Source organism: Ceratotherium simum, chromosome 26 (genome assembly GCF_057802395.1).
Source record: "Ceratotherium simum simum isolate JZ-2026a chromosome 26, ASM5780239v1, whole genome shotgun sequence".
NCBI lineage: Eukaryota > Metazoa > Chordata > Mammalia > Perissodactyla > Rhinocerotidae > Ceratotherium > Ceratotherium simum.
The window spans coordinates 17,470,691-17,683,063 of record NC_141925.1 but is presented as its reverse complement, the minus strand read 5'-3'; the positions used below and the strand labels follow the sequence as shown (position 1 = coordinate 17,683,063).

General features: G+C 36.2%; 1 protein-coding gene across 1 annotated transcript; it reads left to right on the top strand.

The window, feature by feature from the left end:
- Window positions 1-319: 319 nt before the first annotated feature.
- On the top strand, window positions 320-204,594 carry LOC106800148 (phospholipid-transporting ATPase ABCA3-like). Its single transcript, XM_087417083.1, is given in 31 exon segments — window positions 320-438; window positions 772-1,024; window positions 3,556-3,683; window positions 18,004-18,145; window positions 21,822-22,081; window positions 24,391-24,507; window positions 25,277-25,394; window positions 38,481-38,654; window positions 40,525-40,706; window positions 44,934-45,071; window positions 57,852-57,969; window positions 81,003-81,157; window positions 89,317-89,472; window positions 89,818-90,028; window positions 92,589-92,739; window positions 104,078-104,176; window positions 114,122-114,293; window positions 114,990-115,284; window positions 129,578-129,824; window positions 129,970-130,174; window positions 134,859-135,078; window positions 135,862-136,017; window positions 149,737-149,745; window positions 159,441-159,628; window positions 165,430-165,555; window positions 165,811-166,005; window positions 181,465-181,652; window positions 182,135-182,305; window positions 182,913-183,103; window positions 204,012-204,085; window positions 204,454-204,594. Coding segments are annotated over 31 exon segments (5,040 nt in total). The 5' UTR covers window positions 320-378.
- Window positions 204,595-212,373: the final 7,779 nt, after the last annotated feature.

Sequence of the window (212,373 nt, the reverse complement as noted above, 5' to 3'; positions counted from 1 at the left end):
TTAAATGTTTGGTAGAATTCACTTATGAAGCCATCTGCTCCTGGAACCGAATAAGAAAAATCAGATCTTTTTAGCTTTATGCCATCTGGAGAGATGGAACCACATCTTGCTGTTATTCATTTTTCTGTTTCCTTGTGTTTTAAATGTACTAGAACTTCATTAGATATTAAGTAAGTTAATATAAAAATAGAAACAATATAATTTTATTTATTTCAAATACATAGTTATTCTTGCTATCCTTTTTTGAGGCTGATTAAGGAGAAAATTAGGAGAAAGAAATAATACTGTTATTTTCTTGATGTTCACATTATTAGGTAACTTAACATTAAAAAACCTTTCCTCTTTACCTGGAGTTGAATATACACTTTCTATAGAAGAATGGATTTGTTGACACTCAACCAATTTGCAGTGCTTCTCTGGAAAAATTTTACCTTAAAGGTAGGTAAAGGTAGCCGTGGAAAATGTTCATAAATGCCCATTTGTTGCAATTCAGGTTTTCTCTGTGTGTGTGCATGTATGTCTGTGTATGTGTGCTTTTAAAAAATCAATTCCAGAGCTGTAGGTAGCTCCAAATATATAAAACTGAGTTAATCAATAGTAAAGTATGACCTATAATAAAGGTGGGAGGAGGTGGAAGTGGTATGAGACATTCCAGGAAACACTGGCTCTTCCAGAGTGAAACTGGCAGAAACTTAATATGGTAGAACTATCTGTGTGCATTGAATATGTTCTCTTAAGATAATTAACACCATCTTTTTGTTCCTGTTCTAGAGGAGGCAGTTTATTAATTTAATAATGGAAGTCTTCACAGCATTGATGTTTCCAATGATGCTTTTGCTATTCCGTATACATATTCATTTGAAAATTTTGGGGCCTTACAATTTTACTTCTCAACCCATCAGTACTCTGCCTTCTTTCCTCAAAAACCCTGAAGAGTGGGAATTGATTTATTTGCCTTCTAATATTGATGTGGTAAAAGAGATCACTGAGAATGTGAAGAGGAATCTAAACATCAGTATTAAAGGTTAGAAATTAAAGTTTTCTGAAAAATTTATTATTAAGTTTTTTTCTGCTGGAGCTAAAACAATGTAGCAAAAAAGAATCAAGTTGGAGAAATCACACTTCCCAATTTTAAGACAACATAACTATAGTTATAAAAACAGTGTGGTATTTGCGGAGGGGTAAACACACAGATCAATGAAACAGAATTGAGAAGCCAGAGGTAGACCTACACAAATATGCCAAAATATTTTTTACAATGATGCAAAAGAATTCAGTGGAAGGATAATCTTTCAACAAATTGTGCTGAACAATTGGACATCAATGGCTAAAACAATGAAACTTCACACCTTATGCAAAAATTACATCAAAATGGGTCACAGATCTGAAAGTAAAATGATAAAACATTTAGGAAAGGACACAGGAGAAAATCTTTGTAACTTAGAGTTAGTTGAAGAATTCTGAGACTTGACATCAAAAGCATCATCATGAAAGAAAAAAATGGATAAACTGGACTTATGATATATATTATTAGTGGTTGCCCTTAGAGTTAAAATATGCATACTTAATTTTTCACAGTCTACTTAGAACTAATATGTTACACTTTATGTAATGTCAAATGTTTACCAGTATATAGGTGTCTTTATATTTCCCTCTTTATGTTGTAGTTTTCATGCTTACATAAGTTGAAAACTTCATCAGAAAATGTTATAATTCACACACATATTTTAAAGAACTTAAGAAAACTGTTTACCCAGTATTTACCATAGCTGTTGCTCTTCTTTCATTCTCAAAGTTCCAAGTTTTCTTCTGATATTATTTTCCTTCTTTCTGAAGAACTTCCCTTAACAATTTTTTATAGCAAGTCTACTAACAATGAATTCTCTTTGTTTTCCTTCATCTGAGAATGTCTTTATTTCATTACTGAAGGGTTATTTTCATTGGGTATAAAATTCTGGGTTGACAGTATTTTCTTTCAACATTTAAAAAATATTTGCCACTTACTTGTTACCCCCTTGGTTTCTGAAAAGAATCTGCAGTCATTTGAATCCTCTTTTCTCTATAGGTAATGTGTCATTTCTCTCTGGCTGCTGTCAAGATATTTTCTGTCTTTATTTGTCAAAAGTTGGTTTATGATTTGTCTGAGTGTAAATTTATTTTGGTTTAGTCTCTTGGGGGTTCACTGAGCCTTTTGAATCTGTAAGTTTCTATCTTTCACCACATTTGGCGAATTTTCAACAATTATTTCTCAAAATTGTTTTTCAACATGGCCTCTTTCTTCTCTCCTAGGACAATGATGACACAAATGCTAGACATTTTGTATTTTCCTACAGGTTGTTGAGGCTCTATTCAACTTCTTTCTAGTCTCTTTTTTTTCTTTCTTGTTCAGATTAGGTAATTTCTACTGATCTATCTTCACTGACTCCTTCCTCTCTTATCTCTCTATAGCTTAACAGCTATTGAGCCATCAAGTGACTTTTTTTTTTAAAAAAGAAAAAGCAGTTTGAAGTGATCTCTACCTCATGATTTATCTTGTTTCTTTTAAAAGAGCTTTTATGAGATACAATGTACATACCATACATTCACCTATTTAAAGTGTACAATTCAATGACTTTTAGTATATTCACAGAGTTGTACAATCATTGCCACAATCTTAGAGCATTTTCGTCACCAAAAATAAATCCTGTAACCTTTAGCCATGACCCTGCTATTTCCCATCCCAACCAGGATTAGGAAAACACTGATCCACTTTCTGTCTCTATAAATTTGCTTACTATAAACCTTTTATATAAACTTTATGTAAATGCAATATGTGGTCTTTTGTGACTAGTTTCTTTACTTAGCATAATATTTTCAAGGTTCATCCATGTTGTAGCATGTATCAATACTTCATTCCTTTTTATTGCTGAATAATATCCCATTGTATGCATACACTACATTCATTTGCTATATCCTTCTTCAGTTGATGGACATTTAGGTTGTTTCCACCTTTTAGCTGTTATAAATAATACTGCTGTGAACATTTGGCAGCAAGTTTTTTGTAGACATATGTTTTCATTTCTCTTGGGCATATACCTAAGAGTGGAATGAGTAAGTCATATGGTAAGTCTATGTTTAACTTTTTGAGAGACTGCCAGACTGTTATCTAAAGTTGTTGTACCATTTTACATTGTGGTCAGCAGTGTATGAAGGTTCCAAGTTTTCCACATCCTCACCAGCACTTGTTATCATCTACCTTTTTGATTATAGCTATCTCAGTGGATATGAAGTGGTATCTTGTGATTTTTATTTGCTTATCCCTGATGACTAATGACTTATCTTTATATATGTTTTATAATGATTATTATTTAAAATTGTAGTAAAATTTTATAAAATAGCTAAAATTGCTTAGAACTTCGAATAGTCATTAAGTAGTTGTGATACCAATATTTGAGAAACAGTGTTTTTAAATTTACAATATTTGGATAGGCTTTTGTCCATGTAAGGTAGTATCTCACCTCTTAGGAGGGATTATCAAATATTTTTATGTAAGTGAACAATTTTACCTCTTCATAGTTCGAGGCTTTTCTTCAGAAACTGAGTTTGAGAAGTACATTAAGTATGACTATGAATCTCGGCAAGTGCTGGCTGCCATTGTTTTTGACCATGACTTCAAAAACAGCAATGACCCTCTGCCACTTCAGGTGAGAAAGTTTTATTTAGAGTTTTCTAAATAGTTTTCCAGTAATTACACTTCCAGTTTCTAGGATTTTAATGAATTTGGTAGTATTAACCCTATTTTATAAATGAAGAAATGAATTTTCCTAAGATCAAACTTCTAGTATACAATAGGGCAAGAATGTGAATCCAGATCTGAGTAACTTTAATGCCTGTACTCTTAACTGTTGCATTATGCTGATAAGGGAAGAACTGTATCTTCTACAGAGAAGGCCTTAGACTCATGGGAAACTTTGACTACTCAAGCAATGCTTCGAGTTCTACAAAAGGTGGTAAAATAAATAAGCCTCAAAGCAGATGCATCTTCACTAACAAGTGTGGAAAAATCCTCTTTCTTTAAATGAAACACAGAATTTAAGTCCTTTCATATATCTTTAGAGAAAATTCGGCCGCATTGATTCAAAATTAGGACCTCTATAGGCACTGAAAAGTGTCTGATTATAGCATAACCCATGAGAAGGAGAGAGAAAGTGCTTTGAACTTGGTGTCTCCTTAGCAGATCTTATCAACATTCTATCCTGGTGGCAAAGGAAGTAAATAGTCAGTCTATAATATATAGATATGGAGCCAAATTCTGTGTTTAGAACACAGATGCTTGTCAGTGGAAGGCAAGATTAATAAGACCACTAGTAGGATAGTACTATTCTTTCTGTGTGTCCCATCCTTCCATGACTCCATTCTTCTGTACCAACTTCCACTTACTAAGTCAAAATTATCCATGTGCTGATACAGATTTAGGCTCAACAATATACATTGGCTCAAAGTGTCTTCAGTGCCATTTCAAGTTTCGTTCTCATTACTGATTGACTGTGCTTGTGTCCCCAAATATTCAAACTAGATTCCTGATACCAAAATTCCCCAAATTATTTGCCCGAGTGCTTGGTCTGGTTTTTTTCCAGCTTTATTGAGATAGAATTGACATATAACATTGCATAAGTTTAAGACATACAGTGTGATCATTTGAAAGACATATATATTGTAAAATGGTTACCACTATAAGGTTAGTTAACACATTCATCACCTCACAGAATTACTATTTTTTGTGTGTGGTGAGAATATTTAAGATGAATAAGTTCTGGGGATCTAGTGTACAGCATGCTGTTTGGTCTGTTTTGAGGTGTTCTAAACAAACCTTTTGATCTCTGTTGGTGACTTCATGTATAGCACAGACCTTCTAATATCTACCAGCTTTTCCCCATCTTAGCTGACTTTCTTGACAGGATCTTTTGTTTATCTACAAGTGCCACAATAATACATCTAAATCTCAGATATAATCATGTCACTGTCATGATAAAAAGACTTTAGTGACTTCCCATTGACTCAGGCTCATGTCCAGAGTGCTGTGCACAGGATATATGGCTATCTGTGCATATCCTGATATCCTGGTGCCTGGATATCTCTCCAATCCTATCTCTGCCATCCTTACCACACTTAATGCTCCAACAATAGTTAAATGCTAGAGGTTCCATGAATGCACAATATTACTTTTTGCTTCTGGGATTTTGGTCACATTGTTTTCTCTACCATAGAGGTACTACTGTGAACTCCCATTCAAACTCCCATTCAATTCTCACACCCAACCTTTCCTTTTCTGTCCTGTCATAATAATCTGTGCATATTTCTATTAGTCAAAATCCACATGGGAACACAGACACTACTGTAGGTATGTCAACAGAAGGATTTTAATATAAGGAAATATTTACACATTCACAGTCTAGATTTTAGTCACTCTCGACCAGCACGTCAGAGGGTATAGCTTGCTTACCTGTCTAGGTGAACCATACCCTTCTTGAGTTCTCGGTTGTCAGGCCATGGTTGTTGAAAATGTGTGTTCACTGTTATCAATGGAAAAGTAAGCACCAAGAGGCACCCCAGACAAGTTTCAGACGTATCTCTCTCTGCTTTCATTGTATAACAGCAACCCTTCATGTTAATCGTGGTTAATTGCTCCCTTTCATATAGTAACTTGTTTATTTTCTGATGCACCACTGTGAGTAGCTTAGCATTACCAGGTAATCATGCAAGTCTCAGTGGAAGCTTTACTGTGTCCTCTCTTGGAAGTGTTCCTCCTACCCCATGAAACAAGGCCTTTAATGCAGCAGAATTTAAGGTTATGGGGATGGGAAGTATAAATTCCATAAGCAGGTATCTGGGAGTGATGATAAGAAGGGCCAATCTACTTCCACGCCTTGGTTCCCATACCCTTATGTTCTAGCTACTGGAGACACAGAGACATATATTAGTTATTGTTAATTACATAGACTGCATCCTGTAGAACAGTGTCCCAGATTAACAGTGTTGTCCCAAAGCTGGTGCCTTAGATGAAATTTAATAGACCACTTCAATTTCTTCTCTCAGGTCTGCTGCTTCTGAGTGATGTGGAATATGGTAAGAACTATAGATCCAGTGGTCAGATACCCATCATTGTACCTCCTTCACTATAAAAGGGGTCCCTTGTCTGAGGCTTATTGTGTGCCTTTACCCCTACTGCAGACCTATTTCATGTTCTGGGCCCCACTGAAAATTTTCACTTGATGAATATATCTGACCACTACTCTCAAGTGTGGTATGTGCCACCTCTAACCTTCAAAAAAAGAGGCCTTGGCAAAAAGAGGCCCACCAAGTGCAGTGCTTCTTTTAAGTGGTTAGGAGTACAGTGTGCAACAAATTATTGTTTACTTTAAGGGCATATCCTGGCATACCCTAGACATTAACCCATAAAAACTTCACCAATTAGCAAGGCCCTGAATCTTTATAGGCTTTATTTCTCAACCTCTGGTAAGCAGATGTCTTACCAGGGCATTTAGAGTACTTGTCACTTCCTGTTTATCAGGTCTAAATGTATATGAAGATGCAAAGGACTTAAAAATATCCAAAAGAATTTTGTAAAAGAATAACAAAGTTAGGGGACTTATAGCCTTGACTTCAAGACTTATTATAAAGCTACAGTAATCACTACCGTGTGTTAGTGGCATTGATCAACAAATAGATCTATGAAACAGAACAGAAAGCCTAGAAATAAACTCTCTTTAATACAATTGTTTGAATTTTGACAGGGGCACAAAAGAAATCTAATGGGGGGAAGGAAGATGTTTTCAAAAAATAGTGCTGTAATGATTGGATATATATGTGGAAAAAATAAACCTTGAGTTTACCTCACTCTACACACAAAAAGTAATTCATTATGGATTATAGATTTAAAAGTGAAAGCTAAAACTATAATACTTTTAAAGTAAAACATAGACAAGTATCGTCTTTACTGGGGGATAGCAAAAGTTTTCAGGTCACAGAAAGCAATAACCATAAAAGAAAAAATTAATAGATTAGGTTTTATCAAAATTAGAAACTTCTGCTCATCAAAAGACACTGTTGACTTCTGGTCTAGACAAGATGGTGTGGACTCATTTCTCCCTGCCCCTCCTCACTAAGCAGAACTGTAAACCCTGGAAATAGTGCAGAGGCAAACAACGAAAAACTCTGAAAGGTGGTAAGAAGGCTGCAAACTAGTTTAAGACCCCAGGCCTGGAGGAGCAACACAGGGGCGCACATCTTAATGTACCCTGACCAACAGAAGGCAACCAAGACCCAACATTTTCTGACTCCTAGCATAGCAATAGAAGGCAGCCTAGATAGGCTCATTCCACTCCAGGTGCAAGTGGAAGCCTTTCTGACATCAAGTGACTCTGACACCCCTGGCAATGAGGAATGGATAGGGAGCCCTGCTAACAATTGTTGGCCAGGAGAAATATTCTCCTTCCCCGCCAGGCCTCAGATGCCCCTCCCCTGCTGCTATATACTGAGGCACAGGAGCCAGAGGGGCTCAGCCACAAGTGGCCCAGTCTGGGAAGTGTCTTCATCTCCACAGGCCTGAGACACCCCTCATGGCAAGACACTGGGGTGAGTGGGCCAGTATAACCATCAAGGGGGACCCAGCCAGAACAAGTGGCTGGCCTAGGCAGCCCCTTTGACCCTATGGGTATGAGACTCCCTTTTCCTGTCCAGATAGATAAGGGTAGCCAAGGGATGGTGGTAGGGGGCCCCACCACAAGAAATCCCAAACTCAAGAAGCAATCTCTGGGGCCGGCCCTGTGGCTTGGTGGTTAAGTGCACGCGCTGCAATGCTGGTGGCCCGGGTTCGGATCCTGGGTGCGCATCGAGGCACCACTTCTCCGTCCATCCTGAGGCCGAGTCCCACATACAGCAACTAGAAGGATGTGCAGCTATGACATACAACTATCTACTGGGGCTTTAGGGGGAAAAAATAAAATAAATAAAATCTTTAAAAAAAAAAAAAGAAGCAATCTCTGTCCCATACAGACAGATAGGATCCTGCTGTAATTGCTCGAGTCAGGAAAGCCTCTTCCTTCCTTTGGGCCTAAAAATCCTCTCTCCCACAGGGAGACACCAGGGCAGACAGGTGGAACTGGCAAGAGGAACACAAGAGTTCCAGCCTGGGAAGGCTCTTTGTCCCATGGTCCTTCTCTTCCCCCAGAAGAAAACCTCTTCTGTTCCCTTAGGCAGTACAGGCAGGAACCAGTGGGAGCCCCAGTGGCACCACATAAACTAAGAGACCAAATTAATACTAAAAAGCCTCTGAAAATTAAATTGTCACTGAAACCTCAGCTCACAAAAGTAGGCCAGTACCTGCATGCTAAACTGAAATAGACTGACTGCCTGATGTAATAAAAGATTTAAATAGTATCCAGAGTCTCCTAATGTAATAGACAAAATCAACAGAATAAAATAGAAAATCATCTGTCACACCAAGAACCAAGAAAACCACAATTTAAACGAGTAAAGACAGTCAACTGATGTGAACACTGAGATTAACTAGAGGTTGAAATTATCTGACAAAGATTGTAAAGCAGCCATCATAAAAAGTTTCAACAACAAATTAAAATGGTGTTTAAAAAAATAGAAAATCTTAGCAAAGAAATATGTTATAAACTTAAAATATAATAAATCAAAAATTAGTCGGAGGTCTTAATAGTAGAGTGGGCAGAGCAGAGGATATAATACAGAGGAATAAATTTAGCCAGTGAGGTGCAAAGAGTGTGCCCTGAAAACTACAAAACATATCTGAAAGAAATTAAAGAAGACCTAAATAAATGGAAAGGCAGTCCAAGTTCATGGGTAGGAAGACTTAATATTGTTAAGGTGTTGGTATTACCCATAACTACCTACAGTTTCATTACAATCCCTATCAAAATTCCAACCTTTCTTTTTTAACTTCTTGTGTGTGTGTGAGGAAGATCAGCCCTGAGCTAACATCTGATGCCAATCCTCCTCCCTTTGCTGAGGAAGATTGGCCCTGGGCTAACATCCGTGCCCATCTTTCTCTGCTTAATATGGGACACCACCACAGCATGGCTTGACAAGCAGTACGTCGGTGCGTGCCTGGGATCCGAACCTGCGAACCCCGGGCTGCCACAGCAGAGGGAGCGCACTTAACCACTTGTGCCACTGGGCCGGCCCCAAATTCCAACATTTTTTGCAGAAAGAGGAAAGCTATCTTCAAATTCGTATAGAATTGCAAGAGGCCCAAATAACCAAAACAGTCTTGAAAAAGAACAAAGTCAGATGATTCACATTTTCTGGTTGCAAACTTATTGCAAAGCTACAGTAATTAAAACAGTGTGGTACTGGCATAAGAATAGAGATAGACTAATGGAATAAAATTGAAAGTCCAGAAACAAAATCATATACTTATGGCCAATTGATATTTGAAAATGGTGCAAAGTCTATTCAGTGGGAAAGAACAGTCTCTTCAACAAATGATGCTAAGACAACTGAATTTTCACAAGCAAAAGAATGAGAGTGTACCCCTACCTCACACCATATACAAAAAATAACTCAAAATGGGCTAATGATCTAAATATAGGAGCTAAAAACATAAAACTCTTAGAAGAAAACATATGAGTATATATTTATAACCTTGATGTGGCAATGGATTCTTAGATATGACGCCAAAGCATGACTAAAAAAAGAAAAAAACTTATATAAATCGGACTTTATCAAAATAAAAAACTTTGTGCCTGAAAGGACATTATCAAGAGAGTGAAAAAACAGCCAATAGAATGGGAGAAAATATTTGCAAATCATATATCTGCTGAGGGTTTAACATCCAGAATATATAAAGAAGGAGGAGATTAAGTTGTTATAACTATAAGATATTTTACGTAATCCCCATGGCAACCACAAAGAACATAACTATAGAATATACACAAAAGGAAATGAATTTTAAAATTTCTCTGTTAATGTTTTTAATTAATTAATAAATTAGTAACTAATATGTTTTTAATGTAATTAAAAAATCTAAACACAAAAGAAGATGGTAATGCAGGAAATGAGGTACAAAAAAACACTATAGGACACATAGAAAACAAATAGTACAATGACAGAAATAAGTCCCTCCATGTCAATAATTGAAGTGTAAATGGATTAAACTCTCCAATCAAAAGACAGAGATTGGCAGAATGGATAAAAATACATGATCTAACTATATACTGTCTATAAGAGATTCACTTCATATCCAAACACACAAAGAGGTTGAAAGTGAAAGTATGGAAAAAGATATTCCATACTAATAGTAACTAAATGTGAGCAAGGGTGGCTATACTAATATCAGACAAAATAGACTTTATGTCAAAAAGGTTACAAGAGACAAAGAAGAACATTATATACTAATAAAAGTTTCAATACAGCAGAAAGATATAACAATTATAAACTTTTATACACCTAATGACATACCATAAAAATATATGAACCAGGGGCTGGCCCCATGGCTTAGCGGTTGAGTGCTCGTGCTCTGCTGCTGGAGGCCCGGGTTCGGATCCTGGGCGTGCACCAAGGCACTGCTTCTCTGGCCATGCTGAGGCCGTGTCCCACATACAGCAACTAGAAGGGTGTGCAACCATGACATACAACTATCTACTGGGGCTTTGGGGGGAAAATAAATAAATAAAAAGAATAAGATTAAAAAATATATGAACCAAAAACTGACAGAATATAAGGGAAAATTGACAGTTCTACAATAATTTTACAGTTCTACAATAATATTGTGAGTTCACTCCACTCACCATAATGGATAGAACAACCAGACAGAGTATAAGTAAGGAAATAGAGGACGTGAAGAACACAATAAATCACCCAGATCTAACATACTTACAAAACACTCTACCCAACAACAACAACATACACATTCTTCTCAAGTGCACACATGACATTTTTCTTGATAGAGTATATATTAGGCCGCAGATTAAGTCTCAATAGATTAAAAAGATAGAGATCACACGAAGAATCTTCTCTGACCACAAGAGGATGAAGTTAGAAATCAGTAACAAAAGTAAAATGGAAAATTTCACAAATTTGTGGGAATTAAAAAATACACTTTTAAACAACAAATGGATCAAAGGAGAAATCACAAAGGAAATTATTTGAAGATGAATGAAAATGAAAACACAACATACCAAAATTTATGGGATGCCACAGAAGCAATGCTAAGGGGGAAATTTATAGCTATAAATGCTTACATTAAAAACATGAAATATCTGTAATCAACAACCTAACTTTACAACTTAAGTAATTAGACAAAGAAGAACAAACTAAACCCAAAGCCACTAGAAGGAAGAGAATAATAAAGATTAGAGTAGAGGTAGATGAAATAGAGAATGGAAAAACAGTAGAGAAAATCAATGAAACCAGAAGTTGATTCTTCAAGAAGATCAACAAAATTGACAAACCTTAGCTAGATGGACTAAGAAAACAAGAGATTCAAATTACTAAAATCAGACATGAAAGTGGGGGCATTACTGCCAATTTCACAGAAATAAAAGGATTATAAAGAAGTACTGTGAACAATTGTGTGCCAAAAAATTGGATAACCTGTGTGAAATGGACAAATTCCTAGAAGTACAAAACCTACTAAGACTAAGTCATGAAGAAATAGAAAATCTAAATAGACCTATAACTAGTAAGGAGGTTGAATCAGTTATCAGACGTCTTCCAACAAAGAAAAGCCCTGGACCTGATTTATTGGTGAATTCTACCAAACATTTAAAGAAGAACTAATTCCAATCCTTCTCAAACTTTTCCAAAAAAAAATAAAGAAAAGGGAGTACTTCTTAACTCTTTCTATGAGGCCAGCATAACCCTGATCCCAAGGCCAAACGAAGACACTACAAGAAGAACTGCAGACCACTATCTCTTATGAACATTGATGCAAAAATCATCCAAAAAATAGATTAGACACACTTCAGCAGCATATTAAAATGATTATACAACATGACCAAGTGGGATTTATTCCTGGAATGCAAGAATGGTTCAATATGAAAATTGACCAATTTAATAATCGGTCAACAAAATGAAGGGAAAAAAGAAAACACATGATCATCTCAATGGATGTGGAAAAAGCATTTGAGAAAATTCAACACTCTTTCGTGGTTAAAACACTCAATAAAATAGGAATAGAAAGAAACTATCTCAACATAATGAAAGCCATTTATGAAACACCAACAGCATGGTGATGGGTTGTAATTAGTATTTGGGTGGTGAACATGATGTGATCTATGCAGAAATAGAAGTACAATGATGTACACCTGAAATTTTTACAATGTTATAAACCAATGTTACTGCAATAAATAAAAAATTAAAAAAAATAAAATAAAAATAAAAAATAAAATAAAATAAAAATAAAACATACTCAATAGTGAAAGACTGAAAGCTTTTCCTCTAAGAACAGGAACAAGGCAAAGATGCCTGCTTTCACCATTTCTATTCAACATAGTACTGGGAGTTCTAGCCAGAAATTAGTCAATAAAAAGAAATATAAGACATCCAAATGGAAAGGAAGAAGTAAAATTACTTCTGTTCACAGATGATATGACTTTATATGTAGAAAACCCTAAAGACTACACACACACACACACACACACACACACACACACACACACACACACACACAGCTGTTAGAGCATAAGTGAATTCAGCAAAGTAGCAGGATACAAAATCAACAGTCAAAAGTCAGTTGCATTTCTATACACAAACAATGAATAATCTGAAAAGAAAATCACAAAAACAATTCCATTTACAATAAGAGAATTGTATTGTAAATTGAATTTACATCAAAGAGAATAAAATACTTAAGATCTAAAGGGAGTAAAAGACTTGTACAACGAAAACTACAAAACATTGCTGAAAGAAATTAAAGAAGATATAAATAAATGGATACACATCTCATCTCCGTGGATTGGAAGACTTAATATTCTTAAAATGTCAATACTACACAAAGCAATATACAGATTCAATGCAATTTTTATCAAATTTCCAGTGACGTTTTTTGCGGAAATAGAAAAACCCAGTCTAGGATTCATGTGGCATCTCAAGGGACCCTGAATAGCCAAAACAATCTTGAAAAAGAACAAAACTGGGGGACTCACACTTCCTGATTTCAAAATTTACTACAAAGCTACAGTAATCAAAACGGTGTGGTATTGACATAAAGACATACATATAGACCAATGGAACAAAATAGGGCGGAAATAAAACCTCACATGTATGGCCAAATGATTTTCCACAGGGTGCCAAACCATTCAATGTGGAAAGGACAGTCTTTTCAGCAAATGGAGCTGGGAAAACTGGGTTATCCACATGCAAAAGAATGAATCTGGACCCTTACCTAACACGATATGTAAAAATTGACTCAAAATGGATCAAAGACCAAATGTAAGGCCTAAAACTATAAAACCCTTAGAAGAAAATATAGGACAAACGCTCACAACATGGAATTTGGCAATGAGTTCTTGGATAAGACACCAAAGACACAGGTAACAAAAGAAAAAATGGTCAAATTGAACCTCATGAAAAATTAAAAACTTTTGTGCATCAAAAGACACTATCCATAGAGAAAAAAGGCAACCCATAGAAAGGGAGAAAATATTTGCTAATCGTATATCTGATAAGGGATTAATATTCAGAATATATAGAGAACTCCTAAAAGTCAACAACAAAAAACGAACAACCCAACTCAAAAATGGGCAAAGGACTTGAATAGACATTTCTCCAAAGAAGATACATATTGTGAATGGCCAATGGGCACATGATAAAATGCTCAATGTGACTCAAAACTACAATGAGATACCACCTCACACCCATTAGGATGGCTACTATAAGAAAAAAGAGAGGGGCCGGCCCAGTGGCATAGTGGTTAAGTTCCTGCGCTCCACCTCGGTGGCCCGGGGTTCACAAGTTCAGATCTTGGGCACAGACCTACACACTGCTCATCAAGCCATGCTGTGGTGGCGTCCCATAGAAAGTAGAGGAAGGTTGGCACAGATGTTAACTCAGGGCCAATCTTCCTCACAAAGAAAAAAAGAAGAAAGCAAGCAAGTGTTGGTGAGGATGTGGAGAAATTGGAACTCTTGTGCACTGTTGGTGGTAAAATGGTACAGCTGCTATGAAAACGGTATGGAAGGCCTAAAAAATTAAAAATGAGTGTCACATGAAGCAGCAATTCCACTTCTGGGTATGTATATACCCAAAAGAATTGAAAACAGGTTCTCAAAGAGATGTTTGTGTGCCCATGTTCACAGCAGCATTATTCACAGTTGCTACAATGTGGAAGCAACCCAAGTGTCCATTGATGAATGAATTGATAAGCAAAATTTGATATATACATGCAATAGAATATTCAGCCTCAAAAGGGATGGAAATTCTGTTATATGCTACAACATGAATGAACCTTGAGGACATTATTCTAAGTGAAATAAATCAGTCACAAAAAGACACTACTGCATGATTCCACTTACATGAGGTGCTTAGAGTAGTCAAAATTATAGAGACAGGAAGTATAATGGTGGTTTCCAGGAGCTGGGGGGAGGGGAGCATAAGTAATTATTGTTTAATAGGTATAGCATTTCAGTTTTACAAGACGAAAAGAGGTATGGAGATGGATGGTGGTTAATGATTGCACAACAATGTGAATGTACTTAAAACCACTGAACTGTAAACCTAAAAATGGTTAAGATGGTAAATTTTATGTTATATGTATTTTACCACAATAAAAGTTAAATAAATAGGCACACACAACTATTTAAATGAATCTCCAAGGAATTATGCTGAGTGAAAAAAAGCCAGTCCTAAAAAATTAATACTGTCTGATTCCATTTATATAACATTTTTTAAATTACTAAATTTTAGAAATGGAGAACGTATTCTTAGTTGTCAGAGGATAGCTATTGGAAAAAAGAGCTGATGGAACTGCTTGGTATCTTGACTGTGGTGGTGGGCACAAGAACTTGCACACGTGATAAAATTGTACAGAACTTAATACATACACACATCTGAGTACAAGTAAAACTGGGGGACTCTGAATAAGATTAGAGATGTGTACCAATGTCAATATCCTAGTTGTGATATAATTTTATGAAATGTTACCATTGGAGAAAAGTAAAGATTACATACAATCCATTTATTATTTCTTACAACTGCATGTAAATCTACAATTATCTTCATAAGTTTAATTTTTTTAAATACACTTAATGAAGTGAATTATCAAGACACACTGTTGGAGAATTTATTTGTAAGCATATATGTGACAGTGTATTGTATCCAAGATATTTAAAGTCCTACAACTCAGTAATAAAAAACCAAGCATTTCAAAGATGAGTAAAAGTTTAAATAGATAATTCTTTAAAGGAGATATACAAATATCCAATAAAGACATGAAAAAGTGTGCAATATCATTAGAAATCAGGAAAATGCAAATTTAAACCACATTGACATACCACTAACCACCCACCAGAAAGGCTAAAACTATAGTCTGACAATACGAAATGTTGGTAAGGATGTGAAGCCACTGTTGGTGGGAGTATAAAATTATACAATCAGGTTAGAAAAATGTCTGCCATTTGTTCAAATAAAACTAAACACACATCTATCCTATAATCCATCAGTTAGACTCCTACAAATTTACCCTAAAGAAGGAAAACATATTTTCACAAAAAGAGTTGTACAAGACTGTTCATAGCACCTTTATTCATGATAGCCAAAAATTAGAAATAGCCAGATATCCATCAATCAGAGAATTAATATACTATGGAATATTGTTCAGTGTCAAAAAAGGAATTAACTACTGAAAAAAAGCAGTTACATTAATGAATCTCAAAAGCATCATTCTTGGTAAAAGAAGCCTTAAACAAAAGAATACGATACTGTATGATTCCATTTCTATTAAATTCTCTAAAAGACAAAATTGATCTATGGTGAAATCAGAAAAATTATGTCTCCGAGGGAATGTGATGGGGATCAACTGGAAAAGGGCATGAAAGAACTTTCTGGGGTGAAGGTAATGTTTAATTGATAGTGATTTGGGTTACAATAGCTGTATGCATTTGTCAGAACTCATGTACAGTTAAGCAAATGTACAGTTAAGATTTGTGTATTTTGTTGTATGTAAATTTTACCTCAAATAAGAACTATAAACAAATATTGAATTCTAGTAAATGCTGAAGTATTTGGTGGAAGGGTGCTAATGTCTCTGACTTCCTTTGCAATGTATCCAAAAATTAAATGTATTGATAGATAAATATAAATTATATATAGGAGCCGGCCCGGTGGTGCAAGCAGTTGAGTGTGCGCGCTCTGCTGCAGCGGCCCAGGGCTCGCAGGTTCGGATCCCGGGCGTGCACCGATGCACCGCTTGTCAATCCATGCTGTGGTGGTGTCCCATATAAAGTAGAGGAAGATGGGCATGGGTGTTAGCCCAGGGCCAATCTTCCTCAGCAAAAAAAAAAAAAAAGAGGAGGATTGGCATCAGATGTTAGCTCAGGGCTGATCTCCCTCACACACAGAAAAAAATTATATAGATACTATAAATATATAAATTATATAAATATATACATTTAAATTTATCTATATAGTATAAATTACATAAATTACATAATTACATAAATTACTATACCTCATTTGGCCTTTTTTATGCAAAAGGTAGCATACTTGTCAGTCATCAATTTTATCTTTTTGAACCATAAATCCATTCTTGTGTACTCTGCTCCTTAGTGCTGTAACTACATTTCTGCCTTTTCGGCCAGCTTTATATGAGACTCTGCTAACAAAAGGCGCTAGAAGGCAGACTAGAGGCAAGGCTGGGGGAAGAAGAAGGAGCTTAAGCTTTCCTGTTAGCTTTCTGTCTGCTTGTAGCTCCTGTGAATGACATCCCAGCAACACTTCTCTATTTTGGCAGGAGCACTTTTTTCCCATACCAGCAGCCAAATACAGTTTGCAGATAGTTCAACACTTTTCAAAATCAGCCTTATCACACTGTCTCAGAGATAACCAGAACTAGGCAAGTGGAGCTCCTTCTCAGAAGACTAGGTCCCAGTCTCAAAGGACCCTTCTTTAAAGCTTTGAGACAGTGAGCTAGCCGACTTGTGCCCCCTCCTCAGCGGTTTGGTTTTCAGCCCCACAGGATCTCTCCTCTAAGTTTATAGTTTTTAGTAATTCCAAACTCTTGTTTTTGTTCCCTTAGTCCTAGGGCAAGTGACTGCTTCCTATTGATAACTTAGAATTCCCTTTCAGTTACTTGGTATGATTTCTGTTTTCTGACTATACCTTGAACAGATACATAGCTCTCTATTGTGCAGAGCTACCATGGTTTATGCAGTCTCCTGTATATGAGCAATTAGGTTAATTCCAATATATGTCCACCACAAATAATATTACAACAAACTCATGCATATGTTTTCTTTATATTGTTGGAGGTGTATATTCCAAGTCTGTTCCTGGAAGTAGTGTTGCTGAATCAAACAATAAATGCATATGTAGTTTTGTTAAACGTTGCCAGATTCTCTATTACAGTTATGCCATTTTGCATCCCACAAGCAATGTATTAAAGTGCCTGTTTGTCTACAGCCTTGCCAACAGTGTGTTGTTAAGCTTTTGATTTTTCCAGTCTGATAGATAAGAAAGATATCTCTGTAGTTTTAATTTGCATTTATTTCGTTGTGTGACATTGAGAAGCTTTTCATATATTTATGGGCCATATGTATATCTCTTTTTTCGAACTGTCTGCACTTTTAGAGGACTTCAAATGTAGATATGATCAGACATATATATTGTGCTTGGAGTCACTGTCATTTCCAGGCATTCAGAATCACTTTGACATCAGATGAGTCTTATCTTTCAAATCACTTGGTTTCCCATCTGGACTTAACTTTCCTTTATTTCTAATATTTGCTTTTAAGTTTTGTTGGGTTTTAAACATAGTTTGCTTCCTCTTGCTCCTTCTAGGTAAAATATCACTTGCGCTTTGTTAGGATACAGAGGACTATCTGGTGGCCAGACAAGGTAGGCTGGAAAACATCCTTACTCTTTCCTGTTCGTCCTTCTGTAGGACCCAGGAACCCAGATTATGACGATGGAGGAAGTCCTGGTGAGCAGATCCTCAAACATACTTATTTTATTATCACAGTTGCATACTAGCATATATATATATGGTTATCATATATATTTGCATATATATGTATACAAATATGTTTATTTTTAACTTGCTGTGGAAATTTTTAAAATTAAACTTATATTCTACCAAAACTATTTTTCAATTCTATACATTTGGTAAACCTGATATATGTATAATTATATTTTTATATGTTGTATAATATATTCAATAATATATATAAATATAGTAATATATAAATATATAATATATATTATATATATACCATGCTTTATCCTCTTTCAATTCTTATATCAATATATTTATCTTTATGTAGTTTTAGTTTAATGTTGTGCTTTCTAAATATATACATTTTCATATGTTGGCATTGCTTTCCTATTCATGTCTATATATAATTCTATTGATTTGATCTAAAAGTTTTAAATTGTGATGGCTATTTTTAATTCAGATTTTTATTTTGCATATTATCTTATCTGAAAAGCCCTTAATGTGGAATTTTGGTTTATCAACATATTGAGATTTTATGTTTAGCAAATATTCAATAGAAGAAAAAAGCTATGCATATTCTAGCATTAGCAACAAAAATTAGAAACAGTATAACCAGTAAGAAAATAGGTGTACCTATTAGACAGTCATTAAAAATAATCTTTATTAAATCTGTTGAGAAAGAAAGAACTTAAGCTGAATCTACAGATACCTGTATGAATTAGCTAAATAGAGATAGGTGGGGATTATTCCAGGCAGTGGAAGTAAAATTATGAACACATGCAGGACAGGATACTACATTTAGGGAACTACATAGCCTTTTCTTTTTTTGCTTTTTTTTGTAGTTAGAATAGAGGGTGCATATGGGAGGCTATTAGAGATGAGTCTAGGAAGCAAATAGGTCATTAAAGACCTAGTGTGTCAAGGGAAGGAATATGAAATTTCTCCTGGAAGTTTTGAGAGACAGAGGCATAGCAATATTTAGCATGAAGAGAAGAAATGATATGATATGGTAGCAGACGCATCTTACCAAGTGGTGACACTCATAGTTTATCTTTGGTTTTTGTTTGTTATCTGTACACAAAATTTTTGTTTTATACTGTTGCTGAACAAAGAAGACTGTGACTTACATTTCACAATTTGTATAATAATAATTTATATAACTGATCAAGATATTTTGGAGAATGACTTTTTTTCTCTCAGATGTTGGGATTTTGATGTTTCACTTCTTAGCTTCGAGTGGCGTATTACTTGAGAACAGGAAACATACCCTTAGGTTTGCTTAATACCACACTATTTGGGGAGAAATTTTGGACAGACAAGGGAGGATGAAGAACTGAATGCTAGATAACATTCGTGTTAAGGAGGAATAAATAAATTAAGACAAGGGTACAAAGACTAAGAAGGATTGGCAGGGAAGTGAGCAGAAAATTAAGATCTATTACATGAATCAAAGGAGGAATGGGAAACTATGCTTAATATTTCAGTTATATCACCACAAAAGAACCTTTTTGGTATTTTAAAACTTAAAAACAGCAATCCCTTCACAGAACACAGGGTTTCAAATAATGTAACACAAACTGTATTTAAATATTTATAAGTATTCAGGAGTTCCATGTATATTGTAGATATATTGTTGGTTCCAAATGTTAAAAGTATCTTTTCCCAATTTCTGATTTTATCCTTGCTGTTCATTATTGAACAGAAATCTTTAATTTGATGTAATTCATCATTTTTTGTCATGTGGTCGCTTTTTCTGGGTTTCATTTAAGAAGTCCATTCCTACTCCTAAGTTCAAAAATATTCTCCTATTTCTGTTTTATGGTTTTTCCTTTTACAATTTTGTTGTTAATCCATGAGGAGTTTTGTATGTAGTTTTGGTTAGGAATTCACTATTATTTTTCTCCATATAGAGAGAAACAGTTTTCCAAAAACTGTTTAAAATAATCTGTCCTCAAATTCTCTATTTTTTCCAATTAGTCTGTCTATTCTTACACCAATAATCATATTACTATTACAATGATTTTGTGTACTGTGCCTTAATAGCAACTGAGATAGACTCCAAGAAAACCTAGATTATGGAACTAGCAGACAAGGACTTTTAAGGTGGCTATTATAACTATTTTCATTGAAATAGGAGAAAATAAGTGCACAATGAAAGAAATGATAAGAAATCTCAGCAGAGAAATAGAAACAATAAAAAAGGAATAAAACACAAAGTCTAGAATTAGAAAATACAGAACAGATTTAATAGACAAATGAAGATGACAGAAGAAAGAGTAGGTGAACTTGGAACAATAAAATGCATTCAATCAGAAAAAAAAATTAAAAACGGAGTTTCAATGAAATGTGGGGAAATACTGAAAGTTCTAACATATGTGTAATTAGAGTCCTTAAAGGATAAGAGAGAAGAGGGCAGAAAAAAATATGTATAGAAAAATGGCTGAAAGAGTCCTAAATTTGATTAAAGACAATAACCATAAAGTGACTGGAGCAGATTTATACATATCAGATAAAATAGATTTCCAGACAGAGATCCAATTTGTCGGGAGGATATAACAATTATAAATGTGTATGCATCTAATAACAGAACTTTAAAATACGTGAAGCAAAAATGACAGAATTAAAGGGAGAATTGGGCAATGCCACAATCATAGATGGAGATATTAATATCCTTCTCTCAGCAATTGATAGAACATCTAAACAAAAAAATTATAAAAAAGTTGATGATATGAATAACACTTTCAGTTTCCCTGAACTGATTGACAATTGTAGAATAAATAGTCAATAGTGGTAGAATACACATTTTTTTTTAAGTGCACATGGTATTTTCACTAGGGTAATTCTTATGCTGGGTCATAAAACAAATCTCATTGAAATTAAAAAGACTGAAATCATATAGAGTATGTTCTCTGATGACAATGGAATTAAATTAGAGAACAATAAGATAATTAGAAAAATTGCAAATATTTGGACATTAAACAACACATTTCTAAATAATCCATGAGTCAAAGAAGAAGTCACAAAGAAATTAGAAAATATTTTAAATTGAATAATGAAGAAAATATGACATGTTAAGATTCAGGAGAAAAATTGGGATACAGCTAAAGCAATGCTTAGAAAGAACTTCATAGTTTTAAATGTTCATATTAGAAAAACAGAAAAGTCTAAAGTTAATTATCTGAGTTCTAACCTTAAAAAATTAGTAAAAGAAAAACAAATTAAACCTTAAGCTGCCTTCTAGTTGTATAGTTGGCTTGGTTTCAGTGAAACAGTTTTCCTTGGAGACCATTCTGTATTACTCATAGAATATATCTGTCATTCTGCACTTTATTTCTTTTTTTATATTTCCAAGTCTTCGTCTCTCCAATATTTAATTAAATCTGCATTCTTTTTGTAGATATAAATCGTACTTAGCAAGCCTACCACTTTCATTGAATATATTTAATTTTGGAAGGATGTGAATCAGATTCAGCTGAAGAAGTATCCCTTGGTTCTATGTCAAAACCATGATAGGTTCTCAGAGTAATTATGTTCAATTGGCCTTGATACAACAGTAAATTTAGCTTCTTTAGGTGACAAGCTATGACTTACTTGAATTGCCTTGCTCTTTGTCTAAGCTGTTTCTTAGTCTATTTTACTTGACAATGTTTGTTTTATCATGCAGGGTACATCAGAGAAGGGTTCCTGGCTGTGCAGCATGCCTTAGATAAGGCCATCATGCTATATCATGAGAGCAGTGCTAGAAAGAAGCTGTTTGATGGTATCAGCGTCTTTGTACAGAGATTTCCACACCCAGCTTATGCTCATGATAGATTAATTGTGGTCACTAGTAGTTTCTTCCCTTTGATGTTCATATTCATGTTCTCTCCAACTGTACTTTCCATCGTGCGATCCATTGTGTGGGAAAGGGAAAAAGGATTGAAGGTAATCCCAATTATTTTCTGATACTTTCTGTAAAGATTTTTTTAGGCCTGTGGAGCTATTTTATATGGAGAGTTGGATTATTTCTACATATTCAGCATTGGCGGGTAGTTATTACATCACGGTAGCAGCAAATTACATCCCAGTAGCAGCAAATACAGAACAGGAAGAGTGAATACTGATGCCACTTATCAATTTTCCAAGCTGGCAGAATTTCAGAGACAAACTGTCTCTAGGGAGCAGCAGAAAGGAAAAGCCTGAAGGCAAGGAGGGAGATAAAAAGGGTCACTAGAGGAATTTGAAGTCTCTAGTGTCTAGAGTAACAGTGAACTTCAAACACAACTCAGCTCCTGGCTAAATTAACATAAATTCCCACATTTTAGGCCTATTTGCCTTGATATCTACTGCCCTAGATAACTTATAATTTTCAACAAAAAATTATAAGGCACACCAAAAATTAAGAAAAAACACAATCCAAAGAGGCAAATCAGTCATCAGAACTAGACTCAGTTAAGACATAGATATTGGAAATATCAGATGAGGAATTTAAAATTACTGTGATTAATAATTTAAAGGCTCTAAAGGGAAAGGTAGATGTGTCCAGGATCCTCAAGACCACTCCTATTTTCTGAAACTCACTAGAAGGACTCATAAGACTCAGCATATAATTATACTCACAGCTAGGATTTATTATAGTGGTGTAGTAAGTAAACATAGCTGGATCCTAAGAAGAAATGACACAGGCAAAGCTTGGAGGAATTCACCTGCAGGCTTCCTCAAGTAACCCCACGAGAGTCAACACAGAGTGCACTGTTGCCCCAGCAGTGAAAATCCAGCAACATGTTTGTGATGTTCCTGTCCAGGAAGTCCATTAGAAACTTAGCACCTAAGGTTTTGATTGGGGGCTGGTCATGTGGGTACCCTTTGCCTAGCATGTACAAAAATTCCAGACTCCTAGAAAGCATAAACCATATAGTTTGTACAAACAGTTTAGGCACAGTTGCCCACCTTTATCATTTAGGGGAAGTTTTATATCAGTGTAGGGAACAGTTTACCATCCAGGTTTCCATATACCAGCCAAGGGCCAACCTTGCAAACATGCCTTTCTAAGAATAGTACTCTCAGGTCTTATTTGTTAACTCTTTTCTGCACATGCAAGATCATATAGGTAATGCTATCAGAGAGATTGAAACTATAAGAAGGAGTCAACTGGAATTTCTAGAAATAAAAAACATGCTAACAAAAATGAAGAATGCCTTTGACAGGATCATCAGTAGATTTGACTTTGATGAGGAAAGGATCAGAGAACTGAACACAAGACAGCTGAAATTACACAAACTGAAATGCAAAGAGAAAACAATATGTAAAAATCCAGAAGAAAGCATCCAAAGGGTGTAGGACAATATCAAATGATATAATATTTCCATAATTGGAATGCCAAGAAAGAGATGAGAATAGAGCTAAAGAAATAATGGCAGAGGATTTTCCAAAATTAATGATAGACATCAAACCACAGATCCAGGAAGCTCAGAGAAAACAAAGCAGGTAAACAACACACAAACACACACACACACACGCCTAGACATATATTCAAACTGCTGAAAACCAAAGACAAAAAGAAAATCTTGAAAGCAACCAGAAGGGGGAAAAAAGACACATTGCTTACAGGAACAAGCATAAGAAATACAGGCAACTTCTAACTTGTAATTGGATTAAAAAAAAAAAAAAACCATGGCCAAGTAGTTAAAGTTCTGCATGCTCTGCTTCTGCAGCCCAGGTTTGTGGGTTCGGATCCCAGGCACTGACCTATGCCACTTGTCAGCCATGCTGTGGCAGTGACTCACATACAAAATAGATGAAGATTGGCACAGATGTTAGCTCAGGGCTAATCTTCCTCAAGCGAAAAAAGAGGAAGATTGACAACGGATGTTAGTTCAGGGAAAATCTTACTCAGCAAAAAAAAAAAAAACATAGATACATTTTTCTAATATTCCTGGAAGTATAGTATAAGAGAAAAGAGATCTTAATCTCAATATTTCAAGGTTTAATTTGAAGTGTCTTCCATTTGGTCCAATATTAGGTGTAGTATTGAAAAAAAAAACTCAGGAGAAATATATTTTAATTCCCTTCCTAACTGCATAATTTTGATCAACACACTTGGCTTTCTGAGCCTTGATTTTTTTCATTCATAAAATGGAGATGATGTCACCCATTTATATAGGTTTTTCTGGGAATTTAAGTAGAAAAATATATGTGAAAGCACTATGAATTGCTGATATATGTAATATTTGATTTGTGTTGACTTTCTACAGGAGTACCAGCTCATAATTGGACTTAGAAACTGGATGATCTGGGCTGCCTATTTCTTCATATTCTTCCTTTTTTATATCATTATTATCTCTTTGATATGTGTGTTATTCTTTGCCAAGGCAAGTGTCTAGTTTTGTGCTGTCCAACAGAAATATGAGTCACATATGTAATATTAAATTTTTAGTAGCCACTAGAAATTTTAAAAAGTAAAAATAATAGATGAAATTATTTTAATAATATATTTAATTTAACCCAGTTTATACAAAATATAATTTCAGCATGTGACCAATTTAAAAATTAAGAGAGATTTTACATTCTTTTGTGTACTAAGTCTTCAAACCCCCAGGTATTTTTTATATTTACAGCACATCTCAATTCATATGCTATATTTTCACTAGAAATACTTGATCTATATTTGACACTGCTTTCGTTTTTTAATTTAAATTAAAAATAGCTAAAATTAAAGGAAAATTAAAATTCAGTTCCTCAGTCACACTAGCTACATTCCAAGTGCTCAGTAGCTACAAGTGGTTAACAGCTACTATATTAGATATCTTAATTCTAGTTGATTGCAGCCTGCTGCAGCTATCCTTTGAAAGGGAAAAAGTAATCATAACATGGACTGATTGGTCTCAGGTTGCCAGGAGGATGAAATATGGCTTTTATTGTCTCCACTATGGAAACTCAAAGGCTACTGAATCTCTGAGAAAAACTTAAACCCTTGTGTAAGAAATAAGTTATTTAGTTAACTTTCCATCTTATTGAGTTTCAATCACTGAGCAGTGTGATCTGTTTCATTAAGGGACATCATTTTCTCCTTCTTCCCTTGTGTTTATGTGACACTACTTATTGTGTACCTTACATGATGTCATAATTGTTTTATTGTAGATTTTCAACGAGCCAATCTTCCGCTACAGTGACTATAGTTTCATCTTTGTCTTTCTTATGTGTTATGCCATTGCTTCAATATTCTTTGGCTTTATGGTTAGCACATTCTTCAGTAAAGGTGAGTCTAAGACTTCTCCTGTAATAGAATTTGTTTTAATTGACCAAAATAGGATCATGTTTGGGAGCTCCTTATAGCCACCTCATGTATAGTCTTGGCTTACATTCTAACATAGAAAGTGTTTTACATATGAAATGATTTGACAGGTGGTAGAGAGCATTGAAAATTAAAATGGCCCAATGTATATATAAAAAGAGGATATAAAATAAAATTGTGATCAATTAGAACTTAAGGTGAACTGAACAATGCTTCTTGCAGAAGTTGGCTTCAAATCACTTCTGAAAGCATGTCAAGAGATGGAGGTATTCATTCATTCATTTATTCAGCACATCCTTTGTGCACTTACCATGTGCCAAGACCCTATACCATCTACATAAGGACAAAGGAAAACTGATTCTCTATAAAAGCTCACATAAGAAAAATATGTGTGACCAACTAACCCCAGATTGGTCTATTAAAGATTTTGTAGAAATAATTCTCTATTAGCAGTTTTTAAATCACTTCCCAAAAGATTAAGGAATATTTCTTTTTTTAGACCACAAGTATTAACCAAGTATTATTCTTCCTGTATGTTTCTTCCATACTGAACCATCAGAATACCATCCTTATTAAACCATTTTAGAGTATAAATATAGTCTCACAGTTAAGACTTTTAAACATCACAGGTAATTTGTCCTTTAATATATTATCACAGATATCATCAGCATGTATTCAACAGTTGGTATTCATAATTTTGCAGAAAAGAAAAGCAAGCCTGAGATTCTTATCCTTAGAAAGGCCTTGAAAGGTTGGCCTCTGGCTGGCATCTGGGAACTTAAATTTTGGGAAGAGTCCCACCATTCTCTAAAAAATAAGAGTGGCTCACTGTACCTAAACTGTTTGTGCAAGCAATATGGTTTATACTGAACACATGCTTTCCTTCTGGGGGTCTTGAATCTTGGTATATGTTAGGCAGAGAATTCCTATGTGCCCAGCCCCCAATAAAAACCTTGGTCACTGAATCTCTAATGAGCATCTCATTGACAATATTTCACACATGTTGTCACAATTCATTGCTGGAGGAAGTAAGCACAACCTGTGTGATTCCACTGAGAAAGAACTCTTGGAAGCTTGTGCCTGGTTTCCTCTGGGCTTTGCCCCATGCTTCTTTTCCCTTTGCTGATTGTACTTTGTATCCTTCTGTTCTTATTACAATATTGCTATTTATTAATCATAGTTGTAGGTACGATTACCCGCTAAATCTTGTGAGTTGTCTTAGCAAGTCATTGAACTCGGGGGTGGTCTTGAGGACCCCAACAAAACAATTAACACAACAAAATCATGGATAAAGAAAAATAATGTGTTGAGCTAAAACATAAGGTGGTATATTGAAGACCAAGATAATATTGCCAGATAAACAGGAATGAATGTATTTATAAAAACTTCAAGGAAAGGGACTTTTATTTCTGGTGGTATGATAGACTCAATAATTGGAATCACTCTGTGAACTAAAACAATTAAAATGTTAGATAATATTTTTAAAACTTATTTTTAAATATATGGCTTTAAATGTTTATTTTTTTTAAATATGTAGCTCTGCGAAGATGGAGTAGCCTCATCTGCCCGAGTCATCCCCCCCTACAATTAAAAATCCTGGATATAACAATAAACAAGCATAGGAAGTCCCTGAAAGGTATAAAGAAGGCAGCAAGCTACCTAGAGTCCTCAGAACTTGAGGAATGACATGACATTAAGTTCCCTGTATTTTCTTATTGCTTCCCATATATCTTTGAAAAAGCACTTCAGAAACCTCCAATCTGTAACCAACAACAGGCACAGACAAAGTTCTAAGAAAAGCTTGTTCTCCCAAGCAAAAGGACTAGTAAAAGGGTGGCCTAACAATAGAAAAGATTTTTGGCAATACTTGTCCTACTGCAGCCCAACACTAAGGGAAAAACCACTGCACCCCAACCTGCGTGGCTGAAGCAGGATCAAGAAAGAAGTTGATCCTCCATCCAATCCCCTATTCTCCAAAGTCAGGCAGTATTCCAACTCCTTACGAGGGTACTGCCAGGGTCCAGTAATGAGCTGAACTTCCATCCACACAATGCATCAGTAAGACTTAACAGGTAGTACAAGTCAGTTCTAGTAAGCAACTCGGGTGTCAGTGAGGCCAAGAAGGGAGCTGATCTTCCACATCTACCCAACAGCAGTGAGACTAAAGAAGGTTTGGTGCAAAGCTAGTCAACATTCCTTCCCCACCTCCCACCCTGTAGCATCAGTGAGGCCCAGTGTAGACCTGAGCTTCCACCCTCACTCAGAGGTGGTGTGAGTCAGTGCCCCACTTTCATTAGGAAGGTGTCAGCAGAGCCAAGGAGAGATCTGAACTTCGACCTCATCTATCTGCAATGAAACAGGGTATGTGATTACCCCACTTTTTCCAGGGAAGTGTCAGCAGGAAAGATGAACATACACACCCACCTGACCTTTGTGCTACACCTCCACAGAGGGACGGCCTGCTTAAAAAAAAAAAAAAAGATTAGGATCCAGAGTCTCATTATACGTAAAATGATCAGGACACAGTAGAAAATCACTCATCATACAAAGAACCAGGAAAGTCACAAAATGAATGAGAAATGTCATTCTTGTCAATAGACACCACCACTGAGATGAAGTAGGTATTGTAGTTTCCTGACAAGGAACTTAAGCAGCCATCATAAAAATACTTCATCAAGCAATTATAAATTCTCTTGAAACAGATGGAAAAACAGAAATCTCAGCAAAGAAATAGACGTTATCAAAAAAGAACCAAATGGAAATTATTGTTCTGAAAAACACAACAACAAATTGAGCAACTTAAGGAAAATGAAGAGGATAGAATAAGAGAAATTGAGGACAGATCAATAGAATTTACACATTCTGAATAGAGAGAAAATATGCTGAAAAAATGAGTAGAATCTCAAAGACCTGTAGGACAATAACAACATATCTAACATTCATATCAGTGGAGTCTCAAATGGAGAGTAGAAAAAATGGGACTGAAAAAGTATTCAAGAAATAACAGTTGAAAATTTATCAAGTCTGGTGAAAGACATAGACTTATAGCCTCAAGAAGCTGAATCAACCCCAAATGGGATAAACTCAAAGAAATTCATGCCAAGACACATCACAATTCAACTTATGAAAACTAAAGACAGTGAAAAAAACTATAAAGCAGACAGAGAGAAACAATGCTTTACTTATAGGGGAGTGCCAATTTGAGTGACTGTGAATTTCTCATCTAGAACCAGAAGGAAGCAGCACATTTTTCAAGTGCTAAAGAAAAGAACTGCCAACAATGAATTCTAGATCCAGAAAAACTGTCCTCCAGGAATGAATAGGAAATGAAGACATCCTCAGGAGAAGGAAAATAAAAAGAATTGGTTGCTTGCAAACTACCCTTAAAAAGTGGCTAAAGGAAGTTTTCTAAACAGAAAGGAAATTATAAGATAGGTCTTAGAACTTTACAAAGGAAAGAACATGGAAATGGGTAAAAATAGGCATAAGTATAGTAGACTATTCTAATTCTCTTGAGTTTCTTAGGTCAAATTTTATGGATGAAGCAAAATTATAACACCATGCAATGTGACCCTCAATCTAATTAAAGCAAATACATAAGACAAAGTGAATAGGGTAAAGTAACCTAAATGGAAGTAAGTTTCTATAACTTAAAGTGCTAAAACACAGAATTTGGAGTACTGCAGCCACAAATCAAGGAATGCTGGCAGCCACCAAGAGCTGGAAGTTTCAAGGGATGCATTTGTCCCTAGAGTCTCCAGAATGAGGGCACCCCTGTTGACACCATGCTCTTATGCATAGTTGCATTTCTAACCCAGGTGCCTTCATTACTAGATATCTCTTCATTACTAGGTGCTTCTGCAGAGACCTCTTTAGTGTGTGTTTTGGAGGATGGCGGGAAACCTTGAAGACACTTTTCTCTGCTGTGACTCAGCACTCAGAACTTTTCCACTCCTAGCTCTCCCCCAGCCCCCGTGTCCATAAAACTTCAGAAGCCTTTTATTCAGGGCTCCTTCAACAGTGAGATGAAGACTCCCCACATCTGTGATGATCCATGTGATTCCCAACCGGTGTGCCAATCCATGGAGGAAATGGAACAGGGGAAAGTTGGTGCTTTCTCCAGTTTTAGCCTTTTGCTTATGCTGTGTTGTTATATTGCAGTAAGTGATTAAAGGCTTCTGTTACTTCTCTTTTGGCTTCTTGCTCTAGTTGATGGCTCTGACACCTGGCAGCCCAGTCCTCTCTATCTCTAGCTCTCTGTCAAAGCTGAGCTCCTGAGAAAAACTGTCAGAAACAACTTTTTCAAAACTCTGGAATCAAAAACACTTACACCAACCGGGGAAGTTGAACAGAGAGAAGCTAGTAGATTTCAGTAAGAGAACATTGTCATATTTACATTTACCAACCTACAATCTCCCATTCCCCAGCTCATCTTAAGCTCAGTAAGTTACAAAACAACAAAGATAACTAAATGAATTCAGTAAAACAATACAGGAACAAAGTGAGAATACCAACAAAGAGACATAAACAATAAAAAAGAACCAAATAGAAATTCTCAGTTGAAGAATTCAGTAATTGAACTGAAATATTCCCTAGGGGGGTTCAAAAGCAGACTGTATCAAGCAGAAGAAAGTATCAGCAAACTCAAAGGACATTTGAAATTATCCAGTTAGGCAAAAAGAAAAATAGTGAAGAAGAGTGAAGAAAGTCTAAGGGAATTATGGGACACCAACATAAAGTGAATCAATATATGCATTATGGGAGTCTCAGAAAGAGAAAGAGAGAGAGGAGCAGAAAGCTTATCTAAAGAAATAATGGCTGAAAACTTCCCTAATCTGGAGAGAGAAATAGACATCCAGACTCATGAAGCCCCCAACTAGACCCCAAATAGAATGAACCCAAAGAAGTCTACATTGAGACACATTATAATCAAATTGTCAGAAGTCAAAGAAAAGCAGATAATTTTGAAAGAAGCAAGAGAAAAATGAATAATCGTGTACAAGGGAATCCTTGTAAGACTGTCAGTGGATTTCTCAGTAGAAACCTTGAAGGCCAGGATTCAAACTGCTGAAAGAGAACTGCCAACCAAGAATACAGACATACTTCAAAGATATTGCAGGTTCGCTTTCAGACCACCACAATAAAGCGAATATCACAATAAAGTGAGTCACACAAATTTTTTGGTTTCCCAGTGTATATAAAAGTTATGTTTATACTATACTGTAGTCTATTAAGTGTGCAGTAGCATTATGTCTAAAAAAATAATGTACATACCTTAATTAAAAATACTTTATTGCTAAAAATGCTAACCATCTTCTGAGCCTTCAGTGAGTCATAATCTTTTTGCTGGTGGAGGGTCTTATAAAGAACGCAGTATCTGCAAAGCAGAATAAATCAAAGCACAGTAAAACAAGTTATGCCTGTACTATACTGGGCAAAACTGTCCTTTAAAAATGAAGGAGAGATACAGAGTTTCACAGACAAACAAAATCTGAGGGAGTTTCTTACCAGTATAGCTGCATTACAAGAAATTCTAAAGGGAGTTCTTCAAGTTGAAACCAAGTGATGCTAAAGAGCAACACAAAGCATTTGAAAGAGCAAAACTCACTGGTAAAGGCAAATATATAGACAAATACAGTATTGTAATATTGTAATGGTAGTAATTCCATTTTAATTCTAGTATAAAATTTAAAAGACAAAAGTATTGAGAGTAACTATTACAAAAAATTTTAATATATACACAATATAAAAACGTAAATTGTGACATCTAACAAACTTTGAGGAGGAAGATTAAAAGTGTAGAGTTTTGTATGCAATTAAGGTTGTTATCAGCTTAAAGGAGACTGTTATAACTCTAAGATGTTTTATGTAAGCCTCATGGTAACCACAGAGGAAATACCTGTAGTAAATACACATACACACACAAAAAAAAAACAAAAGAAGCAAAGCGTCTACCTACAAAAATTGACAAATCACAAAGGAACATGGCAAGAGAGAAGAAGAGAGACAAAGAACTACAAATCAGAAACAAGTAACAAAATGGCAATAGTAAGTCCTTGTCTATCAATAATTACTTTAAACATAAATGATTTAAACATCCCAGTTAACAAACAGTGAGTGGGTGAATGGATAAAAAAAACAAGATACAACTATTTGTTGTTTATGAGAGATTCACTTTAGAATTAAGGACACAGGTTCAAAATGAAGGGATGGAAAAATTCCATGAAAATCATAACCAAAAGGCCACAGAGGTGGCAGGTATACTTATACAAAATAGACTTTAAGTCAAAAACTGTCACAAGAGACAACGGAGGATATTAAGTAATGACAAAAAGGTCAGTTCATCAAGAAGATATAAAAATTATGAATATATATTCACTCAACGTCAGAGCACCTAAATATATAAAGCATACATTGAAATATCTGAAGGGAGAAATAGCAGTACAGTAATAGTAGGAGACTTCAGTACCCTCACTTTCAGCAATGAATAGAATATCCCAACAGAAAATCAATAAGGAAAGAGAAGATTTGACCAACACTGTAGATCAAATGAACAGACATATACAGAACATTCCACCCAACAACAGCACAATTCCCATTCTTCTCAAGTGCACATGGAATATTCTCCAGAACAGAACACATTTTAGGTCACAAAACAAGTCTTAAGAATTTTAAGAAGATTGAAATCATTCCAAGTATATTTTCTGATCACAATGGAATGAAACTCAAAAAAAAGTGATGGGAAAATTCACAAATTGGTGAATTTGTAAGAACACTCGAACAACTACTAGTCAAAGACGAAATGAAAGGGAAATTTGAAAATATCTCAAGACAAATGTAAACAAAAAGCAAACATAAAACTTATGGGATTCAGCAAAAGCAGCACTAAGAGGAAATTTATAGCAATAAACACATTCATTTAAAAAGGAAAAACCTCAAATAAACAACCTAATTTTGCACCTCAAGGATTAGGAGATCAATAAACTAAACCCAATATTAGCTGAAGGGAGTAAATAATAAAGAATACAACAGATATAAGTGAAATAGAGAATAGAAAAACAATAGAAATAAATCACCAAAACTAAGATTTGGTTTTGGAAAGCTAAAGGAAATTGACAAAACTTTCGCTAGACTAAGAAAAAGAAGACTGCAAGTCAGAAATGAAAGAGAACACTTTACAACTGATGCCACAGAAATACAAATGATCATAGGAGCCTATTGTGAACAATTACACGCCAACAAATTGGATAACCTAGAAGAAATAGATAAATTCCTAGAAACACAACCTACCAAGACTGAATAATGAAGAAAAAGAAAATCTGAAGAGACCAATAACAAATAAGGAGATTGAATCAGTAATCAAAAACCTGACAACAAAAAAGGACCAGAGGGCTTCACAGGTGAATTCTACCAAACATTTAAAGATAAGCTTCTCAAACTCTTCCGAGAAATTGGAGAGAACACTTCCAATCTCATTTAATGATGCTAGCTAGCATCACCCTGATACCAAAGCCAAACAAAGACACCACAGGGAAAGAAAACTACAGATCAGTAACCCTGATGAACAACAAAATACTAGCAAACCAAATTCACAGACACAGTAAAAGGATCATGCACCACAACAAAGTGGGATTTATCCCTGGGATACAAAGATGGTTTAACATACACATATCAGTTAATATGTTACACCTCACTAATAGAATGAAAGATAAAAATCATATGTTCATCTCAATAGATGCAGAAAAAATTCATTTAACAAAATTCAATACCCTTTCATGAAAAATAGGCTCAACCATTTAGGTATATAAGGAAGGTATCTCAACATAATAAAGGCCATATATGAGAAGCCCATAGTTAACATCATACTCAATGGTGAAAAACTGAAAGCTTTTCCTCTAAGATCAGGATCAAGGCAAGGATGCCCACTCTCACTACTTCTATTCAGTATAGTACTGGAAGTCCTAGCCAGAGCAATTGGGCAAGAAATAAAAGGCATCCAAATCAGAAAGGCAGACATAAAAATATCTGTTTGCTGATGACATGATCGTATATTTAGAAAATCCTAAAGATCCTTGCAATAGCATCAAAAAGAATGAAGTACTTAGGAATAAACTTAACTAAGGAAGTGAAAGATTGGTACACTGAAAACTACAAATTGTTGGTGCCCAAAAATTAAAGCAGACATAAAGAAAGGGAAAGACATCCTGTGTTTATGGATTGGAAGACTTAATATTGTCAAAATGTCCATACTACCCAAAGTGAACTACAGATTAAATGCAATCCCTATCATAATCCCAATAACATTTTTTTTACAGAAGTAGGGGAAAATCCCTGAAATTCATATGGAATCACCGAAGACCCTAAATAGCCAAAACAATCTTGAGAAAGAAGAACAAAGCTGGGGGCATCACACTTTCTGATTTCAAAATATATTACAAAGCTACAGTAATTAAAACACTATGGTACTGGCATAAAAACAGACACATGCCAATGGAACAGAAAAGAGAGCCCAGAAATAAAACCAGACATATGCATCAACTGATCTTTGGTATGAGTGCCAAGAACACACAAAGAATACATGGGGAAAGGATAGTCTCTTCAACAAATAGTATTGGGAAAACTGGATATCCACATGCAAAACAATGAAATTGGGTCCTAATCTTACACCATACACAAAAATTAACTCAACATGGATAACAGACTTAAATATAAGACATGAAACTGTAGAACTGCTGTAGGAAAACGGGAAATCTTGACCTTGGTGTTGGCAATGATTTCATCAATATGACACCAAAATCACAGGCAACAGAGGCAAAAATAGACAAATTGGAGTACATCAATCTAACAAGTTTTTGCACAATAAAGGAAATAACAAAATGAAGAGGCAACATGTGGAATGAGAAAAAATATTTGCAAACCAAATCAGGTCTTCTCAGCTATCCGAAAATTCACTTTATGCCACTTTACTTTTACGAATGACCTACATTAGCACCTCTTTTTGCTAACCAAAAGAAATCCAAGGAGGATTTTCACTTATACAAAAAAAAGATGAGAAGTAAAAATAGCATTCAGCATTTGTATTTCAGCGAGTTGTTATAGAGGCAGCACACACCCTGAGCAGCAAGAGTGGCACCACCAGGCTCCTTTCCCAGGAACTACACTCAGCGTCTCAGCATCAAACCACCATAGCTTTAAACTGTATCTGTGAACATCTGTGCTTTACTTCAATTTATTTTGGAAAGTTATTTTTCAGGTCTGGGAATGCTCAAAAGTTTTTTTCCATGTAAATTAATGGTATTTGCTTCTTTGCTTTATACCATTTCAGCTTACGAAAGGTTTCATAGGAACACTGTACTTTCATATATTGGGTAAACATGTACCTGGGGATAAAGGGTTAATGTCCAAATATATAAGGAACTCCTACAACTCAGTAGCAACAAAACAACTGAATGAAAAAATGGGCCAAGGACGGACATTTCTCTGAAGAAGACATATGATGGCCAATGTGTATATGAAAAACTGCTGGAAATCACTAATCATCAGGGAAATGCAAATGAAAATTACAATGAGATATCATCTCACACCTGTTAGAATGGCTATTATCAAAAAAAAAGATTACAAGTGTAATCTTATAAGTGTACAAGAATGTGGAGAAATTTGAACCTTATACACTACTGGTGGGAATGTAAGATGGTGCAGCCTGTATGGAAAACAGTATGGAGTTTCCTCAAAAAATTAAAAATATAACTACCATATGATCCAGCAATCCTTCTTCTAGGTATTTTCCCAAAAGAATTAGATTCAGGCTTTCTAAGATACATCTTCACTTCCATGTTCATTGCAGCCTAATTCTCAATAGCCAAGATATGGAAACAACCTAAATGTCTGTTGGTGGATGAGTGGATAAAGACAATGTGGCATATACATACAATGGAATATTATTCAACCTAAAAAAGAAGGTAATTTTGCCATTTATGACAACATAAATGGATCTGGAGGATGTTATGCTAAGGGATATAAGCCTGACACAGAAAGACAAATAGCATATGAACTCACTTCTTTGTGGAAACCAAAACAGTCAAACTCATAGAAGCAGAGAGTACAGTGGTGATTGCTAGGTGCTGGGTGTGTGTGAATGGGGAGGTGATGGTCAAAGGTTACAAAGGAATTTATACCAGCATAACTGCAGTAGCATACAAGAACCCTGCTCCTATACAGCTCTGTTTCTACCCCTTTTCAGCTGTTGATGTCACAGAATTACATCTTTAAGAATTTTGTGTGCAAAAAAATGGACTAATAATTTTTAATGCATTAGTCTCTTAAATCATGTAGAAAACAGAAAGTGGAGTTACCAACCAAAGTTACAATAATACTGGCTTTAATAATTGTCCACAAATTAACTTTTACCAGAACTCTTTACTTGTTCATACAGTCTCCAGTTACTGTCTAGTGTCCCTTCATTTCAAGCTGAATGACTCCCTTTAGTTCTCTTCCAGGACAGGTCTTTTTTAAATTTCAGAATGTCTTAATTTCTCCCTCATTGTTATAAAACAGTTTGCTGCATTAAGAATTCTTGGTTTTTGCTTTTTTTCCTTCAGCAATTTGAATGTATCAACCCACTGTCTCCTGGCCTCCAGGGTTTCTGATGAGAAATCTGTTGGTGATCTTCTTGAGGATCCTTTGTAACAATTACCTTCTCTCTTGCTGCTTTTGAGATTCTCTCCTTATCTTTAGCTTTCAACACTTGGGTTATAGTGTGTCTTGGTGTTGGGTCCCATTGAGGTCATGGTGCTTGGTGTTTGTTGAGCTTCATGGATGTTTATATTCATGTCTGTCATCAAATTTGGGAAATTTACAGCCACTATTTATTCAAATAATCTCTCCTTCATTCTATCTTCTTCTTATTGGACTCTCACAATGTATATATTGGTCTGCTTTATGGTGTCCCACAGGTTCCCTAGGTTGTTTACTTTTCCTCAATTTTTTTACTTTATATTCCTCAGAATTGATCATTTCAATTGTACTGTCTTCGAGTTCACTGAATCTTTCTTGTCCATGTCTAAATTTGATTTTGAAGCCCTTGAGTGAATTTTCTGTTGCTTTTATTGTATTATTCAGCTCCAGAATTTTTTTGTTCCTTTTTATGTTTTCTGCCTTTTTATTGATATTTATATTTTGTGCATACGTCATTTTGTGTGTTTGTCCTTGTCTTTGTTTAGCTCTGTGACCATCTTTAGAACATTTGTCTTAAAGTATTGCTCTAATAAGTCCACCATCTAGTCTTTCTCAGGGACAATTGCTATTGATTTATTTTTTCCTTTGGATGGGTCATACTTGCTTGTTTCTTTGTATGCCTTGTGATATTTTTTCAAAACTTGACATTTAAATTTAAATTTTATAATATGTTAATTCTGGAATTCAGATTCAGATATCCCTTCACAACTGTTAGGATGGCTATTACCAAAAAAACAAAAGATAACATGTTGGTGAGGATGTGGAGAAACAGGAACCCTTGTACATCCTTGGTGGGAATGTATATTGTTGCAACCACTATGGAAAACACTTTGGAAGTTCCTCAAAAAATTTAAAATAGAACTACCATATGATCCAGCAATCCCACTTCTGGGTATATATTCAAAAGAATTGAAATCAGTATCTCAAAGAGAAATCTGCACTCCCGTATTCATTATAGCATTATTCACAATAGCCAAGACATGAAAGCAACCTAAATGTCCTTCAACAGATGAATGGATAAAGAAAATGTGGTATGTACATATGATGGAATATTATTCTGCCCTTATAAAAGAAGGAAGTTCTACATTTGTAACAACACAGATGAACCTGAAGGACATTATGCTAAGTGAAATAAGCTGGACACAGAAAGACAAATACTGCATGATACCACTTGTATAAGGAATCTTATATAACTTATGGACTTGTATAGTCATATATAGTCTTATATTGACTTATGTAGTCAAACTTATAGAAGGAGAGTACAGGATGGTGGTTGCCAGGGGCTGGAGGAAGGAAGAAGCAGGTAGGTATTAGTCAAAGAGTAAAGAGTGTTATTATGCAAGATGAATACAATCTTAGAGATATACTGTACAACATAGTGTCTGTAGTTAACAATACTGTATTGTACACTTAAAATTTTGCTAAGAGGGTAGATCTTATATTAAGTATTCTTATTACAGAAAAAGTAATAATAATAAAGAGGGCAGGAGGAAAGTTGAGCAAGTGATAAGTATGTTTATAGCATAGATTGTGGTGACAGTTTCACAGGTGTATACTTATCTCCAAACTCATCAAATTGTTTATATTAAATATGTACAGCTTTTCATATGTCAATAATATCTCAATGAGGTGATTTAAAGAAAGAAAAAAAGAAAATTCATAACATTATAGTTTTTTGGGGTGTTTTTTCACTTTCTTCATCAATGTTGATTTTATATCATCTCGATGATAATCTTGACAAGAATTCTTTTTCTAGATTACAGGATCCCATATTTATGACATAACCATATCCAACTCTCAGTAATTATCTATTTATTTAACTGTTTTTTCTTTTGAGTATCATGATTTAGATTGGAAAAATATGTTAAAAACTTCCTCAAGGGCTTTTTATTCCACCCATAACTTCAGACTCTCTGGAAACACTAATTATATTCAACTTATGTTAATAGTGATGGTATGCATTTATAATTTCTCAAGCCAAGTGGTCATGAATAAATAAACTTTGAAAAGGAAAAAGGAATTTTTTATAACACATGTATGGATCAATTTTTGTTTAAATGACTAAATATTTATCATGTGTGGTAAATATCCTATACATTAACTCACCTGATAAGTTAATTCTTTCATTCACCACATGTTTACTGAGCACATGCTGTGTGCTATACATTGGTGATACAAGGATGAAAAAGAAGGACAAATTACCTTCCCTTGTAGAGCTTGCATTCTATTCCTTTATTGTAGTATAAAAAGTTATTTGTAATTCATTATTTTGCATATTGCTATAAACTGACCTTATAATTTCCTTCTTATTTGCAGCTCGTGTGGCTGCTTCTGCTGGAAGCCTCCTATATTTTGCCAGTTTCTTTCCATTTAACGCCATTGCTCATTACTATGGACAGATAACCCTCGCCAAGAAGGTGGCTGCCTGTCTCAGCTCAAATGTTGTGTTGGCGCTTGGCATTAATCACCTGCTCAAGTTGGAAATAAGAGGTAAGGACAATGGGTGAGGGTAAGAAAATGTTATAAAAATTATTTATCCCCAGATTTTTTTATTTATTATAAAGGCAATTATATGAACTGTAAAAAAAATCAGAGGTGTGAGAAATTAAAAATTCTCCATCTCTCCACAGTAACTCCCCAGTTATATTCTCAAATAAAATAATTTTGAACCTTTTATTCTACAGTTTGCTTTACTCACCTAATAATATGTTAGACCTCTTCCCACATAGAGATACATTCCATGTTTTTACAGAGTTGTTTAATATTCCATTGTGAAGGGGTACTATAATTAACTAGTTCCCTATCGATGCACATTTAAGTGTTTCCAATTTTTTGCTGTTACCCACAATAGTACATATATATTTGTTCATAGAGTATGCATACATATATAAATAAATTTGTGGGTAAAAAAAATGCTCTTATAAGGTATTCATAGATTAATTTTGATTGCTATTATGATAGCTCAGTAAGCATAGAGTTGATACTCCTGTTTCTTATGATGTAAGAACCTAATTTTATTTTACATATGAAAAAAGAGCTATTACAATCATTTATTGGATAGTTTATTGTTCTCTACTGGTTTCTAATTCCACCACTGCTTTACATCAAGTTTCCATATATGCATGGATCTGTTTCTGGTGATCTTTTGCATTCTGTTGATCTTTTTTAGTCTATTTTTGTGTCAATATAACAATGGTTTTACTCATTGTAGCTTTATAACAAGTCTCGATAGCTGTTAGTCTTGTCCCCATACCTTTTTGTTCTTCAGTTATTCTTGTCACTTTGCTTTCCACTTGAACTTTAGGATCACTTTGTCAAATTCTATGAAATATCTGGTTGGGATTTAATGGGAATTTCATTGCATTTATTGATTAATGAGGAGGATTGAGGATACTGTGAACAAAAATATACTCCCCATGAATAGCCAATCAGAAGAATATACATATGATTTCTTTATGGATACTTGCATATTCCTACTTTAAGCATGAAGAATTAAAAATTCACTAGAATTTATCTAGATGTGGGGTTTTCATTGGCTTAATCTGCAACACAATGTACACTTTTATCAAGTTAGTTTATTTATTGTATTATTTAGTTATTGTTTCTTTCCTATATTATTTATTTTCTCTTTCAGGAACTCCTGTTATATTTTGGGTGGGAGAATTTCTCAAGTTATGGTAGACTTCGTGAAATTTGTATTCTACCGTCTCTTTTTCTGTGGTTTCTAATTCGCTGTTCACTGCCTCTCAAAATGGCTTTCATTTTGAAAATCATTTTTAGTTCTACTAAATACTTTTTTCTCAGACTATTACCTTTTCTTATAGCTTTCTCAAAGACACATTGCTCATGAATATTGTTCTCATGGTGCTGGTCTATAGGAAAGGGAGGGCTAAATTTAAAAGAAGGATGAGTTTCATGGGCCATTGTGCTCTTCATGTCTTGCCTCTTTGAATTAGGAGTTCACTGCAAGCCCTCATGCTTTTTCAGTTGTGCTACATTCTGTCTGGTAATAGAGGAAATAGAAGAACAAAGGATTACTAGTCTTCTTTTGATGACTTCCTTTTTTCTTTTCCATCAGTACTATATCTAAGCAAAACTTCTTTCGTCTTCTGCTTGGTGGACAGCATCCATCTCTAGTGCTGTTGATTATTTTTCCAAATTTTGTACATCCTGATGATTACTTCAACAGGACTTTAGCATGAGGGGAAAAGTAGAGGAATAGAATCTAATAGGTCTTTTTTGTTGTTGTTATTGTTTATTTTGTTTCAGTCCTTGACTTTGTCTCAGTCGTTCCTATTTATTTTTTGTAGATTTTGAAGGAAGGAGGTCATCTATGGTAAATATCTCCTTTTTATTTCAGAAATTGGTGTTAAGTGGGATAATCTCTGGACACCAGCCACCCTTGAGGATAACTTCGTCTTTGGCTATATGTTGGGAATGCTTTTACTTGATGCTTTCTTGTATGGCCTTGTGACCTGGTATGTAGAAACTGTCTTTCCAGGGCAGTATGGTGTGCCCCAACCATGGTACTTTTTTCTTATGGTGAGTTCTAATGCTGCTGTTATTGCAAAAGGCCATAGTCTTTATGAGGCTATTTCATAATATTTATAGTAAAATCAAAAGGTCAGGTGCAGAATCATTTTCATCTGCATACCAGTCATAATGAAATGCTAGCCATTTCTTGATATACCTTAAAGCCTTTCACATATGCAAATGCATAATATCAGGACAAGGCACTGAAACCCCATACATTAAAAATTGTGAGTAGTATAATCCTTCTTCAGCCAAGTGGTGCATAGTGAATTAAATTGGAAGATAAAGAAACCTAAAAAGTCTCTGCAAAAGTTATTCCCAGCTAAATTAATATGTTATGGTTTCTTAGATCCTAGTGAGTAGAGGATTAGATATTTCCCATCTCTGTATTCTCACCACCTGCTTCCTTTCAATGGTTAGACCAATTTACTTAGAGTAGGAGATAATCTGCACCTTGCCCTCCATGCTCCCTTACCATTACTGGATAATATATGGTACAAAAAGATATTCTGACCAAGTGTGATAAAATGCACTGGCTGTGACCTCATTTTTGAGTATTTCCACTTTGTCCCTACTTCTTGAACACTAGCATTTTAAAAGAGTTTTTCTTCGAAATCCTGGAGATTCAAATCATATATAATTTTGCTGCAAAATAGAATCCCTGAACATATGCGACAGCTTTCTTCATCTTACAAAGTAAACCAAGCCAAAGTATTTACAAGTTCTTATAGTGCCTCATTTCTTTTTTTCATTTTTAAATTTTTAATTCAGATGAAGTTTATATAACTTAAAATTAACCATTTTCTTTATTATTTTTTTTAATTTTTTGTTTATTGCAGTAACATTGGTTTATAACATTGTAAAAGTTTCAGGTGTACATCATTGTACTTCTATTTCTGCATAGATTACATCATGTTCACCACCAAAATACTAATTACAACCCATCACCACACACATGTACCGAATTATCCCTTTCACCCTCCTCCCTCCCCCCTTCCCCTCTGGTAACCACCAATCCAATCTCTGTCCCTATGTGTTTGTTTATTGTTGTTATTATCTACTACTTAATGAAGGAAATCATACGGTATTTGACCTTCTCCCTCTGACTTATTTCACTTTGCATTATACCCTCAATGTCCATCCATGTTGTCACAAATGGCTGGATTTCATCATTTCTTATGGCTGAGTAGTATTCCATTGTGTATATATACCACAGCTTCTTTATCCATTCGTCCCTTGATGGGCACTTAGGTTGCTTCCAAGTCTTGGCTATTGTGAATAACGCTGCAATGAGCACAGGGGTGCATGTACCTTTGCAAATTGGTGTTTTCAAGTCCACTGTTGGGTATTTATCTAAAATTAACCATTTTAAAGTGAATAAGCCAGCAGCATTTAGTACATCTACAGTGTACATGCACATACCTAGTTCCAAAATATTTCATCACCCAAAAATGAAACCCTGTACCCATTAAGAAGTCACATCCCATTTTGCCCTGTCCCAAGCCCCTAGCAACCACTAATCAGCTTTCTTTTTCTATGGATTTACCCCTTCTGGATGTTTCATGTAAATAGAATCATACAGTATGTGACCATTTCTGTCTGGTTTCTTTCACTTAACTTTGTTTTTGAGATTTATCCATGTTATAGTATATATCAGTACTTCATTGTTTTTGATTGCTGAATAATATTTCATTGCACAGTCATGCACAACATAACAATGGTTTGGTCAACAATGGACCGCATATCCGATGGTGGTTCCATAAGATTAGCACCATATAGCCTAGGTGTGTGGTAGGCTGTACCATGTAGGTTTGTGTAAGTACACTCCATGATGTTTACATAACAAAATCGCCTAATGACACATCTCTCAGAGCATATCCCCATCATTAAGCAACACATGACTGTACCTATAAAGAGTAATTCCTGTAGCTGTTAATCTATAGTTGGACATATAGGACATCTTTTGTCTGTTTGAATAGTGCTACTATGAATATTTATGTACAATATGTGTTTGAATACCTGTTTCAGTTCTTTTGGAAATATACCTAGCAGTGGAATTGCTAGGTATATTTGTGGTGGCATATATCGTGTGGTAATTCTATGTTTAATGTTTTCAGGAACCACCAAACTGTTTTCCACAGTGGCTGAACCATTTGCATTTCCACAAACAATGTACCAGGATTCCAATTTCTCCACATCCTCACAAATACTTGTTATTCTCCTTTTTTTCTTTTATTATAGCCATCCTTGTGGGTATAAAGTGGTATCTTGTGGTTTTGATTTGCACTTGCCTAATGACTAATCATGTTGAGATCTTTTCATGGGCTGTTGGCCATTTATATATATTATTTAGAGAAATGTCTGTTCAAGTCCTGTGCCAATTTTAATTGGGTTGTTTGTCTTTCTATATATTCTGGACACTAGACACTTATCAGACATATGATTTGCAAATATTTTCTCCCATTCTGTAGGTTGTCTTTTCACTCTCTTAATAGTGTCCTTTCATGCACAAAAGTTTTTAATTTTGATTAAATCCAATTTATCAGTTTTCTTTTGTTGCTTGTGAATTTAATGTCATATCTAAGAAGCCATGGTCAAATCCAAGGTCATGAAGATTTATCCCCATGTTTTCTTCCAAGAGTTTGATGATTTTATCTCTTATATTTAGATCATTGATCAATTTTGAGTTAATTTTTATATAGTGTGAGGTAAGGATCCAACTTCATTCTTTTGCATGTGGATATCCTATTGTCCCACCACCACTCTTTGAAAAGACTATTTTTCCCCCATTGAATGGCCTTAGCACCCTTGATGAAATCGGTTGGCCATAGATGCATGAATTTATTTCTGGTCCCTCAATTTTATTCCATTGGCGTATGTACATATCCTTATGCCAGTACCACACTGTTTTGATTACTGTAGTTTTATAGTAAGTTTTGAAATCTGAAAGTGTGAGTCATCTAACTTTGTTCTTCTTTGCCAAGATTGTTTTGGCTGTTAGGAGGCCCTTGCAGTTCTGTATGAACTTGAGGATCAGCTTTTCTATTTTTGCAAAAATGACCATTGGAATTTTTATAGGGATTACATTGAATCTGTTGATTGCCATATTAAAAATATTGTCTTCTAGTCCATGAACTTTCTATTTATATGTGTTTAAATTTTTTCAGCAAGCTTTTATAGTTTTCAGTGTGAGTCTTTCACCTCTTTGGTTAACTTTATTCCTAAGTACTTTACTCTTTCGGATGCTATTGTGAATGGAATTATTAATTTTCTTTTTGGATTGTTCATTGCTGGCGTATAAAAACACAACTGAGTTTTGCATGTTGATTTCCTACCCAGCATCTTTGCTGAATTTGTTTATTAGGTCTAGTAGTATATGTCAGGGGAAGATTCTTTGGGCTTTTGTATATGTAGAGTCATGTCATCTTCAAATATAGCTAGTTTTACTTCTTCCTTTCCAATTTGAATGCCTTTTATTTCTTTTTCTTGCCTCATTGCTCTGGCTAAAACTCCTAGTACAGTGGTGAATAGCAGGGATTAAAGCAGGCATCTTTGTCTTGTTCTTGATTTTAGAGGAAAAGCTTTGTCTTTCACCATAGAGTATGATGTTGGCTATGGGGTTTTTTCCATAAATGCCCTTTATTATTTTGAGAAAGTTCTCTTCTATTCCTAGTTTTCTGGGTGTTTTTATCATGAAACATTTTGTCAAAGACTTGCTCTGTATCATTTGAAATCATCATGTGGCTTTTTTCCATTTGTTCTCTTGATGTGATGTATTGCACTGATTCATTTTCATGTGTTGAACCACCCCAGAATTCCTGGGATATATCCTACTTTGTCATGACATATAATCCTTTTGATATGCTATTGGATTCAATTTGCTAGTATTTTGTTGAAGATTTTTGCATCTATATTCATAAGGGATATTGGTTTTAGTTTTTTTCCTTGTGATATCTTTGTGTGGCTTTGGTGTCAGGGTAATGCTGAGCTTACAGAATGAGTTAGGAAATGTTTCTTTCTCTTATACTTTTTGGAAGGCTTGGAGAAAGATTGTTGTTAAATTCTTGTTTAAATGTTTGGTAGAATTCAACATTTGAAGCCATGTAGTCCTGTACTTTTCTTTTAGGGGGGTTTTGATCACTGATTCAGTCACTTTACTTGTTATAGGCCTATTCAGATGGAATGCTTCATTTCTTAATGCTTATTTTGGTAATTACATTTTGGCTTTCTTTGTAGCGCTCGTATTGGTTTGGCCAACCACAAATGAGAAGGGAAAAAGAAGAAATGAAAGGCTGCAGTGGAACTGAAAACAAGTATTTTGAGGCCGAACCTACTAATTTGGTCGCAGGTATCCAGATCAAACATTTGCACAAGGTATTGTTTCAAAGGTCTCTTTTTCCTGCAAAGACTGAAAGCCATATACTGTGCATTGGAATTGTTTGTAACTGGCCATTCCAAGATATCAAATGAGATGCTTAATAAAGAGTCACAATCACTGTAGTTCTAATTTAAGAAGCATTAACAGAACATATAATTATAGGTATATCTTTACAAATATGTTCTTATTTGATCCATCCATTTTGCTTCCATTTAATCTCCTCTTTTGGGCTTGGCAACAAGTAATAATTGAATTATGTAACAAATTCTGTGAAGAAGATAAACTTGATGATGAAATAGTAACATTTGGGGGTGGCTGGGGAGGAAAGCACTAAATGTAGTTAAAGGAAAATCTGTCAGAAGAGATGACCTTTGAGCTGAGACCTAAAGAATGAGAAGAGCCAATTATTTGAAAAGCTACGAGAATAACACTCAAGTAGGCAAATAGCAAATTTGAAGACCCTGAGGTGAGAAAGATCTTCATGTGTTTGAGAAACAGAAAGAAGACCAATATATGTGGAGGCAAAACATCAAGGCAAAAGAAATGATAGTAAATGGCTTTATTGGGAAGCCATTGATTGGTTCAAAGCACTGCAGGAATATGATATATGTTTTTTAAAGATCATTTTGACTAAAGTGTGGAAAATGGAGTGTTGGAGAATGGAGAGTTTACAAGGAGAATTGTGGGAAAAAGAAGACCATATGGAAGACTTTCCATAAGAAATATTGATAATTGGACGAGGGTCGTGGCAGTATATATGAAGAGAAAAGGACAGATCCAAGATATTTTCCACAGAGCTGAGAATATTGTGGGATAGGTGGGCATTGAAGGAAAAGGAGGAAACTAGAATGATTCCTAGATGACAAAGTAGAGCAACTGAATGTTAAATAACACAGACTCTTGCTTTTCTTACCAAGTTTTAGTAGATTTTCTTAAATAAATGTTTCTTCATTTGCTGTATGCCCTTAGGACAATTCTTGGAGACTTTGAGTTGTTTTTTGTTTTGCTTTTCAATTTTCACCAGCTTTTCTTGTTTCACTGGGGAGTGGGTCTGTAGAACTCTTCATGCTGATTTCCCAGAAGTGAAACTCTCTATTATCCTTTCTTATGGATTCAATTTTCTTAAATTTTGTTAGAATGTTTGGTTAATGATGGATATTGGTCTGTTGTTTTCATTTCTTGTAAAGTATTACTCTAGTTTTGATATCAAGATAATGCTTAGCCTCATTGAGTGAGTTGGGAAGTGTTTCTTCCTTTTTACTTTTCCAGAAGAGCTTTTGTACAGCTTGTGTTATTTAGTTTATAATCACTTGGGGGATTTTCCAGAGATCATTTTGTTGTTAATTTCTAATTTAACTCTGATTATGGTCAGAGAAGACACTTTCTATGACTTGAATCCTTCTAAATTTATTGATTTTTATTTTATGGCTCAGACTGTCATCTGTCTAGATAAATGTTATATGAGTACTTGAAAATAATGTGTAATCTGCTGTTTGGTAAAGTGATACATAAATGTCAATTAAGTCAAGTTAGTTGGTAGTTCTTCAAGTATTCTATATCCTTACTGACTCTACATATTCTAACAATTCTTGAGAGAAAAGTATTGAAGTCTTTGAAAACAACTGTGCATTTTTCTATTTCTCTTTGTAGGTCCATCACTTTTTGCCTCATATATTTTGAATCTCTGTTATTGGGTACATAAACATTTAGGAATATTATATCATCTTGAAAAGTTTCTCTCTTTATCATTATAAAATGACATTTTTTATCCTTGGCAATATTCTTCACTCTTAAATCTACTTTGACTAATGTTAATATAGCCACACCACTTATCTTTTTTTGTTGTTATTGAATTCTATTTTATTGTAATAACACTAAGACTTATAAGGTATCAGTTTGGTTCAGTGGAAATATTAAATTCAAACATTTTTATGAATGTTTATATAAATTATCATGTTTGAAAAAAGCAATATTAACTAGGCAATATCCATGTGTTTTTCTAAACCGCTCTGTTGAGATTTGATTAACAAACAAGGAGTCATACATATTTAATGTATACAATTTGATGTGTTTGGAAATAAGTATATACCCATGAAACCATTATCAAAATCAATGCCATAACTTATCCATCACTTCCAAAAGTTCCCTTCTGCCCTCTTTATTTGTTATTATTTTTGTGTGTGATAAGAACACTTAACATAAGATCTATCCTCTTAGAAAATTTTTAAACATACAATACAGTATTGTTAACCATGGGCGTGATTTGTACAGTAGATCTTTAGGACCTATTCATCTTGCATAACTGAAATTCTGTATACTTTAATAAATACTTGCCATATTCCCTACCCCCAGCCCCTGGTGACTACATCCTACTTTCTGCTTATATGAGGTTGACTATTTTAGATTTCTTACATAAGTGATATCATGTGGTATTTGTCCTTCTGTCTGGCTTATTTCAGTTAACATAATGTCCTCAAATTCATCCATATTATCACAAATGTCAGTATTCCTTCTTTTTGAAGGCTGATAATATTCCACTGTATTTATATACCACATTTTCTTTATCCTTTCATCCATGGCTGAACATTTGGGTTTCTTCCATATCTTGGCTATTGTGAATAATGCTTCAGTGAACATGGGAGTGTAGATATCTTTGAGACAGTGATTTTATTCCATTTGGATATATTCTCGGAAGTAGGATTGCTGGATCATATGGTAATTCTGTTTTTAACAGAGGAATCTCCATATTGTTTTCCATAGTGGCTGTACCAATTTATATTCCCAGCAACAGTGCATAAGAGTTCCCTTTTCTCCATATCCTTACCATCACTAATTTTTTGAATTTTTAATAATAATAATAATTTTTAATAATAATAATAGCAATCTAACAGGTGTGAGGTGATATCTTATTGTGATTTTTATCTGCATTTCCCTGATGATTAGTGATGTTGAGCACCTTTTCATATACCCATTGGCCATTCATAAGTCTTCTTCAAGAAATGTCTATTCAGTTTCTTGACCTGTTTTTAACTGGGTCATTTGTTTTGTGTTATTAAATGGTAGGAGCTCCTTATATATTTTGGATATTAACTCTTTTATCCCATATATGGCTTGCAAATATTTTCTCCTTTTCTGTAGATTACCTTATTATTTTGTTGATTGTTTCCTTTGGTGTCTTCGGAGTCTTTTGTGGCAGCATATAAATTTTAGGATTGCTTTTTCCATTTCTGTAAAAAATGCCAATAAGATTTTGTTAGATATTGCTTTGAATCACTAGGCCATTTGGGTAGTATGGACATTTTAGCAATATTAATTCCTCCAATCCATTAATACAGGATGTCTTTCACCATTTATTTGTATCTGCTTTAATTTTTTTAATCAATGTTTCATAGTTTTCAGTATACAAGTCTTTCAACTCCTGGATTAAGTTTATTTGTAACTATTTTATTGTTATTGATGCTATGGTAAATGGGATTGTTTTCTTAATTTCCTTTTTGGATAGTTTATATTTTGTCTATAGAAAGACAATGATTTTTGTATGTTGATTTTTTATCCTGCAACTTTGATGAATTCATTTATTAGTTCTAAGAGTTCTTTTGTGGAGTCTTTAGGATTTTCTACATATAAGATCATGTCATCTACAAATAGAGATAAGTTTACTTCTTCTCTTCTGATTTGGATGCCATTTAATTCTTGTTCATGTTTGATTTCTCTGGCTAAGACTTGCAGTACTATGTAGAATAGAAAGGATAAAAGTGAACATTCTTTCCATGTTACAGATCTTAGAGGAAAAGCTTTCAGTTTGTCACCATTGGGTATGATGTTAACTATGGCCTTTTCATTTATGGTCTTTATTGTTTTGAGGTAAGTTCCTTCTATACCCAATTTGTTGAGAGTTTTTATCATGAAAGGATGGTGCCTTTTGTCAAATGCTTTTTCTACAACTATTGGGATGATCGTGTAATTTTTTTCCTTCGTTCTGTTAATGTGATATATCTCATTGAATGATTTGCATATGTTGAATCATCCGTGAATCCCATGGATAAATTACATTAGCCATTGTACATGATCCTTTTAATATGCTGTTGAATTCAGTTATCTAATTTTTATTGAGCACTTTTGCATCTATGTTCATCAGAGATATTGGCCCCTACTTTTTTTTCTTGAGGTGTCTGACTTTGGTAGCAAGGTAATGCTGGCCTCCATTAAGTAAGTTTGGAAGTATTCCATTGTTTTGTGTCAGTCGCAGCCTATTGATAGTGATGCTATCAGCTAGGAATGTCTGGGGGCACCATTTGGGTCCATCCTACTTGTGGCGAGCCCCCATAGACATTTCCCCAGATGGAGCCAGTGTTGTGGCTGGACCGTGCCTTGTGGTTCTTATTAAATCTTAATAAGATGCACCTAAACAACAACCATCAGGAGACTTTGAAAAAAGTAAGATTTATTACTCACAGTACTGGAGGGTACATGGCACACTGGGGGCCGCAGAGTGAGGTTGCAGGTGGAGAGGGAAAGAGCATGGACCTGGGGTTCTGCCTTTACAGGGGTTGAGGGTTGGGTGCCTATGGTTTTGTGGGTTCTCTCTTTACTGGTGAATTTAAAACATAAGAGTGGGAATTAAAGTGACAGAAGGAAAAGGCAGGGTCACTCCAATGGTCAGTTATCTGTGTCACCCAGGGCTTTCTAAAAGGGGAATTGCAGGGATGGGGCAACCTGGCTCTTTATCTAGTTGTGTAACTGGCAATATGTTTATTTGAGATGGGTGTCTTTGAAATGGATGTCTTGGCAATCAAAAGCTTAATGCTTGAGGGGCCAGCCCGGTGGCATAGCGGTTAAGTTCGCTCGCTCCACTTCGGCAGCCCAGGATTCGCAGGTTCGGATCCCAGGGCAGACCGACCCACTGCTTGTCAAGCTATGCTGTGGCAGCGTCCCATATAAAGTAGAGGAAGATGGACATGCATGTTAGCCCAGAGCCAATCTTCCTTAGCAAAAAGAGGAGGATTGGCAACAGAAGTTAGCTCAGGGCTAATCTTCCTCACAAAAAAAAAAAATGCTTAATGCTTGCGAGTCTGTACATCAAGACCAAGTGTGTATTTGTACTGTCAAATGAGTGTGGCAGATGAGTGAAAAAAAATGTTCACACACTGTTGAATTTTTTGTTTCTTTTTTTAATTGTTTGTACCAGGGCTGAAAACCTCAATTAATGTTCATGGCAGTAGGGAAGTTTCTAAGGTCTACATTCTTCCTAATAAACTACTGGAAGACAAAAAATATTACATTATGGTCAAAAAAGCTAATTGTCAGGGACTTACACTGCATCCATATTCTTCTGTTTTGGGAATAGTTTAAGAAGTATTGGCATTAATGTTTCTTTAAATCTATGGTAGAATTCACCTATGAGGTCATCTCATCTTAGACTTTTATTGTTGGGGGTTTTTTGATTACTGATTCAGTCTCCTTAATTGTTATTGGCCTGTGGAAGCTTTCTACTTCTTCTTGATTCAGTCTTGGTAGATTGTATGTTTCTAGGAGTTTATCCCTTTCTTCTTCTTATCCAGTTTATTGGTGTCTGATTGTTCATAATAGTCCCTTATGATCTTTTTTATTTCCATAATATCAGTTATAGTGTCTCCTCTTCCACTTCTGAATTTATTTGAATTTTATCTCTTTTTTTTAGGTATTATAGCCTAGCGTTTCTCAGTGTTGTTTATCTTGTTAAAAAACTAACTCTTAGTTTCATCAATTTTTTCTCTTGTTTTTCTATTCCCTATTTCACTTATTTCTGCTCTAATCTTCCTTCTGCTGACTTTGGGCTTAGTATGTTCTTTGTATAGTTCTTTGAGGTATAAAGTTAGGTGGTTTATTTGAGGACTTTTTTTAAAAAGTAGGTGATTATCACTATAAAATTCCCTTTTAGTACTACTCTGCTGCATCCAATAAGTTTTGGTATAGTGTGTTATGTTGTACATTTTCATTTGTCTTGATATATTTTCAAATATCCTTTTTGATTTCTTCTTTGACCCATGTTTATTCGATGGTGTGTTGTTTAATTTCCATATATTTGTGAGTTTGCCCATTTTACTTTTGTTACTGATTTCTAGTGTCATTCCATTGTGATTGGAAAAAATACTTGGAATTATTTCAGTCTTCTTAAATTTTTTAAGACTTGTTTTTTGACCCAACATGATTTATCCTAGAGAATGTTCCTTGTACACTTGAGAAGAATGGATGTTCTCCTGCTGTTGGGTGAAATGTTCAGTGTCTGTCTGTCGGGTCCATTTTGTCTACAGTGTTATTCAAGTCTGCTGTTTGCTTATTGATTGATTTTTTCTCTGGCTGTTTTTTATTTAAGCTGGGATATTGAAGTGTCCTATTATTAGGACTATTTCTTCCTTCAGTTCTGTCAGTATATACATTATATATTTAGATGCTCTGATGTTGGTTGCATATAAATTTATAATTGTTATATCTTCTTGATGGATTGACCCTTTTATCATTATAAAATGACCTCCTTTCTCTTGTGATCGTGTTTGATTTAAAGTCTATTTGTCTGCCATAAGTATAGCCACTCATACTTTCTTGGTTACAATTATCATGGAATATCTTTTTCCATGCCTTCACTTTCAGCTGATGTGTGTCCTCAAATCTAAAGTGAGTGTCTTGTAGACAGCATATATTTGGACTTTGTTTTTTTTAATCAATTCAGCCACTCTATATCTTTTGAGTGATGAGTTTAATCCCATTTATATTTAAAGTAATTATTGACAGGTAGGGACTTACTATTGCCACTTTTATTGTTTATCTGTTTTGTAGTTTTGTTCCTTTCTTGCTGTCTTCCTTTGTGATTTGATGATTTTTTGTAGTGATATACTTTGATTCTTTTTGTGTGTGTGTGAGGAAGATCAGCCCTGAACTAACATGATTCTTTTTTTAAAATCTTTTTTGTATCTTCTATAGGTTTTTCTTTGTGCTTAACATGAGACTTTCATAAAACTTATAACAGTCTATTTTAATCTGATAACTCAATTTCAGTTGCTCAATTTCAATTGAATTAAAAAACTCTACACTTTTACTCTCCTCCACACACACATTAAATTATGTATGTCAGAATTTACTTCTTTTTATAATATGTATCCATTGACCATTTTGGGGGGTTATAGTTAATCTTCATATTTTTTCTTTTGACTTTTATACTAGGGTTAAACATGATTTATATTCCACCCTTACAGTATTACATTATGCTGTATTTATCTATGTTTTTACCTTTACCTGTGAGATTTATACTTTAATATACTTTTGTGTTACTGTTTAGCCTCCTTCATTTTAACTTGGGGAAATCCCTTTAGCATTTCTTGTAAGGCAGGTCTAGTGGTGATCAACTCCCTCACTTTTTTGTGTGTGGGAAATCTTTATCTCTCCGTTCGTTTTAAAGGACATTTTTGTTTGGAGATAGCATTCTTGGATGGCAGTTTTTTTCATTCAGTACTTGGAATGTATTATCCCATACTTTCCTGGCCTGCAAAATTTCTACTGAAATCCACTTATAGTCTTATAAAAGTTCCCTTTTAAATGACAATTCACTTTTTTGTTGCTGCTTTCAAAATTCTCTCTTTGTCTTTCACAGTTTAATTTTAATATGTCTCAATGTAGAACTCCTTGAGTTTAACTTATTTGGAATACTTTGGGCTTCATAAATCTTCCTCTTTGTCTCTATTCCTTCTGGGATTTTTATACTGTATGTACTGATTTCTTAATTATCCTGTATATCCTGTAGGCTTTCTTCACTCTTTTCCATTCTTTTTTTCATTTTATCCCTTAGACTGGATAATTTTTAATTACCTATATTCAAGTTCACTGATCTTCTTCTCCTCCTCCTCCTCCTCCCCCTCCCCTCCTTCCCCTCCCCTCTTCCTCCTGCCCCCTCCTCCCCCCCCATTGTCGTCGTCTTCTTCTTCTAGATTTTACAACATTGTGGTGAAATTTTAGTTGTACGTTATTGTTTGTCAGTCACCATATAAACTCCTCCCTTCACCCCTTGTGCCCACCCCCAACCTCCTTGCCCCTGGTAACCACCAAACCGTTCTCTCTGTCCATGTGTTAGTTTATCTTCCACATATGAGTGAAATCATGTGGTGTTTATCTTTCTCTGGCTTATTTCACTTAACATAATACTCTCTAGGTCCATCCATGTTGTTGCAAATGGGACAATTTTGTCTGTTTTATGGCTGAGTAGTATTCCATTGTATATATATACCACATCTTTAACTGATTCTTCTTCTTGATGAAGTCTGCTGTTGATGCTCTCTATTGAATTTTCCATTCATTCATTGGATTCTTCAGCTCCATGATTTTGTTTTGTTCTTTTTTATGGTTTCTGTCTCTGTTGAACTTCACATTTTGTTCATTTTTTGTTTTCCTGATTTCCTTTAGTTGTCTATTTGTGTTCTCATATAGCTCCCTGGGCTTCTTTAAGATAATTATGTTGAATTCTTTTTCAGGCAGTTTATAGATCTCTCTTTCTTTTGGTTTGATTACTGGAGTTTTATTTATTTATTTCATTATTATTATTTTACAGTTTCAAGCAATCACAATTGTTAATTTCACTACCAATTTGGAGTGGAGTTTTATTTTATTCCTTTTGTGGTTCCTTATTTTGTTCCTTTCTGTTGTTCTCTGCACATTTGAAGAGGCAGTCACCTCTTCTGTTCCTTGTGGACCATCAGCAAGAAGAGCCCTTTCTCAGTGCCTGCCCAGAAATCTTGGGCAGGCTAGTTGGTGGGGACCATGGGCAGGCCAGATGGCAGCGTCCTTAGATGGGCTGGCTAGCAGAGTCCATGTGTGGGCAGACACCTGGGTCCACAGGAAGACTGTCCTGGTGCCAGAGTCTGCAGATGGTTAAGCATGGTTCCATGGTCATGGGCAGGCCTGGTGCCAAGGTCTACAGGTGAACCTGGTCCACTTCTCTTTTAGTTCATGTTTGCCTGCTATATTTTTTTCCATCCTTTTGCTATTAACCTATTTGTGTCTTCATATTTGAAGGGCATTTTTTGTATACGTATATGCATAAATATAGTTTGTTCGTGCTTTTTATCCAATCTGATCATCTCTGCCTTTTAATTGGGGTGTTCAAGTCATTTACATTTAATGTGATTATTGATAGTAGTAGTATGGTTTATATTTATCATCCCACTATTTGATTTCTGTTTGTACTATATATTCTTTGTTCTCCTTCTCCTCTTTTTCTGCTTTTTCTTGAATTAATTGATTATTTTTCTGAGATTCCATTTTATCTCCCTTTTTTGTATTGACTATACTTTTTGTTTTGCTGTTTTAGTGGTTTCTCTTTCATATATTGTACAACTTTAACTTATTGCAGTCTGCTTTCAAATGATATTTTACTATTTTGTATATAGTATAAGAACCTTACATTAGTTATACTTTTATTTTTACACTCAGAACCTTCATGCTATTGTTGTCATGCATTTTACTTATACATAAGTTATAAAACCTACAATATATTTTTATTATTGTGCTTAATTTTCAGTTATATATTAAGGAAATTGAAAAGAATGTGATATATAGTTACCAATGTAGTTAATATTTTCAGTGCTCTCCATTCCTTTGTTTATATCTAGATTTTCATCTGGTATCATTTTCCTTCTGCCCGATAGACTAGCTTTCACATTTCTTTTAGTGCAGGTCTGCTAGTGATTAATTCTTTTAGATTTTCTATGTCTAAAATAGTCTTTATTTTGTCTTCACTTTTGAAAGATATTGTCACTGGATATAGAATGTTAGGTTTAGGGTGTTGCTCCACTGTCTTTTCACATGCGTTGTTTCCAATAAAATATCTGCTTTCACTTTTGTCTTTTTTTCCTGCATGTACAGTTCTCTTTTTTTGTCACCTTTCAAGGTATTTCTTTAGCAGTGGTGTTTTTTTGCAGTTTGATGATGATCTTCCTTGGGGGTAGTTTCCTTCTTGATCTTTGGGTCTGTTGAGCTTCTTGAATGTGTAGGTTTATCGTTGTCATCAAATTTGGAAAATTTTTGGCCATTATTTGTTCACTTGTTCTTATGTCCCAAACCACTTAGGGCCTCCAACTATACCTATAGTATGGCACTAGAAGCTGTATCACAGCTTGATGTTGCTTTGTTCTTTCAGATGCTCATTTCTGCAGTTTGTTTTCTATTGTTTCTATTGCTGTGTCTTCAAATTAACTTTTTTTCCTTTTACGATGTCTAATCTGTAAATCTCATCAAGTGTATTTTCATTTTACAAATTGTAGGTTTTATCTCTAGAAGTTCTGTTTGTCTTTCAAATCTTTTATATCTTAACTTTTTCAACATATGGCATACACTGTATTATAATAATCATTTTAATGTGTTTGATCATTTCACCGTGTGTGTAAGTTCTAGGTTGATTTCAATTGATTGATTGCTGTCTTCATTATAGGTCATATTTTCATACATCTTTACATTTTTGGGTTCTGGCTATTTCTGCATTCCATGAAATACTCTTTATCTTTGTATCTGAAAGAATTAAGTACTTTGAAATGGTTTGACTTTTTCATTTATGCATTCCTTAGTCTACAGTTAATTATTCCTCACTATTGAGGCAAAACCCTTCTTAGTAATCTACCCAATGCCCTGTGAATCTTGAAATTTTCTAGTCTGGCTGGTGGAAACAAGCACCCTTCCTGGATCTAGGTGAGTGCCAAGGACTGTGCCCTCTAATCCTTAAATGATTTTTTCTCCAGCCTCAGGTAGTTTCCTCACATGCTTATGTTGATCGGTTCTTCTTTGAATGCTCTAGGGGATCCACTTTCGATCTTCAGATTTCTCTCTGCATACCTCTGTATCCTCTCCAGTATTCTATCCCTTCACCTCACTAGACTCTCAGCTTCCATCTACTGGTAGACTGCTGGACTCTGCCTGAGTTACTCATCTCTGTGCCGTGGCTTGAAACTCTTACCTTGCTAAGCTGGGGCAATCATGTTTTCCAAGTTGTTCTCCAACTCTCAGGAATCACTATCCTTTGTTTCCTGATGTCTATTATAAACATTTGTTTCACATGTAATACGTCACATCCCCCATTTTCCAGGCCCTTTGTTTTAATCATAATGATGATGTTAATCCATAATTATTTCTATGTACCTTTATTTTTTTTTCTTATCTTCCTTTACAAAGGCTTCATTAAAGCAGGGACTATGTGTGACTTATGCCTAGATGTAACCCTAGCACATAGCACAATGCCTGATACATAGTTGGCATTCAGTAAATAGTTGTTGAATGAAGAATAATAACCCCTGGCTTAATTGATTGGACTTGGTGACTTATTGCAGACAGTAGTTAATAGTGATGGAGAAGTGTAGGGTTATATGCAGGTTTATGGTTGTACATCTAGCTGAATTTTGGGGCCATTCCCTGACCTAGGGACTATAGTTGAATATATTTTCAGGGGATGATGAGCAGAGTTTTAAACATTGAATTTGAGATGTTTATAAGTATTTAAACTTATGTTTCTGGTAGGCTTTTGGAGAGGCAGAGCTATAGCTTTGGGAAGAGATAGTGACTGAAACAAATTGTAGTATTATCAGCATCTATAAGGTAATTTAATTCATGGAAAACAATTAGATTCTCTAAGGCAGTTGTTTTCAGCTAGGGATGATTGTGTCCTCCCAGAGGATATCTAACAATATCTGGAGATATTTTGGTTGTCACAACCAAAGGAGGAAGAGGTAAGGAGAGGAGTGCTACTGGCATCTAGAAGGTAGAGGCCAGGGAAGCTGCTAAACATCCTACAAGGCACAGGAGAGCCCTCCAAAACAAAGAATTCTTTAATCCAAAGCATCAGTAATACTACTGTTGAGAAGCCCAGGCCTAGGGAGAGTTTTGAGACATACTGTTCTGGATTGTCGCTTGTCGACTTGGCAATACTACCACATCTTTCTAAGGTTTCTCCTGCATTGCAAAGGAGAACTCATAAGCTGCATTCCCGAAAATTCCCTTCTCTGTTCGCTTTCTAGTTAGGATTTCCACTGAGGGGTACAGATAGACAGACACATAGGCAGATTTTAGATTCACCTAGGTGAGTTCTTGGGAACCACAGGCTTTCTAATTTCAGGTTGAAATAGTAGAAGTTTCCAAGAGACCCTTCAGAAGGATTGCCAAACATGTTCTATAAAGGACCAGATAAATATTTTAGGCTCTATGGGGCACATACATTATCTATTGCATATTCTGTTTTATTTTGTTTTGTTTTAACAAGCCTTTAAAAATGTAAAAACCATTGTTAGCTCATTGGCTATGCAAAAACAGATAAGGGACCAGATTTGAGTTTTCCAACTTCTGCTTAGAGTCTCCAGAATTTCTGGGCATGCTCTTTTGAATCACCAACCTTCTAGCTGAAATCATGGCATCAACTTTTCTGATCATTGGTGGCATCTTCTGTGAGCTTCCACAGCTCTTGCTACAGTTGAGTAAGCCCATAATTACTGTATTACACTCACCATACATAAAATATAGAGGAGTCTCCATTTTCCTTACCAAATGTAGACAGATATGCATACCACTGTGCCTTCACCCTTATTGTGACTAATGTACAAGCTCAGTGCACCTACCAGTATTGTTCCTTCTTCACAACATCATCTTTTTTTTTAACAACATGAGTTTGATGATATAATTTTGTTTTTTCTCAAGATAGAGGATATGAGTGTTGTTCTTTCATAAGTGATAGTGACAGATATCAAATTATTCTTTCTTTTATCCCACAGGAATTTGGTGACAAAGTAGCAGTAAACAACATGTCTTTGAATTTATATAAGGGGCAGATCACTATTCTTCTAGGACAAAATGGGGCAGGAAAAACCACAACCTTATCTATTCTCACAGGTATGTATTCAGCTCTGTCCAGAATAGAAGTCAGGTTCCTTCTAAGACTGTAAAGCAATCAACAACTTGTGGTGTTGAGTATGTTGTCATTTCAGTCTTGCAGTTATTATTACAATTTCAATTATTTACAACCAAGATGCTCCAGGTGATGTAATAAATTCAGTCATTTATTCAATGAAAATTTTATATGCCATTTCTTTTTATAGGAATTTATAATAAGTGGTCATTACAACATTGCTACACAATTTTACACTCTGGTGAACATCCAGACAGGGAGCCTGAAACTTACAATACACCATATGTAAGAAGGGAGATGTTATATAAAATATGCTATTCAACCAATAGAATGACACCTAACACGTTTGGGGAGGGGGTGAGGAATGGGGAAGTGACATCAAATCTGAAGCAAATACGAGGTATAAAGGACTGTGAAGGAAAGGAAACAAGAATATTATAGGTATAAGCAAAGACCAGGAGGTTTGAAAGCATGGAACATCTATATGACTAGATCAGAGAAGGCATTTAAATAGTGGCAAAAGATGAAGCTGGTTGATTAATCAAAAGGTCAAATCATAAAAGGTTTTGAGGAAGCCATGCTGTGTAGTTTAGAATCTAATGCTGAGAGTAGTGATAAGCCATGGAAGAATATTTTATGAAAATTTGTACTTTAGAAACTGCATTCACCAGAAAGGAAGAATGGATGAGGAATACTAGAGACCATTAGGATAGTGAATCCCATGTTGTGTGTGAGGTTAGTATAACTGCTATAGGCTGGAGCAGGGCGGAGCCTAGTAGTTGAGATAAAATATCCTCTCCTTTGGCACAAAAATAATGCCAAAACTGAGGAGTGATGTCAGCATCATTGCGCAGTGAGCTCTTCCCTTAGTCTCTCCCCACTAAGATATAACAAAAAGGACATTCATAAACCAACAGAGGACATTCAGACAACACTATAGATTTCTGAGAGATCCACACAGCCATACATCTGAAGGTGGGGGTACTGGACCCCCCAGGAGGCAGTGGAAAGAGGTAAGGAGATCTCCTCTCCCTCCCCCTCCAGTGATCTAGGGTGCAGGATGGCGGCCAGTGCACGACATTGAGAGGGGAAGGGGAAAGAGGCAGCTCTCCGCAGAAATGCTTGTGCTCTTGGAGTTGCCTCCAAGCCTGTGGAAATGCCCCACACCAAAGCAGCTAAGTAGTCACAGGGGCGTCCACTCCACACCAAGCCAAGCAGCACAAGCTGGCAGACAGTGAGTGCAGAGTGGGAGCACATGAAGTCATGCACACGAAAGAAAGCACTCCTCGTCACCTCCCACCTGGCACACCAGCTCAGCCGGTCAGCCAGAACAGGGGATCCCTGCCAGAGCCCCTGCGCATACATGTGTAAAGTAGCAGCAGCCAGTGGGCAAATGCAGATGGACCCATCGGCACAGCTTCCAGTGACAAGGCATATCTGCCAGGGTTCACAGAGCGCTCAGAAGACACAGCTCCTGTCCCCCATCCCCCGGAGTGGTGGCAGGTGGAATCTGCAACCAGATGCTACCACTATGCAGCAGTGCAAGTCTACCCCATAAAATAGTACGAAGAGGTATAATAACACTCCAGACCAGAAGGAAAATGACAAGTAGCCAGAAATCAGTCCTGAAGACACAGAAACTTGCAATCTAAATGACAGAGAATTCAAAATGGCCATCATAAAGAAACTGAATGAGTTACAAGAAAACTCAGAAACACAGTTTAATGATCACAGGAATAAAATTAATGAACAGAGGGAATTCTTCACAAAAGAGATTGAAACTATTAAAAAAAAACAGTCAAATGTTGGAGATGAAGAACACAATGAATGAGATAAAGCAAAATCTAGAGTCTTTAGAAAATAGAGCTGATATTATGGAGGACAGAATCAGTAATTTAGTGGACAGAAATATAGAAATGTTGCAGATGGAGGAGGAGAGAGAACTAAGACTAAAAAGAAATGAAGAAATTCTCCAAGAAATATCTGACTAAATTAGGAAATGCAACATAAGATTTGTAAGTATTCCAGAGGGAGAAAGGAACAGAGAGCTTGTTCAAAGAAATAATAGCTGAGAACTTCCCAAACCTGGGGAAGGATTTGGAATTACATGTAAATGAAGCCCGTAGAACTCCTAATTACATCAATATAAAAAGACCTCCAGGGCATATATTAGTAAAACTGGCAAAAGTCAATGACAAAGAAAAAATATTAAGGGCAGCAAGGCAGAAGAAAATAGTTTACAAAGGATCCCCTGTCAGGCTTTCAGCAGATTTCTCAGCAGAAACCTTACAGGCTAGGAGAGAGTGGAATGATATATTCAAAATTCTGAAACTTTCAGCCAAGAATACTCTATCCAGTGAAATTATCCTTCAGATACAATGGAGAAATAAAAACATTCATCACCACGAGACCCCCCCCCACAAGAAATAATCAAGAAGGTCCTCATACATGAAAAAAAAAAGAAAGGGTTTACAAAGTCTTGAGCAAGGAGATAAATAGACAAAATGAGAAAATTGCAGCTCTCTATCAGAACAGGTTAGCAAACAATTATAACATTAAAGGGGAGGAAAGCATCAAAAATAACTATAATCACTTCATTTTAATCGTAAACTCAGCACAAAATGGAATAAGTTGTGACAAGAATAACTTAGATGGGGAAGAGGAGAGGGATGGAACCTGCTTAGATTAAAGAAATAAGAGACTATCAGAAAATGGACCATCTCATCTGCAATGTCTTTTATACAGACCTCACAGTAACCACTAAATAAAATATCAGAACAGAGATACAAATGATAAATAAAGAGAAAACTGAGAAAAGCTTCATAGAGAAACATCAAACTGAACTGGCAGTTGGAAATACATGGGATGAGAAACAAGGAAAATACAGAACAACCAGAAAACAAGTGAGAAAATGGCAGTTAGGCCCTCATATATCAATAATCACTCTAAATGTAAATGGATTGAATTCTCCAATCAGAAAACAAAGAGTGGCAGGATGGATTAAAAAACAAGACCCAACAATATGCTGCCTCCAGGAAACACATCTCAGCTCTAAAGACAAACACAGGCTCACAGTGAATGGATGGAAGATGATACTCCAAGCTAATGCCAAACAAAAGAAAGCAGGTGTTGCCATACTTATATCAGATGCGGTAAACTTCAAGATAAAAAAGGCAGTGAGAGACAAAGAGGGGCGGTATATAATGATAAAAGGGACACTCCACCAAGAGGACATACCACTTATAAATATATATGCACCTAATATAGGAGCACCAGAGTACATAAAGCAACTATTAACAGACCTAAATGGAAAAATTAACAGCAACACAATAATAGTAGGGAACCTCAACATGCCACTTACATCAATGGATAGATCATCCAGACAGAAATTCAACAAAGAAATAGTGAAATTAAACAAAAAACTAGACCAGATGGACTTAATAGATATGTATAGAACACTCCATCCAAAATCAGCAGAATGCACATTCTTCTCAGGTGCACGTGGAACATTCTCAAAGGTAGACCATATGTTGGGAAACAAGGCAAGCCACAATAAATTTAAGAAGATTTAAATCATATCAAGCATCTTTTCTAACCATAATGCTATGAAACTAGAAATGAACCATAAGAAAAAAGTTGGGAAAGTGACAAACATGTGGACACACAACAACATGCTACTGAACTACCAATGATCAATGAAGAAATAAAAGATATCTGGAGACAAATGAAAATGAAAATACACCATACCAACTCATATGGGATGCAGCAAAAGTGGTCCTAAGAGGGAAACTCATAGCAATACAGATGCACCTTAACAAACAAGAAAAATCTCAAATAATAAATCTTAAAATACACCTAACTGAACTAGAAAAAGAACAAACAAAGCCCAAAGTCAGCAGAAGGAGGTAAATAATAAAAATTAGAGCAGAAACAATTGAAATAGAAACCAAGAAAAACAGTAGAAAGGATCAATGAAACTAAGAGATGGTTCTTTGACAAAATAAACAAAATTGACAAATCCTTAGCCAGACTCACTAATAAAAAGAGAGAGGTCTCAAATAAAATTAGAAATGAAAGAGGAGAAATTACAATGGATACCACAGAAATACAAAGGATTATAAGAATACTGTGAAAAACTATATGCCAACAAATTAGACAACCTAGAAGAAATGGATAAATTCCTACACTCATACAACCTGCCAAACTGAATCAAGAAGAAGTAGAGGCTCTGAATAGACCAGTCACAAGTAAAGAGATTGAAACAGTAATCAAAAACCTCCCAAAAAATAAAAGTCCAGATGGCTTCTGTGGAGAATTCTACCAAATATTCAAAGAAGATTTAATACCTGTCCTTCTCAAAATATTCCAAAAAATTGAAGAAGACGGAATACATCCTAACTCATTCTACAAGGCCAACATCACCATGATCCCAAAGGCAGATAAAGAAAACACAAAGAAGGAAAATTACAGGCCAATATTGCTGATGAAAATAGATGCCATAATCCTCAACAAAGTATTGGCAAACCGAGTACATTAGAAGGGTCATACACCGTGATCAAGTAGGATTTATACCAGGGATGCAGGGATGGTTCAACATCCACAAATCAAGCAGACTGATATACCACATTAACAAAACGAGGAATAAAAACTGCATGATCATCTCAGTAGATGCAGAGAAAGCATTTGACAAGATCCAACATCCATTTATGAAAAAAAAATGTCAGTAAAATGGATATAGAAGGAAAGTACCTCAACATAATAAAGTCCATATATGACAAACCCACAGCCAAGGTCATGCTCAATCGGGAAAAACTGAAAGTCATCCCTTTGAGAATAGGAACAAGACAATGGTGCCTGCTCTCACCACTCTTATTCAGTGTAGTACTGGAGGTTTTTGCCAGAGCAATTAGGCAAGAAAAAGAAATAAAAGGTATCCAAATTGGCAAGGAAGAAGTGAAACTCTTGCTAATTGCAGATGACATGATTCTATATATGGAAAACCCTAAAGAATCCATTGGAAAACTATTGGAAATAATCAATAACTACAGCAAAGTTGCAGGGTACAGAATCAACTTACAAAAGTCAGTTGCATTTCTAAACTGTAATAACGAACTAGCAGAAAGAGAATTCAAGAATACAATCCCATTTACATTCTCAACAAAAAGAATAAAATATCTAGGAATAGATTTTACCACGGAGGTGAAAGACCTATACAATGAAAAGTATAAGGCGTTATTGAAAGAAATCAATGATGACATAAAAAAATGGGATGATATTCTATGCACATAGATTGGAAGAATAAACATAGTTAAAATGTCCATACTACATAAATCAATCTACATATTCAATGCAATCCCAATCAGAATCCCAATGACATTCTTCACAGAAATAGAACAAAGAATTCTAAAATTCACATGGGGCAACAAAAGACCCCAAATAGCTAAGGCAATCCTGAGAAAAAAGAACAAAGCTGGAGGCGTCACAGTCCCTGACTTCAAAATATAGTACAAAGCTATAGTAATCAAAACAGCATGGTGCTGGTACAAAAACAGACACACAGATCAATGGAACAGAGTCAAAAGCCCAGAAATAAAACCACATATCTATGGACAGCTAATCTTTGACAAAGGAGGCAAGAGCATACAATGGAGAATGGAAAGTCTCTTCAATAAATGGTGTTGGGGAAACTGGACAGCCACATGCAAAAGAATGAAAGTAGACCATTATGTTACACCATACACAAAAATTAACTCAAAATGGATTAAAGACCTGAAGGTGAGATGTGAAACCATAAAACTCCTAGAAGAAAATATAGGCAGTACACTCTTTGACATCGACCTTAGAAACATTCTTTTGAATACCGTGTCTACTCAGGCAAGGGAAACAAAAAAAAAAAACAATAAACAAATGGGGCTACATAAGACTAAAGAGCTTCTGCAAGGCAAAAGAAACCAGGAACAAAACAAAAAGACAACCCACTAATTGGGAGAAAATACTTGCAATTCATGTGTTTGACAAGGGGTTAATTTCCAAAATATATAAAGAACGCACACAACTCAACAACAATAAAACAACCCGATCAAAAAATGAGCAGAAAATATGAACAAACTCTTTTCCAAAGAAAGTATACAAATGGCCAATAGGCACCTGAAAAGATGTTCAACATCACTAATCATTAGGGAAATGCAAATCAAAACTACAATGAGATATCACCTTACACTCTTTAGAATGGCTATAATTACCAAGACAAAAAACAACAAATGTTGGAGAGGATGTGGAGAAAAGGGAGCCCTCATACACTACTGGTGGGATTGCAAACTGGTGCAGCCACTATGGAAAATAGTATGGAGAGTTCTCAAAAAACTAAAAATAGAAATTCCATATGACCCAGCTATCCCACTCCTGGGTATTTATCCAAAGAACTTGAAGTCAACAATTCAAAGAGACTTATGCCCCCTGTGTTCACTGCAGCATTATTCACAATAGCCAAGACGTGGAAACAACCCAAGTGTCCATTGACTGATGAATGGATAAAGAAAATGTAGTATATATATACAATGTAATGCTACTGAGCCATAAAAAAAGACAAAATCGTCCCATTTGCAATAACATGGATGGACCTTGAGGGCATTATGTTAAGCAACATAAGCCGGAAAGAGAAAGACAAATACCGCATGATTTCACTCATGTGTGGAAGATAAACAAACACATGGACAAAGAGAACAGATTAGTGGTGTCCAGAGGGGAAGGGGATTAGGGGTTGGGCATAAGGGGTAAAGGGGCACATATATATGGTGACTGACAAATAATAATGTAGAACTGAAATTTCGCAATGTCATAAACTATTATCACCTCAATAAAATAATTTAAAAGAGAGAGAAAGAGGGGGAGGGAATGAATGAAAGAGGGGAAGAAAGAAGGAAGGAAAGAAATGTATTAGGGAAAAGCCAAGATATTTTGACATTTTCAAAACAAATTGATAATGCAGAAAAAAAATGATGCCAAAACTAAGTTTAGAGGGGCAGATACTACCCACATTCTCTGCTATTTTATATATTTGAACTGACTCCCTCTAAATCCCAGTTAAAACTCTTCTTAAAAGAATGACTACCTAGCTAACATCACAGGGTTATGATTTGAATTATCATTACTCTCATGATAATATATATAGTTGATATACACTGCATAAGTTATCTTGGAACACACTCCATGCTTTACGTGTTACATCAAAACATATGCCCTTTCCCGTCTGCATGTGCTCATGCCCTTTCTCTCATTGGGAATGCCTGAATCCACTCGCCACATATTGAAATCCTATTCATACACTAAGATGCAGCTCAAAAGCAGCCATGTAGAGCAGAATAGCAGAGGAGGTGCCTCCAAGTTCCAGTCCCTTCACAAGACATAATTGATAAATAAACACAAAATGTTAAAACAAATTTTGTCAGAAATCTGGTAACAAGCAGAGATTTACAGCAATCAAGCAATGCTAAATGAAGAAAAGGGCAACTTAAAAAGTGTTGGTGGTGAGAGTGACATCAGCAATGTGCTGGACTTGGAAGCTCCAGGGCCTCACTCCCCACAGAGACGCTGAGTTAACAACAGTATACAGACAAAAATACCTTTTCGAGAGGTCTAGAAACCAGTTTGGAAGCTGCAGCATGCAAATGAATGCAGAGACAATATCAAAAAGGGTAGGATGTTTGTGGCATTTTCTCACCCTAATCCCTTCCTCATATGGCATGGCACAATCAGGAGGAAACGTCCAAATTCCAAGCTCCTCTGTCAGGACAGAAAGAAAAGACTGGAACTTGTGTCCAATGTTCTGGCTTGTCTGAGGGCTGCCCAAGGGACTGGTTTCTGTTTTGCCTAACAGAGCACTAATGGGAGTGGCTGCATGGTATGACTGTCAGGTTGGAATCCACAGGAAAAAAGAAGCAGGCTCTGCAGCACTTTAAAGTGCTTTAAACTTATTTTTGATGCTGGGCAATAGAGTGGTCTTCTCTTAAGATTAGTGAATTTCTGGGCCGGCCCTGTGGCTTGGTGGTTGAGTGCGCGCGCTGCGATGCTGGTGGCCCGGGTTCGGATCCCGGGTGCGCATCGAGGCACCACTTCTCCGTTCATCCTGAGGCCGAGTCCCACATACAGCAACTAGAAGGATGTGCAGCTACGACACACAACTATCCACTGGGGCTTTGGGGGGAAAAATAAAATAAATAAAATCTTTAAAAAAAATAAAAAATAAAAAAAAAAAATAAAGCAGTAGGAAGTCTGAAGTTCTGCAGGCAAATGCCACGGGAGCAACAGATTACAGGCAGAGAAATACAATAGAAACTGAAACCAAAACCACCAAGCCACTTATGGAAATTAAGATAATGAAAAGCAACTGTATATACTGGAATAAAAGCACATGCACCACCCCAGAGAAGACTTATCCCCAGAAAAGGTTTGCAAGGTCCTAAAACCTCTAGCTGGGCTGATTGGTAAAGGACTCCCCCTGCAGGAAGCCAGTCTCTAAAGACCAGGAAAGGTGTCCATTTTTTAAATGTTTAAATCTCAACAGAACATTATAAAGCATACAAAGAAACAAGGAAACATGCCCCAATCAAAAGAACAAAACAGAGCTCGACCCTTAAGAAACAAAGATCTCTGAATTACCTGACAAAAAAAATCATGTTAAAATTGTTCAGTGATCTAAAAGAGAGCACAAATAGAGAACTAAATAAAATGAGGAAAATGATGCATGAACAAAAAATAGTAACAGAGATATAAATTATTTTTTAAAAACCCAAGCAAATTGTAGATATGAAAAATATAACTACATTGAAAATTTCATTAGAAGGTTTCAATAGCAAACTTGATCAGGCATAAAAATGAATCAGTGAACTTGAAGAGAGGTCATTTGAAATTATCAACTTGGAGCAGTAAAAAGAAAAAAGAATGAAGAAAAGTGAAAAGAGCCCAAGTGACTTATGGGATACCAGCAAGTGGACTACTGTATGTATTGTGGGAGTCCCAGAGATGAGAGAGAGAAAGTGATGGAGTGTTTATTTAAAGAAATAATGGCTGAAAACTTCCCATATTTGAGAAAAGAAATAGACATACAAATTCAAGAAGGTCAACTGTAAAAGTAAACTGTAAAAGTAACCCACAAGACACACGTTATAATCAATCTCTAAAAATGTAAGAGTAAAGTGACTCTTTAATTGCAATGGAGTCTCTGTGAGATTTTCAGCTGATTTTTCAGGAGAAACCTTGAAGGGTAGAAGGTAGTGGTGTCATATGTTCAAAGTGCCGAAATTTAAAAAAACTGCAACCAAGAAAACTATATCTGTCAAAACTGTACTTCAGAAGTGAAGGAAAAATTAAGATTTTCCCAGTTAAACTAAAGCTTAAAGAATTTACTACCACCAGACCTCTCCTACAAGAAATACTAAAGGGAGTCCTTCAACTTGAAATGAAGGACACTAGACAGCAACACAAAGCCATATAAAAATATAAACTTCTCTGATAAAGGTAACTGTATGGACAAATATAGAAATATGTTTTATTCTAATTTTGGTGCATAAATTCACTTTTAACTCATATAGAACTTAAAAGACAAAAGCATAAAAACCATAAATCTATGTTAATAAGAACACAATATATAAAGATGTAATTTGTCTTTATAAACAGAACTACATGAGATATCACCTCACGCCCATCTGATTGGCTGTAATTGCCAAGACAAAAAATAACAAATATTGGAGAGGATGTGGAGAAAAGGAAACCCTCATACACTGCTGGTGGGAATGCAAACCAGTGCAGCCATTATGGAAAACAATATGGAGATTTCCCAAATAATTAAAAATAGAAATACCATACGATCCAGCTATCCCACTACTGGGTATTTATCCAAAGAACTTGAAATCAACAATTCAGAGAGATTTATGCACCCCTATATTCATTGCAGCATTATTCACAATAGACAAGACATGGAAGAAACCCAAGAGCCTTTCAGCTGATGAATGGGTAAAGAAGATGTGACATATATACACAATGGAATACTACTTAGCCATAAAAAAGACAAAATCGTCTCATTTGCAACAACATGGATGGACCTTGAGGGTATGATGGTAAGTGAGATAAGCTAGACAGAGAAAGTCAAACACTGCATGATTTCACTCATATGTGGAAGATAAACAAACATATGGATAAAGGGAACAGATTAGTCATTACCAGAGGGGAAGGGAGTTGGGGGGTGGGCAAAGGGGTTAGAGGGGCACATATGCATGTTGATGGATAAAAAGTAGACTACTGGTGGTGAGCCCCAAGCAGTCCATACAGAAACAAATAATAATGTGCATCTGAAATTACACATTTATAAACCATTATGACCTCAGTAAAATAACTGAAATAAAAAAGAAAATAGAGGACTTCAACAAAACTGTAGACAATTGGACCTAACAGACATATACAGAACACTCAACCCAACAACAGCAGAATACACATTCTCAAGTGCACATGGAACATTCTCTAGGAGAAATCACAGTTTTTCCACAAAACAAATCTTAATAATTTCTTCTTTTTTTAGCAGGGAAAGATTCACCCTGAGCTAACATCTGTTACCAATCTTCCTCTTTTTTTTTCCCTCCCCAAAGCCTCAGTACATGGTTGTATATCCCAGTTGTAAGTCGTTGTAGTTCTTCTATGTGAGCCACCACCATTGCATGGCAGCTGACAGATGGGAGGTGTGGTTCTACGACCTGAAAGCAAACCTGGGCTGCCAAAGCAGTGGGTGCCAAACTTTAACCACTAGGTCATAAGGGCTGGCTCTTAATAAATTTTAAGATAATGAAATTATACAAAGTATCTTTCTCTATCACAATGGAATGAAACTAGGAATCAATAGAGGAAGGAAAACAGGAAGATCCACAAAAATGTGGAAATTAAACAACACACTCTTAAACAACCGATAGGTAAAAGAAGAAATCACAAGGAAATTAGAAAATATCTCAAGAAAATTTAAAATGAAAACACAACATACCAAAACTTATGGGATGCATCAAAATCAGTGCAAGATGGGCTTTTATAGTTGTAACTGTTTACGTTAAAAAGAAGAAAACTCCCATATCAACAACCTAACTTTTACCTCAAAGAACCAGAAAAAGAATAATGAACTATACCCAAATATACTAGAAGGAAAGATATAATGAAGATTACAGTGGAAGTAAACAACGGAGAGAATGGAAAACATAGCAAAAAATAAACAAAACTAAGAGTTGGTTTTTGAAAAGATCAACAAAATTGAAAAAAAATAAAATTCATATAACTAAAGTCAAAATGAGAGCTGGGACATTATGACCCATGCGACAGAAATAAAATGGATTTTAAGAAAATACTACAAACAACTGTTTGCTAGAAAATTTTATTACCTGGAAGAAATGGATAAATTCTTAGAAACACAACCTACCAAGACTGAATCATGAATAGAAAATCTGAACAGACCTATAGCTACTAAGGAGATTGGACAGTAGTCAAAAACTTCTCAAAAGAAGAGCTCAAGGCAAGATGACTTCATTGGATAATTCTACCAAACATTTAAAGAAAAATTAACACCAGTCCTCTTCAAATTCTGTGAAAAAATTGAAGAGGGTACACTTATTACGTCATTCTATAAAGCCTGCATTACCCTGATACCAAAGCCAGACTAGGACACTACAGACCAAAATCCCTTATCAACATAAGTGCAAAAGGCCTCAAAACCAAAACTGAAAAACTGAATTCAACAACACATTAAAAAGATCATACACCATGACCAAGTGGGATGTATTCCTGGAATGCAAGGATAGTTTAACATACAAAATCAATGTAATACACTAGAAATAGAATCAAGGACAAAAAGCACATAGTCATTCAATGATGCAGAAATAGCATTTCATGGACTCCAACATTCTTTCATGATTGACAGCTCTCAAACTAGGACTAGAAGGAAACTGCTTCAACATAACAAAGATCATATATGAAAAGCCCAAAGCTATTGTCATACCTAATGTTGAAAGACTGAAATATTTTCCTCTAAGGTCAGGAAGAAGGCAAGGATGCCTATTCTTGCCACTTCTATTCAACATAGTACTGGAAGTCTTAGAGAAACTAAGCAATAAAAAGAAATAAAAGTACACTAGACAGTCAGTTGAATGTAGTATGAAAAAATAAAGATCTCTAGTAAAGGTAACTGCATAGGCACACATAAAAGCCAGTATTATTGTATTTTTGGTTTATAACTCACATTTTCATATGTGGTTTCAAAGACAAATGCATAAAATAAGAAATTTATATTGTTGGGCACTCAATGTGTAAAGATGTAATTTATGACATCAGAAAGTGGAGGGGATGGAGATGTGTAGGAACAAGGTTTTTGTAAGCTATTGAAGTTCAGTTGGTGTAAATTCAAACTAAGTTGTAATAAATTTAAGATGATCTCTATATGTATAAATCTCCATGGTAACTACAAATAAAATATCTAAAAATTCTACACCAAGGAAATGACTCAAAATGGTTCACTAAAAAATCAACTAAATAAAAATTAAGGCAGTAATAAAGGAAATGAGGGACATAAATATAAGGCACACAGAAAACAAAGCAAAATGACAAAAGTAATTCCTTCCTTATCAGTGATAACTATAAATGTAAATGAATTAAACTATCCTGTCTAAAGGCAGAGATTAGGAGAATGGATTTTTTAAACAGACCAAACTATATGCTATCTACAAGAGACACAATTTAACATCCAAAGACACAAATAGATTTAAAGTTAAAAGATAGAGATATTGCATGCAAATAGTAACCAAAATAGACCTGAGTTCACTATAATATCAAACAAATTAGGCTTAAAGTCAAAATTGTAAAAAGATACAGAAAAAAGACATTATACATTGATTAAAGTGTCAATTTCATCAAGAAGGTAAATCATAAACATATATGCATCGAACAACAGAGCCCCAAAATATATGAAGCAAAATTTGATTTCAATACCCTACATTCAAAGAAACATAGAACAACAAAAGCAAAGATTAATATGAAAATAGCAAACTTGAACAACACACTAAACAAGTTGGACATAACAGATGTATATAGAACACTCGACACAACAACAACAGAATACACATTTTTTCACATAGAACATCCTCCAGGATAGATGATCATTAGGCAAAAAAACAAGTCACAGTAAATTTTAAAAGATTGAAATTAGTGAAGTATCTTTTCCAACCATAAAGGAACAAGCTAGAGATATAAACATACAAATAGCACGAATAAAATTGGAAAATTCAGAAGTATAAATTAAGCAGCACATTTTTTAATGACCAATGGAACAAAGAAGAAATTACAGAGAAATTGGAGTTAAAAAAGAAGTAAATCTCAAATCAATTATCTAACATTACACCTTGAAGAGTTAGAAAAAGAGGAGCAAACTAAACCCAAGGATAGCCAAAGGAAGGAAATAATAGAAATTATAACAGAGAAAAATAAAATAGAGAATAGAAAAACAATAGAATCAACAAATCCAAAAGTTGGTTTTTCAAAAAGATTTTTAAAAATTGACAAACTTATAGCTAGACTGGCTAAGAAAAAAAAGATTGAAATTACTAAAATCAGTTATGAATGTGAGGAAATTACTATCAACCTTAACAGAAATGAAAAGGGCTTATAAGAGAATACTATGAACAATTGTACACCAACAAATTAAATAACTAGATTAAATGGACAAATTCCTAGAAACAGATGAATTACCTAGATGGATTCAAGAATAAATAGAAAATCTCAACAAATCTATAACAAGTAAAACAATTGAATTGGTAGTCAAAAGCCTTCTGTATTCATTTGCTAGGCCTGCTATAACAGTACCACAGACTTGGTGACTTAACAGAAATTTATTTTTCCTCAGAGTTCTGGAGGCTAGAAGTCCAAGATTAAAGTGTTGGCAGGGTTGATTTCTTTTGATGCCTCTCTTCTTAGCTTGTAAAAGGCCATCTTTCCCTCTCTGTGTCTTCACATGGTCTTCCCCTGTGCATATACATGTGCTAATCTCTTATTATAAGCACACCAGTCATATTGGATTAGAGCCCACCCATATAACCTCATCTTACCTTAATTACCTCTTTAAAGGCTCTATATCCAAATACAGTCACGTTCTGAGGTGCTAGGGGTTAAGACTTCTACATATGAATTTGCAGGGATACAATTTAGCCTTTAACACCTCCCATCAAAGAAAAGTACAACTCAATGACTTCACTGTTGAATTCTACCAAACATTTAAAAGATTAATACTAAGCCTTCTCAAACGCTTTCAAAAATAAAAGAGGAGGTAACACTTTCTGTTCTATAAGCCAACGTTTTTATTCTGTGAGGCCAGCATTACCCTACTACTATAGTCAGATAAAGACTTCACAGGAAAAGAAAATACAGATCAATATTCCACATTAATACAGATTTTTTAAATCCTTAATGTACAAGAAAAATAAATCTAAGAGCATATTAAAAGGGTATACATCATGATCAGATGGATTTCCCCAGGAATGCAAGTGTGATTCCACATGTCAGCCAACACAATATTCCATGTTAATAAAACAAAAGTGGAAAACCCACATGACCATCTCAAATGATGCAGGAAAAAGCATTTGACAAAATCAAACTTTCATAACAAAAAAACATTGAAAACTAGAAATAGAAGAGAACTTCTGCAACATAATGACATTTATGGAAAACCCACAGCTAAAATCATACACATGGTGAAAGTATGAAAGCTTTCCTCTTAAGATTACAACCAAGATAAGGATTCCTTCCTTCACTACTACTATTCAACATTGTATGAGAATTTCTAACCAGAGCAATTAGGCAAGAAAAAGAAATTTAAAAGGTATCCAAATTGGAAAAGAAGAAGTACACTATCTCTATTCCCAGATGACATGATGCTATTATATATGGGAAATCCCAAAGAATGCACAAGAAAGCTACTAGAGCCAATAGATGAATTCAACAAATTCGCAGTTTACAAGGTCAACACAAAAATCAACCGTCTATACACCATAAATGAACAATCTGAAAAGGAAAATAAAACAATTCCATTTAAAATAGCATCCAAAAGAATAAAATACCTAGGAATAAATTTAACCAAAGAAATGAAAGATTTGAACACACAAAACTGCAAAACATTGCTGAAAGAAATTTTTTTAACAATTAAATAAATGGAAATATTTCCTATGTTCATGGATCAAAAGACTTAATGTCGGCAGTATTACCAAAAGCAATTTACAGATTCGACCAATCCTTAGAAAAGTCCCTTTTTTGCAGAATTGGAAAAGCTGGTCCTACAATTCTTATGGAACTGCGAGGATCACTGAATAACCAAAACAATCTTTAAAAAGAAGAACAAACTTGAAGGACTCACAATTTCAGATTACAAAACTTACCACAAAGCTACATTAATCAAAACAATGTGTTACTGGCATAAGGGTAAACATATAGACCGAAGGAATAAAATTGAGAGTCCAGAAATAAACCCATACATCTATGACCAATTAAGTTTTTGGATTTTTGTTTGTTTGTTTATTTCTGGGGACTTATTTGTTTCTATATTTTCATTAAGACATTGACTTTGTTTTGATGAATCCTCTAGGTCTTTTCATGCTAAAAGGAACACATTGTTTTTTTCCAGCTTTACTGGGATGTAATTGACATACAACATTGTGTAACCTTAAGGTATACAACATATTGATTTGATACACTTATATACTGCAAAATGATTATCACTTTAGCGTTAGCTAACACCTCTATCACATCACATAATTACCATTTTTTGTGGTGAAAATATTTAAGATCTACTCTCTTAGCAACTTTTAAGTATATGATACAGTATTGTTAACTATATTCACGGTGCTGTGCATTAGATCCCCAGAACTTATTCATCTTCTGACTTGAAGTTTCATCTTCTGACTTGAAGTTTCTATCCTTTGACCAGCATCTCTCCCTCTTTCCCATGGGAAAAGTCACACTTGATGTCTCCTTTAACCCTAAGCTGTGCCGTCTGGGGGAAGGGGTGATGCTAGCAAAGTCAAGCTGTTCCTCTTACCAGTCCAAGTGTCCAAATTCATGTTTTTTGCTCAAATGAAATGCTAGAACTTCTTTTCTGGAAACCTGGACTTTCATAAAGGCTCTCTCATTCATAGGTGACTGCCCAAGTCAGTGTTCTCCAGGTGCTCTCAGGCCACAGCCAATAAGGGCTGGAGCCAATTCACGGGCTATTCCAGGTTCCACCATTGGTACTGAGGTCTGTCTGCCTATTACCTGATGCCCAGGTGGACGAGACTTCTCCCGGGTCCCTTGGCATATGGGGCTGGATCCCACAACTCCCATAGAAGCACCTTTGTTGGTGGATGAATGCTGAGTTTTTGTTGTTGAGTAGGGGACAAAAATGAGGGACATTTTTTGTCACCATGATGCTGACATCACTCTATCTTCCCTTTCTTTAAAGCTGAATAATATTCTATTGTGTGTATATACCACATTTTCTTTATCCATTTATCTGTAGATGGACATATAGATTGTTTCCAAATCTTGGCTATTACACATAATACTGCAATGAATATAGAAGTGCAAATATCTCTTCAAGATCTTGATTTCAGTGCTTTTGGATAAATACCCAGAAGTGAGACTGCTGAATCATATAGTCATTCTATTTTTAATTTTTTTAAGAATATCCATTCTATTTCCAGTAGTGGCTGCACCATTTTACATTCTCACCAATGTTATACAAGAGTTCCAATTTCTCCACATCCTTGCCAACGCTTGCTATCTTTTGTTTGTTTGATAATGGCCATCCTAACAGATGTGATATGCTGTCTCTTTGGGGTTTTGATTTGCAATTCCTTTATGATTAGTGATGTTGAGCATCTTTTCATATACCTGTGAGCCATTTACATGTCTTCTTAGGAGAAATGCCTATTCAGTTACTTTGCCTGTTTTTTAAATTGGGTTTTTGTTTTGTTGCTATTGAGTTGTAGGAGTTCTTTGTATATTTTGGAAATTAATCCCTCATCAGAAAAAGTTGTCTTTCGGTATCTAAGGGGGAATTGCTTCCAGGAATCCCCATGGATACCAAAATCCATAGATGTTCAAATCCCTTATACAAAGTGGTGTAGTAACAGTGCATACAGTCAGCCCTCTGTATCCGTGGGTTTCACATCCAGGGATTCCCAGTCCCCCATCCCAGGGACTGGGATTCAACCCAGTCGATTTGGCGGTTGGTTGAATCTTTGAATGCGAAACCCACGATACAGAGGGTCAACTATATATGGTTTGAAAATATTTTCTCCTGAGCCATAGGTTGCTTTTTCACTGTATTGTTCCTTGGCTGTGCAGGAGCTTTTCAGTTTGATATGGTCCCACTGGTTTATTTTTCCTTTTGTTGCCTGTGCTTTTGATGTCGTATCTAGGAATTATTGCAAAGACCAATATCAAAATACTTTCTTCTAGGAGTTTTATGGTTTCAGGTCTTACATGTAAGTCTTTAATCCACTTTGAGTTGATTATTGTGTATGATGTAGGAAAAGGACCCAATTTCATTCTTTCACATGTGAATATCGGTTTTTCCAGCACTATTTGTTGAAGACTATCGTTTCTCCATTGTGCATCATTGGTACCCTTGTCAAAGATCAGTTGATTGTATATGCATGGATTTATTTCTGGACTCTCTTTTCTGTTCCATTTGTCTATACATCTGTTTTTATTCCAATACCATACTGTTTTAATTACTGTAGCTTTGTGATATATTTTGAAATCAGGAAATATAATGCTTTCACCTTTTTCTTTCTCAAGATTATTTTGGCTATTCAGGGTCCTTTGTGAGTCCACATTAATTTTAGGGTTGTTTTTCCTATTTCTGTAAAAAATGCCACTGGGATTTTGATAGGGATTACACTGAATCTGTAGATTGCTTTGGGTAGTACAGACATTTTAACAATCCATGACCACAGGATGTCTTTCCATTTATTTGTGTCATTTTTAATGTTTCAGCAACATTTTATAGTTTTTCAGTGTAGAAGTCTTTCACCTCCTTAGTTAAATTTATTCCTAATTTTTAAATTCTTTTTTATTCTATTGTAGATGAGATTTCCTTTTTGAGTAGTTTGTTGCTAGTGCATAGAAATGTAACTGATTTTTGTATGTTGATTTTGTATCCAGCAACTTGACTGAATTTCTATTTGTTCTATCACAGGTTGTTTTTGTGGAGCCTTTAGGATTTTATACATATAAGATCATTTCATCTGCAAATAGAAATAATTTTACTACTTTCTTTCCAATTTGGATGCCTTTTATTTCTTTATCTTACTTAATTGCTCTGACTAGGACTTCCAGTACTATATTGGATGGAAGTGGTGTGAGTGAGCATCCTCGCCTTGTTTCCAATCTTACATGAAAAGTTTTTAGTTTTTCACCATTAAGGATCATGTTAGCTGTGGGCTTTTCATATATGGCCTTTGTTATTGTTGAGATCATTCCTTCTATTCCTAGTTTGTTTAGAGTTTTATCATGAAATCTTATTGATTTTTGCCACGTTTTCTCTGCATCTATTGAAGTGATCATGTGATGTTTTTATCTTTCATTTTATTAATATGGTGTATCAATTTATTAATTGATTTTTGAATGTTGAAATCATCCTTGCATCTCAGGGATGAATCTCACTTGGACATATATGATCCTTTTAATGTGCTGTTAAATTCAGTTTGCTAGTATTTTGTTGAGGACTTTTGCAGCTATATCCATCAGAGTTATTGCCTTGTAGTTACTTTGTCTGGCTTTGGTATTAGAATAATACTGGCCTCATAAAATGAGTTTGGAAGTATTCCCTCATCTTCAATTTTTTGGAAAAGTTTGAGAAGGATTGGCATTAATTCTTCTTTAAAAGTTTGTTAGAATTCACCAGTGAAGCCATCTGGTCCTAGGCTTTTCTTTGTTGGAAGGTTTTTGATTACTCATTCAATCTTGTTACTCATTCAATAGGTCTGTTTAGATTTTCTATTTCATTATGATTCACTCATGGTAAATTGTATGTTTCTAGGAATTTTACATTTCTTCTAGGTTATCCGATTTTTTGGCATATAATTATTCATAGTAGTCTCTTATGATCTTTTTTATTTCTGTGACATCAGTTGCAGTGTCTCTTCTTTTATTTCTGATTTTATTTGCATCTTCTCACTTTTTTCCTTAGTCTAGTTAAGGTTTGTCAATTATGTTTTTTTAAAAAAATCAATCCTTACTTTTAATGATTTTTTTCTATTGTGTTTCTAGTCTCTATTTGGTTATTTATTCTCTAACCTTTGTTATTTCCTTCCTTCTGCTAACTTTGGGATTAGTTTGTTCTTTTTCTAGTTCCTTGAGGTGTAAAATTAGGTTGTTTATTTTTTCCCCCCTTCTTCTTTTTTAATGTAGGCATTTATCAGTATAAACGTCCCTCTTAGTACTGTTTTTGCTGCCTCCCGTGGGTTTTGATATGTTCTGTTTTCATTTTCATTTGTCTCAAGATATTTTCTAATTTCTCTTTTTATTTCTTCTTTGACCTATTGCTTTTTCAAGAATGTGATTTTTAATTTCCACGTTTATGAATTTTCCAGTTTTCCTTCTGCTGTTGCTTTCTAGTTTCATTCTATTGTGATTTAAAAAGAGACTTGGTATTATTTCAATCTTAATTTGTTATGACTTTTGTTAAATTGTTATGACTTGTTTTGTGACCTAACATATGATCTATCCTGGACAATGTTCTGTGTGCACTTGACAAGAATGTATATTTTCTGCTGTTGGGTAGAATAATTGTTAGGTCCCTTTGGTCTATGGTGTTGTCCAATTCTGCTGTTACCTTGTTGATCATCTATCTAGATATTTTATCCATTATTGAAGTCTCCACGTAATATAATATTGTATCTCTTATTCCCTTTAGTCCTGTCAATGTCAATGTTTGCTTTACATATTTAGTTGCTCTGATGTTGATGTTTTTATAATTGATATATCTTCCTGCAGCTTTACTGTTTTTATCATTATATAATGATAAAATCATTATATAATATTCTTCTCTGTCTCTTCTGACAGATTTTACTTAAAGTCTATTTTGTCTGATATAAGTATAGCCACCCCTGCTCTCTTTGGTTACTATTTGCATAGAATATCTTTTTCCATGCCTTTGCTTTCTGTCTATGTGTGTCCTTAAGTCTAAAGTGAGTTCTTTGTAGGAAGCATATAGATGGATATTGTTACTTTATTCATTCAGCCACTTTATATAATTTTGGTTCTTTTCCTTTATATTTAAAGTAATTATTGATAGGGAAGGACTTACCATTGCCATTTTTAAATTGTTTTCTGTCTTGTAATTCTTTTGTCCTTCTTTTCCATTCTTGCTGTCTGCCTCTATGTCTCATTGTTTTTTTATATTGACAGGCTTTGATTCCTTTCTCTTTTTCTTTTGTGTATATTCTATGGGTATTTTCTTTGTGGTTACCTTGGAGCTTACATAAACTATTTTATAGTTATAATATTGTATTTAAGCTAATAACTCTAATCACAAACAAAATGATACAATTTTTTAGCCAAAGCAGTCTTAAGAAAGAAGAATAAAGCTGGGGGCATCAAGCTTCCTGATTTCAAACTATATTACAAAGATATACTCGTCAAAACAGTATGATATTGGCATAAAAACAGACACATAGATCAATGGAACAGAATATAGAGCCCAGAAATAAACCCACAAATATATGGTCAATTAATTTACGACAAAGGAGCCAAGAATATACAATGGGGAAATGAGAATCTCTTCAATAAATGGTGTTGGGAAAACTGGACAGCCACATGCAAAATAATGAAACTGGAACACTATCTTACACTGTACACTAAAACTAACTCAAAATAGATTAAAGACGTGAACATAAGCCCTGAAACCATAAAACTCCTGGAAGAAAACATAGGCAGTAAGCTCCTTGACATCAGTCTTAGTGATAGTATTTTGGATTTGATACCAAAAGCAAAGGCAACAAAAGCAAAAATAAATAAGTGGAGCTACATCAAACTACAAAACTTCTGCATAGCAGAGGAAACCACCAACAAAATGAAAAGGAACCTACTGAACGGGAGAAAATATTTGCAAGTCATTTATCTGACAAGGCATTAATATCCAAAAGACAAAAAGAACTCATATAACTCAATAGCAGAAAAACAAATAATCAAATTAAAAAATGAGCAGAGGATCTGAATAGACATTTTTTCAAACACGACATACAGATGGCCAACAGGTGCATGAAAAGGTGCTTAACATCACTAATCATCAGGGAAATGCAAATCAAAACCACAGTGAGATATCACCTCACACCTGTTAGATGGCTGTTATCAAAAAAAAAAAAACAAGAAATAAGAAGTGTTGGCGAGGATGTGGAGAAAAGAGAACACTTGGGCACTGTTGGTGGGAATGTAAATTGGTGCAGCCACTATGGAAAACAGTATGGAGGTTCCTCAGAAAATGAAAAATAGAACTACCATATAATCTAGCAGTTCCTCCTCTGGATATTTATCTGAAGAAAATGAAAACACTAACTCGAAAAGATATATGCACTCTCATGTTCATTGTAGCATTATTCACAATAGTCAAAACATGGAAACAACCTAAGTATCCATCAACAGATGAATGAATAAAGAAAATGTGGAGTTGATATTTCTACTAACCTGGATTGTTCACTTTGGGATTATGTTATGAATGCAAAATCTCTGTCTTTAAACTTCTTTCAGGCCTCTTTGATATAGCAGTTTAGCCTTTACCCTATCTTAGTGGTCCTCAAAGTGGGTCGTCTGACCAGCAGCAGCAGCAGCATCACCTAGGAATATGTTAGAAATGCAAGTTCTTATCAATGGTGAATGGATAAAGAAGATATATATCACACACACAATGGATATATATACACACACACAGTGGATTACTATTCAGCCATTAAAAAGTAGGAAATCTTGCCATTTGCAACAGTGTGGATGGAGTTTGAGGGCATTATGCTAAGTGAAATAAGTCAGGCAGAGAAAGACAAATAATGTATAATCTCACTTACATGTGGAATCTTAAAAAAATTAGCTCATAGATACAGAGAACAGGTTGGTGGTTGTCAGAGGTGAGGGATGGGGGCTGGGCTAAATGGTATTTGAGGGTCAAAAGGTAAAAACTTCTAGTTATAAAACAAGTCATGGGGATGTAATGTAAAGCATAGTGACTATAGTTAATAATACTGTGTTGTATATTTGAAAGTTGCTAAGAGAGTAAATCTTAAATGTTCTCATCACAAGAAAAAAAATTTGTAGCTATGTATGGTGATGAACATTAACTAGACTTATTGTAGTGATCATTTCGCAATATGTACAAATATTGAATCATTGTGTTGTACACCTAAAACTGATATAATGCTATATGTCAACTATATCTAAATCTTTAAAAGGATATATATTTTTAATAGGATAAATGATTCATAGGGTTTAAACGGTTTTATAGTTTGTTTTTTACATATTACCAAATAGTTCCCCACAAAATCTGGACTGATTATTTATATTTAAATTTCTTGAGGACAAAAGTTACATATTCCAGATGTTTATGTTTTTCATATCATCTACACAGTACCTAACATGGTTCACGAATATCGTAACTGGCTGATGACAAAGCAAATATATTGGAATATAGCAAATTATTTAAATGTTTTTATCACTAATATAATCCATACTCATTGTAGAAAATTAGTATATATAAGCAAAAAAGAAAAGAAAAAGAAAGAAAATCAAAAGCTAGCTAATCCCACCACCCAAATGGAACTATTGTTATTTTCCTGAACTATTCTTCTGCGGGAAATGGCGCTGAATCTTGTGAGTAATCCACAAATAGACTGAATTTGAGGTGTTAATTTATGGTGTCTTACTGTATTCTCACCAAAGCTCAGCTTCTGTAATGTCTTCTGCTTCCTTGTAGGTCGTTACCCTCCTACCAGAGGAGAGGCCTATATTAATGGATATGACATCTCAAAGAACATAGTTGAGATTCAAAAAAACTTGAGCTTCTGTCCACAGCATGACTTGTTGTTTAATAACTTGACACTATCAGAACACCTTTTTTTCTACTCTGTGGTGAGTCAGAGATTTTTTTAAATTATATAGCAAATTTAACTTTTTTTCTTTTGATATACAGATCTGTGAATTTTAACACATTTAACCAACACCACAATCAGAATACAGAACAGTTTCACAACCCCAAAACATTCCTTCATGCTAGTCCTTTGTAGTCATCCCTCTTCCCCCCAACACCTGGTAACCACTGGTCTATCGTTCATCACTATAGTTTTGTCTTGTTGAGAATATCATATAAATGGAATCATATAGTATGTAACCTTTAGAGATTAGCTACTTACACAGAGCATAATGCCTTCGAGATCTATCCATGCCATTGTGTAATAGGTAATATGTTTCTTTTAATTATTGTGTAGTATTTCATGTTTGAATGTAACACAGTACACCAATTGAAAGACATTTGGGTTGTTTCCAGGCTTGGCACATATGAATAAAGCTGTTCTGAATTTCATGTACAGTTTTTTTGGTGTGTAAACATAAATTTTAATTACTCTCAGAGTAGGATTACTGGACCGTATTATAAGTATTTGTTTATAAGAAACTGCCAAACTGCTTTCCAGAGTAGCTGTACCATTTTGCACTCCTGCCAGCAAACTGAGAATCTCAGTTGCTCCACATCCTTGCCAGAATTTGGTATTGTTAATACTTTTTTTTAAGTTTAACTATTCTAATAAATGGGTAGTTTTATCTAATCATGGTTTTAATTTGCATTTCATGAATGGCTAATGATGTTGATCATATTTCATGTGCTTATTTGCCATCTTAATAGCCTCTGATGAACTATTTGTTCAGGCCCTTTGTCCATTTTTTTAATTTGGGTTGTTCATTTTCTTATTATTGAATTTTTGAGAGTTCTTTATATATTCCGGATATATGTCTTTTGTTGGATATGTGCTTGCAAGTATTTTTCCCAATCTGTAGCTTGTCTATTCATTTTCTTGACAATGTCTTTTGCAGAGCAAAAGTTTTTAATATTGAAATTCAATTTATCACATTTTTTATGATGGATCTTACCTTTGTTGTCTTTTCTAGAATTCATGCCTAACCCCAGGACGTGAAGATTTTATTCTGTATTTTCTTCTAAATTTTTGTAATTTTATGTGTTACGCTTAGATCTGTGATCCAGTTTGAGTTAGTCTTTATATAAAGGAAAGGTGTAAAGTTTAGCTCTGGGTTCATTTTTTTTCATATAGGTGACCAGTTGTTCCAACACCATTTCTTGAAAACACTGTGCTTTTCATCCTTGAATTGCTTTTTGTACATTTGTCGAAGATCAAATGGTCATATTTTTCTGGACTTATTTCTGAATTCTCTTTTCTGTTCCATTGATCTATGTGTATATCCCTTTGCAAATACCATACTGTCCTGATTAGTGTAGCTTTACAATAAGTCTTAATATAGGATAGTGCTATTCATCCAACTATATTCTTTTTCAAAAGTGTTTTAGCTATTATAGCTTCTTGGCCCTTCCAGATAAATTTTTGTATTATCTTTTCTACATCTACAAAAGTTCTGCTGTGATTTTGATTGGTATTTCATTAAATCTGTATATCACTTTGTAGAGAATTAACATCGTTACTATGTTGAGACTTCAAATCTTTGAACACAGTATCTCTTTATATTTGTTTAGGGCTTTGATTTTTTTAATCACCATTTTTAGCTTTCAGTATACAGATCCAATACCATATTACCAGAGTTAATATGTGTGTGTGTATGTGTTTGTGTGTATGTGTATATTTCATTATTTGGAGCTTTAAAAATTTTTTGGATTTCCAGTTACTCAGTGCTTCTACATTAAAAAAAGATTGATATTTGTGTATTGACCTATTAACTTCTGACCTTGCTAAGCTCATTTATTAGGTTTAGGAGGGTTTTTCTGTAGATTCCTTTTATGCATAGACAATAATCCTCTGAGAATAAAGACAGTTTGTGTGTGTGTGTGTGTGTGTGCCAATCTGTATGCTTTTTATTTCTTTCTCTTGTCTGTTGCACTGGCTAGGAACAGTATGATGTTGAATATGATTATTGAGAGTGGGCATCCTTGACTTGTTCCTGATCTTAGAGGGAAGGCACTCAGTCTTTCACCATTAAAATTTCTTTTCGTAGATACCCTCTATCACCTTGAGGAAGTTCCTTTCTACTCCTAGTTTGCTGAGAGTTTTTATTATAAATGAATGTTGCATTTGGTCAAAGGCTCTTCCTACATCTATTGATGTTATATGATTTTTCTTCTTTAGACTGTTAACATGGTACATTACTTTGATTGATTTTCTTTTTTTTTTTCTTTTTTTTTTAAATTTTTTGTTTATTGCAGTAACATTGGTTTATAACATTGTAAAAATTTCAGGTGTACATCATTATACTTCTGTTTCTGCATAGATTACATCATGTTCACCACCAAAATACTAATTACAACCCATCACCACACACATGCACCAAATTATCCCTTTCACCCTCCTCCCTCCCCCCTTCCCCTCTGGTAACCAACAATCCAATCTCTCTCTCTATGTGTTTGTTTATTGTAGTTATTATCTACTACTTAATGAAGGAAATCATATGGTATTTGACCTTCTCCCTCTGACTTATTTCACTTTGCATTATACCCTCAATGTCCATCCATGTTGTCACAAATGGCTGGATTTCATCGTTTCTTATGGCTGAGTAGTATTCCATTGTGTATATATACCACATCTTCTTTATCCATTCGTCCCTTGATGGACACTTAGGTTGCTTCCAAGTCTTGGCTATTGTGAATAACGCTGCAATGAACACAGGGGTGCATGTACCTTTACAAATTGGTGTTTTCAAGTTCTTTGGATAAATACCCAACAGTGGAATAGCTGGGTCATATGGTAGTTCTATCCTTGATTTTTTGAGGAATCTCCATACTGTTTTCCATAGTGGCTGCACCAGTTTGCACTCCCACCAGAAAATCCTTAACCTTTGTAGGATAAAGTTCACTTGGTTGTGGGTTTTTGTTGTTGTTGTTGTTGTTGTTTGGTGTGGAAGATTAGCCCTGAGCTAACATCTGTTGCCAATCCTCTTCTTTTTGTTGAGGAAAATTGGTCCTGAACTAGCATCTGTGCCCATCTTCCTCTGTTTTACATGTGGAACGCCTGCCACAGCATGGCTTGATAAGCCATGCAAGGGCTGCGCCCAGGATCCAAACCTGCAAATCCCAGGCTGCTGAAGTGGAGTGTGCGAACTTAACCACTACGCCACAGGTCCAGCCCCACTTGGTCATGGGTTTTTTAATACATGACTGAATTCAGTTTGATAATATTTTGTTCAGAACTTAAGTTTATGAGGGATAGTAGCCTTTAGTATCCTCTTTTTGTTTTGTCTTTCTCTGGTTTTGGTATCAGGGTAGTACTGGCTTCAAAAAATGAGTTGCAAAGTGTTCCCTCCTTTTCTGTTTTCTGGAAGAACTTTTGAAGAGTTGTTTAATTTAATTTATTTTCTTTTTATAATTAATTAAGTAATTTTAATTTATTTCTTCTTTAAATATTAAGTAAAGTTCACTAGTAAAACATCTGAACCTGGAGATGTATTTTTTGATATTTTTAACTATGAATTCAATTTATTTAAGAACTACTCTGTGATTCAGCAATCCCATTTCTGGGTATATATCCAAAGGAAATGAGATCAGAATCTTGAAGAGTTATCTGCACTCCCATGTTGATTTCAGCATTATTCACAATAGCCAAGATATGGAAACAACCTAAACATCTATCAACAGATGAATGGATGAAGAAAATGTGGTGTATCTATATACTGGGATATTATTCAGCTTTAGAAAAAGAAGGAAATCCTGACATTTGTGACAACATGGATGAACCTGGAAGACATCATGCTAAATGAAATAAGCAGACACAAAATGACAAATACTGCATGATCTCATATGTGGAATCTAAAATAGTCAAACTTGTAGAAGCAAAGAATATAATGGTAGTTGCCAGGGGCTAGAGGTGGAGGGAGAAATGGAGAGATGTTGATCAAGGGGTGTAAAGTATCAGTTATGCAAGATGAATAATTTCTGGAGATCTAATGTACAACAATGAGACTATAGTTAACAATACTGTATTGTATACTGAAATTTGCTTAAGAGGATTGATCTTTAGTGTTTCTCACCACAAAAAAAGACAGAAAATGAAAACTATGTGAAGTGATGGATATGTTACTTAGCTCAATTGTGGTGATAATTTCACAATGTGTGTGTATATAGTTATATATATGTATATATATATACATACACACATGTATATCAACTTGTACGCCTTAAATATTTGTAATTTTTAATTGTCAATCATATCTCAATAAAGCTGGAAAAAAACTAATTCAATTTATTTAATAGTTACAGGAATGTTCAGGTTATTTAGTTCATAATGGGTGAGCTGTGGTACTTTGTGATTTTTGAAGAATTGCTCTATTCCATCTAAGTTGATGACTGTATGTATAGAGCTGTCTGTAGTATTCGATTATTATCCTTTTAATGTCTGTGAAGTCTGTAGTAATATCCTCTCTTCTTCCTGATATTGGTAAGTTGTACTTCTCTTTTTTTTCCTTTGTCATTCTTACTAGAAGTTTACCAATTTTCATGATTTTTTCAAAGAACCAGCTTTTAGTTTCATTGACTTTTCTCTATTACATTTTGGTTTTTTATTTGTTTATGCTTATGTATTTATTATATTCTTCCTTCTACTTCATTTAGGGTTTTTTCTCTTCTTTTTCTTGTTTCTTAAGGTCACAGCATGGATAATTGATTTGAGGCATTTCTGCTTTCTAATGTACGCATTTATTGCTGCAGTTTTTCCTCTAAGCACTCCTTTAGATACACCCCACAACTTTTGATATGATTTGTTATATTTTCATTTTTATTCAGTTCAAAATATTTTATATATTCCTTGAGACTTCTTCTGTGACTCATAGATCATTTGCAAGTATGTTCTTTAATGTCCAAGTGATGTAAAGTTGTCCTATTTTCTTTCTGTTATTTTTAGTTTAATTCTGTTTTGGTCAAAGGTCATACTTTGTGTGATTTCAAATGTTTTTAAATTACTAAGGTTTTATGATCCAGGGTATGTTCTGTCTTGGTGACTGTTCTATATGCACTTGAGAAGAATATGTTTTCTGCTGTTCGGTTGGAATTTTCTATAAACATCAATTAGATTCAGAAACTTGATGTTGTTTAATTCTTCTGTATATTTGCTGGTTTCTGTCTAGTAGTTCTGTTATTGAGTGAGGAGTATTGAAATCTCCTACTATAGTCATATATTTTTCTATTCATCATTTCAGTTCTGTTCATTTTTTTTCTGTGTTTTAAATTCTATCATTAAGTGTACGCACATTTAGGATTGTTACGTATTCTTTGTGAAATGATTCTCTTATCAATATGTAATGTCCCTCTTTGCCTCTGGTAATTTTCTTTGCTTTGAAGTCAACTTTATCTGATATTAATATAGCCATTCCAGATTTCTTTTGATTTGTGTTCACATGGTATATCTTCTTCAAACACTTCCTTTTAAACCTACCTATATCATTAAATTTTAAGTGATTTTCTTGTAGACATTGTATAGTTGGGTCATGTTTCTTATATAATCTCACAATCTCTATCTTTTAATTGATGTGTTTAGATCATTTATTTTTAATGTAATTATTGATATATTTACATTTAAATCTACCATTTTATTATTTGTTTTCTGTTTATTCTTACTGCTTTTTTCCCTCTGTTTCCCCTTTTCAGTCTTCTTTTGGGTTATTTGAACATTTTTTAGTATTCTATTTTAATTTGTCTATTGTGATTTTTACTATATCTCTTGTATACATTTTTAATAGTTGCTCTAGGGATTAGAAAATGCAGACTTAGCTTTCACAGTTATTTAGAATCGATATTTTCCAACTTTATGTGGAAGGTAGAAACCTTACCACATTGTAGGTTCTTTATCCTCCTCCCTTTACACTAAAGTTGTCATATATTATAACTACATATATTGAAAACATCATCAGACAATGTTATGTTTTTTGCTTAAAACCATCTAGCATGTTTAAAGAATCATAAGAAAATAATAATTTTTACATTTACCATTTCTGTTGTACTTTTATCATTCATGATATTCCAAGTTTTCTGTATCATTTCTCTTCTCTTTGAAAAACTTTCTGTATCAATTCTTTTAGATCAGTACTGTTGGCTATGAATTCTCTTAGCTTTCCTTCATCTGAAAGTATCTTTAATTCACCATCATTCCTCCGTATATTTTTGCTTGACATAGAAGTCTGGGTTGACAGTTCTTTTCCTTCAGCACTTAAAAATGTTGTTCCACTGCTTTCTGGACGTGATGGCTTCTGATGAGAAATCCAAAGATACCTGAATTGTTCCTCTATAGGCAGTTTGTCATTTTTCTCTGGCTGCTTTCAAAATTTTGTCTTTACATTTCAGCAATTTGGTTATGATTTATCTGGTATGGATTTCTTTGAGTTTATCTGGATGGGGTTCAACTAGCTTTTTCAATCTGTAGGTTCGTGTCTTTTGCCAAACATGGAAAGTTTTCCGTCATTATTTTTTCAAATATTATTTCAGCCATGTACTCTTTCTTCTTTCCTTCTGGAACTTCAGTGACACAATGTTAGACATTTTGTTGTCCCAAAAGCCCTTTGGGCTTTGTTCATTTTTCTTCAATCATTTTTCACTTTGTTGTTCAGATTGGCTAATTTCTATTGATCTACTTTTCAATTTACTGACCCTTTCCTCTATCATTTCTATTCTACTAGTGAGTACATCAAATGAGCTTTTTATTTTGGTTATTGGATATTTAGTTCTAAAATTTCCTTTATTTTCTTCTTTATATCTTCTATATTTTGATGATACTTTCTATATTCATTCTAACATCGGTACCATCCTATCATTGATGTCTGTTGATTATCTTTCCCTACATGAGTTGAGATGTTCGTGATTCTTTGTTTGCCAAATAATTCTTGTTTTTATCCTGGATGTTTTCAACAATACCTCATGATACTCTACATCTTGTTTATATCTTTCCTGTGGGCTGTGGTTCCAATGTCAATTTCAAAGTCTTTGCAGTGCTATTCTAATCTCTACTATGTGTGTGTTATCCATTGGGCAGCTCACATGTGAGGTTTAGTACCTCAGAGGTAGAGGTTTACTCATTAGCATAATTTTTAAAGCTTGGTATGCTAATAGGATTAGATCTATGTATGCAAACGATGGGGTAGACACACGAGTTCATAAACAACTTTAATGGTATCACTTTCCTGCTCGTCTCTCCTGTTATCTTCCCAGCATTTTCTGGTTCCCCGGGATTCCTTTCTCAGTCCTCCAGCCATAAATCACCCATTTTCATGATTGTGCCACATCCAAGTGGCATGAAGACAGAGAGAGTGGTAAAAAGCAATTGAGTTTGGCCCTGTCCTCTTCAAGCCATGGCTCCACTGAACTGAGAATAATGTTCCTCTCTCAGAGTTTTGGCTCTTGCAGGATTCCCATTCTTTTCTACTCTTGCCACCATCCCTGCCACAAGATTTCACATGGGCTGGGACACAAGAGAACAGAGAAAAAAGTGGGATTGCCCTTCCCACATTCTCTCAGAGCTTTAGGAGTTTCCCCTTTTCCACTCCTCAAGCCAGAACTAGAGGGTTTCTCTTTCATCTCATTCTACCTGCACTACAGTGCTCATTTCCAGGCTTTGGATCGCTTTGAGTTCAGGCTAGGGGATACACAAGGGAAAAAATGGTAAACTCAACGCTGGTTCAGTGGTACTTCAAATTCTGGTGTTCTTCCTGATCCAACAGCTGATGTTTACTTTTTATACTTTTCCAGGTTTCATAATTGACTTGAGTGGGAGATAAAAAGGTCTGTGTGTTTCCTCCATCTTACCTGGAACCTATAGATATGTTTCTTTTCTCCCTCTGTTTATGAGCTTCATATGTCTTTATAAATTCTGAGAATTCTTTTTTTAGGGACTCTTCTTTAAACATAAAGGGAGGCAGTGGGAAGAGGACACTGTGTAGCTGATGTAAAATGTTTTAAGAATATAGTTGCAAGAAACCTCATTTTATCTATATAGATATATAGGAAAAGTTATAATAGAACTTTCAGAGGATAAAGTTAGATGCACCACGTCAATTCTGGCTCCTCTTTCTAGGTAAAAAGAAGATATCAAAAGATGTGCCCTGTGGAAATTGACCAAATTCTGTCTACTTTAAACCTGCTAGAAAAACGTGATACATTTTCAAAGTCATTGAGTGAAGGAATGAAGCGCAAACTCTCCATCATTATAGCACTTTTAGGGGATTCCCAGGTATTAAAGAAGAGAGAATGAAAGAAAGAGAAATGCACTAAAAATGAGTTCCTGCTAGCTAGTCTAGAAAACTCAGCTGACAAAAACCTGAGTGTTGATATCTGTGATATCGTAAATCTTAAAGGAACATTGCCTTATGTTAATCAGAAGGAGTTTGCATTGTTGGCTCAGCTGTTGTAATATGGTTTGGGATTGTTATTATTATTTTTATAGGGTTTTTAATCACTATTTTTAGTCTATATTCTGTATCTTAGCTTAAATGTGTTCCCCTCAAATAGTAAATTATCCCACAAGTAGCATAGCACCAATTATCAATGGTCATGGAATTGTTCTTTTGGCTTTTAGGTAGTGATACTTGATGAACCATCATCTAGTGTGGACCCAATCTCAAGGAGAGCCATCTGGGATCTCCTTCAGCAGAAGAAACACAATCGTACCATCTTAATGACCACTCACTACATGGATGAAGCTGACATCCTGGGTGACCGCATTGCCATCATGGTCAAGGGGACCCTGCAGTGCTGTGGCTCTTCAGTCTTCTTGAAACAAATATATGGTCTTTCTCTCTTTGATCATTCTTAGGATATTGAGGCTTTAATAATATTCTTCTAACATTATTTTAATTATATTTTGTCTATATACCCAAAACTTCAGTGATTCTCTCTGTCCTATTAATTAGGTCTCAACTATTCTAATTGGTTTTTAAAGCCCCTTGCAATCTGGATATTCCCTATCTATACTTGTTCTCCAACACATACCTTCAGACTCAGGAAATACTTTTATCAACCTACAAAGGCCCTGCTACTGACATTTTTCTTTGTCCTTGGAATGCAGTTTGCCTCCAAATAGTTGATTTTGTTGAGTAATTAATTGATTGGTTGATGAGGAGAGGAAGTAGAGAAATCAATCATCTCTTATCCTAGTTTCTCGTTTGCCAAACCAATATCAAATCCCCAGTGTGATGAGATAACTCTAGAATGTGGCAATTGACACTAAGGATGTAGTGCAGAATGAAAGAATCATTTAAGTGGAATAAAACAGTCCTTGACTTTGTGTGTGTGTGTGTGTGTGAGGAAGATCAGCCCCTGAGCTAACATCCATGCCAATCCTCCTGTTTTTTGCTGAGGAAGACTGGCTGTGGGCTAACATCTGTGCCCATCTTCCTCTACTTTATATGGGACGCCGGCACAGCATGGCCTGACAAGTGGTGCATCGGTGCGTGCCCAGGATCAGAACCCTGGCTGCCAGCAGCAGAGTGCACGCACTGAACCACTACACCACAGGGCCGGCATCCTTGACTTTGATAAGTACGTGGGTTTTTTAGGAGATAAAACTTAAACATCAAACAGTGAATTATTGAAGGCCAAAATTGCAGTAATAGAAATCTAAAATTGGAGAGTATAAATGTAGATGGAGATAATTAAGGATGAATTGCTTCATCATTCATTTATTCAGTATTTCAGTTCATTCAACTCATTAATTATTAATTAAGTTCATTCAACACATTAATTGTTTTGTCTATACTGGTTACTATGGTATCCACTTTATATATCATATTTAATATTCAAACAAGAACTCTATTTTATAGAATACAAAACTGGGGCCCAGATATATCAAAAATTTATTTCAAGTCATATTTATATACCCATTCAGTTGTTCAAAGTTTATTCACCTTACAGGTTTGAGTTTGTACAATTGACTTGTAAGGGGTTCTACATCCAAAATTAGATTCATGCCATCAGAATTGGGTGTGCCTGGGTTATGAGCCACATGATTTAAACAGCTATGCTTTTGATAACTAAATCACTTCTAATAATTTCTAATAGCATTCATTAATGTTACTAATTATTGGTAAAATGGTACATAATATGTAAGTAGATATTTTAAAAGGTGTAATACTTTGGGACATTCAGGTCCCTTCTTATAGATGCTAAACTTTAAATATGCTTAAACTGGACTTCTTACATTTTAATCAAAAGCTTAGGATTTATGTTTGCTTCTTTGATGGCATAGGAAATTCCATGTTGGTATCAGCATTCAGCTCTCACTAAGTACCTTGCCTCTCTGCAAAAGGAGGCATTTTCTATTGATTAGAGTCTTAAGAAGACAAGACAATTGAGAAGTTTATTGTGTCATGATTCCTGAGAAATGAAAAATAATTTACATATTCTTTTGTAAGTAAACCAAAAGTAGTTTTGGTTCCTATAGCTAGTAAATAATAGATAAGTCACTTCATCCTCTGGATGTTAGTTGCCTCATTTGTAAAATGGGTGAGTGTCTTCCCTACTATAAGCCAGGTAAATAAACCAGATTATCAGCTAAGAGATCTATGCTTAAGACCTGTTATTCACATTTTAAAAATCTTAATAAAAGACATAAGTGCAAATACAATGACCATTTGAAATGCATGTATTTAAAAGCAATGATATTTTCCTCCAATTTCAGAAAAGAATTTCTCTATATAGGCAAAGCATTAATTAGGTATAATAATTCTCTGATTTCTTTAAGGTCTCTAATCAAAAATTATATTCTCAGTTAAGCTTTCCATGAATCTCTGTCTAAACCTTAACAACCTTCCTTCAACATTTCATGTCTCCCTTCTCTGCTTTGTTTTTTTCTAGCACAATATATATTTTAACCTATTCCTCTGTATTATTTTCTGTCTTCTTTGATTAGAAAGTAGCTCTTAGGAGGGCAGGAATATCTATCTGCTTTGTTCACTGCTCAATCCCCAGGGCCTAGATTAATGCCTGATACACAGTGGGCAACCAACGATAATAAATGAATATTTATCAAGATTACAGTTTCAAAAATAATAAGTAGCCAAATTACAAGGGCCTTTCTTCATATATCATCTCTATCTGGTTGTATACACTAAGTTATTATTGTTCACTAAGAAAATTATTGAAATTATAGAGGAAGTTGCTATTTACTCAATATCTTGGTTCTTGGAGCAGCATTTGGAAGTTTTAGGTGTTAGCCTTGTCTTGTGACATACCATGTCTTCTTCCTTGTGGACCTAGGTAACCTGAACAATAGAGAGCCTAATTTGGTCTTACAAGGAAATGTAAAAGTACAAAACTGCTTTATTTGGTCTTCTAAATGGTTTCTCTCAGGTGCTGGATATCATATAGTCCTGGAGAGGGAACCACATTGTGATGTTGAGAAGATCTCTGCAATGATTCAGTCTCATATTCCAGATGCCACTTTGGAGAACTGTATTGGAACTGAATTATCATTTATCCTACCCAAAGAGTATACACACAGGTATAGATTCAGAGAGTTCTAGATAGATGGATTGAGTGACCAGAAATCATTTTTAGTTTTCCAGGTTTAGCAAGTAGTAATAGTAAAAAGTACTATTTAGTGAGTAGTATTTTGCTAACAAGCCAGATCTCTAGTTTTAGCTGTCATTTGCCAACTAGAGTTGAGAATTTCACAGCTGAAGCTTTCTCTCACTGAACAGAGGATTGCCTCATAAGTTCAAGTTCATTCAAGGCTTGTTGGATATTTTTCTTTCTTTTTTTTTTTTTTGGAGGGAGGTTTGCAACCTAGTGGCTATATAGCTTCCTAGTGTTAATAGGGAAGATGTTTGTAGTGTATAAATTTTATGTATAGTGAGTAAAGCCCAGGGAAATCTTAAGATGATGAAAGAAAAAAGTAGTTTAAATGGCAACTCTTGGAACAAGGATGACAAGGACAAAGAGGAAACAGGGATTTTGACCTCAGTAGTTAGCCAAATTAATTATAGAGGGGAGACGCAGGGATGATAATTGTACCTGGGTACCTGGGATTCCCATCCTAGCTAAGAGAAGTGGAAACTAAGAGTACTCATCATTGACCTTCAGGGAGTGTGCCATTTTCATCTTTTCTGAAGTTATTACTACCTAGATATCCCATAGATGGAAGGTGATTTGCCGTACACAAGAAGAGATTTGCCATACACAAGACGGACTTGTAGGACATCGCTCTACATTTCCATCTGATACAGAGTTCCTGGATAGAATGAAGGAAATAACACACAAGAGTCCGGCAACCAAGATTCTAATAAATGAAGAGAGATGAAAATAAATGTTCCCTAGAAGAGGAATAAAAGGAAGAGGAAATGCTCCATGGGAGCTATATTCATTCAGAGAGTAAATCTGAACCTTCTTGAAAAGCATGAGCATGGAACAATATTGAGACAGCTAGGGGGGACCTAGACCCTAGTCATGTGAGAGAGAGTCAGGGAAATGAAAGAAACTGCAACTGGACATCAATTATATGAACATTCGTTCAACAGAGTTAGACGACAGATGTTTTGTTGGGTACTTTTAGCACAGTATGGTGATTATAAATCTGGAAATGCAGGGTGTCTCTGAAAGAAACATGTTAGAGAAGCTGCTTAAACTTATCAAAACATCTGCCCATCCCATAGCAGATGTACACAAATGACATTATCAGAAGAAACCAAGAATAATGACTATATCATTAATATTAAGTCTAAAATAGGAAATGTAAGGATTTAGAAAAAGGTAATATTTTCATCACGTCTTCCTATTAAATATTTTGGGCATGGAAGAGAGAAAGAAGAGTCTCTGAAAAATGAAAACTAGTCACACAGGTTAATAACATGTTAGATGTGGATTTCTGGGCCATGGACAGTGGATCTAGCACAGCATAGGATGCAAATCATGAAGGTGGGGAAGAATATGTTTGTTCAGAATGAAAATTTCTTTAACAAGATAATTTTAAACCAACTATTGAAAGAGAGAAAAAAAAACCAGAATAAAATGTCTATAGCCCATTTAATTCACAGAATAGTTCACTATAGTAGGAAAAGAATAAAATGACAAGGAGTTTTTGGTTATTGCCAGGACTTTGATAGCTTAATTAATCGTTCATTTGCTTTGTGCTGTGCACAGCTCTAAATGCTTTACACATGTGTGTTTACATGAAAAAAAATGAATAAGAGACTTAGAAAAAATACTCATAACCCCACAAATCAATATTTTAATCTATAGAATGGGGATAACAAAAGTGAACTTGAGGTTTTTAAACAAAGTTGTAAGCTGGTTCTTTGAGAAGACCAATGCATTCAGTGAAACTTCAGTCGTACTGATCAGAAAGGAAAAGAGAAAAGACACAAATTACCTATATTTGGAATGAGTGAGATGATATCACTATATATTCTACAGATAATATATTAATAATAGGAGAATATTATAAACAGCTCTATGCCAATAGATTTGACACCTTAGACAAAATGGAAAAAAATTCTTTGAAAGACACAAATTACCAAAACTGACTCAGGAAGAAATATATAACTTGAAAACTTTTTTACTTATTAAGGAAAGTGAATTTGTATTTTAAAACATTGTCACAGAGAAAACTCCAGGACCAGATGGCTTCACTGATGAATTCTACCAAACACTTAAAGAAGAAAAAATACCAATTCTACACAAACTTTTCTAGAAAATAAGAGAAAAAAGAACATTTCCTAACTTGTTTTATAAGGCCAGTATTACCATGATACCAAAATCAGTCGAAAACATCACAGGAATAATCTTATTATGATTGTACAATAATCCTTAACAGAATATATAGAATCTTTTTTTTTAAATTTTTTGTTTATTGCAGTAACATTGGTTTATAACATTGTATAAATTTCAGGTGTACATCATTATACTTCTATTTCTTTTTTTTTTATCAGTATATTTTTTTATTTTAGTCATTGTAACAGGGGTGCCATGATTTTTTTTTTTTTAGCTTATTTGTTTATTGCAGTAACATTGGTTTATAACATTGCAAAAATTTCAGGTGTACATCACTGTACTTCTATTTCTGCATGGACTACATCATGTTCACCACCAAAATACTAATTACAACCCATCACCACACACATGTACCGAATTATCCCTTTCACCCTCCACCCTCCCCCCTTCCCCTCTCCCAAAAATAAAAGTCCAGGACCAGACGGCTTCCCTGGTGAATTCTACCAAACATTCAAAGAAGACTTAATACCTATCCTTCTCAAACTCTTCCAAAAAATTGAGGTTATACTTCTATTTCTGCATAGATTACATCATGTTCACCACACAAATACTAATTACAATCCATCACCACACACATGTGCCAAATTATCCCTTTCACCCTCCTCCCTCCCCCCTTCCCCTCTGGTAATCACCAATCCAATCTCTGTCTCTATGTGTTTGTTTATTGTTGTTATTATCTACTACTTAATGAAGGAAATCATACGGTATTTGACCTTCTCCCTCTGACTTATTTCACTTTGCATAATACCCTCAATGTCCATCCATGTTGTCACAAATGGCTGGATTTCATCGTTTCTTATGGCTCAGTAGTATTCCATTGTGTATATATACCACATCTTCTTTATCCATTCGTCCCTTGATGGGCTCTTAGGTTGCTTCCAAGTCTTGGCTATTGTGAATAACGCTGCAATGAACACAGGGGTGCATGTATCTTTACGCATTGGTGTTTTCAAGTTCTTTGGATAAATACCCAACAGTGGAATAGCTGGATCATATGGTAGTTCTATCCTTGATTTTTTGAGGAATCTGCATACTGTTTTCCATAGTGGCTGCACCAGTTTGCACTCCCACCAGCAGTGTATGAGAGTTCCCTTCTCTCCACATCCTCTCCAACACATGTTGTTTCCTGTCTTGTTAATTATAGCCATTCTGACGGGCGTGAGGTGATATCTCATTGTAGTTTTGATTTGCATTTCCCTGATAGTTAATGATTTTGAACATCTTTTCATGTGTCTGTTGGCCATCTGTATATCTTCTTTGGAGAAATGTCTGTTCAGGTCTTTTGCCCATTTTTTAACTGGGTTGGTAGTTTTTTGTTGTTGAGATGCATCAGTTCTTTGTATATTTTGGAGATTAAGCCCTTATCAGATGTATGGTTTGCAAATATCTTCTCCCAATTGTTAGGTTGTCTTTTCATTTTGTTGGTGGTTTCCTTTGCTGTGCAAAAGCTTTTTAGTTTGATGTAGTCCCATTTGTTTAGTTTTTCTATTGTTTCTCTTGCCCAGTCAGACATGGTGCTTGAAAATGTGTTGCTAAGACCGATGTCGAAGAGCATGCTGCCTATGTTTTCTCTAGAAGTTTCATAGTTTCATGTCTTACATTCAAGTCTTTAATCCATTTTGAATTAATTTTTGTGTATGGTGTAAGGTAAGGGTCTACTTTCATTTTTTGCATGTGGCTGTCCAGTTTTCCCAACATCATTTGTTGAAGAGACTTTCTTTTCTCCATTGTATGTTCTTGGCTCCTTTGTCAAAGATTAGCTGTCCATAGATGTGTGGGTTTATTTCTGGGCTTTCGATTCTATTCCATTGATCTGTGTGTCTGTTTTTGTGCCAGTAGCATGCTGTTTTGGTTACTATAGCTTTGTAGTATATTTTGAAATCAGGGAGTGTGATACCTCCGGCTTTGTTCTTTTTTCTCAGGATTCCTTTACTTATTCAGGGTGTTTTGTTGTTCCAAATAAATTTTTGGATTCTTTGTGCTATTTCTGTGAAAAGTGTTGTTGGAACTTTGATAGGGATTGCATTGAATCTATAGATGGCTTTAGGAAGTATGGACATCTTAACTATGTTAATTCTTCCAATCCAAGAGCACGGAATATCTTTCCATTTCTTTGTGTCTTCTTCAATTTCTTTCAGCAATATTTTATAGTTTTCGTGAACAGCTCTTTCACCTCTTTGGTTAAGTTTATTCCTAGGTATTTTATTCTTTTTGTTGCAATTGTAAATGGGATGGTATTCTTAATTTCTCTTTCTGCTACTTCGTTGTTAGTGTACAGAAATGCAACTGATTTTTGTATGTTGATTTTGTATCCTGCAACTTTACCATATTCGTTTATTACTTCTAAAAGTTTTCTGGTGGATTCTTTAGGGTTTTCTATATATAAAATCATGTCATCTGCAAATAGTGACAGTTTCACTTCTTCCTTTCCAATTTGGATCGCCTTTATTTCTTTCTCTTGGCTGATTACGCTGGCTAGGATTTCCAGTACTATGTTAAATAGGAGTGGTGACAGTCGGTCTCCTTGTCTGGTTCCTGTTCTTAGAGGGATACCTTTCAGTTTTTCACCATTGAGGATGATATTAGCTGTGGGTTTCTCATATATGGCCTTTATTATGTTGAGGTACTTTCCTTCTATACCCATTTTATTCAGTTTTTATCATAAATGGATGCTGTATCTTGTCAAATGTTTTCTCTGCATCTATTGAGATGATCATGTGATTTTTATTCTTCATTTTATTAATGTGGTGTATCACGTTGATTGATTTGCGAATATTAAACCATCCCTGCATACCTGGAATAAATCCCACTTGATCATGGTGTATAAACTTTTTAACGTATTGTATGCGATTTGCTAGTATTTTGTTGAGGATTTTTGCATCAATGTTCATTAATGATATTGGCCTGTAGTTTTCTTTTTTTTGTGTTGTCCTTGTCTGGTTTTGGTATCAGGGTAATGTTGGCTTTATAGAATGAGTTAGGGAGCTTCCCCCCCTCCTCAATTTTTTGGAAGAGTTTGAGAAGGATAGGTATTAATTCTTCTTTGAATGATTGGTAGAATTCACCAGGGAAGCCATCAGGTCCTGGACTTTTATTTTTGGGGAGGTTTTTGATTACTGTTTCGATCTCCTTACTGGTGATTGGTCTATTCAAATTCTCTACTTCTTCTTGATCCAGTTTTGGAAGGTTGTATGATTCTAAGAATTTATCCATTTCTTCCAGATTGTCGAATTGGTTGGCATAGCTTTTCATAGTATTCTCTTATAATCTTTTGTATTTCTGAGGTGTCTGTTGTAATTTCTCCTCTTTCATTTCTGATTTTACTTATTTGTGCCTTCTCTCTTTTTTTCTTGGTGAGTCTAGCTAAAGGTTTGTCAATTTTGTTGATCTTTTCAAAGAATCAGCTCTTGGTTTTATTAATTTTTTCTATTGTTTTTTGGTCTCCATTTGATTTATTTCTGCTCTGATTTTTATTATTTCCCTTCTTCTACTGATTTTGGGCTTTGTTTGTTCTTCTTTTTCCATTTCCTTTAGGTGCATTGTTAGATTGTTTATTTGAGATTTTTCTTGTTTGTTGAGATAGGCTTGTATTGCTATAAACTTCCCTCTTAGAACCACTTTTGCTGTATCCCATAAATTCTGGCATGTCGTATTTTCATTTTCATTTGTCTCCAGGTATTTTTTGATTTCTTCTTTGATTTCTTCATTGACCCAGTCGTTGTTCAGTAGCATTTTGTTTAATCTCCACGTATTTGTGGCTTTTCTGATTTTCTTCCTATAGTTGATTTCTAGTTTCATACCATTGTGGTCAGAAAAGATGCTTGGTATTATTTCAATCTTCTTAAATTTATGGAGACTTGTTTTGTGGCCTAATATGTGATCAATCCTGGGGAATGTTCCATGTGCATTTGAAAAGAACGTGTATTCTTCGGTTTTTGGATGGAATGCTCTGTATATATCTACTAGGTCCATCTGTTCTAGTGTATCATTTAAGGCCAATGTTTCCTTATTGATCTTCTGTTTGGAGGATCTATCCGTTGGTGTAAGTGGAGTGTTAAAGTCCCCTACTATTATTGTGTTACTGTCTATTTCTGTTTTTATGTCTGTTAATAATTGCTTTATATATTTAGGTGCATCTACATTGGGTGCACAGATATTTACAAGGGTTATATCCTCTTGTTGGATTGTTCCCTTGATCATTATGTAATGCTCTTCTTTGTCTCTTTTTACAGTTTTTGTTTTAAAGTCTATTTTGTCTGATATGAGTACTGCTACCCCAGCTTTCTTTTCATTGCCATTTGCATGGAGTATCTTTTTCCATCCCTTCACTTTCAGTTTGTAAGTGTATTTAGGTCTGAAGTGTGTCTCTTGTATGCAGCATATATATGGGTCTTGTTTTTTTATCCAATCAGCCACCCTATGCCTTTTAATTGGAGCATTTACTCCAGTGACGTTTAAAGTAGCTATTGATAAGTATGTACTTACTGCCATTTTTTAACTTTTTTTCCTCAGTGTTTTAGTAGTCCTTCTCTGTTCCTTTCTTCTTCTATACAGAATTGATGGTCTCTTTAGTTTGACCTCTGTCTGAAAGCTGTACTCTTTAACTCCCCTCCTCCCTCCTTTTATGTTTTTGATATCATATCTAACCTCTTTTTTGTGCATTTGTATCCATTACCCTCTTATCATGGAAATAGATAATTTTTCCTATTTGTTGTCTTCTCTCTTCCCCTTAAATCAGCCCCTTTAACATTTCTTGTAGCACTGGTTTCTTGGTGACAAACTCCTTTAATTTTTGCTTGTCTGGGAAATTTTTGATCTCTCCTTCCATCTGAATGATAACCTTGCTGGGTAGAGTATTCTTGGCTGTAAGTTTTTCCTTTTAGCACTTTAAATATACCATGCCACTCTCTTCTAGCCTGTAAGGTTTCTGCTGAGAAGTCAGCTGATAGCCTTATGGGGCTTCCTTTGTATGTAACTTGTCTTTCTCTTGCAGCTTTTAGGATTCTCTCTTTCTCTCCAATTCTGGACATTTGGATTATGATGTGTCTTGGTGTGGCAATCTTTGGATTTATCATGTTTGGGGCTCTCTGTGCTTCCTGTGCCTGGATGTCTGTTTCCTTCCTTAGGTTAGGGAAGTTTTCATCTATTATTTCTTGAAATAGATTCTCTGCCCCTTTGTCTCACTCTTCTCCTTCCGGGACACCTATAACATGGATGTTAGTGCGTTTGATGTTGTCCCAGAGGTCCCTTAGACTGTCCTCACTCTTTTTAATTCTTTTCTCTTTTACCTGTTCAGCTTGGGTAATTTCTTCTAGTCTTTTGTCCAGCTCACAGATCCGTTTTTCTGTATCCTCTACTCTCCTTTTGAGTCCCTCTAGTGAATTTTTCATTTCCAGTATTGTATTCTTCATTTCTGATTGGTTCTTTTTTATATCTTCCATTTCTTTGTTGACATTCTCACTGAGTTCATCTATTCTTCTCCCCACATCAGTGAGCATCCTTCACACTCTAAGTTTGAACTCTCTGTCAGGTAGGTTGCTCATTTCTGTTTCACTTAGTTCCTTTTCTGGGGTTTTGTCCTGTTCCCTTACTTGGAATGTATTCCTTTGCATCCTCATTTTGCCTCTTTCCCTGTGCTTGTGACTATGTATTAGGTAGGTCAGCTACGTCTTCTGCTCTTGGATAGGTGACCTTATGTAAGTGATGGCTTCGGAGGCCTGCATTGTGCTTCCCTCAGTTCTCAATGTTCCAGGGGTGACCCCTATGTGGGCTACGTGTGTCCTTCTGTTGTGGGCTACGTGTGTCCTTCTGTTGTGGCCTGTTTTCTCTCCCTGTAGGCACCCAGGGAGGCTGAGTTATGCTCCTAGCCAGCTGTTGTAATGCTCAGCTGCTTGTAGTTGTTGTGGGCCCTTCAGTCTCTTTATCAGACGTGGGGACCCCCAGCACAGTTGGCTGCAAGTTCTAATACCACATTTGTGTTGCAGTATTTCTTTTAAGTGAGTAGGCCCCCAGCATGGCAGGTTGTTAGGCTCAGGGCCTTACAATTGCTATAAGCCTCCAGACTTTAGGTCTCTTGTCAGCTCTCTGAGGATTGCAGCTGGGTGGGGCTGGCCTCAGGCACAGGAGCACCCAATTGTTTCAGGCTTTGGAAGGTGTGGCAAACCCCCTATGTGGGTCTTTGAGAAGCACAAGTCTTCTGCAGCTGACAAGCCCTGCCGCCCACAGGTCCACACACACAGTCAACACAGTCCTGCCCCGTGTGCGCTCCCTGACCTCCCGAAGTGGACCCAGTCTCTTCACGGTGGGAGCCCCACACACTCTGCCACTGCCCCACACTCTCCACCTGCTCCTTGTGCACGTCCTGCCCCGCTGAAGTCGGCTCCATTGCCAGGTAGCAGAGAATCCAGTCACCAATCTATGCAGGCCCACAAGTTGCCTGAGGGCTTGTTGTTGGGTGGGGCCAGTCTCTAGGGTGGGCTGCCTGCCCTGGCTGAGCTGGATTAAATCGGTGCTCTAGCGGGTGGGGCAGACCCTGGGCTAGCAGGCCCCAGGGAGAACTCCAATGGCGTCTGTGTCAGCACGCCCACACCGGGCCACAACAATGGCCGCCGCCAATGTCCCAGTCCTTGGAGAGGTCTCACCTCTCACCGAGATGCACACAGGGCCTATCAGGTGAGTCTCTTTTCACCAAAGCACTGTGCATCTTTCTTTCTGGTGTTTTTAGGATGCTTTCTGAAACAGGTGAGTTTGCGCGTGGGCCCTTTAAGAGTCAGTTTTAATTTCTTTGTGAACCAGCTTTTCTGGGGGTATTCCTCAATGTTTTTGTAGCAGCAAAGTCAGATATTATGCCACTCGTCTCGATTGTGCTGGGTCCACAAAATGCCCACAGCAGGGGCGCTCCCCAGCTCAGGGCCCCACACCTCCAGGGAGGGCTGCATACCTGTGGGCTGCTCCCGGCGGCCATGAGGCGCTGCGGCTTGTGAAGGCGGCGGCGTTTTTCCTCTCCAGAAGGGAGTTTCTGCCTCTTCTACCTCAGTTAGGATTGTCCGTTTTTGCAGGAGTTCCTCTTATCCAGTTTTCAGTTCTGTCTCAGGGGTAATTTTTCCACGAGTAGTTGTAAATTGGCTGTGTCCGGGGGAGCTGGTGAGTTCAGAGTCTGCCTACGCCACCATCTTGACTTCCTCCTCCTAGAATCTTGAATATGGGTGAAAATCATGTGCAGGAGGGATCTTATTGAGAAAATTCAATAGAAAGAGGAAAATGACCTTTAGATACATGAAGAGTTGTCATAGGAAGAGGGGTCAGATTGAACTTAGGGGTAAGAGTAGAACCAGTAATCAAAGCTAGGTAATGTTAGATGGAAATGGAATTCAACCTAAAATATGGAGAAAGTTTAGAAGATGAAGAGTTTTGAGTTCATCATCTCTGAGGGTTATCACACATAGGCTTGATAGTTCCTCGCTAGGAATGAGAGATGAGTTTAAGAAGTCGATGGGTTTCTGGAGAAGATCTTTTGAATCTAAAACAATGTTAATTCTTTTCAGTAAAATTATTCTTTAGAATCTTTGATGTAACTACACCACAATTAGCAAAATTCCCTTACAACTCACGTAGCTATTTAATTAAATCTTTCTGTCTCAGTGCCCAGCTTCTACTTCAGTACCTCTGTTTTCTGTCATTTAGTGATTTATGCCTCGTGTAATTGGAGAACTATTTTCCATTTGATGTAGGAACCACATGTGAATAAATTAACTTTTATTAACTAGCTATAGTCCTCAACACTTACAGAAAATAAATTAATAATTTTTTTAGAACAAACGAATTTGTATCAAAGATAAAGTTATAGTGGGGAAAAATTTGCTAAGGTATATGTATCTTCCTTATTTTCATTTGTTTCACAATAAGCATTACAGTGAATAGTGATCTACTAAACATTTTTCCCATGGCTAACCAGAAATTATTGTGGAACAAAATGATATTGAAAATTCATCTAACAAAAAAACCCAACAACCTAAGTCAAAAATGGGCAAAGAACTTGAATAGACATTTCTTCTAAGATGTACAAATTGCCAATAAGCACATGAAAAGATACTCAACATCACTACTCATTAGGAAAATGCAAATCAAAAACACAAAAAATAACAAATGTTGGTAAGAATGTGGAGAAATTGTAAGCCTGTGCATTGCTATTGGGAATGTAAAATGGCGCATCTGCTGTAGAAAACAGTATGACAGTTCCTCAAAAAGTTGAACGTAGAATTATCATATGATCCAGCAATTCCACTTCTAGGTATATACCCAAAATAATTGAAAGCAGGAACTCGAACAGATGTTGGTACACCGATGTTCATAGCAGCATTATTCACAATATCCAAAAGGTGGAAACAACTCAAAGGTCCATTGACGAGTGATTGATAAGCAGCACGTTCTATATCCATGCAATAAGTATTATTCAGCCTTAAAAAGGAATGAAATTCTGATATATGCTACAACATGAATGAACCTAGAAAGAATTATGTTAAGTGAAATAAGCCCGACACAAAAGGACAAATATTGTGTGATTCCACCTTATATCAGGCACATAGAATAGGCATATTCATAGAGACAGAAAGTAAAAGTGAAGTTGAGGGAAGGAAGGCATAGAGAATTATTGTTTAATGGGTACAGAGTTTTAGTTTGGGATCGTAATAAATTCTGGATATGGATGGTGATGATGGTTGCACAACGTTGTGAATGTGCTTGATGCTGCTTGAACTGTACCCTTAAAATGATAAAATGATAAATTTAGTGTTTTATATTTTTTACCACAATAAAAAAATTTTAAGAAAACAATAGGGAAGAATACAATTGGAAATAAAATGAGCTAAAAAAAAGGAGATGGGTTGTAATTAGTATCTGGGTGGTGAACATGATGTAATCTATGCAGAAATAGAAGTATAATGATGTACACCTGAAATTTATGCAATGTTATAAACCAATGTTACTGCAATAAACAAAAAATTTTTAAAAAAAGAGAAATGGATCTAGACTAGTGCTGGTACTTTCTTTTCCTCTTCCTCCTCTCCTTCCAGGTTTGAAGCTCTGTTTAATGATCTGGAAAAGAAACAAAAGGAGTTGGGCATTGCCAGCCTTGGTGCTTCAATCACTACCATGGAAGAAGTCTTCCTTAAGTGAGTAATAATGACCTTAAAAAATAAAAACTTCCACCCATAAAATCCTGCATCAGTTTGAGAGCAAACCCTACCCTCTTTGCATTGGAGTAAAGTAATCACTGTTACGGATTTTTTCAAATATGTTAATATTTTATGCTAATGTACTTCTATATATTCAGCTGAGAATATGTAAAGATCTTGAGCTTGGGCCTAGATGCGTGTGTCTTTTTGTGGTAGAAGTTTTAAGAGTTAGTCAAGAAAAAAAAAACGAATCAATCTGTGTCATCATAGGAAAAGTTCTAGTTCTAACTTGGAGTCTATACTAGAAATGACTTTAAAGCTTTGACCTAACAATGTTTCCATAATTTATTTAATTTGTACATGGTTGGTTTCTTGCACTGTGAAATAGTTCAAAATGAAAATCCCTGGGGAATTCAGGCTGTCTCTAGGCAAAGTCAGATAGTAGCTGTCAAAAGGTTTCACAAAATGTCCTTTCTCTGATAAGATTATGACAGAGCTAGGTCTAGACTTCATTCTCTTATACTCAGGATTTAATATTGTGAGTGTCTCAAAGTTAATTTGGGGTAATTTATTCACATGAGTTAAGTTCACAAAATACCAAAGTATATAAATTAAAAAGCCACTCATTAATTTATAATAACAAATAAATTATAATAAGAATAACTTATAAAAAGAAATGGCCTCTTGCCCTTCAATCAAATGAGCAAGTTACTTTGTAACCACAATTAGAACAAGCTCCATAAGGGCAGGGACCATGTCTGTTTTGTTCAATGACTGTACTTGGGGCCTCAGACAATGTCTGTCACATAATAGATACTCAGAAATGTTCTTGGATGAATAAATGAATTAATTAATATTATTTAAAGCCATTATCTCCACAATAGATGCTCTACCTGCCGCTAGGAATTACAGGTTAAAACCTTGGACCAGGAGGTTTTAAAACCTACCTAGGCTGTCTCTCTTAGGGGTTGTTGTCAATGTTTGCCACAGAATCTCCTTTCCTACCTTTTTTCTCCATTTTTTATTGTGGTAAAATACACATAACATGAGATTTACTATCTTGAATATTTTTAAGTATACAGCTCAGTGGTATTAAATACTTTCATATTGTTGTGCAACCCTCACCAATATCCATCCCTATAACTCTTTTAATCTTGTAAAACTGAAAATCTATACCTATTAAACAATAACTCCCCATTCTCCACACCCTTTACCCCTGGCAACCACCATTACACTTTCTGTCTTTATGATTTTTACTACTGTAAGTATATGGATTTTATACAGCATTTGTCTTTTTGTCACTGGCTTATTCCACTTAGCTTGATGTCCTCAAAGTTCATCCGTGTTGTAGCATACTGCAGAATTTTCTTCCTTTTTAAGATTGAATAATATTCCATTGTGTATATATACCACATTTTGCTCATCCATTCATCAGTCGATGGACATAGGGTTGCTTCCATGTTTTAGCTATTGTGAATAATGCTACTGTGAACATGTGTGTACAAATATCTCTTTGAGACCCTGCTTTCAATTCTTTTTAGAATATACCCAGAAGTAGAATTGCTGGATCATATGGTAATTGTATTTTTAATATTTCACAAATGTCATACTGTTTTCCACAGCAGCTGTACCATTTTACATTCCCACCAATGGTTCCAGTTTCCACAAATGTTCCAATTTCTCCACATCCTCACCAACACTTGTTATTTTCTATGTATTTTATAGTATCCATCTAATGGGTGTAAAGTGGTATCTCATTGTGTTTTTGATTTGCTTTTCACTAATTATTAGTGATGCTGAGCATCTTTTCATGCACTTGTTGGTCATTTGTATATCTTCTTTGGAGAAATGTCTGTTCAAATCCTTTGCCCATTTTGAATCAGGCTTTTTTGTTGTTGTTGTTGAGTTTTAGAATCTCTCTGAATATTCTTGATATTAATCCCTTATCAGATATCTGATTGGAAAACATTTTCTCCCTTTCTGTGGGTTTTGTTTTCACTCTGTGGATAGTGTCTAATTAATCATTAGTGTCTTTTTTTTGTTTGTTTTGGTGAGGAAAATTTGCCCTGAACTAACATCTGTTGCCAACCTTCCTCTTTTTTTGCTTGAGGAAGATTAGCCTTGAGCTAACATCTGTGCCAGTCTTCCTCTATTTTATATTTGGGTCACTGCCACAGCATGGCTGATGAGTGGTGTAGGTCCATGCCCAGGATCCAAACCTGCAAACCCCAGGCCACCGAGCCAAGTGTGCCAAACTACGCCACGGGGCCAGCTCCCAGATAATGTCTTCTGATTCACAAAAGTTTTTAATTTTCATGAAGGCAAATTTGTCTATTTTTTCTTTTGTGACCTGTGCCTTTGGTATTATATCCAAGAAATCATTGCCAGATCCAATGTCATGAAGCTTTTGTCCTATGTTTTCTTCTAAGGGGGTTATAGTTTTGGGTCTTATATTTAGGTCTTTGATCCATTTTGAGTCAGTCTTTACATATGGTTTTAAGTTAGGGTGAAATTCATTGTTTCACATATGGATAGCCAGTATTTCAGCATCATTTGTTGAAAACACTGTCCTTTCCACCTTGAATGGTCTTGACACCCTTGTCAAAGTCATGGCCAGACTTGTTAGGGTTTATTTCTGGGCTGTCTATTTTATTCCGTTGGTCTAATGTCTTTATGCCAATACCACACCATTTTGATTACTGTAGCTTTGTAGTAAGTTTTGAAATTAGGAAGCGTGAGTCCTCCAGTGTTGTTCTTCATTTTCAAGATTGATTTGACTATTCAGGGTTCCTTGAGGTGCCATATGAATTTTAGGATGGGTTTTTCTGTTTCTGCAAAAAACATCATTGGTAATTTGGTAGGGACTGCATTGAATCCAGATTGCTTTGTGTGGTATTGACATTTTAACAATATTAAGTCATCCAGTCCATGAACATGGGATGTGTTTCCATTTATTTATGTCTTCTTTAATTTCCTTCAGCAATATTTTGTAGTTTTCATTGTATAAGTCTTTCACCTCCTTGGTTAATTCCTAAGTAGTGTATTCTTTTTGGTGCTATTGTAAATATAATTGTTTTTATAATTTCTTTTTCATATTGTTCACTGTTTATGTATAGAAATGCAACTGATTTTTGAGTGTTGATTTTGAATGTATCTTGCTACTTTGCTGAATTCATTTATTAACTCTAACATCTTTTTTGTGGAGTCTTTAGGATTTTCTGCATATAAAATAATATCATCTGCAAAAGATAATTTTACTTCTTCCTTTCCCATTTTGATGTCTTATATTTCTTTTTCTTGACTAATTGCTCTGGTTAGAACTTCCAGTACTATGTTGAATAGAAGTGGTAAAAGAGGGCATCCTTGCCTTGTTCCTGATCTGAGAGAAAAACTTTCAGTCTTTCACCATTGAGTATGATGTTTCCTGTGGATTTTTATATATGGCTTCTATTAAATTCAAGTTGTTTTCTTCTGTTCCTATTTTGTTGAGTGTTTTTATCACGGAAGGGTGTTGAATTTTGTCAAATGCTTTTTCTTCATCAATTGATATGATCATATCATTTTTTTCCTTCCATTTGTTGATGTGGTATATTACATTGATCGATTTTTGCTTGTCAAATCGTCCTTGCGTTCCAGCAATACATCCCACTTGGTCATGGTATATAGTCCTTTTAGTATGCCACTGAATTCTGTTTGCTGGCATTTTGTTGAGGGTTTTTGCATCAATGTTCATAATGGGTATTGATCTGTAGTTTTCGCTTCTTGTAGTGTCTTTGTCTGGCTTTGGCCTCATAGTTGGGAAGTGTTCCCTCCTCTTCAATTTTTTGGAAAAGTTTGAGAAGATTGGTATTAGTTCTTCTTTAAATGTTTGGTAGAATTCACCAGTGAAGCCATTAGGTCTAGGACTTTTCTTTGTTGGAATATTTTTTTATTACTGGTTCAACCGCCTCACTAGTTAGAGGTCTATTCAGATTTTCTATTTCTTTGTGATTTAGTCTTGGTAGGTTTTGTGTTTCCAGGAATTCATCCATTTCATCTAAGTTATCCAATTTTTGGCATACAGTTGTTCATAGTACTCACTTTTAATCTTTTTTATTTTTGTAAAATTGGTAATAATGTCCCCACTTTCATTTCTGATTGTAGTAATATGAGTCTTCTCTCTTTTTTTCTTAGTTTATCTAGCTAAAGGTTTGTCAATTTTGTTAATCTTTTTGAAGAAACAACTTTTGGTTTCATTGATTTTTCTCTATTGTTTTTCTGTCCACTGACAGATGAACGGATAAAGGAAATGTGAGATATATAAATAGATATATTTAATATAGATAGATATCTATAATATATTATAGATATATAAATATATATATATATACACACATACACACAATGGAATATGATTCAGCCTTAGAAAAGAAGGAAATCCTGCCATTTGTGGCAACATGGATGAACCTAGAGGATTTATGCTACGGGAAATAAGCTAGACACAGAAAGACAAATACTGCATGATCTCACTTATATGTGGAATCTAAAAAAGTTGAACTCATAGTAACAGAGAGTTGAGTGGTGGTTACCAGGGGCCAGGGGATGGTGGAAATGGGAAATGTTATTCAAAGGGTGCAAATTTTCATTATAAGATGGATAATTTCTGGAGACCTATAGGTATCCACAAGTACAGCATGATGACAATACATACAGTAAGGTATTGTAAATTTGGAATTTGGTAAGGGATTAGATCTCAAGTTTTCTCATTTAAGGCCAATGTTTCCTTGTTGATCTTCTGTTTGGATGATCTATCCATTGGTATAAGTGGAGTGTTGAAGTCCCCTACTATTATTGTGTTACTGTCTATTTCACCTTTTATGTCTGTTAATAATTGCTTTATATATTTAGGTGCTCCTATATTGGGTGCATAGATATTTACAAGTGTTATATCCTCTGGTTAGATTGTTCCCTTGATCATTATGTAGTGCCCTTCTTTGTCTCTTCTTACAGTTTTTTTTTTTAATTTTTTGTTTATCGCAGTAACATTGGTTTATAACATTATATAAATTTCAGGTGTACATCATTATACTTCTATTTCTTCATAGATTACATCATGTTCACTGCACAAATACTAATTACAACCCATCACCACACACTTGTGCTGAATTATCCCTTTCACCCTCCTCCCTCCCCACTTCCTCTCTGGTAACCACCAATCCAATCTCTGTCTCTATGTGTTTGTTTATTGTTGTTATTATCTACTACTTAATGAAGGAAATCATACAGTATTTGACCTTCTCCCTCTGACTTATTTCACTTTGTATAATACCCTCAATGTCCTCCATGTTGTCACAAATGGCTGGATTTCATCGTTTCTTATGGCTCAGTAGTATTCCATTGTGTATATATACCACATCTTCTTTATCCATTCGTCCCTTGATGGGCACTTAGGTTGCTTCCAAGTCTTGGCTATTGTGAATAACGCTGCAATGAACACAGGGGTGCATGTATCTTTACGCATTGGTGTTTTCAAGGTCTTTGGATACCCAGCAGTGGAATAGCTGGATCATATGGTAGTTCTATCCTTGATTTTTTGAGGAATCTGCATACTGTTTTCCATAGTGGCTGCACCAGTTTGCACTCCCACCAGCAGTGTATGAGAGTTCCCTTCTCTCCACATCCTCTCCAACACATGTTGTTTCCTGTCTTGTTAATTATAGCCATTCTGACGGGCGTGAGGTGATATCTCATTGTAGTTTTGATTTGCATTTCCCTGATGGTTAATTCTTCTTACAGTTTTTGTTTTAAAGTCGATTTTGTCTGATATAAGTATTGCTACCCCAGCTTTCTTTTCATTGCCATTTGCATGGAGTATCTTTTTCCATCCCTTCACTTTCAGTTTGTGAATGTTTTTAGATCTGAACTCTATCCCCCATACGCAGCATATATATGGGTCTTGTGTTTTTATCCAATCAGCTACCCTATGTTTTTGATTGGAGCATTTAGTCCATTGACATTTAAAGTAGCTATTGATAAGTATGTACTTATTGCCATTTTGTTACTTTTTTCTGGGTGTTTTAGTAGTTCTTCTCTTGCTCTCTTCCCTTGTAGTTTGATGGCTTTTTTTAGTATTATGTTTTGGGTCTTTTCTCCTAATTTTTTGTGTATTATTGATTTCTGGTTTTTGATTACCATGAGGTTCATGTATAAAATCCTACATATATAGCAATCTATATTAAGTTTATGATCTCTTAAGTTTGACCTCTTGCTAAAAGCTCTACTCTTTTACTCCCCTCCTCCCACATTTTATCTTTTTGATATCATATTTAACCTCTTTTTTGTGCCTGTGTATCTGTTACCCTCTTATCACGAAAATAGATAATTTTAGTACTTTTGTTTTTTGACCTTCATGTTAGTTTCATAGGTGGTTGATCTGCTACCTTTACTTTATATTTTCCTTTACCAGTGATTTTATTGTGGGTTTTTTTGATAATTTTCCTATTCCTGTTTGTGTTCTTCTCTTTTCCACTTAAGTAAGTCCCTTTAGCATTTCTTGTAAGCCTGGTTTATTGATGATAAACTCCTTTAGTTTTTGCTTGTTTGGAAACCAATTATCTCTCCTTCCATTCTAAATAATAACTTTGCTGAGTAGAGTATTCTTGGCTGTAGGTTTTTTCCTTTCAGCACTTTACATTTATCATGCCACTCCCTTCTACCCTGTAAGGTTTCTGCTGAGAAGTCAGCTGATAGCCTTATGGTGTTTCCTTTGTATGTAACTTGTTGCCTTTCTCTTGCAGCTTTTAGGATTCTCTCTCTATCTTTAACTCTTGACATTTTAATTATAATGTGTTTTGGGGTGGGCCTGTTTGAGTTATCTTGTTTGGTGCTCTCTGTGCTTCCTGTACCTGGATGTCTGTTTCCTTCCTTATGTTAGGAAAGTTTTCAGCTATTATTTCTTCAAATGGATTGTCTGTCCCTTTGTCTCTCTCTTCTCCTTCTGGGACACCTATCATACAGATGTTAGTGTGCTTGATGTTGTCCCAGAGGTCCCTTAGACTGTCCTCATTCTTTTTAATTCTTTTTTCTTTTAGCTATTCAGCTTGGGTGATTTCCTCCAACCTTTCATCCAGTTCACTAATCCATTCTTCTGTATCATCTACTCTGCTATTGAGTCCCTCTAGTGCATTTTTTATTTTCATTATTTTATTCTTCATTTCTGATTGGTTCTTTTTTATATTTTCCAATTCTTTGTTGAAGTTCTCACTAAATTCATCCATTCTTCGCCCAAGATCAGGGAGCATCCTTATGACTCTTTCTTTGTACTCTTTATCAAGTAGATTTATCTACCTGTTTATATCTGTTTCTTTTAGTTCTTTTTCTGAGGATTTATCCTGTTCCCTTATTTGAAACATATTCCTTTGTCTCCTCATTTTGCCTCTTTGTGCTTATATCTATGTATTAGGGTAGATCAGCTATATCTCTCAATCTTGGAGAGATGGCCTTATGTAAGAGATGCCCTATGAGCCCCAGCAGTGTGCTTCTCTCTCATCACCAATTCCAAACGTTCCAGGAGTGTCCCCTCTGTGCACTACGTGTGTCCTTCTGTTATGGTGGGGTTGCTCTTGCTACAGGACTGCAGGGCAGCTAGGCTGTCTGCATGTTGGCTAATTGTAATGCTCAGTTGTGTGCCTCTGCTCTGGTCTCTTCAGTCACTTTATCAGGTGTGGGGAGCCCTAGCACAGTTGGCTGCAAGGTCTAATAGCACATTCCTGCTGCAGTTTTTCTGTTAGGTGAGTAAGCCCCCAGTGTAGCTGATTGCTAGGCTCAGGGCCTTACAATTTCTGTAGGCCTCCAGCCTGCAAAGCTCTTGGCAGCTCTTTCAGGAGTGCAGTTGGGTGGAGCCGGCCCTGGGTGTGGCAGCACACAATTGTTTCAGGCATTGAAAGGTGTGGCCAATCCCCTATGTGGCTGTTTGAGAAGCACAAGTGTGCTGCAGCTGACAAGTCCCACCGCCCACAGGCCCACACCCCCCATCAACACAGTCCTGCTCCATGTGCATGCCCTGACCCACTGAAGCAGACCCACTCACCCCACTGTTGAGGTCCCACACACCCCACCTCTGTGGGCCCATGAGGGCTTGCTGCTGGGTGGGGCCAGTCCCTCGGGCAGTCTGCCTGCCCTGACTGAGCTGGATGAAATCAGTGCTCTAGGGGGTGGGGAAGACCCCGGTGCTAACAGACCAGGGGAAGAACTCCAATGGCATCTGCCAGCATCTGTGTCAGCACGCCTGTACTAGGTCACAATAATGGCTACCACCAATGTCTCAGTCCCTGGGGAGGTAGTCCCAGCCCTCGGAGGTCTCACCTCTTGCCAAGATGCACCCAGAGCCTATCATGTGAGTCTTTTTTCACCAAAGAACTGTGCACCTTTCTTGTGATTTTTAGGTTACTTTCCAAAACAGGTGAATTTGTTCTTGGGCCCTTTAAGAGCAGACTTTTCTTTCCCCTCATGTCTGATAGCTTTTCTGGGGTATTCCCTGTTATTGTTAATAGCCAGCAAAGCCAGATATTATGACACTTGGTTCGGTTGTGCTGAGTCCAAAAGCTGCCTATTGTGGCAAAGCTCTCCTGCTCAGATCCCCCACTCCTCCAAGAAAAGCTTCATAGCTTAAGATTGCTCCTGGCCAAAGCACCGTAGCTAAAGTGTGGCTTTTTCCTCTCCAGAAAGGAATTTCTGCCTCTTCCACCTCAGTCAGCACTGTCCCTTATTGTGGGGGTTCTTTTCATCCAGTTTTCAGTTCTCTCTCAGAGGTAATTGCTTCAAGAGTAGTTGTAAATTTCTTGAGTCTATGGGAGGAGGTGAGCTCAGAGTCCTCGTACGCTGCCATCTTCCCAGCAATCTCTTAAGTTTTCTCATCACCAAGATGAAAATGGTAACTATGTGAGGTGATGGGTATGTTAATTAGCTTGATTGTGGTAATCATTTCACAGTGTATACACAAATCAAAAAATCATGTTCTATACCTTAAATGTATATAATTTTTGTCAATCATACTTCAATAAAGCTGGAAAATAAAAAGAGGATAAATATAAAACAAATGGCAAGATGTTAGATATAAACCCAAATATATCAGTAATTACATTGTGTGTAAATGGACTAAATACAACTCAGATGCCACTTTTAAGAGAGTGTGTATATGTTTGTGCCTGTTGATACATGTTTGTGGAAAATATCTCATCTGTGTTATTTATAGGTAATAGGAATATTTTTCCTTTCACTTGTTTATGTGTTCTAATGTTTCCTAATGGAAATTTGTTAGCAATGAATAAAATATAAAGAATAAACACTTAAGAAAGATGACAGAGAAAAATATGCAATGATTATATTGTAAAGGCACAATAGTCCTCAAACCTTTTATTGTCAAACAAAAAAATATGCTGCAGGGATATTTTAAATCAGGTTTTTGAATATGTATTTATTTGATATATGGTTTTTAAAGGATACAGAAGTCATTGATCTACTCATTACTTGTGAATGTCATAGTTCAGAATTTATTAATGTATTCCATACAAATGCTAACAGGAAGGTGTTAAAAAGATTTTAATAGTTCTGTGGCTTAGAAAACGATGTATTACCTTTCAAATCATGTACTTTCTGTCAAGTGTAAAGGTAAGTCCTTTAACTTAAATAAGTTCATCTTAATGAAACATGCATATATAATTGTTTTTCTCATGTTGCCTTAGAATGGTAGAAACTTTGCAATGGATTGGCAGCAGTCTTCTGACTGGTTTTTTGGGAGCCACTGTTATCATGTTGCCTGTATACAATACAACTGACAATCAGTGAGAAAGATCAAGGAGTCTTCCAAATTTGGAACCTATTTGGTATCACCCAAATAAAATAACTTGAGGCTTTAGTCAAAATGAAATGTTTTGTGTTTGTTGTATATGTGTGTGTCTGTAGGGTCCATAAGCTGACAGATTCCCAAATGGATATTCAGCCAGTCCAGTCCCCTTGCTTGAAGAGCCAAAATATAAGACAAGACATGAATTGGAATATGAATATGCCCAGAAATTATGAGAGACCAGTTTTTTCCAGATTGAATGAAGTTGCTACCATTAAATTTAATACTGGGGTGAGCATATTCACTAATAATGTAAACCTAATATGTTTGGCATGGGTATAAGGTGTACATTTTGTTTTATATCTGAACTTAAAAGATGCTTGGAGTTTAGCCATAGAAGACCCAACCAGATATGGAACAGTCTGTATTACAACCCAATTAATTTCCTGATTCAGGGGAAATGGGTTCTAGATAAAGATTACAGCTGCTCCTCTTACCATGGTTATTTCTGAATTACTTTGAAAAGTTTTCATTCATTTTCTCATAAATTTTCCCTTTGTTCAGTTCGAAGATAAGACCTAAGAGTTATGACTGTTGTAATCAGAAGACACTGGCTAATCAGATTAGGGACATTTTCTCACTATGAACCATTATGTACTGAAGCCTAGTAAAGAATAATAGTTATATACAAGTTTTATGGGGATGTTTACTCTTAAAATGGAGAAATAGAAAGTTTATGGTTTTATATTAAATAAAAGACATAAATATAATTTTGTTTTTCTGATCAGAAATATTACAAGTATATTAATGAATAAAATGATCATGATAAGACTTTTAATGTTTCTGTTGTTTTCAAGAATATATTTGTATTATATGTGTATATTTTTTGCTATAAATATTTGAAGCATTTATATTAATTGATTTCAACATGAACATCCTACTTGGGTCACCAACAATTGTAGTGCTATGTTTCTCTCCTTTTTTCAGTTTCCACTTTACTGCCAGCAATTTCGTTCCATGTTTATAAAGAGAGCACTGTTCACTTGGCGCAATTGGAAGTTGATATTGCTACAGACATCAGTAATTTTGATTGTCACTACATATCTCTTACTAACTGTAAAATTACATTATGAGCTGCCTGCCAGAGAAATGGATTTGAGTCAATATGGTCGAACAATTGTACCTTACTCAATTTCAGGGAATTCTGATTTGTCTCTGAATCTCATAAAGAACCTTAAGATTTTTCTAAATGCTAAGAATCAAGAACTTCGGGAAGTGCAAGGTAAGACCCATAGGAAAAAAAGAAACTGTGGCTGTATGAAGACCTATTTTTATCACTTGAAAAGAAGGGACTTAACTATGGTATTTAGCTACCCATTTCTTTCTTTCCTACTAATTACCAGTATCTTACAGGCAGCTATATCAGAGGCAAAAAATGTAGACTTCAAGACAACTGGCCACAAAAGTTAATAATTAATGGAGGTATTTTGGCTGTAGGTGGTTTTTCAGCTAATTGCATCACCTTTCAGAGAGCAGGTAAAAGAGCCAAAATACTATATTGTTGTGAAGTTGAGCATAGAATTTTTATTCTGACTAGAATACAAAAATGATTCTATAAGCTCTCACAGGGTGTAATGTTGGTTCCAAGACCTGAATGTTGTCCTTCAGTCTACTATGTCTGCCATTCTAAAAACAGGTGGCTGAAGACTTAATAGATTGACTCCTCAGAACTAATTTTTTGAAGATAGTATAAATAACCATACTTAATTTGTTCAAGGCTTACCTTTAGTAAAAACTATACCAAAATCTTTCTCTGCATTATCTTTCTTAATGCTAAAAACAACCTTTTATGTAGCTTATTTGTTATCTATTGCTGTGTAACAAATTACCCCAAAACCTACTTGGTGGAGAATTTGAATTTTTGGTGTGGTTAAATGAACTCAATATCCCACAAAAGCCACAAAAATACTAGGGAAACAGTTTTTTAAAATAGACCAATTAGGGGCCGGCCCCGTGGCTTAGCGGTTAAGTGCACATGCTCCACTGCTGGCGGCCCGGGTTCGGATCCTGGGCGCGCACCGACGCACCACTTCTCCGGCCATGCTAAGGCCGCGTCCCATATACAGCAACTAGAAAGATGTGCAGCTATGTCATACAACTATCTACTGGGGCTTTGGGGGGAAAAAATAAATAAAATTATAAAATAGACCGATTAGGACACTGAAAATTAACCAAAAGAACAGAGCTAACTAAAAAGTGTCTATTCAGAAAAAAAAAAGTACTGGAAGTGTCGTCAGCATCATGGCAGAGTGAGTTGTTCCCTTTGTCTCTCCCCTCTAAATTACAACCAGTAGGACATCCATAGGCCAACAAAGGATTCTCTGCACAGCACACAAGAATGCCTGAGAGATCCATACATCTATACATCTGAAGGTGGGTGGACTGGACCTCATGGAGGCAGTGGAACCAGAGGAGCAGTGGTGGCAGCTCCTGAGACCAGAGGCTCCAAGAACTGCGGCTGCATCTGTGACCAGAGGCCCCAGGAACTGCAGTAACACTCACGAACGGAGGCCCCAGGAACCTAGGCAGCCCACACTCCCAGAGATGCCAGGAACTGCTGCAGACCTGCAACTAGAGCCTTCAGGAACCACAACAGTGCCCACAACCCAGCTCTCCCCCCCTTACCCAGCAGCAGCACCTCCCACACTGGCCCTTCCAGCAGGGGGGCTGCATCTAAGATCCTCGGCCTCCAGAAGCAGCAGCTGTGCCCGTGACCTGAGTTTCCAAGAACCATGGCAGTGCTTGAGACTAGAAGCTCCAGGAACCACGGTGGTGCCCATGACCCAGGTACCCCTCCCTTTATGGCAGTGGCAGTGTCACCTGTGACCCCCAGCCCAGCCAGCAGTGGCAGTGTCGCCCATGACCCCAGCCCAGCCAGCAGTGGTGGTGAAAGCCATGAACCCAGTGCCCCCCAGCAGCAGCAGTGCCAGCATCTCCAGAAAACTCAGGAGCAGGTGGCACATATGGCAGCAGCACTGGAGGCCACAGAGAGCCTGTAACAGTGACAGTGGAGCCCACGACCCCAGTCCCCCCTAACTGCAGCAGCACCTGTACCTTCAGCAACCCCCCAACCCAATGCAGCAGCACCTACAGACTCAAAAAACCCAAATGTAGCAGAGGTGCCTGTGACCCCGGCTCCCACCCCACCTTTCCCTTCCTCCACCACAGTGGGGGAAACCACTACCCAGGTGACCCCAGAAGCAGCAGAGGTGCTCCCCAGCCTGGTGACTCCAGTGGGAACACCCTTGACTGCAGTGACACCATAAGCAGCAAGGCACCAGCAACCTCATAGGCACAAGCAGCACAATGAGGGCACTGACAACACCTCTGGCAGAGGCAGTGGAGGGTGGAAAGTGCAGGCTTTCAAATATAACCAGAAGCAGCTCAGAATCAAACTAAACAAAGCCTTCCAAAAAAACAAAGGTGTGTGCTACCACAAATGCACTGGCAAAGGAACAAATCATCAGGCATCATGAAAAACTACAGTGACATGGTATCACAAAAAGAAAATGACAATTCTCCAGAAACCAAACTTGAAGTCATAGAAGATTGCAATCTAACTGACAGAGAATTCAAAATAGCTGTCATGAAGAAATGCAGTGAGCTACAAGAAAACTCAGAAAGACAGTTTTATTCCTGAGCTCTGGAATAAAATTAATGAACAGACAGAGCACTTCACCAAAGAGATTGAAACTCTAAAAAAGAATCATACAAAAATTCTGGTGCTGAAGAACTCAATAAAGGAGATGAAGAATAAAGTAGAAAGCATTAGAAATAGATCAGACCATATAGAAGAAAGAATTAGCAAGCTTGAAGATAGATATCTAGAAATGATTCAAGTGGAAGAGGAGACAAACTAAGATTTTTTAAAAATGGAGAAATTCTATAAGAAATATCCAACTCCATTAGGAAAAGCGACGTAAGGATAATGGATATTCCAGAAGGAGAAGAGAGGGAGAAGGGAGCAGAGAGCTTTTTTAAAGAAACAATGACAACAAAAAAAGTACTGAACCTCTATAAAAACAATAAGGTCTGTGACATTTTAACTTCAGACACTTCCTGTTACTCTCCTTCCACAGCTCAATGATATGGTAGCCATGAAAAGCCAGTAGCCTCACAGTTAATGGAAAGGACTGATCTCTTTAGAGCTCTGTTAAAAGCCTAGAGCACTGTCACTACTTTGACTGAAATAGCAGCTCCCTGAAAAACTCCATTTCCAGGATATTGTTGCTATTGGATTTGAATCAGGGCTCAATTCTTTGGAAAAAGCCCTATCCTCAAGGCATTACTAAAACAATAGCAACCTGCCAGTAACATCATCACAGTTGGCTAAAGCTGTGATTTCAGATGGGCTAAACAAGACCCTGGCCAAAAAGTAATTTTAAAGGAATACTTAGAGAGTTAGGTAACTACAGAGAACTTGGAAAAGTTTGGATATTTCTGGGGCTCTAGAAGGCTCAGAATGGTAGTGTGTGTGGCCGGAAATGACCTAGAAAAGGAGAAGGCTCCACCCCTCACCTCTAGTTGACATTGAGGCTCTGTACAAGCAAGAAGTAAAAGTTGAGGCTGACTTATAAACTGCCTGAAATTTGAAGGTGTGCCTTCATACACAGATCCCTTTGGCAAAGGGTGGGAGACTTACTGGCTCTAGGCATTTAAAGAAATCTTTTAGCTGATCACTAAATTATACTGACCCAGGGCTGATCCCAAGAAGCCAGGCTTAAAAATAAAAGCCAGAATGGCTTTTTTAAGTCCATCAGAGAACTAAGTGGCTGCACACTGTACAGAATACAGAATCAACAGAATTAGTCCGTATAAGTCACTAACAAAATGAGCAGTAACAATAAAAAAAAAAAAGAACAGTAACAACAAACAAGCAGCGGGGAGGGGAGTTCAGATGCCAGAGTTGTTACACTATTTATCTTAAATGTCCAGTTTTCAACAATGACAGAAAGAGAAGGGAGGAAGTTATGGACTGAATTTTGTCCCTCTAAAATTCATATGTTGAAGTCCTAGCCCCTAGTAGCTTGGAATGTGACTATATTTGGATATAGGATCTTTAAAGAAGTAATTAGGTTAAAATGAGGTCATTACAGTGGGCCCTAATCCAATATGACTGGTGTCCTTATAAGAAGAGGAAATTAGGACACATACAGGCATACACAGAGGGAAGACCATGTGAAGACACAGGGAAACGATAGCCATCTACAAGTCAAGGAAAAAGGCCTCAGAAGAAAGCAACCCTGCCAATGCCTTGATCTCAAACTTCTAGCCTCTAGAACTGTAAGAAAACAAATTTCTGCTGTTTAAGCCACCTAGTCTCTGCTACTTTGTTTTGGCAGCCCCAGAAAACTAATATAGAAAGAAACAGAACAGTATGACACATAAACAGGGGGTAAAAAACAGCCAGTAGAAAATGTATTTGAGGGAGGCCAGATGTTGAGCTTAGTAGATAAAGACTTTAAATCAGCTATTACAAGTGTTTTCAAAATACTAAAGCAAATATGTTTAAAGAATTAAAGGAAAATATGGCAACTATGTCTCTCCAAAGAGAGAATATTAATAAATACATATAAATAATTTTTTTAAAAAAAATGGAAGTTCTGTAATTGAAAAGCAGTACTGAAATGAAAAGTTCACTAGTGGGGCTCAACGATGGATTTGAATTGGCAGAAAAATGAATCGGCTAAGTTGAAAGTAAGCCAATAGAGATTATCCAGTCTGTGGAACAGAAAGACGAAAAGTGGGAGGGGGTGGGAACAGAGCTTCTGAGACATCTGGGACAACATCAAGCATACCAGCGTATGCATAATGGGAGTACCAGAAGGTGAAGAGAGTGATGAAGAGGCAGAAAAATATTTGAAAAAATAATGGCTGAAAACTTCCCAAATTTGATGAAAAACATTAATATTCACATCCAGGAAGCTCAATGAACTCTAAGTATGATAAATTCAAAGATATCCACACCTAGACACATCATAATCAAACTGGTGAAAATTGAAGAGAAAATGTTGAAAGTAGAAGAGAAAAATGAATTATCACGTCAGGGGATTATCAATAAGATTAACAATTGACTTTTTGTCAGAAACCCTGGAGGCCAGAAGACAAAGTGCTAAAAGAAAAAATTGTCAACCAAGAATTTTATATCCAGGACATTTATCCTTCAAAAAGGAAGAAGAAATAAAGACATTCCCAGATAAACCAAAACTGAGAGAATTCATCACCAGCAGACCTTCTCTACAAGAAATACTAAAGGGATTTCATCAGGCTGAAATGAAAGGACACTAGGCAGTAACTCTGATCCATATAAGTAAATGAGAGCACTGGCAAAGATAATTACATAGGTAAATATAAAAGACAGTATAAACATATATTTTAACTCTTTTCCTCTTATAACTGATTTAAAAGCCAACTGCATAAAGCAATAATTATGAAACTGTGTTAATGGGCTTATAAGGTATAAAGATATAATTTTTACTATGATAATAGCACAAAGAAGGGAGGAGGAAAGGAAGCTATGCTGGAGCAAAATTTCTATACACTATCAGAAGTAAGTTGTTATTCATCTGAACTAGATTGTTTTCAGTTAGGACACATATTGTAATCCCCAGAGCAACCACTGAGAGAATAACTTTAAAAAAATAGTAAAACAACAACAAAGGAACTTAACTGATACACTATAAAATATATTTAACACAAAAAGGTAGTAGTGGGGAAACAGAGGGGGAAAAAGGAGATAACACATAGGAAACAAATAGCAAAATGGCAGATATAAATCCTAGTTTATCAGTAATTATATTAAATGTAAATAGAATAAAAACCGCAATCAAAAGGCAGAGATTTTCAGACTGGAATTTTTTTTTAATTTTTTATTTATTGCAGTAACATTGGTTTATAACATTGTATAAATTCAGGTGTACATCATCATACTTCTATTTCTGCATAAATTACATCATGTTCACCGCCCAAATACTAATTGCAACCCATCACCACACACATATGCCAAATTATCACTTTCGCCCTCCCCCCTCCCCCCTTCCCCTCTGGTAACCACCAATCCAATCTCTGTCCCTATGTGTTTGTTTATTGTTGTTATTATCTACTACTTAATGAGGGAAATCATACGGTATTTGACCTTCTCCCTCTGATTTATTTCGCTTTGCATAATACCTGAAATGTCCATCCATGTTGTCACAAATGGCTGGATTTCATCGTTTCTTATGGCTGAGTAGTATTCCATTGTGTATATATACCACATCTTCTTTATCCATTCGTCCCTTGATGGGCACTTAGGTTGCTTCCAAGTCTTGGCTATTGTGAATAACGCTGCAATGAACACAGGGGTGCATGTATCTTTACGCATTGGTGTTTTCAAGGTCTTTAGATAAATACCCAGCAGTGGAATAGCTGGATCATATGGTAGTTCTATCCTTGACTTTTTGAGGAATCTGCATACTGTTTTCCATAGTGGCTGCACCAGTTTGCACTCCCACCAGCAGTGTATGAGAGTTCCCTTCTCTCCACATCCTCTCCAACACATGTCGTTTCCTGTCTTGTTAATTATAGCCATTCTGACGGGCGTGAGGTGATATCTCATTGTAGTTTTGATTTGCATTTCCCTGATAGTTAATGATTTTGAACATCTTTTCATGTGTCTGTTGGCCATCTGTATATCTTCTTTGGAGAAATGTCTGTTCAGGTCTTTTGCTCATTTTTTAATTGGGTTGTTAGTTTTTTTGTTGTTGAGATGCATGAGTTATTTATATATTTTGGAGATTAAGCCCTTATCTGATGCATGGTTTGCAAATATCTTCTCCCAATTGTTAGGTTGTCTTTTCATTTTGTTCATGGTTTCCTTTTTGTGCAGAAGCTTTTTAGTTTGATGTAGTCCCATTTGTTTAGTTTTTGTATTGTTTCTCTTGCCAAGTCAGACATGGTGCTGGAAAATATGTTGCTAAGACTGATGTCGAAGAGCGTACTGCCTATGTTTTCTTCTACAAGTTTCATAGTTTCAGGTCTTACATTCAAGTCTTTAATCCATTTTGAGTTAATTTTTGTGTATGGTGTAAGGTAAGGGTCTACTTTCATTTTTTTGCATGTGGCTGTCCAGTTTTCCCAACATCATTTGTTGAAGAGACTTTCTTTTCTCCATTGTATGTTCTTGACTCCTTTGTCAAAGATGAGCTGTCCATAGATGTGTGGGTTTATTTCTGGGCTTTCGATTCTATTCCATTGATCTGTGTGTCTGTTTCTGTGCCAGTACCATGCTGTTTTGGTTACTATAGCTTTGTAGTATATTTTGAAATCAGGGAGTGTGATACCTCCAGCTTTGTTCTTTTTTCTCAGGATTCCTTTAGCTATTCGGGGTCTTTTGTTGTTCCATATAAATTTTAGGATTCTTTGTTCTATTTCTGTGAAAAATGTTGTTGGAACTTTGATAGGGATTGCATTGAATCTATAGATGGCTTTAGGAAGTATGGACATCTTAACTATGTTAATTCTTCCAATCCAAGAGCATGGAATATCTTTCCATTTCTTTGTGTCTTCTTCAATTTCTTTCAGCAAAGTTTTATAGTTTTCGTGTACAGATCTTTCACCTCCTTGGTTAAGTTTATTCCTAGGTATTTTATTCTTTTTGTTGCAATTGTAAATGGGATGGTATTCTTAATTTCTCTTTCTGCTACTTCGTTGTTAGTGTATAGAAATGCAACTGATTTTTGTATGTTGATTTTGTATCCTGCAACTTTACCATATTCGTTTATTACTTCTAAAAGTTTTCTGTTGGATTCTTTAGGGTTTTCTATATATAAAATCATGTCATCTGCAAATAGTGACAGTTTCACTTCTTCCTTTCCAATTTGGATCCCTTTTATTTCTTTCTCTTGCCTGATTGCTCTGGCTAGGACTTCCAATACTATGTTAAATAGGAGTGGTGACAGTCGGCCTCCTTGTCTGGTTCCTGTTCTTAGAGGGATACCTTTCAGTTTTTCCCCATTGAGGATGATATTAGCTGTGGGTTTCTCATATATGGTCTTTATTATGTTGAGGTACTTTCCTTCTATACCCATTTTATTCAGAGTTTTTATCATAAATGGATGCTCTATCTTGTCAAATGCTTTCTCTGCATCTATTGAGATGATCATGTGATTTTTATTCTTCATTTTATTAATGTGGTGTATCACGTTGATTGATTTGCGAATGTTAAACCATCCCTGCATACCTGGAATAAATCCCACTTGATCATGGTGTATAATCTTTTTGATGTATTGTTGTATGCGATTTGCTAGTATTTTGTTGAGGATTTTTGCATCGATGTTCATCAGTGATATTGGCCTGTAGTTTTCCTTTTTTGTGTTGTCCTTGTCTGGTTTTGGTATCAGGGTAATGTTGGCTTCATAGAATGAGTTAGGGAGCTTCCCCCCCTCCTCAATTTTTTGGAAGAGTTTGAGAAGGATAGGTATTAAGTCTTCTTTGAATGTTTGGTAGAATTCACCAGGGAAACCGTCTGGTCCTGGACTTTTATTTTTCGGGAGGTTTTTGATTACTGTTTAGATCTCCTTACTGGTGATTTGTTGTCTTGACATGAGTACAGCCATGTTGGCCACTCCAATGACCTACAGCCAGCAGCACAAAAAGAAATACAAAGCTGCTTTCTGTGTGGTGGGAACTGGCCTTTTCCCGGGAACTGGCCTTTCTCCCATGGAGAGAGTTGCAAGTTGTAACATTTCAAGGCTCTTGGAGCGTCGTAGCCCGGAATGGACTGGCCACCTGTGCCGGGCTGAGGCGATAACCAAAGAGAACAATGCACGTACACAACTACTGGGCTGGGACGTTAGCCGGGGGCTCAGTGCACGTACACCAGTGATAACAATTTTGTGCATTGGAACACTAGATGCTTGCTCTGCAAACTCTGTAACTGCTTATATAAACTGCTGGAGACTGAGACCCACAGGTGAGAGTTCCACCTGTGGAAGGGACACCTTCCCCAGGACGTGTGATCCTTGCCCAGCCGTGTCGATTGACAGGGCTCTCCCGGCAGTGGGGTGTGGATGTTGTGAGTAACTGATTTGATGTGAAGTAATTGATTTGATATGAAGTAATTGATCTGATGTGTTCTCTTTTCGGTCAACCTGGTGTTTCTCTTTCCGGTTGATTTGTGTCATTTCTCTTCAGCCGATGTGGATGTTTTCCCGTTCCAGTCGGGCTGATGTTTTTTCTCTCTTAATATTTGACCTATTCGGATCTGTTTGCAGACTCTCGCCTTTACTATCCTCTATATAATAAAATATACCTTCAGTCCATTTGTTTGGAGTGGAAAGTGTCTTTTACATCTCCGTTCGAATCCCCAAACCTCTCATAACATTGGTCTATTCAAATTCTCTACTTCTTCTTGATCCAGTTTTGGAAGGTTGTATGATTCTAAGAATTTATCCATTTCTTCCAGATTGTCGAATTGGTTGGCATATAGCTTTTCATAGTATTCTCTTATAATCTTTTGTATTTCTGAGGTGTCTGTTGTAATTTCTCCTCTTTCATTTCTGATTTTACTTATTTGTGCCTTCTCTCTTTTTTTCTTGGTGAGTCTAGCTAAAGGTTTGTCAATTTTGTTGATCTTTTCAAAGAATCAGCTCTTGGTTTTATTAACTTTTTCTATTGTTTTTTGGTCTCCATTTCATTTATTTCTGCTCTGATTTTTATTATTTCCCTTCTTCTACTGATTTTGGGCTTTGTTTGTTCTTCTTTTTCCAGTTCCTTTAGGTGCATTGTTAGATTGTTTATTTGAGATTTTTCTTGTTTGTTGAGATAGGCCTGTATTGCTATGAACTTCCCTCTTAGAACTGCTTTTGCTGTATCCCATAAGTTCTGGCATGTCGTATTTTTTTTTTTTAAAAGATTTTATTTATTTATTTTTCCCCCCAAAGCCCCAGTAGATAGTTGTGTGTCACAGCTGCACATCCTTCTAGTTGCTGTATGTGGGACGCGGCCTCAGCATGGCCAGAGAAGCAGCGCGTCGGTGCGAGCCCGGGATCCGAACCCGGGTCGCCAGCAGTGGAGCGCGCTCACTTAACCACCAAGCCACGGGGCCGGCCCCGCATGTCGTATTTTGATTTTCATTTGTCTCCAGGTATTTTTTTATTTCTTCTTTGATTTCTTCATTGACCCAGTCATTGTTCAGTAGCATTTTGTTTAATCTCCACGTATTTGTGGCTTTTCTGATTTTCTTCCTATAGTTGATTTCTAGTTTCATACCATTGTGGTCAGAAAATATGCTTGGTATTATTTCAGTCTTCTTAAATTTATAGAGACTTGTTTTGTGGCCTAATATGTGATCAATCCTGGAGAATGTTCCATGTGCATTTGAAAAGAACGTGTATTCTTCGGTTTTTGGATGGAATGCTCTGTATATATCTACTAGGTCCATCTGTTCTAGTGTGTCATTTATGGCCAATGTTTCCTTATTTATCTTCTGTTTGAATGATCTATCCGTTGGTGTAAGTGGAGTGTTAAAGTCCCCTACTATTATTGTGTTACTGTCTATTTCTGTTTTTATGTCTGTTAATAATTGCTTTATATATTTAGGTGCGCCTACATTGGGTGCGTAGATATTTACAAGGGTTATATCCTCTTGTTGGATTGTTCCCTTGATCATTATGTAATGCCCTTCTTTGTCTCTTTTTACAGTTTTCGTTTTAAAGTCTATTTTGTCTTATATGAGTACTGCTACCCCAGCTTTCTTTTCATTGCCATTTGCGTGGAGTATCTTTTTCTATCCCTTCACTTTCAGTTTGTGAGTGTCTTTAGGTCTGAAGTGTGTCTCTTGTATGCAGCATATATATGGGTCTTGTTTTTTTATCCAATCAGCCACCCTATGCCTTTTAATTGGAGCATTTAGTCCATTGACATTTAAAGTAGCTATTGATAAGTATGTACTTACTGCCATTTTTTAACTTTTTTTTTTCTCAGTGTTTTAGTAGTCCTTCTCTGTTCCTTTCTTCTTCTACACAGAATTGATGGTCTCTTTAGTTTGACCTCTGTCTGAAAGCTGTACTCTTTAACTCCCCTCCTCCCTCCTTTTATGTTTTTGATATCATATCTAACCTCTTTTTTGTGCATTTGTATCCATTACCGTCTTATCATGGAAATAGATAATTTTTCCTATTTGTGGTCTTCTCTTTTCCCCTTAAATCAGCCCCTTTAACATTTCTTGTAGCACTGGTTTCTTGGTGACAAACTCCTTTAATTTTTGCTTGTCTGGGAAATTTTTGATCTCTCCTTCCATTTTGAATGATAACCTTGCTGGGTAGAGTATTCTTGGCTGTAAGTTTTTTCCTTTTCGCACTTTAAATATATCGTGCCACTCACTTCTAGCCTGTAAGGTTTCTGCTGAGAAGTCAGCTGATAGCCTTATGTGGTTTCCTTTGTATGTAACTTAACTTTCTCTTGCGGCTTTTAGGATTCTCTCTTTATCTTTAATTCTGGACATTTTGATTATGATGTGTCTTGGTGTGGGCCTCTTTGGGTTTATCTTGTTTGTGGCTCTCTGTGCTTCTTGTACCTGGATGTCTGTTTCCTTCCTTAGGTTAGGGAAGTTTTCATCTATTATTTCTTGAAATAGATTCTCTGCCCCTTTGTCTCACTCTTCTCCTTCTGGGACACCTATAACATGGATGTTAGTGCGCTTGATGTTGTCCCAGGGGTCCCTTAGACTGTCCTCACTCTTTTTAATTCTTTTCTCTTTTACCTGTTCAGCTTGGGTAATTTCTTCTAGTCTTTCGTCCAGCTCGCAGATCTGTTCTTCTGTATCCTCTACACTGCTTTTGAGTCCCTCTAGTGAATTTTTCATTTCCAGTATTGTATTCTTCATTTCTGATTGGTTCTTTTTTATATCTTCCATTTCTTTGTTGACATTCTCACTGAGTTCATCTATTCTTCTCCCCACATCAGTGAGCATCCTTCACACTCTTAGTTTGAACTCTCTGTCAGGTAGGTTGCTCATTTCTGTTTCACTTAGTTCCTTTTCTGGGGTTTTGTCCTGTTCCCTTACTTGGAATGTATTCCTTTGCCTCCTAATTTTGCCTCTTTCCCTGTGCTTGTGTCTATGTATTAGGTAGGTCAGCTACGTCTCCTGCTCTTGGATAGGTCACCTTATGTAAGTGATGGCTTCGGAGGCCTGCAGTGTGCTTCCCTCAGTTCTCAATGTTCCAGTGGTGACCCCTATGTGGGCTACGTGTGTCCTTCTGTTGTGGGCTACGTGTGTCCTTCTGTTGTGGCCTGTTTGCTCTCCCTGTAGGCAACCAGGGAGGCCAAGTTATGCTCCTGGCCAGCTGTTGTAATGCTCAGCTGCTTGTAGTTGTTGTGGGCCCTTCAGTCTCTGTATCAGGCATGGGGAGCCCCAGCACAGTTGGCTGCAAGTTCTAATACCACATATGTGTTGCAGTATTTCTTTTAAGTGAGTAGGCACCCAGTGTGGCAGGCTGTTAGGCTCAGGGCCTTACAATTGCTATAAGCCTCCAGCCTTTAGGTCTCTTGTCAGCTCTCTGAGGATTGCAGCTGGGTGGGGCTGGCCTCAGGCACAGGAGCACTCAATTGTTTCAGGGTTTGGAAGGTGGGGCAAACCCCCTATGTGGGTCTTTAAGAAGCACAAGTCTTCTCCGGCCCCGTGGCTTAGCGGTTGGGTGCTCGCGCTCCGCTGCTGGCGGCCCGGGTTCGGATCCCGGGTGTGCACCGACACACCGCTTCTCCGGCTATGCTGAGGCCGCGTCCCACGTACAGCAACTAGAAGGATGTGCAGCTGTGACATACAACTATCTACTGGGGCTTTGGAGGCAAAAATAAATAAATAAATAAACCTTTAAAAAGAAGCACAAGTCTTCTACAGCTGACAAGCCCTGCCGCCCACAGGTCCACACACACAGTCAACACAGTCCTGCCCCGTGTGCACGCCCCAACCTCCCAAAGTGGACCCAGTCTCTCCACGGTGGGAGCCCCACACACTCCACCACCGCCCCACACTCTCCACCCACTCCTTGTGCACGTCCTCCCCCGCTGAAGTCAGCTCAGCTGCCAGGCTGCAGAGAATCCAGTCACCAATCTATACAGGCCCACAAGTTGCCTGAGGGCTTGTTGTTGGGTGGGGCCAGTCTCTAGGGTGGGCTGCCTGCCCTGGCTGAGCTGGATTAAATCGGTGCTCTCGTGGGTGGTGCAGGCCTGGGCTAGCAGGCCCCAGGGAGAACTCCAATGGCGTCTGTGTCAGCACACCCACACTGGGCCACAACAATGGCTGCCGCCACTGTCCCAGTCCCTGGAGAGGTCTCACCTCTCACCGAGATGCACTCAGGGCCTATTAGGTGAGTCTCTTTTCACCAAAGCACTGTGTACCTTTCTTTCTGGTGATTTTAGCTTGCTTTCTGAAACAGGTGAGTTTGTGCGTGGGCCCTTTAAGAGCCAGTTTTAATTTCTTTGTGAACCAGCTTTTCTGGGGGTACTCCCCCATGTTTTAGTAGCAGGCAAAGTCAGATATTATGCCACTCGCCTCGATTGTGCTGGGTCCACAAAATGCCCCCAATGGGGGCGCTCCCTGGCTCAGGGCCCCACGCCTCCAGGGAGGGCTGCGTACCTGTGCGCTGCTCCTGGGCGGCCGTGAGGCGCTGCAGCTTGTGAAGGTGGCATTTTTCTCTCCAGAAGGGAGTTTCTGCCTCTTCCACCTCAATTAGGATTGTCCGTTGTTGCAGGAGTTCCTCTTATCCAGTTTTCAGTTCTGTCTCAGGGGTAATTTTTCCACGAGTAGTTGTAAATTGGCTGTGTCCGCGGGAGGAGGTGAGTCCAGAGTCTGCCTTTGCCGCCATCTTGACTTCCCTCCCGGACTGGAATTTTTAAAATCCAACTTAGATGAAATGGACACAATGCTAGGGTGAAAAAATTATCAAAACTCACAATAGCATCAAAAACAATAAAATACTTATGAATAAATTTAAGAAATGCAAGACTTTTATACTGAAACTTATAAAATATTGCTGAAGGAAATTAAAGTTTTAGATACATGGAGAGATATTCCATGTCTCAGATTGGAAGACTAAATACTGTTAGGATAGCGATTCTCTCCAAACTGATCTATAGATTCAATGCAATCTTTATCAAAATTCCAGCAGACTTTTTTGCAGAAATGGACAAGCCAATCCTAAAATGTATATGGAAATGCAAATAATCTAGAATAACCAAAAAAATTTTGGAAAAACGGAAAAAAAACATGTTTGTTTTAAACAAGAATAGAGCAAGAATTTCTTAGTAACTTGCTGTTTTTTCAAGTTGTAGACCCACATATTGTGAGATTATTGTAGGGATTAGTGATGGGGTAGAATTATTGAGGAGAAAGGTAAAGATTTGAGATAGCCATTGTGGGAAGTTAGAAAGGGAAGAGATAATAAGAAAAAAATTTTTGGTCTTTCCTCTCCAACATAAGCAGTAGGTGATTTATTACATGTTGACTCGCTAACCAATTTCTTTCTTTGTTCTAGGTAACATAATCAATTACATATTGGAAAATAAAGAGTGTCGTGACTTCTCCATTATTGCACTTTCCATTGACGTTGAGAAAAACAAAACAATATTCACCATTTTGTTCAATAATGAGGCATACCATTCAGCTGCAACATCCCTGGCGGTGTTAGACAACATTCTTTTTATGTCACTTTCTGGCCCCAATGCTTCTATTAAAGTCTCCAACAAGCCTCAACCTCTCCCTCTTTATGGTTCTAACATAGTGTATGTATGGTTTTCCTTTTACTGGAATTGAGCCTTAATACACCCCCTTGCTGTCTGGCCATGTACACTTGAACATAGCTACTAAAATCATAATTTTCTACTTTTATTTCATCATTTATTCCATCTTTTATTTCATCTTCTGCAGGCCTACAAATGGATTACAAATAGTATTATGTTTGGCTTTTGGCATGGCTGTTGTGGTCAGTAGCTTTTGCCTTCAGACAGTGACTGAGAGAACCACTAATGCAAAGCACATCCAGTTTGTGAGTGGGGTCTATGTCCTTGCTTACTGGCTCTCTGCTTTGCTATGGGATCTCATCTACTTCTCCATTTCCTGCTGCTTACTGCTGGTGAGTGTTAGCTGAAGTTTCATGAAGGCTTATTTTCCTGTGTCACCCACAGGAAATTCCTATTCGACTAATCATAACCTAAAATAAAACTTGGAAAGAAATTTGAAGCAACTTTGGCTTATTATTCCAGAGAATCTGTTGTGGAAACTTCATTATGGAGATGTTCTCCCTCATGTTATTTCAATTGGAGAAAATATTTTTCTTTAAAAACTCTCTCTTGAATTTGGCTTCCCATGTAATTGCTCAGCATTATGCCCTGGCCCAAAAACTACTCTAAAGGAATAAGGGCTATTATTTGTCACTTGTCCCCCACTACTCAAATAGATAAGCCACTGCCCACTAATTCCTAATGCTGAGCCCTCTGGTAAGATTGGACTACAGCACATGGTTTAGAATCATGAACTAAGTGAGGCTTCCTGTTATTGTTCACCCCCCCTCCCACTTTCATACCCCAAGTTTAAGATGTCTAGGTCAGCAAAGCAGAAGTAGTTTTGACTCAGACACCCAATTTTAGACACTGAGGAAGTAGGATAAAGAGCAAGCATGTAAGGATGGTACAACATTTTTTAATGTAATGATTTTGCTCATTAGTGAATGGCAACTTCTGTTATTTTATGTGCATATTTGAGGGTGAGGGAGATGTGAAGCCATATAGTTACAAGAAGTAAACATATTGGTAAAGGAGGTAAAGTTACTTTCTGTACAGGAGGTACTGGAGACTTAAATATGAATAGGACAATGTCTCAGCCCTCAAATAGTTCACAGTTTAGCAATAGACACAGAAATGAAAACAGATCATTATAAAATAGCATGCTGATTGCTACCATAAAGGATGAACTACCAATTCACAATTCAAACTATACCATGGAACAGTAAAATTAGTTGCTGCAGGAAAAATGGGAAACTTTTGGTCAGTTTGGCTCCGACAACCATAAGAAAATATATGATTATTGCACACGGGCCTTAGGATTGGTTCTGAAGGAGAGTCAGGATCCCACCAACTTGAACAGCTGCTCAACAGGGACCAGAGGCTGGAACAGTTAGGGCAAGGATGGTTGTGGTAGTGTTCTGGGCAAATTGTATGTACAGAGAAGTCCCAACCTTGAGAGAGCAAAGCAGCGCTTCCTTCATCTTGCCATAGTGCAAGACTCTGGCTGGTGTTCTCGATGCCCGTCTCTTCTGCTCACAGCTCACCAACCAACCAGCATAACAAGGGAAGAACACCATCCTTTGTGAGGGCCGCCACTCTCATCCTTCACCACAGGAACTGAAAGAGCTGATCCAGGCATGGTCTCTGGCTGTACTATCTCTCGTCTATGTAATGCAGTATTGGAATCAATGAGAAAACCCCTGAATCTTTTCATCTCCATGCCAAGGATCTATTCTTTCTCTGGCTCTTTAAACTTGGCTAGCACACCCAGCTATCGTTTCCTGGTTAATATATCTATAAATAAGACCATCTATTATTAATACTTATAACAATATTGCCATTTTTCGCTCATGAGAAAAGTTACTTGTCATGTATTTTTTATGTATGTCATTCAAGTAACACAATTATCTGAAGTGACTTTATTTCATCATATTTACAGGCAAGGAAACTGAGGCTCACAAAAGTAAGTCACCCAACTTCACCCAGCTTGTACAGTTTCAGAACCCTGATTGGGGTTACTCCAAAGCTCATTGTCATTTATACATTCAAAGTCATCCTGGATAATGTACTTTAAACTTATTTCTGCTCTCATGTTTGCAGTTTCCTCTCTTAGCATCTTACTCTACTTTGATATCTGCTTTTCTATCCTTTTGGTCTTGTAACTCTCTCTTTCTCCCCTCCACCCAAGCTTCCTCTCCATGATTCTCAGACCAGAGTTCTCCATATGGGTTCTTAGGTTTGCTTGCTTTCTGACGTGGCTATCCCCTTGTTGTTTTAAGTGAGACACTCCCTCACCCTGCTCTGGTTCTGTGAAATGCCACCAACTGGACTTGTTCTTAGACCCAACAATAGGAGGCAAGATTCTATCATTTTGCCTAGTAGCCAGGATTCCTGTTTCACCCTTTCTCTGCCTGTCAAATTCACAAAGCAGGTAACTTGACTGATCATACGTCAGAGACAAGGATTAAGCTAACTATGTTGCTAGCTCCAACCCCTGATGAACTACCTGCCCCACCACTGTTTTACCTGTTACCCCAAGAGATTCTTAGGGGGTTTGATAGAGTCCTCTGCCTTCTCCTACAACTGATCCCATGCATGAAGACTTGGGAAAGTAGAACAAGTAACTTTTCTTATGTGTTACATTGCTAGAGAGGCTGAGTGGTGAGGCTTCCCCCTCATGCAGTCTGTGTGCCTGTCTCATGACCTCTAAATGTCCTATAGAACACATTTGAATTCACATTTGAATTCCTGAACAACATAGAATTTATTTATGTATTCAACAAATCTTGAGTTCCTACTGTAAGCTAGTCTATGTTTGGGGCATTATGGATACAGCATGGGGAAGATAGACAAGGGCTTATCTCTTGATGAGCTTAAATTCTAGTGAATATTAAAATTACTGGCCTCCTCAAGGGGTTAAATAGCTAAGTCAGTATCACTTTGGAGATGTGCCTCTCATAAGCCTTGAGATATACCATTCTCATCATTGTACAGCTCATTTCTAGAAATTCTTAAGGGAGCTTCCACCACTTCAGGCCACAATGCATTGGGCACAGCTTACTTTACCAGTGTCATCTTTTGCTATTTCCCCCTCATTCATGAACTTATTTTTAGATAAGGTGCCAAGTAAGGATTCAGTTTTTTTCGTAAATAGCTAAACCATTGTTCTACTATCTTTTTTTTGACAGCCAATCTTTTTGCACTGATTTGAAACACTGCTTTTGATGTATATTAAATAACAATGAGCATTTAGGTATATTTTGTATTCTTTATTATATTCCATTGATGTATCTGTAATGTGCCTCTACCAATCTGTTTTAATTATGGTAGTTTTGTAATTCATTTAGTTATTTTTTATGGATTGACCTTCCTCACCTCCTCCATTAATCTTCTGCCAAATTGCTTGGCTATCTTGACATGTTTTGTTTGTTTACATGTAATCTTTAGAATCAGCTCATCTAATTTCAAAAAAAGTCCTGTTTCTATTTTTATTTAGAGAAATCTGGGCGGAATTTACATTTTTACCATGTCGAGTCATACCCTGTCTAAAAAAAGGGTATGTGTCTTCACGTATCCAAGTAGAAATTTAAATTTTCTTTGAAATAGATTCTAATTTGAGACATTCCTAAGCACTACAAGCCTTGGAACAAAGCTGTTCCTAGATTACCTGCAATTTCTTTCTTTTTTTTTTTTTTTTAATTTTTTGTTTATTGCAGTAACATTGGTTTATAACATTGTATAAATTTCAGGTGTACATCATTATACTTCTATTTCTGCATAGATTACATCATGTTCACCACACAAATACTAATTACAACCCATCACCACACACATGTGCCGAATTGTCCCTTTCGCCCTTCTCCCTCCCCCCTTCCCCTCTGGTAACCACCAATCCAATCTCTGTCTCTATGTGTTTGTTTATTGTTGTTGTTATCTACTACTTAATGAAGGAAATCATATGATATTTGACCTTCTCCCTCTGACTTATTTCACTTTGCGTAATACCCTCAATGTCAACCCATGGGAGTGCACACTGGTGCAGCCACTATGGAAAACAGTATGGAGATTCCTCAAAAAATCAAGGATAGAACTACCATATGATCCAGCTATTCCACTGCAATTTCTTTCTGACTGTATTTATTCTTTTTTATTTCATCCTCTTAATTGGATTGGGCAACCAGTTATAGTTATAGCTGTTCAGGTTCTTTCACCTAAGATTGCTGATTCTCTTCATATACTCTCTTTAAACACTACTGCTTAAATATAAACTACTTCCAGGAGCATCATCAAGTTGTAATAGAGGCTGTTATTAGTTTAATCTTTCTTTCCATTTATTAGTGGCCCTGCTAAATAATTTTGTAATTGCTCAAAAGAGGCAACCTTGCTATCTTTGGAGAAACTGTAATTACCAAATATTATCATATAGATTTCTGGGAAATTCTTTTCTTTAATGGCTTTAGAGGTTCCCTTCTTCCTAATCTAGCTCACTGTAAATTTATGCTTGCCTGTCTGATTCTCAAATGGAACAAGAAGTAATTGAATAAGGAGGTCCCTGAGTTGCTGAGATAGATGTAAGGGGATTGGGGGTAAAGAGTAGGGCCAGGAGACAGTCTAAATGTGGGGAGTGATGCAAGGGAGGTTACTACAGCAGCCACAGGGAAAATCTTTAGAGAAATAGTCTACCTCCTGCATCATTTTTGTCCTGGGAAAATTCAGAGTTGGACTTAATGCAGACATAATTACTTTGACTTTAATCACAGGAGGGGGGGAATAACAAGTAATACTGTTCCAAATAGAAAAAAAAGAAAAGGGAAGTGTAGTCATTCTGTCACAAAAGTCTTCTATTGAAGAAGAGGTAGTTTATTTCCGGCTCATAAGCTAAGGCTTTTTTTTTTAATGGGTAAAATGACGTAAGTAACGAGTACTTCTGTGCTCTAATGAAGGCAATGCTTGCTGTTTTCTGAGTGTTCTGGCTTGCCTTCTTGTTTCACAGTGTCCTTCAACTTGCTCTTACTTCTGCACTCTATGTCTCAGGGAGTATTCAAATACTGCGGAATGGATGCATTTGTTGCAGATTACCACTTTCTGGACACAATGATGATCTTTATGCTGTACGGTTGGTCTGTTGTTCCTCTCATGTATCTTGGAAGTTTCCTGTTTTCTAGCAGTACTGCTGCCTACGTCAGGCTCACCCTCTTTAACTACTTCTCAACTGTTTTCAGTATCATCATGTACATCCTAATACAACAGTATGGTAAGGACTTCACGTAATTTTCTCTTTCTCCTGGAAATACATTGAATAAATGAAGATGAAAGGGCTTGAGGATAAAAATATTAATTGTGAAGCACTTACTTCCCAAGAATCTGAAAACCTATGCTTTTTGGAAGTCAGCAAATATTTATTGAGTGGATTTGTGAGAGAGAGAGGTTTAGGGAGAGAGGAAATGGGGAAGAGAAAGGAAGAAAAAGAGAAGTTAAGCCCTCTGAAGGAGCTGGACTCAGTGTCACTCTAGCCTCATGAAAGAAAAAATTAGAAAAGTAAGAGATTACAAAACTAAATATGGTGAATTGCCCTCCCACTTAAAACAACAATAGATGTTGGATAAAAAATTGTTTAACTTGTTAAATACATCATTGACCTGGCAAGAAATTTCAGAGTGCAGAGACCAATGGTGAAGTGAAATCCAGAATCCCATGATTTTCCATTTTATAGGCTGCATGGGAAACAGAAGGGAGTAGAATGACCTAGGGCCAAGCTAAGGTAGTGATTTTAATAGCAGACCCACACATAAAGAGAATACAGATCCTAGGGAAACATTGTTAGCAAAAACCTTCTCTTAAACTCTGTAGTTGATAAATCCATGCTATGAGCTATCAAGGTGAACAAGCTTAGTGGCTTAATAACTAGTGTTTTCTCAAGGATCATCTGCTAGATGGGTAATTCTCTGACAGTGGTTTAATCATCTTGAGGAAGTTTATTGTTATGGGAGTTTCATTACTTATTTATAATTGAAGATAATCATCTTTTTAATCACAGGCCCTGACTATCCTTACTACACCAAAACTCTCATGAGTAATGTATTAATGGTGCTTCCTAGTTACAACTTCGCAATGAGTATCAGCAGATTCTTTGATGACTATGAGGTGAAAAAAATGTGTGCCAGGCAATTTCCAAGTATGTATGTGGACTGCAGTGAAAAAGGTGAGTATCTGGGGCTCCCCAGGTCCCTGAAGAACAACCTGTTCCTTTCCAGACTTCCACATTTAAGCTTAGATAGTCAAGCTTGCTGTTTCGAGTGCTTTTCTGTATCAAAGTTATCTTCACAGACTGGGGAAAAATGAAGCCTCAAAATAAAATCTAAGATAAATTTTTTGAAGTCACCACAAGATTTAAAATAAGTTACTATTAGTCACTTACTTAATATGTGAAAGTAGCTTTACATACATTATTTTTAATCGTCAAAGCACCCTACAAGTTAGCTATTATTCCAGTTTTATAAATGAGGAGACTAAACGCCTAACTTAAACTGAAGATTAAATAGATTTTCTGAGACACTAAGGTTTAAATGTCACACAGATAAAAGAAAGATAAATTCACAGCCAGATCAAAATCAGGGAAAAATAAAGGCACTTTAACAAATTTTCTTTATTTTAGGCTGATTGCAGGTTGATTCTAAAAATTGAGAAATAAGAATATTTACTGTGTGTGTGTGTATATTTGTAATTCATTCTGGAACCAAATAATTTATATGCAGCCACAGAAAGAGAAATGTAATCATATTTCACTAAATCAGTGCAGGGTAAAATAATTATTCGGGTCAAATGGATTATATTTTTACAATCCCTAAATAACGAAAATTATGTCACATTTTAGTTTGCATCATATTTGGACTATAAATTCCTCTCTCTTCTTTTTGAAAATAGCTCTGAGTTATTATTTACATACCATAGTCACCAGTTTTAATTAATTTACTTTATTTATTATTTTTAGTAAATTTGTAAAGTCGTGCAATCATTACCACAGGCCAATGTTAGAATATTTCCATTATCTGAAAAGGATCCCTCATGCCTGTTTACAGTTAATCGCCATTAACACATCCAGCCCAGGCATCCACTAATATACCTACTGCCTCTATAGATTTGATATTTCTGGATGATTCATATAAATAGAATCATTTTGTATTATTTCAACAGTACAATGGTTAACATTGCTGAACAAAATTTATATCATTTCAACATTACAATGCTAAACATAAAGATTTCAGTTACTATAATGTTTTTGAGAGTCAACAAAGGTTTAGCATATCTCAGTATTTAGTGGGGTTTTTTTGTTTTTTTCTTTTGCCAAATAGTATTCCATTGTATGGATATACCACATGTATTTATTCATCAGTTGATGGACATTTGTTTGGACAAAAGTTGTTACTGGTGTCTTTTGAAGCATAAAAGTTTTGAATGTTGATGAAGTCCAATTTATCAATATTTTCTTGTATGGATAGTGGTTTTTATATCATATCTAAAATCTCTGCCTAACCCAAGGTCATGAAGATGTTCTCCAATGTCTTCTTCTAAATGACTAGATCCATATTTAGGTCACAGCATAATTTGTCCTAGCACAATTTGTTGAAAAGAATATCATTTCTCATCATATTATCTTGGTACCTTTATTGAAAATGAATTGACCACAAGTATAAGAGTTTATTTCTGGAGTTTTAATTCTATTCCTTTGAAGAACAAGTGTTAGAGAAGATGTGGAGAAAAGGGGACTTTCATACACTGCCTGTGTGGAGTGCAAACTGGTGCAGCCACTATGGAAAACAGTATGAAGATGGCTCAAAAAATTAAGACTAGAACTACCATACAATCCAGCTATTCCACTGTTGGGTATTTATCTAAAGAACATGAAAACACAAATGAGTAAAGATATATGCACCACTGTGTTCATTGCAGCGTTATTCACAATAGCCAAGACTTGGAAGCAACCTAGATGCCCATCAAGGGACGAATGGATAAAGAAGATGTGGTGTATATACACAATGGAATACTACTCAGCTATAAAAAAATATATGAAATCTTGCCATTTCTGACAACGTGGATGGACCTTAAGGGTATTATGCTAAGCAGAATAAGTCATAGGGAGAAAGTCAGGTACCTTTTGATCTCACTCATAAATAGAAGATAAAAACAACAACAAACAAATACATAGAGACATAGATTGGATTGGTGGTTACCAGAGGGGAAGGAGGGAGAGCGGAGGGTGAAAGGGGGGATTAGGCACACGTGATGGATTGTAATTAGCCTTGGGTGGTGAACATGATGTAATCTACACAGAAACTGAAATAAAATGATGTACACCAGAAAAAAATTCTGTTCTTTTGATCAATATTTCTATCCTATGCCAGTACCACGCTGTTTTGATTACTTTAGCTTTTGAGTACGTTTTTAAATTAGGAAGTGTAAGTCCTCCTTCTTTGATCTTTAACAAAATTGTTTTGGCTCTTCTGGATCCTATGAGTTCTCTATAAATTTTTATTTATTTTATTGGCTTGTTATTTCTTGAGAAAAAGAAAGCCTGCTAGAATTTTGGGATTGCATTGATACTACTGATCAATCTGAGGAGATGCACCATCAAAAAATATTGTCATACAAAATTTATATGGGGCAACAAAAGACCCCGAATAGCTAAAGAAATCCTAAGAAAAAAGAACAAAGCAGGAGGCATCACAATTCCTGACTTCAAAACATACTACAAAGCAATAGTAATCTAAACAGCATGGTACTGGTACAAAAACAGACACACAGATCAATGGAACAGAATTGAAAGCCCAGAAATAAAACCACACATATACAGACAGCTAATTTTTGACAAAGGTGCTAAGAACATGCAATGGAGAAAGGAAAGTCTCTTCAATAAATGGTGTTGGGAAAACTGGACAGCCACATGCAAAAGAATGAAAGTGGACCATGTGCTATCACCATTCACAAAAATTAACTCAAAATGGATCAAAGACCTGAAGGTGAGACCTGAAACTATAAAACTCATAAAAGAAAATATAGGCAACACACTATTTGACATTGGTTTTAAAGGAATCTTTTCGGATGACATGCCTACCCACACTAGGGAAACTAAAGAACAAATAAACAAGTGGGACTTTATCAGATTAAAGAGCTTTTATAAGACAAATGAAACCAGAATCAAGACGAACAGACAACCAACCAGCTGGGAGAGAATATTTGCAAAACATACATCTGACAAGGAGTTGATCTCCATAATATATAAAGAACTCACACAACTGAACAACAAAAAAACAAACAACCCGATCAAAAAATGGGCAGAGGAAATGAAGAGACACGTCTCCAAGGAAGATATACAGATGGCCAATAGGCACATGAAAAGATGCTCAACATCACTAATCATCAGGGAAATGCAAATCAAAACAACACTAAGATACCACCTCATGCCCGTTAGAATGGCTATAATCACCAAGACAAAAAACAACAAATGTTGGAGAGGATGTGGAGAAACAGGAACCCTCATACACAGCTGGTGGGAATGCAAATTGGTGCAGCCTCTATGGAAAACGGTATGGAGATTCCTCAAAGAATTAAAAATAGAGATGCCCTATGATCCAGCCATCCCACTACTGGGAATCTATCCAACGCACCTGAAATCAACAATCCAAAGAGGCTTATGCACCCCTATGTTCATTGCAGCATTATTCACCACAGCCAAGAAGTGGAAGCAACCTAAGTGTCCCTTGACTGACGATTGGATTAAGAAAATGTGGTATATATATACAATGGAATACTACTCAGCCATAAAAAAAGACAAATTCGTCCCATTTGCAACAACATGGATGGGCCTGGAGCATATTATGTTAAGTGAAATAAGCCAGAAAGAGAAAGAAAAACACTGTATGATCTCACTCATATGTGGAATATAAACCAACACATTCACAGAGAAAACTGGACTGTGGTTACCAGGGTCAGTGGGGGTGGGGTGTGGGCACAAGGGGTGAAGGGAGTCATATATATGGTGATGGACAAACAAAAATGTACAACCCAAAATTTCACAATGTTAGAAACCATTAAAACATCAATAAAAAAAAATGTTGTCATACAATCCATGAATAAGGATTGTCTCTTCATTTATTTAGATCTTTAATTTCCCTCAGCAGTATTTTGTAGCTTTCAGTTTACAAGTCTTGCATTTCTTTTTTGTTGTTGTTGTTTATTGCAGTAACATTGGTTTATAACACTGTATAAATTTCAGGTGTACATCATTATACTTCTATTTCTGCATAGATTACATCATGTTCACCACACAAATACTAATTACAACCCATCACCACACACATGTGCCGAATTATCCCTTTCGCCCTCCTCCCTCCCCCCTTCCCCTCTGGTAACCACCAATCCAATCCCTGTCTCTATGTGTTTGTTTATTGTTGTTATTATCTACTACTTAATGAAGGAAATCATACGGTATTTGACCTTCTCCCTCTGACTTATTTCACTTTGCATAATACCCTCAATGTCCATCCATGTTGTCACAAATGGCTGGATTTCATTGTTTCTTATGGCTGAGTAGTATTCCATTGTTAACTTTATTTCTAAGGTGTTTTTGCTGCTGTTGTAAATGGAATTGTTTTCTTAATTTTATTTTCTGCTATTTATTGCTAGCATACAAAAATCCAAAAGACTTTTTGTATACTATGAATGTATATGACTTTTTGATCTTTTATCCTGTGAACTTAATTAACTCATTTATTAGTTATTGTAGTTTTTTGTGGATTCCTTAAGATTTTCTATTTAGAGGATTATGTTGTTTGTGAATACTCTTACTTCTTTCCTTCAAAATCAAAGTTTCCTTTATTTTTTCTTTTTTACATCTTTCTTTATTTTATTTCACTAACTAGAACTTCAGTACGATGTCGAATAGTAGTGACGGGAGTAAACATCCTTGCCTTCTTCCCAGTCTTGGGAGGAAGGCAATCCAGTCATTCACCATTAAGTAGGATTTTTAGCTGTAGGTTCTTCATAGATCCTCTTTATCAGTTTGAGGAAGTTCCATCCTATACCTAGTTTCTCGAGAGTTTTTGTCATGAATGGGATCAAATGCTTTTTCTTTGTCTTGAGATCATGTGGGTTTTTTATCCTTTATTCTTCTACTATAGTGTATTAAGTTAATTGATTTTCTGATGTTAAACCATGTTGCTTATGAGGACTCTGATGTTAATCTGATTTTGATTCCTTTGCAGATAGCCTATTTATTCTTCTGAAAACTTCTATCTTCAGAAAACTATTATCCTTGGTGTTGTGAAATTTTACTATGAGCTGTCCAGGCATGGATTTTTTTCCTTAATTCTGCTTAACATTTGATGGCAATTTCAACCCAAAGGCTCTTGTCTTCATTCAGTACTAGGAGAAGATCTATAATTTCATTTATTATCATTTTTCCTCAATTTCTTCTCTTTTCTCTTTCTTGAACTCTTACTGTTTGCTATAACTCCTATACTGATATAGTAGTGAAGAAGACAGACAAGGTCCCTGGTTTCATGGAGCTTATATTCTAAGAGTTATGACAGGTGGAAAAAAATTTTAAAGGTTTAAGTAAACACAATAGTTACAAGTATAAATAAGACAATAAGGGAAATAAATGAGGTAATGAGATAGAGTAACTTAGGCCACTTCAGATAGAATACTTACAGAGGACATCTTTGCAGAGTATTATTGGATCCAATGACTAAAAGAATGGGGTTGAACTAGCCAGTGAAGATCTGGGGGAATAATATTTCAGATTGATTGAGGAGCAAAGACAAAAGCCTCAAATCAGAGAAGGAACTTCTATGTTTAAAGAAGAAAGTGGAGGCTTTTATTCCTGGTATAAGATAGAGATAAAGCTGTACAACACTTTTATTAAATACTATTTCACAAAACCATAACTGGCAATTTTGCATTTAGGGCCTCTCTGGGATTTTGTCTATTATGGAAGCAGTTTTTTCTTCTCTGATTTATTCATCACCACCACCCAGTCATCTTTCTCTCTTCCAGAAAGTAAAAAAAAAATTTCAAGTTATCTGGTTCCCATTCTTTACTCCACTTCCATTCTCCATGTAGTTATGGATTTATACTCTTTTGTATACCTTTAATGTCATTTCAAAGGGATTTTAGGAAAAAGGAGGAAGCAAATTTGTCTGCTCAACTCACCATTTGAAAGTGAGAACTATGAAATTCTTCAAGTAACATAGAAATTATTTGATCCTTAATAGAGCTAATCTTGTAAAGCCATCTAAACTTGTCATCTTTTTCCTGGGAGATCTTTTTTTTTTTTTTTGGTGAGGAAGATCAGCCCTGAGCTAACATCCATGCCAATCCTCCTCTTTTTGCTGAGGAAGACCGGCTCTGAGCTAACATCTATTGCCAATCCTCCCCCTTTTTTTTCCCCAAAGCCCCAGTAGATAGTTGCGTGTCATAGTTGCACATCCTTCTAGTTGCTGTATGTGGGACGTGGCCTCAGCATGGCTGGAGAAGCAGTGCATTGGTGCACACCCGCGATCCAAACCCAGGCCACCAGTAGCGGAGCATGCACACTTAACCGCTAAGCCATGGGGCCGGCCCCTCCTGGGAGATCTTTAACAACCTCTTCAGTTATTGGTATATTCTTTCCTTGGCTCAATACACAGAATAAGTATGGTAGTTTTATATATTTTTAAATAATTTATTCTGATTTTCAGTCATTGACATAAAGCTGAATATAATTATTTTATTCTCTTCTATAACTATAAATCATATCTACTTTCTCATTTCTAATATAGTATAATTTTGGAGAGGGGTCCTCTTATTTTTTCTTACTTTGCTTACCGGGGACTTATATAAATATACATCATTTTGAGGAATCAGTCTTTGGTTTTATTCTTCTTTTTAACTCTTTTTAATTTTCTATTTTTTAATTGCAGCATTGTTAATTTTCCTGTTCTTTTTCAAATTTTTAAGCTAATATTTAGTTCACCTTTTTCTTTTTAGAATAAAGTCTTACAAAGGTGTATATTTACTTAAGTTAAACTATATGTAATTTAATATTTCAGTTTAAATTTGTTTTAAAGTTTCTATCTTGTTAATTTCAGATATTCTTTTTATAATTTGCTCCTGCTTTTGCTTTACTTAGTCTTATTGCGTATGGTCACAGTATTTGGCAGTTAAAAACTATACTGGAGCTTTCTACTAAGGTTTTCCTTGTGGATATAAATATGATCATCTCTTACTATTTTAATATTTATTTTTATAGAAAGAAAGTATAGTAAGAGGATGGTCTGGAGTCATATGGCCTGAGTTTAAATCGCAGCTCTATAACTTGTTAGCTCTACAACCTAGTAATTTCACCGTTAATTATGATGCTTGTTATATTTTTGGTAGGTTCCATTGTTAGAATATTGATTGCTATGTATGAGTTTTTTATTTTTTTAAATACTATTTATGACTATATGAGATGATCATGTGGCTTTTTGCCATTAATGTATCAATGTGGTAAAATTATATCAACATAATTTAAAAATATTAAACCATCATTGCATCCTAGAATAAGCCCAGTCATCAATCTGTGTATCTATCTATTCCGCATGTTAATATTTTATGAGATATTGTTAGATTCATGTTTATAAGAAAGATTGGCCTGCTATTTTTCTTTCTCATAGTGTCATGTTTTCATTGTATATAAAGTTTATACTAGCAACAGAAAATGAATTGTGGAGTATTCTATCATTTTTTATTCAGTGTAATAGTTTATGTAAAATATCTCTTTGCTAAATATTTAGTAGAATTTACTTTTAAAACTGTACTTGATGTTTTCTAGGTAGGTGCTTTCTAAAGTATTGGTTCAATTCCCTAAGATTTGAAATATAAAGATTTATAAGACATTGCAATATTGGTGTAGAGATAGAAATAAATGGACAATTAGAATTAGAGAACCCCCTGGGCCAGCCTGGTGGCACAAGCAGTTAAGTGCGCGCTCTCTGCTGCGGTGGCCTGGGGTTTGCCAGTTCGGATCCCAGGAGCGCACCAGCACACCGCTTCTCAAGCCATGCTGTGGCGGCGTGCCATATAAAGTGGAGGAAGATGGGCACGGATGTTAGCCCAGGCCAGTCTTCCTCAGCAAAAAGAGGAGGATTGGCAGATGTTAGCACAGGACTGATCTTCCTCACACACAAAAAAATAGAATTAGAGAACCCCAAAATATTTCAAGGCATATACAGAATTTTGATATATAAAGGAGACATCAGTGTATATCATTGGGTAAAAAATAGACTATTTAATAAATGCTAGTAAGATAGTGAAAGTCCATAAAAAAAGAAAAAAGGAAGTGGATCCATACCTTGTACCATACACACACACACAATCTAGGTGGATAAAGGAGATAAATATGGAAGGTAAAGTTTAAAAATTTTAGAAGAAAATACATTAAAATAGTTTTATGACCTCAGAGTAAAAAATAGTTCTTATATAAGTACAAAAAGCCCCAAATCATGTAGAAAAGATTTATGAATGTAACTACATTAAAAGTAAGAACTCTCTTTATTTAAAGACACTCTAAAGAAGTTAAGAGAAGCCTCAATCTGGCAGAATATATTTGTTAACATGTATATAATAAACAAAGCATTACTATCTAGAATATGAAGAATTATAAATTAACAAGAAAAATATCATGCAATCTAGAATAGGAAAAAAGACAGGAAGAGGAATTTCACAGAATAAAAAGGGATACAAATAGCCCACAAATGGCCTGTATGGAGATTTCATAAACTTCATTAGTAATCAAGGAACTATAAGTTTAAGCCACAATCAAATATCGTTTAGCAAAAGTTAAGTCTGATGATAGCGAGTATTAGAATGTAGAGAAATAGAAATACTCATATACTGTGAGTGGGTATAATTTACTAATACCACTTTGAAAATAGTTCAGCATTAACAAAGCTACCAATGCAGATACCGGTATTTCTACTCCAAGGTAAAAACCCTTGATAAATATTTTATTGAGCAGTGTTTATTTATTACCAAAAAAATGGACATAGCCTATGTCTATTAACAACAGAATGGATAAATGAATTAAAGAGTTTTTTCCTGCCTGATAAAATATCATAGAGGAGTGAAAATGTATGAACTTCAGCTGCAGGCAACAATATGAATAAATCTTAGAAACATAATGAGTAGTTTTTAAAAGCATGCCCAGAAGACTATAAACAACATGATACAATTTTTGTAAAGCTCAGAAACAAGCTATAACAAAAAATATAATATTTATAGAAATGCATGTCTGTGGTAAAATTATATTAGAAAATTTTAAGGAAACAAGACAATTATCTCTGGATGGCAGATAGTAGGGGCAAATCAAGGAGTACATAGTTAGAAGGAAGTTATTGGTAATGTTTTAGTTATTTTGTTGAGTGGTAGGTTCCTGGGAGTTCATTTTATATTACGTATTTTTTTTTCTAATGTCCTTAAATAACTTTAAAGTATGAGGATTTGGAAAAGATGAAACAATATTTGAAATCATTTATACATGACAAGGATTTTTAAAAATCTACAGGTAAAATACTATAATATTCAGAATGTTTAGCAAGATTGCTGAATTAAAACCAATAAATTAATATATAAAAATAAACTAAAACTGAAAATGGCAGAGTTTCTGTCCCTCTACTGAAACAAGGATTAAGATGGCAAAAACTGTCAGAATAAACTTTTTTGAAACTCTGGAATGTAATCAAAAACTTACAAAAACCAGGGGAGTCTATAATGAAGAAAGAAGCTTCTAAATTTTGATAATAAAACAATGTAGAATATTAACTTACCTGCCCACCTTTCCCCCGTCCCCAGCTAGGCAGTGGTAGCTGTGATGATTGTGGCCTGAGTTCCTGGTGTGTTTGCTCGTGCCAGAAAGGGCAATATTAGCCATGTTTTCAAAGAATTGTGGTTGTGTGTTTAGATCTGTGTGGCAATTACTTAATGGATCACCTCAGGGGTTGCCATTATTTAGCTCTTCTTGGAACTCTCTGAGGGCTGCAACAGACTCCTGGGCAGCTTTGTCAAAAGGATTTAAAGGGATATACTAACGAGAGCCACCTAGGGCAAGTGACAAGAGATGAGGCAAGCAGCAGAAAGACAGAAAAGCCTAGGAAGGAATGGGCTAGGAAAGGAGAAGGAGGGTGGAATAAGCAATTAGAAAAGTTGCCACTTACAGTGGGGAATTCAGAATGCCACATGTAGGTCCAGGGCTAAACCTTGAGGAGAACCTATGATTCTACTCTGGCTGATCTTTAGGCCTTGCACATAAGCAGGATATAAAGGCTAAAACAGAATTGTACATGGCCTTGCTAATCATTGAAAGAGAGCCTCAACTCATAGCTAATTTAAAAAGGAGAGAAGAGGTTTTTTCCTTTTTTTTTTTTTTTTGGCTCCAAACATTTAAGGATATTTCGATCAGATCACTAGCTAACCACTAAGCTGCAATGACCAAACACAACAAAGGATATAGTCTTTTAAAAATGGTTTACAAAAGTCTCTAAACAAACAAGTACCACATGCAATAAGCAACAACAACAAACCCAAGAGAGGGGGAGGAATCTGATTTCCAGAGTTACCATATTATAACTCAAGATGTCCAGTTTTCAAGAAAACCTTTTGAGAAATGCAAATAAGAAAGTATGACCCCTCACAGGAAAAGAAAGAAATTAACAGAAACTGTCCCGGAGGAAGTCCAGACATTAGACTTACTAAACAAAGACTGTAAATCAACAGTCTTAATGTCTTCAAACAGTTATATAAAACCATGGGTAAAGAGCTAAAGAAAACCAGGAGAATAATGGCACCAAACAGAGAATATGAATAAAGAGATATAAAAAGGAAACAAATAGAAATCCTGGAGTGGAAGACTGTAATAACTGAAACGAAAAATTCACTAGAGATGTTCAACAGCAGATTGCAGCAGGCAGAAGAAATAATCAGTGAACTTGAAGAAAGGACAATTGATGAGCAGAAAGAAAAAATAATGTAGAAAAATGAACAGAGCCTCAGCTATTTGTGGGACTCCGTTAAATGAACCAACATATGCATTATGGGAGTCCAAGAAGTTGAGGAGAGAAAGAATAGCAGAGGAAACAATGGCCAAAACTTCAGAATTTTACACATCCAAAAAGTTCAATTAATTCTAAGCAAGATAAACTCAGAGATCCAAAAATACATGGAATTGAGAAATGAATTAAAATTGTACACAGAAAAAATCAGTTAACACAAAAGAAGGCAGTAATGAGGAAATTGAGGACCAAAAAAGATATGACATGTAGAAAACAAATGGCAAAATGGCAGAAGTAAGTCCTTTATATGTAAATATTTCACATGTAAATAGATTAAACTCTTCCATCAAAAGGCAGAGACTGGCAGAATTTATTTTTAAAAGTCATCCAACTATATGATGCCTTCAAGAGACTCATTTTAGATTGAAAAACACAAATAAGTTGAAATTTAAAAATGGCAAAAGATTCCATGCAAATAGAAACCAAAAACATCTGGGTTGGCTGTACTAATATCAAACAAAATAGACTTTAAGTCAAAATTTTTTACAAGAGACAAAGAAGGACCTTACGTATTGATAAAGAGGTCAATCCATCAATAAGATATAAAAGTTACAAACCTATATGAACCTAATAACAAGGCACCAAAATATATGAAGCAAAAATAGAAGTGAAGGGAGAAACAGTTCTACAATAATCATTGGAGGCTTCAATACCCCACTTTCATCAATAAATAGAACAACTAGACAGAAGGCCAGTAATGAAACAGAGGACATGAATAATACTCTAAACCAACTGTACCTAAGAGACATACAGAACACTCCACTCAAAACAGCAGAATACACATTCTTCTCAAGTGCACATGGAAAATTCTCTAGGGTAAACCATTAGGACATGAAATGTCTCAATAAATTTAGAAATACTGAATTCATACAAAGTATCTTCTCCAACAACAAAGGCATGAAACTAGACATCAATAATGAAGGAAAATCATAAAATTTACAAATATTTGGAAATTAAATGACACGTGCTTAAACAACCAATGGGTCAAAGAAACAATCAAGAGGAAAATTAGAAAATACTTCAAGGTGAATGAAAAAAAATACAACATACCAAAACTTATGGGATTCAATGAAGGCAGTGCTCAGAGGGAAGTTTATAGCCGGAAATATGGACATTAAAAAAAGAAAATATCTCAAAACAGTAACTTTACACATTAAGAAGAAAGAACTAAACCTAAAGCGAGCAGAGGAAGGAAATAATGATTAGAGCAAAGATAAACTAAATAGAGAAATGAAAAATAATAGAGAAAATGAATGAAACCAAAAGTTGGTTCTTTGAAAAGATCAACAAAATTGACAAAACTTTAGCTAGATTGACTAACAAAAAAAAGAATGTTCAAATTACTGAAATCAGAAATGAAAATTGGGACACTAATACCAGCCTTACAGAAATAAAAAGAATTATAAGAGAATACTATGGACAATTCTACACCAGCAAATTAAATAACCCAGAGGTAATGGACAAATTTCTAGAAACACACAACTACCAAAACTTACTGAAGTAGAGATAGAATATCTGAATAGACCTGTAACAAGTAAAGATCTTGAATCAGTAATCAAAAACATGCCAATAAGGAAAAGCCCTGGACCAGATGGCTTTAGTAGTGAATTCTACCATACATTAAAAGAATAATTAACACCAATCCTTTTCAAATTTTTCCAAAAAATAGAAGAGGATGAAAACATATCCTAACTCATTGATATTGGTCTTGGCAATGATTTTTTGGACATAATGCCAAAAGCACAAACAACAAAAGCAAAAATCAACAAATGGGACTACATCAAACTTAAAAGCTTCTCAACAGCAAAGGAAATAGTTAACAAGATGAAAAGACAACCTACAGAGTAGGAGAAAACTTTAGCAAACCATATATCAGATAAAGAGTTAATATCCAAAATGTATAAAGAACTCAGTCAACTTAATAACAAAAAAAACACAAAAAAAATTTTCAATTAAAAAATGGGCAGAAGAACTAAGTAGATATTTTCCCAAAGAGGATGTCAAAATGCCCAACAGACACATGAAAAGATGCTCAAAATCACTAATCCTCAGGGAGATTCAAATCAAAACCACAATGAGATATCACCTCACACCTGTTAGAATGCTATTATCAAGAAGACAAGTGACAACAGGTGCTGGTGAGGCTGTGGTGAAAAAGGAACCCTTATGCATTGTTGGTGGTAATGTAAATTGGTCCAACCATTATGGAAAACAATATGGAGCTTCCTCAAAAATTAAAAATATATCTAGGGCTGGCCCCATGGCCAAGTTGTTAAGTTTGGTTCACTCTGCTTCAGTGGCCTGTGTTCAGTTTCCAGGCACAGACCTACACCACTTGTCAGTGGCCATGCTGTGGTGGTGACCTACATACAGAATAGAAGAAGATTGGCACAGATGTTAGCTCAGGACAAATCTTCCTGAAGCAAAAAGAGGAAGATTGGCAACAGATTTTATCTCAAGGTGAATCTTCCTCAGCAAAAAAAAAAAAAGAATATATCTACCATATGTTCCAGCAATTCCACTTCTGGCTATACATCCAAAGGAAATGAAAACAGGATTTCAACAAGATATATGCACTCCCATGTTTATTGCAGCATTATTCACAATAGCCAAGGTATTAAAAAAATCCAAATGCCCATCAATGGATGAATGGCTAAAAAAGGTGTGGCACAAATACACAATGGAATATTAATCAGCCGTTAGAAAGGAGGATATCCTCCCATTTGTGACAACATGGATGGACCCTGAACACACTATGCTAAGCAAGAGAAGTCGGACAGAGAAAGACAAGCACTGTATGATATCACTTATATTTGGAATCTAAAAAAATTAAACCTGTAAAAAACAGAGTAAAATGGTGGTTACCAGAAAATAAGGAGGTGGATAAGAGTGATGGTTTTTAAGGGTACAAACTTGTAACAAGGAGTAAATAAGCCATAGAGATCTAATGCACAGTATAATGAATATAGACAATAATATTGTACTATAATTATCTAATGTGATAAATATAACTACATCAGCAATCATACTACAACATATAAAGTTATCAAAGTAACATGCTATACACCTTAAACTTACACAATGTTAACATGTCAAATTTATTCAAGAAAAGAAAAATCACAAGGAGATATCACTTCACACCCACTTGGATGGCTATAATCAGAAATAGAAAGAGGATCTGGTGACAAGATGGCTGCTTAGGAGGACTCTGAACTTACCTCCTCCCATAGACACAACAAGTTTACAACTACTCTTGGAACAATTACTCCTGAGAGAGACCTGAAAACTGTATAAAAAGAACCCCTATGACAAGGAACAGTGCTGACTGAGGTGGAAGAGGCATAAATTCCTTTCTGGAGAGGAAAAAGCCACATTTTAGCCACAGAACTTTACGGCTGGGAGCAAACTTATGGTACACAGCCTTTCCTGGAGGAGTGGGGGATTTGAGTGAGAGAGCTTTGCTGCAATAGGCAGCTTTTGGACTCAGCACAACTGAAACGAGTGTCATAATATCTGGCTTTGCTGGCTATTAACAATAATGGAGAATACCCCCAGAAAAGCTGTGGGACATTGTGGGGGGCGGAGCCTGCTCTTAAAGGGCCCAAGCACAAATTCACCCATTTTGGAAAGAAACCTAAAATCACCAGAAAGAAAGGTTCGCAGTCCTTTGGTGAAAATAGGCTCACTTGATAGGCTCTGGGTGCATCTCAGTGAAAGGTGAGACCTCCCCAGGCTGGGACTGAGACATTGGGGGCAGCCATTATTATGACCTAGTACAGGTGTACTGACACAGATGCTGGCAGATGCCATTGGAGTTCTTCCCCTGGCCTTTTAGCACAGGGGTATGCCCCACCCCCTAGAGGACTGATGTAATCCAGCTCAGCCAGGGCAGGCAGCCTGCCCTAGGGACTGGCCCCACCCAATAGTAAGCCTTTGGGCAGCTTGTGGGCCTGCATAGGCAGGGTGCCTGGGAAATCTGCAGTGGGGTGAGTGGGTCCACCTCTGGGGGAGGGGCATGTGTGAGGGACAGGCCTGCATTGGCGGAGTGTATGGGGCCTCTGCATGGGGCAAGAGGGTGTACTTCAGTGGGTTGTGGCATGCGCACGGGGCAGGACTGTGTTGATGGCTTGTGTGGGCCTGCAGGGGTTGGGGCTTGTCAGCTGCGGCAGTCTTGTGCTTCTCAAACAGCCACAGAAGGGATCCACCCCACCTTCCAAAGCCTGAAACAATTGAGTGCTCCCATGCCTGAGGCCGGCCCCACTCAGCTGCACTCCTGAGGGAGCTGACAACACCCTTGCAGGCTGGAGGCCTATGGAAATTATAAGCCCCTGAGCCTAGCAACCAGCCATGCTAGGGACCTACTCACTTAACAGAAAAATTTCAACAGAAATGTGCTATTAGACCTTGCAGCCAACTGTGCTGGGGCTCCCCAAGGCCAATAAAGTGACTGAAGGGACCACAGCAGGCACACACAGCTGAGTATTACAACCAGCTGGCCAGAGGGACAGCCTAGCCTCCCTGAGCACCTGCAGCAAGAGCAACCCTGCCACAACAGAAGGACACACATAGGCCACACAGGGAACACTCCTGGAACATTTGGAACTAGTGATGAGAGGGAAGCACACTGCTAGACCTCATAAGGCATCTCTTACATAAGGCCACATCTCTAAGGTCGGGAGATGTAGCTGACCTACCTAACACATAGATATAAGAACAGAGAAAGAGGCAAAATGAGGAGGCAAAGGAATATATTCCAAGTAAGGAAACAGGACAAAGCCCCAGAAAAAGAAGTAAATGAAACAGAAATGAGAAATCTACCTGACAAAAAGTTCAAACAAAGAGTCATAGGGATGCTCACTCATCTTGGGAAAGAATGGGTGAATTCAGTGAAAACTTCAACAAAGAATTGGAAAATATAAAAAAGAACCAATCAGAAATGAAGAATACAATAATGGAAATGAAAAATTCACTAGAAGGACTCAATAGCAGAATAGATGATACAGAAAAATGGATCAGTGAGCTGGATAAAAGAATAGAGAAAACCAACCAAACTAAACAGATAAAAGAAAAAAGAATTAAAAAGAATGAGGACAGGGGCCAGCCCAGTGGTGTAGTGGTTAAGTTTGTACACTCTGCTTTGGCAGCCCGGGGTTCATGGTTTTGGATCCCGGATGCTGACACACACACTGCTCATCAAGCTATAGTGTAGCAGTGTCTCATATACAAAATGGAGGAAGATGGGCACAGATGTTAGCTCACAGCTAATCTTCCTCAGCAAAAAGAGGAGGATTGGCAATGGATGTTAGCGCAGAGCCAGTCTTCCTCACAAAAAAAAAAGAAGAAAAAAAAAGAATGTGGACTGTCTAAGGGACCTCTGGGACAACATCAAGCACACTAACATCTGTATTAAACATGTCCCAGAAGGATAAGAGAGAGACAAAGGGGCAGAGAATCTATTTGAAGAAATAATAGCTGAAAACTTTCCTAACATAAGGAAGGAAACAGACATGCAGGTACAGGAAGCACAGAGAGCGCCAAACAAGGTAAACCCAAAGAGGCCCACCCCAAAACACATTAATGTCAAGAATTAAAGAGAGCAAAGCTGCAAGAGGAAGGCAACAAGTTACATACAAAGGAAACCCATAAGGCTATCAGCTGACTTCTCAGCAGAAACCTCACAGGGTAGAAGGGAGTGGCATGATATATGTAAAGTGCTGAAAGGAAAAAACCTACAGCCAAGAATACTCTACTCAGCAAGGTTATTATTCAGAATGGAAGGAACGATAAAGGGTTTTCCAGAAAAGCAAAAACTAAAGGAGTTTATCACCAATAAACCAGCCTTACAAGAAATAACAAAGGGAGTTATTCAAGTGGAAAAGACAAGACCACAAATAGGGATAAGAAAATTATTAAAAATAATAATAATAAAATCACTGGTAAAGGCAAATATACAGTAAAGGTAGCAGATCAAACACCTATGAAGCTAACATGAATGTCAAAAGACAAAAGTACTAAAATTATCTTTTTCCATGATAAGAGGGTAATGGACACACATGCACAAAAAAGAGGTTATATATATATCAAAAACATAAAATGTGGGAGGAGGGGAGTAAAAGAGTAGAGCTTTTAGCAAGAGGTCAAACTTAAGAGACCATCAACTTAATATAGATTGCTATATATGTAGGTTATTACATATGAACTTCATGGTAATCACAAACCAGAAACCTATAATAAATACACAAAAAAATTGAGAGAAAGGAACCAAAACATAATGTTAAAGAAAGCCATAAGGGGCAGGCCCAGTGATGTAGTGGTTAAGTTCAGCATGCTTTGCTTGGGTGGCCCGGGTTCACGGTTCAGATCCCAGATGCAGACCTACACCACTCATCAAGCCATGCTGTGGCTTGATAGAAAATAGAGGAGGATTGGCACAGATGTTAGCTCAGGGCCAATCTTACTCAAGTAAAAAGAGGAAGATTGGCAACAGATGTTAGCTCAGGGCCAATCTTCCTCACCAGAAAAAAAAAAGAAAGAAAGCCATCAAACCACAAGGGAAGAGAGCAAGAGAAGAACAAAGGAACAGAGAAGAACTACTAAAACGTCCAGAAAAAAAGTAACAAAATGGCAGTAAGTACATTCTTATCAATAGTTACTTTAAAAGTCAATGGACTAAATGCTCCAATCAAAAGACATAGGGCAGCTGAATGGATGAAAGAAAAACAAGAACCATCTATATGCTGCATACAAGAGACACATTTCAGACCTAAAGTCACTCATAAACTGAAAGTGAAGGGTTGGAGAAAGATACTCCATGCAAATGGCAATGAAGAGAATGCTGGGGTAGCAATACTGACATCAGACAAAATAGACTTTAAAACAAAAACTGTAACAAGAGACAAAGAAGGGAACTACATAATGATAAAGAGAAGAATCCAATAAGGGGATATAACACTTGTAAATATCTATGGACCCAACATAGGAACACCTAAGTATATAAAGCAATTATTAACAGACATAAAAGGAGAAATAGACAGTAACACAATAATAGTAGGGAATTTTAATGCTCCACTTACATCAATGGATAGAGCTTCCAAACAGAAGATCAATAAGGAAACATTGGCCTTAAATGACACAGTAGACCAGATGGACTTAGTAGATACATAGAGAACATTCCATCCAAAAACTACAGAATACACATTCTTTTTGAATACACATGGAACATTCTCCCAGATAGATCACATATTAGGCCACAAGACAAGTCCCTATAAATTTAAGAAGATTAATATAATACGAAGCATCTTTTCTGACCACAGTGATATGAAACTAGAAATCAACTACAGGAAGAAAATCAGAAAAGCCGCAAATATGTGGATATTAAACAAAATGCTACTGAACAACTATTGGGTCAACGAAGAAATCAAAGGAGAAATCAAAAAGTACCTGGAGACAAATGAAAATGAAAATATGACATGACAGAATTTATGGGGCACAGCAAAAGCAGTTCTAAGAGGGAAGTTTATAGAAATAGAGGCCTACCTCAACAAATGAGAAAAATCTCAAGTGAAAATCTAACAATGCACCTAAAGGAACTGGAAAAAGAAGAACAAACAAAGCCCAAAATCAGTAGAAGGAAGGAAATAATAAAAATCAGAGCAGAAATAAATGAAATAGAGACTGAAAAAAACAATAGAAAAAAATCAACGAAATGAGGAGCTACTTCTTTGAACAGATAAGCAAAATTGACAAACCTTTAGCTAGACTCACCAAGAACAAGAGAGAAGGCTCAAATAAATAAAATTAGCAATGAAAGAGGAGAAATGACAACGGACATCTCAGAAATACAAAAGATTGTAAGAGAATACTACGAAGAGCTATATGCCAACGAACTGGATAATCTAGAAGAAATGGATAAATTCTTAGAATCATACAACCTTCCAAAACTGAATCAAGAAGAAATAGAGAATTTGAATAGACAAATTACCAGTAAGGAGATCGAAATAGTAATCAAAAACCTCCCAAAAAATAAAAATGCAGGACCAGACGGCTTCCCTGGTGAATTCTACCAAACATTCAAAGAAGACTTAATACCTGTCCTTCTCAAACTCTTCCAAAAAATTGAAGAGGAGGGGAAGCTTCCTAAATCATTCTACAAAGCTAACATTACCCTGATACCCAAACCAGACAAGGACAACACAAAAAACAAAAATTACAGGCCAATATCACTGATGAACATCAATGCAAAAATCCTCAACAAAATACTAGTAAAACAAATACAACAATACATTAAAAAGATCATACACCATGATCAAGTGGGATTTATTCTAGGGATGCAGGGATGGTTCAACATATGCAAATCAATCAACGTGATACACCACATTAACAAAATGAATAAAAATCACATGATCATCTCAATAGATGCAGAGAAAGCATTTGACAAGATACAGCATCCATTTATGATAAAAACTCTGAATAAAATGGGTATGGAAGGAAAGTACCTCAACATAATAAAGGCCATACATGACAAACCCACAGTTAATATCATTCTCAATGGAGAAAAACTTAAAGCTATCCCTCTAAGAACAGGAACCAGACAAGGATGCCCACTTTCACCACTCGTATTTAACATAGCATTGGAAGTCCTAGCCAGAGTGATCAGGCAAGAAAAAGAAATAAAAGGGATCCAAATTGGAAAGGAAGAAGTAAAACTGTCACTGTTGGCAGGTGACATGATATTATACATAGAAAACCCTAAAGAATCCACCAAAAAAAATTTTAGAAATCATAAATGAATATGGCAAAGTTACAGGATACAAAATCAATGTACAAAAATCAGTTGCATTTTTATACACTAACAACAAAGTAGCAGAAAAAGAAATTAAGAATACAATCCCATTTACAACTGTAAAAAAAAAAGAATAAAATATGTAGGAATAAATTTAACCAAAGAGGTGAAACTCATGTACACTGAAAACTATAAAACATTGTTTAAAGAGATTGAAGAAGACACAAAGAAATGGAAAGATATTCTGTGCTCTTGGATTGGAAGAATTAACGTAGATAAAATATCCATACTTCCTAAAGCAATCTACAGATCCAATGCAATCCCTATCAAAGTTCCAATGACATTTTTCATAGAAATAGAACAAAGAATCCTAAAATTTATATGGAACAACAGAAGACCCTGCATAGCCAAAGGAATCCTGAGAAAAAAGAACCAAGCTGGAGGTATCACACTCCCTGATTTCAAATTAAACTGCAAAGTTATAGTAAACAAAACAGCATGGTACTGGCACAAAAACTGACACAGAGATCAATGGAACAAAATTGAGAGCCCAGAAATAAACCCACACATCTATGGACAGCTAATTTTCGACAAGGGAGCCAAGAACATACAATGGAGAAAGGAAAGTCTCTTCAATAAATGGTACTGTGAAAACTGGACAGCCACATGCAAAAGAATGAAAGTAGACCATTATCTTACACTATACACAAAAATTAACACAAAATGGATTGAAGATTTGAATGTAAGACCTGAAACCATGAAACTTCTAGAAGAAAACATAGGCAGTACACTCTTTGACATCGGTCTTAGACACATATTTTCAAGTACCATGTCTGACCAGGCAAGGGAAACAATAGAAAAAATAAACAAATAAGACTACATCAAACCAAAAAGCTTCTGCACAGCAAAGGAAACCATCAACAAAATGAAATGACAACCTAACATTTGGGAGAAGATATTTGCAAACCATATATCTGATAAGAGGTTAATCTCCAAAATATGTAAAGAACCCATACATCTCAACAGCAAACAAACTAACAACCCAATTAAAAAATGGGCAAAAGATCTGAACAGACATTTCTCTAAAGAAGGTATACAGAAGGCCAACAGGCACATGAAAAGATGTTCAACATCATTAACTATCAGGGAAATGCAAATCAAAACTACAATGAGATATCACCTCACTCCCGTCAGAATGGGTATAATTAATAAGTCAGGGAACAACAAGTGTTGGAGAGGATGTGGAGAGAAGGGAACTCTCATACACTGCTGGTGGGAGTGCAAACTGGTGCAGCCACCATGGAAAACAGTATGGAGATTCCTCAAAAAATTAAGAATAGAACTACCATACGATCCAGCTATTCCACTGCTAGGTATTTATCCAAACAACATGAAAACACCAATGCGTAAAGATACATGCACCCCTGTGTTCATTGCAGCATTATTCGCAATAGCCAAGACTTGGAAGCAACCTAGGTGCCCATCAAGGGACAAATGGATGAAGAAGATGTAGTATATATACACAATGGGATACTACTCAGCCATAAGAAGTGATGAAATCCAGCCATTTTTGACAACATGGACTGAGGGTATTATGCTAAGCAAAATAAGTCAGAGGGAAAAGGTCAAATACCATATGATCTCACTCATAAGTAGAAGATAAAAACAACAACAAACAAACACACAGAGACAGAGATTGGATTGGTGGTTACCAGAGGGGGAGGGGGGAGGGAGGAGGGTGAAAGGGGTTATTAGGCACGTGTGTATGGTGATGGATTGTAATTAGCCTTTGGGTGGTGAACATGATGTAATCTACACAGAAACTGAAATATAATGATGTACACCTGAAATTTATATAATGTTATAAACGAATGTTACCTCAGTAAAATAAAAATTAAAAAAAAAGAAATGGGAAGTAAGTTTTGGTGAGGATGTGGAGAAAGTGTTACATATACTGCTGGTAGGAATGTAAACTGTTGCAGCTGCTGTGGAAAACAGTTTGGTGGTTCCTCAAAAAATTAAACGTAAAATTAACATATGACCTAGCAATTCCACTCCTGAGTATATACCTAAAAGAATTGAAAACAAGTATTTACAAAAGAACTTGTACACAAATGTTCATAGCAGCATTATTCATAATAGCTTTTTTCCATAAAAAGTAGAAGCAATCCAGATGTCCATCTACTGAGAAATGGGTAACAATATGTGGAATATCCATGCAATGGAACATTATTCAGCAATAAAGGTGGACGAGCCTTGAAAAAATTATGCTAAGTGAAAGAAGCCTGACACGAAAGGCCACTTATTGTATGATTCCGTTTATATAAAATGTCCAAAATAGGCAAAACCATAGAGACAGAAAGTAGATTAATGGTTGCCAGTGGCTAGAGGAAGGAGGATAGTAGTGACTTTTTAATAGATACTGGATTTTCTTTTGGGGTGATGAAAATGTTATGGATCTGGGTAGTGGTGATGGTTGCACAACATTGTGAATATACTCAGTGCCACAGAATTATACACTTTAGAAAGGTAAATTTATGTGTATTTTATTAGAATAAAACAAAAAAATTGCATTTCTGCATACTGGCACAAATCAGTCAATGAAATTACAATTCTTATTTAAAAAAAGAATGATTTTATTATCTTCACATCTCAAAGATGCATCCTGTTTGCATATCCAGAATTTAGCTGTTTGTATTAGGTAACTTTCTCCATAGTAAAGTCAAAAACTATCAGCTATTGCCCATTTACATTTAAATTATTTGTTGTTTTCTTCCTTATGAGTATTGCCATTAATACTCTTTTCCTATTTAAAACTTTTTCCTATTTATAGAATACAAATTTTTCTCACTCTGAAGGACTTTAAGAATATTCTGCATGGCCCACAAGAATGGTTAGATATGCCATAGATACCTTTGTTTTGTTTGCTTTATTTAATTACTAAGCATTCTCTTCACAAAGCCTCAGCCTTTACTGCATTTAGTAAATAGTAAGGTTGTCTCCAATCAAAACTGGTAAAAACTAGAGGAAAAATCATTGGCAAAAGAACCTTGTTTTTTTTTAATAATTTTATTTATTTATTTTTTTCCCCCAAAGCCCCAGTAAATAGTTGCATGTCATAGCTGCACATCCTTTTAGTTGCTGTATGTGGGACGTGGCCTCAGCATGGCCAGAGAAGCGGTGCTTCCATGCGTGCCCGGGATCCGAACCCCGGGCTGCCAGCAGCAGAGCGCGCGCACTTAACCGCTAAGCCATGAGACCAGCCCGGCAGAAGAACTTTTTAATAACCATAAATATCAGGGAAGATCAGATAAGAGAGACAAAAAAAATATTTTTTTTTTTTTTTTAAAGATTTTTATTTATTTTATTTTTTCCCCCCAAAGCCCCAGTAGATAGTTGTATGTCATAGCTGCACATCCTTCTAGTTGCTGTATGTGGGACTCGGCCTCAGGATGGACAGAGAAGTGGTGCCTCGATGCGCACCCGGGATCCGAACCCGGGCCACCAGCATTGCAGCGCGCGCACTTAACCACCAAGCCACAGGGCCGGCCCGACAAAAAAAATATTAAGACAATTACTTATTTTCCATATTTTATACTTCTCTAAATCTAACAAAATTCATTTTGGTCCTATATTTATTAATATTTGGTGTCATCTTAGACTTTGTATCAGTTTTTAAAGTAAGGCTATCTCTTTTATTATCCTCAGTTACTGAGAACAATGTCTATGGTTTTGGAGAACGTGGGATTGCAAAGTTTTTTATTTCATTAGCTGCCTTGGGCTTATTTTATCTCCTCTTGCTTTTTTGTCTGGAGACCACATTCTGGAGCCTGAAAAACTCTGTCTTTCATAAAACTATGTCTAATGTCTACAACATACTGAGGAAAGTCAAGAAGGTGAGTAACTAACATAGACTTTAGATACAACTCAGAGAAAGCTTAACGTTAGACCAGAATTAGGAATTTACATATTCCTACCTCTGTTACTTGATAAAGAAAATATTATTCAATTATACCAAATTCTAACTGGGACTAATTTGAATCACAAATCTTTCATCTTAGTTTGGGTTTCAGGTTCTAAACTTTGAATCCTCTGCCAACAAGGAAATACTCCATTTATAATGGATTGACTATGATAGAAAGCACTGCCTTGCGTATATACTGCCTTTGAGATGTATTTGGTTATAGTTTATGGAATTGGCTTCTTTAAAACTATGTAGGATTGTAAGGCTTCATGGCCTCTACCACTCAGACTATTAATTATTGCTTTACATATCTCTCATAATTTCACATAGTCTCAGTGTTCTGCCTAGGATTTTGTGTGTGTGTGTGTGTGTGTGTGTGTGAAGATCAGCCTTGAGCTAACATCCATGCCAATCCTCCTCTTTTTGCTGAGGAAGACTGGCCCTGGGCTAACATCTGTGCCAATCTTCCTCCACCTTATGTGGGACGCCACCACAGCATGGCCTGACAAGCGGTGCGTTGGTGCGTGCCCAGGATCCGAACCCGGGCTGCCAGCAGCAGAGCGTGCACCCTTAACCGCTATGCCACGGGGCTGGCCCTCTGATCTCAGTTTTCTTAACATTTCAAAATGAGAAAAAGTCACAGTTATCAATGAGAAGTAGAAGATAGTTCTTGAAACATAAAAAGTGAGAGATGTTAAATATAGAATTCTTCATTGATAGATTTTTCTTTCAATACTTTGAATATATCACACCGCTGCCTTTTAGACCCCATTGTTTCTATGATATGGAGTACTGACTCCATGAGAAGTCAGCTATTAATCTTTTGTGGTACCTTAGTATCTAATGAGTAAGTTTTCTCTAGCCACTTTCAAGATTTTCTTTTTGTCTTTAACTTTCAATAGTTTGACTATAATGTGGCTAGGTGTGGATCTCTTTGTTTTTACACTACTTGGAGTCCATTTAAATTCTTTGATGTATAAATTAATATTTTTCATCAAATATAAGAAATTTGGGGCCATTATTTCTTCAAATACTTCCATTATACAAATGAGGTAATAATAAACTTTTTTTCAGTTATTAAGAAGATTAAATATCTGTGATGTACACAGCGCCTAGCACATAACAAACACTCAATAACTGTTGGGTTTTAGTAAGGAACATTCTTGTAACTTATTAACATCTTCATTTTCCTCTTCCACTGCCCAAAACCCTTCCAGTATTCCCCGTCTCAATAAGTAACACCATCATTTATACGTTTGTTCAACAGAGAAATCTGAGACTTATCCTTAACTCCTTTTTTCATGTTCCATCCCCAATCTAATCTACCACTAAAATCCATGGACAGATCTTTCACTTTGTTTCAAAAGGACTTCTTAGTACTTTACGCTGGAAGCAAACATTTTCACTAGTGGCTACTATATATGACCCAGAAAATAAAAGGATTGAATGCCCCCCCATGGTGTATATCATGTTGCACTGTCCAGATCCCCCTTCAATGAAGGAGTTGTTGCCCTCAGCTTCTGGGAGTGCTATCTTCAGACAGCCTTCAGCTGTCATTATCTTTATGGATTGCTTCAGCAGCAGAGAGCCTCCTCTCCCAAGGTGACACTCTTTCCCATATGGCCTGCATCCAGTCACTTACAGATGCTAGAGTAAAATGTTTTGTCATCTCAGTGTCATTCAGACAACTTCAAGGCTTCCCATGGGGTCAACCAAAGATGTCATTTGGCCTGCATCACAGCTTGACTTCTCCTCCTGCCTACTCCTCACTCCTTCCTCTCCCTTCTACAGGTGTTGGTCCCAAGAGAACTCCACCTGCAACAGTTAGTACCAGGAGAGGTCTTAGAAATATACAATAAGATGGAGTTTTAGAACTAGAGGATTCACCACTCAGCTGGCAATGAGGTCCACATCTCTGGTGGTAAAGGAAGTAAAGATAGCCTCTGGCACAAAGTAGTGGTCCAATTGTTAAAACTTTCACCAGTGGTGGATTGAGATGATATACCAAGAAAGAGAATGCACTGACTGATATATCAAGTATTCAAGAAATATGGGGAAAATGGCAACCATAAGAACAATGGAATTATAAGGCTATTGCTAAGCTCCTTGCTTTATAAAAAAAAAAAAAAGCTGAGAGTTATTAGTAGGAGATTGAAAGCCAAGTGTGAAAATGAAAGGGCCTCTTTGGTAGCATATAATGAGGCTCTAATTTCCTGCAGTGGAAGGGCAGAGAAAACTGAATACTAGGAACAGGGACTAATTTTCAGATTATGTGAGCTCCAGGAAAGGTCAAACTCTCAACCAAAGATGATCTGCTATGCCAAGATCACAGCTCTTGTTAGAAAAGAATAGGACCCTGATACATGAGATGGGGACATCTGAGTTAATGACTCAAAAATCTTAAATCCCCAGATTACTCTGAACACTCTAGGTCTACAGAAATGGCACACTCCGCTCTGTTAAGAATTCACACTCCCTCCTCAGAGGAAGAAAATAGAGAGACCTCCCCTGCAAAACAGCATGTGCCTATTCATAGTTCTTGGTAATCTACTGCTTACTCCTTCAGTATTCAACAGAATACCAGAGATAGAAAATCAATAAAAGAATTATAAAACACCATCTACCAACTAGATCTAATTGACATTTATAGAACACTCTACCATAAAAGAGCAATGCACATGGAACATTGGCCAAGATGCAACATTCACAATTTTAAGAGAATTGAAATAATACAGAGTAGGTTTTCTGACCATCATGAAATTAAAAGTCAATAATAGAAATATAACAAGAAAATCTCTAAGTATTGGAAAATTAAGCAACACACTTCTCTATAACCCATAAGTCAAAGATGAAGTTGTAAAGGAAATTAGAAAATATTTTGAACTTGAATCTAAAAAACAAAACAAATGAACAAACAAAACAGAAACAGACTCACAGATACAGGAAACAAACTGGTAGTTACCAGAGCAGGGAGGGACTTGGGAGGGTGGGCAGAATAGGTGAGGGGGATTAAGTGATGCACACTAAATAAGTCGTGGGGATATAATATACAGCATAGGGAATATAGTCAATATAATCAATAATATTGTAATAACTTTGTATGCTGACAGATGGTAACTAGACTTGTGGTGATCATTTCATAGTGTATATAAATATTGAATCACTATAATGTATACCTGAAACTAATAGGATATTGTATGTCAATTATACTTCAATAAAAAAAGAAAATATTTTGAACTGAATGAAAATGAAAACACAAGATATCAAAATGTGTAGGATGCAACTAAGCAGTGTTTTAATGGAAATTTCTAATATTAAGTGCTTATATTAGAAATCAAGCAAGGTCTCAGGTCAGTAATTGAAGTTTCCACCTCAATAAATTAGGAAAAGAAGAGCAAAATACACTCACAGCAAGCACAAGTAAAAACAAGAAAAGAAATAAATGAAACTGCAAACAGAAAAGAAATTGAGAAACATCAGTGAATGCAACTCAAAACTAATTCTTCTAAAAATGATTACAGTAGTCTCCCCTTACCTGTGGGGGATACCCCCAGTGGATGCCTGAAACCGTGAATAGTACCAAACCCTATATATACTATATTTTTTCCTATACATACCAACCCATGATAAAGTTTAATATATAAATTAGGCACAGTAGGAGATTAACACTAATAACTAATAAAATAGAACAGGTATAACAATATACTGTAATAAAAGTTATGTGACTGTGGTCTGTCTCTCTCTCTTTCAAAATATATTCTTGTCGACAACTTTTACCTTTTCACTTAAAGGAAACACTTCACAGCTTCTCTTTGAATTCATATCCGAATTCCCAGCATCACTATTCTCACACTTTGGGGCCATTATTAAGTAAAATAAGGGTTTCTTGAACACAAGCACTGTGACACTGCAACAGTTGATCTGATAATCAAAACAGCTACTAAGTGACTAGCAGGCAGGTAGCATATGCAGTGTAGATACGCTGGACAAACGGATGATTCACAGCCTGGGTGGGATGGAGTGGGATGCTGCAAGATTTCATCACACTACTCATGCAATGGCATGCAATTTAAAACTTATGAATTGTTTTTCTGGAATTTTCCATTTAATATTTTCAGACTGCAGTTGACCACGGGTAACTGAAACTGAGGATAAGGGGAGGACTATAGTATAATTGATAAGCTTCTAGCCAGAGTGACCATGAAATAAAGAGAGACAACACATATTACCAATATGAGAACAAATGAAGGGATATCACAATAGCTACCAGAGAAATTAAAAGCAATTCTATACTCATAAATTTGGCAACTTAGATGAAATAGAGAAATTCCAAGAAAGGCACAAACTGCCAAAACTCACTCAAGAATAAATAAACTAAATAGTCCTATTTTAATTAAAGAAATTTCGTGCATAGTTTAAAACCTCCAAAAAAAAAAAAAAAAAAAAACTTCAAGCCTGGATAATTTCACTGATGAATTCTACCAAAAATTTAAAGAATAGCATCAATTCTAACAATTTCTTCCAGAAAGTAGAATTAGTGGGAGCATTTCCCAATTCATTTTATGAAGCCATCATTACCCTAATACCAAAATCTGAGAAAAATCAATATCCCTCATGAACACAGACACACAAATCCTCAACAAAATATTCACAAATAGAATCCAGGAATATATGAAAGGAGTGGGGTTTATTCCATGAATGTAAAGCTAGTTTAATATTTTGAGAATAAATCAATGTTACCCACAATATTAATAATCTCAAGAAGAAAAACCACAAGTTCGTATGAATTATTGCAGAAAAAGCATTTGACAATGTTCACCATCTATTTATGATAAGAAAAAAACCCTGCAAAGTAGGGAAAGAAAGGAACTATCTCAGCCTCATAAGTGGCATCTACGTATACAAAAAGCCTACAGCAAAAATAAGGGTGAAGACTGAATATTTTCCCTCTAAGATTGAAAACAGGGCAAGGATGTTCACTCTTACCACTCCCATACAACCAGTTTTGACACTGGAAAAGATAAAAACACTTAAAGCAGCTCTCTTCTCACTCTTGATTAGTATGTTTACTGAGCTGAATATATTCTCCTGCTTCATTCCTCCTTAACAAATAGTGTTAAATGAGTACTTGATGCAAAAATAGGTGATTCAAATCAAAATTTTGCTCAAGCAATACCAATCACTATTCATAAAATATGCCATGTTGTTTCATTCCTACATATCTTTCACTAAACTCCCACTGCTAACAGCAGCTTTTCTTCCATCCCCACCCTACCTTCATTCTCTCAATAAATCCTTGTTTATTCTTCAAACTTAGCTCAGACTTTGCCTATAGAGAGGCCTTCCCTCAAAAAAGAGTTCATTCTTCTCTTCTCTTGGACCTCATGGTCTCTTGAACATATTTTAATTGTAACAAATCACACTAGAAAATAATTAATAGTATCGATGTGGCTTTTGTTTTCCATGAAGTGTCCATGTTAGTGGCAAAAACATACTGCTTACTCATAGCTGTAGAAAAACTTGTTCATGACTCTAGTTTCCAAAACTAAGCAAGTCAAGAATAAATTTGTGCATAAGAGTTCAGGAAATTGGTAGGAAGGCTCTTAAAAATTACTCAAGCATTTCCTGACATCTTTGAGATTACTCCCCCAGGTCAGCTTTCAAAAAACCACTCAGTTTAAACCAGATATCTGAAGTATATTCACATCTGTGATCCTTGTCTTGAAAATATAGGCCATAGTGCCCACCCGAGTAATCAAGGAATATGAGAATGAAGATGTAGAAAAAGAAAGGAAGAGAATCCTGGCACTGCTTCCTAAGTTGAAGAATTCTCCACTGCTTCTTAAAGAACTTACAAAGGTAAAGTCATTCAATGACCGACATTGCCCAGAGCTTTACCCCATTAGCCCACCTTCCCTGCCAAGAATTTATTGGTAGTATTGCTAATTCCTTGGAGTTCTATGGGATCTATGTATATTCTGGTAAAATAGAGAGCTGAAAGGGGAAGAGCTCTTGTGAAACTGTCCACATGTAGCAGTCCACAGGGGTCTGAGGTTATGGTTGTGGTTGACCCATAATCAATGCTTTAGTACATTGTGTGTTTTTTTTCCTCAGATTTATTTTAAATGTCCAGTTGTAAAGGCTGTAAGAAATATCTCCCTTGTAGTCAAAGAGTCTGAGTGCTTTGGATTACTTGGATTAAATGGAGCCGGAAAAACCACTACATTCAGAATGTTGACTGGAGAGGAGACCATAACCTCTGGAGTTGTGTTAATTGATGGCATTAGCATCACTGAAAATATAAGAAAGGTATTTCTGGTCCTAATCACTGAGTCAGTGCCCCAAGGGAGGAAGTAACCAGGCAAGTGGGTGGGGTACATGGAAGTGAAGCTGGAAGCATTGATATATACATATCAATGAATATAAATATTCAAAGAATATATATATTCTTTTCTCAAAAGTAACAGACTCCAGGGACAGTGATAGTCATGATAACATATTGAGTTTGGGAAAAGGCAAATATTCTTTCTGGCTGAAACAGAGTATGAGTATCTGTATATGGGTCAATCTAGAACAGGAAGAACAGTTATTTCACTTAATCTGCTGTGATATAATTAGAGTTTGATATAAAACAATTATTAGAAAAAGGAGTTGTGAAAGATATTAAGAAAGTAGAATTGACAGAGTTTAGGCTCCATTTGGATGTGAGTTATAAGTAAAAGAAAGGAAGCTAAGATATTGCCCAAGTTTCTATCTTGAGCCAATAAATGGGTGAAAGTTCCATTCACCAAGATAGTAAATACAGGAGATAAGTGTGTTCAGAAGAGGGTATGTTGAGTTTTAGATGTCTGTTTTAGACATCCAAATGGAAAAATATCCAATACACAGTTGGAACCTGTGATAGTGAATTGACATAGAGATGTGAATTTGGGATTCATCAAAGTACAAGTGAAATTTAAACTGTGGAAGTAGATGAGATAATCAAATGGATGTGTGTATAATAATGAGAAGAAATATAGGGCTAAATCCTGAGGATTATCAACATTTCTAAGAGAGAGAGAATAACTGGAGAAGAAATTGGGGAGGATTAGTAAATTGGGAGGAAAATCTGGATAAAGTTTTATCACACAATCCACATAAGAGAAAATTTCAAGAACGAAATGAAACAGAGATGTCAGACAAGATAGGCCTGAATAGTGTCCACTGGACATCATTGAAACCTGAATGCAGTGGGATGACAAATAAGCTAGTAAGGATAAGTAAATAATGAGTGTGGACCAAACTTAGAAGGCAGCTGTCAAACAAAAGAGGAAAAAGAATGGCACCCAGAGTTTAAGGAGATGACAAGGACAGAACTGTAATTTTTAGCAACTAGAACATGTTTACATAAGTGGGGGAAAAAAAGCAGTAAAAGAAGTTTAAAATATATAGCAACAGGAGAAAAGAAGATATTCATTCAAACGGACCATAAATCAAAACAATATAGAAAGGTATAAAAGTAGCAAGTCTCGAGCGAGTGACGTCACCTTCATGGCAGAGTGAGCTGTCCCCTTTGCCTCTCCCTCTAAGTTACAACCAGTCAGACATCCACTGACCAACATAGGATTCCCTACACAGCACAGCAGCACACATAAGAGATCCAGGTATCTATACAGCTGAATGTGTGTGGACTGGACCCCTGGGAGGCAGTGGAACTGGGGGCGTGCTCTCCCAGCAGCAGCAATCTAGGGAACATATCTCCACACTGGCCCACATGCCTGAAAGAAAACAGACAGAGCTTGCTCAAGTGGTCCAGGTGGGGGTAGAGACATAGCCTGCACACCCACAAGTGGTCCTGGTGGGGTTGGAGAAGGCAGGCCAGCTTCCTACCTGCCCATCTCAGTAGACATAGCCTGTGCAGCCACCAGCAGTCCTGGCAGGGGTGGAGATGGTAGGTGGACTTACTACCTGCCTGTCTCCCAGAGTACATAGCCTGATCACTCCATGAGTGGTCCCAGTGGGGCTGGAGAGGGCAGATTGGATTGCTCCCTGCCCTTCTACCAGGAGATCCAGTGTGTGCACCCACATCCCCACCCCCAGCTGTGGCCAGGTCTTTCCAACAGTGGGGATAGTATACAAAACTTAGATTTTCCCAACTGGGGTGGGGTGCTCTGACCTGAGTCTTCAAAACACACCAGCTAGCACTAGAGACCAGAGGCTGTACAGCAAGAAACAACAAAAACCTCTCCCTGCTTAGCCCCTTCTCCCCCTAGCAGTGGCAGCTGGAGCCTGCCACCAGAGGCTTCAGGAACCACAGCAGAACCGGTCACCCAGCCCCCAGTGGTGGCATCCCTGACACCAGCTCCACCAGCCACAAGGTCTGTGTACAATTCCCTGGGTCCCCAGGCCCCTGACAGCAACAGTGACACCCATGAACCCAGCACCCCTGGCAGCAGTGCAACAAGCACCCCAGACAACCCAGAAGCAGTAGCACAGGTGGTGTACAGGGCAGCAGGATCCAAGCCCGTGGACAGCCAGTGGAGGAACATGAGAATCAAGTGACCCCAGAAGCAATAGAACTGTTTGCAGCCTGGTGACCCCAGTGGCAACACTTGAGACTAAATTGAAGGCACCAGCAACTTCAGAGGCACAAGTGACAAAAGGAGTGCACTGAGGACGCCCCTGGCAGAGGCAGTGGAGGGTGGAAAGTGTAGGCTCTCACATATAACCAGAAGCAGCACAGAGCCAAAGTAACCAAAGCCATAACCAAATAAGAAAGGTGGTTACTACCGCAAATGCGCCAGCAGAGGATCAATTCATCAAACACCATGAAGAACTACAGTAACATAGCAGAAAAGGAGAATGACAGCTCTCCAGAAACCAAACTTGAAGTCATGGAAGATTACAATCTGACTGACAGAGAATTCAAAATAGCTGTCACAAAGAAACCAACGAGTTACAAGAAAACTCAAAAGGACAGTTCAATGAGCTCAGGAATAAAATTAATGAAGAGAAGGAGTACTTTACCAAAGAGATTGAAACTATTTTTAAAAAAACAGAAATTCTGAATATAAAGAACACAATAAATGGTATGAAAAATAATGTAGACAGCATTAAAAATACAGCAGACCATATGGAGGAGATAATTAGTGAGGTCAAGCATAGAAACCTAGAGATGAGTCAAGTGGAGAGGAGGGAACTAAGATTTTTTAAAAATGAAGAAATTCTTTGAGAAATATCTGACTCCATTAGGGAAAGTAATATAAGGATTATACGTATCCCAGAAGGAGAACAGAGGGAGAAAGGAGCAGAGAGCTTATTCAAAGAAATAATAGCTGAGAACTTCCCAAACCTGGGCAAAGAACTGGACATGCAAGTACATGAAGCTAATAAAACTCCTAATTATCTCAATGCAAAAAGACCTTCTCCAAGGAATATAATATTAAAACTGTCAAAAGTCAATGACAAAGAAAAAATATTAAGGGCAGCAAGAGAGAATAAAATAACCTACAAAGAAACCCCCATTCTGCAGATTTCTCAGCAGAAACCCTTCAGGCTAGGAGAGAGTGGAATGATATATACAAAATACTGAAAGACAAAAATTATCAGCCAAGAATACTCTATCCAGTGAAATTATCCTTCAGATATGACGGAGAAATATAAGCTTTCCCAGACAAACAAAAGCGGAGGGAGTTCATTGCCACCAGACCTGCCCTACAAGAAACATTGCAAGGAGCCCTCCTGTCTGAAACTAAAAAGCAGAAGTTTGCAAAACCTTGAGCAAGGAGGTAAATAGATGGAATCAGAAAATTGCAGCTCTATATCAGAATAGATTAGTAAACAATTATAACATAAAAGATAAAGGGAAAGAAAGCATCAAAAATAACTATAACCAATATCATTAGCTCACAAACTCACAACACAAAAAAGAAGAATTTGTGACAACAAAAATTTAGAAGGGGAATAGGAAAGGATGCATAGGCTAATGGAAATAAGAGGCTATCAGAAAAAAGACTATATCATCTATGAGATCTTTTATACAAACCTCAGTTACCACAAAACAAAAAATCAGAGCAGTCACAAAGCATAAATAAAAAGAAAATAGAGAAAAAACATCACAGAAAACCAAAAACTGAAATGGCAGATAGAAATACAAGGAAAAAGAAACAATGGGAATATAGAACCACCAGAAAACAAAAGATAAAATGGCAGTATTAATCCCTGATATATCAATGATCTCTTTATGTATCATTGATACATAATATAAATGGATTGAATTCACCAATCAAAAACACAGAGTGGCTGGATGGATTAAAAAACAACACCCAACAATACAATGGCTTCAGGAAAAACATCTCAGCTCTGAAGACAAACATAGGCTCAGAGTGAAGGGATGGAAAATGCTACTCCAAGCAAATGGCAAGCAAAAGGAAGCCAGTTTAGCTGTCCTTATATCAGACAAAACAGACTTCAAGATAAAAAAAGATAACTAGAGACATACATGAGCATTATATAATGATAAAAGGGACATTCCACCAAGAATACATAACACTTATTAATATTTATGCACCTAACACAGGAACACCAAAGTATATAAAGCAACTATTAACAGACCTAAAGGGAGAAATTGACAGCCACACAATAATTGTAGGGGACCTTAACACCCCACATACGTCAATGGATAGATCATCCAGACAGAAAGTCAACAAGGAAACAGTGGCCTTAATAATACACTAGACCAGGGGCCGGCCCGGTGGCACAAGCGGTTAAGTGCGTGCTCTCCACTGCGGCGGCCCGAGGTTCTCTGGTTCAGATCCCGGGCACACACCGACGCACTGCTTGGCAAGCCATGCTGTGGCGGTGCCCAATATAAAGTGGAGGAAGGTGGGCACGGATGTTAGCCCAGCACCAGTCTTCCTCGGCAAAAAAAGAGGAGGATTGGCAGATGTTAGCACAGGGCTGATCTCTTCACAAAATATAATAATAATAATAATATACTAGACCAGAGGGACTTAATAGATATACATAATACATTCCATCCAAAAATAGCAGAACACATTCTTCTCAAGTGCACATAGAACATTTCCAAAGATAGACCATATATTGGGAAACAAAGCAGGCCTCAATAAATTTAAGAAGATTGAAATCATATCAAGCATCTTTTCCAATCACAATGGTGTGAAACTAGAAATCAATTACAAGAAAAACTGGGAAAGTCACAAATATGTGGAAACTAAACAACATGCTACTGAACAGCCATTGGATCAGTGAAGAAATCAAAGGAGAAATCAAAAAATACATGGAGACAAATGAAAATGAAAACACAACATACCAACTCTTATGGGATGCAGCAAAAGCAGTACAAAGAGGGAAATTTATAGCAATACAGGCCTACCTCATAAAACAAGAAAAATCTCCAATAAGTAATTTTAAACTACACCTAAAAGAACTAGAAAAAGAAGAACAAACAAAGCCCAAAGTCAGCAGAAGGAGGGAAATAATAAAAATCAGAGCAGAAATAAATAGACACTAAAAAATAATAGAAAGGTTCGATGAAACTAAGAGGTAGTTCTTTGAGAATATAAACAAAATTGACAAACCCTTAGCCAAACTCACTAAGAAAATAAGAGAGAAGGCTCAAATAAATAAAATCAGAAATGGAAGAGGAGAAATTGTAATGGATACCATAGATATACAAAGGATTATAAGAGAATACAATGAAAAACTATATGATAAAAAATTTGATAACCTAGAAGAAATGGATAAATTCTTAGAACCATACAACCTCCCAAAACTAAATCAAGAAGAAATAGAGAATTTGAATAGACCAATCACAAATAAAGAGATTGAAACGGTAATAAAAAACCTCCCGAAAAACAAAAGTCCAGGACCAGATGGCTTCCCTGGTGAATTCTACCAAACATTCAAAGAAAATTTAAAACCTATCCTTCTCAAACTATTCCAAACTATTGAAGAGGATGGGACACTTCCTAATTCATTCTACAAGGCCAACATTACCCTAGGTACCAAAACCAGACAAGGACAACACAAAAAACAGAAAATTACAGGCCAATCACTGATGAACAAAGAATCAAAAATCCTCGACAAAATATTAGCAAATCAAATATAACAATACATTAAAAGGATCATACACCATGATCAAGTGAAATTTATTCCAGGGATGCAGGAATGGTTCAACATCTGCAAATCAATCAAGGTGATATACCACATTAACAAAATGAAGAATAAAAACCACATGATCATCTCAATAGATGCAGAGAAAGCATTTGACAAGATCCAACATCCATTTATGATAAAAACCCTTAATAAAATGGGTATAGAAGGAAAGTACCTCAACATAATAAAGGCCATATATGACAAACCCACAGCTAATATCATCCTCAACAGTGAAAAATTGAAAGCTATTCCTCTAAGAACAGGAACAAGGCAAGAATGCCCACTCTCGCTGTTCTTATTCAACATAGTACTGCAAGTTTTAGCCAGAGCAGTTAGGCAAGAAACAGAAATAAAAGGGATCCAAATAAGAAAAGAAGAAGTAAAACTGTCACTATTTGCAGATGATGTGATTCTATATTTAGAAAACCCTAAAGAATCCGCCAAAATTGGGGCCGGCCCAGTGGCATAGCAGTTAAGTGCACACGCTCCGCTTTGGCGGCCTGGGGTTAGCAAGTTTGGATCCTGGGGACACACCAATGTACCACTCGTCAAGCCATGCTATGGCGGCGTCCCATAGAAAGTAGAGGAAGATGGGCACATCTAGCCCAGGGCCAGTCTTCCTCCGAAAAAAAAAGAGGAGGATTGGCATCGGGTGTTAGCTCAGTGCTAATCTTCCTCACACACACACGCAAAAAAGAATCCACCAAAAAACTATTTGAAATAATCAACAAATACCGTCAAGTTTCAGGGTACAAAATCAATATACAAAAATCAGCTGCATTTCTATACACTAACAACAAACTAGCAGAAAGAGAAGTCAAAAATACAATCCCATTTACAATCGCAGCAAAAAGAATAAAATATCTAGGAATAAATTTAATCAAGGAGGTGAAAGACCCATACTCTGAAAACTATAAGACATTATTGAAAGAAATCAAAGAAGACATTGAGAAATGGAAAAATATTCAATGCTCATGGATTAGAAGAATAAACATAGTTAAAATGTCCATATTACCTAAAGCAATCTACAGATTCAATGCAATCCCAATCAGAACTCCCATGACATTCTGCACAGAAATAGAACAGAGAATACTAAAATTCATATGGAACAACAAAAGCCCCGAATAGCCAAAACAATCCTGAGAAAAGAGAACAAAGCTGGAGGTATCACACTCCCTGAATTCAAAATATACTACACAGCTGTAGTAATCAAAACAACATGCTACTGGCACAAAAACAAACACACCAATCAATGGAACAGAATTGAAAGCCCAGAAATAAAACCACACATCTACAGACAGAGCTAATCTTCAACAGAGGAGCCAAGAACATACAATGGAGAAAGGAAAGTCTCTTCAACAAATGGTGTTGGGAAAACTGGACAGCCACGTGCAAAAGAATGAAAGTAGACCATTCTCTTACACTATACGCAAAAATGAACTCAAAAGGAATTAAAGACTTGAATGTAAGACCTGAAACTCCTAGAAGAAAATATAGGCAGTACACTGTTTGACATCAGTCTTAGCAGTATCTTTTCAAATATCATGTCTACTCAGGCAATGGCTATTATTAAAAATACAATAAATAAGTGTTGGAGGGGATGTGGAGAAAAGGGAACCCTCATACATTGCTGGTGGGAATGGTGCATCCACTATGGAAAACAGCATGGAGAGTCCACAAAAAGTTAAAAATAGAACTACCACATATTCTAGCTATTCCACTTCTGGGTATTTATCCAAAGAACATGAAAACACAAAGTTGAAAAGATATATGCACCCCTACATTCATTGCAGCATTATTCACAATAGCCAAGACTTGGAAACAATCTTAGTGCCCATCAACAGAGGAATGGATAAAGAAGATGTGGTATATATATATATATACAGTGAAATACTACTCAGGCATAAAAAAAAGACAAAATCGTGCCATTTACACAACATGGATGGACTTTGAGGGTATTATTCTAAGCTAAATAAGTCAGATGGAGAAAGCCAGTTACCATATGATTTTAATTACATGTGGAAGACAAACAACCAAGCACTAGATACAAAGAACAGCTTGTTTACCCTTGGTTACCAGAGGGTAAGGTGAGCGGGAGGGAGGATGAAAGGAGTAAAGGGGTGCATGTGTACCATAATGAATGCCAACTAGACTTTTGGTAGGGAACACGATGTAATCTATACAGAAACTGAAATATAGTGATGTACACCTGAAGTGTACACAATGTTGTAAGCCAATATGACTACAATAAAATAATTTTTAAAAAAGAAGATGTGATATATATGTGCAATGGAATCTTATTCAATCATGAGAAAGAAGGAAGTCCTGACATTTGTGACAATGTGGATAGCCCTTGAGGACATTATGCTAAGTGAGATAAGTCAGACCGAAAAAGACAAAAACTGCGTGATCTCACTTACATGTGGAATCTAAAAAAGCCAAACTCAAACAGCGAGTAAAATGGTGGTTACCAGGGGCAGGGGGTGGGGGATAGGAGAATTGTTGTTTAAGGGTACAAACTTGCAACTAGTAGACAAATAGGTCCTGGAGATGGAATGCACATAGTGATATTGACAACAATGTTGTATTATAGTTATCAAACTTGCTAAGAGTCTAGATCTTAATTATTCCAACCACATAAAGAAATGATAATTAGGTGATGTGATAGAAGTGCTCTCACTACAATGCTAATCACATTAAAATATATAAATGTATCAAATCAACATATTGTACACCTTGAATTTATACAATGTTATATGTCAAATATATTTCAATAAAGAAACCATAAAAAGTAGCAAGTCTCAATCCCTCTCCTACCACCTTTGCCTCATTCCTTCCCAAGCCCATACAAAAAGGTAACCAATCTTATCATTCTAGTTTTTATGTATATACAATCAAATATAAGGATCTATTTTCCATTTTAACACAAAAGGTAGTATACTATACACAATCTTCTGGACCATGCCAAATTGCTTTCCATATGTGGTTATATATACTTGCACTACACCAGCAGTGTTTGAGAGTGCCTATTTCCCTATACTGATCACAACAGAGTATATGATCACTCTTTTCAAGTTTTGCTTGTCTGATAGGTTTTTAAAAATGGCATTTCAGTATAATTTTAAATTTTCTCTTTTTATGAGTTGCATAACTTTTTAAATAACAATTGTATATATTTAAAGTGTACAACATGATGATTTATATATGTATACAGTGAAATGATGACTACAGTCAAACTAATCAACATATCTTCTCTTCACAGTTACCATTTTTCTGTGTTTGTGATGAAAGCACCTGAAGTCTGCTCTCCTAGCAAATTTCTAGTATTCGATACAGTATTATTAACCAAAGTCATCATGCTGTATATTATATCTCCAGACCTAGTCATCCTACATAACCACAACTTTGTACCCTTTGAGTAACATCTCCCTCTTTTCCCCCACCTCCCAGCTCCTGATACTACCATTCAACACTATGCTTCTATGTGTTCAACTTTTCTAGTTTCCACAAAAACATGAGATCATGCAGGTTTTTTTCTTTCTGTGTCAGGCTTATTTCATTTAGCATAATGTCTCCCAAGTTCATCCATGTTGATGCAAATGGCAGGATCTCCTTTTTTAAGGCTGAATAATATTCCATTGTGTGTGTATATATTTATACACACACCACATTTTCTTTATTCATTCATCTGTCAACAAGTACTTAGATACATTTTTGTATTTTCTTTCTTTGTTGAAATTCTCACTTTGTTCATGCATTGCTCTCCTGACCTTGGTGAGCATCTTTATGACCATTGTTTTGAATTCTCTGTCAGCTGAATCATTTATCTCCATTCCACTAAAGTTTCTGAGTATTTATCTTGTTCTTTTGTTTGTTGTTTTATTTCTCTGTTTCTTCATTTTCCTTGGCTCTTTTGTGTTGCTTTCTACACATTAAATAAAAGAGCCATCTCTCCTAGCTTTGACAGACTGTTCTCATGTAGGAGATGATCCTTGTCAATCAGCCTGGCTGGAGATTCTGGGTGTCTCCCAAACCTTTTTGCTTGTCCAAACTGCCATCTTTGTTCTTAGTGGCTCCTGGGAGATTAGGTTGTGTCAAGTTCCATCAGTGCCCTGAAGGGAGAGGAAATGTGCACATACCCATTCAAGCTCCTGAAGGACTGCTAATTGTCTGCCCTCTCAGCTCCTAGATGCAAAGTGATTGGAAGCCCAACCTTTGGGCAGCAGCCAGGAATGTTGGGACATTAGATATACTGTCTAGCCCCTTCAGGGAAAAACTGGGAGCTGGGTGTTTTTTCCTACTCTCTCTGTACTGACCCAGGGGGAATAGCCACTGGCTATTTAAAACCACCTCTTTGTTCTCTGGGGTCTTGGGGGACTTGCAAATGCAAGTCATTTTGAGTGTCTTTAATAAGAATGAATATTAAATTTTGTCAAATCCTCATCTATGGAGACAGTCATACTATTTTCTCCTTATATATATTTTAATAGGATGAATTTATATAAACTTTCTAATATCAATTCATCATTGCATCCTGGAATAAACTCCAGTGGCTCATAAGGCATTATGTTTTAGGAGGCTGCTGGATTTCTATGCAGTTTTTTTTTTTTTTTTAGGCGTTTGCATCAATATTCAGAAGTGAGATTGGACTTTTATACCCAGGAAAAATATCCTTTAAAAGTGAAGTTGTTTTACTTGTAATATCCTCTAAACTGGAAAAATCCAAATGTCCCTTCACAGGTGAATGGATTAACAAATTTTAGTATATTCATGCAATGGAATACAACCCAGTAATACAATGGACTGACTATTGATACATGCAATAACATGGATGAATCTCAAAAAAATTATACCAAGTGAAAGAAGCCAGATAAAAAGTGTAGATGTTATATGAATCCATTTAAATAAAACTATATACATTAAATTAATTATTAGTGGCAGAAAGTACATCTGTCATTGCCTGTGAAGTAGGAAGTGAGGAGGAGTGGGAGGCAGAGATTACAAAGGGACACGCAAAAACTTTTGGGGGTGTTGGATACACTGACTATCTTGACAGTTGTATATATTTATCAAAGTTATCAAGTCGTACAATTTAAATATGTACAGTCTATTGTATGTCAATTATACCTTAACAGAGCTGTTAACAAAATGTGGTGGTGGATGGTGGTAAAATAGAAAGTTTTTCAGTGAAAAAAATATGAGATTTATTACTACCAGCACACTCTTGCTGAAGGAAATACTAAAGGATTTATACTTCAAGGATAAGAAAACTGATCCAAGGTAAAAGGTTTGCAATGAAAGAAGGAATGAAAATGAAGAAAAAGATGGTAAACATATGAGTAAATGTCAATTATTACTATAAAGTAATAATATTAATAAGAATTATAAAATAAAATTAAAATACATGACAATGACCAGATCTAAGTTCCAAAGATAGTAAATGAAGTTAAAGTGTTCTTATTTATATAGTCTAGGAGTAAAATATAGTGATTAATTTTTTATTTTGGTAAGTAAGACTATTTTAAGTTTTAGAGTAACCACTAAAAGATAGAAATAGTGTATATAAATTTCAAAAGTAAATAAAAGATAAAATGATAAAAAATGCTCAATCAACCCAAAATAAGGCAAGAAAAAAGAGAGTAACCAAGCTGTGGGACAAATAGAATACATAAATCAAGTTGAAAGATTTAAATTCACATATATGAAGGATGACTTTCAGTATAAGTGAACTCAATGTTACAGTTAATGGACAAAGATTGACTGTTTGGATGAAAATAAAGAAACAAAAAATTAAACTATATGCTCTTTAAAATGGGCATATTTAAAAACATAAGGAAAGTTTGAAAGTAAATGGAGAGAAAAAGATATACTGTGTAGATACTAGCCAAAAGAGCAGGGATAACTATAATAATATTAGACAAAACTTTACGGTAAAAACCATTACTAGAGTTAGAAGAGTGTAACTGCATAATTTTCATCAGGAAGACATAGTTTAAAATTTTAGGAGGGCCGGCCCTGTGGCATAGTGGTTAAGTTCGGCACACTCCGCTTCAGCAGCCTGGGTTTGTGGGTTCAGATCCCGGGTGTGGCCACTCATCAGCCATGCTATGGCAGTGACCCACATACGAAATAGAGGAAGACTGGCACAAATGTTAGCTCAGGGCTAATCTTCCTCAAGCAACAAAAGAGGAAGATTGGCAACAGATCTTAGCTCAGGGTGAATCTTCCTCAGGAAAAATAAAATTTTAGATATCTAAGAATATAGTCTCAAAATATATAAAGTACAAAAAGGAGGAAGAATTCGAGGAGAAAGACAAATTCATGATTGTAGTGGCTAATTTTAACATACTTTTCTCTTACTATGATAGAACAGGGATATTAAAAATCACTAATGCTGTAGAATATTTGAACAAAACAATTAACAGGCTTAACCTAAAGAAATATATAAAACATTATACCCAAAAACTGACGAAAGGTTCTATTTTTTCATACACACAAGGAATATTTATTTAGAACTGATCATATGTTGATTAAAGCAAGGCTTAATAAATTTCAAAGATATAAGAAGATATATAAATAGATATTTATAAAAAGATCCCATTAGAACAAAACAAACCTTTGTAAATATCATAGGAAAATAAAAAGGGAATAAATACCAGTCATATCAATAAATATAAATAGGTTCAAATCACCTATTATTAAAATGATTTTAAAATTGCAATCCCAAATAAAGCCCAAATTCATGCTAACCTTAAGACACTCCTTATACAGTGATTCAGAAATGTTGAAAATAACATGCAAAGAATAAGAAATCAGGAGTCTTAGGCTTAATATAAAACAAGGTGGAATTCAAGCCTAAAAGCATCAAAAATGACAAAATGGGTGCTAATACTAAAAGGTAACATTTATAATGAAGGTTAAAAAGTTATGAGTATGTTTTTAACCAAATGACACATAAGCAACCTCCCTAAGGCATAAATTATAGGAGATATGAGAAGAAAAACATATAAACGTGAAGTGTAATTCTATTCTTTTAGTCTAAGACAAATCATGTCAGTAAAAAATAAATATGGACAAAGAATACGTAAGCAACATAGTCAATATGGTAAAGATGATATATATCAAATTCTGCATCCTTCAAAAATCATTTATGAATAGGACCATTTTTATTCTATACATTAAAAAACCCAATATTTCCAAAATATAAATATATATATTCTCTTACTGTAATTGAATAAAACAAGAAATAAAATCAGAATATGAAAAGGCCCTCACATTTTGAAATAAAAAAATCATCTTTAAATGACTCTTGCTTTCAATCAAGAATGACAAGAGTTTATAGAAAATAATGAAAGCATTATATGTGAGAGACTATGAGATACAATAAATCACTACTCAAAGAATAATGTATAATCTTATATACTCATTTCAATAAAGAAGAAAGAATAACTTAAACACCTGACTCAGAAAAAGACCAAAGTGAATGGAAGGAAAGCAAATAAAAATATAAATGTAGACAACAAGTGCATAAATTAATAAGCAAGAATATAAAGTCAGCTAACCAACAAGTAAGTTGAAACAACTAGAACTTTGTAAAAGTAAAGAAATGGATAAATCTATAAAAAAAAAAAACAGGAGAGAACACAAATGCATCGAAAAGAAATAATAAGAAACACAAAGTACTTGATTCAAATTTATGCAAAAAAAATTTAAATCTTTAGTGGAACTGATAATTTTCTAGCTACATACAAATTATTAAAATTGACCTCATAAGGAATAGAAAAATGAAACATAATTCCCATAGAATAAATAGAGAAAGTTGTCAAAGATTTACTCTTCAATGAAATAAAAATAAAATAAGGTAAAATAAAATACCAGTCCTAGAAGGTTTCCTAGGGGCTATTCCATCTTTGTAAAGAACAGATAAGAATAATGATATTTCAGCTCTTAGAAAAACTAGAGAAAACGTTCATAGAAAAATTAAGAAAATTGAACAATGTAAAATAAAAATAAATATATTTTAAAACAAAAATAAAGTCCACATATAAGTGAGATCATATGGTATTTGTCTTTCTCTGTCTGACTTACTTCACTTAGCATAATGCCCTCAACGTCCATCCATATTGTTGCAAATGGCAGGATTTCCTTATTTTTTATCATTGAATAATATTCCATTGTATAGGTATACCACATTTTACTTATCCATTCATTTATCAACAGACACTTAGGTTGTTTCCATGTCTTGGCTATTGTAAGTAATGCTGCAGTGAACATGGGGGTGCAGATATCTTTTTGAGTTAGTGTTTTCATTTCCTCCAGATAAATACCCAGAAGTGGAATAGCAGTATCATATGGTAGTTCTATTTTTAATCTCTCGATGTTTTCCATAGTGGCTGCACCAATTTACAGTCCCACCAACAGTGCACAAGTGTTCCCTACTCACCACATCCTCTCCAGCACCTTTGTCTCTTGTCTTGACGATAGCCATTCTAAGAGGTGTGAGGTGATATCCCATTGTGGTTTTGATTTGCATCTCCCTGATGATTAGTGATATTGAATACCTTTTCATGTACCTGTTGGCCATCTGTATGTCTTCTTTGGAAAAAATGTCTATTGATTTCCTCTGCCCATTTTTTTTTATTGATGTTTTAATGGTTTCTAACATTGTGAAATTTTGGGTTGTACATTTTTGTTTGTCCATCACCATATATATGACTCCCTTCACCCCTTGTGCCGACACCCCACCCCCCTCCCCCCACCCCCACTGCCCCTGGTAACCACAGTCCAGTTTTCTCTGTCCATGTGTTGGTTTATATTCCACATATGAGTGAGATCATACAGTGTTTGTCTTTCTCTTTCTGGCTTATTTCACTTAACATAATACGCTCCAGGCCCATCCATGTTGTTGCAAATGGGACGATTTTGTCTTTTTTTATCCTCTGCGCATTTTTTAATCAGATTGTTTTGGAGTTTTTTTGCTGTTGAGTTGTATGAGTTCTTTATATATTTGAAATATTAACCCCATGTCAGATATATGATTTGCAAATATTTTCTCCCATTCGGTAGGTTGCCCTTTTATTTTATTGATGGTTTCCTTTGCTGTGCAGAAGCTTTTTAGTTTGATGTAGTCCAACTTGTTTATTTTTGTATTTTTTATATATAAAGATATACATATGTGATATCACATATATATATCTTGTAATTGTTATCTGTGGGAAAGTTGGCCTAATAGAAGTTACTTGGCCATTACTGGAAGTGGGAATCCTACACATTATTTTAATTGATCTAATAGAATGACTATTTCCTAAAGATATGTGAATAGGCAATTTCATCTAACAAAAATCTATCTTGGGTACACAGTAGTGCACAATAGGTATGTGTTGAAAATTCCAATTAGGAATGTTAGTATTCCATTTTACTACAGTGGGTTCCAGCTATAAAGATTCCTTAGACTGGAAAAGAAATAATCCTTGTTGGGACCTCTATGAGTATCAAATCTTCTTAGCAGCATGAGCTAGAAAACTTCAGGTTTTCTATCTCATCCATGTTAACTGTATGCTCAATGGAATAACTGACTTAGGTCTGTTGCTTGTGATTACTCTCTTGATTCAGGTTAGGTCAAGAATTGGCTATTGTCCTCAATCTAACCCCGTGCTGAACCACATGACAGGTCGAGAATTGCTGATCATGTATGCCAGGCTGCGGGGGGTCCCTGAGCCAGAAATTTACAAGTATGTGGAAACCTTTTTGCATTCAATGCACCTGGAAACCCACGCTGACAAGTCTGTCCACATATACAGGTAAGACATTGTGCTGTTGCAATTATTAAGCTGCCTACCTGTGTTTCTACTGTTTAGAATGAATGTCTGCAAACTCAACCTGACCCCTCTGTCACCTAGAGGCAATGACTATAAAATAGCCTAATGTCCTATCAGGGTTTAGATGTCATGAATAAGTCAGATCCCACTTGTATGAAGTTAACCTTTTGCAGACATGAGCTGTATTGCATTTCAACAAAGAGCACCTTAGTCCCTATCTCCCTATGGTTCTTTGTCTCTCCAAAATAAAAATATTTCACCAATAATAACGCTGAAATAAATTACAAAAAGAAATGTCGTTTCAATGAAAATGAGTTGATATGTACACCTGGACTTGGGCCTACTGCTTTGTGAGTCATATCAAATAAGTATTTTGTTTATATGAGCTAATTCTGTCCTATGAATTAATGATGTATGTACCCTTCTTTCTCCTCCACTTTCTCTTTCCTTCTTTAATGATAAAGTAGAGGAAACAAACGTAAATTGAATACTGCTATTGCCCTAATGGGAAAGTCCTCAGTTGTCTTCCTGGATGAGCCATCTACTGGCATGGACCCAGTAGCCAGGCGCTGGCTCTGGGACACAGTTACATGGATGTGTAAAACTGGCAAAGCTATCATCATAACTTCCCACAGGTATGACCCATTGGGAGGCTTGGATGAGAGTTAGAAGAGTATAGGAGGGAATTAGTTGGAGCCAGGAATATAGGTCAGTGAACTTGTCTAAGCATATGAGCTATGTAGGAGGGACCATGGGTAGAGGCTGATTCTTGGCTCAATTCCAATTGAGTTCTGGAATCCTGAATTGACAGAAGATAGGAAGTTAGGGAACTATTCTTATTGTGGATTTAGGAATGAACTGCTTTGAACTTTAAAATCTCTTCTTCCCAAATATAGTCATGTGTCACTTAATATTGGGGATACTTTCTGAGAAATGCATCTTTAGGCAATTTTGCTGTTGTGTGAACATCATAAAGTGTACTTACACAAACCTAGATGGTACAGCCTACTACACACCTAGGCTATATGGTGCTAATCTTATGGGACCACTCTTGTATATGCAGTCCATCGTTAAATGAAACATCATTATGTGGTGCATGACTCTATGGTCTTAGTGGTGATCATCTGCAATACCAAGCTTTCTTACTGCAAATGTTACCTTATAATCCTAGCTCTGTTTTGAAGTATAGAATTTGCCATCTGAAAGGGAGTCTCTGCAGTCATATCTCCTTTGTCCCCATAGTATGGAAGAATGTGAGGCCCTCTGTACAAGGCTGGCCATCATGGTAAAGGGGAGGTTCAAGTGCCTAGGCAGCCCTCAGCAACTTAAGAACAAGTTTGGTAATACGTACAGTCTGACAGCAAAGATTAAGATTGACGAGAATGAAGATAAACTAAAGGAGTTTAAAGAATTCATTGAAACAACATTCCCAGGTAATATAGATAGGGCTGACTGTGACAATTATGTTAAGTCATATATGTTGTTCTGCTGCATGTCCTCAATAATTAACTTTTCCTATGAGTTATTGATGTTTGTTGAGCTTTTATATTAGGTTTCTTTTGGAATAATTTTTCTATTAAATTATCCCTGATAATGCTAAGAAGCTTTCTCAAAATAGCAGGGGCTGTCACCGGTCTCCTGTAGGAATCAACCAGTAAAATAAACCTGTTCATGTATATTCATCTAGAGTTAAATTATTGAGATTAAGTCTCTATTTGTTATCCTTCATAACTTTTTAAAGTTTCCCCTCTTTTTGAGCATGTATCCTCTACCTTTCCCTGAGCCCTGAAACAAGCAATGCTTGTGAAATGCAAACAAGAACAATAAGCTCCCTTTCCTCCTTTCAAGGAAATAATCTGGATGTGTAATGCATAGAAATCAATCATTCTGCTTTTGTGTGGTAATTTCAGTAAGTGCTTCTCTGTGCACATGTTACACAGTCATTTATAACCAGTTTCTATTTATTTCTATTCCCACTACTTTGTTCTAATCATTAAGCAGAGACATGGTAAGGCTTTTAATAATTTTGACTTGCTTAGTCTTCAACTTGAATGATCACTCTAACAACAATGTGGTGGCCACATGGTCAAGATGCAAGGTTAAAAGCATAAGGGCTATAACAATGATAAAGCAATAAATGGTATTGGCCTGCACTAAGGAAGTGACATTAAGAATGGAGAGGAGGAAATGATAGAAAATGGATGTATATATATATATCCATATATATCCTACATATATATGAATGGGCAATTCAAGAGGAGGAACCACTATGTGGGAAAGATAATTAATTCCATATTAATCATATTAATTATACTGATATTCAGATAAATATGTCCATTAGGAAGTTGAATATTTATTTAGCCATTCATTCGCATGATAGGATTTATGGAGCACTTATTGTATGCAGTGTTGAAGATACTGAATTAACCACACAGAATCATATATACTGTGAGCCACTCCAACATCCTGCTCAACCTGAAGGGGAGAGAGGACACAAAAAAGTGAGGACAAACTTGTCCTGAAGGAGGTGAACACGATAGCTTGATTGTGAAACGATGTATGTAAGGTTGCTGATTTAGCAACCTTTCCCCATACTATCCTTGAGCAAATTAGCTGTTTCAAATAAAACTTCCCCATTTAAAGACAGCAGAATAGAAAGGAACAGCCTGGGACCTATACATAAAGATTATCCAGAAAAGGATAAAAGAAAGAAACATAACCTGTGAAAGGCAACTTAAATATATATTTCAGTCTCTATATGAATTGAAAGATTATTTTAATTAATTTTTCTCCCTAATAGCAAGGAATTTAAGAGATCATGCATTATTTTTAAAAGACCACAAAGAAAATAGTTCTTCCTTCTACAGCATGGCAGATTATACTCTCAGAAAGGTCCTGCTGTTAAAATAAAAATACACACTAGAAAACATAAAGTAAAATTGCTTTTTAATGATTTGCTTAGACTCAGAAAAAATTGAGAAAAATTCAAAGAACCAAAACAGAACAGAAAAGAAAAATCAAGCTGAAACCTAATAGTGGCAATAATAAAATGCAAAAGGTGGTTTGTCCTGAAGCAAATTGCAATACCAGTAGTGAGATAAGAGGTGAAACTTTGGAGCCATTGCAATGTGGGTAGCTTAACCTAAGATTCCCACAGTAAGCAAGGACCTTCAAAAATTAACAAATGCTCTTATTTCCAGCCAAGCACATAAGAAGGTTGAAATCACCACTCTGTCCTAATAACAATTAAAAAGCTGAACAAACTGAAAAATCAAGAACTCTTCTAGGATCTGAAAGAGAGGTGAGGACACAGGGCAAACCACTGCAGCCAAGATTGGAGAAACAGACAGGCAAATACAGGGAGTCATGGTTTCCTAGAGCAGAGACTCACAAGCAGAAAGCACAATGGGAGGCAGTGCCAGGGTAGGAAAACTGGAGCTGTAATTGAATTGCTGGAGATGCTCTGTGGACAACTCTGAGAGGTAAAAACTCCAGGAGTCCCAGTCATGGAGAGCTCCCACAATATTGTGATATTTACCTCCAGGACCTTGACCAGGTTACCACAGTAACTATCGGATAAAAATCCCCTCATGCTTCTAGCAGGGAGAGGGAAAAGGAACCATTTTGAAATACACCAGAGAACTCTTTTGTTTGTAACAAGGCCTGTCCTTGGGGGAAACTAGTTGACCAGAGCCTAACTGACCTGAGGAAAGAGAAATACCCAACTGCAGCCAGCTCTAGCCATGTTGTTCCACATAAGAGGGGAGAAAAAAATTGAGTATTTTGTGAATTTCATAGTCCAGAGGTATAGGCTCACTAAAAGACTGAGATATACACATAGGGTATAGAATGCTTCTGATTCCCCACACCTCACCATCAGATTACTAAAGGCCTATTTACAGCAGTTCCTTTTTCCCAGGAAGTCTAGCTATCAATAAAAAATTACAAAGCATACCAAAAGGCAAGAACACAATTTGAAGAGCCAGAGCAAGCATCAGAACTGGACGTGGAAAGGATGTTGGAATTATCAGACCAGTAATTGAAAATAACTGTGATTAATATGCTAAAGGCTATAATGGATAAAGTGGACAGCACTCAAGAACAGATGAGCAACGTAGGCAGACAGATGGAAATCCTAAGAAAGAACCAAAAAGAAATGCTAGAGATCAAAACACTGTAACAGAAATGAATAATGACTTTGATGGACTTATTAGTAGACTGCGCGTGGTTGAGGAAAGAACGTCTGAGCTAGAGGATATATCAATAGAATCCACAAAAAAAACAAAAAGCAAAGAAAACAAAGACTGAAAAAAATGGAACAGAATATCCAAAGACTGTAGGACAACTGTAAAAGGTGTAACATATGCATAATAGGAATACCAGAAGGAAAAGAGAGAAAAGAACAGAAGAAATATTACAATAATGACTGAGAATCTCCCCCAAATTAATGTCAGCACCAAACCACAGATCAAAGAAGCTCAGAGAACACCAAAAAGATAAATGCCAAAAAAAAAAAAAAAAAAAAAACCCTTATGCCTAGGCATATCATTTTCCAACTACCGAAATTCAGAGAAAAAGAAAAAAAATCTCAAAAGAAGCTGGAGGAAAAAGACACTTTACCTATAGAGGAACAAACATAAGAATCACATCCAACTTCTCAGAAGCCACGCAAGCAAGAAGAGAGTGGCGGGGCTGCCCACTGGGGCAAGCAGTTAAGTGCGCGTGCTCCGCTGCCACGGCCCAGGGTTCGCTGGTTCGGATCCTGGGCGCACACCAACGCACTGCTTGGCAAGCCATGCTGTGGCGGCATCCCATATAAAGTGGAGGAAGATGGGCATGGATGTTAGCCCAGGGCCAGTCTTCCTCAGCAAAAAAAGAGGAGGATTGGCAGATGTTAGCACAGGGCTGATCTCCTCACAAAAAAAAAAAAAAAAAAAGAAGAGAGTGGAGTGAATATTTAAAGTGCTGAGAGAATAAAACCACCAACATAAAATTCTGTACCTGGGGAAATAACCCTTTATTGTGAAGGAGAAATAAAGACTTTGTCGCACAAAAAAAACTTGAGGGAATTTTTTGCCAGTAGACCTGCCTTGCAAGATGTGTTAAAAGAACTTCTTTAGAGAGGAAGAAAATGGTGCAGGTCAGAAACTCAGATCTACATAAACAAAGAAAAAGCATCAGAGAAGGAATAAGTGAAGATAAAAATAAAAACTTTAATTTTTCTTACTCTTAATTGACCTAACAGATACAAGTTTGTTCAAAATAATAAGTGATGTCATCAAAATGACCAAATAGGAGTTTTCTACTGTCTTCCCCACAAAAAACACCGATTTTGACAATCACCCACATGCGAGAGTGCCTTTGTGGAAGTTGGAGAGTCCAACAGAGAAGTTCCAGGACACCAGTGGGCAAAAAAAAATCCAAACTTGGTCACATTTATGAGGGTAAGAGGAACAGTCTCACTTTCCAGTGTCACCCCAACAACAAGGTGGCACAGCTCAATGCCAAGAGAGACCTTCTTGGCCCACAGTTTCTTCCATGAGGGAAGTAAGAGCATGTGAGTGAGCACCTGGCTTCTCAAGTTTTGTGGGACACTGCCAAAGAGACCCACTTCCTTCTTGCCCCATCTAAAATACTCCTATTCAACATAGTACCAAAAGTCCTAGCCAGAGAAATTAGGTAAGAAAAAGAAATAAAAGGCATCCAAATCAGAAAGGAAGAAGTAAAATTGTCTTTGTCTGCAGATGATATGATCTTATATATAGAAAACCCTAAAGACTCCACCAAAAAACTGTTGGAACTAATAAATTCAGTACAGTTACAGGATACAAAGTCAACATACAAAAATCAGTTGCATTTGCATGCACTAACAACAAACTATCTGAAATAGAATTAAAGAAAACTATTCCATTTACAGTAGCATCAAAGAAAATAAAATAGAATTAAATTTAACCAAAGAGGTGAAAGAACTGTACAGAGAAAACTATAAGACATGGATCAAAGAAATTAAAGAAGATAAAAATATATGGAAAGCTACCTCGTGTTCACGGATGGAAGAATTAATATTGTTAAAATGTTCACACTCCCCAAAGCAATCTATATATTCAATTTAAACCCTATCAAAATTCCAAAGGTATTTTTCACATAAATAGAAAAGAGAATCCCAAAATTTGTATTGACCCACGGAAGACCCCAAAAAGCCAAAGCAATGCTTAGAAAAAAGAACAATTCTGGAAGCATCAAAATCCTCATTTCAAACTACATTATAAAGCTATAGCAATCAAAAAGTATGGCACTGGCTTGGGCCAGCCCCTGTGGCCTAGTGATCCAGTTCAGTACGTTCCACTTCAGTGGCCTGGGTTCAGTTCTGGGCATGGACCTTCCCTTGTCTGTCAGTGGCCATGCTGTGGCAGTGGCTCACATATAAAAAGAGCAAAAGGAGGAAGATTGGCAGCAGATATTAGCTCAGGGCTAATCTGCCTCAGCAAAAAAAAAAAAAAAAAAGGCACTGGCATAAAAACAGACACACAGACCAACTGAATATAAATCAAGGGCCCAGAATAAACTCGTGAATATACAGTCAACTAATATTTTACAAAGGAGCCAAGAATACACAATAGAGAAAGACAGTCTCTTCAATGAATGGTGTGAGGAAAACTGGATATTCACATGCAAAAGAATGAAACTGGATGCTGTCTTACACCACTCACAAAAATTAATTAAAAAATTACTAAAGACTGGGACCAGCCCGGTGGTGCAAGCGGTTAAGTGTGTGCACTCCGCTGCGGCGGCCCAGGGTTCGCTGGTTCAGATCCCGGGCGTGCACCGGCACTCCGCTTGTCAAGCCATGCTGTGGCGGCGTCCCATATAAAGTAGAGGAAGATGGGCATGGATGTTAGCCCAGGGCCAGTCTTCCTCAGTAAAAAAAGAGGAGAATGGGCAGATGTTAGCTCAGGGCCGCTCTTCCTCACAAAAAAAAAAATTATTAAAGACTTAAGTATAAGACTCAAAGCCACAGTTGAAGAAAACTTAGGGGAAAAGCTCCTTGATATCAGTCTTGGCAAAAATTTTTTGGATATGACACGAAAAACACATGCAACAAAAACAAAAATAAACAAATGGAACTACATCAAACTAAAAAGTTTCTGCACAGCAAAAGAAACCATCAACAAAATGAAAAGGCAACCCATGGAATGGGAGAAAATATTTGCAAACTATGTATCTGATAAGGTGTTAATATCCAAAATAAATGAGGAACTCATACACCTCATTAGCTCTCCCCAAAAAAATCCGATTAAAAAATGGCAAAGGACCTGAATATACATTTTTTCAAAGAAGAGATACAAATGTCCAACAGGTGTATGAAAAGATGCTCAACATCACTAATAGTCAGGGAAATGCAAATCAAAGCCACGATGAGATATCACCTCACATTTGTTAGAATGGCTATTATCAAAAAGACAAGAGATAACAAAGTGTGGGGAAAGGGGAACTCTTGTGCACTGTTTATGGGAATATAAATGAGTACAGCCACTATGGAAAACAGTATGAAGATCTTCAAAGAATTAAAAATAGAACTACCATATGATCCAGCAATCTCATTTCTGGGTATATATCTGAAGAAATTAAATCACTGTCTCAAAGAGATATCTGCACCCCCATATTCTTTACAGCATTATTCACAAGAACCAAGATATGAAACAATGTAAGTATCCTTTGATGGATGAATGCATAAAGAAAATGTGATATCTACACAATGGAATATAAAAACAAAAGAAATCTTGCCATTTGCAACAACACAGATGGAACTTCAGGGCGTTATGGTAACTGAAAGAAGTAAGCTAGATTAAAAAAACAAACACTGTATGATCTCACCTGTATGAGAAATCTAAAAAAGCTAAACTCATAGAAACAGATTTGAATGGTGATTGCCAGGGGCTGAGGGGTGGAGGAAATGGGGAGATGTTGATCAAAGGGTATAAACTTTCAGTTATAAGATGAATAAGTTCTGAGGATCTAATGTACAGCATGGTAAATATAGTTATAATTCTGTATTATATACTTGAAAGTTGCTAAGAAAATAAATCTTAAATGTTCACACCACACAAAAAAAGTAATTATGTGAGGTGATGGATGTGTAAACTGACATTATTGTGGTAATCATTCTGCAATATATGTGTGTATCAAATAATCACATTATATACGTTAAACTTACACAATGTTATATACCAATTATATCTCAATAAAATGGGGGGGATATTTACATGAAAAAACCTAATCAACTAAAATGAAATAATTGAAAGAAATGAATTCATTTGGTGAAAAAAAATAGCAAAAATGCATTCTATTATATATGCGTATATATAAATGTACATATATGCTTTATGTATAAGTGAAATGAATAACAGCAATGATACAAGAGACCAAGACAGAGGAATTAGGAATATTTTGTTGTTATAAGATATTCACAATCTCTGTAAAGCTGTATAGTGTTATTTGAAATTTGACTTGGGATTTGTTGTAAATGTGTATTGCAAACTCTAGAGCAAGCACTAAAAAACGTTTTTAAAAAAGAAGTATAACTGATATACTAAAAGGGAGAGAAAATGGAATTATGTAAAATGCTCAATTAAAACTACAAAAGGCAGAAAAAGAGTGGAAGAAAAAATGAGGGAAAAAGAACATGGCAACAAATAAAAACCGGTAACAAATAGGATAGATATTATTCCAACTATATAAATAATCACTTTGAATGTAAATGGTCTAAATACACCAACTAAAAGACAGATATTGTCAGAGGGGATCAAAAAACAAGACCCAGCTATATGTTGTCTAAAAGAAACCTAATTTAGGGGCCAGCCCCGTGGCTTAGCGGTTAAGTGCGCGTGCTCTGCTACTGGCGGCCTGGGTTCGGACCCCAGGCACGCACCGACACACCGCTTGTCCAGCCATGCTGAGTCGGCATCCCACATACAGCAACTAGAAGGATGTGCAACTATGACATACAACTATCTACTGGGGCTTTGGGGAGAAAAAGGAGGAGGATTGGCAATAGATGTTAGCTCAGGGCCGGTCTTCCTCAGCAAAAAAAAGAGGAGGATTGGCATGGATGTTAGCTCAGGGCTGATCTTCCTCAAAAATAATTAATTAATTAATTAAATAAAAGAAACCCAATTTAAATATAAAGACACATAGATTAAAAGTAAATAGATGAAGAAAGGTATGCCATGCTAACACTAATCAAAAGAAAGTGGGAGTGGCTACATTAATTTCAATGAGAGCAGACTTCAGAGCAAGGAAAGTTATCAAGGATAAAGTGGAACATTAAATAATGGTAAAGGGTTGAATTCTCCAAGAATATGTAACAGTCCTTAACATATATGTGCCTAAAAGCAGTCATCAAAATCTGTGAAGAAAAAAACTGATAGAACGGCAAAGAGAAATACATAACAATCCTTAACATATAAGTGTCTAAAAACAAGCATCAAAATCCATGAAGAAAAAAACTGAGAGAACAACAAAGAGAAATAGATGAATCCACTATTATAGTTGGAGACTTCAACGCCCCTCTATCAGAAATAGACAGATCCAGAAAGCATAAAATCGAAAAGGGCATATTTGAACTTCATAAAACCATCAATCAACTGGATATAATGGACATCTATAGACACTTTCATCCAACAACAGCAGAAACTGTTGATACACAGTACACATTTTGTCAAGGTCACATGGAACATTCACCAAGAGAGACTACATTCTGTGCAACAAAATAACCATAACAAATTTAAAAGAATAGAAATCATACACTGTCTTCTGTCAGACCACAATGGAATTAAACTAGAAATCAATAACAGAAAGATAGCTGGAAAATCTAAAAATACTTGGACATTAAACAACATACTTCTAAATAACACAAGGATCAAAAAAAGAAAACTCTAGAGAAATTAAAAAATAATAATTTGAACTAAATGAAAATGAAAACACAACTTATCAAAATTTGTTAAATGCAACAAAAGCAGTGCTTAGAAGGACATTTATACCATTCATTGCATATATTAGAAAAGAAAAAGGTATCTAAAGTAAATAATATAAGCTTCCATCTTAGGAAACTAGAAAACCAGAGCAAGTTAAATCCAGACTAACCAGAAGAAAAGAAATAAGAATTAGAGCAGAAATCAATGAAATCAAAAACAGGAAATTGGTAGAGAAAAATCAACGAACCCAAAAGCTGATTCTTTGAAACTACTAATAAAATCCATAAGCATCTAGCCAGGATAACTAAGAAAGAGAGAAAACACAAATTACTAATATCAGAAATAAAAGAGGGGACATCACTACAGATTCCATGGACATTTAAAGGATAATCAAGGAATACTATGAACAATTCTGTGTCTCCAAATTTGATAACCTAGATGAAATGGACCAATTCCATGAAAGACCCAATCTGCCAAAACTCACACAAGAAGAAGTAATCTGAATAGGCCTATATATATTAAATTGTATCAATAATTAATAACCTTCCCAAACAGAAAGCACTAGGCCCAGAGGGGTTCACTGGTGAATTCTACAAAACATTTAAGGAAGAAATTATACCAATTCACTACAATCTCTTTCAGTGGATAGAAGCAAAGGGAATACTTCCTAACTCATTCTATGAAGTCAGTATTACCCTAATACCAAAACCAGAGAAAGACATTACAAGAAAAGAAAACAATGGAGAAATATCTCTCATGAACATAGATGCAAAAGTCCTCAACAAAATATTAGCAAACTGAATCCAGCAATGTATGAAAAGAATTATACACCACAGCCAAGCAGGATTTATCCCACAGATGCAAGGCTGGGTCAACATTCAAAAATCAACTAATGTAATCCAACACATCAACAGGCTAAAAAAAATTACATGATTATATTAATAGATGCAGGAAAAGCATTTGACAAAATCCAGCACCCGTTCATGATTTTGAAAACTTGCAATATATTACAAATAGAGGAGAAAATCCTCAATGTGATTAAAAATATCTACAAAAAAACCTACAGCTAACATTAATCTTAAACATGAAAAACTCAAAGCTTTCCTACTAAGATCAAGGACAAAGCAAGGATGTCCCATCTAACCACTGCTTTTCAACATTGCACTTGAAATCCCAGATAATGCAATAAGACAATAAAAGGAAATAAAAGATATCCAGACTGGAAGGAATAAATAAGTGTCTTTTTTTTACAGGTGTCATGATTGACTCATTAGAAAATCTGAAAGAATAGACCAAAAACTCTGGGAACTAATAAGTGGTTAAAGCAAGGTTGCAGGATACAAGATTAATATACAAAAGTCAATTACTTTCCTATATACCAGCAATGAACAAGTGGAATTTGAAGTTGAAAACATAATACCATTTACATTAACACCCCCCAAAAAAAAGATGTACATAGGTATAAATCTAACAAAATGTACAATATCTATATGAGGAAAACTACATAACTCTGATGAAGGAAGTCAAAGAACTAAATAAATGGAGAAATATTCCATGGTCATGGATAGGAAGACACAGTATTGTCAAGATGTCAATTCTTCCCAACTTGATCTATTGATTCAATGCAATCCCAGTCAAAACTCCAGTAAGTTGTTTTGTGGATATCAATAAATTGACTCTAAAGTTTATTTGGAGAGGCAAAAGTCCCAGAAGAGCCAACATGATATTGAAGGAAAAGAACAAAGTTGGAAGACTGACAGTACCTGACTTCAAGACTTATTATAAAGCTACCATAATCAAGACAGTGTGGTATTGTCAAGAGAATATACAAATAGATTAATGGAACAGAATAGAGAGACCAGAAATACAAAGTCAACTGATCTTTGACAGAGGAGTAAAAGCAATACAATGGAGCAAAGATAGTCTTTTCAACAAATGATACTAGAACAACTGGACATCCACATGGGAAAAAAAAATGAATATAGACACAGACCTAACACCCTTCACAAAAATTAACTCAAAATGGATTACAAATCTAAATGTAAAATGCAAAACTATAAAATCCCTATGAAAAAATAGGAGAAAATATGGATTACCTTGGGTATGGTGATGACTTTTTAGACATAACACCAAAGGCATGATCCATGAGAGAAATAATGGATATGCTGGGTTTCATTAAAATTAAGATTTTCTGCTCTGTGAAAGACACTGTCAAGTGAATGAATAGACAAGCCACAGACTGTAAGAAAATATTTGCAAAAGACATATCTGATAAAGGACTGTTATCCAAATATAGTCATGTGCCACATAACAATGTTTCTGTCAGTGATGGACCACATATATGATGGTGGTTCCATAAGATCATAATGGAGCTGAAAAATTCCTATTGCCTAGTGATGTCATAGCTGTCATAACATCATAGTGCAATGCGTTACTCACGTGTTTGTGGTGATGCTAGTATAAACAAACCACTGTGCTGCCGGTCATATAAAAGTTTAGCACATACAGTTATGTACAATGCATAATACTTGATAATGATAATAAACAACCATGTTACTGGTTTATATATTTACTATACTATACATTTTATTGTTATTTTAGAGTGTACTCTTTGTGCTTAAAAAAAAGTTTACTATAAAACAGTATTCCATGTTATGCCGGCAGCAGCCTCAGACATCTTGTGTTTACTGTATCTCTTGATTGCATCACTTTCTCTTGTGCTTGATTTAATCTTGTGTTTTGTTAATCATGGCCCCTAAGCATACAAAATCCACTGCTACTGTTTCCAGTAAGAGTCCACATCAAGTGATTGACCAAGAAATGAAATTAAAAGTGATTGAGGACTACAAAGGTGGAAAATCAGTGATAGTTATTGCTTACCAGTCAGATATGTCCCATTCCACCATAGCTACAATCTTGCTATGACAGAAGCTGTTAAAGGATCTGCTTCATTGAAGGCAACAAGACTAACAAAAATTCAAGACAGGCCTATGTCAGGCATGGAGAAACTTCTAATGACCTGGATCAAAGGCCAGATACAGAAGCATTATCCCTCTCAGCACTGTGATGATCACAGCCAAAGCAAAAATTTTGTTTGTGATGTTGAAAGAAAAGGCTGAACCTGACTACAATGTTGAATTTACTGTTAACTTTGGGTGGTTTAAATGATTCAAAAATCATTATTAATTACATAATGTGAAAGGGAGTGGTGAGTCTGCAAGTGCTGATGTGAAGGCAGCTGAAGAATTTTTGAAAACTCTAGATAAGCTGATTGTGGAGGAAAATTACTTGCCAGAGCAAATATTCAATATGGATGAAACCTCCCTATTCTGGAAACAGATACTTAAAAGGACTTTCATCCATAAGTAGGCCAAGTCAATGCCAGGTTTTACAGCTTTTAAGGACAGGATAGCCATCTTGCTTGGGGGCAATGTTGCAGGCTACAAAATGAAACCCTTTGTGATCTGGCACAGTGAGAAACCCAGGGCTTTCAAGTGTGTCAATAAGCACACACTGCCACAGAAGCACTAAGAAGTCATGGATGACCCAGCTTCTCTTCCAAGATGCCCCCTTGAAGTGCTATACCAGTGAAATGGAGAAATATTGTTTGGAGAATAACATACCTTTCAAGATTTTGCTTATTGATAATGCTCCTGGCCATCCTCCTTTTATTGGTGATCTTCATCCCAATATCAAAGCAGTTTTTCTTCCTGCAAACACTACCTCTTCAATCCAACCAATGGATCAAGGAGTTATAGCAGCTTTTAAGGCATATTACCTGAGGAGGACCTTGGCTCAGGCTATTGCTGCAACTGAGGAAGGTTCTGAGAAGACACAGATTCAATTCTGGAAGGATTATATCTATGACTACATCAAGAACCTTGCTTGGGCTGGAGATGATGTCACCAAGGAGTGTATGAATGGCATCTAGAAGAAGAAACTCAAGAGGTTCATCCATGACTTCAAAGGATTTGACAAGGATGAGGAAGTTGCAAAAATCAACAAGGCTGTGGTTGAGATGGCAGACAGCTTTAACCTGGGCATGGATGAAGATGACATTAAGGAGCTCCTAGAAGTGATTCCAGAGGAATTGACTAATGAGGAGTTGTTGGATCTGGAAGAAGAATGCATATCTGAAGAAGAAACAAGAGAAAAGGAAACTACAGGAGAAGAAAAATAAGAACCCCCAAGAAAATTCACAGTGAAGGGTTTAGCAGAAGTTTTTCAGACCTCAACAATCTCCTTAAAGAGTTTAAAAGCATGGACCCCAATGAATACTCATGGTGTATTATCTGCTTACAAGCAAATCCATGATGTAAAAAAGAAGCAAACCACCATGGATAATTTTCTGAAAAGAGTGACACCTCCTCAAGAAGAGCCTCAGGCAGGTCCTTCAGGAGGTATTCCAGAAGAAGGCATCATAGGAGATGTTATCATAGGATATGAAAGCTCCATGCATGTCATTGCCCCTGAAGACCTTCCAGTGGGATGAGATGTGGAAGTAAAAGACAGTAATATTGATGGTCCTGACCCTGTGTAGGCTTAGGCTAATGTGTGTGCTTGTGTCTTAGTTTTTAACAAAAAAGTTTTAAAAATAGAAAAATAAAATAAATTTTAAATAGAAAAAAGCTTATAGAATAAGGATATGAAGTATTTTTGTGCAGCTGTACAATGTGTTTGTGTTTTAAGGTGTGTTATTACAAAAAGTTAAAAAAAATTATAAAGTTACAGCAAGATAAGGTTAATTTATTATTGAACAAAGAAAAATAATTTTTATAAATTTAATGTAGCCTAAGTGTACAGTGTTATAAAGTCTACAGTAGTGTACAGTAATGTCCTAGACCTTCCAATTCACTCACCACTCACTCACTGACTCGCCCAGAGCAACTTCCAGTCCTGCAAGCTCCATTCAGGGTAAGTGCCCTATATAGGTGTACCATTTTTATCTTTTATAGTGTATGTTCTCTGTACCTTTTCTATGTTTAGATATGTTTAGATAAACAAATACTTAACATTGTCTTACAATTACTTACAGTATTCAGTACAGTAACATGCTGTACAGGTTTGTAGCCAAGGAGCAATAGGCTATACTATCTAGCCTAGGTGTGTAGTAGGCTATACCATCTAGGTTTGTGTAAGTACACTCTACGATGTTCACACAATGATGAAACCGCCTAACAATGCATTTCTCAGAAGGTATCCCCATCATTAAGTGATGCATGACTATATACAAAGAACTGTTAAAACTTAACAGTGAGAAAACAACCTGATTTTAAAATGGGCCAAATACATTAACAGACACTTAACCAAAAATGATATACAGATGGCAAATAAGCACACTAAAAGATGCTCCACATCATATGTCAGCAGGGAAATGCAAACTAAAACAACAATGTGATACTACTGCACACTTATTAAAACGGCCAAAATCCTGATGTGAGCAACAGGAACTCTCATTCATTGCTGGTGAGAATGCAAAATGGTACAGCCGCTTTGGAAGACAGCTTGGCAGTTTCTTACAAAACTAAACATACTCTTGCCATACTATCTAGCAATCATGCTTCTTGATATTTACCCAAAGGAGTTGAAAGTTTATGTCCACACAAAAACCTGCATGGATGTTTACAGCTGATTTATTCATATTTGCCAAAACTTGGAAGCAACCAAGATGTCCTTTAGTAAGTGAATGGATAAGCTGTCATTCATCCAGAGAATGGAATGTTATTCAGTGCTAAAAAGAAATGAGCTATCAGGCCATGAAAAGACATGGAGGAACCTTAAATGCATATTCCTAAGAGAAAGAAACCAATTTGAAAAAGCTACATACAGTATGATTCCAACTTATGTGACATTCTGGAAAATGGATAACTATGGAGACAGTAAAGAGATAGAGGTTGTCAGGGGTTAGGGAGTAGGGAGGTATAAACAGGTGAAGCAAAGGGGATTTTTAGGGCAGTGAAACTACTGTGTATGATACTATAATGGTAGATACATATCATTATAAATTTGTCCAAACCCATAGAATGTACATCACCAAGAGTAAACTCTAATGTGAGCTATGGACTCTTCAGTGATAATGATGTGTCATTGTGGGTTCATCAACTGTAACAAATGTATCAGGATGTTGATAGTGGGGGAGGCTATGTATGTGTGTGGCGGAGGTAAATGGAAAATCTCTGTACTTTCCACTAATTTTTGTTGTGAACCTAAAACTGCTTTTTAAAAAGTCCATTAAAATTTTTAAAATGAGCAAACGTTTTAAGCCTCAGACTGGTAGTATCTATTAGCACTTAACAGAGATGCATATAAATCATCTTATAATAAATGTATCCCAATTTAGGCCCATAATATTCCCACAGATTAAAATCACTCTTTGTAGAATCATACTCAAAAGCCAAAAATCACGAAAAGAAATGTCATGATGAATGAAATTAAGCAGAAATACAAATAACAATTTTAGACTTCAAAGGACATCAGATATTTAAATTAATATTATGAAATATAAAATGACTGTGGGAGTTCCACTTCCAGAATGGCAATGTAAGGCCTCTGCAGAACTGCTCCTCAGCATAACTGGTGAAATTTATTTTTAAAACAACCATGTTAAGTCTCTGAGTATGGTCCTAAGGACATACAGAAACTGAGGAAATATTTGTTCAAGAAAATCTATCAAAACTGTAAGAACAGCGAGATTCTTTGACATTTGAATTACAACCTGCTTCTTTCCAAACCATCCCAGCCCAATGCGATGAAAACTTCACTCCAAGTAGGCACAGCCAAGAACACAGGCTCCCTCTCCCACCAACTTCAGATTGACCACTATGGTATCATCCTGGGAGGGGCAAATGTCAGCATATCTCATCCTGCTCCCCAGCTACCTGTTGCAGAGGCTGATTTCCAGATAATTGCAGCCAAGAGATCGGGGACTCCCTTCTTCCACCTAGCCCTCACTTATGGGGTGGAGATTCTACCTTGATCATGCTGTGCAGAAAATACTGGGGCCCACATCACCCATGATCTGGCTCATTTGAAGGTCAAACCTTCTGCAGCAGGAGAGACAAGCTGAGAAAACCACACGATACCATCTCCTGCCCAGCTCCTAAATCAGGGATGTCACTCAGACTACTATCCCCACTCCCAGCTCTATAATCATGGCTCAGAGATTTTTCCCATAGGGAAGCAAACCATAAAAAAAGAGCTCTGAAGCTCTTCTCCAAGACTGACTTTATTTGAAACAAAGTGTGGGAAAGTTCAAGCATAAAGATGCTCTCAAAAACAATGGAGGTTCTGGTGGAAAGCAATTAAGAGGAGATTGGTAGCTTCATTAACAGATATAAGCTAAATCACAGGCCAGATAATTTACCGAAGAAAACCAAGAAAATATATATCTAAGAAGAGTCCTCCTGTAGTCAGAACAAACTTCAAATATTTGCTTCAAAAACTATTGTGAAGAACCTAAATGTAATTGAAAATATCTGTGGAGCAGTTTATCCCCTAAAGCATTGATGAAAACAATTAGAACATTCAGCTAGAAATTAGTGGAGTTTAGCATTTGGGTTTAGTCAGGGAAACTGACAGTCAAAGAGAGCTCTGCTAAAGAAACTGTCATCCCAGGGTGACTGTGCATATGCCCAAGGCAGTGCCCTCTGGGGAGCAACATGAGAGGTTTCACACCACAGGGGGAAGGAGGAATAGACTTCACTAAAATAATATAGCCAATCAATAAATAAATAAACAAGCAAACAACAATAACAAGGCTTGGAGTACTAGTACCAGAGTTTGTACAATATATTAACTAAAATGTCTAGTTTTCAACAAAAAATTATGAGACATGCAGAAAACAGGAAAATGTAACCCATACACAGTGGGGGGGAAAGCAAGCAATGGAAACTACTTGTGAAAATGACCCGGTGTCAGTCTTAACAAAAACTCCAATGAATAAATGTATTCAATAGACTAAATTAAACAATGCTTAAAGAAGTAAAGGAAGGTATACTGAAAAATCTCAACAAATAAAACATATCAATAAAGAGATAGAAATTATTTTTTAGAGAACCAAAAGCAAATTCTGTCATGGAAAAGTACAATAACTGAAATGAAAAGTTTGCCAGAGGGGCTCAACAGTAGATTTGAACTGGCAGAATAAGTAGCAATTTGAAGACAGATCAATAGAGATCATGTGATCCAAAGAACAAAAAGAAAAAGTCATGAAGAAAAATTAATAGAGCCTCAGAAACCTATGGGACACCATTAAACACATCAATATATGCAAAGTAGGAGCACCAAAAGGAGAGGAGAGAAAAGAGCAAAAAATATATTTGAAAAAGTAGTGCCTGAAAACTTCTCAGATTTGATGAAAAACATTAACCTCTGCATCTAAGAAGTTCAACAAACTCCAAGTAGGATAAATACAAAGAGATCCACACACAGAAACATCATAGTAAAAATGCTGAAAGGCAAAGAAAAGGGGAGAATCTTGACAACAATAAAATAACTTTGTATAAAATAAAAGAGAGAATCAAAAAGGAGCAAGAAGTGACATCAGGGAAGATGGCAGAGTAGGAAGCTCCAAGAATATGTCTATCCACCTAGACAACAATTGTACTGGCAGAAACTGTCTGATGTAATTATTTTGAAACTCAGATGTCTATTTGAATACTTCCAGGGGAAGAGATGGCCTATAAACTGTAGTTACTTTCAGTCAGTCTCACACATTAGTGAAGTAGTGGCTACCCATCATCCAATCCCCAGCCCCACGGAAGGTAGCAAATCAGTGTTCCTAGAGCAGCTTGTGAGAGTCATGTGGGCAATAAGGACCTTGTCCTCCAAATATCAGGAATTTGTGCTCTGATTGCAGATTAATACTTTGGATCAAGGACATGCAGACAGAAAGGCAGGCCACCATTGTTGCAACCACCATCAGCTGAAGTGGCTTTCAGGGAATTTAGAGGGAAAGCACCTTTTTCATTTTTTCTTCATTTTTCCCTTTTCCCCCTTTTGGAAGTGAGACATTTAAGGATTAGGACATTCAAAAATAACAACATATACAGGGAAATTTAGAAAGTCACTGCACAAGCCAGGGAAAAATGCATGAACAAAAAAGATCTGAGAAGACCTTAAGCTTATACCTCAAGCTGATCCCTTGCACAGAGACAACCTAGAACAATTTTTTAAAAAAATTTTAAACAGCAAACCCTGCAGAAGGGGGAGAATCTGATTTCCAGAATTACTACATTTTAAAATTCAAATGTCCACTTTTCCACAAAAATTCACAGGGTAACAGGAGAGTTTGGCCCACTCAAAGGAAAAAAAATAAATCAAAAGAAACCATCCCTGAAGAAGAACAGATGGAGGACTTTCTAGACAAGGACTCAAACAAATGTCTTAAAGATGCTCAAAGAACGAAATGAAGACATGGACAAATTCGGGAAAACAATGTATGAGAGAAATTGGAAAGTCAATAAAAAGATAGAAAGCATAAAAAGGAGCCAAAAGAAATTCTGAGCTGAAAAGTACAATAACTGAAATGAAAAATCCACTAGAGGGATTCAAAGGCATATTTGAGCAGGCATAAAAATCAGCAAACTTGTAGATGGCACAATTGAAATTATCAAGTCTGAGAAACAGAAAGAAAAAAGATTGAAGAAAAGTGAACAGAGCCTAAAGGGCCTGTGTAACATCATCAAGAAGATCAACATATGCATTGTGGGAGTCCTAGAGGAGAAGAAAGAGAAAAAACTTCAAAAAGAATATTTGAAGAAATAATGACTGAAAACTTCCCAAATTTGTTGCAATATTTGAATCTACAAATCCAAGAAGCTCAATGTCTCTAAGTAGGATAAATCACATAGACCCACACCAAAACAGATTATAATCAAACTGTCAAAAGCCAAAAAGACAATCTTGAAAGCAACAAGAGAGAAGTGACTCATCATATACAAGGGATCCTCGATAACATTGTCAGCAGAGTTTTCATCCTTGAAGACCTTGGAGATCATAAAAGAGTGAGTTGATATATTAGAAGTACTGAAAGAAAAAACTGTCATCCAAGAATTCTATATCCAGCAAAACTACCTTTCAAAACAGGAGAAATGAAGATATCCTAATATAACCAAAAATTAGGGAGTTTTACAAACCATCCATGAATATAGATGCAAAAATCTACAGAAACATATTAGCAAATTGAATCTACAGCATCTTAAAAGGATTGTTCACCAGGACCTGGGGGGATTTATCCCAGTGATTCAAGGGTGATTCAACATAAGAAAATCAATGTAATACATTACATTAATAGAATGAAGGGAAAAAACAAATGATCATCTCAATTGATGCAGAAAAGTCATTTGACAAATCCAACAACCTTTTCTGATAAAAACTCTCAGAAACTGGAAATAAGGGATAAATATAATATAATATATATATGATATATATAATAAAGGGCATTTATGAAAAACTCATAATAATCAATGGCAAAATAATGAAAGCTTTCCCCCTAAGATCAGGGACAAGGGTAGGATGCCCATTTTCATAGCTTCTATTCAACATTGTACTGGAAGTTCTGTCCAGATCTGTTAGAGAAGAAAAAGAAATAAAAGGCATCCAAATTGGAAAGGAAAGGGTAAAAGTGTCTCTATTCACAGTTGGCCTGGTCCTATACATAGAAAATCCAAATTAATTTAAAAGAAAATTGCTATAGCTAAAGAGAAAACTTGGCAAAGTTTCAGGGTACGCGATCAACACACAAACATCAATTGTATTCTATACATCATCAATGAACAATCCATAGAAGAAATTAAGAAAGCAATTCCATTTACAATAGCATTTAAAGGATTAAATACTTAGGGATAAATATAACCAAGAAAGTAAAAGACTTGTGCAATGAAAACTATAAAACATTGCTGAAAGAAATTAAAGATCTAGGGAATAACATCAGTAACATGACAGTTCCTTACCACATGGACCTTTCCATAGGACTGCCTGAGTGTCCTCACAATGTAGTGGCTGGCTTCCTTCACATCAAATGATCCTAGAGAGAGCGAGATAGAAACCACAATGTCTTTTATAAACTAGCTTCAGAAGTCACATTCTGTTATTCCGGCAATAACCTACTGGTTGCTCAGATCAGTCCTATTCAGTGTGGTAGGGGACTAGACAATTTTGTGATTACTAGGAGGCAGAGATCATTACTAAGAAGCTGCATACCACACCATATGTCCACCAACAGTAGAGGTGTAGTCATACTCTGGAAACTTTGTAGTAATGAAAATAAATGAAGCTGTACACAACAACATGGATGAATCTTAAAAATATAATGAGTGAAAGAGGGCAAATAAAAATAATACATACTGTATGTTTGCATTCATATGAAGTACAAAGAAGGCAAAACCAAACTATAGTATTTAGGGTTCCATACTTAGGTAATAAAACTATAAAGAATAGCAAAGAAATGCTTACCATAAAAATCAGGACAGTAGTTGTCTATAAGGGGGAGGAAGTGAGTCTTGGTAGTGGCATATAGGTGACTTCTAGAGTTCTGAGTGTCAGTTACATGTTTGTTAACTTTATTGTAATTCACTAAGCTATACATCTATGTTCCATACACTTTTTTATGTTTCATATATTTCACAATTTAAAAAGTTTTTTCAAAATTTTACTTACTCATAGAGGCTATGTGGGGACTCACTACTAAAGAAAATCACTATTATTGTCATATAGCTTATTTATGTTAAATATTTTAATCCCAATTAATTCCATTTGCAATAACCTTCAACTGTGTGATAATAAATATAAATGCATCCTATCAATTAGGAATGCCCACAACATTACTACTGTATTTTCAAAAGCTGTAATATCTCTTTTCTCCGGTGGATGCCTTCACATTTGTGTTTTATATGCATGAGTTTTTTCTTTCCTTTAGGATGAAGGTTGCCTAGTCATAAGAATAGTATGGAGATCCTACCCTACACACACACACAACTGAAAAAAGAATCCACACCCAAATTTTATGAACATAGTTTCAGGACAATGTTTAGAAACAGAGACCTATTGAACATTAGGATTCATATAAATCAGGTTTGGCAAAATGAGTGTGTGAGCTATCAATTTTTCCATGCTTAAAAGTGATTGTCCTACCTTCTGCAATTTGTACAAACTACAGGCAATAAGATCATATTTCATGTAGAAGTAAATCTATTGAAATATTTCACAAAGTCACATATACTAAAAAGAATGGGCTTTGGGATTATGTCATCTTTTGTATTAACTGCATATTCTATCTTCCATTGGTGTGGATAATTAGAATGGGAATTATTTGGAAATAATACGGGGCCCTCTCTGTTGCTCACCTGTCAAATCTTTTCTTTCTTAGGTAACACCTTAAAGCAGGATCATCAAGGGATTGTTGGCTACCACATTCCCAGAGAGGAAATTTGCTGGGGAAAGGTAATTGTAGAAATCATACGCTTCTAACATCATGTGTTAATAGAAGACTGATAGGGAGCATTGAGATTCAAGCATGTGGAATGGAAGCCTGACATTAGCAGAGGAGGAGAACTTTTAAGTTACTTTTTTAAAGCCCCTATAGTTTGATTGAGACTTCTGACCCTAAATTCTATTATTCCATATCTATCAAGAGAATGGGAATGAAGAACTGCCTCCTCTTCACTCTGTTTTTCAGCCATCTTTTCCTTCTACTTTCTAACTTCCCCCTTCTGTATCTTTTGTCCCTAAGCATAAACCTGGCAAAAACTGGGGAATGATTGGGTGAGGATATTGCAATGGTAACACCACCATTTTTCTTTCTGTTAAAGGTGTTTAGTATTTTGGAGGAAGCTAAAGAACTATTCAATCTAGAAGACTATTCCGTCAGTCAGATAACACTGGAACAAATCTTCCTAAACGTTGCTAATATTGATTAAATGGAAAATGATCAAGAAATAAAGCTGCTATGAAATTTAGTTCCAACCAGTGACCCTTATGTCTTTCTTAGACTGCCAACTGCAACTAGATACAGAGAGCCAACTGTCTCTCTCCCTCTCCCTCCCTCTCCCTCTCTCTCTCTCTCTCTCTCTCTCTCTCTCTCTCTTTCTGTGTGTATACACAAGTTGAACCCCAAAGAAGATCATTTATAATCTTTGGACATTAAGATAAGTGACCTGTTGTCAAGAACTGAACTGTGAAAGGTCTGAGATTTTACCCTACTTGCAAGTTATCAAGTTAGCTTACCACAGTTTCATGAATACTGGCAGAAGACATTGGAATCCTGGGTCAAAGACACGAGACTTTATTACTTATAGCAATATCAGTAGTCAGAGATTATATTTGTGCCAGTTCCCCAATCCCTAATTCTCACAAAGCAACAAAAGAGAACCAGGTAATGCCTGTACATTCAGTGGATTATTTTACAGGAGAGGAACCCTGAGCTTATGGAACCCAAATCTTTTATAATGGGCAGTAAGTAAGCATGCCCGACCTTTGCCCTGGAAGGAAACATTCTTATTATACTGAACATTAAGTAAACCTTCCTTCTGGTCCAGAGGGAGATATTATCTCTTTTCAAAGGCCATTTGCTCTACAATCATCCTTGCAAAAATAGTCCAAAACAAAAAGGCAGTTAGTGGTTCTCCTTGGAAGTCATGCAGAAATACAAGTGACCCATGAAAAATTGTCTTCCAATAATATCTACCCCTTGTTTCCACACCACCTTGGCTTCTAGCAAATTTCCCCATGAGTATGCCACCCCATCAGCCATTCTGATTAATCTGAGATTGGGACAAAATTTATTTAGTTTGTCTCATACAATTTTTGATGCTACTACTAATAGAACTCTAGGCAGCATAGCAGCATGATGAAGCTAACCTCTAGTATTTGACCTTAACCGTGCCCCACCAGGGTCTCAGATCCAATTAGCTGAACGAATCCTATAAATCATTTGAGTCCACCTTAGAAAATCAAGTGGCTTTCTCCTTCCATTTCTGTATTGACCATTCCACTTGGCCTGAGGCATTAATCCAGGTATAGAAGAATGTAACAGTAATTACATTGACTCCACTCAGGCCTGCGAAGAGAAAGTCTAGAGAAGTTCTATCGTCCTAAACCACCTTGGCCATGAGATTCTGACCTGAATGCCTTCCTGAATGCCTTCCAGAGTCGAGATGGCATTTCCCTAAACATGCGAAGCTCTCTTACGACCACATTAAAGGTACAAGCCAGTGTTTTTTGAAAGGAAGCAAGTTAATGACTAGATTTCATACACTAATACAATTCTGAGGGTGTATATGGTATCCCTGGAAAGTGTTTACAATTGTTGGTTCCCACCAAGTGTCTCACACATCAATCAGAGGGCACAGGTTGACAATGCTTCAAACATATCCTTCCGGCCAGCTTGTAAACCTTATGATTCTTAGTTCAATGTAAACAATTGAGTCTAGCCTTTGTTTTGGGGAGGACTATCTAAGGAAAATCAGTCCAACCTATCCCATTTGTCTATGCCGACAGTCAGATGGCATTCATCTGCCCCCGTGGAAAGATAGAGCAATGGCTACAGAAATAAGGGTGGGAAGACATAGGTGATGACAAGTGTACTGCATAGGAAGTGGGCCATCCCCTGCTATTTCCAGTAGACTTATCAGTAAGGTTAAGGAGAATGGCTATTACACTGTAGTCAGAGCCATCTGATAAAAGATGAAAGACCCAATAGTTAAATTTAGTCAGTTAAATTTATGGTGCATAGAACAGTTTGGGAGATTTGCAGCACAGCATTTTTCTTCACCAGGAAGACTCCAGCGTGGTTCTGAATGACAAAAGTTCATTAATGTCCTTCTTTCCCCCATTCTTCCTGCAGTCCAAGACATTCCTTCCCCAAGTTTCTGAGTGTTGCTCTCCCTCCACGACCACAAAGTTAGTGTGTCCTGTTCCAGCTATAACTTTACCTTTATTCTAGTCATCTCCTACTTACAGCCAGACGTGTCATCTGGAAGGGTCAGGTGCAAGAAGGACAGGTTTTTTAATAAAAGTTTAAAAAGAGAAGCAAAGAGACTTGTAGACTAAATATGATGTGCTATCCAGATTGGGATCCTGGAACAGAAAAAGGACACTAGGAAAAAACTTAGGAAATCTGAACAAATATGGACTTAAGTTAATAACAGTGCATCACTATTGCTTCACTAATTGTGACAAAGGTACCATACTAATGCCAGATGTTAATGATAGAGGAAACTGGATATGGGGTACATGGGAACTCTTTTTACTTTTTTGCAATTTTTCTGTAAACCTATAACTATTCTAAAATAAAAATGTTTATTTTAAAAAAAATGGATCATAGACCTAAATGTAAAACCAAAAGCTATAAGGCTTGCAGAGGAAAACATAGGAGAAAATCTTTGTGATCTTGGCTTAGTTAAAGAATTCTTGGCTATGACAACAAAACCGTAATCCATATAAGAAAAAATTGATAAACTGGACTTCATCAAAATTAAATTTTATGTTCTACAAAAAACGCTGTTAAGAGAATGAAAATACAAGCTACAGACTGGGAGAAAATATTTGCACATCATATATCCAACAAAGTATTTGTATCCAGTATGCTATGATCTGAACGTGTCCCCCCAAAATTCATGTGTCAAATCCTAACCCTCAAAGCTGATAGTATTAGGAGGTGGGGGCCTTTGGGAGGTGATTAGGTCATGAGGATGGGGCCCTCATAAATGGGATAAGTGTTCTTATGCAAGAGACCCTGTAGAGATCCCTTGCCCCTTCCACCAAGTGAGGACATAGCAAGAAGGCACGGGCTATGAACCAGAAAGAGAGGCCCCTCACCCAGCCATGCTGGCACCGTGATCTCAGACTTCCAGCCTCCAGAACTGTGAGCAATAAATTCCTGTTAATTATAAGATACCCAGTCTGTGGTATTTTGTTATAGCAGCCTGAACAGACTAAGACACAGTATATATATAGAATTCTCCAAACACAACATTAAAAAAACAAACAACCCAATTTAAAAAAACGGGCAAAAGATTTGAACAGGCACTTCACCAAAGAAGACATACAGATGGCAAATAAGCACATGAAAAGATGTTCAACATCATTAGGCATTGGGAAAATGCAAATCAAACCCACAATGAGATATCACTACACACCTATTAGAATAGCTGAAATAAAAATAACAGTACCAAGTGTTGGTGAGGACGTGAAACAATTGGAATTGTCATAACATTTTTAGTGAAAATGCAAAATGATCCAGCCACTTTGGAAAACAGTTGGACAGTTTCTTATCAAGGTAAACATACATTTACCATATGTTTCTGCAATTCTACTCTTAGGCTTTAACTCAAAAGAAACAAAAGCTATATGTTCACACAAAAGCCAGTATATAAATCTTTAAAGTGACTTTTTTCATAATTGTCAAAAACTGAGAACAATCCAAATGTCCTTCAACTTGGTAATAGATAAAGAATTAGTACATACATCCAGACAATGGAATACTACTCAGCAATAAAAAGAAATAAACAATTGATACACTCAACAAAATAGATGATTCTTAAAGGCGTCATGTTGGGTGAAATAAACTAGACTCGAAAGGCTACTGATTCTGTTTCCACAACATTCTGGAAGAAGCAAAACTTTAGAGACAGAAAACAGATCAATGGTTGCTAGAAATAGGGGGATGGGTTGGCTACAAAGGAGCAGCACATGGGAATTTGGGGGGTGATGCAATTGTTCTATATCTTGATTGTGGTGATAGTTATAGGAATTCATACATTTGTCAAAACTCAAAAAATTTGTACACCAAAAAAGGGTGAATTTTACAGTATGTAAGTTACACCTCAATTTTTTTTAATCCTAAATAACAATTATGTCTAGAAACTCAAGTAAATAAATAGGCCAAGAAAAAAATAGAAAACTTGAACTGATGAATAACCTTTTTTGAAGAAGAAGAAGATTGGCCCTGTGCTAACATCTGTTGCCAATCTTCCTCTTTTTCATTTTTTCCCCCGAAAGCCCCAGTACATAGTTGTATATCATCCTTGTAGAGTTGTAGCTCTTCTATATGGGACGTGGCCTCGGCATGGCTTGATGAATGGTGAGTACGTCCGCGCCCAGGATCCCAACTGGTGAACCCTGGGCCACCGAAGTAGAACACGGGAACTTAACCGCTACGCACTGGGCCGGCCCCCTGAATAACCATTTTTAAAAAGTGGAAATGTTAATCAAAACTCATCCTACCCCACTCCCCAAAAAGACCCAGATGAGTTTTAACTACTTTCGAGGAATCTCTATTTTTTACAAGTTGTTCCAGAAAATATAAAAACTGCAAAATCTGTCAAACTCATTTTATGAGAGCATATAACCTTTATACCAAAACTGGATAAGAATAATTCAAGAAAAACAATTTTAATTCTATTTCACTTATGAACATAGATTTGGACAGATAGCTTTCTAAATCTTCTACGTAACATTATCCTGGTCTTTCATTTTATTACACTCCTGGGTTAGTTCCACTTTTTCTGGTATACCATATCTTCCTGTTTCTTGGTTTTCATCCTCCTTTTGCTAGAGTGAAACCACAAGTAACTTTGTAGGCAGGAGGGGGAAGTAAAGTTTCTGAGTAATTGCCTGACTGAAAATGTTTCTTTTTCCTTCAGACTGGAGGGACAGAGTGTCCAGGTATAGAATTCTACTTTGAATAGTGAATTTTCTCGGAACATTGAAGACATTGTTCCACTGTAACCTGGCACCCAGGGTTGCTAATTAGCATTCCTTTGTAGGTAAACAGGCCCCAGCCCAAACATAACAGACCCAGCTCTCCCCTCCCCCCAAGAAGATTTTTTTCTCTTTATCTTTTGAGTCCATGCATTTCATGAGTATGAGTCTTGGTGTAGGTTTTTAATTCATCCTGTTACCCAACAGACTCTTTCAATCTCACGTCTTTCTTGGACTTTGGGGGAATGTCTTCCATTATTTGCCTGCTTCCAATAATTGCCTGCCTCCATCTTCCCCTATTCTCTCCTCCTGTATTTACTATTATTCAAATGTGAGATCTCCTACATTAGTAATTTAAGTCCCTTATATTATCTCCTATATTTCCTTTTCTTTTTTCTACATTCTCAGATAGTGTCTCCATTTTGTCTTCCAGCCTTTATCTTGATTTTGTTTCTGTTAAACAATGGTATCTTTCATTTCTCCAACAACACAATTGGGTACCTTTTTATTAGTTTCTTAGGTTATTTTTTGGTGTTTTCACTTTACTAGAGATTCATTTAGATTACAAGCACCTTTTTTTGGAAACACAAATTTGAAAGAGTTAAGCCATTCATAAGTTAGTTCAGTCAGGCCACTGTTATCCCAATAGTTACCTGAGATTAACTCCCTTGTCAGAATAGAAGTTTGCTGGGGTTTTGTATTTGTTTGTTTTTGTAGGTAGGTGGTAGCTACAAAACTCTCCCCCATTAAAAAGTGGGGAGAAGGTGAAAGATGCCTGGATGAAGAGCCAAGAAGGGGAATGAAAGACTTAAGATTTTACACAGACTGCAGTGCTCAGAGCCTTTCACTAAAAAATTAACAGAAAGGTACAAAATGGTGGTGTGTGGTATAAGAAAAAAAGCACGTATTTGAAAAACTTTCCCAGGGAAAAATGATGAAATTGGCAAAAATAAAATATATTTTGGAAGAACATGTCTGGCACAGCCTATTATGTAACTGTTGCCATAGTTGCAGGTATAATCCTTTTAGAATATTATTAGCGTGTATAAAGGTGAAGTAGCAGTAATGGAGGAGGCATAAGTATAGGAAACCTTTTTAAAGAAAGAAGTGGCAAAATTTAGTGGTAGTCTGTGGGAAATGAATGATTAAAACAGCTGCATGGGGCCAGCCCAGTGGCATAGTGATTAAATGCTCCGCTTTGGCAGCCCAGGGTTCACAGCTTCAGATCCCAGATGCGGACCTACGCACCACTCGTCAAGCCATGTTGTGGTGGCGTCCCACATACAAAATAGAGGAACATGGGCACAGATGTTAGCTCAGGGCTAATCTTCCTCAGCAAAAGGAGGAGGATTAGCAACGGATGTTAGCTCGAGGTCAATCTTCCTCACCAAAGAAAAAAATAAAATAAAATAAAAAATAGAAAACAGCTACATGGATCTGAACTTGGGGAACCATTAACAGAATTGAGAAAGTTGGGAAATGGAATTTGAAAAGATTTTGTCAGTATTTGTCTAAACTAGCTTGTGTCTTAGCTTTTTCTTGGCCCACAGTCTTGTTAGTAAGCCTCTAAATGTCAGTCAAACTCTCATTGTTAAAGGTCAGGACAAGAGCCACAGACCAGAGCTATCCCGGGTAATCCTGCACAGATACGGTGCAGTGGTCACCGTATCTATAAAAGGTTCTACCCTCCGACCACTACCACCACCAGGACAAGACTGAATGGTAGGTGTATTCAAATCTTTACCTTAGCCAGCTCAACAAAATTTTATGCAGTATGCACTTTCTTCAGGCACTGTGCTTGATGCTAGAGATCTCGAGATAAAAAAAAAAAAAAAGAGAGATCCTCCCTGCCTAGGGGTTCACAGTTTACTGCCTATAACTGAGAAAAAGCCCATACAAAGATACCAAAGTTGCATATCCCATAGCGGAAAAATGATGTAAGAGTGTGTGTCTGGAGGGATTCATTCACTCATTCTTTCAAAAAGTATTGAGCACATACTCTATGCCAGACACTGCTAAACGCTGAACATACTGTGAAGAACTAGACAGAAGAGGTGCCGCCTCTCGTGGTTTACATTTTACTAACAAAGATAATAAACAAGCAAGATACTTACAGATTGATAAATGCCATAAAGAAAGTAAGGTGGTAAGAGAGAGTAACTAAGAGTAGGCCATTCTTGGAAATCTAAAGCAGACCCAAGTTTGAGATGGTCCTACTGTAGGTGCTGCAAATGTACCATCCCTCAAAATATTTCCAGCTGCTGTTGTAGAGGGAAATAGTCCCTGGCAGCTAGTTTATAGGATTATGACTCAAGCCCAAGTAGCATGGAATCACTGGATATTTTCTTATTTCTCTTTAGTGCATACCCAATGAATTTCCTGCAACATTCGGGAAGATGACATTTCTGGTGATGCTGCCTTTCGTAAGAATAGATCAAATTTTGTTGCACAGATTTTATAAGAAAGATACTAGAAGCATGAATATGAAAGTAGGGTTTGTTTTTGTTTTTCCCAAGCAGGAGGATTATTCATTCAATAAACTGTGTGCTACATGTTTTTCTACTCTTAGAGATGGGGAGTAGGAGGCAATGACCTTTTTAGCTATTTTTTTTTGTTAAAATTATATTCTTCTAGGGGCCGGCCTGGTGGTGTAGTGGTAAAGTTCGCATGCTGAGCTTCGGCGGCCTGGGGTTCACAGGTTTGAATCCCAGGCACAGACCAATACACTGCTCATCAAACCATGCTGTGGCGGCATCACACATACAAAATAGAGGAGGATGGGCACAGGTCTTAGCTCAGAGTCAATCTTCCTCAGCAAAAAGAGGAATATTGGCAACAGATGTTAGCACAGGGCCACTCTTCCTCACCAAAAATAAAAAATTATTCTAGTTGTTAACTCTGCATGGAAGAATACATGCACAAAAGAGTGAATATAGGGCCGGTCCCGTGGCTTGGCGGTTAAGTGCGTGCGCTCTGCCTCTCCGGCCGGGGTTCGGATCCCAGGTGCGCACTGACGCACCACTTCTCTG